The sequence below is a fragment of the Scyliorhinus torazame genome, chromosome 2 (genome assembly GCF_047496885.1).
Source record: "Scyliorhinus torazame isolate Kashiwa2021f chromosome 2, sScyTor2.1, whole genome shotgun sequence".
Taxonomy (NCBI): domain Eukaryota; kingdom Metazoa; phylum Chordata; class Chondrichthyes; order Carcharhiniformes; family Scyliorhinidae; genus Scyliorhinus; species Scyliorhinus torazame.
Genome location: NC_092708.1, coordinates 166,823,802 through 167,112,159, shown reverse-complemented (window position 1 = coordinate 167,112,159; position 288,358 = coordinate 166,823,802). Strand labels below are relative to the sequence as shown.

Here is a 288,358-nt window from a genome sequence, read left to right as displayed (position 1 = left end):
CGAGGGAACCGTGGTTTACCAGGGAAGTGGAATCTCTTGTTAAGAGGAAGAAGAAGGCCTATGTGAAGATGAAGTGTGAAGTTTCGGTTGGGGCGATGGATAGTTACAAGGTAGCGAGGAAGGATCTAAAGAGAGAGCTAAGACGAGCAAGGAGGGGACATGAGAAGTATTTGGCAGGAAGGATCAAGGAAAACCCAAAAGCTTTCTATAGGTATGTCAGGAATAAGCGAATGACTAGGGAAAGAGTAGGACCAGTCAAGGACAGGGATGGGAAATTGTGTGTGGAGTCTGAAGAGATAGGCGAGATACTAAATGAATATTTTTCGTCAGTATTCACTCAGGAAAAAGATAATGTTGTGGAGGAGAATGCTGAGCCCCAGGCTAATAGAATAGATGGCATTGAGGTACGTAGGGAAGAGGTGTTGGCAATTCTGGACAGGCTGAAAATAGATAAGTCCCCGGGACCTGATGGGATTTATCCTAGGATTCTATGGGAGGCCAGGGAAGAGATTGCTGGACCTTTGGCTTTGATTTTTATGTCATCATTGGCTACAGGAATAGTGCCAGAGGACTGGAGGACAGCAAATGTGGTCCCTTTGTTCAAAAAGGGGAGCAGAGACAACCCCGGCAACTATAGACCGGTGAGCCTCACGTCTGTAGTGGGTAAAGTCTTGGAGGGGATTATAAGGGACAAGATTTATAATCATCTAGATAGGAATAATATGATCAGGGATAGTCAGCATGGCTTTGTGAAGGGTAGGTCATGCCTCACAAACCTTATTGAGTTCTTTGAGAAGGTGACTGAACAGGTAGATGAGGGTAGAGCAGTTGATGTGGTGTATATGGATTTCAGCAAAGCGTTTGATAAGGTTCCCCACGGTAGGCTATTGCAAAAAATACGGAGGCTGGGGATTGAGGGTGATTTAGAGATGTGGATCAGAAATTGGCTAGCTGAAAGAAGACAGAGGGTGGTGGTTGATGGGAAATGTTCAGAATGGAGTACAGTCACAAGTGGAGTACCACAAGGATCTGTTCTGGGGCCGTTGCTGTTTGTCATTTTTATCAATGACCTAGAGGAAGGCGCAGAAGGGTGGGTGAGTAAATTTGCAGACGATACTAAAGTCGGTGGTGTTGTCGATAGTGTGGAAGGATGTAGCAGGTTACAGAGGGATATAGATACGCTGCAGAGCTGGGCTGAGAGGTGGCAAATGGAGTTTAATGTAGAGAAGTGTGAGGTGATTCACTTTGGAAGGAATAACAGGAATGCGGAATATTTGGCTAATGGTAAAGTTCTTGAAAGTGTGGCTGAGCAGAGGGATCTAGGTGTCCATGTACATAGATCCCTGAAAGTTGCCACCCAGGTTGATAGGGTTGTGAAGAAGGCCTATGGAGTGTTGGCCTTTATTGGTAGAGGGATTGAGTTCCGGAGGTCATGTTGCAGCTGTACAGAACTCTGGTCCGGCCGCATTTGGAGTATTGCGTACAGTTCTGGTCACCGCATTATAGGAAGGACGTGGAGGCTTTGGAGCGGGTGCAGAGGAGATTTACCAGGATGTTGCCTGGTATGGAGGGAAAATCTTATGAGGAAAGGCTGACGGACATGAGGTTGTTTTCGTTGGAGAGAAGAAGGTTAAGAGGAGACTTAATAGAGGCATACAAAATGATCAGGGGGTTGGATAGGGTGGACAGTGAGAGCCTTCTCCCGCGGATGGATATGGCTGGCACGAGGGGACATAACTTTAAACTGAGGGGTAATAGATATAGGACAGAGGTCAGAGGTAGGTTCTTTACGCAAAGAGTAGTGAGGCCGTGGAATGCCCTACCTGCTACAGTAGTGAACTCGCCAACATTGAGGGCATTTAAAAGTTTATTGGATAAACATATGGATGATAATGGCATAGTGTAGGTTAGATGGCTTTTGTTTCGGTGCAACATCGTGGGCCGAAGGGCCTGTACTGCGCTGTATTGTTCTATGTCTATGTCTATGTCACTACCGAACTTGGGAGATTATTATTGGGCCGCCAATGTGGCAATGATACGTAGATGGGTGATGGAGGGTGAGGGAGCGGCGTGGAAAAGGCTGGAGAGAAGGTCCTGTAAAGGGACGAGTCTAGAGGCGCTGGTGACGGCGCCGCTACCGTTCTCACCGAAAAAGTACACCACGAACCCGGTGGTGGCGGAAACCCTGAACATATGGGGACAGTGGAGGCGACAGAGAGGGGTGCGGGGAGCCCTGGTGGGGTCCCCTATCAGGAACAACCATAGGTTCGCCCCAGGAAGAATGGATGGAGGATTTCAAAGCTGGTACCAGTTGGGAATTAGGAAGGTGGGAGATTTATTCATAGATGGGACTTTTGCGAGCTTGGGAGTACTGGAGGAAAAGTATAAGTTACCCCGGGGGAATTTCTTGAGATATATGCAGGTGAGGGCGTTTACTAGACAACAGGTGAGGGAATTTCCGCGGCTCCCGACACAGGGGATACAGGACAGGGTGCTTTCAGGGGTGTGGGTCGGAGAGGGCAAGGTGTCAGAGATTTATAGAGAGATGAGGGAAGAGGGGGAGGAGTCGGTGGGCGAACTAAAAAGAAAGTGCGAAGAAGAATTAGGGGAGGAGATAGAGGAGGGTATGTGGGCTGATGCCCTAAGCAGGGTAAATTCCTCTTCCTCATGTGCCAGGCTTAGCCTGATTCAATTTAAGGTGCTACATAGAGCACACATAACGGGGGCAAGATTGAGCAGGTTCTTTGGAGTGGAGGACAAATGTGGGAGGTGTGGCGGGAGCCCGGCAAACCATGCACATATGTTTTCGGCGTGCCTAGCACTGTAAGGGTATTGGAAGGGAGTGACGGGAGTGATTTCGCAGGTGGTGAAGGCTGTAGAGGGTGCCATCTCCGCTACTCCACTACTGGGCCGATATCTGGGGTTTGAATATCTGTGTGTGTCTCTCTCCAGCTGGCACTGAAACTTCAGAGGCCAGGGGATGTCGCACTGGGACACTTCCACTGAAGAGAGCACTGATTCAAGCCTGCCGTTTATTCCTAACCGACAGCCTGAGACTTATATCACACAGATCTCCAGACCCCTACCAATACCCAGGTGATTCTCTCTCTTGCCGGTGGTGCAACACTCACCCGGTTCCTACTCCACTAGAGTAGCTTTCCCAAGAGAGAGAATAGGACACTGCTGTTTATTCCCTAACCAGCAGTCTGTCCTGAGTGAATCGCTCAAGATGACCCTCGATTCCTGAACCCGGAATTAAGGTGAGGAGTATTTTAACAATGACTTGGTCAGAGATCGCTGGTGAAGGATTGAAGAATTTAAACGACTCCAATTATCATCAAATCAAGGTTTATTGTAAAACCCAGGTCAAAATCATCAACAGAAGAAACACAATACAATCTTATGCTCTAATATACACTATGTCTATTCAAAAGTAATATAGCGGACACAACGAAAATTCTTATGCTTACACAGGTTTTAGCAATATCACAAGGCACAAAAACAAGTTCCCTTCCCCAAAGCCTCAACCACTATTAAAGTCAAGGGAGTTTCGTAAGCTGCTGCGGAGTACTTACGGTCACAGGCTGCAGAGGTCAAGTCAGGGGTGCAGAGGTCGAGCCAAGAACGAAGCGCCCCTACTCGAAAACACAGCCCCTTTTATATAGTTATACCTGGCTTTGTTCTGTGATCGGCCAGCCCCTTTTGCATTGAAAAGGTAAGTTTTAAAGTTCCCGCTGGTCCCGCCCCCTTTGAGCCGGTCAGAGCTGTATGTTTCCGGGTATTCCTTGCAGGTCCGCTTCTTCCAGCTAGGCAGACCTGCGCGATTTGAATTTGGCGCTGGCTCCGCCCCCTTCTTTCAGTGAGTTTCTGCCGGCAGCTTCTGTCAAGCTTGGAGTACCTCCCCCAGGTCCGCCTCCAACTTGGTTTTTTTCAGACCTGCGCGATTTGAATTTGGCGCTGGCTCCGCCCCCCTCCTCCCAGTGAGTTTCTGCCGGTAGCTCCTGTCAAGCTTGGAGTACCTCCCCCAGGTCCGCCTCCAACTTGGTTTTTTTCAGACCTGCGCGATTTGAATTTGGCGCTGGCTCCGCCCCCCTCCTCCCAGTGAGTTTCTGCCGGTAGCTCCTGTCAAGATTGGAGTACCTCCCCCAGGTCCGCCTCCAACTTGGTTTTTCTCTACCGCTGATTTTCTAGGGGCTTTTCCAGCGCAATATGCTGGACTCAGACAGTCTGATTTCTAGTTTAACGAGGTTAGGCTCTTCTGTGGAGAATTTCAGTGTCTTCCAGCTGCTCCGGAGATGGCTGCTATTCTCACCTCGCTATGTTGATGGGGTGTTAATTGGATTCTGCTCTGGTGGAGGCCAGGTCATTTACATTTGCATGGGGCTATGACCATCCCATTGTCCTGCTTGCATGCAAGCCTCCTGTGTATTCCCGTGCCCCTTTGTCTGTGTTTTGATGTTATCTTGTTGTCTGGCTCCTTCTTCCTTGTAGCTCCTAGGGGGGTGTTTGTAAATATTTATGTATTTATGTCCCTACTCAGCTCAGCGGGCCAAGCCTGCTGGGAAAACTGGTTCTGTTCCCTTGGCTGGAAAGTCGGTTTACAGTCTCTGAGTTTCTCCAAAAGGGCCGAATTGCCCGAAAACCTTACAAGGCCCGGGTCAAACCAGGCTGGGGGTTAGCTCTATTTGGAGTTGCGGAAGAGCCGGGAGTGCAGGAGGCGAAAGAGGCCGATGTCATGGCCTTTGCGTCACTCGTAGCCCGGCGCAGGATCCTACACATGTGGAAGGAGGCGAAACCCCCCGGACTGGAGGCCTGGGTAAACGATATGGCGGGGTTCATTAAACTGGAGCAGATAAAGTTTGCCCTGAGAGGATCGGCTCAAGGGTTCACCAGGAGGTGGCAGCCATTTCTCGACTACCTAGGGGAACGTTAGAGGGAAGACGGATGACCAGCAGCAGCAACCCAGGGGGGAAGGGGGGGGGGGGGGGGGAGGGAGTGGGGGGGGGGGAGGGAGGGGGGGGGGCAGTTGAGTATAGGTCAATAGAGTACGAGGTTTTGTTACTTGTATATTATTACTACTATTATTATTATTGTTAAAAAGTTTAAAAATTTCTGTTTTGTTACTGTTATCGTTTCGCTTGTTTTGTAAGCGGGAAAAATGTTGCTCAGGGAAAAAAATTTTTAATAAAATATATTTTAAAAATTTTTTAAAAATATGACATTAAGGTTACCAATACACTGATTTAGTCTTAAACTGCTGCGAAGCAGAAGTAGGGAGTATGTAGTTGGGGACGAGAGTTTGGAGCCGCTACCAAAGAAAAATGGCTTCTGTTTTCCCAATATTTAGTTGGAGGAAATTTCTGCTCAGCTCGTACTGGATGTTGGAGAAACAGTCTGATAATTTGGCAACAGATGAGAGGTTAAGATATCCGAGCTTGATGGCGTGTAGGGTTTTAAAAGAGGTAGCTACAGATGCATTGGTTTGATCTTCCAGAATTCCCTAGATTCTATAATTCCCATGGATTGAATGGTAGCAAACATAAACCCACTACTCAAAAAAGGAGGGAGAGAAATCAGGGAACTATAGGCTAGCTAGCCTGACATCCATTGTTAGTAAATGCTATTACCTGTTATTAGCAATATGGTAATAGGTTACTTGGAAAATGGTAATATGACGAACTAGTCATGAGTTTATTGATGTGTAAATCAAGTTGACACACTTTTTCAATTTATTTTTGAGATTGCATCCAGCAGGCTAGATAAAGGGAAACCAGTACAATAGTGTATTTGAATTTTCAAGAAGCCTTCATTAAGTACCATAAGGGTTATGGCACAAAAATAGGGCTCCGGTGATGGGGGATTTGGGGGTAATGTCTTAGCATAGATTAAGGATCAATTACGGACACAACCACAGGTTAGGAATAAATTGATTATTTTGGTTGGCAGGCTGGATATGTGCTTAGGCCTCAGCTACTTATTGCATTGATTTGAATGAGCGAATTGAGTGCAATGTATCCATGCTTACTGATGAGACGACTTCCGGTTGCGGCTATGCGGAGCTAAGCCGCACATTCGGCAGCTCCCGCCAGAAACGGACTTTGGGGCTCTTTTTAGGGCCCGCAGTGGCATTTGTCCGACGGTTCTCAGTGTGGGAAGGTGACAATAACATTTCCCCGGCACTGTATGGATTGGACCAGGAGTGGAGCGGTGCAAAAAGTAGTTTTGGAGTAGCGAAAAGTGCGAGGGAGGAAAACCAAGATGGCGCCGGGTGGAGACCAGGCAGCGTGGTCGCAGGAACAGCAGGAGTTTCTCCAGCGCTGCTTTACGGAATTGAAGGCAGAGCTGTTGGAGCCGATGAAGGCTTCGATAGACAAGCTGCTCAAGACCCAGAAGGCCCAAGGGGCGGCGATCCGGGAGGTGCGGCAAAAGGCTTCGGAGATCGAGGACGAGATCTTGGGCCTGGCGGTGAAGGTAGAGGCGCACGAGGCGATGCATAAGAAATGGCAGAAGTTCGAGGACATGGAGATTCGGTTGAGGAGGAAGAACCTACGGATTCTGGATCTGCCGGAGGGAGTGGAGGGGTCGGATGTTGGAGCATACGTGGTCACGATGCTGAACACGTTGATGAACACGGGGGGCCATCCTGAGGCCCCTGGAGCTGGAGGGGGCCCACCGAGTTCTGGCGAGGAGGTCCAAGCCCAACGAGCCGCCACGGGCGGTGCTGGTGCGGCTCCACCTCTTCGTGGACAGGGAGTGTGTCCTAAGGTGGGCAAAAAATGAGCGGAGCAGCAGGTGGGAGAATGCAGAGGTCCGGATATACCAGGACTGGAGCGCGGAGGTGGCCAAGAAGAGGGCTGGGTACAATCGGGCTAAGGCGGCTCTGCATCGGAAGGGGGTGAAATTTGGAATGCAGCCGGCGCGACTGTGGGTCTCTTTCAAGGACCGCCACCACTACTTCAAGACGCCGGAGGAGGTGTGGACCTTTATCCAGGCCGAAAAGTTGGACTCGGATTGAGGGTCGGTTGCGAGGGGGTGTCAAGAGGGATTGATGTGATTGTTGTGTTTTGGGGGGAATGTTCTGTTCTGTTTGGTACTGGGTTTATTTTGGGTGCTGGGTGGGGTAGGGTGAAATGGTTCGTAGTGGGGGTTTGGTGAGAGTGTGGGCGTCAGTGGTTGGAAGAGGTGGCCCTAATGGGGCCACCTCTTCCAACCACTGACGCCCACACTCTCACCAAACCCCCACTACGAACCATTTCACTCCTAAATGTAATCATGATGCCTGCAGTTGAGGGGGAAACGGAGATAGTGGCGGCTATGGATGCGGAGAAGGCCTTCGATAGGATGGAGTGGGGGTACCTGTGGGAAGTGTTGAGGAGGTTCGGGGAGGGGTTCGTTAGTTGGGTTAGGTTACTGTGCGAAGCCCCGGTGGCAAGCGTGGCCACGAATCGGAGGAGGTCGGAATACTTTCGGCTGTACCGGGGGACGAGGCAGGGGTGCCCCCTATCCACCCTGCTATTTGCGTTGCCAATTGAGCCTTTGGCGATGGCTTTGAGGGAATCCAGGAACTGGAGGGGGCTGGTGCAGGAGGGGGGGGGAACACCGGGTATCGCTGTATGCCGTCGACCTGTTACTGTATGTGGCGGAACCGGTGGGGGGGATGCCGGAGGTGATACGGATCCTCAGGGAGTTTGGAGACTTTTCCGGGTATAAGCTCAACGTGGGGAAGACTGAGCTATTCGTGACACTGGGAGGGGGGATAGACGAGCTTCCACTGAAGAGGGCGGAAAGGAGTTTTCGGCACCTAGGGATCCAGGTGGCCAGGAGCCTGGGGGCCCTACACAAGCTTAACTTGGCGAGGCTGGTGGAGATGGAGGAGGAGTTTAATAGGTGGGATATGCTGCCACTCTCCCTGGCGGGTAGGGTACAGTCAGTGAAGCTGACGGTGCTCCCGAGGATCCTTTTTATATTCCAGTGCTTCCCCATCCTGATCCCTCAGGCCTTTTTTAAGCAGGTCAGCAGGAGCATTCATGGGGTTTGTATGGGCGAAAAGGACCCCGAGGGTGAGAAGGGTGTTTCTGGAACGGAGCAGGGACAGAGGAGGGCTAGCGTTGCCTAATCTCTGTGGGTACTACTGGGCTGCCAATGTGGCGATGATACGCAAGTGGGTAATGGAGGGGGAGGGGGGCGCCGTGCAAAAGGCTGTTGATGGCGTCCTGTGTGGGCACGAGCCTGAGAGCGCAGGTGACTGCATCGCTGCCGCTCCCGCCGACAAGGTACACCACGGGTCCAGTGGTGGCGGCGACCCTCAAAATTTGGAGGGCAGTGAAGACGCCACAGGGGGGATGCAGAAGCTTTGCTGTGGTCCCCGATCCGAGAGAACCATCGGTTTGTCCTGGGGAGAATGGATGGGGGGGTTCCTGAGCTGGCACAGGGCAGGTATGAGAAGGATTGGGTACCTGTTTATAGATGGGACGTTTGCGAGCCTTGGGGCGTTGGAGGAAAAATTTGGGCTCCCCCCTGGAAATGCCTTCATGTACATGCAGGTGAGGGAATTCCCACTGCTGCCAGCACGTTGGATCCAGGATAGGGTGCTCTCGGGGGTGTGGGTTGAAGAAGGCAAGGTCTCGGCGATCTACCAGGAGATGCAGGAGGAGGAGGAGGCATCAGTGGAGGAGCTGAACGGTAAATGGGAGGAGGAGCTGGGAGAGGAGATAGATGAGGGTACTTGGGCGGAAGCCCTGGGTAGGGTAAATTCTTCCTCCTCTTGTGCCAAGCTTAGCCTGATACAATTTAAGGTTCTGCACAGGGCGCACATGACTGGGGCAAGGCTGAGTCGTTTTTTTGGAGTAGAGGACAGGTGTGTGAGGTGTTCAGGGAGCCCAGCAAATCACGCCCACATGTTCTGGGCGTGCCCAGCGCTGGATGGGTCCTGGAAGGGCGTTGCGAGGACGGTGTCTAAGATGGTAAACACCCGGGTTAAATCGAGTTGGGGGCTCGCACTATTTGGGGTATCGGACGAGCCGGAAGTGCAGGAGGCGAAAGAGGCCGGTATTCTGGCCTTTGCGTCCCTGGTAGCCCGGTGGAGGATTCTGCTACAGTGGAAGGATGCGAGGCCCTCCCAAGTGTGGAAGTCTGGATCAGTGACATGGCAGGGTTCATTAAATTAGAGAGGGTAAAATTTGCCTTCAGAGGATCTGTGCAAGGGTTCTTCAGGCGGTGACAACCGTTTCTAGACTTTCTAGCAGAGCGTTAGGAGGTGGACAGTAGCAGCAGCAACCGGGGGGGGGGCGGGGGGGGGGGGGGGGGTACTTTGTGTTTACTACTGTGTTTATTATCGTTTAATGGGGGGCTTGTATGTTGGGGGAATACATGACATAGCTATAAGATGTTTATTTATGTGTTCTTTGTTTTTTCTTATTTCTGTAAGGGGGGGGTTTGTTGAAAGTATGTAAAAATTTGAATTAAAATATTTTTTTTAACAAAATGCTTGTTGATCAGACAGTTAAGTGGAAAAGTAAGCTGCAAAAGGATTTAAACAGGTTGAATGTTAAGGCAAGAACATGGCAGATAGAAAATAATGTGGAGAAATGTGAATTTACAATTTATCCACTTTGCTAGGGAAAATAGAAAAGCTGAATATTGTTTAAATTGTGAGAGGCTAAAAGAAGATATTTGAAGGGACTGGTTCCCAGTATATGGATCGCAGAAAGTTAACATGCAGATACAGCAAGCAGTTAGGAAGGCAAATGGTTAGATACCTTTATTCCAACAAAAGAATTGGAGTTAAGATGTCTTGCTGAAATTATATAGTGCTTTGGTGAGACCATTCCTGGAGCACTGTGTACCATTTTGGTCGTCTTACATAAGGAAGGATATAATTCGCTTGGAAGGAGTGGAACAAAGCTTCACAAGATTAATTCTGGGGTTGAAAGGATTGTCCTCTGAAGAAGATTGAGTAGACAAGGCCTATGTTACCGTACATTTAAACGAATGAGAGGTGATTTAATTAAGACATGTAAACTTCTTAAGGGATCCAATAGGATACATATAAGGAGGATGTTTCCGCTGGACTGTGGGGTCTGGAACATGGGGCTGTTATTTAGGACTGAGATCAATTTGTTCGCAGAAGTATGGGTTTTTGGAATTCTCTTTCCAAGATAACTGTGGATGATCAGTCATTGAATATATGCAAGACAAAGATTGGTAGATTATTGGATACAATGATAATTAAAGGATAATGGAATAGCGTGGGAAGGTGGAGGTGAGGCCATAATCTTATATAATGCTCAAAGGGCTGAATAGCTTACTCTTCTTCTGTTCTTTCCCCATCCTGTAACTGAGAACTGCTGCAGTCAGCCGCAGCCCAAAATCTACAAATGACATTCTTCCTTATTTAACACTAAAATGGCAACATGCTACAATATTGAGAAATCAATACTAATATCAAATTAGCTGACTTCAGGACAGTTTGATTATCCTTCCTAACAGATAGCTATGGATTCAGAAAGATTGCAAAGAAATATTGAAATAAAGAAATATTTATCAGCCTACCAAAGGAAGAGATTAGAGGCAAAATTATTGAAGTACTTTGAAAATAAACACATTATGATATGCAACTGGTATGGAAGCAAGAAGGACTAGATGTGACTAATACCTTTACCAGCTTTGAGTTTTTTATATTGCTAATATGTTGTAATGCCATCTGGGCTAGCATGTTGTATTTTACCATTATCCTCAGTGGATGTAAACCAGAACAAAACAGTACAGTGAAATTTAATTTTGGTAAATATGTATGAGCTGCTACTGAATTTTATTTTTTTCTCCTTAACAGGACTGCAGCACCCACCAACATGCTGGGCTGTATTAGTACAAGATCGACAGACCAAAATTGTTCTGGCTAATGGGAAGGATTTATTTATTTTGGATAATGCTTCCTGCAGGGCTGTGGTAAGCATAAAATCTGCCTGATGCAATAACATGTGCTGGACAGTTTGTGCATTTCACACAAGTACAAGATATATTTGGGAATTGACACATTGACAGTTTTCAACTGCCAAGACAACAGATAGGAGATTTGAACTGGAATCCCATTACCAGGTGACAGATGGCCTACAAATATTACATGAGTGTAAACCTGAACAGAGGTAAGATGCTATCAAATGGTATTGCACCCACTACCTTGTAACCTCAGCATGCCACTGACTGAGGTATGAGAGCTCTTTGGATTTAGTTCACAATTCCATGCAGAATGTGCACTCGCCTCGTTGAGAAGAGGAAGAAAAGTGAACTTACACCTGGCGAGTACTCAGTGGTAATTATCATTCCTGATTTGTAAGCCAAGCATAATATTCTTAAAACATTCACAACAGAAGAATAACTTACAAAGCAACGGTGACGATAATTAGAAACAATTAACAGTAGAGAACTTTGGAATATTAGTATGAGTGCTATGTAAAATGTAGGTTTATTCATTTCCTCTCTCCTCCAGAGACTTTATTTTATATAGTACATTTCATGAACTCAGGACATCCCAAAGTGCATGCCAACCAATTAAGTACTATTGAACTATAATCACTATTGCAAGAACTATGGTAATTAGCAAGATCCAAATAATCAGAATGCAATAATTAGATAATCGGGTTAATGTTAATTGAAAGATAACTGTTTGTTTTAAAAATATATATATTTATTAAAGTTTTTTAACAAAACAAAACAATTTTTTCCCCTTACAAACAATAAACCCCCCCCCCCACCCCGGTCGCTGCTGCTGCTGACCGACCTTCCTCTAACGCTCCGCGAGGTAGTCTAGGAACGGTTGCCACCGCCTGTAGAACCCCTGCGCAGACCCCCTTAAGGCGAACTTAATCCTCTCCAGCTTTATGACCCAGCCATGTCGTTTGTCCAGGCCTCCAGGCTAGGGGGCTTCGCCTCCTTCCACATTAGCAAGATCCTTCACCGGGCTACCAGGGACGCAAAGGCCAGAATGCCGGCCTCTTTCGCCTCCTGCACTCCCGGCTCGTCCACTACTCCAAATATTGCTAGCCCCCAGCTTGGCTTGACCCGGACTTTCACCACCTGAGAAATTGCTCCCGCCACTCCTCTCCAGAACCCCTCCAGTGCCGGGCATGACCAAAACATATGGACATGGTTCGCCGGACTCCCTGCACACCTTCCACATCTGTCGTCTACCCCAAAGAACCTACTCAACCTCGCCCCCGTCAAGTGCGCTCTGTGAACCACCTTAAATTGTATCAGGCTGAGCCTGGCACATGAGGAGGAGGAATTGACCCTACCCAGGGCATCAATCCACAAACCTTCCTCGATCTCCTCCCCCAGCTCCTCCTCCCATTTACCCTTCAACTCATCTGCTAGCGCTTCCCCCTCTTTCATCTCTTGGTGTATTGCCGAAACCTTGCCCTCCCCGACCCATACACCCGAGATCACTCTGTCTTGAATTTCCTGTGTCAGGAGCAGCGGGAATTCCCTGACCTGTCGCCTCACAAAAGCCCTCACCTGCATATATCTGAATGCATTTCCCGGGGGTAGCTCAAACTTCTCCTCCAGTGCCCCTAGGCTCGCAAATGTCCCGTCGATGAACAGGTCCCCCATTCTTCTAATCCCCGCCCGGTGCCAACCCTAGAACCCCCCGTCCATCTTCCCCGGGACAAACCGGTGGTTACCCCTGATCGGGGACCACACCGAGGCTCCCACTGCACCCCTATGCCGTCTCCACTGGCCCCAGATCCTTAACGTTGCCGCCACCACCGGGCTCATGGTGTACTTTGATGGCGAGAGCGGCAACGGTGCCGTCACCAGCGCCCCCAAGCTCGTTCCTTTGCAGGACGCCATCTCCATCCTCTTCCATGCCGCCCGCTCTCCCTCCATAACCCACTTACGGATCATCGTCACGTTTGCTGCCCAGTAGTAGCTCCCTAGGTCTGGCAGCACCAGCCCTCCTCGGTCCCTACTGCGCTCCAGGAACCCTCTCCTTACCCTCGGGGTTTTGTTCGCCCACACAAACCCCATAATACTCCTACCTACTCTCTTGAAAAATCCTTTGGTGATCACGATGGGGAGGCACTGGAACACAAACAAAAACCTCGGAAGGACCACCATTTTTACCGACTGCACTCTACCCGCCAACGAGAGCGACAACATGTCCCATCTTTTGAAGTCCACCTCCATTTGGTCCACCAACCTCGTCAGATTCAGTTTGTGTAGGGCCCCCCAGCTCCTGGCTATCTGGATCCCTAGATACCGAAAACTCCCCTCCGCCCGCCTCAGCGGTAGGTCCCCTATCCCTCTTTCCTGGTCCCCTGCCTGCAGTACAAAAAGCTTGCTCTTCCCTACATTGAGCTTATAGCCCGAGAACTCCCCAAACTCCCTCAAAGTCTGCATGACCTCCACCATCCCCTCCATTGGGTCCGCCACGTACAGCAGCAGGTCATCAGCGTATAGCGACACCCGATGCTCTTCTCCCCCGCGGACCACCCCCCTCCATTTATTAGACTCCCTCATTGATATGGCCACGGGTTCGATCGCCAATGCAAACAACAGGGGGGACAGAGGGCACCCCTGCCTCGTTCGTCGGTACAGCCGAAAGTACTCCGACCTCCGCCAGTTCGTCGTCACACTTGCCACCGGGGCGCTGTAAAGGAGCTTAACCCAGCTAATAAACCCTCCCCCGAACCCAAACCTACGCAACACCTCCCAGAGGTACTCCCACTCAACTCGGTCAAAGGCCTTCTCCGCGTCCATGGCTGCCACTATCTCCGCCTCTCCCTCCTCCGATGGCATCATTATCACGTTTAAGAGCCGCCGCACATTCATATTTAATTGCCTGCCCTTTACAAGTCCTCATGTATCACCCCCGGGACACAGTCCTCAATCCTCGTGGCCAGCACTTTTGCCAATAGCTTAGCGTCCACATTAAGGAGCGAAATTGGCCTGTACGATCCACATTGCAGTGGGTCCTTGTCTCGCTTCAGAATCAAGGAAATTGTCGCCTCCGACATTGTCGGGGGCAGGGACCCCTCCTCTCTTGCCTCGTTAAAGGTCCTCACCAGTAGCGGGGCCAACAGGTCCGCATACTTTCTATAGAACTCCACCGGGAACCCGTCCGGCCCCGGGGCCTTCCCCGCCTGCATGCTCCCCAAACTCTTACTCAGCTCCTCCAACCCGATTGGTGCCCCCAAACCAGCCACCTCCTGCTCCTCCACCCTCGGGAACCGCAGTTGGTCCAGGAATCTTCCCATCCCCTCTTCTCCCCCCCCCCCCCCCCCCCCCCCCCCCCCCCCCGGGGGCTGGGATCTGTACAGCTCTTCATAGAAGGCCTTGAATACCTTGTTTATTTCCGTTGCACTCTGGGCCATGGCTCCCCCACCATCTTTGACTCCCCCTATTTCCCTCGCTGACACCCTCTTACGGAGCTGGTGTGCCAGCATCCGACTGGCCTTTTCCCCGTACTCGTAGGTCGCCCCCTGCGCCTTCCTCCACTGTGCCTCCGCCTTCCCCGTGGTCAACAGGTCAAACTCCGTCTGGAGCCGTCGCTTTTCCCCAAGTAATCTTTCCTCCGTGGCCTCTGCGTATCTCCTGTCCACCCGCAAGATTTCCCCCACTAACCTCTCCCTTTCCATTCCCTCTATCTTCTCCCTATGAGCCCTGATGGAGATCAGCTCTCCCCTGATCACCGCCTTCAACGCCTCCCATACCACCCCCACTCGCACCTCCCCGTTGTCGTTGGCCTCCAAGTACCTTTCAAAACACCCCCTTACCTTACCACACACCGCCTTATCTGCCAACAGTCCCACATCCAGCCGCCACAGCGGGCGTTGGTCCCTCTCCTCTCCCAGCCCCACTTCCACCCAGTGCGGGGCATGGTCCGAAACGGCTATGGCCGAATACTCCTTCCCTCCACCCTCGGGATGAGCGCCCTGCCCAGCACAAAGAAGTCTATCCGGGAGTATGCCTTGTGCATGTGGGTGAAGAAAGAAAATTCCCTGGCCTGCGGTCTTGCAAACCTCCATGGGTCCACTCCCCCCATCTGGTCCATGAACCCCCTGAGCACCCTGGCCGCCGCCGGCCTCTTTCCCGTCCTTGATCTGGAGCGGTCTAGTGCTGGGTCCAGCACTGTGTTAAAGTCCCCTCCCATTATCAGTCCTCCTACCTCCAGGTCCGGGATGCGCCCCAACATGCGCTTCATAAATCCAGCATCATCCCAGTTCGGGGCATATACATTTACCAACACCACCCACGTCCCTTGCAACCTACCACTCACCATCACGTATCTCCCTCCATTGTCCGCTACGATAGTCTTGGCCTCAAATGACATGTTTTCCCACCAGAATTGCCACCCCTCTGTTTTTCGCGTCCAGTCCCGAGTGAAATACCTGTCCTACCCATCCCCTTCTTAACCTAACCTGGTCCGCCACCTTCAGGTGTGTCTCTTGGAGCATAGCCACGTCTACCTTCAGTCCCTTCAAGTGCGCAAACACTCGAGCCCTCTTCACCGGTCCGTTCAGGCCCCTCTCGTTCCACGTTATCAGCCGGATTGGAGGGGCTTCCCCCCCCCCCCCCCCCATCACTCCCGTAAGTCAGCTGACGCCTGCTGACCCTGGCTTCCCCTGCCATCCCTTTGACCCCCCCCGTGTGGGAATCTCCCCATCAGTAGACGTTCCTACGCTCCCCCTCCCACCTTTCTTCCCGCGCGCGGGAGAAAAACACCGCGCTTTCCAGAGCCTGCCCCGCCCCCCCTGACGCAGCTTCTGTTGCGGCCTTGTCTCTCGTCCCCAGCCCATATAACATTCCCTGCGCGTGCTTGCCCCCCTATATACAACCGCCATCATACTTCAACCCTCAAATACCCCCCACCCTCACAAACCCTCAATTAGAGTCCAACTTTTCAGTTAATATAAAGGTCCACGCCTCTTCGGGCGTTTCGAAGTAGTGGTGTTGGCCGTTTTCTGTGACCCACAGTCGCGCTGGCTGCAACATTCAAAATTTCACCCCTTTCCGGTGCAGCACCGCTTTGGCCTGGTTGAAACCCGCTCTCTGCTTTGCAACCTCCGTGCTCCAGTCCGGGTATATTCTGATCTCAGCATTGTTCCACTTGCTGCTCCGCTCCTTCTTGGCACATTTCAGGACCCTCTCTCTGTCCGTGACCCGGTGAAATCTCACCACCATCGCCCTTGGCGGCTCATTTGCTCTGGGCTTCCTCGCCAGCACCCGGTGCGCCCCTTCCAGCTCCAGCAACCCCGGGGGGGCCTCCGCGCCCATCAGCGCCCCGATCATTGTGCCCGCATATGCCGCGACGTCGGCCCCCTCCACTCCTGGGAGACCCAGGATCCTCAAATTGTTTCTCCTCGACCTGTTCTCCAGGTCTTCGAGTCTTCCCGCCCACGTCTTGTGTAGCGCCTCGTGCCGCTCCACTTTCACCGCTAGGCCCAAGAACTCGTCCTCATTCTCACTCACTTTGTCCTGGATCTTCACCTCGTGGGCTTTCTGGGTTGCCCCAAATCCTTCAATTATTGCCATCATAGGCGCCACCATCTCCTTGCGCAGAACCTCGAAGCAGCGCTTGATGAATTCTTGCATCTCTTCTTTGTCCCCGGCCGCCGCCATTTTGTTTATTTTACCCTTCTTCTCCTGCTGCTCCAGTGCCGTTTTTTTGGCCGTTTCGCTGCGGGTCTGGTCCATACAGGTTAGTGGGGACCTCTCTCCTCTCTTCCCCACGGGTTGGCTGTGTGAAAAGTCCCGTTGGGGCTCTTCTATCGAGCCCGAAGGTCCGTCTTCACGGGAGCTGCCGATTCATGCGGCTTAGCTCCGCATAGCCGCAACCGGATGTCGAAAGATAACTGTTGATCACGTCACTGGGAGAACTCTCCTACTCTTCAGGTAATACCATGGGATTTTTTACATCCCCCTGAGAGGGCTTAACATGTCAAGGAAAGATAGCACCTCAGACATTGCCACATTCACTCACTATGGAGCTTCAACCTAGATTTTTTACTGAAGTACCTGGAAAGGGACTTGAGCTTATCACCTTCTGACTCCAAGGGAAAAGTGCCACAGAACCATTAGATGTTTTTTTTACAGAAGTAGTAGTGACAAATATTTGTTTCCAACACCCTTCTAAATTGACCTAAACTGATTCTTAAGTGTCTTAGTCCAGTCTACTAATTGCAAGCGTTAATTTAGAAACTGTAATGATCCTAAAGATTGCATGCTCCTGAGCTAGCCTGTTGGCATAGCACACTTGCATATTTAGCCATGAACAAGGTAGATGGATTGGCCACACTAAATTGGCTCTTAATTGGATAACAATAAATATTTATTTATATATATATATATATATATATATATATATATATATATATATATATGTGTGTGTATATATATATATACACACACACCAGGGACGTTCGGTAACTTTCCAGTCTTAATGATGAAGTTGTTGATGAAAGACATGTTTGAAAGTTGGGGAAGATCAAAGAGTAAACCAACCTGCACCACTTGTACAGACCACAAATAGTAAAAAGAGTAGCAGAGACATGGGCCTCAGTACTCTTGGAGAATAAGGAAAAAAGTAATGATCGGAGTTTAAATTAATACATTGAAATCACTTTTTCTGTTGTAGACTCCCCCTGGCCTTGGACCGCAAGCCTGTACGTTTACTCAAATTGCTATTTCGTTCAATTATAAACGGCTTGCTCTATTTACAGACACCGGTAACATCTGGATGGGTTCTTCGTCATTGAAGGTAAGGTGAACAGTCTAAACATGAAAGCTTTCATTTATGTAGAACCTTTTAGTCAAGAAAGACGTGCTGTTAGGTAATTTGGACATTCTGAATTCTCCCTCTGTGTATCCGAACAGGCGCCGGGGTGTGGCGACTAGGGGATTTTCAAAGTAACTTCATTGCAGTGTTAATGCAAGCCCACTTGGGGCAATAGTAAAGAGTATTATTAATAAAATATTAAAAACAGTTCAATATGTTACACAGGGAGTTTTATCAAACAAAATTGAACACTGAACCACATGAGAAAGTAGGGTAGATGACAAAAAAATTGTTTGAACAGAGAGGCAGAGAGAATCCCAGAGTTTAGGTCATAGGCAACTGAAGGCAAAGCTGTCAGTGATGGGCTTAGAATTGGAGGAATGCAGAGATCTTGTAGGGTTGTAGGGCTGGACGAGGTTACAGAGGTAGAGAGGGCGACGTCCTGGGGGATCTGAAAACAAGGATGCTCTTTTAATTAAGGACGACGGCACAACAATGAGCTTATCACTAAGAGATGATTGGCCTTCTAAAGATGAAGATGTAGAATCAGTTTGGATAGCGATAAGAAATAGCAACTGCAATATAGGACAGAGAATGGAGAAATGGAGGCTTGTGAGAACGGTATGGTGAGAATCATGGGGGATTTTAATCTACATATAGATTGGACGAATCAGATTGACAAAGGTAACCTGGAAGATGAATTCAAAGAGCGTTTTCAGCAGTTTTTTTACAGCAGCACTTTGAAGAGCCAACCAGAGAGTAGGCTATTCTAGATCTGGTAAAGTGCAATAAGACGGGATTAATTTGTGACCGCATAGGTAGCAGTGATTGTAACATGACTGAATTTCATATTCAGTTTGACGCAGAGAGGAGTAGTGTTTTAACTTAAATAAAGGCATTTATAAGGGTCTGTAGATAGAGCTGGCTAAAGTGAATTGGGAAATTAGGCTGAGGGATAGATTAGTAGAGATGCAGTGAAAGACATTTCAGGAGATATTTTACAACATTCAGCAAATATGCATTCCTGTGAGAAAGAAAGATTCTGGGAGAAGGATGCATCATTCCTGACTAACGAAGGAAGATAACGATAGTATCAAACGGAAAGAAAAAGCATACAATTCCATGAAGATTAGTAGCTGATTGGACAGAATATTAAAAAACAGCAATAAGGAGGGAGAAATTAGAGATAGCAAACTAGAAATATAAAATACAGTAAGAGTTTCTTCCAATATTTAAAAAGTAAAAGAGGACGAAAATGACATATTTTGTATGTCTTCACTGTAGAAGGCATAAATAAAATTCCAAGAATAATTGTAAATCAAGAGGTGAAAGGGAAGGAGGAACTTTTTTAAAATTACAATCACCAGAAAAGAATACTGAAAAAATTATTAGAAATAAAGGTTGGCAAGTCTCCAGGTTCTAAAGGACTTCATCCTAAGGTTTTCACAGTAATTTCATTGCAGTGTTAATGTAAGCCTATTTGTGACAATAATAAAGATTATTATTATTATTATTAATAAAAGAAGTGACTGCTGAGATAGCAGATGCATTGATTTAAATGTCAAAATTCCATAGGTTCTGGATGGGTCCCACCAGTTTGGATATTAGTGAATGCAACTCCTCTGTTTGAGAAAGGGGGAGAGACAGAAAGAAGGAAATTACCGGCCAGTGAACCTCACATCTGTCACAGGGAAATGCTAGGATTTATTATTGAGAGGCTGTAGGTGGGCACTTAGAAAATCTTAATGCAATCAGGCAGATTCAGCATGAATTTTTGAAAGGAAAATCGTGCTTGACGAGTTTATTAGAGTACTTTGAGGAAGTAACAAGTATAGTGGATAAAGGAGAACCGGCAGATGTAGTGCACTTGGATTTCAGAAGGCATTTTAGGTGGTGCAACATCAAAGGTTACTCCATAAAATAAGAGATCTTCGCGTAAATGGTAACCTGTTAGCATAGATGGAGGATTGGTTAGCTAACAGGAAACGGAGAAGTCCAAAGATGTGCAGGTTAGGTGGATTAGCTGTGCCAGAAATTGCCCCATGGTGTCCAAAGATGTGTAGGTTAGATGGGGTTACAGGGGAGAGGGTGGGAGAGTTGGTCCAGGTAGGGTGCTGTTTCAGAGGGTCGGTACAAACTCAATGGGCCAAATGGCCTCCTTCTGCACTGTAGGGATTCTATGGAGAGAGTAAGTACGAGTGGGTCAATTTGGGGTCGGCAAGATGTAGCAAGTGGAGTTCCATAGGGATCAGTGCTGGAGCCTCAACTATTTACAATCTATATCAGTGACTTGAATGAAGGGACCGAATGTATGGTTGCACAATTTGCTGATGGACACAAAGATAGATAAGCTGTGAAGAGAGGATAAGGAGTATGCAAAGGGTTATAGATATACTAAGTGAGTAGGCAGAAAATTGAGAAATGTAGTATAATGTGAGAAAATTTAACCTGCCCACTTTCACAGGAAGAATAGAAAAGCAGCAGATTATTTAAATGGAGAGAGGTAGGGCAGCACAGTGGCGCAATGGTTAGCATTGCTGCCCCACGGCGCCGAGGTCCCAACTTCGATCCCGGCTCTGGGACACTGTCCGTGTGGAGTTTGCACATTCTCCCTGTGCTGGCGTGGGTTTCGCCCCCACAACCCAAAGATGTGCAGGGTAGGTGGATTGGCCACAATAAATTGCCCCTTAATTGGAAAAAATGAATTGGGTACTCTGAATTTCTAAAATAAATAAATAAATAAATGGAGAGAGGTGATCTGGATGTTCTGGTACATGAATCACAGAAAGTTAGTTTTCAAGTACAGACGTTATTAGAATGTTGTCATTTATTGCAAGGAGAATAGAATATAAAAGTAAGGATTTTTGTTACACTTGTACAAAGTGTTGGTGAGGCCACATCTGGAGTTCTGTGCACAGTTGTGGTCTCCTAATGTAAGAAAGAATATAATTGCATTGGAAGCAGTGCAGAGACGCTTCACTCAACAGATTCCTGGGATGAAGGCTTTATTACTCCCTCAGTATGCCCTGCCATCTTCAAAGATTGATGCACTGTTGAAATCTACCGTGCGGTTTAAGTGTATTCTCGTATACAGTTTAACGCGGTAGAAATTGCACTACACGTCTCGGGTGCGAAATGAAATCTTTTATTGTGTTTATTGATTATAATTGAGAGTTTGAAATCTTCTTGTGGTTACAATTCAAATATTCTCAGGAAAGCCCCTGCAGAAGGCTTTAAGAGATATAATTAACTTAGTGGCTTACAAACAAATTGAACTTTCAAAATACAGTAATGGTTTCATGCTCAAAGCAAACAGCTTGCACAGACTTGAGAGCTAGAATGGAAATATGAAAATACGAAATAAGGATAGCGAGTAGTTAGATAAAAGGTACAGAGTGGTCCCGGAATGAAAAATGGCTGCCCGGACCTCTATCTTTAAGGAAAATGTTATCAATCTGACTCCATCTGTCCCGACCCCTGTAATGTGCTGATTGGTTTGGGTGAGTCTCAAATGCATTTGATTGGATGGTTAGTTGTCAATCATCAATGTGCAACATAGATGTGAAGATGTTGCATCTTTCGGTGTTTGCTGTGTGTTGGAATGTGACTTACACTTTTTATCAGATCTGGTTTCTGCTGACTGCTATGCTATTCACATTTTGAACAATGGCAGATTCATTTTATTCATGTTAATTTATTGTGTTCTTCATTGAATTGTTTCATTTGCTTCTTGTTAGACTGCAGATGTTTCAAATGTTTCAAATCCATGCTTTTATTATTGCAAGCCGTACACTTTGTAATCTGAGATTCTGTTTGCAGTCTTATGATGGAATTCATTTTTAAAATGAATTTTAACTTGGGCTTTAGTGTTTACATCAAAATGGCTAAATCAATGATCCCTTTACCTATCAGAAATAGCTGGTTCCCTTCATGCACACATACTCCAAGCTACCCCCTCCCTCCTCACTGCTTCAACTTATATGGCTACTCTGCTCTTGAAAACTATTGCCCTATCTCCAATCTATCTTTCCTCTCCACAGTTAGGTAGCACAGTGGTTAGTACCACTACCGCACAGCGCCAGGGACCCAGCTTCGATTCCGATCTCGGGTGACTGTGTGGAGTTTCTACATTCTCCCCATGTCTGCTTCAGTTTCCTCCAGGTGTTCTGGTTTCCTCCCACAGACCAAAGATGTGCAGGTTAGGTGGATTGGCCATGCTAAATTACCCCTTAGTGACCAAAGATGTGCAGATTAACTGGGGTTACACAGGGTGATGAGGATAATGTGGAGGAGTGGGCCTAGGTAGGGTAGTCTTTCAGAGGGTCGGTACAGACCCAAAGGGCCAAATGGCCGCCACCTACACTTGTAGGCATTCTATGGTTCTTGAGCATAGTGTTGAGAGTGTGCAACTTTGGAACTCTCTGTCTCAGAAGGCAGTAGAAGTGGTGTCACTGAATATCGTGAAGGCAGAGGCAGATAGATTCTTGTTAACCAAAGAAATCAAAGATTATCGAGGATAGGAGGGAAATTTGGAACTCAACAGAAACAGATCAGCCATTACCTTATTGATTGGCGGAACAGGCTCATAGCATTTACAGTGCAGAAGGAGGCCTTTCGGCCCATCAAATCTGCACCAGCCCTTGGAAAGAGCACCCTACTTAAATCCACCCAATCCCCGTAACCCCAACTAACCTTTTTGGACACTAAGGCAATTTAGCATGGCCAATCCACCTAATGCACATCTTTGGTCTGTGGGAGGAAACCAAAGCACCCGGAGGAAACCCTCGCAGACACGGGGAGAACGTGCAGACTCCGCACAGACAGTGACCCAAGCAGGGAATTGAACCTGGGACCCTGGAGCTGTGAAGCAACGGAGCTAACCACTGTGCTACCGTGCTGCTCGAGGGCCAAATGGCCTACTTCTCCTATTTTGTATGTAGGCGGTGGCTGCTTTTTTTTATTTAGAAAAAATCAATTTGGAGTACCCAATTCTTTTTTTCCAATTAAAGGTCAATTTAGCGTGGCCAATCCACCTACCATGCACATCTTTGGGTTGTGGGGGTGAGACCTATGAACACTGGGAGAATGTGCAAACTCCATACGGACAATGACCCGGGGAAGGGATCGATCCCGGATCCTCAGTGCTGTGAGGCAGCAGTGCTAACCACTGCGCCACCATGCCGCCCTCTCTGGCTGTTTTATGGATCGAAGAAAATATACTTGAATTTATTTTCTATATCAATAAGTAAATATATAAAATGTGTGTTGCTTTGTTTCTAGGATAAACTTTGTGTGGTTGACACAAACCTCCAAACACCACCAAAGCAGTTTGTTTGGTAAGGATTAGATGATCAAATGAATTTGACTTTTACGTGTATGTTTTGTGTCAACATGAGACCGTAGTGGCCAATGGAGAACTTCTAAATTTATCAATAACAATAAGTAAACTTTTTGATTGTGTGTCCTCAATCATCCGAGTTAAATAATGTAGTGAGTGTATGAGAGCAGCCTGATCTGCCCTTTCCCTTCCTGTAGAGAAGTAGCTAACATTTGCCCAACAACCTTGCTTAATGGCACATCTCTCCTGGGATATTCTGACAAATTGGGTGAAAATTTAAACTTACCCATCTGTAATAGTGTGTTGGAAGAGATTTGATGCTCCAGATCTTGAATCCTTCCAATTCTAGTTACCATCTCACCTTGAAAATAGAACCTCAGTTTAATGTTGTTTCCAAAGGACTACAGCTCTGACAATTTGACGCTTCTCCTGTACTGCACAAGTGTGTCAGCCTAGTTTAAGTTAGGTATAGGGCTTATGTAGAAAATTTCCTATCACTGATCCAGCTCCTTTGTAGTATATTGGTTAGTATTCCCCACCTGTCATGTAGAAGGTCAGAGTTAAATTCCCCAAAAGGCAGATGTTGCTATCTTAATCTAAAAGGGCACCAGTCAAAAGAGAAGAGAGTCTTTGAGGGGCATGACAGGGTGAATACGGAGAGCATGTTCCCCTTATGGGGAAGTTTACATCTAGGGGACACTGTTTGAAAAAAACAGGATCTCCCATTTATCACAGAGATGAGGAGGAATTTATTTTTTAGATCACTAATCTTTAGAATTCTCTTCCCCCGAGAGCAGTGGAGGCAGGGTGATTTGAAGTACATTCGAGGCTGAGTGAGACAGATTTTTGATCGACAAGGGTTTTGGGGGACTAGCAGGGAAGTAGATCAGCCATAATCCTATTGAGTGGTGGGACAGGTTTTGGGGCTGAATGGCCTACTCTTGCTCCTATTATGTTCAGAGGAAGAGAATTCCAGGGGGAAAGTCAACCTTTTCTGCCCTTGCGTAACTCTTAGAATTTGATGTGGCGATGCCGGTGTTGGACTGGGGTGAGCACAGTAAGAAGTCTTACAACACCAGGTTAAAGTCCAACAGGTTTGTTTCGAATCACTGCTTTCGGAGCACTGCTCCTTCCTCAGGGGAACTGTGCTTAGTGGCACTCCTGAGTTGGGAAATGGTTGTTGCATAGTAGGGGTGAGAAGTGATGCAGACACTGTAATAGTTACTATAATAGTAGCGTTTTAATTTTATAAGAGGTGATGATGTGTGTGTGTATTTATTTAATTAAAATGAGCACAGATCTCAAGTTTGAACTCTTGACATGATTTTTAGAGAAATTCATAATTATTTCATTGGATGACTTTCAGAAATTTACATGCTAGTCAAAAAACATTGCTAAATCTTCCCACTGGCTAATTTTGAGCCTGATAGTTAAACTGCATAAAAAGCCTTTTTGAAAATTTATTTTGTCCATTTCTGACATAACGACTTAGAGATAAAGTTTAGGAGCATACAGTCAAAGCGGACTGGAAAAAGTGATCCATTTAACTGCACCAAACTTTAAAAAATAGAATAAATTTTTCAGTTGCAGAGTGACTGTTTAAATCCTGGTCCCTAAATGTTCTATACTGGCCGATTAATATATTTGCTCGTATAGTGTGATGTGCAGTGTTTTGAAATAAATACTCATCAGCAAAACTGTCTACATTAGGCAATGTGGGCTGCCAATAGTAAACCAGTGATTATTAATAAATCCTGCAAATCCCTCATTTAACAATGTCTTTTATGTAAAGAATAGTAGAGGAATGTTAGCTTTGGTAACTTCTCTCTTTCCAATTTCAGGTGTAATAGACCCAAAAGCAACAATCCTTCTGTAGTTGGTATTTGGGATAAACTACTTTTGATAGCAGGAAATTCAAAGGAGACCATTAAATATCCTTATGCTGTGACTGCCGTTGATTCCTGCAGTTACTGAATGCCTCTCCTACTGCCAGAACATGGGGCACACAGGATCGAAAAGACCATCAGATTAATACTAGAGTCCAAAAACATACGCAGGCAATAGTCATCCCACTCTCTCTTGAACTTAGCAGCACCCAGACTCTCAAATGTTGCATGTGCTTTTCAGAGTTTTGCTAATTCTCAGCTTTGAGAATGAACCGTTTTTAGGATTTGAGGAAGGGAAGGAGATAGAAAGATGCAAAGAGCATCCGACAAGGGTGTTGTCTGATGGAGCAACATTGATTCAGGTCATGGAGAAATCCATGCTGAAATCCTTGTCTCCATGCTAAAAATGTGAGAAATATACTGTTGTGCTAGGATAGAAGAAAATTAGCAAACAGAATATACATAGCTGCCATTGCAGAATGTTTATGGTTTTTTCTAATCCCAAGAGCTGCAAGGCAAGATAAATACAAAATCATGAACTTGGAAAAAAATAAAGTTGGAATAGAAAAATATTCTCTGGGTTATCCTGAGTATCCATTGTTGAGTATATTCAAGGTTGAGGTGGGCTGATTTGTCGTTTCTTGAGGAATCAAGGAGTTTGGGGAGCGGATGGGAAACTGGCGGAGAAGCAGAAGACAGCCGTGATCATATTGAATGGCAGAGAAGGATCGAAGGGCTGTATGGTCGTCTACTCCTATTTCTTATGTTCTTATTTTTTCATTAACGAGTAAGAAAGCTGTAATGGCTCTACTTTGCTCCCAAGTAAAGTGGCATCTGGAACGCTTAATAAAAAGTAGGTAATTGCATGTGATCCACTGGTTATGTTCTTGTGTTCATTATACAGTCTTTAAATGTTGTGAACATTTAGATCTTTAACTGAAGTTCAGATTTTATCAAGACGAAGATGTTCACTTAGTGCCTGAGGTTGATGGTGTTCGAATCATTAGTTCTTCCAGCCATGAATTTCTACATGAGGTCCCACGTAAGTGTTGTGCTCGTTCAATAAGAAGTGGTGGTATTAAATATTTGTAGTTGAATTTTACAAGCAGTACTACATGTAAACCTGAAGCTTTCGAGTAAAAACAAAATACAAATAGTCACTTGGTAGTACAGAACTTGAATATTCCAAAAAGAAAGGAGACAAACCGTCAAAAGCTTGTCTTGCACTCAGGACGGATTCCCATGAATGTCAAATCTTGCCAAAAACTAAATATCAGAAAAATGCAACATCTAGAAAGCAATAAGAGAAACGGTAGGTTAATATGTTGAGTGATGTAGGTTGTATGTTTGAAATACTGTTCCATGTTTCTCTTTTAGATTCTGCCAGACCTTGTGTGTATTCCCAACATTTTCTGTTATTTTGAAGTGCAATTATTCTCTCTCTCGTGAACTTCTAAATTATTCTCGGCATTCTATGCATCTATAACTGTGCCTTGTAACTGGTGTTAGGAAATGCCAGGCCAGGCTTCAATATCTCTTTCTCTTTATGGGAGTAATTCCTTGTCTATGCTCAGCACTTCATTGTGCCTCTCATCCATGCCTTCATTGTATCCAAACATGACTATTTGAATGCATTCCTGAACCCCACTTAAACCCTCCATTGACTTGAGGTCGCCTAAAGCTCTGCTGCCTGTGTCTTAATTCGAAGCAAGTCCATTCATAGGATTACCAATGTCCCAGAATTGGCATCAATCTCCTAGTGGCCAAACAAAGCATTCTGGGAGCATGTCAGCTGCTGGCAACAGCGGCCAGGGCCAGCCACCAACCAATCACAGCCCCCGTTCGGGTACCACCTGACCAGAACCAACTGTTAGCCAATCACAACCGCAGACTTGGGTATCACTTGATCTTCCATATGTGAGAGACTGGCCTTCAGCCAATCACAGTCCACGTTCATGTAATATTTGACCATCCCTATGTAAGGAACCTACTCCCCAACCCACGGAACAGCCCAACTAGGCATCAATGGATGCCATTTGATGGAAATATTCGAACGGTCTATAGACCACGTAATCAGTGCTCCATGAGTTGATGATAATGCCCACTCCGGCTGCAGACCTGGAGGTACAGGTTCTGATATTGAGCCAAGGTTAGGCTTGGTTGACACTGGCCAGATGTTGGTATCGTGTTTAATTTGTGGTATTAGGGCGGCACAATGGCGCAGTGGTTAGCACTGCTGCCTACGGTGCTGTGGACCCGGGTTCGACCCCGGCCCCAGTTCACTGTCCGTGTGGAGTTTGCACATTCTCCCGTGTCTGCGTGCGTTTCACCCCCACAACCCAGAGATATGCCGGGTAGGTGGATTGGCCACGCTAGATGGATTGGCCACGCTAAATTGCCTCTTAATTGGGAAAAAAAAAAATTGGGTACTCCAAATTTATTTTAATAAAATTATTAGTGTTATTAATGTTACCAATTGATGTTGGATTGAATTATGGTGACCGGGTGGATTGTGGTGTGCTGTGGAATTCCATCCGTCAAGAGTAACTGGCAGAGGAAGGAATTGTTCAGATTCAGTAGTGGAAATTAGTGGAAACAGGTTCATTCTCTCTCATGGTGTCTCACTGAATCAGTATTAAGTGGCACGGTAGCACAATGGTTAGCACAGTTACTTCACCACTCCAGGGTCCCAGGTTCAATCTCCGGCTTGGGTCTCTGCCTGTGCGGAGTCTGTACGTTCTCCCTGTGTCTGCGTGGGTTTCCTCCAGATGCTCCGGTTTCCTCCCACAGTCCAAAGATGTGCAGATTAGGTGGATTGACCATTCTAAATTGCCCTTAGTGTCCAAAAAAGGTCAGGTGGGGCTACTGGATTACAGGATTACGGGGTAGGGTGGAGGTGTGGGCTGGGGTGGGGTGCTCTTTCCAGGTGCAAGTGCAGACTCGATGGGCTGACTGGCCTCCTTCTGCACTGTAAATTCTATGACAGGAACAATCAATGTTACTTGAGAACAAGTGAACAGCTTGACGGAAAAGCTTGATGGCGCAGATCCTTGAAGATGCTTTCTGTTGTATCTTTGTTGCTGTCAATCTCACATTTGAACTATATAAAATATACAGCACGGAAAAAGGCCAATTGACTCAACTAGTTTGTATTTGTTACTTTTCATTTCTAATTTATCTCAGTTTTAATCGTTCCATATATTTTTCTATCCCTCTTTCTCCAGTTTCTCTCACTCTCACCACACCCACCAGCTTCCCCTGATGTAACTTTGACTGGCTTCCCTGACGTCACTTCCACTGGGTCCCGAGACATCACTTCAGCCAGAATCTCCTGGAATATGCCTAGCAAGAGTTGGCAACCCCAACCATTCTATCATCCCTGTGCTTGCTGACCTACGTTGGCTCCCACTCAGAACATGGTTGTGATGTTAAAATTCTCATCCTTGTTTTCAAATCCCTCACTGGCATTGCCCCAATTGATCCCTGTAATCCCCTTAAACACCACAACTCTGCAAGATATCTGCGCTCATCCAACACCAGCCTCTTGTGAATTCCCAATCTTAATTGTTCCACCATTGGTGGCCGTGTCTAGGCCCCAAGCCCTGGAATTCGCCGCCCCTCCCCTCCCCTCCCCCATACTTCTCCATCTCTTTACCTCAGTTTTTCCTTTAAGCCACTTCATAAAACCTACATCTTTGACTGAGCTTTTGGTCGTTTGACCGACTACCTCCGTTATCCTTCGATGTCTTAATTTGTTTCATAAGACTCCATTGTAGCACCTTGGGGTGTATCATTGTTAAAGACATGATATAAATATATGTTTTTGTTGATACGATGACACAGGTCAGTGACGAGTCACATGCAAAATCATGAACATAAACTAATCCATTTCCACACTTGGCTATATTGGGTAAAGCAGTTTTATCTCATAAGTAACTGATATCAGAAACAGCTCGATTTTTCTAAAAATAAATATAAATCATTATTATTTGAAATATTTCTGAGTAGCATTTTGTATCTTACACAATGATCCCAAAATTGGGTACCTGATTTAATTAAGATTGCTGTCTTAAGTGAAGTGTATAATTCTGCCAGCTTTTTTTCCTTTGCTGCTTTCAGCTGCTTGTCAAGATATTTTCAGAATTGCCTCAATGGCACCAGGTGCACTTCTGCTGGAAGCTCATAAAGAATATGAGGTATGTTTTGCTACTGCCTTTCCCGTAATTTTGTTTTTGCTCTTGAATTACATCATTCTATTTCGACAGATCAAAATTAAAGGGAGTTGATGAATATTTAGAACATAGAACATACAGTGCAGAAGGAGGCCATTCGGCCCATCGAGTCTGCACCGGCACTTGGAAAGAGCACCCTACCCAAGGTCAACACCTCAGCCCTATCCCCATAACCCAGAAACCCCACCCAACACTAAGGGCAATTTGGACACTAAGGGCAATTTATCATGGCCAATCCACCTAACCTGCACATCTTTGGACTGTGGGAGGAAACCGGAGCACCCTGAGGAAACCCACGCACACACGGGGAGGATGTGCAGACTCCGCCAGACAGTGACCAAGCCGGAATCAGACCTGGGACCCTGGAGCTGTGAAGCAATTTTGCTATCCACAATGCTACCGTGCTGCCTGCTTTCTCTGCTGGTGAGCCAGCAGGCGGCTAGCCTTGTCTCCGTGCTCATAAAAAGTCCCCTGTGTTTGGCGCAGTTGGTACACTGCTTTCCTGGTGGAAATCAGGTTAAAGTCCATTTGTAGCTTTTTCCGCTCTGCCAGAAGCTCTACCGTTGGGGCCTCAAAGTACTGTCTGTCGACCTCCAGGATGGAGTCGAATAGTTGTTGCCTAGCCGCCCTCTCTTCCCCATCTCTGTAACCCTTTAGGTGATAATTTCTCCTTTCATCACAGCATTCGGTGCCTCCCAGAATGTGGAAGGTGAGTCTCCTCCGTTCCAGTTGTTAGTGACATAATCGCCTATGGCCTGTGATATTTTCTGGCAGAAGACCTTGTCGGCCAAGAGAATCGTGTCCAACCTCCATGTGGGGCGTTTGGCATGGCCCGTCTCCAACCTCACATCCATATAATGTGGAGTGTGGTTGGAGATTGCAATAGCGGAGTATTCTGCTCTTACTATCTCTGGATTTTCCCCACTACAATGAAGTTGATATGGGTGTAGACCCTGTGCACCCACGAGAAAACTGAAAATTCCTTCTCACCTGAGTGCATGGGTCCACTGCCCCCATCTGCTCCATAACTGTTTTCAGTTCCCTAGCGATGCCTGCCGTTTTCTATTTTCCCTGTTCTGGGGGTTGACCTGTCCGCCTGTGGATCTTGTTGAAGCCCCCCGTGCCCCCAAGATCAGTCGGTGCTTGTCTATGTCGGGGTTTCTGCCATGGTCTTTCAAAGAACTCCACCTTGGGTGGGATGCTCTTTCCAGGAGCCGGTGCGGACTCGATGGGCCGAGTGGCCTCCTTCTGCACTGTAAATTCTATGTAAATATCGTCCCAGTTGGGCATGTAGACGTTCATCAGGACCACTGGTGCCCTGTCCAGGACACTGCTGACCATGACGTACCGCCCCCTTGATCCGTGACTGACTTTGTTGGAGTGATAAGACTCAGCCCCTCCTTACCCGAGGTTGATCCTTCTCCCTCAGGTGTGTCTCTTGGAGGAAGATTATGTCAGCTTTCATGCCTTTCAGGTGGGCGAGTAATCTGGATCTTTTCACTAGGCCGTTAAGTCCCCTGACGTTCCAGGTGGCTATTCTAATGGGGTTTTTTTGTCCTGTGGGATCAACCATACTTACCTTGAGGGTGCACCCCTGCACTCCGGTGCTTCCCTTTGTTCGGGGGCTATCCAAAGTGACCGCGGTCACTGGTCTCACCGTGAGACCGGGCTCCTGCACTCTGGGGTTTCCTTTTGTCCAGGGGCCACCCAACATGGCCACCAACTATGTGTATACCATGAGGGTGAGAACCTGCCCTCTGGGGTTTCCCTTTGTTCAGGGACCCTTCAAGGTGGCTGCTTGCAGCACCATCTTGGTCCACGTTTCTGATTTCAACCTGCTCAAGCCGGTCTAGTGTCTTTCCCCCCATTTATCGTTTTGTTTCCCCCCCATGGTTTTGGTTTCCCCTTCTCCTCCCCCTCTTCTGTCTATCCCTCAGCCTCTCCAATGGGAGATGCGCCGCGCCCCCCCTCTCTCTCATACTTCCTGGTGCTAGCTTTCCCGCTGGTATGGTGGCCCCGCTCCCAGGGTCTATCTGACCCCTCCCTATGCCTGCTCTGCTCGTGCCCCTGTTGTCTCCTTCTCACCCACTCCTGTGCTCTGCTGCCTATTGCCCCCTCCTTCCTATGAGCTGATTCCTCTGTCCATAGTGAGACGATGCAGTCCAGCGCAAAATTGTCCACGTCTTCCTTTAGTTTTCTCCATGCTTTCCTCACCGCTGCCTCTCTTGCTGCCTGTCCAGACCATTCTTACAGACGAACATGTCCGCCTCTGTCGGGTATAAAATAATGTTCTTTGCCCTGGTAAGTTACCGAGAGACTATTGGAAATAACATCCTGAATCTGACTGTGCTCTTATACAGGGCCGCCTTTGCATGGTTAAATTCGGCCCTGCACTTTGCCAGGTCCGCCCCAGTGTCTGAATACATTCTGATTTTATGTTCCTCCCAGTTGCACACCTTCGTCTGTCGAGCCCAGTGAAGGATCCTTTCTTGGTCCTGATATTCGTGCAGCTTGGCTATTATTGCCCTCGGCTGCTCCCCGGCCCTGGGCTTCGGTCAGAGTGACCTATGAGCCCTGTCAATCTTTGGCGGATTGGAGAAATTGCGCCTCCAAATCAAGTTGCCCAGCATTTGGACCAAGTAGTCAGTTGGGTCCCTGCCCTCAATTCCGTCTGGCAGGCCCACTATCTGAATGTTCTGCCTCCTCGACCGATTCCCCTGTCCTCGACCTTCCTTTGCAGGCTCCCCTGGGTTGCTACCAACCTCTTGATCTTGGCCTCGTCACCTTGGTCCATCGCGCCTTTTCCAGCTCTCGTATTGTGCTCCCCTTTCAGTTTCCTCCCCATGCCGTTAAGCGCCGTCTGCGTGGCGGGTAGCACCACAGCAATCTTGACTCACCTGTATCTTTCATTGCTTTTAGTTCTGTGGTTAGGAATATCCTCCAGCCATCGTTAGGCAGGGGGGGCGGCTTGTTTTCTGGGTTGCTGGTCTCCCTCTCTCGAGGAAGGCCACGGACCCCTCGCCTCGCAGCCTCTCGAACTGTTGCTTCCTGGCATTTTTGTTGTTGGTGCTATTGTTGAGAGTGGGGGGATGTTTATGTCCGATTTTGCAGGCTAAATTCGGTCAAAAGTACCTATTTTCTTGTTGCACGGGGGAGAGCCACCTGATGTGCGAGTACTCCGCACATCCCGTCACCGGAAGTCCTGCCCACAGTTCTTTGTGCGATCAGGTCAGACTCTGCCAGATGGTTTTACATGCGAAATGCAAATAAGGATCAGCCGTGGCTGAGGCTCCAGGTTGAGAGTTGATCACAGAACCTGAACCCATGGAGATGGTGAGATCTCAGGCTCATGGAAAGTAGCTTAACATTAACAGGGTTTGATTCACCTTCGAAGGAAAGAAGCATTGTATTTTTATTTGCATCTTGCTGAAATTAACATATAAAATAATTTTGTGGTGTATGTAACTTTAATATGTCTGTTGGATTAAATGTAACCTTAATTTGTGTTCACAGAAAGAGAGCCAGAAGTCAGATGAATATTTACGAGAGATAAAGGAACAAAATCTCTTGTTCGAGGCCGTAGAGCAGTGCATTGAGGCAGCAGGCAATGAGTATGAACCTGAGATGCAGAAATCTCTGCTGAGGGTAAGAATCCATATCTTCTGGATGAGGTACAGCACTAGGTAAAAGCAAGAGGGCGTTCTTGTACTTCGTAAAATGTTATTCTGGTTTAACCCCCAGGGTGCGTCTAATAAATTTGCATCACTGTCACATGTGTTTTGCTTATGATTTATATTCTCTGGTGCTGCTATTCTGTAATAAATTTTGATGCAAGGTTTTTGAATGAATGGTTACAGCACAGGGGGCTACTATTCCGTCCGAGGTGTCTGTGCCAGTTCTTTGCAAGTGCAAAACATTTTAGTGCATCTGGCCAGCTCCAGGGTTCACAAATGGAAAGCGCAGTTTACTACTTATATCCCTGAATTCGTTGTTATCCAAAGAGCTATCTATAATCATTTTGCATCGCACAATTAGATGTTACAGACTATAATTATTTACTGCTTCTTTAATATTGGTACACCTGATTGAAGTTTCTGCATTCCTCCTATTATTACAGTCCCATTACCACCTAAAAATTAAATGATTGCTTCTCTTTATTAACAAAATCTAACAACATGACTGGTATTGCAATGTTTGTAACTACCAGTGCATGGTTTCTGTCAGTGCAATATTGTTGATCATTTACAACTGATGGTATTGCAGTAGTTTGTGATTTTATTTGTGGATAGCTGTCATTGCCTGTCACATTTATTTCTTAATCTAGAAAAGGGGACAAATTAAATGTATGAAATTCATGTGCACAATGTATACTGACATTGGTGTTGTTTACTTCGGACACAGGCAGCTTCTTTCGGTAAATGCTTCATCAGCAACTTTCCACCAGATACATTTGTGAAGATGGCCCGAGATCTACGGGTGTTGAATGCCATTCGAGACTATACCATTGGCATTCCTCTCAGTTATCCCCAGTATCCTTGTCTGTGACCTCTGAGTTTGGATGATTTTGATGCACAACTGGTGTAATAAAATGTGGCCTTTTTTTTTTCCAAGAACTGCGTGTGTTGCAACAGTTTTTTTTGTTTGAGATTCATTTAGTCGGATACATTAATTTCTGCTCAGTAAATATAATTCATATTATCCTCAAACTTTATTAGTTATCTTTCTTACTAGGTACAATCAAAAATACAAAAAAAACCTCCTCAATTATATGGGCAGTCTTGTCGCTGTAATCACGCCTCTTACTGATTTCATTCCCATTCACAGGGCCAACCTCTCATTCCTGTCTTGACTATCATTTGATCATAATTGCCTTCAATGGTTGATGTTGTGTGCTAGCTGCTGAACTAGTAGATTATGTGTAATTGCCTTCAATGGGTGATATTGTGTGCTTGCTGCTGAACTCGTAGATTATGTGGTAAATTGGGAGATTGACCAGTTTGGGATTCTGGCATCATACCTTCTGATGGCAACGACAATGCCTGTGGTCCAGGAGAATTTAATATTCCAGAGCATCCAATCTTATCATTGGAGGAGGAGATGTTAACATATCTGAAGCTGACTTCCGGGTGCGGCGATGACCAGCTGAGTCGCACGTTTCGGCAGCTCCCTGTGAAACGGACTTTTGGGCTCTTGATAGGAGCCCCAACGGCAATTTTAACGGCTGAAAACACCGTGCGGTAAACCAGAAGGGTGTTCCCCCTGGACACGGATGGAAAAAGGAGAGGAAAGTGGCCGGATTGCAGCGGATCCTTTGGAACAACGGCAAGGAAGGCAAGCAGAAACCAAGATGGCGTCGGAAGGTGGCAGTTTCATATGGAGCCCTGAACAACAAGAGTTTTTGAAACGCTGCGTGGAGGAGATAAAAAAGGAAATGAAGAAAGAGTTGTTGGCCCCGATATTACAGGCGATTGAAGGGCTGAAAGAGGAACAAAAGACCCAGGAGCAGGAGCTTCGGGTCGTGAAGGCGAAAGCAGCAGAGAATGAAAACGATATACAGGGCCTGGTGGTGAAGTCGGAGATACAGGAGGCACACCAGAAACGATCTGTGGAGAGGTTGGAGGCACTGGAAAATAACGCAAGGAGGAACAACTTGAGGATTCTTGGCCTTCCTGAAGGTGTGGAGGGGGCGGACGTCGGGGCATATGTGAGCACGATGCTGCACTCGTTAATGGGAGTGGAGGCCCCGACGGGTCCGTTGGAGGTGGAGGGAGCATACCGAGTTATGGTGCGAGGATCGAGAGCAGGAGAAGCTCCCAGAGCCATAGTGGTGAGATTTCTCCGTTTTAAGGATAGAGAAATGGTCCTTAGATGGGCGAAGAAAACTCGGTGTAGTAAATGGGAGAACGCGGTGATCCGCGTCTATCAAGAAGGAGGGCGAGCTTTAATCGGGCCAAAGCGGTACTTCACAAAAAAAAGATAAAGTTTGGAATGCTGCAACCGGCAAGACTGTGGGTCACATATCAAGGGAGGCACCACTACTTTGAGACGGCGGATGAAGCGTGGACTTTTATTGTAGAAGAAAAATTGGAATGATTGGACTACGAAAATGAACGTTTGGACAAAGTGGTGGGACGAGTGGGGGGGGGGGGCGAAGAGGGATTGTATGATTAATCCTGCGGTATGGTAACTTTTCTTTCTCCCACAGGTGGTGATGGGGGGAGGTGGGGAGGGAGAGGAGATGGGGCGTTGGCCATGGGAGGCGGGGCCGAGGGAGAGGCGCGGGCTTGGTTCCCGCGCTATGATAATTATGGCGGGAATAGAGAAGCAGGAAGGAGGGGGCGCCGCACGGGGCGAGCCGTGATCACGGGGGAAAGCCGAGGTCAGCCAGAGTTTGCTGACTTCTGGGAGCAACATGGGGGGAGTAATTACGCTAGCGGGGGGTCTAGCGGGGGGGGGGGGGGGGGGAGGGGGGAATTACTGGGTTGCTGCTGCTGGGGAAAGGGGGGAGTGGGTACGGGAAAGGATGGGCGGGGGGGCACCGTCTGGGAGAAATACAGCTGCGTGGGAACTGGGCGAGAAGCTGGAAAAAGATGATGGCTAACCGGGAAGGGGGGTGGGGTGGGAAGCCCCCCAACTCGGCTGATCACGTGGAACGTGAGGGGGCTTAACGGGCCGATAAAGAGGGCACGAGTACTCGCACACCTTAAGAAACTTAAAGCAGATGTGGTCATGTTACAGGAAACGCACCTGAAACTGATAGATCAGGTTAGGTTGCGCAAAGGATGGGTAGGGCAGGTGTTCCATTCGGGGCTGGATGCGAAAAACAGGGGGGTGGCTATATTAGTGGGGAAGCGGGTAATGTTCGAGGCAAAGACTATAGTGGCGGATAACGGGGGCAGATACGTGATGGTGAGTGGCAAATTACAGGGAGAGATGGTGGTGTTGGTAAACGTGTATGCCCCGAATTGGGACGATGCCAATTTTATGAGGCGAATGCTAGGACGCATCCCAGACCTAGAGACCGGAAAGCTGATAATGGGGGGAGACTTTAACACGGTGTTGGAACCAAGGCTGGATAGGTCGAAGTCCAGGACTGGTAGGAGGCCGGCAGCAGCCAAGGTGCTTAAGGATTTTATGGAGCAGATGGGAGGGGTGGACCCGTGGAAATTCAGTAGACCTAGGAGTAAGGAGTTCTCGTTTTTCTCCTATGTCCATAAAGTCTATTCACGCATAGACTTTTTTGTTTTGGGTAGGGCATTGATCCCGAGGGTGAGGGGAACGGAATATACGGCTATAGCCATTTCGGATCATGCCCCACACTGGGTAGACTTGGAGATAGGGGAGGAAACAAGAGGGCGTCCACCCTGGAGAATGGACATGGGACTAATGGCGGATGAGGGGGTGTGCTTAAGGGTGAGGGGATGCATTAAAAAGTACTTGGAACTCAATGACAATGGGGAGGTTCAGGTGGGAGTGGTCTGGGAGGCGTTGAAGGCGGTGGTTAGGGGGGAGCTGATATCAATAAGGACACATAAAGGGAAGCAGGAGAGTAAGGAACGGGAGCGGTTGTTGCAAGAACTTTTGAGGGTGGACAGACAGTATGCGGAAGCACCGGAGGAGGGACTGTATAGGGAAAGGCAAAGGCTGCATGTGGAATTTGACTTGCTGACCACAGGCACTGCAGAGGCACAATGGAGGAAGGCGCAGGGTGTACAGTATGAATATGGAGAGAAGACGAGCAGATTGCTGGCACACCAATTGAGGAAAAGGGGAGCAGCGAGGGAAATGGGGGGGTGAGAGACGAAGATGGAGAGACGGAGCGGGGAGCGGAGAGAGTGAATGAAGTGTTTAAGACATTTTATAAAAAATTGTATGAAGCTCAACCCCCGGATGGGAGGGAGAGAATGATGGAGTTTTTGGATCGGCTGGAAATTCCCAAGGTGGAAGAGCAGGAAAGGATGGGATTGGGAGCACAGATCACGGTAGAAGAAGTGGTGAAAGGAATTAGGAACATGCAGACGGGAAAGGCCCCGGGACCGGACGGATTCCCAGTTGAATTTTACAGAAAATATTTGGACTTGCTCGCCCCGCTACTGACGAGGACCTTTAACGAGGCAAAGGAAAGGGGACAACTGCCCCCGACTATGTCAGAAGCAACGATATCGCTTCTTTTAAAGAAGGAAAAGGATCCGCTACAATGCGGGTCCTACAGACCAATCTCCCTCCTCAATGTAGATGCCAAGGTCTTGGCCAAGGTAATGGCAATGAGAATAGAGGAATGTGTCCCGGGGGTGGTTCATGAGGACCAAACTGGGTTTGTGAAGGGGAGACAGCTGAACACGAACATACGGAGGTTGTTAGGGGTAATGATGATGGCCCCACCAGAGGGTGAAACGGAGATAGTAGTGGCGATGGATGCCGAGAAAGCATTTGATAGAGTGGAGTGGGATTATCTGTGGGAGGTGTTGAGGAGATTTGGGTTCGGAGAGGGGTATGTTAGATGGGTGCAGCTGTTGTATAGGGCCCCAGTGGCGAGTGTGGTCACGAATGGACGGGGATCGGCATATTTTCGGCTCCATAGAGGGACAAGGCAGGGATGTCCTCTGTCCCCATAACTGTTTGCACTGGCGATTGAGCCCCTGGCGATAGCGCTGAGAGGTTCCAAGGGATGGAGGGGAATACTTAGGGGAGGAGAAGAACACCGGGTATCTTTATATGCGGATGATCTGCTACTATATGTGGCGGATCCAGCGGAGGGGATGCCAGAAATAATGCGGATACTTGGGGAGTTTGGGGATTTTTCAGGGTATAAATTGAACATGGGGAAGAGTGAGCTGTTTGTGGTGCATCCAGGGGAGCAGAGTAGAGAAATAGAAGACCTACCGTTGAGGAAGGTAACAAGAGACTTTCGTTACCTGGGGATCCAGATAGCTAAGAATTGGGGCACATTGCACAGGCTAAATTTGACGCGGTTGGTGGAACAGATGGAGGAAGATTTCAAGAGATGGGATATGGTAGCATTGTCAATGGCAGGGAGGGTGCAGGCGGTTAAGATGGTGGTCCTCCCGAGATTCCTCTTTGTGTTTCAGTGTCTCCCGGTGGTGATCACGAAGGCTTTTTTCAAAAGGATAGAAAAGAGTATCATGGGTTTTGTTTGGGCCGGGAAGACTCCGAGAGTGAGGAAGGGATTCTTACAGCGTAGTAGGGATAGGGGGGGGCTGGCACTACCGAGCCTAAGTGAGTATTATTGGGCCGCTAATATTTCAATGGTGAGTAAGTGGATGGGAGAGGAGGAAGGAGCGGCGTGGAAGAGATTAGAGAGGGCGTCCTGTAGGGGGACCAGCCTGCAGGCTATGGTGACAGCCCCATTGCCGTTCTCACCAAGGAACTATACCACGAGTCCGGTGGTGGTAGCTACACTGAAGATTTGGGGACAGTGGAGACGACATAGGGGAAAGACCGGAGCACTGGGGGGGTCCCCGATAAGAAACAACCATAGGTTTGCCCCGGGGGGAATGGATGGGGGATATGGAATGTGGCAAAGAGCAGGTATAACGCAATTGAAAGATCTATTTGTGGATGGGAAGTTTGCGAGTCTGGGAGCGCTGACCGAGAAATATGGGTTGCCCCAAGGGAATGCATTCAGGTACATGCAATTGAGGGCTTTTGCGAGGCAACAGGTGAGGGAATTCCCGCAGCTCCCGACACAAGAGGTGCAGGACAGAGTCATCTCAAAGAAATGGGTGGGGGACGGTAAGGTGTCGGATATATATAGGGAAATGAGAGACGAAGGGGAGACTATGATGGACGAACTAAAAGGGAAATGGGAGGAAGAGCTAGGGGAGGAGATTGAGGAGGGGATGTGGGCAGATGCCCTAAACAGGGTAAACTCGTCGTCCTCGTGCGCCAGGCTAAGCCTGATTCAGTTTAAGGTATTACACAGGGCACATATGACTGGAACACGGCTCAGTAAATTTTTTGGGGTGGAGGATAGGTGTGCGAGGTGCTCGAGAAGCCCAGCGAATCATACCCATATGTTTTGGTCATGCCCGGCACTACAGGGGTTTTGGATGGGGGTGACAAAGGTGCTTTCGAAAGTAGTAGGAGTCCGGGTCGAACCAAGCTGGGGGTTGGCTATATTTGGGGTTGCACGAGAGCCGGGAGTGCAGGAGGCGAAAGAGGCCGATGTTTTGGCCTTTGCGTCCCTAGTAGCCCGGCGCAGAATATTGCTAATGTGGAGAGAAGCCAAGCCCCCGGGGGTGGAGACCTGGATAAATGATATGGCGGGGTTCATAAAGTTAGAGCGGATTAAGTTCGTCCTAAGGGGGTCGGCTCAAGGGTTTACTAGGCGGTGGCAACCGTTCGTCGAATATCTTGCGGAAAGATAGATAGGGGAGAACAAAGAAGGCAGCAGCAGCGGCCCAGGATTTGGGGGGGTGGGGATGGGGGGGGGGGGGGGGGGGGGTTGGCCTGAGACAAGGCAGTTGCCAATTAGGGCTAGTTTTTATTTTTTGTTATTTAATATTTATTTGTTGTTGTTTTTGTTTAAATTTAAAAAGGTCATTATTATCTGTATTGTTACAATGTTGTGTAAAGGATGCACAATGTACTGTGTTGGTTGACCAAAAATTTTCAATAAAATATTATTTAAAAAAAAACATATCTGAAGCTAGCAAGGATGAATAAAAAGTATGTGTTCAGTTGAACAAAAGTTGTGAAACTTTTCCTGAACTCCTAGGGATCCTAGAACTATTACAAAAAAACAATTTCCCCATACTAGGAAGTGTTGAAAGACTTGGTAATTGGTTTAGCTGGCATCACAAAGTGAGAAATTGACAAAAGCTGACATCCCAACCCACAAATTCGATCTCAGCATTGAAATAACCCTGCTTTTTCTTCACATTAGCAAATGTACTGAGACATCAAAAATATTGATGTAGGCTAACAAAGTTGATATCTTATGTGAGTTAATTGGGTGATATTTTGCCGTTGGTGATACTGGAAAACACTACTGGAACACTGCATCTCGCTAATTTACTAGCAAAGCCCAAAACAAAACATCTACTTAGATTGGGAAACACTTGCTGAACAATCCTGAGTGCACTACTAATTACACTAACCATCAGTTTAAGATATCATTGAACTCATCAGGTGGTTCCGCTTGGCATACACTCACACACAGGAACCTGTTCTCCGGAAATAAAAGGAATATGTTCAAGTCTTGCATCTTTTTTGAATTGCACGGAAGCATGGGGAGTCCCTTGTTGCTTCTTCCATGCAACATCTAACCAATCAGTTGACTTGCCAACCAATCACCATCCTTTTCTCCTGCAGCGTAATTTGTGATGATGGTTTGAAATTTGGCATTCTTGCATTTGTCTTTGATGAGTGCAGTGTGCTTTGGCAGTGTGTTTCTCTTTTCAGCAAAATTTTATCGTGGTAATTTGGAAAGAGATATTATATATAATCATTTGGTTGTTCTCTTTCTCACCAGTAAGTTTTTAATATGTGCTTACCTTATGTTATTTGATATGTTGGATCGGAGCCTCTTGTAGTAGATTAATTTTGTATATTAGAACTAGTGAGGATCTTGATTATTTTCAAGTTTATCTTTAACTCAATTTCAGATACAAGCAGCTCACTATTGAAGTTCTCATAGACAGGTAACTGATGAAGTACTCAGTATGCTTATTGTTTTTATAATAATTTGCTGAAAAAATACTGCCGTTTTCTGTACTAAAATGGTGGCTGACTGATTGATCACAGCTTTCTTTAGATCTGTCAATGAGTTGTGTGACAATGTGACGGTGTTTTGGGATAATAGATTTTGCTAACATTTTGGCAGGGATATCATTAACCAAAATCAATTTGTGGATACAGTTCTACATTTGACTACTTCATTGCATGTGATGTGTATGTAAATTACAAAGAGTTAATAAGAGAATAGTTTCAGTCCTGCTTATCTTTTTTTATTTCCTCAGATTAGTTTTGCGTAGACTCTATCCTCTTGCAATAAATATTTGTAAGTACATGAAAATATCAGAATTTCAGGGAGCAAGTCGGATTTTGGCACACTGGGCCTGCTATAAGGTAAATGTTTTAACTTTGTTTACCCCTCAGGAATTAGTGCTCAGTACTCTAGCTTTGTCTTTACACTTTATGTAAATGAATAATACCAACTGTTTACTAATGACGTGATTATACAGTTGATATCAGCTCTCAAGACTTTCCACTGGTCATTTTACTGTACATGTACTGTACATGTTAAGGGCAGCACGGTAGCACAAGTGATTAGCACTGTGGCTTCACAGCACCAGGGTCCCAGGTTCGATTCCGGCTTGGGTCACTGTCTGTGCGGAGTCTGCACATCCTCCCCGTGTGTGCGTGGGTTTCCTCCGGGTGCTCCGGTTTCCTCCCACAGTCCAAAGACGTGCAGGTTAGGTGGATTGGCCATGCTAAATTACCCGTAGTGTCCATAAGGGTTGGGAGGGGTGATTGGGTTGCGGGGATAAGGTGGAAGTGAGGGATTAATGTGGGTCGGTGCAGACTCGATGGGCCGAATGGCCTCCTTCTGCACTGTATGTTCTATGTAATCTATGTATGAGCCTGGACTTTGAGCATCAGTAGTTTCTGACAACTGAGAGCTAGGACTGCACTTGCCTTTGCCCTACATCCAAATATGTATGTGTTCCAGTGGTTAGTGAGCAAGAACACAACTGGCTAATTCAGTATGGAATCCTTATCTCTACTGTTGCTCATGCTGAAATTGGCTAATTTACCATAACCAGCGGATGAGCCAAGGGAGGGGAACAAGGGGACGGCAGCTTGCATGGAGGCTTGGGATCGGCACGGGTGAGTCAGTGGTGAGGGGAGGGAAGTGGGGTTCAGGACATGGAGGAGTAGAAGAGGGACCGGGGGGGGAGGGGGGAAAGAGAGAAGATGGGGTGGGAGGCTTGGAGAAGCGGACGAGGCCTGGTGTCCTGGATATGGTGGAAACAGTCGGTCAAGGTAAGAAAATAAGGGACCAAAAAGGGTTGTGTCAGTACTGTCCAAATATGTGTCCATCTCAGGGTGTCGGTTGGCAGAGTCCGTACAGGATTTTGAGTTCACCTACAGCATTTCCGTTATTCCTGCTGAAAGTGATCTCACCACCACGCACACACACAGCTGACAGCTACATTTTTCCCGAAGAAGTCGACAAACGGCTGCCACCTCCAGGTGAACCCGAGCATCGATCCCCTCAGGGCGAACTTGATCTTCTCAAGCCTAAAAAACCTGTCACTGACCACCCCCCCCTTACTCACCCGCAAGACCACCCAATGCGGAGCATGATCTGACACCACTATCGTCGAGTACTCCACATCAACCACCCCCACCAACAACATCATATCTAAAAATTGACAAAAAAGTCAATTCGGGAGTACACTCTGTGCACGTGCAAAAAAAACGAAAATTCCTTCGCACTCTGCCTCCCAAACCTCCAAGGATCCCCCTCCCCGTGTGCTCCATAAGCACCCTTAGCTCCTTCGCTGCCACCAACACGCTCCCCAACCTCGAACTCGACCGGCCCAACCTTGGGTCTAAAACCGTATTAAAATCCTCCCCCATTATCAGCCGATACAAGTCCAGATCGGGGATCTTCCTCAACACCCGCCTCATAAACTCCACATCATCCTATTCGGAGCATAGATATTCACCAACACCATCGGCATCCCCTCCAATTTCCCACCCACCGAAGTATCTCCACCCCCCAGAGTCAGCCATTATACTCCCCACTTAGAACGCCACCCGTTTATTAATCAAAATCGCCACCCCCCTCGTTTTAGAATCTAATCCCAAATGAAATACCTGCCCTACCCACCCTTTCCCCAACCTGGTCTGATCCACCACCTTCAGATGTGTCTCCTGTAATAAGTCCACCATCAAACTTTTTAAATGTGCGAACACACGGGTCCTCTTGACCGGCCCATTCACGCAGACAAGGGGAGAACGTGCAGACTCCACACAGGCAGTGACCCAAGCCGGGAATCAAACCTGGAACCCTGGAGCTGTGAAGCAACAGTGCTAACCTCTGTGCTACCATGCCCTTGAGGGCCAGTTAAGAGTGTGGGGCTTGCGTCACCTGTAGGTCAGACCAGGTAAGGACAGTAGATTTCCTTCCCTAAAGGACATTAGTGAACCTGATGGGTTTTTACAACAATCGACAATGGTTTCATGGTCATCATTAGACTTTTAATTCCAGATTTTTTTTATTGAATTCAAACTTCACCATCTGCAGTGGTGGGATTTGAATCTGGGTCCCAGAGCAGTACTCTGGGTCTCTGGCTTACTAGTCCAGTGACAATACCACTGTGCCACCACCTCCGTTCTGACAACCATGAATATACACATTTGTAAACCGCTTCTGTTTATTAATCTCTTTGCCGTGTGTTGCAATGAGCAAATAATTGGAATGGATTTGTATTAACTTCACTCTTCCCCGAATGATTGCCATCTCTTGTGATCCACAGGTTCAGCAGAAGGAAGAGCCAGATGACAACATTGCTCGTGCAATCAACAACAAACTTGGGGACACTCCCGGCATTTCCTATTCTGAAATTGCTGCCAAGGCTTATGAATGCGGTAGAACAGAGCTGGCAATAAAGGTGAATAAACTTCAATCCTTTATTAGATTTTTGTTTTATCTGAATTAAGATATATGGGGTTCACTTGTTTGTAATAATCCTCCAATCAGACTTCCGGTTGCTGCTATGCTGAGCTAAGTCGCACGTTCGGCAGCTCCCGCCAGAAACGGACTTTTGGGCTCTTTTGAGGGGCTCAGCGGCATTGTTCGACGGTTCCCAGTGTGGGAAGGTGACAGTACGATTTCCCCGGCACTGTATGCATTGGACCAGGGGTGGAGCGGTGAAAAAAGTAATTCTGGTGCAGCGAAAGGTGCGAGGGAGGAAAGCCAAGATGGCATCGGGTGGAGACCAGGCAACGTGGACGCAGTGGGCGCAGGAACAGCATGAGTTTCTCAAGCGCTGCTTCACGGAATTGAAAGCAGAGCTGCTGGAGCCGATGAAGGCTTTGATCGACAAGCTGGTCGAGACCCAGAAGGCCCAAGGGGCGGCGATCCGGGATGTGCGGCAGAAGGCCTCGGAGAATGAGGACAAGATATTGGGCCTGTCGGTGAACGTGGAGGCGCACGAGGCGCTACATAAGAAATGGCAGGAGAAGTTCAAGGACATGGAGAATCGGTCGAGGAGGAAGAATCTGCGGATTCTGGGTCTCCCGGAGGGAGTGGAGGGGTCGGATGCTGGAGCATATGTGGTCATGATGCTGAACACGTTGATGGGCGCGGGTGCCTTCCCGAGGCCCCTGGAGCTGGATGGGGCCCACCGAGTCCTGGCGAGGAAGCCCAAGTCTAATGAGCCGCCGCGGGCTGTATTGGTGCGGTTCCACCGCTTGACGGACAGGGAGTGTGTCCTAAGATGGGCAAAAAAGGAGCGGAGCAGCAGGTGGGAGAATGCAGAGGTCCGGATATACCAGGACTGGAGCGCGGAGGTGGCCAAAAAGAGGGCCGGGTACAATCGGGCTAAGGCAGTTCTGCATCGGAAGGGGGTGAAATTCGGGATGCTGCAGCCGGCGCGATTGTGGGTCACGTTTAAGGACCGGCACCATTACTTTGAGACACCGGAGGAGGCGTGGACCTTTATTCAGGCCGAAAAGCTGGACACGGACTGAGGGTCGGTTGTGAGGGGAGGTCGCGGGGGGCTACTGTGGTTACTGTGCTTTGGGGGATGTTCTGTTCTGTTCTGTATTGTTTCCTTGGGTGCTGGTGGGGTAGGGTGAAACTGTTCGAAGTGGGGGTTTTGTGAGAGTGTGGGCGTCAGTGGTTGGAAGGACGGGGCCCTGTTGGGGGGAGGGGAGATGGGAGGCCCAAGGTGGGGGAGCTGGGATGAGGTTGCAAAAGGGAGCTGCACCAGAGAGGGTGGGGCCGCTCTGATGGAAAGCGCAAGCTTTTTCCTGCGCTAGGGAAGGAAGGCGGCAGGGCCGGGGGGGGAAGGGTGGTGTTGGAGAGGAGCGCCTGCTGATGGACATGAGGGGTGGGGGGGGGGGGGGGGGAGGAGACCACCACACTGGGGGGTCGATGGAGTGGCGGGAGTGGCCGGGGTCAGCAGGAGTCAGCTGACTTACGGGAGTGCTATGGGGGGAGCAACACAGCTCGGGGGGGGGGTGCAATGCCGCTGGGGGAATGGAGAGTGCGGGAGGCGCGGGCACGTGGCTGGCCTAGAAAGGGGATGGCTAATCGGGGCCGGGGGGGAAGGGGGAAGCCCCCTGATCCGGCTGATAACTTGGAATGTGAGAGGCCTGAACGGGCCGGTCAAGAGGGCCCGTGTGTTCGCACACCTGAAGGGACTGAAGGCAGATGTGGTTATGCTCCAGGTGACGCATTTGATGGTGGCAGATCAAGTTAGGCTGAGAAAGGGCTGGGTAGGGCAGGGAATTTTCTTTTTTTTCCCACGTCCATAAAGCTTACTCCCGGATAGACTTCTTCGTTATGAACAGGGCACTAATCCCGAGGGTGGAGGGCACGGAGTATTCGGCCATAGCCATCTCAGATCATGCCCCGCATTGGGTGGAGCTGGAGCTAGGGGAGGAGAGGCACCAGCGCCCGCTGTGGCGCCTGGATGTGGGCTTGCTGGCAGATGAGGAGGTGAGCGAGCGTATCCGGGGGTGCATTGAAGGCCTATCTAGAGGCTAACGATAATGGGGAGGTGCAGGTGGGGGTGGTCTGGGAGGCGCTGAAGGTGGTGATTAGGGGAGAGCTAATCTCCACTAGGGCCCACAAGTAGAAGAAGGAGAGGAGAGAGAGGTAGAGATTGGTGGGGGAGATTTTAAGGGTGGATAGGAGATATGCAGAGGTCCCCGAGGAGGGACTACTCGAGGAGCGACGAAGCCTCCAGGCCAAGTTCGACCTGTTGACCACCAAGAAGGCAGAGGTGCAGTGGAGGAAAGCGCAAGGGGCGGTGTATGAGTACGGGGAGAAGGCTAGCCGGATGTTGGCACACCAGCTTCGGAAGCGGAAGGCAGCAAGGGAGATTGGGGGAGTTAGGGATAAAGGGGGGAACACGGTGCGGAGTGCGATGGGAATAAATGGGGTATTTAGAGACTTATATGAGGGGCTGTATAGGTCTGAGCCCCCGACGGAGGAGGGGGGGATGCGTCGATTTTTGGATCGACTGAGGTTCCCGAGGGTGGAGGAGGAGCAGGTGGCTGGGCTTGGGGCACTGGTAGGGCTGGAGGAGCTGACTAAGGGGCTGGGGAGTATGCAGGCAGGGAAGGCACCGGGGCCAGATGGGTTCCTGGTGGAATTTCACCGGAAGTACATGGACCTGCTGGGAATGCGTCGCCTGGGGGACTGGTGGGTGCGCGGGACCTGGACGTGCGACTGGCCCAGAGTGGGTGATGGCTAGTCGACGAGGGGTTGGGTTGGGGGGGGGGGGCAGCCCCCCAATCCGGCAGATCACGTGAGAGGCCTAAATGGGCCGATTAAGAGGGCCCGAGTGTTCGCGCACTTAAAAGGACTGAAGGCAGACGTGGCCATGCTTCAAGAGACGCATCTGAAGGTGGCGGACCAGGTTAGGTTCTGGAAAGGATGGGTGGGACAGGTGTTCTACTCAGGGCTGGACGCAAAGAATAGAGGGGTGGCTATATTGGTGGGGAAACGGGTGTTGTTCGAGGCTAGGAATATAGTAGTGGACAACGGGGGCAGATATGTGATGGTGAGTGGCAGACTGCAAGGAATGGAGGTCGTGCTGGTAAATGTATATGCCCCGAACTGGGACGATGCGAGATTTATGAAGCGGATGCTGGGACGTACCCCGGACCTGGAGGTAGGAAACTTGGTAATGGGGGGGGATTTCAATACCGTGCTGGACCCAGGGTTTGATAGATCTAGATCCAGGACCGGAAGAAGGCTGGCAGCGGCCAAGGTGCTTAGGGGGTTTATGGACCAAATGGGGGGAGTGGATCGGTGGAGATTTGCTGGCCAAAGAGTTCTCCTTTTTCTCCCATGTCCATAAGGTATACTCCCGGATAGATTTCTTCGTTCTGGGAAGGTCACTGATTTTGAGGGTGGAAGGAACGGAGTACTCGGCCATAGCTGTTTCAGACCATGCCCCGCACTGGGTGGATCTGGAACTAGGAGAGGAGAGGGAACAGCGCCCACTCTGGCGACTGGATGTGGGATTATTGGCGCATGGGGGAGTCTGTGGAGGGATGCGGGGATGTATCGAAAGGTACCTGGAGGCCCATGATAATGGGGAGGTCCAAGTGGGGGTAGTATGGGAAGCGCTGAAGGCGGTGGTCAGGGGAGAGTTGATCTCCATCAGGGCTTACAAGGGGAAAACAGAGGCCAAAGAGAGGGAGAGATTACTGGGGGAGATTTTGAGTGTGGATAAAAGATATGCGGAGGCCCCGGACGAAGGACTATATAGGGAGAGGCGAAGACTCCAGACGGAGTTTGACCTGCTGACCACAGGGAAGGCAGAGGCACAGTGGAGGAAGGCACAGGGGATGAGATACGAGTATGGGGAAAAGGTGAGTCGGCTGCTGGCCCACCAGCTTCGTAAGAGGACAGCGGCGAGGGAAATAGGGGGAGTTAGGGATGAAACGGGAACTACGGTGCGGAGTGTAGGGAAGGTAAATGAGGTGTTTAAGACCTTTTATGAGAGGTTATATGGGTCCCAACCCCCGGAGGGGATGCAGCAGTTTCTGGACCAACTAAGGTTCCCGAAGGTGGAGGAGCAGGAGGTGGCAGGCCTGGGGGCGCCAATCGGGGGTGGACAAGGTGACTAAAGGGCTGGGGAACATGCAGACAGGGAAGGCCCCGGGACCAGACGGGTTCCCGGTGGAATTTTATAGGAAATATGTGGACTTGCTGGCCCTGCTGCTGGCAAGAACCTTTAACGAGGCCAGAGAAGGGGGGACTCTACCCCCGACAATGTCGGAGGCGCCGATATCACTAATCCTGAAGCGAGATAAAGATCCGCTGCAATGCGGGTCTTATAGGCCTATCTCACTCCTGAATGTGGACGCCAAGTTGCTGGCAAAAGTGCTGACGATGAGGATAGAGGATTGTGTCCCGGGGGTGGTGCACGAAGACCAGACAGGGTTTGTAAAGGGGAGACAATTGAATGTCAACGTGCGACGGCTATTGGGGGTGAAAATGATGCCCCCAGCAGAGGGGGAGGCAGAGATAGTGGCAGCAATGGATGCAGAGAAGGCATTTGATAGGGTAGAGTGAAGTACTTGTGGGAGGTGCTGAGGAGGTTTGGGTTCAGGGAGGGGTTTGTCAGCTGGGTTAAACTCCTCTATGGGGCCCCAGTGGCAAGTGTAGTCACAAATCGGCAAAGATCGGAGTATTTTCGGTTACATAGGGGAACAAGGCAGGGGTACCCTCTGTCCCCATTACTGTTCGCGTTGGCAATTGAACCACTGGCCATAGCGCTGAGAGACTCTAGGAAATGGAGGGGGGGGGGGGGGTTAGAGGAGGAGAGGAACACCGAGTGTCACTCTACGCAGATGTATGTGGCGGATCCAGTGGGGGGGGATGACCGAGGTTATGCAGATATTGAGGGAGTTTGGAGACTTTTCGGGATATAGGCTTAACATGGGAAAGAGTGAGCTTTTCGTAATACACCCTGGGGACCAGAGTAGAGGGATAGATGGCCTGCCGCTGAGGAGAGCGGAAAGAAACTTCCGATATTTGGGGATTCAGATAGCCAGGAGCTGGGGAACTTTACACAAACTCAATCTGACTCGGCTGGTGGAGCAGATGGAAGAGGATTTCAAAAGGTGGGATATGCTGCCGCTGTCACTGGCGGGCAGAGTGCAGGCGATTAAGATGATGGTCCTCCCGAGGTTCCTATTTGTGTTTCAATGTCTCCCCATCTTGATCACTAAGGCCTTTTTTAAGAAAATAGATAGGAGCATTATGAGCTTCGAGTGGGCAGGGAAGGCCCCGAGGGTAAGGAGGGCGTTCCTGCAACATAGCAGGGACAGAGGGGGACTGGCGTTGCCGAATTTAGGCGACTATTACTTGGCCGCCAATGTGGCGATGATCCGTAAGTGGATGATAGATGGAGAGGGGGAGGCGTGGAAGAGGCTGGAGATGGCGTCCTGTAAAGGAACGAGCTTAAAAGCGCTGGTGACGGCGCCGCTACCGCTCTCCCCGAAAAGGTTTACCACAAACCCAGTGGTGGCGGCAACATTAAGTATCTGGGGGCAATGGAGGCGACAGAAGGGTGTGTTGGGAGCCTTGGCGTGGTCCCCGATCAGGAACAACCATAGGTTTGCCCCAGGAAGGTTGGACGGAGGGTTCCAGAGCTGGCACCGGGCAGGAATTAGGAGAGTGGGAGACTTATTTATAGATGGGAGGTTTGCGAGCTTGGGGGCGCTAGAGGAAAAGTATGAACTGCCTCCGGGGAATATCTTTAGGTATATGCAGGTGAGGGCGTTCACAAGACAACAGGTGAAGGAATTTCCGCTGCTCCCGACACGGGATCCAGGATAGAGTGCTTTCGGGGGTGTGGGTCGGGGAGGGCAAAGTGTCCGAAATATACCGGGAGATGAGAGAAGAGGGGGAGGAGCTGGTAGAAGAGCTGAAAGGAAAATGGGAAGAAGAGCTCGGGGAGGAGATTGAGGAGCGTTTGTGGGCTGATGCCCTAAGTAGGGTAAATTCCTCTTCCTCGTGTGCCAGGCTTAGCCTGATCCAATTTAAGGTGCTACATAGAGCACACATAATGGGAGCGAGGTTGAGCAGGTTCTTCGGAGTGGAGGACAAGTGTGGGAGGTGCGGGGGAAGCCCGGCGAACCACACACATATGTTTTGGTCGTGTCCAGCACTGGAGTAGTATTGGAGGGGAGTGGCAAGAGTGATCTCGAAGGTGGTGAAGGTCCGGGTCAAGCCAGGCTGGGGGTTAGCTATATTTGGAGTAGCGGATGAGCCGGGAGTGCAGGAGGCGAAAGAGGCCGATGTCGTGGCCTTTGCGTCCCTGGTAGCCCGGCGAAGGATTTTACTCGTGGAAGGAAGCGAAACCCCCCGGCGTGGAGGCCTGGATAAACGATATGGCAGGGTTCATAAAACTGGAACAGATGAAGTTTGCGCTGAGTGTATCGGCTCAGGGGATCTCCAGGCGGAACGTTAGGGGAAAATAGATAGCCAGCACCAACCCAGAAAGAGGGGGGGGGGGGCCGGGGGCAACTTGTTTTTGTTCTAGTTGGGGTGGAGGGGGGGGGGGAGCACCATTTCTTGTTACTTTGTTAGTTCACTACTTTATTTAAACAATGTTATCTATTAGTTATTGTGTTACCGTTTTTGTTCATTTATAAGGGGGAAAAATTGCGTTTGAAAACTTTAATAAAATATATATATTTTTTAAAACATGGACGCGAAGCCGTTAGCGAAGGTGTTGGCTACCAGAATTGAGGACTGTGTCCCGGGGTGATTCACGAGGACCAGACGGGTTTTGTTAAGGGAAGGCAGCTGAATACCAATGTGCGGAGGCTCCTTAACATAATCATGATGCCTACAGTGGAGGGGGAGGCGGAGATAGTGGCGGCGATGGATACGGAGAAGACCTTCGATAGGGTGGAGTGGGGGTACCTCTGGGAAGTGTTGAGGAGATTTGGGTTCGGGGAGGGGTTCATTAGTTGGGTTAGGCTACTTTATGAAACCCCGGTGGCGAGTGTGGCCACGAATTGGAGGAGGTTGGAATACTTTCGACTGTACCGGGGGACGAGGCAGAGGTGCCCCCTATCCCCCTTGCTATTTGCATTGGCAATTGAGCCTTTGGCTATGGCTCTAAGGGAGTCCAGGAACTGGAGGGGGCTGGTCCGGGAGGGGGAGGAATACCGGGTTTCGTTGTATGCTGATGACCTGTTACTGTAGGTGGTGGACCCGGTGGAGGGGATGCTGGAGGTGACTGATCCTTAGGGAGTTTGGGGACTTTTCCGGGTATAAGCTCAACGTGGGCAAGAGTGAGCTCTTCGTGGTACACCCAGGGGACCAGGGAGGGGAATAGACGAGCTTCCACTGAAGAGGGCGGAAAGGAGTTTTCGGTACCTGGGGATCCAGGTGGCCAGGAGCTGGGGGGCCCTACACAAGCTCAACTTGACGAGGCTGGTGGAGCAGATGGAGGAGGAATTTAAAAGGTGGGATATGCTGCCACTCTCCCTGGCGGGTAGGGTACAGTCGGTGAAGATGCCGGTGCTCCCGAGGTTCCTTTTTATATTCCAGTGCCTCGACATCCTGATCCCTAAGGCCTTTTTTAAGCAGGCCAGCAGGAGCATCATGGGAGTTGTGTGGGCGAAAAAGACCCCGAGGGTGAGAAGGGTGTTTCTGGAGTGGAGTAGGGACAGAGGAGGGTTAGCGTTACCTAATCTGTGTAGGTATTACTGGGCTGCCAATGTGGCGATGATACGCAAGTGGGTAATGGAGGGGGAGGGAGTGGCATGGAAGAGGCTGGAGATGGCGTCCTGTGTGGGCACGAGTCTGGGAGTGCTGGTGACAGCACCGCTGCCGCTCCCGCCGACTAGGTACACCACGAGTCCGGTGGTGGCGGCGACTTTGAAAAATATGGGGGCAGTGGCGACACCACAGGGGTGAGGTAGAGACTTTGGTTTGGTCCCCGATCCGGGAGAACCATCGGTTCGTCCCGGGGAGAATGGATGGAGGGTTCCTGAGCTGGCACAGGGCAGGAATTAGAAGGATGGGGGATCTGTTTTTAGATGGGACGTTTGCGAGCCTTGGGGCGCTGAAGGGAAAATTTGGGCTTCCCCCTGGAAATGCCTTCAGGTATATGCAGGTAAGGGCGTTTGTAAGACAACGGGTGAGGGAGCTCCCGCTGCTTCCAGCACTCAGGATCCAGGATAGGGTGCTCTCGGGGATGTGGGTTGGAGAAGGCAGGTCTCGGCGATCTACCAGGAGATGCAGGAGGAGAAGGAGACCTCGGTGGAGGAGCTAAAGGGTAAATGGGAGGAGGAGCTTGGGGAGGAGATAGACGAGGGTACGTGGGCGAACGCCCTGGGTAGGGTTAGTTCTTCCTCCTCTTGCGCCAGGCTTAGCCTGATACAATTTAAAGTTCTTCACAGAGCGCATATGACAGGGGCGAGGCTGAGCAGGTTCTTTGGGGTGGAAGACAGGTGTGGGAGGTGCTCGGGGAGCCCAGCAAATCATACCCACATGGTCTGGGCGTGCCAGGCGCTGGATGGGGGTCTGGAGGGGTATTGCAAGGACGGTGTCTAACGTGAACACCCGGGTTAAGCTGAGCTGGGGGTTAGCACTATTTGGGGTATCGAACGAGCCGGGAGTGCAGGATGCGACAGAGGCCGGTATTCTGGCCTTTGCGTCCCTGGTAGCTTGGCGGAGGATTCTGCTGCAGTGGAAGAATGCGAGGCCCCCGAGCGTGGAAGCCTGGATCAGCGACATGGCAGGGTTCATTAAATTGGAGAGGGTAAAATTTGCCTTGAGAGGGTCTGTGCAAGGTTTCTTCAGGCGGTGGCAACCGTTCCTAGACTTTCTAGCGGGGCGTTAGGAGGTGGTCAGCAGCAGCAGCAACCCTGGGGGAGGGGGGTGTGCACTTTGTGTTTTCTACTGTGTTTATTATTGCTTAATGGGAGGTTTGTATATTGGGGGAATTCGAGATGTAGTTGTAAGATGTTTATTTATGTGTTCTTTGTTTTTCTTTTTTCTGTAAGGGGAGGGTTTGTTGAAAATATGTAAAAAATTGAATAAAAATATTTCTTTAAAAAAAATAATCCTCCAATCATAAATCACCTCAGGTTCTTGAGACTTAACCATGTGGCAAGAATGAACATTTTAAATGTGAATTCAGAACGTTTATTCACTACTAAAAATGTAACCCATCAGTCAAAGATAAAAAGCAATGTGTCAATTAACAGCAATTAGCAGTAATTAACGGTAAGAGGAGAACGCGGAACTTTTAACAATTGAATAGATTTCTCACCACCCTTCTCAGACCGTCATGAAGTGACAACTCCAAAAAACATCCGTCTCTCCCCATGCCACCCACATCTTTATCTCAACATCTTTCTCTGCATCTCTTTTACATCTTTCTCTGCCCTCCTTTCTCTCCCTGCCTCTCCCCAAAATGGCTTCTTGAGACCCTTTTTCACACCGTACAAATTGAAAGCCAGTTGTTGGAAAATAGCTAATTGGTCGATAACTTGTCAATAATGAAATAAAAATTCGCCCATTGGTTTTTAGCTAATTATGTAAATTGTCTCGGCTTTTAAGACAATTTGTTCTCTCAAACTATATCTCTTACCTCAAGGTTGAGTGTCGACCAGTAATTGGTTAACATAGCTGTCTGTCATTTTAAGTTGAGACATATTCCAAATGTTATGGGCCAGGGTTTAGAAAACTCCCAAGTATATCATGGAGTTCACCTGACCCACGACTTTTAATAGAATTTGGTTATGGGGAGCACAAGGGTCCACTCTCCAGGTGTTATGCAACAGAGTCCTTAAGTATTTTTAAAACAAAATAATGTTTATTCTATGTACCCTGTTAACATTATTTAAACACAGTAAACATCTTATTAACTACCCACCCACGTAACCCCACAGACACAATGCTCCATAGGTAACCCTTAATACCTTTCCGAGCAACATCCATAAGTTAAACCCTTTTTACAAAGACAGCAGGTTTAAATTCTCTACAGAAGCAGGTATTACTTTGAAATCATCAAGTGATCTGGAGACATTCTTTAGAGATAAGACCCCAATGTAACAGGCAATTTAGGGGTTAAATAGACTGAGGGGGGGACGGAGCCTGCTAGCACAGTCAGAAGGATACACTCACACCTGGCGAGTTACATTCTCCCAGTCAGATTTAAACACATTAATGGGAATACACAGGGTGCCTCAGATCCATTGTTCTTAGGGACACTCCTGTCTCACCAGCTATTAGCCCATTACAGAATCTGATGGCCTCTTGAACAGCTGTATAAATACTGTGACTAACAGCAGCTCAAATGCTGGAACATTTCAGAGATAGTAATCATTGTATTATAAGTATAGGATTTCTTTTTTTTTTAATGTGTTTATTCAAATTTTCCAACAAAATTTTTAACCAAACCCCCCCCCCCCCATAACAAAAAGAAAGAAACGCAAACACAACAGTCAAAAATGATACAAAACGTTTACATTGGGTTTCCCCGTATACAGTAACCCCCCCCATATGACATTCAAAGATACCCGTAGAGAAGCCCCCCCCCCCCCCACCCACCCGAACTCCCCCACCCCCACCCCCACCCTTGGGTTGCTGCTGACCACCTCCTAACGCCCCGCTAGAAAGTCTAGGAACGGTTGCCACCGCCTGAAGAACCCCTGCACAGACCCTCGTAAGGCAAACTTTATCCTCTCCAGCTTAATGAACCCTGCCATGTCATTTATCCAGGCTTCCACACTAGGGGGCTTCGCATCCTTCCATAATAGCAAGATCCTCCGCCGGGCTACCAGGGACGCAAAGGCCAGGATACCGGCCTCTTTCGCCTCCTGCCCTCCCAGCTCGTCCGTTACCCCAAATAGTGCCAACCCCCAACTCGGCTTGACCTGGACTTTCACCACCTTGGACAAAGTCCTCGCGAAACCCCTCCAAAACTCATCCAATGCCGGGCACGACCAGAACATGTGGACGTGATTCGCCGGGCTTCCCGAGCACCTCCCACATCTATCCTCCACCCCAAGAACCTACTCAACCTCGCCCCTGCCATATGCGCTCTGTGAATAACCTTGAATTGTATTAGGCTGAGCCTGGCGCAAGAGGAGGAAGAATTAACCCTACTCGGGGCATCAACCCACAGACCCTCATCTATCTCCACCCCAAGCTCCTCCTCTCACTTGCCCTTTAATTCCTCTACCGAGGCCTCCTCCTTTTCTTTCAGCTCCTGGTAGATCGCCAAAACCCTGCCTTCTCCAACCCATACACCCGAAATCACCCTGTCCTGAGTCCCCTGTGCCGGGAGCAGTGGGAATTCCCTCACCTGCCCCCTCACAAACGCCCTCACTTGCGTATACCTGAAAGCATTTCCCGGGGGTAACCCAAACTTCTCCCCCAGCGCCCCCAGGCTCGCAAACGATCCATCTATAAACAGGTCCCCCATTCTTCTAATCCCTGCCCGATGCCAGCTCCGAAATTCCCCATCCATCCTTCCCGGGACAAACCGATGGTTCTCCCGAATCGGGGACCAAACCGAGGCTCCCACTTCACCCTTGTGTCGTCTCCACTGCCCCCAGATCTTCAACGTCGCCGCCATCACCGGACTCGTGGTGTACCTTGTCGCCGATAGCGGCAGCGGTGCCGTCGCCAGTGCCCTCAGGCTCGTGCCCACACAGGACGCCATCTCTAACCTCTTCCACGCCGCCTCCTCTCCCTCCATTACCCACTTACGGATCATTGCCACATTGGCTGCCCAATAATAGTCGCAAAATTCGGCAGAACCAGCCCTCCCTGTCCCTGCTACGCTCCAGAAACACCCTCTTTACCCTCGGGTCTTATTTGCCCACACGAAACCCATGATACTCCTACCTACCCGTTTAAAAAAGGCCTTGGGAATCATAATGGGAAGGCACTGGAACACAAAGAGAAACCGCGGGAGGACCATCATTTTAACTGACTGCACCCTGCCCGCTAGCGAGAGTGGCAGCACATCCCATCTTTTGAAATCCTCCTCCATCTGCTCCACCAACCGCGTTAAATTGAGCTTGTGCAGGGCCCCCCAATTCCCAGCCACCTGGATCCCCAAGTACCGAAAGCTCCTTTCCGCCCTCTTCAACGGCAGGTCGTCTATCCCCCTTCCCTGGTCCCCTGGATGCACCACAAAGAGCTCACATTTCCCTACATTAAGCTTATACCCCGCGAATTCCCCAAACTCCCTTGAGATCCGCATGACCTCCGCCACCCCTCCACTGGATCTGCCACATACAACAACAGGTCGTCCGCATACAGTGACACCCAGTGTTCCTCTCCCCCTCGGACCAGTCCCCTCCATTTCCTGGACTCCCTTAGTGCCATGGCCAGAGGCTCAATTGGCAATGCAAACAGCAAGGGGGACAGGGGGCACCCCTGCCTTGTCCCTCGGTACAGCCGAAAGTACTCCGACCTCCGCCGATTCATAGCCACACTCGCCACCGGGGCTCTATATAGCAATCTGACCCAGCCGATGAACCCCTCCCCAAACCCAAACCTCCGCAACACTTCCCAAAGATACTCCCACTCCACCCGGTCGAAGGCCTTCTCCGCTTCCATAGTTGTCACTACCTCCGCTTCTCCCTCCACCGAGGGCATCATAATCACATTGAGGAGCCTCCGCACATTAGTGTTTAGCTGCCTGCCCCTTACAAATCCCGTCTGGTCCTCATGAATCACCCCCGGGACACAGTCCTCAATTCTCGTAGCCAGCACTTTTGCCAGCAACTTAGCATCCACATTGAGGAGCGAGATCGGTCTATACAACCCACACTGCAGTGGGTCCTTGTCCCGCTTCAGGATCAGAGAGATCAGCGCCTCGGACATTGTCGGGGGCAAGGTCCCCCCCCATCCCTTGCCTTATTGAAAGTCCTCACTAGCAACGGGCCTAGCAGGTCCACGTATTTCCTGTAAAGCTCGACCGGGAACCCATCTGGCCTCGGGGCCTTCCCCGCCTGTATGCTCCCCAATCCTTTAACCAGCTACTCCAGCCCAATTGGCGCCCCTAAACCAGCCACCTCCTGCTCCTCCACCCTCGGAAACCTCTGCTGATCCAAAAATCGTCGCATCCCCTCTTCCCCCGCTGGGGGCTCAGATCTGTACAGATCCCCATAGAAGTCCCTAAATACCTCATTTATTCTCACCGCACTCCGCACCGAATCCCCCCCGCTATCCTTAACTCCACCTATCTCCCTCACTGCCTCCCTCTTACGCAGCTGGTGTGCCAGCATCCAACTCGCCTTCTCCCCGAACTCCTTCTGGAGGTTCCGCCGCTCCCTGAGTAGTCCCTCCTCGGGGGCCTCTGCATATCTCCTGTCCACCCTGAAGATCTCCCCCACCAACCTCTCCCTCTCCCTGCTCTCTCTCTTCTCCCTGTGAGCCCTGATGGAGATTAACTCTCCCCTGACCACCGCCTCCCAGACTATCCCCACCTGCATCTCCCCGTTGTCATTGGCCTCCAAATATCTTTCAATGCACCCGCGCACCCGCCCGCACACCACCTCATTTGCCAATAATCCCACATCTAGACGCCACAGCGGGCGCTGGTCCCTCTCCTCTCCTAACTCCAGCTCCACCCAGTGCGGGGCGTAGTCTGAGATGGTTATGGCCGAATACTCCGTTCCCTCCACTTTCGGGATTAGCGCCCTATTCAAAATAAATAAATCTATCCGGGAATAGGCTCTGTGGACGTGGGAAAAGAATGAGAATTCCCTGGCCTGGGGCCTGACAAACCTCCATAGATCCACTCCCCCCATCTAGTCCATAAACCCCCTAAGCACATTGGCCGCAGCCGGCCTCTTACCCGTCCTGGACCTAGAGCGATCCAGTGCTGGGTCCAGCACCGTGTCGAAATCCCCCCCCCCCCCCCCCCATTATCAAGCTTCCTACCTCCAGGTCCGGAATCCGACCCAGCATGCGTTTCATAAATCCGGCGTCATCCCAGTTCGGGGAATATACGTTTACCAGTACCACCCGCACCCCCTGCAACCTACCGCTCACCATCACATATCGACCTCCATTAACTACTACAATATTCATTGCCTCAAACGACACCCGCTTCCCCACCAGTATTGCAACCCCTCTGTTCTTCGCATCCAACCCTGAATAGAATACCTGTCCTACCCATCCCTTTCTCAGCCTAACCTGATCTGCCACCTTCAAATGTGTCTCCTGGAGCATAACCACATCTGCCTTCAGTCCCTTTAAGTGCACGAACACCCGGGCCCTCTTGACCGGCCCGTTCAGGCCCCTCACATTCCAAGTTATCAGCCGGATTGGGGGGCTGCTCACCCCCCCCCCCCCCCCTCACCCCCGCCGACTATCCATCTCCTTCTAGGCCAGCCATGTGCCCGCACCCCCCAGACGGCGGACCCCTGCCCCGACCACCTCTCCTACTTCCAGCTCCCCTTTGGCCAATGCAGCAGCAACCCTATACCCCCCTCTTCCCCCCCCCCCCTCCCCCCGCTAGATCCACATCTAGCCCTTTTGCTCCCCCATAACACTCCCGTACGTCAGCTGACTCCTGCTGACCCCGGCCTCTCCCGCCATTCCATCGACTCCCTCCAATGTGAGAATCCCCCCTCACTGGCAGTCAGTGTACGCTCCTCTCCAGCACTGCCGATCCTGGAACATGACCCACAATTGCGCTGGCTGCAGCATACCGAACTTCACTCCCTTTCGATGGAGCACCGCCTTAGCCTGATTAAAACCCGCTCTCTTCGTAGCCACCTCTGCACTCCAGTCCTGATAGATTTGGATCTCCGTGTTCTCCTGCCTGCTGCTCCGCTCTTTCTTGACCCATCTCAGGACACACTGTCTGTCCATAAAGTGGTGAAACCTCACCACTACAGCCCTTGGCGGCTCGTTGGCCTTGGGTCTCCTTCCCAGGACCCGGCGCGCCCCATCTAGCTCCAGTGGCGTCGGGGAGGCTCCCGCGCCCATCAGCGAATTGAGCTTCGTGCTCACATATGCCCCAGCATCGGGCCCCTCCACTCCTTCGGGACGAGCCAGAATCCAAAGATTCTTCCTCCTCGACCTATTCTCCAGATCCTCAAATCTTTCCGCCCACCTCTTGTGCAGCGCCTCGTGTGCCTCCACCTTCACCGCCAGACCCAAGATCTCGTCCTCGTTCTCCGAGGCTTTTTGCCGCACCTCCCGGATCGCCGCCCCTTGGGCCTTCTGGGTCTCCACTAGCTTCTCAAGCTAGAGGCTTCACCGCTCCACTCCTGGTCCAATCCATATAATGTCGGGGGGACCTTTCTGTCACCTTCCCACACTGGAAGCCGTCGAACAATTGCCGTTGGGGCCCCTCTAGAGAGCCCAAAAGTCCGTTCCCGGCGGGAGCTTCCGAACGTGCGACCTACCTAGGCATAGCCGCAACCGGAAGTCATTATAAGTATAGGATGACGGTAGAAAAGGACAATAGGCAATCCAGAATAAAAATAATTAACTGAGGGAGAGCAGCCTTCGATGGGACAAGAACAGAGCTAGGCCACATAGACTAGAACCAAAGGTGTGTGGGAAAAACTAGCTGAACAATGGGCTACCTTTAAAAATGAACGGGTTCGGGCAAAGTCAAGGTATGTTCCTTAAAAAGGGAAAGGTAGGGCAAACAAGTACAGAGGTCACTGGAAGAAATGGAGGTAGGAGTTTAAGATACAGAAGAAAAAAATGTGGGTACGACAGGTGTCAGGTAGAAAATACAATTGAGAATCAGGCTTTACACAGAAGGTTCAGAAAAGAGATGAAAAAGCAAATAAGTGGAAAGGAATTAAAATAAAAGACTGGCAGCCAATATAAAAGAAAATTCCATAGTCTTCTGTAGGCACACAAATAGTAAAAAGGTGGTAAAGGAGAAGTAGGCCCCAAAAGGAACCTAAAAGGGGATTTACGCATTGAGGCAGGGGCATAGCTGAAGTGTTAAAAGAATACTTTGCATTTGTCTTTACCAAAGAAGCGTTTCCTACGCCCCCCCCCCCCCCCCCCCCCCCCCCCTCCCTCCCACTGGTATCAGGATCGCGGGAGGTAGCAAAAGGGCCATAAACACCCATTTGCATTCTTTTACCGGGCTGGGCACCATATTCTCCAGGCCTCATGATTCTCTGGGCTGGGAATCACGTGGGTGAGGATTGGTGCTGGTCCTGACAAGTGTGTATCTGGCGCAGTGGATTACACGGTGGACCAAGGGGGTAACCCTTTAAGGGAGTTACCCCCAAAGTCCATTTGGGGGGCCACCCTCCCCACCACCGCAATGCACGACCTGCCCACCCCACCCCTACCAGACCCCCCCCCACCCCACCAAAGACCTCCTAAATGAAGAGATCCGCCCAGTGATCCCCGAAACAAAGAGACCCCTCCACATAAAAATAAATAAATACAATATGTTATAAACTCAATGCAGGAATTCATAACAAAGAGAAGTTTGACAAAAAAAATGTGGCACAAATATAACAATAGGACGTCAAGTGGCACAAACTGAAAGTATATGCAATGTTAAGATTTTTATTGGGCCGGAATTTCTGTTACTACCGAATGAACAGTGTCTACCATTCGTTAGATTTGTCATTGCCTGTTTCATTTCCATGATCTTTTGCATGACAAATTGCTGTTAGAAGTTCTAAATGACCAGGTCTGCTCTATGGAGCATCTTGTGTGAATAGAGCAAGCAACTGTGTTGCCTGGGTACAATTGCTTCCCATTCCTTTTTTTTTTTAAATTATTTTATTGAAAATTTTTGGTCAACCATCACAGTACATTGTGTATCCTTTACACAATAATATAACAGTATAAATAACAATGACCTGTTTTATAAACAAAGAATAAATAATATATAACAAAAACTAAAACTAAATGGCAACTGCCTTGTCTCAGATAAACACTCTCCAAAAATATGATTTAACAGTCCAATATACAATTATTTATAGCAACGACCTATACATATTATACATATATAGTAACAACCCTGAGAGTCCTTCTGGTTCCTCCCCCCCCCCCCCCCCCCCCCCCCCCCCCCGGGCTGCTGCTGCTGCCTTCTTCTTTTCCATTCCCTCTATCTTTCTGTGAGGTATTCGACGAACGGTTGCCACCGCCTGGTGAACCCTTGAGCCGATCCCCTTAGGACGAACTTAATCCGTTCCAGCTTTATAAACCCTGCCATGTCATTTATCCAGGTCTCCACCCCCGGGGGCTTGGCTTCCTTCCACATCAACAGTATCCTGCGCCGGGCTACTAGGGACGCAAAGGCCAAAACATCGGCCTCTCTCGCCTCCTGCACTCCCGGCTCTTGTGCAACCCCAAATAAAGCCAACCCCCAGCTTGGTTCGACCTGGACCCCCACTACTTTCGAAAGCACCTTTGTCACCCCCACCCAGAACCCCTGTAGTGCCGGACATGACCAGAACATGTGGGTGTGATTCGCTGGGCTTCTCGAGCATCTCGCACACCTATCCTCTACCCCAAAAAATTTACTGAGCCGTGCGCCAGTCATATGCGCCCTGTGTAACACCTTAAATTGAATCAGGCTTAGCCTGGCACATTAGGACGATGAGTTTACCCTACTTAGGGCATCCGCCCACAGCCCCTCCTCAATCTCCTCCCCCAGCTCTTCCCATTTCCTTTTCAGCTCATCTACCATAATCTCCCCCTCGTCCCTCATTTCCCTATATATATCTGACACCTTACCGTCCCCCACCCATGTCTTTGAGATCACTCTGTCCTGCACCTCATGCATCGGGAGCTGCGGGAATTCCCTCACCTGTTGCCTCGCAAAAGCCCTCAGTTGCATATACCGGAATGCATTCCCTTGGGGCAACCCATATTTCTCGGTCAGCGCTCCCAGACTTGCGAACTTCCCATCCACAAACAGATCTTTCAGTTGCGTTACTCCTGCTCTTTGCCATATTCCAAATCCCCCATCCATTCTCCCCGGGGCAAACCTATGGTTATTTCTTGTCGGGGACCCCACCAAGGCTCCCGTCTTTCCCCTATGCCGTCTCCACTGTCCCCAAATTTTCAAAGTCGCCACCACCACCGGGCTTGTGGTGTATTTCTTCGGTGAGAACGGCAATGGGGCCGTCACCATAGCTTGTAGGCTAGTCCCCCTACAGGACGCCCTCTCCAATCTCTTCCACGCCGCTCCCTCCTCTTCTCCCATCCACTTACTCACCATTGAGATATTGGCGGCCCAGTAGTACTCACTTAGGCTCGGTAGTGCCAGCCCCCCGCTATCCCTACTACGCTGTAAGAATCCCTTCCTCACTCTCGGGGTCTTCCCGGCCCACACAAAACTCATGATAGTCTTTTCGATCCTTTTGAAAAAAGCCTTCGTGATCACCACCGGGAGGCACTGAAACACAAAGAGGAATCTCGGGAGGACTACCATTTTAACTGCCTGCACCCTCCCTGCCAGTGACAGGGATACCATGTCCCATCTCTTGAAGTCCTCCTCCATTTGTTCCACCAATCGCGTTAAATTTAACCTATGCAATGTACCCCAATTCTTGGCTATCTGGATCCCCAAGTAACGAAAGTCCCTTGTTACCTTCCTCAGCGGAAAGTCCTCTATTTCTCTGCTCTGCTCCCCTGGATGCACCACAAACAACTCACTTTTCCCCATGTTCAGTTTATAGCCTGAGAATTCTCCAAACTCCAGAAATGTCCGCATTATCTCTGGCATCCCCTCCGCCGGGTCCGCTACATATAACAACAAATCATCCGCATACAGAGATACCCGGTGTTCTTCTCCTCCTCTAAGTACTCCCCTCCACTTCTTGGAACCCCTCAATGCTATTGCCAGGGGCTCAATCGCCAGTGCAAACAATAATGGGGACAGAGGGCATCCCTGCCTTGTCCCTCTATGGAGCCGAAAGTATGCAGATCCCCGTCCATTCGTGACCACACTCGCCACTGGGGCCCTATACAACAGCTGCACCCATCCAACATACTCATCTCCAAAACCAAATCTCCTCAGCACCTCCCACAGATAATCCCACTCCACTCTATCAAATGCTTTCTCGGCATCCATCGCCACCACTATCTCCGCTTCCCCCTCTGGTGGGGGAATCATCATTACCCCTAGCAGCCTCCGTATATTCGTATTCAGCTGTCTCCCCTTCACAAACCCAGTTTGGTCCTCATGGACCACCCTCGGGACACAATCCTCTATCCTCATTACCATTGCCTTGGCCAGAATCTTAGCGTCTACATTTAGGAGGGAAATAGGTCTATAGGACCCGCATTGCAGCGGGTCCTTTTCCTTCTTTAGGAGAAGCGATATCGTTGCCTCAGACAGAGTCGGGGAGAGCTGTCCCCTTTCCTTTGCCTCATTAAAGGTCCTCATCAGTAGCGGGGCGAGCAAGTCCACATATTTCCTGTAAAATTCAACTGGGAATCCATCCGGTCCCGGAGCCTTCCCCGCCTGCATGCTCCTAATTCCTTTCACTACTTCCTCTATTTCAATCTGTGCTCCCAGTCCCACCCTTTCCTGCTCCTCCACCTTGGGAAATTCCAGCCGGTCCAGAAAGCCCATCATTCTCTCCCTCCCATCCGGGGGTTGAGCTTCGTATAATTTTTAATAAAATGCCTTGAACACTCCATTCACTCTCTCCGCTCCCCGCTCCATCTCTCCTTCCTCATCCCTCACTCCCCCTATTTCCCTCGCTGCTCCCCTGTTCCTCAATTGGTGGGCCAGCAACCTGCTCGCCTTCTCCCCATATTCGTACTGTACACCCTGTGCCTTCCTCCACTGTGCCTCTGCAGTACCCGTTGTCAGCAAGTCAAATTCTACGTGTAGCCTTTGCCTTTCCCTGTACAGTCCCTCCTCCGGTGCCTCCGCATATTGCCTGTCCACCCTTAGAAGTTCTTGCAGCAACCGCTCCCGTTCCCTACTCTCCTGCTTTCCTTTATGTGCCCTTATTGATATCAGCTCCCCTCTAACCACTGCCTTCAGCGCCTCCCAGACCACTCCCACCTGGACCTCCCCATTATCATTGAGTTCCAAGTACTTTTCAATGCACCCCCTCACCCTTAGACACACCCCCTCATCTGCTATTAGTCCCATGTCCATTCTCCAGGGTGGGCGCCCTTCTGTTTCCTCCCCTATCTCCAAGTCCACCCAATGTGGAGCGTGATCCGAAATGGCTATAGCCGTATACTCCGTTCCCCTCACCTTCGGGATCAACGCCCTTCCCAAAACAAAATAGACTTTGTGGACATAGGAGAAAAACGAAAACTCCTTACTCCTAGGCCTGCTAAATCTCCACGGGTCTACTCCTCCCATCTGCTCCATAAAATCTTTAAGCACCTTGGCTGCTGCCGGCCTCCTTCCAGTCCTGGACCTCGACCTGTCCAGCCCTGGTTCCAACACCGTATTGAAATCTCCCCCCATTACCAACTTTCCCACCTCTAGGTCCGGGATGCGTCCTAGCATACGCCTCATAAAATTGGCATCATCCCAGTTCGGGGCATATACGTTTACCAAAACCACCGTCTCCCCCTGTAGTTTGCCACTCACCATCACGTATCTGCCCCCGCTATCCGCCACTATAGTCTTTGCCTCAAACATTACCCGCTTCCCCACTAATATAGCCACCCCCCTGTTTTTCGCATCTAGCCCCGAATGGAACACCTGCCCCACCCAACCTTTGCGTAGTCTCACCTGGTCTATCAGTTTCAAGTGCGTTTCCTGTAACATAACCACGTCTGCCTTAAGTTTCTTAAGGTGTGCGAGTACCCGTGCCCTCTTTATCGGCCCGTTCAGCCCTCTCACGTTCCACGTGATCAGCCGGGTTGGGGGGCTTTTTACCCCGCCCCCCTTGTCGATTAGCCATCTCCTTTTTCCAGCTCCTCACCCGGTTCCCACGCAGCTGTGTCCCCCCCAGGCGGTGCCCCCCCGCCCATCCCACCCCATGCCAGCTCCCCCCTCTCCCCAGCAGCAGCAGCCCAATAATTCCCCCCTCCCACCCCCCCGCTAGATCCCCCACTAGCGTAGTTACACCCCCCATGTTGCTCCCAGAAGTCAGCAAACTCTGGCCGACCTCGGCTTCCCCCCATGACCTCGGCTCGCACCGTGCGACGCCCCCTCCTTCCTGCTTCCCTATTCCCGCCATGATTATCATAGCGCGGGAACCGAGCCCGCGCTTCCCCCTTGGCCCCGCCCCCAATGGCCAACGCCCCATCTCCTCCACCTCCTTTCCTCCCCCCACCACCTCCTGTGGAAGAGAGAAAAGTTACCACATCGCAGGATTAATAACATAAACCTCCTCTTTCCCCCCTTTTTACCCCTCTCTTCGCCCCCCATACTCGCCCCACCACTTTGTTTCAAACGTTCTTTTTTTAAATAACCCGCTCATTCCAATTTTTCTTCCACGATAAAAGTCCACGCCTCATCCGCCGTCTCAAAGTAGTGGTGCCTCCCTTGATATGTGACCCACAGTCTTGCCGGTTGCAGCATTCCGAATTTTATCTTCTTTTTGTGAAGCACCGCCTTGGCCCGATTAAAGCTCGCCCTCCTTCTCGCCACCTCCGCACTCCAGTCTTGGTATACGCGGATCACCGCGTTCTCCCACTTACTGCTCCGAGTTTTCTTTGCCCATCTAAGGACCATCTCTCTATCCTTTAAACGGAGGAATCTCACCACTATGGCTCTAGGAATTTCTCCTGCTCTCGGTCCTCGCGCCATCACTCGGTATGCTCCCTCCACCTCCAGCGGACCTGTCGGGGCCTCCGCTCCCATTAACGAGTGCAGCATCGTGCTCACATATGCCCCGACGTCCGCTCCCTCCGCACCTTCAGGAAGACCAAGAATCCTTAGGTTGTTCCTCCTCGCGTTGTTCTCCAGCGCCTCCAGCCTTTCCACACATCGTTTATGGTGTGCCTCGTGCATCTCCGTCTTCACCACCAGGCCCTGTATGTCGTCCTCATTCTCGGCAGCCTTTGCCTTCACGACCCGAAGCTCCCGCTCCTGGGTCTTTTGCTCCTCCTTTAGCCCTTCGATCGCCTGTAATATCAGGGCCAACAGCTCCTTCTTCATTTCCTTTTTGAGTTCTTCCACTCAGCGTTTCAAAAACTCGTGTTGTTCAGGGCCCCATATTAAACTGCCACCTTCCGACGCCATCTTGGTTTTTGCTTGCCTTCCTTGCCGCTGCTCTAAAGGATCTACCGCAATCCGGCCACCTTCCTCTCCTTTTTTCATCCGTATCCAGGGGGGATTCCCTTCTGGTTCACCGCACAGTACTTTTAGCCATTAAAATTGCTGTTGGGGCTCTTATTCAGAGCCCAAAAGTCCGTTCCACCGGGAGCTGCCGAAACGTGCGACTCAGCTGGTCATCGCCGCACCCGGAAGTCGCTTCCCATTCCTTAATAACCAATCAGATTGAAGAATAGTTTTCTTTTTTGAAAAATATTTTATTGGGGCATTTATATATTTACGCATCAAACACAACAGAAAACAAAACAAGCCAACTGTGCTGCAAATAATCAAACCAACAAGATACCTAACACCCCACCAACCTGCCTTCAACTCCTCTACCTCCTTTTTTTTTTTTTACCCCCCCCCCCCCCCCCCCCCTGCTGACACGATCGAAGAAATGCAAGTTTAGAATAGTGATAAAAGCAAATGACTGCGAATGCTGGAATCTGAAATAAAAAGAGAAAATACTGGACAGTCACAGCAGGTTTGACAGCATCTGTGGAGAGAGAAGTGAGCTAACGTTTCAAGTCTGGGTGACTCTTTCTCAAAGCTAGAGAAAACAGGAAATAGGGTCAGTTTAATACTGTTGATGGGAGTGGAGTGGTGGGGCTGGATAGAGGGTCAGTGATAAGTGGAAATCGACAAAGGTGTTGTGGACAGAAAGACAAAAGGAATGTAAATCGGGGTGATTAAGGCTAGGAAGGGTGCTGATAGAGGCACATAAAAAGATTAGAATGTGTTAATGGCAGAACAAAGGTGAGCAGTGTGTGAAAGGGCAACTAGGAGCAGATGGCCCAAGTGGGGTGGGGGCAGGGGGAACAATGGTGAGGGAAAAACCGATGCAAGAAATGAAAATAAATGGATGGAAATAAAAATGGGGTGAAGGTGGAAGAGAGAGTTCACATTCTGAATTTGTTGAACTCGGTGTTAAGTCCAGAAAGCTGTAACGGGTCTACGGCTGTAAAGTGCCTAATCGGAAGATGAGGTGCTGTTCCTCCAATTTCGTGCTGGGCTTCACTGGAACATTGCAGTAGGCTAAGGATGGATATGTGGATGTAAGAGTAAGGTGGTGAGTTGAAATGGTAAGCGACGGACCGGCGGTGTTCTGCAAAGCGGTCACCCAATCTGCGTTTAGTTTGATGTAGAGTAGACTATATTGGGAGCAGCAAATGCAATAGACCAGATTGAAGGAGGTACAGGTGAAGCACTGCCTCACTTCAAAAGAGTGTTTAGGCCCTTGAAAAGGGAAAAGGTAAAGGGGCAGGTGATACACCACCGGCGATTGTTTGGGAAAGTGCCGTGGGAAGAAGGTGGTGTGTTGGGGGTGATGGAGGAGTGGACCAGGGTATCCCAGAGGGAACGGTCCCTGCAAAATGTCACTGGAGTGAGGGGAAGATGTGTTTGGTGGTGGAATAATGCTGATTGGATTGGATTAGATTGGATTGGATTGGATTTGTTTATTGTCACGTGTACCGAGGTACAGTGGCGTTTTGTTGGTGTTACTAGCGGAGGATGCAGAGGCTGATTGGGTGAAAAGTGAGGACAAGGGGGACTGTATCCTGGTTCTGGGAGAGTGGGGAGGGGGTGAGAGCAGAGGTGCAGGAGATGGCCCTGCCGACCACAGTGGGTGGGAAACCACAATTAAGGAAAAATGAAGACATGTCAGCAACACTGTTTTGGAAAGTGACACCATCAGAACAGATGCAACAGAGGCGAAGGAATTGGGAGAATGGGATGGAGCCCTTACAAGATGCGGGGCATGAAGAGCTGTAGTCTAGGTAGCTGTAGGAGTCAATGAGTTTGAAATGGATATTAGTGGACAGTCTAACCCCAGAAATTGAAATAGAATGGTCAAGGAATGGAAAGGAAGTGTAGAAGATGGACCATGTGACGTTGATAGTGGGGTGGAAGCAAAATTAATAATTTTTCCATGTCTAGACGGGAACATGGAGCGTCACTGAAACAGTCTTTGGATGCACTGATAAAAAGTTGTGGGTGGGGGCTGGATTAGGACTGGAACAATGAATGTTCCACACACCCCATAAAGAGACAGGCAAAACTGAGGCCTATGTGGGTGAATTCACTTGTCAAATCTATGAAAAAAGATTGGATTAAGAATAAAACAAAAAAGACAAGTATTTAAAACAAATATTTAAATGCAATTAAAAACTGAATGAGTAAGACTCAACATGTATAAACGTATATATTTTGTCGCAAAGAGCATGTTTGGCAGTAATCAAAACGTTACATGTTGTTAAGACTTTCCAAGAGCCGGTGCAGACTCGATGGGCCGAATGGCCTCCTGCACTGTAAATTCTATGAAGAAGGGTACTTTGACTAGAAATATGGTGAGCTCACTTTGTATCCCCCATGCAAATACAGGAACCTCGTGTTGCTCAATGAATTTGAATGGCAGTTAAGCAGCAAGATGCCATTTGGAGACTAGGTGAATTCTATTGTACTCTCTGTAATCTTCAACTGGAAACACTTTACCCTCAGGCTGTTCGTCTGCCATGGAACGTATATTGTAAATGTCAAGAGTATTACAATTGTATTGAGGCACCTCAGCGTGGAACATGCTGTTTGGAGACCAATTGAATTTTATTGCACTTTCTGTAATTTTCAAGTCAGTGTTTTGTAATGGACCTTTATAAATTTTATGAATCAAGTGCATTTTTATGGAAAAAATGCCATTTTTAGACAACTGGAGCAATGAACAGTAGATTGGACAACAGCATCTGTATTTTCATGTCTAACGCACGCAACTTCTCTCCTAAAGTTACTGTGTAATTTACACATAAGTAACGGTCAGGACTGTTGATTTTGACAGTGTATTTTGGCCCAATGTAAGATAAATTATAGATTTGTTTCTATATTCTTGCAAAGTGCAGCTTTGTCACTTTGTTTATTTGCTGCGGAGCTGTACTGAGAGAATCACTGAAGAAAATTGACATTTCTGGAGGCTATATAACTTCTGTTTGATTCTAGCTTTTAGAATACGAGCCAAGGTCTGGTGAGCAGGTGCCCTTGCTGTTGAAGATGAAAAGGAGTCAGTTGGCACTACTTAAAGCGATAGAAAGTGGAGACACTGATTTAGGTAACTGAAATATTACAATGAAAGTATAACTTTTAGCTGAAGGCAATGATTATATTGGGTCATTCTTCCACTTGAACTTTTCATTTTTCACCCCTGAGTTAATTCCTAGTAATCTATCTTGAAACTTGCAATGTGTAGAGGTGATTGACTTTTAATCATCCTGGTTAAAAAAAAAAGTGCCATATGAAAAAAATTGGAAGGATAAAATTTATGGACAATGTTATTTTGGGGAGTAGGGGTTCGGAGAAAAGAAAGCAAAGATTTTATTTTGTTTAATCTGGCAAACAGGTTGAGAAGGGGGAGGTGGCCTGGTTGTCGAATCACTTTTATCTGAAATTATAGTACACACTTTTCTGAAATCTTAGTGTACCATGTATATCTCTTAAGGACCATGTGACAAAGTTGGAAGTCAGAATATAATGAACATGTTAAGTACTGTGTTCTAGTGGGTGGGGATGCAGGGGATTAACCATGATTATTAACCAATGGCCAGTGAGGTTTGGCCAGGAAATGGGAAGGACCTTGAAAATATCATGGAGTTGGGATAGTTGCTATGGTGTTAGAATCCCAGTTGATGTTATAACTGGATGGGAAGATCCCAGGATGGAACCCTAGATCAAAAGACTGTAACTTTTACCTTTCTATCAAATGTGGAGGAACAGAGTCAAGGACCACTAATTAGTTTTAACAACAAGAAAGAAAACATTTATTAAACATGAAAAATAGATTATAATACAATATTCCTTTACTGCCCTGTTAAGTTACCAATGAGACACAGGTTTGAAGATTAATATGGACGCCACAGTACATTTGAAGCTACAGTGGTCTCATTAGCACACAAAGTCCCTTTTTTATAAAACACTTTTGCTGTGGTCAAACACGCACTCCACTCTGAATCCAAGTTAGTGTCTGTTGGATTTCTCCTCCAAATCTACCCTGGATGATTGTCATGGAGAGTTTACAAACTTCACTCCCAAAACATGCTTCAAAATCTTCTTGTGTAATTATGCTTTCCATTAACAATTTGCATTCCTTAATTCAAGTCTACATTTTCCAAAGGACTGTTTTTAACAGAGCTTCTGCTCTACTTCTACCAGCGAATCCACTCCAGGATTTACACCATCCCCTTTTAAGATTTATTTGTCTTGAATGCTTTTACGCAAGCAAATTCTGATACCCAATCACCGATTGCTCCACAATTATTTCACATGACGTCTCACAAACTGTAGTAAGATATCACAAATCTTAGAACCAGTTCAGATATCTTTCTGACTTCTCGGTACCCAGCCCCTTTACAGTTCTGTGACTAGAAATGAACAGTACCCTTTTCCATTCCCAGTTCCTCTTTGTTCCTTTGACATCAGGCTCCCTAGAAACTCCCCTTCATTTATCTAGTTTCCTTAAGTAGCTGTCCTTTAGATTTCTGGCACAGGCTTTCTTAACCATTACTCCATTGTATGGCTTTTCTTCTAGCAAAGCTGAGAGAGATGTTCTTTCTCTAGCTGCCTACCATCAACTGCTGTAGCTTCCAACTAAAAATAAAGAACGTTTTTTTTCGAACAAGGGCCTCTAGTTACTAATCAACTATATTTGCTCTTCACGCTATGGCTCTCCCTATCACAGTTGGAACTTAACCAACACCCCCACATATACAAACATCTTTGTCCAACATGAATCTTAACTATAGGTCTCTTCCAGGAACACAAACATTAAATTAAACCCACCTAAATCTATACCTTATTTCAAATGTTTACGAATACAAATATTAATCCCTTCTTTGTTTTCCTAACAATGGGTCCACTTTTACTTTCTTGGTGAGTACTTTGGGTCATTGTTAAGTGGGGGTTACTGGGTTACGGGGATGGGGTAGAGATGTGGGCTTGAGTAGGGTGCTCTTTGTAAGAGCTGGCGCAGACACGATGGGGCGAATGGCCTCCTTCTGCACTGTAAATTCTATGATTGTGCAGGGTCCTGCATTGTGGGTTCCCATCAATGGCTTCCAGTTTGCTTGACTATTTCTGAATTTAATCTGTACATCACCCTTTCTGAATGAGATATATCCATAGATTTTTGAAGCTCCTCTTTCTTGTATGGAGACATTTTCTGCCTCATAGAGCAGGTGCTTTGGCATAGTAATAATAAATGCACTAGTCTGCTTTACAAGGGTGAGAGGGGGAGCTTTCTTACTCGGAAAAATTAATATATATAGGGTTTAATCTGCAAGTCTGTATACTATTTTTGGCTTTGTGGGTAGTTCCCAGAAAGGCTGAACCTATGGACAGATCTAAAACATGTGGAGCAGAGAATCCCTTTTGGTGCAGTCTTTTAGTAGTCATTGCCCAGATGTTTTAGCCAGAGCTGACTCTTTCATATTACATTGGAGGTAGTGTTTGTGAATGTTCACTTCCATATTTTCTTTATTTTCTGCACTAATTACTGGCAAAGTATTGAACATAAATTGTAAGGAGGTTTGAGTTGTCCTTTGATCTGAAAATAAATATGATATGAAAGGAAGATATGTTCGGAAATTTGTTGAGCTACAGTTATGTGAAAATGGTTCCTTTTGGAGTTTAATGTAGACAGTTGGGTCTTGTGGAAAACATTTAGTTTAGTGGTACTTGGATAGCTCCTTTGGGTGATGTGATATTTGTTCTTGGGAAGGTGTACTTTGAGGGAGTGGGGGGAGGATTAGTGTGGTGATTGTCCTTGGTCCCCACTCCAAACTCTGTTTCTTAGCCATTGTTTCTATCCTTGGCAATTGTCTGCAGAGCCAAACTGGTTGAAACCTTGGTGTTCTGTTTGATCCTGACATGAGCTTTCACCCATGTATCCTCTCCATCATTCAGACCGCCCGCTTCCACATCCTTCACATTGGGCGACTTTTCTTTAATAATATTTATTAGTGTCACAAGTAGGCTTACATTAACACTGCAATGAAGTTACTGTGAAAATCCCCCAGTCGCCACACTCCGGCGCCTGTTCAGGTACACAGAGGGAGAATTCAGAATGTCCAATTCACCTAACAAGCATGTCTTTTGGGACTTGTGAGACAGGTCTCTGGCACAGAGTCTGTCCCTGTTGCTCAGAAGGGAAGGGGGGAGAGGAGTAGAGCATTAGTCATTGGAGACTCCATAGTTAGGGGGATAGATAGGAGATTCTGTGGGAACGAGAGAGACTCACAGTTGGTGTGTTGCCTCCCAGGTGCCAGGGTGCGTGATGTCTCGGATCGTGTTTTCGGGATCCTTAAGGGGGAGGGGGAGCAGCCCCAAGTCGTGGTCCACATAGGTACCAACGACATGGGTAGGAAAAGGGATGGGAATGTAAGGCAGGAATTCAGGGAGCTAGGGTGGAAACTTAGATCTAGGACAAACAGAGTTATTATCTCTGAGTTGTTACCCGTGCCACGTGATAGCGAAACGAGGAATAGGGAGAGAGAGGAGTTGAACACGTGGCTACAGGGATGGTGCAGGAGGGAGGGTTTCAGATTTCTGGATAATTGGGGCTCATTCTGGGGTCGGTGGGACCTCTACAAACGGGATGGTCTGCACCTGGACCAGAGGGGTACCAATATTCAGGGGGGGGAAATTTGCTAATGCTCTTCGGGAGGGTTTAAACTAGTTCAGCAGGGGCTTGGGAACCTGAATTGTAGCTCCAGTATACAGGAGGTTGCGAGTAGTGAGGTCATGAGTAGGGTTTCAAAGTTGCAGGAGTGTGCAGGCAGGAAGGTGGTTTAAAGTGTGTCTTCTTCAATGCCAGGAGCATCCGGAATAAGGTGGGTGAACTTGCAGCATGGGTTGGTACCTGGGACTTCGATGTTGTGGTCATTTCGGAGACATGGATAGAGCAGGGACAGGAATGGTTGTTGCAGGTGCCGGGATTTAGATATTTCAGTAAGCTCAGGGAAGGTGGTAAAAGAGGGGGAGGGGTGGCATTGGTAGTCAAAGACAGTATTACGGTGGCAGAAAGGACGTTTGATGAGGACTCGTCTACTGAGGTAGTATGGGCTGAGGTTAGAAACCGGAAAGGAGAGGTCACCCTGTTAGGGGTTTTCTATAGGCCTCCGAAAAGTTCCAGAGATGTAGAGGAGAGGATTGCAAAGATGATTCTGGACAGGAGCGAAAGCAACAGGGTAGTTGTTATGGGGGACATTAACTTTCCAAATATTGACTGGAAACGCTATAGTTCGAGTACATTAGATGGGTCCGTTTTAGTCCAATGTGTGCAGGAGGGTTTCCTGACACAGTATGTAGATAGGCCAACGAGAGGCGAGGCCATATTGGATTTGGTAGTGGGAAATGAACCAGGACAAGTATTAGATTTGGAGATAGGTGAGCACTTTGGTGATAGTGACCACAATTCGATTACGTTTACTTTAGTGATGGAAAGGGATAGGTATATACCGCAGGGCAAGAGTTGGGGGAAAGGCAATTATGATGCGATGAGGCAAGACTTAGGATACATCGGATGGAGAGGAAAACTGCAGGGGATGGGCACAATGGAAATGTGGAGCTTGTTCAAGGAACAGCTACTGCCTGTCCTTGATAAGTATGTACCTGTCAGGCAGGGAGGAAGTGGTCGAGTGAGGGAACCATGGTTTACTAAAGCAGTCGAAACACTTGTCAAGAGGAAGAAGGAGACTTATGTAAAGATGAGACATGAAGGTTCAGTTAGGGCGCTCGAGAGTTACAAGTTAGCTAGGAAGGACCTAAAGAGAGAGCTAAGAAGAGCCAGGAGGGGACATGAGAAGTCTTTGGCAGGTAGGATCAAGGATAACCCTAAAGCTTTCTATAGATAAGTCAGGAATAAAAGAATGACTAGGGTAAGAGTAGGGCCAGTCAAGGACAGTCGTGGGAAGTTGTGCTTGGAGTCCAAGGAGATAGGAGAGGTGCTAAATGAATATTTTTCATCAGTATTCACACAGGAAAAAGACAATGTTGTCGAGGAGAATACTGAGATTCAGGCTACTAGACTAGAAGAGCTTGAGGATCATAAGGAGGAGGTGTTAGCAATTCTGGAAAGTGTGAAAATAGATAAGTCACCTGGGCCGGATGGGATTTCTCCTAGGATTCTCTGTGAAGCTAGGGAGGAGATTGCTGAGCCTTTTGCCTTGATCTTTAAGTCATCTTTGTCTACAGGAATAGTGCCAGAAGACTGGAGGATAGCAAATGTTGTCCCCTTGTTCAAGAAGGGGAGTAGAGATAACCCCGGTAACTATAGACCAGTGAGCCTTACTTCTGTTGTGGGAAAAATCTTGGAAAGGTTTATAAGAGATAGGATGTATAATCATCTGGAAAGGAATAATTTGATTTGAGATAGTCAACACGGTTTTGTGAAGGGTAGGTCGTGCCTCACAAACCTTATTGAGTTCTTTGAGAAGGTGACCAAAAAGGTGGATAAGGGTAAAGGAGTTGATGTGGTGTATATGAATTTCAGTAAAGCGTTTGATAAGGTTCCCCATGGTAGGCTACTGCAGAAAATTCGGAGCCATGGGATTCAGGGTGATTTAGCAGTTTGGATCAGAAATTGGCTAGCTGGAAGAAGACAAAGGGTGGTGGTTGATGGGAAATGTTCAGACTGGAGTCCAGTTACTAGTGGTGTACCACAAGGATCTGTTTTGGGGCCACTGCTGTTTGTCATTTTTATAAATGACCTGGAGGAGGGCATAGAACATAACAGTGCAGTACAGGCCCTTCAGCCCTCGATGTTGCGCCGACCTGTGAAACCACTCTAAAGCCCATTTACACTATTCCCTTATCGTCCATATGTCTATCCAATGACCATTTGAATACCCTTAGTGTTGGCAAGTCCACTACTGTTGCAGGCAGGGCATTCCACACCCTTACTACTCTCTGAGTAAAGAACCTACCTCTGACGTCTGTCTTATATCTATCTCCCCTCAATTTCAAGCTATGTCCCCTCGTGCTAGATATTACCATACGAGGAAAAAGGCTCGAACTGTCCACCCTATCCAATCCTCTGATCATCTTGTATGCCTCAATTAAGTCACCTCTTAACCTTCTTCTCTCTAACGAAAACAGCCTCAAGTCCCTCAGCCTTTCCTCATAAGATCTTCCCTCCATACCAGGCAACATTCTGGTAAATCTCCTCTGCACCCTTTCCAGTGCTTCCACATCCTTTCTATAATGCGGTGTTCAGAATTGCGCGCAATACTCTAAATGCGGCCACACCAGAGTTTTGTACAGCTGCAACATGACCTCATGGCTCCGAAACTCAATCCCTCTACCAATAAAAGCTAACACACCGTACGCCTTCTTAACAACCCTCTCAACCTGAGTGGCAACTTTCAGGGATCTATGTACATGGACACCGAGATCTCTCTGCTCATCCACACTGCCAAGAATCTTACCATTAGCCCAGTACTCTGTCTTCCTGTTATTCCTTCCAAAATGAATCACCTCACACTTTTCTGCATTAGACTCCATTTGCCACCTCTCAGCCCAGCGCTGCAGAAGGATGGGTGAGTAAATTTGCAGATGACAATAAAGTCGGTGGAGTTGTGGACACAGCGGAAGGATGTTACAAGTTACAGAGGGACATCGATAAGCTGCAGCCCTGGGCTGAGAGGTGGCAAATGGAGTTTAATGCAGAAAAGTGTGAGGTGATTCATTTTGGAAGGAATAACAGGAAGACTGAGTACTGGGCTAATGGTAAGATTCTTGGCAGTGTGGATGAGCAGAGAGATCTCGGTGTCCATGTACATAGATCTCTGAAGGTTGAGAGGGTTGTTAAGAAGCCGTACGGTGTGTTAGCTTTTACTGGTAGAGGGATTGAGTTTAGGAGCCATGAGGTCATGTTGCAGCTGTACAACACTCTGGTGCAGCCGCATTTGGAGTATTGCGTGCAATTCTGGTCACCGCATTATAGGAAGGATGTGGAAGCATTGGAAAGGGTGCAGAGGAGATTTACCAGAATGTTGCCTGGTATGGAGGGAAGATCTTATGAGGAAAGGCTGAGGGACTTGAGGCTGTTTTCGTTAGAGAGAAGAAGGTTAAGAGGTGACTTAATTGAGGCATACAAGATGATCAGAGGATTGGATAGGGTGGACAGTAAGAGCCTTTTTCCTCGTGTGGTAATGTCTAGCACGAGGGGACATACCTTTAAATTGAGGGGAGATAGATATAAGACAGATGTCAGAGGTAGGTTCTTTACTCAGAGTAGTAAGGGCGTGGAATGCCCTGCCTGCAACAGTAGTGGACTTGCCAACACTAAGGACATTCAAATGGTCATTGGATAGACATATGGACAATAAGGGAATAGTGTAGATGGGCTTTAGAGTGGTTTCACAAGTCGGCGCAACATCGAGGGCTGAAGGGCCTGTACTGCACTGTAATGTTCTATGTTTAAACTGGAGCACCTGAAGGAAACCCACGCACACTGGGAAAACGTGCAGACTCCGCACAGACAGTGACCCAAGCAGGGAATTGAACCCGGGACCCTGGCGTTGTGAAGCAACAGTGCTAACCACTGTGTTACCGTGCCACCTGACTTTCGCCCTACTTTAGCACATATGCTACTAAAATCCTCATGCATGACTTTGTTCAATCAAGACTTGACTATTCCAGTGCTGGACAGTTTCCCACCATCCATCCTTTGTAAACTCTCCCCATATATTAACTTGCTCCAAACCTTGTTCATCCATTTTTCCTTTGTAGGTAGCTAGCTGACATATATAGGTTCCTGATTTGACATTTCTCCTCTCAATTCCAAAATCCACATCCTTGCTTTCAAATCTGTCCATTATGTCACCCCCTCCCTATATCTGTAACATCTTCTATCACTTGAAGCCTCAAAGATCTCTATGCTCCTTCAGTTCTGATCTCTTGTACAACCTCTATATTATCCATCCACTATTGGCAGTGATGCCTTCAGTTGGCTTGGAAAACACTGCAGTTCCCTCCATAGACCTCTCTTTTACCTCTTTAAGTTGCTCCTTTAATCCTCATGGACCCAAAATTTGGATTGTCTCCTTCTGTGTTATGAGGCACTATAAAATGCAGGTTGTAGTTAAATGTTTCTGGGCCTCTGTTTGCCATTTCTAATGGTCTGCAAAGGGCAGGTTGTATACAAGAGTTGCTTGAAACACCTGGACTCTGCATAGCTTTCGGGGAGAGCAGGTTAGTCGCACCATTTCGAAGAAAAGAGATGCTGCTAGGTGAGCATATTTTGGCACAAGTGCTATCCTTTATAGCTGGGTACCTCCATTTTGAGACAGAGCAGGATGACAGGGAAAGGTTGCAATGGGCAGGTCAGGAAATAGGATTAATGCTTCAATGAGCACTCTTGCCAACACTGCTGTGGGTTCCTCATAATATTTTTGTTTTGCAAGAAATTTAAAGTTCTGAGCTTACCCTGCTAGCTTGTAAAAAGGGCACGGCTTTGCGAAGTCTCGTGGAAGAGCATGTGATTTGTCATTCTGTGTTTTGGAATAGTTATCTATTTCTTGTATGTTAACCTTTAGGAAAAGTGGAGTCTTTGTTGTTCATCCTCCTGTCCTTGTTGTGGAGCACTTTTTAAATATTGCCATTTTGTCCTTGAGCTCTTGGGATTGTTTTTTTTTAATTTGTTCATGGGATGTGGGTATCTCTGTCTGGGCCAGCATTTATGACCGATCCCTGAGGGAATTTAACAGTCAACCACATTGCCATGGATCTGGAGTCCATGTAGGCCAGACCAGATAAGGACGACAGATTTCCTTCCCTAAAGGACATTATGAACCAGATGTTTTTTTATGACAATGGTTTCATGGTCATCATTAGACTTTTAATTCCAGATGTTTTTCTATTGAATTCAAATTTCACCATCTGCCATGGGGGATTCGAAACCCCTGAGCATGACTCTGGGTCTCTGTTTTACTGTATTACTCCGTATTACTAGTTCAGCGACATTACCAGTACCCCACTGCCTCCCCAGTGATGTCACTGGAAGCTTTATACTTTTTTTTAAAAGCCATTGCTTCTGAAAGTGGAACATTCATGAGCCTGCCAATCTGACTACAATATTCAAGATAGGTGATCAGAGTCAAAAGGATCCAGTTGTGGCGCAGTGAGTAACACTGCTGTCTCATGGCGCCGAGGTCCCAGGTTCAATCCAGGCTCTGGGTCACTGTCCATGTGGAGTTTGCACATTCTCCCCGTGTTTCCGTGGGTTTCGCCCCCACAACCCAAAGATGTGCAGGGTAGGTGGATTGGCCACGCTAAATTGCCCCTTAATTGGAAAAAATGAATTGGGTACACTAAATTTAAAAAAGAAAAGAAGAAAAAAAAAAAGGACCCAGTTGCCACTGATCTAGCAATCACTTAACCCTGATTGTTTTCTCCCCACATCTGCATGGGTCTCTTCCCCACAACCCAAAGATGTGCATGTTAGAAGGATTGGCCGTGTTAAATTGCCCCTTAATTGGAAAAAAAATAATTTGGTGCTCTAAATTTATGGGAAAAAAACGATTGTTTCCATAGCATCCAGAATCCGTTTTTGTTGAAATACGTAGGAGGTGAGGCCACCTTCCTTGTTGCAAATCTTTTACAAATGCATATATGGTAAAATTATGAGTACTCGGAAAAGGAGATTTCGTCCAGTATAAGTTTGATATGGTTTCTGAAGACGCGAGCGAATATCTTTAGCAGCTGAGATGAGATTCAGATGCACATGTAGCAATAAAAATTCCTGCTTCTGGTAGTTATGAAGTTTATGCAAATTTGAATTATTTAATTTCACCACATCTATTTTAGGCAACTAAATTAAATCAGTCATAACATGGAGGGGAGATAGTGGTGTAGTGGTCATGTCATTGAACTACTAATCCAGAGGCCCAGACTCATGAGGGTACACAGGTTCAGATCCCACCATGGCAGTTGGTGGAATTTAAATTCAATCAATAAAATCAGGAATTGAAATGTGCTTCACTCATTTTTTTTTAATTGTTTCTTTTTTTAAATTTAAAGCACTTAATTCTTTTTTTCCCAATTAAGCAGCAATTTAGCGTGGCCAATCTACCTACCCTTCACATCTTTTTGGGTTATCGGGGTGAGACCCACGCAGACACGGGAAGAATGTGCAATCTCTACATAGACAGTGACCCGGGGCCCGGATAGAACCCGAGTCTTCGGCGCCGTGAGGCAGCAGTGCTAACCACTGCGCCATCATGCTGCCCATTGTGCTTGACTCTTTTGTTAAAAATTAATTTTGAGTACCCAATTATTTTTTTCCAATTAAGGGGCAATTTAGTGTGACCAATCCACCTACCCTGCACATCTTTTGGGTTGTGGTGGTGAAACCCACGCAAACACGGGAGAATGTGCAAACTCCACACAGAAAATGTGGATCGAACCCGGGTCCTCAGCGCCATAGGCAGCAGTGCTAGCCACCGTGCGGCCCTTCCATTGTGCTGGACTCTTAACTGCCCTCTGAAATGCCAGAGTTAGGCAATAAATGCTGGCCATACCAGTGACACCTACATCCCATGAGAAAATAAAAAAGACCTGCTGAATTAAATTGAATAATGGTGTCAGATGTTAATTTGTTTAAAACTTTACACTTGTTGATACCTTGTCTGTTTTAATGTTTTTTTCTGTGTCTCAGTGTATACTGTTGTGACATATCTAAAGAATGAGATGAACAGGGGAGATTTCTTTATGACGCTCCAGAATCAACCAGTTGCACTGAGTCTTTATCGACAGGTATGGACTATGCACCTTGTTATGCATATTAGCATTTCCAGAAGTAGAGTGCAATTTTACATTGCTGTTAACTGTTGCTCCTTCTAAATTTGATATTCTTGCTGGATTTCTTTGGTGTTTTCTTTAAAATAGAAGTTATGGGGATGGGATACTCTTCCACTTTTGGTACCTGATGTCAGGAGCAACCGCACAAGATCATGTTGTAGTAGTCCGGATCAAATGCAGAATAAAACAACTTCCAATTTGCCCCAGCAATACAGTTTAACACCAGTCTTAGAGGTACTTTCTCTACTTGTAGCAGTGTGATTTTATTTCATTTCCCACAAATGCCACTCATCACCTTGGTGTGAGAGTGTGAAAAAGTAGTTTATACTGTGATGTATAGCTGGGCTGAGTCTACCTAAACCAGTTTCATGAAACACCCTGACAGCAGTCAGAGATTTTCCTTCTGTCACTCTGGGCTGGATTTGATTAATAGAGCCAAAAATATGCATAGATAATAATTGGAACTTTTTTTTAAATTTAGTGTACCCAATTTTTTTTCCAATTAAGGGACAATTTAGCGTGTCCAATCCACCTGCATATCTTTGGGTTGTAGGGGTGAAACCCATACAGACACTGGGAGAATGTGCAAACTCCACACGGTTAATGACCCGGGGCCGGGATCGAACCTGGGTCCTCAGCGCCATGAGGCAGTAGTGCTAACCACAGCGCCACCATTCCACCCCTAATTGTAACTTTGTGAGTAAATATTACTTTGTCAAGGAAATCATAGCAATAGGTTTGAAGTCACAAGCATGTTTTTATTTCTCCGCTATCCCCATTCTTCCGATTTTCCATTATTTATCTCTTTCCCTTCTCCCCGCGCTTGCCTTCTGCCTCACTGTTTCTAGCACCAGATCTTCTGAATTGTAACAAATAACAGTGTGACCAGATTACATCTTCTAAGTGTTTTTCTTACCAAAGCTAAATATCAATGCAATGGGGAGAGCTAAATTAATGGGTGGGATTCTCTGTCCAGCGACACTAGAATCGCAGTCAGGCGGAGAATCAGGCGTCGGCCGGAAATAGAGCTGGTCATGGGTGCACGGTAGCAATGGATGGTACAGGGGTTGGTGCCAGGGGCATGGCTGTGGTGGTGACTCATCCTGGCTGACTGGGCATTGCCCATCCTCACCCAGCACTGCCTACTGGACCTTATGGGGGAGGGGGTGATGGGTGTGTGGGACGGAGGTGGTTCCAGAGGCATGGTGGTAGTGGTGACTCACCCTGGTCGCCCTGATGAGGTCATGCAGCTTCTTGCTGCACTCACGGCCTCTGCCATCTGCGCCCAGGCCCGGTTGACATCTGCGGCTGGCAGCCTCCTTCCTATCCTGCCGAACAGGCTGACCTGCCTCTCCTCCACAGCATCCAATGTCTCCAGCCCTGCATCGACGAACCTCAGTCCCGCTCTTCAGGGTGGCATCTTCTTGGCTAGAATGACAAGTGTGTGGGACATGGAGTGCTTATATGCAACTACAGCTTGTCAGGCTGTATCCCAGCAAATCACATGCTGCCGTTCATTGGAATCACACTAGTTCCACGTGGCACTGGTGCTGGCCAATTAGTATGTCCTGAATGGCTCCGGGACCGGCGCCTTCATCGGGACTGTAGAACACCTGCGATTCAGTGCCGGCATCAGCACCTAGTCTTTGAAATGGAGGATCCCCCCACCCCGGTTCTTCCATTTTTCCTTTATTTCTCTCTCGCTTTCCTTTATCGCTATGCTCGCCTTCTGTTCCACTGTCGCAAGCCCCAGATGTTCTGAATTGTAACAAATTCAGAATGTGTTTAGATTACATCTTTTTGTGTTTTTCTTACCAATACTGAATATCAATGCAATGAGGAGAGCTATTAATTTAAAATGATGTACTTTCAGAAGTGTGTAAAGCTGTTTGGTGAAATCCTTCTTTATTGTTCCCACAGTTGAGTAACTTAAAGTTGTCTGAATTTTGCTTTTCATTCATTTATAAATATACATAATAGAAAATACAAAATATTGCACTGATAGGATTGTGTAGCTTTTGATTTGATATTTTTGTCTGTTGTCCTGTAAATGTTTATAGCTATTTACTTTTATTAAAAGTAGAGAATTATTGTGTTTTTAACAAAGGTCCTGTAGCTCCCATGTTGTCTTGTCTGTTCAAAGAGTGTATTTTGGTCATTCGTGTAATATCAATATTGAATGTTTTGTACTCAAAAGGAAAAAAATGTTTTTGTCTTTGACCAATTAATGTTTGTCCACAGTTCTGTAAGCACCAGGAGCCAGAGACACTCAAAGATCTATTCAACCAGGATGATAACCACCAGGAGCTTGGGAATTTCTATGTGCGTTCCAGTTACTCTAATGAAACGGTAAGGGCAGAATTCTGTTTCCACTGGGATCAACTATAACCTTTCTGAAGTAGATTTTGTTTTCCTCATGACAATAGAGGGAGTCATTATGACCACTAACACCTTATGCAGCATAGAATGATGGCTCTGCCAAGGTTTGTACGAAGGCTCTCAAAATGGAGGCCATATTCATTAAATCAGAGTGTCCACCCTTAACGGTATCAGTAGATAATCCTTTCTGCTCCCACTACATCTCTCCATCCTTCTCAGTTTACCTCTTTCTCTTCATCACTTCTTTGTGTCCATTTCTGCATTAATTTCTATTGGTTCCCATTTCTGGGGCGGCGATGGCACAGTTGTATTGTCACTGGACTAGTAAACCAGAGACCCAGAGTAATGTACTGACGACCCAGGTTCAAATCCCACCACTGCAGATGGTGAAATTTGAATTCAATAAAAAAAATCTGGAATTAAACGCCTCATGATGACCATGAAACCATTGTCGTAAAAACCCATCTGGTTCACTAATGTCATTTAGGAAAGGAAATCTGCCGTCCTTACCTGGCCTGGCGTATATTTGACTCCAGATCCACAGAAATGTGGTTGACTCTTAACTGCCTCTTCAAGGGCAATTAGGGATGGGCAATAAATTCTGGCTCAGCCAGCGCATCCCACATCCCATGTACGAATAAAAACAAAAATCTTGCCTGTTCTTCTATTTAGCTCTCTCTCCTGCCTCCACAGCCATAGGTATTGAGAAGCAATATCATTAGGATTCCAAAATGGCCAAGTTAGAAGCATTAGCAAGCACAAATGTTGGGGCACTGATGGTTAGGCTAATCACTGTCTAGAGCATAGTGAGAAGGCATTCTGTTGATTCAACATGCACTTTTTTTGCCTGATCATCTCTGAAGAACTTTGGGGTGTTTTTCTCTTGTAAAGACATTATGGAAATCCAACTTGTATGCTGGAACATGGATCCAAGAATCTGTTGGTTGTTAGTTGCTGAAAGAAGGCAGGACTAATTGAATACTGTGGCCTTTGTATGCCTGGGTTAATCAGCTTCTCCAGAGTGAGCACCTCTCCTTGTGCTCCGATACCCAGTAAATGACCACAGCTAGGTGAAGAAAATAATCATGAAAAAGACTCACCACAGAAAGAGCAGCTGGTCTTTCATTGAGCTACTGACTTCATCAGTGGGAGTGCGCATTGCTCTTGCTATTCTTTCATGCAATTAGTATTGCTGGCAAGGTCAACATTTGTTGTTCATCCCTTATTGCCCTTGAGAAGATGAAGTGGAGCCCTCTTCTTGAATTGCTGTGGTATAGGTACAGGAAGTTAGGAAGTGAGTTCAGCGACAGTGAAGGATTGGTGATAAAGTTCCAAGTCAGACTTTGAACGGAACTTGAAACTGGTAGTCGGTTCCCTTTGGCCTCCTAGATTATAGAGGTCGCAGGTTTGGAAGGTACTGTCGAAGGAAATTTGGCGAACTGTTGTGGTGCATCTTGTCAGTGGTACTCATTGCCTCATTGCTATCACTATTCACGATTTTGAAGAGAGCAGTGTTTAAATTGGAGAATGGGGTTATCAATCAAATGACTACTTTATCCTGGATGGTGTGGAGCTTCTTGAGTGTTGTTGGAGCTGCAGTCCTCCATGTAAGTGGACTATATTCCACCACATTTGTGATGGTGGACAGGCTTTGGGGAGTGAGGAGATTAATTACTTGCCACAGAATTCTCACCCTTGACTTATTTTTGTAGTCACAGTATTTGTATGACTTGTTCAGTTCGGTTTCTGGTCAATGGTAACTCCCAGAATGTTCAGTGAAGGTAAATCCATTGAACATTAAGGGAAGCTGGTTAGATTATCTCTGATTGGAGATGGTCATTGCCTTGACAATTGCATGACACATGCCATTTGCCACTTGATTTGAGTTGATTTGATTTTATTGTCACATGTACCGAAGTACAGTGAAAAATATTTTTCTGCGGCCGAGGAAAGTACACAGTACGTTCATAGTAGACACAAGAATAATCAACAGGGAACATTGACAAATGGTACATCGACAAAACAGTGATTGGTTACAGTGCAGAACAAGGGGCCAAACAAAGCAAATACATGAACAAGAGCAGCATAGGGTGTCGTGAATAGTGTTCTTACAGGGAACAGATCAGTCCAAGGGAGAGTCGTTGAGGAGTCTTGTAGCTGTGACAAAGAAGTTGTTCCTATGTCTGGATGTGCGAGTCTTCAGACTTCTGTACCTTCTGCCTGATGGAAGGGTCTGGAAGAAGGCAACTTATCAACTCAAGCCTGTATGTTGTCCAGGTCGTCTGCACGCAGGCTTGGATTCATTATCTGAGTAATTGTGAATGGTTGAACATTGTGCAGTCATCAGCGAACATCCCTACTTCTGACCTGATGTTGGAGGGAATATCAGTGATGAAGTAGCTGAAGATGGTTGAGCCTCAGATACTACTCTGAGGAACTCCTGCAGTAATGTCCTGGGGCCGAGATTATTGACCTCCAACAATGAACCAATCTTTGAGGGTTAGGTATGATTCCAACCAGTGTAAAGTTTCCCCCCATTCCCATTGACTCCAGTTTTGTTTGAACTTCTTGATGGCACATGCCTCAATGTCAAGGACAGACACATTTGCGTCACCTAAATGCAAGTAGTGTAGTCCGGGGAACCTGGACGCAGTTGAGACGATTGGCATCCAAAAACCACAACCATCTTCTGTTATGCTAAGTATGACTCTGACCAATGGAGAGTTTTCTTCCTGATTTCCATTGACTTCAATGTTGCTCCTTGCACTCCTCCATAATCAGGACCTACAGTGCTCTGGATTTCTCAGACAGGTCAGGATTAAACTTGAGATTGAGAGCTATATGTAAACCTAATGGGTTTCCATTTGGAAGGCCCCAGCAAGGCTTGTGAATTTTCTTTTTGTGTCTAAACACCTGCTGGAAGAACAGCTGGTGATGTGAATCGAAACATTGTGCTCAACAGCCGAGTGTTTTTATGAACACGTTCTTTCAAAAAAAGTTAAGCATTCAATAACTTAAATGAAACAGTATCAGTAACGTTCGACCTTTAATGATAAGATAATATGAATTAAGTGGGCTGGATTTTGCCCGAGTCTTTATTGAGTTATCCGTGTATCTCTGTGCTGAATTGTTTTAAGACAAAGATTGTTTTAGTGCAATGACCAACATGCATTTACTTAATCAGTAACCATGTACTAATTAATAATGTACACGTTGAAATCTGAGGAGTAAAGACCATGACATAACTTGAAATTGGAGCTGCAGGACAGTAAGTAGTTTGGCAACTACAATGAAAAGAAGTTATTAGTTTGACAGTAAACTCATCCAAAACAAAAATGAAGCTGGTCAATTGCATGCCAATTTCAATTTCAATCACTCCTTTCACACAAAGCAAAGTTTGCATTTATCCCATCAACCTAAAGTTCTATTTAAAAAAAAAAAAGCTCATGTTTTGATTTTGCCCCATTATTTGTACTCATATCAATATTGCTGTACTCACTTCTCCAGAGGTGTAATTAATAACAGCTTACAGCTGGCTACGTGTGCTTACAAGTTAAACTTGTTCCAGTACCAACCTTGCACGAAACGTATCCTATTGCTCAGAAATCAGCATTTAATAGGATCTGAGCTCTGCAAATTTACAAGTCACTGTATCAACTTGCTGATCATGTGATAAGTGTGAATGCGGGGGGCGGCGCAGTGGTTAGCACTGCTGCCTCACGGCGCTGAGGACCCAGGTTTGATCCTGGCCCCAGGTCACTGTCCGTGTGGAGTTTGCACATTCTCCCCGTGTTTGCATGGGTTTCACACCCACAACCCAACGATGTGCAGGGTATGTGGATTGGCCACGCTAAATTGCCCCTTAATTGGAAAAAATTAATTGGGTACCCTAAATTTTTAGATATCATGTTTGTAACAGATTACTACTTCTACTTATGAATTTTCTGTTCTAATTCTTGTCATCTTGTCCCTTTTCTTGTCATCAATAATTTTTCAGGTTTTAAATTGGAGTCCCTTTTTAAATTGTATATTTGTGTTCTTCAGACAATTGAAGGGCGAGTAGCTGCTTTGCAGAATGCTGTGGATGAATATAATAAAGCTAAAAATGAATTTGCTGCCAAGGTATGTACAGAAATTATGCCCAAATACAAGCACCCCAATTTGTTTTTTCTCTGCTGATGTGTAGTTTGAAAAGGTCTAACAAAAATTGCACCTTTGAAAATTTTAATAAACTTTCTGCTGTGTAATATGGAAGACCAGTGTTATTGTTCTTTGTTTTCTATATCCATTTCAGTGCTATTTGTGAACTTTGGCTTTCCCATTCAATGCTGTCAATTTGCCAGGCTTTGCCAACTGTAAAAAGTCACCACTGGATTCAAGCCCAAAGCTGGGCTGCATTCTGTGCTGTGGATCCCTTGTACTTTTTTGCACAATATTTACAAATCTTACGTTTTTAGTTCCTTTTAGGGGTGACAGATATTTATCTTTCAATTAGCCACAGGGCTTGGATGATTTGCTTGTTCATGCTTTCTTTTTTTTCCTCCCCACCCCACAAACAAATAGCATCAGACAATCCAGTTTAAGTCTGGAGTTTATTATGGGACAAGTCAGTGCTTCAGTGCTCTATTATTACACTGACACAATATGACATCGAGCAACGTTCTGAGCGCCTTCCCCTTGAATATTTTAGGAAAGTGGCACCTTTTCATTGACCTGAAATTAATTTTATGACTTTAGTGGTAAATATTTTCCCATATCTTACAATGCCTTCTGGTCCCCACATCACCTCAAATTTTATATTCTTTCTCATATTCAATCACTTAATGACCTTGCTCCTCCCTCTCTCTGTAACCTCCTCCAGATGTATGATCCTCTTCATGAAGTTTCTTTCTGATTCTGATTTTTTTAAGCACCGCCTCAACCTACATACCAGTAATGGTGGCCATTCCTTCGGCCATCTAAGTCCACAAATTAGGAGAAGTACTCCATAATCTATCCTACATTTTATTGTATGTGTGCACAATTCCTATGCTCTCATACAGGCTTTGAGGTTTCACAGGTAGAGTAATACAGTAACATAAATCTAGGAGGTTAAACTCCCATCACTTCATTCTCTCACCTTCCCTACCCTCTCCCTGTCTATCAACATGGCTTTGTTGTTAAATGTAGTGCCATGCGTGATAGATGTAGTCCCTTTCTGAACGTCCGAGAGTCCAAAAGCCATTTGCAAGCAAAGAAGTCTAATTTCTGTTATAATGTAGAAAATATGGCAGCCGATTTGCACACAAGGCCCCTTGAACAGCAATGTAATTACAACCAGATAATTATTTGATTCCTCTTCTGTATTGACTTTGTTTGGGAGGAGTTGAGGAGTTGCAGTTGGCTTTGATGCTTTCCAGACCAGGAAGAAATTTTTTTTAAATAATAAATTTAGAGTACCCAATTATTATTTTGCAATTAAGGGGCAATTTAACGTGGCCAATCCACCTATCTGGCACATCTTTGGGTTGTGGGTGTGAAACCCACGCAGGCACGGGGAGAATGTGCAAACTCCACACGGACAGTGACCCAGGGCCGGGATTCGAACCCGGGTCCTCGGCGCCTTAGGCAGCAATGCTAACCACTGCGCTGCCCCCAGGAAGAAAAATTAGGAGAAAAAATTACTGTGGGTTGCTAATCAGTGACTTGCACTAGAGAGTGTGTGTGTGTTCTCATTATGTGTGTGTGTGTTACCCTCTGCAGTTGAGTGCCTGTGTTAATGTATGAAAAATGACTACTTGGAGGGGAAATCTGAGATTTGCACAGATCAATAGCCAAACTGGGGTAAAAGCCTTCAGAAAAGGAGGCATGAACATTGGAAAGACAAAAGCTTTCACAGAATTAATATGCAGAGAAAGCCTCCATGTTTGAGACAATTACAAATAACAACCCAGTTGTGTATTTTAACTGTGTATTCTAGATCACAGAAGAACAGATAAAATTGGTGCGATGTCAGTTTCGTTTGCAAAAAGAATCTGCTAAAACGCTTCTAGATTTACCCTTACATGAAACTGTTTCCACATTGTTACTGGAAAGCAAGCACAAACAAGCTGAGCAACTTTACAAAGACTTCAAAATTCCTGACAAAAGGTATGATCAAAACCTTTGAATCCCATTCAAACCATTCATTAAGATCTCTGTAACAATTTATATAGTGACTAAATCAAATCTGTTTTGTAATTTTAAGTAAAATCAGTTCAGACCAATAAGTGTCAAATGATAAACGCTACATGATGCTGGAAATCTGAAATAATAACAGAAAATTCTGGAAATACTCAATAGGTCAGGGCAGTGTCTATGGAGAGAGAAAAACAGAATTAATGGTCCAGGTTTTGTGGTCTGGTGAAATGATAGTGCTCACCATTAGTGATTTCCATGGCATAGATTTTGTCTTTCCTGACATTAAATTGATTCTAGTATCAATGATGGTGGACCTGGTGCATCCTACAACTGTCATCAAGCAAGGTAAACAGCCAATCATTGAAGACTTCTCACAGACCACAAGCTATAAAGAATCCTGATTATCTTTCACATTTTAATCATTTTACAGGAAAGAAAATAAAGATTGGGTCATACAAATATCATAAAAAATAACAATTAATTATTATTTTAAAAGTCTATGGGTTTTTTTTTGTTTCACAATGGACAAATGGGCGGCACGGTAGCACAGTGGTTGCTTCACAGCGCCAGGGTCCCAGGTTCGATTCCCAACTGTCTGTGTGGAGACTGCACATTCTCCCTGTCTGCGTGGGTTTCCTCCGGGTGCTCCGGTTTCCTCCCACAGTCCCGAAAGACATGCTGTAGGTGAATTGGACATTCTGAATTCTCCCTCTGTGTACCCGAACAAGCGCCGGAATGGGACAACATGGGGATTTTCACAGTAACTTCATTGCAGTTTTATTGTAGTCTACTTGTGAGAATAATAAAGATTATTATTATGTAAAATAAGTTTTTCTGGGCACAGAGATTGTTCATCAGTAATTATGACATAGTGCACAGTTAGACCTCATTCAACATGGCATAACATTTTGATAGGTTTTAACAGCAAAATTAAAACCTACAAAATGAAGCATATGTCAATTCAAGTCATTTCTAAAGATTTATTTTGCAGGTAGCAACGTGCACTGTAGTGGAGCAGGGAGTCTCTGAAAGCATCTTCTGGATTTCTATGTTTAACTGCACATACATTTCTGTCAGTTTCATAGTCGTAATGATGGCAAATGCTGGCAGTTTTGTTTTCACTACAACTTCAAAACCTGGGCCATTTATTATTTTAGATGTGTTGGAGGGCATTTTCTGATACTTGTCTATGATATAAATTATAGGTGGCCCTGTAACCACATTTGAGCTCCTATATTACTTTTGAATAGTTCTGATGAGACAAAGGGTACCTCAGTAGCGTAAATGCCTGTTTAGAAGAAGCAATTTGTAGAAATAGATAGTGTATACACAATGCTTGTTAATATCAGAAAGGACACAAAATGGCTGTTATCTATTAAAGCAATACTAAAGACACAAAATGTCTGAACTAGCCACATTCCTGAACAATAAGTTACAAACTGTGTAAACTACCTCATGAGAACCTTGGGAGTATTTTAACAGCCACTGATAACAGCTTCACAGAATACGAAATGCTGCGTGTCGTTGATAAGCCCAAGGACCCAGCTGAGACAGGACATCATTATGTTAGTTTTGAATGACTTCTGTATGAAGTTAGGGGCGGGTAAGACAACACCCACTTTAACCATATATGTGATAACTGGGATGCTAGGAAAATTGATTGACTGCATGTAATGAAGTGTGACGCGAATATAGTTGATTGATTGTATGTAAATGAGAATAGAACTAATTCCGCCACTTGAATCTGAATATTAACCCGTATGAGCCTTCGCTCAAGTGAGAAAGGGTGCTGTCAAAAGGGAGCCTCAGGCCTTTTCTCCCAGAATTCTGATATAATAAACTGCTTTTTTAAACTTATACTCAGGCCTTTGTGTGAATATTTTCATCTCTAACAGATGTATTATAATATACTCATGTCTAAAATGAGAATTGGGAGGTGACTATACTCAGCACTCCAGGGACGCTCGAGTATCTACCATAATGGTGCTTCTTCGAAATCAGAGCTGTGCTAACTGCAGCCTAGAAGGCACACACTAATGCAGATATTTTTTATGAGTTCCCATACCCTGTGAAGAGAAGCCTGAATTCTACCTGGTACATTCTCCAGGCAGTATGGTTGAATCCTAAACTCTGGAGTGTTGAGAGTAGCAAGGATCAGACCTGTATCCTTCCCTACTGTTGCACTGTGCTGTAATAAACCACTTCATAATTCTTTCATTATTTTAAAAGTGTATTTTCAGAAAGCTATACTTAATGATTCAGCTGTTAAATAGCATGATACAAATATTTGATAATTCAGAAGAGACAATAAAAAAACTTTGAGGATGAAAAGCGGTAAATATTTTAAATCAATACCAGAAATAGGAAAAGCGGTTTGTAACTTGAACTGGTTTTGAGAAATAATACTGATAAAGTTAAGAACAAGCATAATCTAAGGAATACTGATTTTGGTCTTAACTATTTCGACAGGAAATAATTTCTGTATAATTGCTGTGTCTCTGTAAATACTGCATGCTTGGTGATGTTGGATTTTGGCTTTGTTAAACAGGAAAGGGTAGAGTGATTTGCAATCAAGAGATGCCAATGTAACTTGCAGCTCTAAAATGAACAGCACACTTAAAAGTCATTGTTTTTGTGACACTTAGGTTTTGGTGGCTGAAGATTACTGCACTGGCAAAGAAAGAAGACTGGGAGGAACTTGAAAGATTTTCTAAAAGCAAGAAGTCCCCAATAGGATATATGGTATGTGTCCTGTGATCATAAACACTACATGGTTTGTTTTTCTATTTAATTATTACTAAAATTGTTCTTTTAAAACATGACTTTTATCTCATTTAATAGCCTTTTGTTGAAATCTGCGTAAAGCATCATAACAAGTATGAAGCTAAGAAATACGTAGCAAAGGTCAGTCCAGAGCAGAAAGTGAAAGGATATATAATGGTTGGGTAAGTAAAAAGACGTTTACTGCAATCTTTAGGCATATAAATCTATTGGAGCTTTATTACAGCTTTGTGTCATCTTCAATACCTTATAATCTTAGTTCCTTTCTGACCCAACTCCCTATCTGTGACATGCTTCAGTGCATTGCCCAAAATTAATGGGTCTAGGGTAGATAATATTTGAACAATAAAGATATTACTGTCTGTTTGAAGATTTATCTTTTAATTCCTCTTCCTTTCTTTCCGAAGACTGAAATTTCTATGCACAGCTGGAACCCATTTCTGTTTCGATTCCTTTCCGTCTGTATGTCTGTCTCTCTTGCTCTCACTCTTATTTTTCTCCCCTGCTCTTCAGTTTAATGCACATTATGAAGTTTATAGACATAAAGCAAAATTCATAGTATGTAATCAGCAATTTCAGTTTTCCTTGGGTACACTTTTTTCAAAATGTAGGATTTTAATATCAATTAAACATGAAAACAAAAGATTTGCAGGGCTGTGACGAAAGCAGGAGAGTGGGACTAATTCATTGGTTCTTTCAAGCCCCCACATAAGCATGATGTGTCTAATGGTGTCCTTCGGTGCTCTTAGACCCGATGATTCTAAAGGTTCTGAAATTTTCCATTTTCTCTCTAAATTATTTTGAAAAATAAGTAGACTTTGCTAGAAATTAGAGAAAAATATCCCATCAATGCAGTTAACTAAACAATATTCATCATGCTAAAAAATTAGGTACATCGCACATGCTCGGTGAAGAAACCAGTATCAGCTCATAGCAGATAGAATCTCTCTTACCTCTGCCCTAAAATATCAATGCAAGTTTAGCTTGTGGGAGTGGCTGAGGAGGTCAAATGAAAACTTTAATAAAAGTTTAAGATGACACAAAAATGAATTCAGTTGGTAAGTTTGACCATGTTATTCTGAGATGTTATTTGCTGAATTTTTAAAACTACCCACTCACTCACCAACCTCACCCACTCACTAACTCGCACAAATTAATTTCAAGACTGGAACTTTAAATACTTGCCAAAATACAGCAGCTACTGCTGTAAAGAGAATGCTCAGTCGTTTCTAATTCTGCTCCTCTCTCTGGCGTTAGACAGGAGACGCTGCGCTGCCCATTTCTGAGTCAGCCCGGACTGCAAAATCCAGGAAGAAATGGGCAGTAGAGTTGGGTCTGGCCAATCTGGGTGAGCAGCAGCACAACACGCAGTATTACTGCTGACCAGAAGATTTAGGCTGCGATTTATTGTTCATCTCTATTTTCCTGGAGAGCATTAAAAATCGCAATGTTACCACACCAAATAAGGATAAAAGATTATTTTACCTGAGGGTCAAAAGCAAGCTAGTTGGGTTTTTGCAACAATCCAACAAATTTTGTGGACATTTTATCTGATACCAGCCCCGACATCACCAAAATTATTGAATTTGTTCCCCAATCTGGGATTTGTACTCCGCTTCTGAGTTGCTGGATTAATACCATAGCCTTGCAGGCTACTTTAGCCTATGCTACAGAGTGATATAATTAAATAGGCAGAACTCATTATAAGTAAAAACATAGGCATTTTTGATGGTAAAAAGTTGACATAAAAAATGTGACAGCAGAAAATCAAGTTTTGAGATAGGAACCGCACGTAGCTGTAACATTTTTAATACAATGTAGACGTACATATTCCATCTGAAATTTCATCATGGATTTTATCAGAAAATATATTTTAAGTGATGATGTTTAGCAGATGTCTATTGAAGATACTGAAAATATTAACTTATCCTCCCTTTTTCTTTTTGCAATAACTGACTGGCCTGCCATGGATTTCAGATTTTTTTTTTTTTAATTTTTCCAATTAATGGGCAATTTAGCGTGGCCAATCCACCCATCCTGCACATCTTTGGGTTGTGGGGGTGAGACCCAAGCAGAAGCATGTCATATTTCTAGCACTTGTGTTTAAACTTATGGGATTTAGTATTTTGTGTTACATTCTGAATTGTATTCCTGATATAGTTGTAATATATTTTATCTTTGTTCTACCTCTTTGTCACAGAGATCTAGAACAAGCTGTGGAGGCTGCAACAGAACGCAAGAATGAAAGCGAGTTGAACACTATTCTTTCAAAGTGTACACCAGCCACTGATCAGTTAATTATAGAAAAAATTAACAGAGCCAAAACCCAGATTTTAAAGAAATGATATTTTGCAAAGACGAGTTCAATGTTTGACCATGTTTCCCACTGATCATGAGTTAGTTGTCTGTTGTTTAAAAGTTTGAAGATATGTTCGTTGCCTAAAGCTCACGTAGATATGTGGTAAAATGGCAAATGAATGAAACTTGAAAAAGTTGAAGTGCTTTAGTTTGACTATTTTGTCACCATAGAATTGCTGATTATGCACGTTTTAGATTTCTCCTGTATGGTGAAATATTACCTTTAAGTCTGACATTTAAAGAGTCTGCACTGATGTAAACAACTTCAAACTGAGTTGCTCCATTAATCAAAAGAAAATAGGTCAAGTATGAATGCACAATTTATATTTATTCTGCTTTAAAACAAAACACAAATGACTTCAAGTAGACTTACGGCATAGTAATACATTAAAACTACACTGAAAATCATTACAATTTCTTCTTTCTGCAAAATCAAGAGAAGAAGTTCAGAATTGAAACGCTTAACTGGAATAGGAAACACATCTCTGTTATAATGCTTTCACTTTTCTGCATAGTACATTGCTTTTTTAGGGGGATAATGTGGTTATATTTGACATAGCCCTGAAAAAATAGTTTTTTGTTCCTTCCACTTGATTAGAGGCCTCTGAACCAAGGGTATTTTGCCTGTAAAACATAACTTATAATTGTCAAACTGTAGTTTATAGCTTAATCATCAATGAAGCTGATTTGTATTCATATATAATTACAGACAGTCCAAGAAAGAGAGGATTGCAGTTATAAATATCTATCATATAAATGTCTCTGTATTTTGCGAGAATTTTGAAGGAACCATTTGAATAAAACATTTTGTTTATCTGTCAGTATATTTATTGGCAACTTCCTTTCGTTACTTCTAGACTCGACAATTCTAACACACTCCAGGCTGGGCTGGTTTGCCGCATTCTATCCTCTGTAAACTTGAGGTCATCCAAACCTCTGCTGCAAGTCTGAACTTGCAACAAATCCCACTACCCAATCACCATTGCTGATATCATTGACTCCTGATCAAGCAATATCTTGGTTTTTAAAATTCGATTTTTTTTTTTTTTATCCCTCCCTGGTCTTGCCATTCCCCATTTCTGTAATCTCTTCCAATCCCACAACAAACGAGGGGCCAGATTCTCCGGCCCTGAGACTAAGTGTTGCCGCTGGGGCAGGATTAGTGGACTTCTACGACAGCAGAATTGGCGCCACACCTGGACCAATTCCACCGACCGTTAAGGGGCTAGCACCAGTGCCACATGGAATATGATCAATTCCAATGAGCAACAGTGCCAGATTCGCCGGGGTCTGGATTGACACACAGGAGGCTGATAAGCTGCAGCCGCATATACACACTTCACTCCCCACGTGCACTCATCCCAGCCAACAAGACCGCAACAAGGAGAGCGGCACCCTGTTTCATGAAAGCTGAACTCGAGATACTGCTAGATGCCTTGGAGGCGAGGTAGGTGACCATGTACTCTGGGGTGGGAATGTACAGATGTCGTGAACGCTGTTGGCAACTCCGCTAGGAATGGCCAGCAGTGCCAAAAAAAACTGCACAACCTCCTCAGTGCGGCTGGGGTGATCACTGTGCCTCTAGCACCAACACCCATCCCACATAACCGTAACTCCAGCACGTTACACCCATGCTGGCCGGGATGCCCTGACCACTGAAGCCACCAGCTACCCACCCCCTGGGCTGCATGTGTCGGACTGTCAACATTATGTGCTTTCTGTTCTGTTTTACCACCCCCCCAACCCCGGAGAACACCGTGCATATCGCCGGGAGAGGGTGAAGACTGAAGGGGGACTGGCGGACTTGCAGCCCTTCACTACAGCGGAACAGAGGGCACTGGATGTGGTCAGTAGTCCCAGACAAAGGGCAGTCACAGGCGCAGAGGTCGATATCGTATGAGGAAGTGAGACCCCACTGGGTTGCGGTTCCCCATGGCACTTGTCTCGTCCCTCCCCACATTCACACCACACACACACACACACACGCCATCCTCCCCATGTCCAATCATACATCTTGTCTTGTTGGAACTCCTGGTGATGGTGCAGGCCATTCTGGTGTACCCCGCCCACAACCACAAGTGGACAGCAGCGACAATGAGAACACGGATAGCGGCGGGAACCCTCAACCCACATCCCGTGACACCCTGGAGTCCAAGTCCGTGGAAGACATAGACTTTCCTTCACAGCTGACTCCAACACCCTTCACCATCTCAGAGACACTCGCCTCAGTTGGGCACTTGAGTGAAGAGGGCACGGGTGGTGTCTGCAGTGGAGGCCTTGGGGCAAAGGTATTGGCCATGGGTCAAGATGTCGAAGGCCTGGAACAATCTGTAGGCAGTGGCTGAGACCCAGGACAGGGCTGCCCTGACACAGGCAGACATGTACCAGAGCCACCTGGGCATTGCAGTGGCACCCCTGAGCCTGGCCCAGTCACAGCGGGTCATGGATGAGGACGTCAGTGGCATTGCCCGATATCTGGCCAATGTGGCACAGACACAGAGGGAGGGTCCTAGTCCCAGTGGGAGATGGCGCAGACCATGTGGGAGGTGGTCCACTACCTGTGCTCCATGGCCGCGAGCATAGTGACCCTAGTCGAGATGAGAGCGGTCCTGCAGAACTGGCAACACCAGATTGCGGGAGAGCCTCAGGGGTTAGCTCCGCTAGCACCACTGTCCCATGGAGTAGCCCGGGGGTTATGAGGCATCTGAGGGAGGAGGAGGTGATGGGGCTCGTGCCGATGACTCCCGCAGGGAAGGTGACGGAACACCGCAGTGCCTCGGACACTCGCGCCCCGCCGCCCCCCCCCCCCCCCCCCCCCCCCCCCGATCCCTAGTGCACATGACATGGGTAGCAGGCAGCGCAGGGTGGCACCATGTGACCTGGGACACTGAAAAGGCATCCAGGCCCGTCCGCCCCAGAAGACAGCGTCCAAAGGGAACCCAGGTCACAGGGCAGGAATAACATTAGGCCGCCTTCACTTCTGGTGTACTGCCTGGAGATCCACCTGGATGTAACTTTAGGGCTCATAAGGCCAGAAAGATAGACACCAGTTAGGTTGGCATAGGTGAAGCAAATAAGATAGTGATAGGGGCTAGGGTACTAACCTGTAATATATGTATGTTATAATAATAATAAAATAAATCATCTTTATTGTCACAAGTTGGCTTACATTAACACTGCAATGAAGTTACTGTGACAAGCCCCTAGTCGCCACATTCCAGCGCCTGTTCAGGTACACAGAGGGAGAATTCAAAATTCACAATAAACACACATGTTCACTAGGTTACAACCTGCCTCGGTGCTCTGTCAGAAGGGTGTGAGGGCTGGGCTGGCTGCATGGGAGGGGGGGGGAGGCTTGTGCCACGGACCCCAGTACAGCCAGCGCTCACCACTCCCGTGCCCTACATCCATCTCTTCCCCCCCCCCCCCCCAACCCCAACCTGCACCACCCCAGTGGTTTGGTGGGATCATTGGTAGAATGGCCAGCTCCACAAGACCATAAGACATAGGAGCAGAATTAGGCCACTCGGCCCTTTGAGTCTGCTCCGCCATTCAATCATGGCTGATATTTTTCTCATCCCCATTCTCCTGCCTTCTCCCCATAATCCCTGATCCCCTTATCGATCAAAAACCTACCTATCTTTGTCTTAAAGACACTCACTAATTTGGCCTCCACAGCCTTCTGCAGCAAAGAGTTGCACCCTTTGCTGAAGAAATTGCTTCTCATCTCTGTTTTAAAGGATCTTCCCTTTAGTCTGAGATTGTGTGCTCTAGTTTTTCCTACAAATGGAAACATTCTCTCCAGGTTCAATCTATGCAGGCCACGCAGTATCCTGTAAGTTTCAATAAGATCCCCCCTCATCCTTCTAAATTCCAACAAGTACAGACCCAGAGTCCTCAACCGTTCCTCATATGACAAGCTCTTCATTCCAGACATCATTCTTGTGAACCTCCTCTGGACCCTTTCCAAGGCCAGCACATCCTTCCTTAGATACGGGACCGAAAACTGCTCACAATACTCCAAATGGGGTCTGACCAGGGCCTTACATAGCCTCGGACGTACATCCCTGGTCTTGTAATCTAGCCCTCTCGACCTAAATGCTAACATTGCATTTGCCTTCCTAACTACCGACTGAACCTGCACGTGAACCTTAAGAGAATCGTGCACAAGGACTCCCAAGTCCCTTCGTGCTTCTGATTTCCTAAGCATCTTCCCATTTAGAAAATAGTCTGTGCCTCCATTTCTCCCTCCAAAGTGCATAACCTCACACTTTCCCACATTGTATTCCATCTGCCACTTCTTTGTCCACTCTCTTAGCCTATCCAAGTCCTTCTGAAACCTACCTGCTTCCTCAATACTACCTGCCCCTCTACAGATCTTTGCATCATCTGCAAACTTAGCAACCGTGCCTTCAGTTCAGATCATTAATGTATATTGTGAAAAGTTGTGGTCCCATGCAGGGCTCACCCAGTTGGTCGGTGTAAAATGCTATCATGCTACCACTGCCATGGCCAAGAGCCAGCCATTGTCAAATGCAGAGTGGGTCATCACCCTCCATCCCATGGACCAGACCCGCTGTTACTGCCACCCCAGGGCCTACACCCATAGTCCCATAGCGAGGCAGGTAGGAATCACCTCAGAGAGGTTTGCAATGGGGGATGGCACAAAGGGAGGTGTTCATGGGAGGTGTTGGTTGGCGGGGGGGGGGGGATGGGCTGTCCATGCGCTAGTCAATGGACCTGGAGGCGATTAGTGTGCCGCTTGTGGAGTATTGTGTACAATTCTAGGCATCACACTTTAGGAAAGATGTGAGACACTCAAGAAGGTGCAGGAAAAATTTACGAGAATTGTTTCGGGGATGAGGGATTTCAGTTATGTGGATAGATTCAGGTGAGGTGGTGGCGTAGTGCTATTGTCACTGGTCTAGTAAATCAGAGACCCAGAGTTTCCAGCTTCAAATCCCGCCGCTGCAGATGGTGAAATTTGTATTCGATAAGAAAATCTGGAATTTAAGAAGTCTAATGATGATCATGAAACCATTGTTGATTGTTGGAAAAATCCATCTGGTTTACTAATGTCCTTTAGGGAAGGAAATCTGCAGTCCTTACCTGGTCTGGCCTACATTCCAGATCCACAGCAATGTGGTTGACTCTTAACTGCCTCTCAAGGGCAATTTGGGATTGGCAATAAGTGTTGGCACAGCCTGTGACACCCACGTCCCATGAACGAAAAAAAGAAGAAGCTGGGATTGAGAGGAGATTTGATACAGGTATCAAAATCATGAGGGGTCTAGAAAGAGTAGACAGGGAGAAACTTCATGTCCCCATTGGTGGAAGGATCAAGACTCAGTGGACACCAATTTAAAATGATTGGAAAAAGTAGCAATGGAAAGACTTATTTGTACATCAAGTAGTTAAGATCAGGAATGCACTGCTTGGGAGTGTGGTGGAGGCAGATGCAATCATGGCTTTCAAAAGGAAACTGGATAAATACTTGAGGACGAGGTTGGGGGGGAGGGGGTTTGTCTAGCTGAGTTACTCTTCCAGAAAAAAAACTGGCACAGACATGTTGGATGAAATGGCCTCCTTTTGTGCTATAACTAACCTATGATTCTATGATTCCATAAGGCTCTAGTTATTTGGTTGTAGTTGTGTAGTTCCTATGGCAATGCTTGTAAGTTACTGCAAAGGTTTTTAGCAAATGGGCATTCATTCAAATATGTTGTCTGATCTCGTGGACATATTTCTAATACGTACACTGGGGAGTTCACTACCAATTGAGCCACGAAAAGCCTCATATGTTTTAAAATATTTTATTTGCTCTTCTGTGAGAAAAAAAATGTAGCGATACACTTGCCACATACTCATCCGTATCATGACTATATCACTACCATTTCCCCATCACGTATCAACAATACTGCCTGTTTTAATTTTTTCTTCTGAACGTGCTTTTTATTTTACATGAAATTATCCTAACTATTTCATATGAACATTACTATTAGTCACAATCTCTCTTCCAGTTCCCATACCCCTTCTCAGATTGCTAGTGTGCCCAGTATACCAAATACATTTGATATACTTTGCTGCTCTACTTTCACATCTTTGCACTATACCCAGGACACTAGGCTGTATCTGGAACCTCAATCGCTTCCCTGAAGGCCTCAAGTTCACTAACGTCATCTTTAGACCAAGGAGGAGCATTTACTCGCAGGGGTTGCGCTGCAGTACTTTGTTAAGTGCAACCGATAATTCTGGCACCATGGCTAGTGGAGCGACTCTCGAAAGGACCATAGATTTGACCCTCTGCTGGAGCCCTTCATTCCAGTACTGCTGAAAACGAAATCTCGGTCAGCTCCCTGCAGAAATACTTGAGAATAGAGGCATCTTCACTTCGGGAGGTCACCCCCGTCTCATCACAGAGTGAAATCTTATTTTTAAAATAAATTTAGGGTACCCAATTAATTTTTCCCAATTAAGGGGTGATGTAGCGTGGCCAATCCACCTACCCTGCACATCTTTGGGTTGTGGGGCCGAAACCCACGCAAACACGGGTAGAATGTGCAAACTTCACACGGACAGTGACCCAGAGCCGGGATCGAACCTGGGACCTCGGCGCCGTGAGGTAGCAGTGCTGATCACTGTGCCACCGTGCTGTCCCTTCTCATTGAGCCGAGCAAGAGTGCAGGCACATTCGGAAAGGGAAGTGTTAATTAGAAAATTTCCTGCATCAAACAAAGGGCAGTTGTTCAGATAATACCCATCTCAAGGAAATCCTGGTTACTTAGTGACTCTATCACTGTTGGCTGCGATGTTACCGGTGAATTTGCATCCTTTGCTTTTTGATGTTATTTTTGGGAATACATTTTTTTTTTTAAACATTGTTTTCCTCTGCTCTTTTTTTTATTTTACTTGAACTGATTGTAAAACTCAACTTAATTCAGCCTCCGGCTGTGCTGAAAGTTGGGGCAGCACGGTAGCACAGTGGGTAGCACTGTTGCTTCACAGCGCCAGGGTCCCAGGTTTGATTCCCGGCTTGGGTCACAGTGCGGAGTCTGCACGTTCTCTCTGTGTCTGCTTGGGTTTCCTCCGGTGCTCCGATTTTCTCCCACAAGTCCCGAAAGATGTGCTGTTAGGTAATTTGGACATTCTGAATTCTCCCTCAGTGTACCCGAACAGGCGCCGGAATGTGGCGACTAGGGGCTTTTCACAGTAACTTCATTGCAGTGTTAACATAAGCCTACTTGTGACAATGAAGATTATTATAGAAATTAGTTGACTTTTGATAAATAAATCTTTGGTGCATGAATGTAGGTAGAAAATGGTTGATTTCTACATGGTTGAATTTGATACAATGTGCTGCGTTGTTACAATGGAAAAGGGTATCGAATTGTTATAGCCCCCACGAGACCTACAGGGACGACCCGATTAATCTCTCCATGAGCCTCGTGGAGTCCGAACTTCTTGCTGATGGGCCTCTCTCCATCATAGTTAACTCAGGACCTTAAAAGCTGGCTCAGGACTTCCGGTTGCGGCGATGACCAGCTAAGCCGCACGTTTCGGCGGCTCCAGCTCGAACGGACCTTCGGGCTCTTTTAAGAGCCCCAACGGGGAATTTTTTATGGACGAAACCCGGTGTGGGGTGAGACAACAGGGAGTCCCCCCCAGCGAAAAAGAAAAATATCGGCGGCGGCTGCCAGATCGCGAAGAATCCTCGAGGACAGGGGCAGAACGAAAAAGGAGCAAGATGGCGGCGGAGAGAGCCCAGGCGACATGGGGGCCGGACCAAGACGAATTCTTGAGACGGTGTGTGGAGCTGCTTAAGAAGGAGGTGCTGGCCCCGATGCTACAAGCAATTGAGGGGCTTAAGGAGGCACAAAAGACCCAGGAGATGGAGCTCCGCGTGGTGGAGCAGAAGGTGACGGACAACGAGGATGAGATCCTGGGCCTGGCAGTCAAAACGCAGATGCACGAGGCGCTCCACAAAAGGTGCATTGAAAGGATTGAAGTCCTAGAAAACAGATCACGGAGAAAGAACCTTCGGATCCTGGGTCTCCCCGAGGGAGTGGAAGGAGCGGACGGCGGGGCTTACGTGAGCACGATGCTACGCTCGCTAATGGGAGCTGAGGCCCCCTCAGGCCCCTTGGAAGTGGAAGGGGCCCTTCGGGTCCCTGCGAGGAGACCAAAGGCGGGAGAACCACCTAGGGTGGCGATCGTGCGATTTCATCACTTCAGTGACAGAGAGGTGGTTCTGAGATGGGCCAAAAAGGTACGAAGTAGTAGATGGGAGAATGCGGTGGTACGGGTGTACCAGGATTGGAGTGCGGAGGTGGCGAGAAGGAGGGCGAGTTTTAATCGAGCCAAGGAGGTGCTACACAAGAAGAAGGTGAAGTTCGGGATGTTGCAGCCGGCGCGACTGTGGGTCACGCACCAGGAGAGGCATCACTACTTCGAAACGGCGGAAGAAGCATGGACCTTCATTAAAAACGAGAAACTGGATCAGAACTGAGGGACTGATGTTGGAGGGGAAACGACAATGCTGATGTATATAGAGATGTAAATTGGGGAGGGGGGACACTAAGAAATGTGGGCGCTGGTGGGGGGGGAGAAGAGTCATAGGCGGGGGATGGGGAATGGAAGTGGGGCGGCAGAGGGAGCTGCGCCACAATGGGCGGGACGGCTCTAGAGAACACGGGGCTTATTGTTCTTGTTCCCGCGCCAAAAAGATGATGGCGGGAAGATAGGCGCAAGGTAGATGGGAGTTCCCCACACGGGGGGGTCAAGGAGAAGCCGGGGTCAGTTGAAGTCAGCTGACTTTCGGAAGCAATATGGGGGAGTAATCATGCTAGATGGGGATCTAACGGGGGGGGGGGGAGGATAACTGGGTTGCTGCTGCAGAGATCGAAGAGGAACTGGTAAAAGAAAAGGTGGTCGGGGCGGGATTGCGCCGCCTGGGGAACGGGTGGGTGCGCGGAACCGGGACGTGGGACTGGCCTAGAGAGGGTGATGGCTAGTCGACAGGGGAGGGGGGCAGGCAGCCCCCCAGTTCGGCTGATCACGTGGAACGTGAGAGGCCTAAATGGGCCGATTAAAAGGGCCCGAGTGTTCGCGCACTTGAAAGGACTGAGGGCAGACGTGGCCATGTATCAGGAGACGCACCTGAACGTGGCGGACCAAGTTAGGTTAAGGAAAGGATGGGTGGGACAGGTGTTCCACTCAGGGCTGGATGCAAAGAACAGAGGGGTGGCCATACTGGTGGGGAAACGGGTGTCATTCGAAGCTAGGAACATTGTAGCGGACAGCGGAGGCAGATATGTGATGGTGAGTGGCAGACTGGAGGGAATGGAGGTTGTGTTGGTTAACGTATATGCCCCGAATTGGGATGATGCGGGATTTATGAAGCAGATGCTGGGACGTATCCCGGACCTGGAGGTAGGAAACCTGATAATGGGGGGGGGGACTTCAACACCGTGTTGGACCCAGGGTTAGATAGATCTAGATCTAGGACCGGAAGAAGGCCGGCAGCGGCCAAGGTGCTTAGGGGGTTTATGGGCCAAATGGGGGGAGTGGATCCGTGGCGATTTGTTAGGCCGACGGCCAAAGAGTTCTCCTTCTTCTCCCATGTTCACAAGGTGTACTCCCGGATAGATTTCTTTGTTTTGGGAAGGTCACTGATCTCAAGGGTGGAAGGAACTGAGTACTCAGCCATAGCTGTTTCAGATCATGCCCCACACTGGGTGGACCTGGAACTAGGAGAGGAGAGGGAGCAGCGTTCACTCTGGCGACTGGATGTGGGATTACTGGCGGATGAGGGAGTCTGCGGAAGGGTGCGGGGATGTATCGAAAGGTACCTGGAGGCCAATGACGACGGTGAGGTCCGGGTGGGAGTAGTATGGGAAGCACTAAAGGCGGTGGTCAGAGGAGAGCTGATCTCCATCAGGGCCCACAAGGGGAAAATAGAGGCCAAGGAAAGGAAGGAAGGACTATATAGGGAGAGGCGACGACTCCAGACGGAGTTTGACCTGTTGACCACAAGGAGGGTGGAGGCACAGTGGAGGAAGTCACAGGGGATGAGATATGAATATGGGGAAAAGGCGAGTCGCCAGTTGGCCCATCAGCTGCGAAAGAGGACAGCGGCGAGGGAGTTAGGGGGAATTAGGGATGAAATGGGAGCTACGGTGCGGAGAGCAGGGAAGATAAACGAGGTGTTTAAGACCTTTTACGAGAGACTATATAGGTCCCAACCCCCGGAGGGAAAAGAGGAGATGCGGCAGTTTTTGGACCAATTAAGGTTCCCGAGGGTGGAGGAGCAGGAGGTGGAAGGCCTGGGGGCGTCGATTGGGGTGGACGAGGTTAACAAGGGGCTGGGGAACATGCAGGCAGGGAAGGCCCCGGGACCAGATGGGTTCCAGGTGGAATTCTATAGAATATATGTGGACTTGTTGGCCCCGCTGCTGGTAAGGACCTTTAACGAGGCCAGAGAAGGAGGGACCCTACCCCCGACAATGTCCGAGGCGACGATATCGCTAATCTTGAAGCGGGATAAAGATCCGCTGCAGTGCGGGTCCTATAGGCCTATCTCACTGCTAAATGTAGACGCCAAGTTGCTAGCAAAGGTGCTGGCAACGAGGATAGAGGATTGTGTCCCGGGGTTGGTGCACGAAGACCAGACAAGGTTCGTAAAGGGGAGACAACTAAATGTCAACGTGCGACGGCTATTAGGGGTGATAATGATGCCCCCAGCAGAGGGGGAGGCAGAGATAGTGGTGGCAATGGATGCAGAGAAGGCATTTGATAGGGTGGAGTGGGAGTATCTATGGGAGGTGCTGAGGAGGTTCGGGTTCGGGGACGGGTTTGTCAGCTGGGTTAAACCCCTCTATGGGGCCCCAACGACAAGTGTGGTCACAGGTCGGCAAAGCGCTGAGAGACTCCAGAAAATGGAGAGGGGTGATTAGAGGGGGAGAGGAACACCGAGTGTCACTCTACGCGGATGACCTACTGCTGTATATGACGGACCCAGTGGGGGGGATGACAGAGGTCATGCAGATATTGAGGGAGTTTGGAGATTTCTTGGGATATAGGCTTAACATGGGAAAGAGTGAGCTTTTTGTGATACACCCTGGGGACCAGAGTAGAGGGATAGATGGCCTACCGCTAAGGAGAGTGGAAAGAAACTTCCGATACCTGGGGATTCAGATAGCCAGGAGCTGGGGAACCTTACGCAGACTCAATCTGACACGACTGGTGGAACAAATGGAAGAGGATTTCAAAAGGTGGGACATGCAGCCGCTGTCACTGGCGGGCAGAGTGCAGGCAATTAAGATGATGGTCCTCCCGAGGTTCCTATTTGTGTTCCAATGTCTCCCTATACTGATCACTAAGGCTTCTTTAAAAAAATAGATAGGAGCATCACGAGCTTCGTGTGGGCAGGGAAGGCCCCGAGGGTAAGGAGGGGTTCCTACAACGTAGCAGAGACAGAGGGGGACTGGCGTTGCCGAATTTGGGTGACTACTACTGGGCCGCCAACGTGGCGATGATTCGTAAATGGATGATAGAGGGAGAGGGAGCGGCGTGGAAAAGCGCTGGTGACGGCGCCACTACCGCTCTCCCCAAAAAGAATTTACCACGAACCCAGTGGTGGCGGCAACATTAAGTATCTGGGGGCAATGGAGGTGACAGAGGGGTGTGCTGGGAGCCTCGGTGTGGTCCCCGATCAGGAACAATCATAGGTTTGCCCCAGGGAGGCTGGACGGAGCATTCCAGAGCTGGCATCGGGTAGGAATCAGGAGAGTGGGAGATTTATTTATAGACGGGACGTTTGCGAGCTTGGGAGCGCTTGAGGAAAAGTATGAGCTGCCCCGGGGAAATTTCTTTAGATATATGCAGGTGAGAGCGTTCACGAAACAACTGGTGAGGGAATTTCCGCTGCTCCCGACTCAAGGGATCCAGGACAGGATGCTTTCGGGGGTGTGGGTCGGGGAGGGCAAAGTGTCCGAGATATACCGGGAGATGAGAGAAGAGGGGGAGGAGTTGGTGGGCGAACTGAAGGGAAAATGGGAAGAAGAGCTCGGGGAGGAGATTGAGGTGGGTTTGTGGGCTGATGCCCTAAACAGGGTAAATTCCTCTTCCTCGTGTGCCAGGCTTAGCCTGATCCAATTTAAGGTGCTGCATAGAGCACACATAACGGGAGCAAGGTTGAGCAGGTTCTTCGGAGTGGAGGACAAGTGTGGGAGGTGCGGGGGAAGCCCGGCGAACCACACACATATGTTTTGGTTGTGTCCGGCACTGGAGGGGTATTGGAGGGGAGTGACGGGAGTGATCTCGAAGGTGGTGAAGGTCCGGGTCAAGCCAGGCTGGGGGTTAGCTATATTTGGAGTAGCGGATGAGCCGGGAGTGCAGGAGGCAAAAGAGGCCGATGTCGTGGCCTTTGCGTCCCTAGTAGCCCGGCGTAGGATTTTACTCATGTGGAAGGAAGCGAAACCCCCCGGACTGGAGGCCTGGATAAACGATATGGCGGGGTTCATAAAACTAGAGCAGATGAAGTTTGCGCTGAGAGGATCGGCTCAAGGGTTCACCAGACGGTGGCAACCGTTCCTCGACTACCTAGCGGAACTTTAGAGGGAAGATAGATGGCCAGCAGCAGCAACCCAGGGGGAGGGGGGGGGGGGTAAATTGTTAGGGTTTTTTGGAGGGGGAGAGGGGTCGGGGGGGAGTATTACTTTGTGTTATTTGGTTAGTTTACCATGTTAGTTACACAATGTTATATTGCAGTTATCATGTTACCTTTATTTTTATTTCTTTGATTTGTAAGGGAAAAAATTGTGTTTGAAAACTTTAATAAAATATATATTTTTTAAAAAGCTGGCTCAGGTAGGAGCTGAGCTGCAGAGCAGTCCCAACTGGGGTTAACTCGTAAATATTTTACTTTTGGTATTAAACCATTCGTTTGACTCTCCTTTCCAGCCTCATCTGCAACTACTAAATTGACGATGAGGATAAAACGGAACTATAGTCAGCGCTGTTTGGAGCACAGCTACCTCCATTCACGAAGGAATAGTTTGTACAATTTTGAAACTGCCGCTCTTTGTGTTTGTAATACTTGATGTATTTGATGCGGGTGTAGAGGACTGGACTTGGTACGCGAAGTGTATGCATTATTTTTTTACGGCAAACATTATTGTTGGGGATGATCGCCAGACTGTAATTCTTCTGACCCCTGTGGGGCCCCCACTTTCAGCGCCATAAAGAGCTTGACGTACCCCAGGCCTCAGACTCCAAGATGTTCGAAGAGCTAATGGCATTTGTGGCAAACCACTACGACCCCTAAGTGAGTTATCATTCATGATGTGTTGGGTACTCTGCTACACAGACAAACCAACACGGTTGCGAATGGTACAACTCAGTTTTATTACTAACATTTATTTACAGTGGTAAACTGGTTACTGAGGTTCGATCATAACCCTAGAATCTGTGGACCTATTCCTAATACTATATTGGAGTGGCACTCAGCACATGGTGGATGTCTGAGTGGCTTGCTGTGAGCTCTGTGCCCTGAGCTGTCTCCTGCTGGAATGCCCGGGAAGTGTTGTGTTCTCTGTTTTGTAGTGTGTATGCTCTTGCCTGAGATTGGCTGTGGTGTTGTGTGTGTGTTGATTGGTCCGTTGATCTGTCCATCAGTATGTATGCATGTTTGTACCATGATGTTTACCTGAATATCATGACATCCCCCCTTTTTTACAAGAACATGTGCCTGTGTGGTTATAAATAGAGATGTGTACTGAGTGCAGCTGGATGTGTGTGTGTGCAATATCTACAGCATGTACATGGGGCTAAACTATATACAAGGGGCGATGTTGGGTGCGACATAGCAACGAGGTTGTACCATAAAAAAAGAACGGAGAAATGTTGAACGACAAAACAAATTCCTGTAACGACAAGGAAAAATAGAAACATATTAACACAGTGGTATTATGAGTTCAATGTACAAACAGGCTCATAAGTCCAGTCTAGTAGGTGGGCGATGAATTCGGGTTGACCGCCTCAAGGGTGGGTCTGGATCCACCGGCTGAGGAATGGGCCTGGCCACGGGCGACGACGGAAGGGGCATGGTGGCAGGAAGCTCCACAAAGTCGATATCAGGAACAACAGGAGGGCGTGGTGCCGGTGTAAGTTCCCGTAGTGAGCGTGGAAGTAGGCGAAGAGCCCGGTGATTACGCATACGAATGGATCCATCAGGCATGTGAACCAGGAACGAGCGGAGTGCCACGCGTTGGAGAACCTCGGCAGGTGCTGACCAGCCATCTTCTGGTAGGTGGATGCGGACGTCGTCTCCAGGCGCCAGGGCGGGAGGATCAGTTGCCCGTCTGCCATATGCCATCTTCTGGTGAACGCGCTGCTGTTGCATCCTGTGCAGTACCGGAGCATGGTTGGTTGTGGGTACCAGAATGGATGGCACACTGGTCCTGAGCGCGCGACCCATCAACAGCTGGGCTGGTGAGAGGCCAGTGGCTAGTGGGGCCGAGCGATAGGCCAGCAGGGCTAGGCAGAAATCCGATCCGGCAGCAGCAGCCTTGCAGAGGAGCCGCTTGACGATGTGAACACCCTTCTCCGCCCTTCCATTGGACTGGGGTTGCAGAGGGCTGGACGTCACGTGTGTGAAGCCATACGAAGCAGCAAAGGACGACCATTCCTGACTGGCAAAACAGGGCCCATTGTCTGACATGACAGTAATCGGAATGCGGTTGCGAGCGAAGGTGTCTTTGCAGGCCCTGATGACAGCGGACAATGCCAAATCGTGCAGGCGTATGACCTCTGGATAGTTTGAAAAGTAATCAGTGACGATTACATAGTCCCTGCCGAGCACGTGAAAAAGGTCCACACCCACCTTCGCCCAGGGGGACGTCACCAGCTCATGTGGCTGAAGCGTCTCAGGAGGTTGCGCCGGTTGAAACCTTTGGCAGGTGGGGCAGTTGAGCACCATATTGGCAATGTCATCACTGATGCCCGGCCAGTATACCGTCTCTCGAGCCCACCGTCTGCATATCTCGACCCCCAGATGGCCTTTGTGTAGTTGGTCGAGGACCAGCTTGTGCATGCTGTGCGGAATCACAATCCGGTCCAGCTTTAGGAGGACACCATCAATGACGGCCAAGTCGTCTCGGACATTGTAGAACTGCGGGCACTGTCCTTTGAGCCACCCTTCCATCATGTGGCGCATCACCCGTTGTAGAAGGGGGTCAGCCGCAGTCTCCCGGTGTATACGGGCCAGACTGGAGTCGTCAGCTGGCAGATTTGCCGATGTGAAGGCCACCTGCGCTTCGACCTGACAGACGAACCCCTCTGAGTCGGGCGGTGTGCTCACTGCTCTAGATAGGGCATCCGCAATGATAAGGTCCTTTCCCGGGGTGTAGACCAGTTGGAAGTCATACCTCCAGAGTTTAAGTAGGATGCGCTGGAGGCGAGGGGTCATCTCGTTCAGGTCCTTATGTATGATGCTGACTAGGGGGCGATGGTCAGTCTCAACGGTAAACTGGGGGAGACCATACACGTAGTCATGGAACTTGTCTATTCCGTTCAGCAAACCCAGGCACTCCTTTTCGATCTGCGCGTAGCGCTGTTCTGTGGGGGTCATGGCCCGCGAGGCATAGGTGACCGGGGCCCATGATGCAGTGTCATCCCGCTGCAGGAGCACTGCCCCAATGCCGGACTGGCTGGCATCAGTTGAAATTTTTGTGTCACGAGATGTGTCGAAAAACGCCAAATCCCCTGGCTGTGGTGAGCTTAATTTTGAGCTCCTCCCATTCCTTCTGGTGTGTGGGCTGCCACTGGAACTCCGTGGACTTCTTGACGAGGTGGCGCAGAGCCGTTGTGTGGGAGGCAAGGTTGGGAATGAACTTCCCCAGGAAGTTGACCATGCCTAGGAAGCGTAGCACTGCTTTCTTGTCTGCCGGCTGCGGCATGGCTGTGATGGCGCTCGCCTTGTCTGCATCCGGACGGACCCCTGATCGGGATATGTGGTCCCCCAGAAACTTCAGCTCGGTTTGGCCAAAAGAACACTTGGCTCGGTTGAGGCGCAGGCCGTTTTCCCGTATCCGCGCAAAGACGCGCTGGAGATGATTGATGTGCTCCTGTGGTGTGGTGGACCAGATGATGACGTCGTCCGCGTAGACGCGCACCCCTTCGATGCCCTCCATCATCTGCTCCATGATCCTGTGAAAGACCTCGGATGCCGAGATGATGCCAAATGGCATTCTGTTATCGCAGTACCTGCCGAAAGGGGTGTTGAAGGTGCACAGCTTTCGGCTGGATTGAATCAGTTGGATCTGCCAAAAACCCTTCGAGGCATCCAGTTTCGTGAAGATTTTAGCCCGGGCCATTTCGCTCGTGATCTCTTCCCGTTTGGGTATGGGGTAGTGTGTCCCTCATTAAGTTGTTGTTGAGGTCTTTTGGATCAATGCAGATCCGGAGCTCGCCGGAGGGCTTCTTAACACACACCATGGAGCTGACCCATGACGTGGGCACCGTGACCCGGGACAACACCCCTTGGTCCTGGAGATCCTGCAGCTGCTGCTTGAGGTGGTCTTTGAGTGGTGCTGGGACCCTGCGAGGTGCGTGAATAACTGGGGTTGCGTCCGGTTTGAGCTGAATTCTGTAGGTGTAGGGCAGCGTTCCCATGCCCTCGAATGCCTCCTGGTTGTGGGCGAGGATCGATTGGAGCTGTGCCCTGAATTCTGCATCCGGTAAGTCAGATGTGCCTTCTGGAGACAGAGCGTGGACTGTTGCACGAGGTGGAGAACCTTGCATGCCTGTGCGCCTAGCAGGGAGTCCTTTGATGATCCGACTATTTCGAATGAGAGTGTGGCCGTGAGTGTGTGTTGTGTGTCACCTGGAGCTGGCAGGATCCCATAGCCGGGATAACGTTCCCATTGTAGTCGACCATCTTGCAACGGGATGGCCGAATTGGTGGTCTGACCTTCATGGCGTAGAAGGCTGACCATGCTATGTGGTTGGCGGAGGCGCCAGTGTCCAGACGGAATGTTATCGGTGATCGGTTGACCGTTAGGGTGGCACACCATTCATCACCCGGATTGACAGTCAGTGTTCACTTGTAACGGCTGGTGGGTCCTGGCTGGAGACATCCGGTTCCCATCAATGACCGCAAAACGGAAGGCGTCCCGGTCGCCTGTGTCACTGGTCTGGATATCGTCTGGGCATGACTCGTAGTAAGGAGGCTGAATGGTCCGCACGTCCCTGCGAGGTTGTCGGAATTGGGGAACATTGGCAGATTGAGCTGCTCGACAGCAGGCAGTGTAGTGGCCCATCTTGCCACAGCGGAGGCATTGTCGGTTTCTTGCCGGACATTGCCGCTTTAAATGTGCGGCTCCGCAGTTGCCGCACGTCGTGACGTCATAGCGTTCGTTGCGCCACCGCGCATGCGCAGTTCGGTCTTGCGTTGAGCACGCCTGCGCATCACGTCCCACTGTGTCGACGTCTTTTTTGGCGCGCACAAACGCGGGAGGCCCCGGAAAGCGCGCAAAATGGCCGCCCTCGTCCGGGCCGCTGGCCGGGAGGAACTCGATCGCCTGGACCCGTTCGGCCTTGTAGGACACCTGCCTCACTGATCCGGCCGCGTAGGACCCCTGCCACGCCGATTCAGCCGCTTGAAATTGGGAGTAGCGGCTAGTTGCGTTTTCATGCAGGACACAGGCTTCGATTGCGGAGGCTTGGTTGAAGCCTTTAATTTTTAATAGCTGCTGGCGTAGGGTGCCCGAGGTGACCCAAAAAACAATCTGGTCCCGAATCATGGAATCGGAGGTGGTGTCGTAACTGCAGGACTGCGCGAGGATACGGAGATGCGTAAGGAAGGATTGAAAGGGCTCATCCTTACCCTGCAGGCGCTGCTGGAAGAGATACCTCTCGAAACTCTCGTTGACCTCGACGTTGAAGTGTTGGTCGAGTTTGAGAAGGACAGTCTTGTACTTGGTCTTGTCCTCACCTTCCGCAAACACCAGGGAGTTGTAGACATGGATGGCGTGTTGACCTGCCGTGGTGAGGAGGATGGCGATCTTTCTGGTGTCCGAAGCGCACTCCTTTTCGTTGGCTTCCAGGAAGAGCTGGAAGCGCTGTTTGAACAGCTTCCAATTGACGCCGAGGTTTCCAGTGACTTGTAGCGGCTGCGGTGTGCTGACGGTGTCCATGGCGCAGGATGGCAGATTCCGGAGGATTCGTAGGTAGGTCCCACAGTTACTCCTGGTACTATGATGTGTTGGGTACTCTGCTACACAGACGAACCAACACGGTTGCGAATGGTACAACTCAGTTTTATTACTAACATTTATTTACAGTGGTAAACTGGTTACTGAGGTTCGATCATAACAGTAGAATCTGTGGACCTATTCCTAATACTATCTTGTAGTGGCACTCAGCACATGGTGGATGTCTGAGTGGCTTGCTGTGAGCTCTGTGCCCTGAGCTGTCTCCTGCTGGAATGCCCGGGAAGTGTTGTGTTCTCTGTTTTGTAGTGTGTATGCTCTTGCCTGTGATTGGCTGTGGTGTTGTGTGTGTGTTGATTGGTCTGTTGATCTGTCCATCAGTATGTATGTATGTTTGTACCATGATGTTTTCCTGAATATCATGACAATTCAGAGGTACCGATTTAATACAGCCGAGAGGACTCCAGGGGAGTGACTGAGTTTTTGGTGCTGTTGCGCAAATTGGTAGAGTTTTGCAACAATGTCCTATCCCTACCCGAGATGCCACAGGACCGCCTTGTATGTGGAGTAAGTAATATGGTGACCCAGCCGGAATTGCTGGCTGTGCCGTTGTTGGACCTAAAAAGGGCCATTGATATTTCCCTCAGATGGGAGGGCGCAGAGAAGAGCCCGGAGCCCGGACCCTCCACTTAAAACAACCTGATGACGAGGAATGTATGCAGTTGAACTGCATTGTTGTGCCACAAGTTGCCCCTGTTCGTATTACCATCAAGGTGAACCCATTAGAGATGGAGTTAGATATGGGGGCTATAGTTTCTGTAATTGGGAGGCAGTCCTTTGAGAGAATCAGGACAGGAGTACAACAGTTGAGTTTGTGGGATACCGAAGCAAGGCTGGCGACCTACACAGGGAACCCCTAGACATAACCATCAACAAGTTTGCAGATGACACAACCATAGTGGGCCGGATCTCGAATAACGATGAGTCAGAATACAGTAGGGAAATGGAGAACCTAGTGGAGTGAAGCAAAGACAACAATCTATCCCTCAACGCCAGCAAAACTAAAGAGCTGGTCATCGACTTCAGGAAGCAAAGCACTGTGCACACCCCTGTCTGCATCAACAGGGCCGAGGTGGAGGTGGTTGACAGTTTCAAAGTCCTACGTGTGCACATCACCAAAAATCTGTCCTAGTCCACCCACGTCGACGCTACCACCAAGAAAGCACAACAGGGTCTATACTTCCTCAGGAAACTAAGGAAATTTGGCATGTCCACACTGACTCTTACCAACTTTTACAGATGCACCACAGAAAGCATCCTATCTGGCTGCATCACAACCTGGTATGGCAACTGTTTAGCCCAAGACCGCAAGAAACTGCAGAGAGCCGTGAACACAGACTCCACGGTGCCAGATGCGCAATTATCTGACAGACATGTCGCACTGTCCCCCTGCTCAGCTGGAGTCTTCGACGGCATGCCCGGTCTGGCAGGTCCTCGAATGACACGCGTGGCCAGTACACACAAGGCCTCTTGGGATGCCTCCTTTCCACCTCCTCCTTTTCAGCCCATCGAGCGGCCGGCTCTCCATCCTCACCAGCTGCCTCCTTTCCTCTGGGGCATACTCCGCTGCTCCAGCTCTTACAGCCTCAGTGCATCCCCCAGGGCTGCGGCGACTCGGAGGAAGGCCACCATTGCTGGTTGAATTTCAATATCCATTGTCTGCAGGGGGTGAAAGACCAACATTTTGGCATGGTGCGTATCACCGTGCACAACCATGTCCAACGGGCTAAACGGTGGTCCCAGATAGCACTGCGGATCCTGCCCCGGATGTTCCCTCCCTCCCCCCCCATCCCCACACCCTTGGTCCTGTCGGTTTCTGCCACCTTGCGGGCCTCTGGCCCTGGCGCCCATCCCTGCTGCCAGGGGTGCAGTCAGCTGGCGATGCCATTGGCAGCGGTACATTCCCTCTAGGGGCTACTGTGGGCAGGCCACATGCTGCCCCGTCGCCGGGTGCCTCCCGGTTGGGGAAGCGGTATATCGGAGGATGGAGTGTGGGCTGCGGTGCGGGGTGGGGGCACCCATACATCCGGGACACTCTGCAGAACCACAGGCCACGGTGGGTGGTCAGTGGGGTGCACAGCAAGATGGCTGCCTTGCAAACCACAGCAATGGCGGTCCGTGCCTGGACACCGCCCCAGTCCCTTGGGGGATCACCCCGGCACGATGGGCCGTCCCCTCCCCCTTTTCCGGCCCAAGCAGAGCGCCCCCCCCCCACAGCCAGACCACCAAGTGTCAGGACTGGCAGCCCACGGTCGCGCCTCTGCATGTCCTACCTTCTCTCTCTCCCTCATCTGCCAGGCGCCTGTTTCCCGATTTTTCAAAGCACAAGTGAACCTCGCTGTCAGGAGGCGGACAATCGTGGAGTCCCCGGGGAATACCGGGTCAGGCCCGCTAATGATATGCAAAAGGCGTTTACTGTATGTGTGGAATGGAACGCATTGACACCGCTGTCGAGGCTCCGGAGAATTGCGATTTGGCGTGAACCTGCTGCCTGCCACGATTTTGGCGTCCAAACTGATTCTCCACTCAATCGCCTTTCCCGATTTCGGCGTCAGCCGATGGAGAATCCCACCCCTGGAGTCTCATGACACTCAAAGGAAGCAAGACAAGGATACTCTGACGGCTTCACTTAGGAGTTTGATATCTCCTTTGATTCTTCGGAGAAGCCAGGATCATAGTACCTGGTGCCACCAAATAGTTGGTGAGGCTTCATTCAAAAGCAAATGCATGTTAGAGGCAGAGAAATAACATAAGCAGAGGATTCCTGGAGCCATCAACTGATCAAACATAATTGTTTGTGGTACACTGGGCTACTTGGAGCATATCTTTCTGGGCACAGGTCAGCCTTAGCAGTCAGCTGTGTGATGCGCAATCAATTACTCTCAAGACGAAGTGATTCATAACTGAAGGCTTTAATCTGCTAGAACTCTTCCCCAGCAGCTTCGATACAGAAAGTGAAGGCTGCTGGGATGGCAACATTTCTTATACTCCGCCTCTCAGGGCGGAGCTACGTACATCAGCCAATGGTAGACTCCTGGGTCTAACCAATGGTCATCCACCTCTCAGGTACCGCAATACCTGGTATTACCACATTCACCCCCTGTTAAAAAAGAGCCCGGCAGGGTGATGGCCAGCGTTAATAGTTGCCTTTCGCATGGTATGACCAGGTATGGAGGTACCATGATGTCGAGGGTATTAACAAAGTGTTCATAGTGCAGCAATCAGTCGATCGGGTGGCCTGGTCGTCCTTCTGGAGCGTCTGGGCCTCGGCGGTGATTCTAATGGGGGTCACGGCGGTTGCGACTCCGGGAGCGTGATGTCGTCCTCCCTGGCAGCTTCGTCACCCCTAGGCGGCGCTGTTGGGGCAAAAGGTGGACAGGGGGGGAAAGCGCCTATAGGGTGCGTCGGTGGGTGGTCGGGCCCAGGGAGGAGCGGCGGGAGTACTGACCCTCCAGTTAGGTGCTGTGGAGAGGCTGGGGGTGGGGGCAGTGGTTCGGGTGCGCGTGGGGTTCCGGCAGGCACCAGGTCCTGAAGGGAGACTGTGTCTTGGGGGCCATCAGGGAACGCTACGTAGGCGTACTGTGGGTTGGCGTGCAGCAGCTGGACCCTCTCGACCAACGTGTCTGACTTGTGCGCCCTCTCATGTTTCCGAAGCAGGATGAGTCCGGGTGTCGCTAGCCAGGTTGGGAGCGAGGTTCCGGAGGAGGATTTTCTGGGGAAAACAAGGAGACATTCATGGGGTGTTTGATTTGTGGTTGTACAGAGCAGTAACCGGATGGAGTGGAGGGCCACCGGGAGGACTTCCTGCCAGCGGGAGACTGGGAGATTCCTGGACCGTAGGGCCAGCAGGACGGTCTTCCAGACCGTTTCGTTCTCCCTCTCTACCTGCCCGTTTCCCCGGGGGTTGTAACTTGTCGTCCTTGTTAATTAGGAATGAAATTAAATCAATAGCACTAAATGACATAGGGTCAGATGATAAATCTCCAGGCCCAGATGGACTACATCCTAGAGTTCTAAAGGAGATAGCTGAAGAATTAGTCTGTGTGGGTAGAGTTGAGGAACCACAAAGGCAAAAAAACCATAATGGGAGTTATGTACAGGCCTCCTAACAGGCCCAGATGGACTACATCCTAGAGTTCTAAAGGAGATAGCTGAAGAAATAGTGGAGGCGTTAGTTATGATCTTTCAAAAGTCACTGGAGTCCGGGAAAGTCCCAGAGGATTGGAAAATCGCTGTTGTAACCCCCTGTTCAAGAAGGGAACAAGGAAAAAGATGGAAAATTATAGGCCAATTAGCCTAACCTCGGTTGTTGGCAAGATTCTAGAATCCATTGTTAAGGGTGAGATTTCTAAATTCTTGGAAGTGCAGGGTCAGATTAGGACAAGTCAGCATGGATTTAGTAAGGGGAGGTCGTGCCTGACAAACCTGTTAGAGTTCTTTGAAGAGATAACAAATAGGTTAGACCAAGGAGAGCCAATGGATGTTATCTATCTTGACTTCCAAAAGGCCTTTGATAAGGTGCCTCACGGGAGACTGCTGAGTAAAATAAGGGCCCATGGTATTCGAGGCAAGGTACTAACATGGATTGACGATTGGCTGTCAGGCAGAAGGCAGAGAGTTGGGATAAAAGGTTCTTTTTCGGAATGGCAACCGGTGACGAGTGGTGTCCCGCAGGGTTCAGTGTTGGGGCCACAGCTGTTCTCTTTATATATTAACGATCTAGATGACGGGACTGGGGGCATTCTGGCTAAGTTTGCCGATGATACAAAGATAGGTGGAGGGGCAGGTAGTATGGAGGAGGTGGGGAGGCTGCAGAAAGATTTAGACAGTTTAGGAGAGTGGTCCAAGAAATGGCTGATGAAATTCAACGTGGGCAAGTGCGAGGTCTTGCACTTTGGAAAAAAGAATAGAGGCATGGACTATTTTCTAAACGGTGACAAAATTCATAATGCTGAAGTGCAAAGGGACTTGGGAGTCTTAGTCCAGGATTCTCTAAAGGTAAACTTGCAGGTTGAGTCGGGAATTAAGAAAGCAAATACAATGTTGTAGTTCATCTCAAGAGGCTTGGAATATAAAAGCAGGGATGTACTTCTGAAGCTTTATAAAGCATTAGTTAGGCCCCATTTAGAATACTGTGAGCAATTTTGGGCCCCACACCTCAGGAAGGACATACTGGCACTGGAGCGGGTCCAGCGGAGATTCACACGGATGATCCCAGGAATGGTAGGCCTAACATACGATGAACGTCTGAGGATCCTGGGATTATATTCATTGGAGTTTAGGAGGTTGAGGGGAGATCTAATAGAAACTTACAAGATAATGAATGGCTTAGATAGGGTGGATGTAGGGAAGTTGTTTCCATTAGCAGGGGAGACTAGGACCCGGGGGCACAGCCTTAGAATAAAAGGGAGTCACTTTAGAACAGAGATGAGGAGAAATTTCTTCAGCCAGAGAGTGGTGGGTCTGTGGAATTCATTGCCACAGAGGGCGGTGGAGGCCGGGACGTTGAGTGTCTTTAAGACAGAAGTTGATAAATTCTTGATTTCTCAAGGAATTAAGGGCTATGGAGAGAGAGCGGGTAAATGGAGTTGAAATCAGCCATGATTGAATGGCGGAGAGGACTCGATGGGCCGAATGGCCTTACTTCCGCTCCTATGTCTTATGGTCTTATGGTCCTGCTCGAGGCAATGCCCTTGCTGAGCAGGAATTGACGCAGTTCGTCGCTCATACAGGAGGACCCCCTATCACTGTGAATGTATGCGGGGTAACCGAACAGTGTAAAGATACCCTGGAGGGCCTTGATAACGATGGTTGTGGTCATGTCTGGGCAGGGGATGGTGAATGGGAACCGAGAGTACTCGTCAATCACGTTAAGGAAGTACGTGTTGCGGTCGGTTGAGGGGAGGGAGCCTTTGAAATCCATACTGAGGCGTTCAAAGGGACGGGAAGCCTTTATCAGGCCGGTAGAAGTGTGGTTTGCACTCCGCGCAGATTTGGCAGTCCCTGGTGACTGTCCTGACCTCCTCGATGGAATAGGGCAGTTTGCGGGTCTTGATAAAATGAAAAAAACGAGTGACCTCCGGGTGGCAGAGGTCCTCGTGGAGGGATCGGAGGCGGTCCACTTGTGCGGTGGCACAAGTGCCGCGGGACAGGGCATCAGGAGGCTCGTTCAGCTTCCCTGAACGGTACAAGATCTCGTAATTGTAGGTGGAGAGTTTTATCCTCCATCGCAAGATCTTGTCGTTCTTAATCTTGCCCCGCTGTGCATTATTGAACATGAAGGCAACCGACCGTTGGTCCGTGAGGAGAGTGAATCTCCTGCCGGCCAGGTAATGCCTCCAGTGTCGCACAGCTTCTACTACTTTTCGACCGAGGAGTGGCGAATTTCGGAAGCATGGCGAGTACGGGAGAATAAAGCCACAGGCCTGCCCGCTTGGTTGAGGGTGGCCGCCAGAGCTACATCGGACACATCGCTCTCGACCTGGAAGGGGAGGGACTCGTCGATGGCGCGCATCGTGGCTTTTGCAATGTCTGCTTTGATGCGGCTGAAGGCCTGGCGGGCCTCCGTCGACAGGGGGAAGGTTGTGGACTGGATCAGAGGTCGGGCTTTGTCTGTGTAATTGGGGACCCACTGTGCATAATAGCTGAAGGCAGCGCTTTAGGGCCATGGGGCAGTGAGGGAGGGGGAACTCCATGAGGGGGCGCATGCGCTCAGGGTCGGGGCCTATGGCTCCACTTCGCACTACGTAGCCTAGAATGGCTAGACGGTCGGTGCTAAACACGCATTTATCCTTATTGTATGTCAAATTAAGGATTTTTGCAGTCTGGAGAAATTGTCGGAGGTTGGTGTCGTGGTCCTGCTGGTCATAGCCGCAGATGGTGACGTTAGCCAGATACGGGAACGTTGCGCATAAGCCGTACCGGTCAACCATTCGGTCCATCTCTCGCTGGAAGACCGAGACCCCGCTCGTGACACTGAAGGGAAGTCTTAAAAAGTGATAGAGCCGCTCATCTGCTTCGAAGGCAGTGTACTGGCGGTCACCATTACGGAGGGGTAGCTGGTGGTAGGCAGACTTGAGATCCACCGTGGAGAAAACCTTGTATTGCGCGATCCTGTTCACCAGGTCGGCTATACGGGGGAGAGGGTATGCATCCAGCTGCGTGTGGTGGTATGTATTAGGGGTAATACGGTACACCACGATGCCGACAGGCTATTGATAGATGGATACCGGGTCCTGATAGGATCTGCCGCCTACTGGGCTCCACCCAGAAATGCCGGTATAAGAACCCGGATTTCTCCCAGCAGCTGCATTCTGTAACCGAGCTGCTGGGGAACAAGTTCTGTTCAATAAAGCCTTTAATTGATGTTACCTCAACCTGCCTTGCGTCATATTGACGGTCCAACAATTTATTGAGCAGACTTAAATTAAAAAACGACGTAGGAATATGGAGCTCTGCATCACCCCGGAGTGCCTGCGAATCGCACCCCAAGCGGCTAACTCGACCTCTATCTTTAAACATTGGCTGGCGTGTTTTGAGGGCTACCTCCGAACGGCCCCCGGCAAACCAACGGACGAACAGAAGATGCAGGTCCTCTGTTCCAGGGTGAGTCCCGACGTCTACTCACTCATCGAGGACGAGGACGATTTCCCCAATGCCATCGCCGCGCTGAAAGACATCTACATCCGGCCCGCCAACCAGGTTTTTGCACGCTACCAGCTTGCGACACGACGACAACTTCCCGGAGAATCACTGGACGAGTTCTATAACGCCCTGCAGATCCTGGGAAGAAACTGCAACTGCCCGGCGGTAACGGCGAACGAACACACAGAGCTCCTGGTCCGCGATGCGTATGTGGCAGGTTTGGCTTCTTCCCAGACCCGCCAGAGGCGTCTGGAGAAAGAATCTCTGGGACCTACAGAAGCTCGGGCCCTGGCGGCATCCCTCGATGTGGCCTCGCGTAACGCCCGCGCCTACGCCCCCGACCGCACTACAGCCCCTTGGGCTCCGTGGACCCCCGCTGCGGTCAACTCTCCGACACCCCCCCCACCCCTGCAAACCTGCGCGGCCAAAACACCAGACCAACCGGGGGGGCTCCGCTGCTATTTTTGCGGCCAACCGAAACATCCCCGGCAGCGCTGCCCGGCCCGCTCGGCTACCTGTAAAAGCTGCGGCAAAAAGGGCCACAATGCCACGGTGTGCCAGTCCCGGGGGTCGCCGCGATCTCCGGGGAAGAAACAGGACCACCGACTCAGCCCCCCCAGCGACCCACGTGCGGCCAACGGACGCCGCCATTTTGGGCCCCGGACGCCATGAGGGAGAGATGGGCGCCGCCATTTTGTCCACCCCAGACCGCGTTCGATCCGTGGACGCCGCCATCTTGGCTGACAGGAAAGGACCCCGACACAGCCGGCCCCATACTGCCTGACAACGATGATCTGCTGCGACAACCATGCTTGGCATCGATGACCCTGGACCAGTCGCGGCCCCGGACGCTCCAGACAGCAACGACTACAGTCCTGGTGAATGGGTACGAGACGCCATGTCTAATCGACTCTGGGAGCACGGAGAGTTTTATTCATCCGGACATGGTAAGTCTGTTCCCTTGTAATTCGTCCAAGCACCCAGAAGATTTTCCTGGCGGCGGGGTCCCACTCCGTTGAGATCAAAGGGTTCTGCATCGCTAACCTAACGGTGCAGGGGAGGGAGTTCAAAAATTACCAGCTGTATGTCCTCCCCCATCTCTGTGCGCCCACACTCCTGGGGTTGGACTTCCAATGCAACCTCCAGAGTTTAACATTTAAATTTGGCGGCCCTATAGCCCCACTGACTGTCTGCGGCCTCACGACCCTCAAGGTTGAACCGCCTTCCTTGTTTGCGAACCTTACCCCGGATTGCAAGCCCGTCGCCACTAGGAACAGACGGTACAGCGCCCAGGACCGAGCATTTATCCGGTCCGAAGTCCAGAGGCTGCTGAAGGAAGGCATCATCCAGGCTAGCAACAGTCCCTGGAGAGCCCAGGTAGTAGTCGTTAAGACCGGGGAGAAACAGAGGATGGTCATCGGCTATAGTCAGACCATCAACAGGTACACTCAGCCAGATGTGTACCCTCTCCCCCGCATATCCGACATGGTCAATCGGATTGCACAGTACAAGGTTTTTCCCACCGTGGACCTCAAGTCCGCATACCACCAGCTCCCCATTCGCCCCGGTGACCGCAAGTATACTGCCGTCAAAGCAGACGGACGGCTATACCACTTTTTAAGGGTTACATTCGGCGACACGAACGGAGTCTCGGTCTTCCAACGAGAGATGGACCGAATGGTTGATCAGCACGGTTTACGGGCCACGGTCCCGTATCTCGACAACGTCACCATCTGCGGCCACGACCAGCAGGACCACGACGCCAACCTCCGCAAATTCCTCCAGACCGTTAACGCCCTCAACCTCACCTAAAACAGGGAAAAATGCGTGTTCAGCACCGACCGTCTAGCCATCCTGGGCTACGTAGTGCGTAATGGAGTGATAGGCTCCGACCCTGAACGCATGCGCCTCCTCATGGAGTTCCCTCTCCCCCACTGTGCCAAAGCCCTGAAACGCTGCCTGGGCTTCTTTTCTTACTACGCCCAGTGCGCCGACAAGGCCCGTGCACTAATCCAGTCCACTACTTTTCCCCTGTCGACAGAGGCATGCCAGGCCTTCAGCCGCATCAAGGTGGATATCGCAAAGGCCACGAAGCGCGCCATCGACGAGTCCCTCCCCTTCCAAGTCAAGAGCGACGCATCAGATGTAGCTCTGGCGGCCACCCTCAACCAAGCAGGCAGACCCGTGGCCTTCTTCTCCCGAACCCTCCACGCTTCAGAAATCCGCCACTCCTCAGTGGAAAAGGAGGCACAAGCCATAGTGGAAGCTGTGCGACACTGGAGGCATTACCTGGCCGGTAGGAGATTCACTCTCCTCACTGACCAACGGTCGGTTGCCTTCATGTTCGATAATGCGCAGCGGGGCAAGATCAAGAACGACAAGATCTTGCGGTGGAGAATCGAACTCTCCACCTACAATTATGAGATCTTGTACCGTCCCGGAAAACTGAACGAGCCATCCGATGCTCTATCTCGCGGCACATGTGCCAACATACAAGTGGACCATCTACAAGCCCTCCACGAGGACCTCTGCCACCCGGGGGTCACTCGTTTCTACCACTTCCTCAAGGCCCGCAACCTCCCTTACTCCGTCGAGGACGTCCGAACAGTCACCAGGAACGGCCAGATCTGCCCTGAGTGCAAACCGCACTTTTTCAGGCCAGATAGAGCACACCTGATAAAGGCCCCCCCCCCGCTCCACCGATCGCAACACGTACTTTCTGAACGTCGTTGACGAATACTCCCGTTTTCCTTTCGCCATCCCCTGCCCCGACATGACCGCGGCCACGGTCATTAAAGTCCTCTGCACCATTTTTACACTGTTCGGTTTCCCCGCCTACATCCATAGCGATAGGGGGTCCTCCTTCATGAGTGACGAACTGTGTCAATTCCTGCTCAGCAAGGGCATAGCCTCGAGCAGGACGACCAGTTACAACCCCCGGGGGAACGGGCAGGTAGAAAGGGAGAATGGAATGGAACGGTCTGGAAGGCCGTCCTACTGGCCCTCCTGACTAGGAGTCTCCCAATTTCCCGCTGGCAGGAAGTCCTCCCGGATGCCTTTCACTCTATCCGGTCCCTGCTGTGCACCACGACTAACCAAACGCCTCACGAGCGCCTCCTTGTCTTCCCTAGGAAGTCCTCCTCTGGAACGCCACGTCTGACCTGGCTGGCAGCTCCGGGACCCATCCTGCTCCGGACACATGTGCGGGCGCACAAGTCAGACCCGTTGGTGGAAAGGGTGTATCTCCTCCACGCGAACCCGCAATACGCCTATGTGGCGTACCCCGATGGCCAACAGGACATGGTCTCCTTGCGGGACCTGGCGCCCGCCGGAGCTCCCCACACCCTCCCCACACCAATCACCCCCTCACTCCCGCCAGCTCATCCCGCAGCCACCCCCTTCCCGGGGGGTTCGGTTCTCCTCCCAGGCCCGCCCAGGAGTAAGGAAACAGGGGTCAGTGCTACGCTCCCAGAGACGGCAGGACTCGAGCCAGCGCCATCACCACCACGCCCGAGACGGCATTATTGTGTATAGTTTATAGTTATGGCACAATGCCAACCCTGTTTGGCCCATGTTGCCCAGTAAAAACGGCATTATTGTAGATAGTTTATAGTTATGGCACAATGCTGACCCTGTTTGGCCCGTTGGCCCAGTTAAAATGACAATTTTGTTTATAGTTAAGAGTTACGGCACAGTACCGACCCTGTAATCCCCTACCACCATGCGAACTACCATCCCGCCGGGTTCCTTTTCAACAAGGGGTGAATGTGGTGGTATGTATTAGGGGTAATACGGTACACCACAATGCCGACAGGCTGTTGGTAGATGGATACCGGGTCCTGATAGGATCTGCCGCCTACTGGGCTCCACCCAGAAATGCAGGTATAAGAACCCGGATTTCTCCCAGCAGCAGCATTCTGTAACCGAGCTGCTGGGGAACAGGTTCTGCTCAATAAAGCCTTTAATTGATGTTACCTCAACCTGCCTTGCATCATATTGACAGTCCTACACTGCGTAAACCTGTTGATGGTCTGACTGTAGTCAATGACCATCCTATGTTTCTCCCCGGTCTTTACCACCACTATTTGAGCTCTCCAGGGACTGTTGCTCGCTTCGATGACCCCTTTCCTCAGCAGCCTTTGGACCTCCGACCTGATAAATGTCCGGTCCTGGGCACTGTACCGTCTGCTCCTGGTGGCGACGGGTTTGCAATCCGGGGTGAGGTTCGCAAACAGGGAAGGCGGGTCGACCTTAAGGGTTGCGAGGCCGCAGACAGTAAGGGGGGGTATAGGGCCGCCAAATTTAAAGGTCAGGCTTTGCAGATGGCACTGGAAATCCAGCCCAAGGAGGGCGGCTGCGCAGAGGTGTGGCAGGACGTACAGGTGGAAATTGTTGAATTCCCTGCCTTGGACAGTGAGGTTCGCTAGGCAGAACCCCTTTATCTCTACCGAGTGTGACCCGGAGGCCAGGGAGATCTTTTGATTTACAGAATGGGTGACAAGAGAACAGCGCCTTACCGTGTCGGGGTGAACAAAGCTTTCCGTGCTCCCAGAGTCAATCAAGCAAGACGTCTCGTGGCCGTTGATGGAGATCGTCATTGAAGTTGTTGCAAGCGTCCGGGACCGACTCTGGTCCAGAGTCACCGAGGCCAGCTAAAGTAATTGAGGGTTCTGGTTGGGCAGCGTGTAATCGGCTGTGCTGGGGGCCTGGGGCCCCATCCAAGATGGCGTCACCCATGGGTCGCACATGGTGTTCGGGGATGAAGAAGATGGCGGCGGCGAGGGACAAAATGGCGGCGCCCACCCATCCAGCGTGGTGTCCGGGGTGCAAAATGGCCACACCCGCGGGTCGCACGTGGCCTTAGGACAGGGGGGTGGCGGTGAGCGCTGGGCGGTCAGGGCCTGAAGGGGGGGTTGCCGATAGTCGCTGGAGACCGCGGCCACGGGGCGGGCCTGGCAGACCACCGCAAAGTGACCCTTCTTGCCGCACCCTTTGCAGGCGGCGGTGCGGGCCGGGCAGCGCGGGCGGGGATGATTCGCCTGCCCGCAGAAGAAACAGCGGGGCCCGGCGGCGTTAGCGGGCCATCTCGCCGGCCAGGCTTGCGGGGTCAGGGGGAAGGCCTGTGGGGCTGCCGCTGCGGGGTGCCACGCAGCCCAGGGGGCCATCGCGCATTCCGGCACAAAGGACTGCGCGTTTTTATAGGCAACGTCCATGGACCCTGCCAGGGCCCGTGCCTCAGTAAGTCTCTCTCTTTCTAGGAGTCTTCGGCGGATATCGGGGGAGCTCATACCTGTCACGAAAGCATCCCTGATCAAACGTTCCGTGTGCTCGCTCCCCGAAACTGGTGGGCAGCCCCAGTTTCGGCCCAGCACCAGCAGCGCACGGCAGAAGTCTTCCAACGTTTCCTCGGGACTTTGTCGCCTAGTCGCCAGCAGGTGACGAGCGTAGACCTGGTTCACAGGGCGGATATAATGTCCTTCTAGCAGCTCGATCGCGGCAGCATAATTCTCCGCCTCCTCGATAAGAGGGTAGATCCCAGGGCTGACTCGTGAGCGTAGGAGATGCATCTTTTATCCTTCCGTGGGAGTGTCGGCGGCCGTGTCGAGGTAGCCCTTAAAGCACGCCAGCCAATGTTTAAAAATAGCAGCAGAGTTGTCCGCGTGGGGGCTGAGCTGAAGGCACGCCGGTTTGATGCGGAGATCCATCCTTCCAACTGAAGTTCTAGCAGATTAAATTGATGCGCAATCAATTACTCTCAAGACGAAGTGATTCATAACTGAAGGCTTTAATCTGCTAGAACTCTTCCCCAGCAGCTTCGATACAGAAAGTGAAGGCTGCTGGGACGGCACCGTTTCTTATACTCCGCCTCTCAGGGCGGAGCTACATACATCAGCCAATGGTAGACTCCTGGGTCTAACCAATGGTCATCCACCTCTCAGGTACCGCAATACCTGGTATTACCACACTGTGTACCCTACCAAACAGCTCAGATAATGAACAAGGTTGTCTTCACCTAGAAGGAGGAACAACAAAAACACATAACAGTGAAACATGGAAGTTGGCAGGTTTCGCTTATTTAACCATGCAGGTTAAGCAGTTCAACCCTCCCTCCTTACTGATCTGAACAGGTACCGTACATCAAACAGAAAATAAAGTCACAAGTTCACCAAATTATTGTGAAATTCCACAATAATATAAATAGGCATGAATTACACATGACTAAGTACCATCAGACTATATTACAGTAAAATTTCAAGAAAGGTTTGCTGGATAAAATTAACTGAATAATCAGGTTTTAAATCTTTTGAAGTTTCATCCTACTTTAGCAGCTTTGCAGAGAATTGTTAGAGCACTTAAGGAGGCCATTCAGTCTGTTGTGTTTGTGCTGGCTATCCGAAAGAGCATTTATTGCCCCTCCCTTGCATTCTCCCTGCAGCCCTGCACATTCTTCCTTTTCAGATAATAAACCAATTCTCCCCTAAAAGCTTCAGTTGAACCTGCTTCAGGCGGTGCATTCCTGATCCTACCCACTCGCTTTGTGAAAAAGTTTCTTCCCATGTCGCCATTGCCTCTTTTACGAATTACCTGAAATCTGTGCCATCTTGTTCTGGATCCTTCCACCAATGGGACGTTTTTCCCAATCTATTCTGTCCAGACCCCTCATGATTTTGAATGCCTCTATCAAATCTTCTCTTGACTGTCTCCAAGGAAAATAGTTTCAACTTCTCCAACTCCAATCAGTCTATGTAACTGAAGTGTCTCATGCCTGAAACCATTCTCACAAATCTTTTTTACACTCTGTTACGACCACATGAGGAAGGGAGAAATTATCCTCCTATTCTACCACTTCTGGTCTGATTGTAATAGGGTTTGTGTGTGAATTTAGAGAGGATGTGTTTTGCCAATACTGAAGCTCATGTTTTCATGTTATGAAGAATTAGTCAGATAGGTTTTATGAGTTTCAACGAAGAACAACATAACTATTTCTTAAATTAAAAAATCTCGGTAAATCGCAATCATTCATATGTCATACACATTCCCTGTGCTCATATGTACAGACACTAGTACAGATGTTAGAATAAAAGGATAGACTTCAAGGTTTTTTGTACAGTTCTTGAAGAAGATAAAACAAAGGAATAGACAGTTAGCTGTCCTTTGGCTGGTCTCAATGCAGTGATTCCATATTGCCACCATTTTGTCCAGTTGTCTTCCTGCTGTAAACAGAGTTTCACATTTTATTCCAAAAAGATCTCAGTTTGCAATAGATTTCTCTTCTCAGGATGGTTACTTTGCAATTCCGGGCACAATACTTGAGATGGCAGAATTCCATTCTCTGCTGGCTGAGGCAGGAAAACTGGCATGCAGCTCACAGGCTGCGCAGCTGGCTCTCTCTCCAAATAATCCATGCTAGTGGGCAGGGCCAGAAAAAGCCGGCACCTGGGAATCCTGAGCTAGGGCGCCCATTTTATAAGGCGTCCCTATCTCAGATAGGCAACACAGCAACAGCCCCCCCCCCCCCCCCCCCCCCGCACACACACACATGGAGACCTCCCCACCAAAGGATACGTTGCATCATTTCAGTACCGCATTTTGATCTCTGATCTCTTTGGTTTGGTCCACAGTACTTCAAGTCCTGCTGGATGTATATTCCAGGGGAACTGGATTAATCTATGTCTGCTGTCTTCATTGTTTTAGAACAGGTAATTGCATTTTGATGTCTTATCTCAGAAACTATTGAAAAATGTCAAGGTGGTTGTCATGATATTCAGATAAACATATCATGGTGCAAACACACATACACACTGATGGACAGATCAACGGACCAATCAACACACACGCAACATCACAGCCAATCACCAGTGAGAGCACACGCACTATAAAACGGGGAACACCACAGTTCCCGCTCATTCCAGCAGGAGACAGCTCAGGGCACGGAGCTCACAGCAAGCCACTCAGACATACACCATGTGCTGAGTGCCTCTCTAAGATAGTGTAAGGCTGGGTCCACAGGTTAACGGGTTAATTACGAACCACAGTCATAAGTTTACAGATGTTGTTATTGTTAGTAATAAAACTGACTTGTACCATCTACAACCGTGTTGGTTCATCTGTATAGCGGAACACCCAACACGACATAATACCAGGATTGGAACCCAGCAACTGTGAGACCTACCTGCACATCTTCAGGGATCCGCCATCCTGCGCCATGGACACCATCAGCCCGCTGCAGCCGCTCCAAATCGCTGGAAACCTCGGCGTCAACTGGAAGCTGTTTAAACAGCGCTTCCAGCTCTTCCTAGAAGCCACAGAAAGGGAGAATGCATCGGACACCAGGAAAATCGCCCTCCTCCTCTCCACGGCAGGGCAACACGCCATCCACATCTACAACTCCCTGGCATTCGTGGAAGGTGAGGACAAGACGAAGTACAAGACGGTCCTTCTAAAGCTTGAGCAACACTTCAGCGTCGAGGTGAACAAGAGTTTTGAGAGGTACATCTTCCAGCAGCACCTGCAGGGTAAGGATGAGCCTTTTCAATCTTTCCTTACACACCTCCGTATCCTCGCGCAGTCCTGCGGCTATGAGGCCACCTCCGATTCCATGATTCGGGACCAGATTGTTTTTGGGGTCACCTCGGGCACCCTACGCCAGCAGCTCCTCAAAATTAAGAGCCTCATCCTAGCCACCGCCATCGAATCCTGCGTCCTCCATGAAAACACGACCAGCCGGTACTCCCAATTCCAGGTGGCCGAATCGGCACGGCACGGGTCCTACGAGTCCGAGCGGGTCCAGTTGATCGAGTTCCTCCCGGCCCGCGGCCCGGACGAGGGCGGCCATTTTGCGCCCTTTCCACGCTTGTACGCTTGCGCCTCCCACGCTTGTACGCGCCAAAAGAGACGTCGATGCAGAGGGACGTGACGCGCAGGCGCGCTCTACGCAGGACCGAACTGCGCATGTGCGGTGGCGCAACGTACGCCATGATGTCACGACGTGCGGCAACTGTGGATTCGCACATTTAAAGCGGCAATGTCCAGCAAAGATTCGACAATGCCTCCGCTGTGGCAAGATGGGACACTACGATGCCTGCTGTCGAGCAGCTCAACCTGCCAACGCTCCCCAATTCCGCCAGCCTCGCAGGGACGTACGGGCCATTCAGCCTCCATACACCGTGTCATACCCTGACGATGTACAGACCGGCGATACCGATGATCGGGAAGCCCTCCGCGTTGCGGTCATTGACAGGAATCGGATGTCCCCAAGTAGGATCCACCAGCCGATGCCAGTCAACAGCATTAATCTGGGTGATGAATGGTGTGCCACCCTAACGGTCAACTGATCACCAATCGCAATCCGTTTAGACACTGGTGCCTCCACCAATCTCATTGCATGGTCAGCCTTCCACAGCTTGAAGGTTAAACCACCGATTCTGCCATCCCACTGTCAGCTGGTTGATTATAACGGAAACATTATCCCGGCCATGGGATCCTGCCAGCTCGAGGTCACACACAATGCATACACAGCCACACTGTCCTTTGAGATAGTTGGATCATCGAAGGACTCCCTGCTAGGCGCACAGGCGTGCAAGGTTCTCCATCTCGTTCGGCGGTTACACACTCTGTCTCCAGAAGGCACGTCCGACATCCCGGATGCAGACTTTAGGGCACAGCTCCACTCGCCCCTCGCCCACAACCAGGAGGCTTTCGAGGGCATGGGCACACTGCCCTACACTTACAGAATACGGCTCAAACCGGACGCCACCCCGGTCATTCACGCACCTCGTAAAGTCCCAGCACCACTCAAAGACCACCTCAAGCAGCAGCTGCAGGATCTCCAGGACCAAGGAGTGCTTTCCCGGGTCACGGAGCCCACGCCATGGGTCAGCTCCATGGTGTGCGTAAAAATGCCCTCTGGCGAACTCCGGATCTGCATCGACCCGAAAGACCTGAACAACAACATCATGAGGGAACACTACCCCATACCCAAATGGGAAGAGATCATGAGAGAAATGGCCCGCGCTAAAATTTTTGCAAAGCTTGATGCCTCAAAAGGGTTTTTGGCAGATTCAACTGGATCAGTCCAGCAGGAAGCTGTGTACCTTCAACACTCCCTTTGGCAGGTTCTGCTACAATAGGATGCCGTTTGGCATCATCTCGGCATCCGAGGTCTTTCACAGGATCATGGAACAGATGATGGAGGGCATCGAAGGGGTGCGCGTCTATGTTGACGACGTCATCATCTGGTCCACCACACCACAGGAGCACATCAGTCGTCTCCAGCGCATCTTTGCTCGGGTACGAGAGCACGGCCTGCGCCTCAACCGAGCCAAGTGTTCTTTTGGCCAAACTGAGCTAAAGTTTCTGGGGACCACATATCCCGGTCAGGAGTGCGTCCGGATGCAGACAAAGTGAGCGCCATTACAGCCATGCCGCAGCCGGCAGCCGGCAGTGCTATGCTTTCTCGGGATGGTCAACTTCCTGGGGAAGTTTATTCCCAACCTTGCCTCCCACACAACGGTTCTTCGCCACCTAGTGAAGAAGACTACGGAGTTCCAGTGGCTGCCCACACACCAGAAGGAATGAGCTCAAGATTAAGCTCACCACAGCCCTGGTCTTGGCGTTCTTCGACACTTCTCGAGACAAAGATCTCGACTGATGCCAGCCAGTCCGGCATTGGGGCGGTACTCCTGCAATGGGACGACACTGCATCATGGGCCCCGGTCGCCGATGCCTCGTGGGCCATGACCCCCACAGAACAGCGCTATGCGCAGATTGAGAAGGAGTGCCTGGGTTTGTTAACCGGCATAGATAAGTTCCATGACTACGTGTATGGTCTCCCTCAGTTCACTGTGGAAACCGACCATCGCCCCCTGGTCGCCATCATACAAAAGGACCTGAATGAGATGAATTCTGCTCAAGCTCCGGGGGTACGACTTCCAACTGGTCTACACCCCGGGAAAGGACTTCATCATCGCGGATGCCCTGTCCAGAGCAGTGAGCACACCGCCCGAATCGGGGGGGGTTCGTATGTCAGGCCGAAGCGCATGTGGCCTTCACATCGGCCAATCTGCCAGCTAATGATGCAAGTCTGGCCCGTATTCGCCGGGAGACTGCGGCTGACCCCCTTCTACAACGTGTGATGCGCCACATGACGGAAGGGTGGCTCAAAGGACAGTGCCCACAATTCTACAATGTCCGCGACGACTTGGCCGTCATTGACGGTGTCCTCCTAAAGCTGGACCGGATTGTGATTCCACACAGCATGCACAGGTTGGTCCTCGAACAATTACACGAAGGCCATCTCAGGGTTGAGAAGTGCAGGCGGAGGGCCCGAGAAGCTGTATACTGGCCGGGCATCTACGACGACATCGCCAACATGGTGCTCAACTGCCCCACTTGCCAAAGGTTTCAGCCGGCGCAACCGCCTGAGACGCTTCAGCCCCATGAGTTGGTAACGTCCCCCTGGGCGAAGGTGGGTGTGGACCTTGTTCATGCGCTCGGCAGGGACTACGTCATCATAATTGATTATTTTTCAAACTATCCAGAGGTTGTACGCCTGCACGATTTGACATCGTCAGCTGTCATCAGGGCATGCAAGGAAACCTTCGCTCGCCATGACATTCCACTTACTGTCATGTCGGACAATGGGCCCTGTTTTGCGAGCCAAGAATGGTCTTCTTTTGCCGCTTCGTATGGCTTCACACACGTGACGTCCAGCCCTCTGCATCCCCAGTCAAATGGCAAGGCGGAAAACGGTCTCCATATCGTCAAGCATCTCCTCTGCAAGGCTGCTGATGCCGGATCGGATTTCTGTTTAGCCGTGCTGGCCTATCGCTCGGCCCCACTGGTGCCTCTCCAGCCCAGCTGTTGATGGGTCGCGCCCTCAGGACCACTGTACCATCCATTCATGTTCCTAAACCCAGCCATGCTCCAGTACTGCAGAGGATGCGACAACAGCGTGCTCAGCAGAAGGTGGCACATGACACTCGGGCAACTGATCTTCCTGCCTTGGCGCCTGGAGACAACGTCCGCATCCACCTCCCAGAGGGTGGCTGGTCGGCACCTGCCGAAGTTCTCTGCCGCGTGGCTCCCCGCTCGTTCCTGGTTCGCATGCCTGATGGCTCCATTTGCCGGCGTAATCGCTGGGCTCTTCGGCTGCTTCCGCGCTCGCTACGTGATCATGCACTGGTGCCATGCCCTCCTGTTGTCCCTGATGTCGATTTCGTGGAGCTTCCTGCCACCATGCCTATTCCTTTATCACCTGTGGCCAGGCCCATTCCTCAGCCGGTGGATCCTAACCCATCCTTGAGGCGGTCAACCCGAACTCGTCGCCCACCTACTGGGCTGGACTTATTGTTTGCATATTGGACTCACTAAAGTGTTATGCCACAATGTTACTGTGTTTCTCTTTTTGTCGTTACAGGAGCTCGTTTTCGATGTTTGATGATTGCACTTGTTTTGTTTATGGTACAACCTCGTTGCTATGTTGCACCTGACACCTTACTATGTATATAGTTTAGCCTCATGTACATGTGGTAGATATTGCGCACACATATTCAGCTGCACTCAGTACACACCAATATTTATTACCACATAGGCACATATTCTTGTAAAAAGGGGGGATGTCATGATATTCAGATAAATATATCACGGTGCAAACACACATACACACTGATGGACAGATCAACGGACCAATCAACACACACGCAACATCACAGCCAATCACCAGTGAGAGCACACACACTATAAAACGGGGAACACCACAGTTCCCGCTCATTCCAGCAGGAGACAGCTCAGGGCACGGAGCTCACAGCAAGCCACTCAGACATACACCATGTGCTGAGTGCCTCTCTAAGGTAGTGTTAGGGCTGGGTCCACAGGTTAACGGGTTAATTACGAACCACAGTCATAAATTTACAGATGTTGTTATTAAGAGTAATAAAACTGAGTTGTACCATCTACAACCGTGTTGGTTCATCTGTATAGCAGAACACCCAACACGACAGTGGTGTAAATGTAACAGTCTTTCACACACCCTAGGGAGTTTGAGTGTCTGTTCCTTTTCATCCCACTTGTGTGGTGATGCACGATCAATTGTACAAAGACTCAGGTTGGATACAACTGTGGCTTTATTGCAGTAAGATGTGTGGCCTCCCACAGCAGCTGGCGAAATGACTGCTGGATAGAGGACACGCATATTTATACTCCTCCTACTGGGTGGAGCCAGCAGGCAGGGGCTACCAGCGAACCTACAATACAGGTCCTACCTTTCATCACCTAATACAAGTGTAACAGTGGTTTACCACATTCACCCTCTGTTAAAAATGAGTCCGGCGGGGGTGGTGGAGAACTATATACAGTAGTGAATTATGTACAGTGTTTTATTAAGAGAAAAAAAGAAGTATTTTGAAAGTCCGGTGCCAGTTAGAGATTCAACCGGTCTGGTGCCTTGACGTTCCGCTGGGAGCGACGTAACCGTGGCGGCGATGTCGATGCTGGTGACGTCGGTGCTGGCCTGATGTCGGGTGACTCCGGGAGCATGCTGAAATCCTCTTCATCATCCTGCGTGGGCAGGGGAAGGAGGGTTGGTCCTGGTGGGGTTAATGTTGGGAGCGCCGGGGGAGGGGAGGGTGGCGCCGGGCCGGGGAAGTGTGTATGAGTGGAACCTGCTGGTGCCAGGTCCCTGAGGGAGACAGTATCCTGGCGGCTGTCGGGGTACGCCACATAAGCATACTGGGGTTTTGCATGGAGCAAGTGCACCCTATCCACCAACGGGTCTGCCTTGTGGAGTCGGACGTGCCTACGGAGCAGGACCAGTCCTGGAGCTGCGAGCCAAGTCGGGAGCGACACCCCAGAAGTGGACTTCCTGGGGAAGGCAAAAAGACGTTCATGGGGTGTGTTATTCGTAGTGGTGCATAGTAGCGACCGGATGGAGTGTAGTGCATCAGGGAGGACGTCCTACCAGCGAGAGATTGGGAGGTTCCTGGACCGTAGGGCCAGTTGTATGGCCCTCCAAACCGTCCCGTTCTCCCTCTCTACCTGCCCGTTTCCCCGGGGGTTATAGCTGGTCGTCCTGCTGGAGGCGATACCCCTGCTGAACAGGAACTGACGCAGCTCATCACTCATAAAGGAGGATCCCCGTTCACTGTGGATGTAGGCGGGGAAGCCAAACAGAGCGAAGGTGGTGCTGAGGGCCTTGATGATGGTGGCAGACGTCATATCCGGGCATGGGATGACGAACGGGAACCTGGAGTACTCATCGACCACACTGAGAATATACGTGTTACAGTCGGTGGAGGGGAAGGGGCCTTTGAAATCCACGCTGAGGCGTTGAAAGGGGCGGGAGGCTTTCACCAGGCGCGCACGGTCCGGCCGGTAGAAGTGTGGCTTGCACACCGCACAGACCTGGCCGTCTCTGGTGACAGTCCATACTTCCTCGACGGAGTAAGGCAGATTGCGAGCCTTGATAAGATGGTACAACCATGTGACCCCCGGGTGACAAAGGCTGTTGTGTAGGGCCCGGAGTTGGTCTACTTGTGTGCTGGCACATGTACCTCTGGAGAGGGCGTCTGGGGGCTCGTTGAGTTTACCGAGGCGATACAAAATCTCGTAATTATAGGTGGAGAGCTCGATTCTCCACCGCAAGATTTTATCATTTTTGATCTTGCCCCACTGTGTGTTATTGAACATGAAGGCTACTGACCGTTGGTCAGTAAGGCGAGTGAATCTCCTGCCGGCCAGGTAATGCCTCCAATGACGCACAGCTTCAACGATAGCTTGGGCCTCTTTTTCGACGGACGAGTGCCGAATTTCTGAGGCATGAAGGGTGCGGGAAAAGAATGCCATGGGTCTGCCTGCCTGGTTGAGGGTGCCGGCAAGGGCGACGTCTGATGCGTCGCTCTCTACTTGGAAGGGCAGTGTCTCGTCTACTGCGTGCATCCTGGCCTTGGCGATATCGGCTCTGATACGGGCAAAGGCCTGTTGTGCCTCGGCCGTAAGGGGAAAGTGGGTGGATTGAATGAGTAGGCGGGCATTGTCCGCGTAGTTTGGGACCCACTGGGCATAGTAGGAGAAGAACCCCAGGCAGCGTTTGAGGGCCTTGGGGCAGTGGGGGAGGGGAAGCTCCATGAGAGGACGCATGCGGTTGGGATCGGGCCCCAGAACTCCGATCTGGACAACATAGCCGAGGATGGCGAGGCGGGTTGTGCTGAACACGCACTTCTCCTTGTTGTAGGTGAGGTTGAGGAGAGTGGCGGTGCGGAGGAAATTTAGCGAGATTGGCATTGTGGTCCTGCTGATCATGGCTGCAGATGGTGACGTTGTCTAGGTACGGAAAGGTGGCCCGCAAACCATACCGGTCGACCATTCGGTCCATCTCCCATTGGAAGACCGAGACCCCGTTAGTGACGCCGAAGGGAACCCTGAGGAAGTGATAGAGACGACCGTCCGCCTCGAAAGCAGTGTATGGACGGTCCGATTTACGAATGGGGAGCTGGTGGTAGGCGGATTTTAGGTCTATCATTGAGAAGACCCAGTACTGCGCAATCTGATTGACCATATCAGATATGCGTGGGAGGGGGGATGCGTCAAGCTGCGTGTACCGATTGATGGTCTGGCTGTAGTCCACGACCATTCTGTGTTTCTCCCCAGCTTTAACGACTACCACTTGAGCTCTCCAGGGGCTGTTGCTGGCCTCGATGATGCCCTCCTAAAGCAGCCGCTGGACCTCGGACCTGATGAAGGTCTTGCCCTGGGTGCTGTACTGTCTGCTCCTGGTGGCAACGGGTTTGCAATCCGAAGTTAGATTGGGTTGGGTCGGCCTTTCGGGTCGCGTGGCCGCACACAGTGAGGGGTGGTAGGGGCCCGCCGAATTTGAGGGTGAGGCTCTGGAGATTGCACTGGAAGTCCAGGCCTAGTAGTAGTGCAGCGCAGAGATTAGGAAGGATGTAAAGGCGGAAGCCGCTGAATTCTACGCCCTGGACCGTGAGAGTGACCGTGCAGAATCCCCGGATCGGGACGGAATGGGGTCCGGAGGCCAGGGAGATTCTTTGATTGGCGGGGTGGACCGCGAGGGAGCAGCGCCTTAACGTATCCAGGTGGATGAAGCTTTCGGTGCTTCTGGAGTCCAGCAGGCAAGAGGTCACGTGGCCATTGATTTTCACCGTAGTCGAGGCGGTGGCCAGGTTGTGTGGACGAGACTGGTCGAGCGTCATTGAGGCAAGCTGCAGTTGGTTGTCGCTGGCGTCCGAAGATGGAGAGCATGGGGGAGCCCAGGCCTGTGCTGTACTTTTCTTTGTTCTTTGTTCTTTTGTCCACCTGGGTGAGCCCTGCATACGAGCTGACCAGTCCATCACATGGTCCCATTGAACCCTTGGGTTGGCGGAGGTCGGGAAGGGGTGCGAGGGGGAGGGGGGTATTGAGAGTGGGAGGGGCGAGGTACCAGGGCAATGTGCGTTATCCGACCTGGAGGCCCCTGACCCTGCCACTTCCATTTCAGCCCCTCCACCTCCCGCCCAGCCCCCCCTCTCCAGCCAGCCCAGCCCATCCCTTACACCCTTCTGTTTAGCACAGGGCTAAATCGCTGGCTTTGAAAGCAGACCGAGGCAGGCCAGCAGCATGGTTCGATTCCTGTAACAGCCTCCCCGAACAGGCGCCGGAATGTGGCAACTAGGGGCTTTTCACAGTAACTTCATTTGAAGCCTACTTGTGACAATAAGTGATTTTCATTTCATTTCTGAAAGAGCACTGAGGCAGGTTGGAACTTCTGTGCACAGGTGTTTATTTTGAGCTTAACAGGTGAAACTCTCTATAACAGTTTGTGCCCTAGCCCCTAATGCTATGCTGTGAGCTACATCATGCTAACTTAACTGGTGTCTACCTTTCTGGCCTCACAGGCCCTAACGCTACGTCTAGGTGGATACCCAGGTAGTACATCAAGGTTGAGGAGATCTACTGCGATTCTCGCACTTTGACATGGGTCCCCCTTGGTGGCCGTTGGCTGGTGTTGCTTGGGTGTCCCAGGTGGCGTGGTGCCACCTATTCTACCCGTTGCCCATCAGGTGCGCCAGGGACAGGAGATGGGAGATCCAAGGCACTGTGGTGTTCCAGCACCTCTTCTGCGCCATGGGCCTCATCACCTCCTCCTCCCTCAGGTTGCCCGATTGCCCCCAGGCGACTCCTTGGGATGGGAGTGCTACTGGAGTAAACTCCTGAGGCTCCCCTGCCACCTGGCGCTGCCAGTCCTGGGGTCTGCTCTCATCTCGATCAGGGTCTCAATGCTCGCGGCCATGGAGCACAGAAATTGAGCCACCTCCCTCAGTCACTGTGCCACATCATTCGGTGACTGGCGCAGGTCAGCCAGCACCCCGGCAATACTATCGACACCCACAGCCATAACCCGTTGTGACTGGGACAAGTTCGGGAGCACCGCTGCAAGTTCCAGGTGGCCATGGTACATAGCTGCCTGTGACAGGGCAGCCCTGTCATGTGCCTAGGCCACTGCCCACCCAGATTGCCCCAGGCCTTGGACATCCTGACCCCTAGCTGATACCTTCGCCCCCAAGGGCTCCACCGCGGACTCCAGCTGGGCACCGCCTCCTGTCCCTGCAGGCGGTTGGACTCCAACTGCGCCTGTTCCGGATGGCCCCTCATGTGGTCCTTGGCTCTGTGTCTGCATCTCCAGTATTGATGGGACCGCCCTTTCCAGAAGCCAGAGACCTGTCTGGACAGCAGCTAGTCCCTGGGGTTGGACCGCCGTCTGACTATCTGTCCCCCCAGGGGTTCCTACCTCCATCTGTGTACCACTGCACGTGTGTGTACACACCAGATCGTGCCCAGGAGCCTCTCCATTAAAGTGCCCAACTGAGGTGAGTTTCTCTGGGATGGTGGAAGGTGTTGGAGACAGCTGTGATGGAAAGTCAGTGTTGGGGGGTGGTGGTGGCGTGGGGGTGGTGGGGTGGTGTGGGGGGTCTTGCCACGCATACCATAGCGACACCACAACTCATCAGTGACTCACTTGGTTGCCCGATGCCGACCTCTGCCTCGGCGACAGCTCTCGCCAGGCCCACTGACCAAGTCCAATGCCTGCCGCTGCTCCAACGGCCCCCCTTCGGTCTTCTCTCTCTCTCTGCAGTCATGCATCACCTTGACTTGGAGCGGGGGCACGTTCGGGGGGGGGGGGGGGGCGGGGGGGGAGAAAGCACAGAGCTGTCGGACACATGCAGCACAGGGGGTGGGCAGCTGGTAGCCTTTGCGACAATGGCACCTGGCCATGGCGGACGGTATGGGTGCTGGTGAGCGGTGCAGGGTAGGGTGTATAAAAGAAACAAGACAATGTAAATATTTAAGAAAGAATTGTAACGTAAAGAGCGATATGTGTGTAATGTTATCAAAATTGAATGGAAGAAAGTCAAGGGAATGTGTAACTGATGGAAATGTACAGTCAAGACAACTCGAAATGTTCTTTAATGTTTATGGTAGATTTTATGAATAAAGTATACTTTTTGAAAAAAAATAGGGACCAGATGGAATGGCACTTGTGGGAGGATTGGAGAACCCCCCCAGCTGCATGCCCTTTGGGTAGGGTGGAGCCCTGACATGGTTGGTGCCAGTTTGGCACTGTCAAGGTGCCTTGGTGGTGCTGGCATGTCAGGTTGGCATTTTTTTGTGTGTGATTGGCAGGGGGGGGGGGGGTGAGTCAGAGGTTGTTTCAGAGATTGTGATGCTCATAATCCTAACCATCACCATGAATTTTTATTTTGATGGCGTAGAAGCAATATTTGGCCATACAGTGATGCATCTTAATGCAAATTTCCCACACTTGTCAATTGTTCGACCAAAAAAACTCACTTTGTAAAGACATCTTTGCATGTCATATTTAAAGAAATGCTAGTTTACTTTCTACATTAAAGAAATGCCTGCACATTTGACCTCAGTCTGAGAATAGTGAGACAGACTGAACAGATTTGCGGTGCAGCTGACCAGACTTCTGATGAAAACATTGCGCAGTCTGATTCTCCGTTGACTGAAGCACCCGCCATGCAGACAGCGCCTCCCAACCCCGACAATAGCGGCACTCTTTGCGGCGGATGGAGACACTGCCAGCAGAGCGGCAGAGGAACGGAGTGCGGCGGCTGTGAGGAGTGAAGCGGTCCGGGGGGGACGGAGCAGGTAAGAAACCGGGCCCAGAGCCGCCGGGGGGGTGAGACACAGGGAACCGAGCCCGGGGGAGACACAGGGAACCGAGCCCGGGGGAGACACAGGGAACCGGGCCCGGGGGAGACACAGGGAACCGGGCCCGGGGGAGACACAGGGAACCGGGCCCAGAGCCCGGGGGAGACACAGGGAACCGGGCCCAGGGCCCAGAGCCCGGGGGAGACACAGGGAACCGGGCCCAGGGCCCAGAGCCCGGGGGAGACACAGGGAACCGGGCCCACAGCTCGGGGGGAGAGGCACAAGGAACCGGGCCCAGAGCTCGGGGGGAGAGGCACAAGGAACCGGGCCCAGAGCCCGGTGTTGGAGGGGGTTCTAGGCCCGGGGAAGGGGGAAAGAACCGAGCTCGGGCCGGTAGGGTGGAGCGACTCTCCAGGGGCGCCGGGCAGGGTGGAGCGGTTCCCCGGGGTCCCTGCCCGGTCTGTCTCCACCTGCCCCCGAGGCTGAGACTTGTCCTAATGGGGCGTTTCTGGGCACCTGAGAGACTGCGGCCGGAGTTGGGGGGGGGGGGGGGCGGCCCTGCGACTTGTGTATTTTGGGTGCGCAGCTGCTTTATGGTGAGTGAGGTGGGTGCAGGAGTGAGTGGCTTTGTTTCACCCCACCGACTGCATCAAGCATTGTTCAAAGTCGATTGAATTTTTCCACCATCCGTCTACACTGACGGGGCTTGTTTGTGAGGAAGGGTCGCAGACATTTATCCCTGAGATAAGTATTTCACGAAGATCCAAACAAGGCTGGTAGAAGAAACAGTTGCTTGTGACATGCTAATGCAAGATCTGGCATGCCCAAATCCAGCTGTACATGTATAGGAATGAACTACATCGAATGAGAACTGGCAGCTTTTTTGATTAGGCATTTGTCTTTAAAGAACGACCCCTGGTGTTACCTGGAAGGAAATGAGTTATATGTGTTTTGTTGACATAGGCATGCGGAGCTTGTCGTCTCAGCAGTTAACCTTGTGTTGTGATAAATCCTCAAATGGACGTCTACCCTTTTAAGGCCTGGCAGGATTTTGTATGTGATTTCTGTGAGCGATTATAACATTGAAACATAATGAGGGGTTAATAGTTATCCTGTGAGAGCGCTGCTCTCTTTCATCTGGACAAGATTAGATTACAGTCTCTCAAACAGTAACGGTCTGTTATTGACTTTGAATCCGATACTTGCATTGAGAGGATGACGCATGGTTCTGGTCTTGCTTTAGATATGTCTACAAGAGGTAGGTATTTGAAATGGGACAAGATGTCCCGCCAGCTGATATTTCTGACCTTGTTTTTTGGTGAGTTCTTTTTGATACCTTTTCCAGTGACATGACTGTGATCAGTACTAGGCCATGTAGGAAATTGTAATTAAGAAAGATCTTGTAGGCAATGTAATGAGCACTGTTGCTTCACAGCGCCAGGGTCCCAGGTTTGATTCCCGCTTGGGTCACTATCTGTGCGTTGTCTGCACGTTCTCCCCGTGTCTGTGTGGGTTTCCTCCGCGTGCTTCGGTTTCCTCGCACAAGTCCCGAAAGACGTGCTTGTTAGGCGAATTGGACATTCTGAATTCTCCCTCTGTACCCAAACAGGAGTGTGGCGACTAGGAGATTTTCACAGTATCTTCATTGTAATGTTAATGTAAGCTGCTTGTGACAATAATAAAAATTATTATTAATGAGGAATGCACTGCATTTTAAAATAAAATGGGAACAGTTTATGACTAAGCTGTAGAAAATAAATATATACCAAGGACTTGTATTTATAACAGTACGAAGTCTTACAACACCAGGTTAAAGTCCAACAGGTTTGTTTCGATGTCACTAGCTTTCGGAGCGCTGCTCCTTCCTCGGGTGAATGAAGAGGTATGTTTGGTAGGTGCCAACATACCTCTTCATTCACCTGAGGAAGGAGCAGCGCTCCGAAAGCTAGTGACATCGAAACAAACCTGTTGGACTTTAACCTGGTGTTGTAAGACTTCATACTGTGCTCACCCCAGTCCAACGCCGGCATCTCCACATCTTGTATTTATAAAGCACCTCAAATGTAACAAAACTTTCCAAGGCGCTTCACAGGAGTGTTATAAAACAATTTATGACACAGCTAATTCAGTTAAATGTCCAAATGCTTGGATGGGTTTAAGGAGTGTTTTGAAGGCAGAAGGTGAGACAGAGAGATGCAGGGGGTATTTCAGATCAATGGTGGAACAATTAAACCTGGGGGTGCACAAGAGCCCAGAATTAGGGTGTGCAAATATCCGAGGGTTGAGGAAAATTATTGCGATAAGGAAAGGTAAGGCCTTCACGAGATGTTGGAGGATGGTGTAGTCTACTGTCGAAGGCTGCAGAAGGGCGGGGAGGGAAAGTTTAACTTTATCAAAGTTACGTGATTTTGACAGCTGTTTTGTGGATGGTGGAAACCTGATTGCAGAGATTCAAACATGGAGTTCCAGGTATAATGAGAACAGATTGGTAGGTGCCAATTTTCAAGGACTTTGGAGAGGAAAGGGAGGTTGGAGATGGAATGTTAGTTTGCAAGGAAGTTGGAATTAGTGGTTGGTGTTTTGATAAGAATGGAGACGTCAGATTTATAGATAAAAGGGTCAAAAATCTGAAGAGGGAAAACCATTATCGACATCTGCTAACATGGGGGCCATGAGGGGAGTGAATGATCAGTTTACCAGGGATAGAATCGAGGGAACAGGTGATGGGGTCTCCTAATGAGAACAGGGTGAACATTAGAGGAAGTTTGGCCTGGTGGGCTGGTAGAATGGAGGGATGCTGGAGAGCCGGCTGGATGGATTGTCTCGATCTTGGTGACCCAGAAGTCCGTGGGATCATCGGGCTCAATAATGTTTTAGGTGGACCAGGCAGATATCTCAATGGATGCCAAAGCCAGTTGTCTTGTATCCTTTCAACTGTGCATCCTTTGGACTTAGGGAGGGCAGATGAGGGCCAAACCAGAGGAAATGGCCGAGGTGTGAGAGAGGACATAATGGAGTAATTGGAGACTAGGACATCAAAGATGGCGGTTGTGGTTGAGTAACATTTGTATATAAAGTACAGTTTTATATGCAAGGTATCAAAAAAGTCCAATATAAATAATGTCTGTTTTTCTACCTGTTGGAGTATCACCATGTAAAATAATTTAAAAACATAACTGAAGTATTCAGAACCAATTTTTATTAGGATTATAGCCTTTTGTGCAATTTTTGTTTCTTCCATTCTCCTTCAGCCAGCAGCATGGTTACTTTGTGACTGAACGATCATAAGATGATGAAGTCATATGAAAAGGCCCATGCATACATTTGATCTCGTTCAGCAGAATACTAATGCTACTGATATCCCATTGTAATTTAAAAAAAAAAAGATTCAGAGGCCAGTTATTTTTGAAATGGATATATACGTGGATATAACATTCAATTATGGACCAAGTGCTGGCAAGTGGGATTAGGTGAGCATGTCGGCCTTTCATGCATCGGTACAGATTCAATGGGACAAAAGGCCTCTACTGCACTGTAGCATTTTGTGATACGTGTACGTAAAAGCAAAATACCACAAATGCTGGAAATGTGAAATAAAACAGAAAATTCTGGAAATAACATTAGGCAGCACCAGACAAAGGGAGAAATGGAGTTAACCTCCGAAATTGATAATGATCTTTTGTCAAAGCTGGAAGAAGTTAGAGATGTAATATTATTTAAGGAAGTACAGGGGGAAGAGCAAAAGGGGTCTTTGGTGTCCAAAGCAGGAGTGATTAAATGACAAAAAGAGTGGTCGTGAAAGGCAGAATGTGCTGGTATTGGGCAAGTAAACAAAAAATGGGCTTAAAGGAGCTGTAAATGGCAACAACAGAACTGTTGCCTATATTGGCAGTCTGGTAAAATGGGAGCAGTGATAATCTTAAGTTATTGAAATCAGAATTAGTTTGGAAGCTGGCAAAATACCTAATTGGCAGATAGGTGCTGCAAGCTTCAGTTTTATATAATTGTGTTACTCTCCAGTAATCATCTAAAAATATAATGCTGTCGTACACTGTAGTACAGACCCTCATGGGGTCAGTATCAACAATTGTACCATTGTGGAGAATCACAGTTAGAATTGTTACAGCACAGAAAGAGCCCATTCGGCCCACCATGCCTCCATTGACTCTCCACAGCAATTCAACTAATACCACCCCCTGCCTTCTCCCCATAGCCCTGCACATTCTTCCTTTTCAGATAAAAATACAATTCTCTTTAATTGCCTCATTTGACCCTGCCTCCACCACACTCGGGCAATGCATTCCATTGCATTTTTTTGTGAAATACCCAAAACTAAACAAAGTGATTTTAAAAACCTTGATATACATGGTGCCTCTCTCAGCCTTTCTGGCAAATAACTGGTTCCTTTAAAGTCGTAAATTTGTGAGCAATGAAAAATGTACTGCCAAAGTGATTCATGTCCACGATTTACGAGAATGGTCCCAGGGATCCTAACCACTTGCATTCAAAACATGTCCCCATTGCTTCCTTTGCCAATTACCTTAAATCTGTGTCCTCTTGTTCTTTTTTAAAAAACTTAGAGTACCCAATTCATTTTTTCCAATTTAGAGGCAATTTAGCGTGGCCAATTCACCTACCCTGCACATCTTTTGGGTTGTGGGGGCGAAACCCACGGAAACACGGGGAGAATGTGCAAACTCCACACGGACAGTGACCCAGAGCTGGGATCGAACCTGGGACCTCGGCGCCGTGAGGCAACAGGGCTAACCCACTGCGCCACCGTGCTGCCCGTGTCCTCTTGTTCTTGACCGTTCCACCAATGGGAACGGGTTTTCCCTATCTTTTCTGTCGTACCTCTCTTGCTTTTCAATACCTCTATCAAATCTCATCACATCCTTCACTTCTGCACAGAAAACAGCCCTAACTTCTCCATCTATCCATGTAACTGAAGTTCCTTGTCCCAGGAACCATTCTCACGAATCATGTAGATGAATCACTTTGGCACTACCTTCTCATTGCTCACAAATTTACTACTTTAAAGGAACCAGTTATTTGTAAGAAAGGCTTGTGAGAGGCACCATGTATATTGAAGTTTTTAAAATCACTTATTGGAGTTTTGAGTATTTCACAAAAAATGCAATTTTTAATGGTTTTTAATTTTAATTGCCTCATTAAGAAGGTGTATGGTAAGAAGTTCAATTCAGGACTAGTTATCACAATAGATTAGCACAATCCTTTCTTGTCATACATTTGAGTTTAAATCCATGAAATAATGACACTACACTAGTCCCTCAGCTGTAAGTGAAATGAGTTTGGGCAGTTTCAATCATTTCTTGTTGAACATGTGTATGAATGCATAATTGTAGAGGCTGTGCAAATAACTTTTGATGGAATTTAAAGAAACACATTGATGATATATGGAGTGTTTTTCTGAAGTTAATTCATGTTATTGGTGGAGTTTAGGTAAAGCTTACTCTGCATCTGCGCAGTGATGATTACAGCTGGCACAATGTGGCTTGTGAAAAATTGATACATTCCTCAGCACTGACATAGAATCCTAGAAAGATACAGCACAGTAGGAGGCCATTTGGCTCATTGTGTCCATGCTGTCTTTCTACAAGAACAGTTCAGCTAGTCTCATTCGTCCACCCTTTCCTCGTAGCCCTGCAAATCTTCTCTTCAGGTGCTTACCCAGTTCTATCTCGAAAGCTGCAGTTGAATCTGCCTCCACCACTTAGGCAACATAAACATCTTGTATTGTTATGAATGTAACACATTATGTCTATAGAAGACTTTTGCATTCTCTTGTATGTCATATGCTAGTCCAGGCATTGTCAAACTCGGGGGCGCGACCCGCAGGTGGATCACGGGAGGGTGTTGGGAGGGTCGCGGAGCCGTCCGTCATGGCGCTCCCGATCGCGCAAATCTGCACGCAACAGCCACAGAAGCCGGCTGTTAAAAACGCTGGCTGCAAACGGCCATTTTGAAGGCCGCTTGCAGCCGGCGTTTTTAACAGCCGGCTTCTGTGGCTGTTGCGCGCAGATTTGCGCGATCGGGAGCGCCACGACTATGCGCATGCGCACTGATGATCGGGCATACATGCGTAGTGCTGCCGCCTTTTTTAAAAAACGGTCGAAGCTTTTTGTTTTACAAGTTCGGATTTTTTAAATTCATTTTATTCATTTAATTTTTTTTTTCATTTATTTTATTCATTGTATTTTTTTTTACAAGTTCGGGGGGGGGGGGGGGTTATTTGATAAAATTTTACTGGAAAAAAACTGCAGAACTTTGGACAGATGGAGACGCCATACTTTCCGACACTTGAAGGCTTCACCTTCATCCAACAGGTTCCATTGGAGGACCGTGTACGAGGGCCAAAGGGACCCAAAACCATTTCCTCCATTTTTTTCAGCAGCAAACAAGGTAAGAAAATGGTGGGTCGCGCAGGGTGGCCGGCGTGGGTCGTGAAGGTCGGCCGGGTTGGGTCCCGAAGGTTGGCCGGTTGGTAAAAATGGGTCCCTGAAAAAAATGTTTGAAGAACATTATGCTAGTCTCTTCTCACACTCTCTTTGTCTCTCTTATTTTGTTTTTCACTTCTGCTCAATATTCAGCCTGATTCTCACTTAGTTATTATCAAGCTGACATAAGCATCCTTTTTCTGCTTCATTTTACTCCCTTCCTTCACCCAGAGAGCTCTGGCTTTTTCCGCCCGTGTTAACATGCCTCACCTGCACCTGAACCGTTCCCTCTTTAAAAGCAACCCACTGTTCTGCTAATGTCTTGCCTGCCAAACATTGATTCTAATTTACCGGGCCATATCTGTTCTCATCCCACTAAAATTGGACCCCCCCCCCCTCCAGTTAACCATTTTCACCCTTGATTGCTCCTTGTCTTTTTCCATTGCTAACCTAAACCATATGATACAATGATCATCATTCCCTAAATGATCCCCTGCTGACACTTGACCCAACTCATTCCCTGAGAACCAGGTCCTGCAATGCCTCCTTCCTTATTCATCAAGAAAGTTCTCCTGACCATACTTCAAAAACTCTTATGCCACTCTTCCTTTATGCTATTGCCTATGTTAATACTACTTTATAGTTTTTGCACCTCTCTGTAATTTCCCTGCAAATTTTCTCCTCTGTCTTTCCCATAAGTGTGAAGATGCCAGCGTTGGACTGCAAAGACTCTCATTTAAAGTATCGTCTTGCATCATTGACTTTTGTCTATACATAAGTTTCTGGAACCCACCTCTTCATTCACCTGAGGAAGGAGCAGTACTCCGAAATCTAGTGATGCAAAACAAACCTGTTGGACTTTAACCTGGTGTTGTAAGACTTCTTACTTTCCCATAAGTGGCGGCCTGTTGAGTACTCCAGTGGGCTAATGGTATCTTTTTTATTTCTAGACAGTAATCAAATCGATTCTGTCTTTGACCCCTCCAGGACATCCTCGCTCCAGCATTGTAATACTCCCCTTAATCAATGCTGCCACTCCATCTCCTTGCTTTCCTTCTCTGCTTATATGCAGAAATATTTAGGACCCACTCTTGCCCTTTTTTGAGTCAGGCCTCTTGTTATTGCCAGGAAATGATATTCCCATGTGGTTATCTGCACCTGCAGCTTACCAACCTTATTTACAATGCTTTGTGTGCAAGTGTACATTTAATGTAAACTTAATTTAGATTATGTATCATTCATTCTTGCTCTTATTCCATTTATTACCGTATTACTTCGTGGACTGTTAAGGTCTGTCTCTCCTAATTCTTTGTGCATTTGTTTCTCCTTTCTAGTGCTACATCCTGGTTCCCTTTCTCCACCCCCGGAGCATTAGCAAATTGCCCTATGAAGACATTGGTGCCAGACCCGTTGAGGTCAACCCATCTAGCCTGTATAGGTCTCGTTTCCCCCAGAATTGGTCCCCATATCGCAGGAATCTAAAGCCCTTCCTCCTGCACCATCTCTCCATCCACTATCAACTACTGTAACCTATTTCTATATTCACTAGTGCATGGCACTGGGAGTACCCGCTTGCTATTTTCCTTCCCGGCTCGCTCAAATTCTCAAATCTGCCTGCAGAAACTCATCCGTATTTCTACCTATGTAATTGGTACCAATATGGGTCATGCCCTCTGGGTGTTTATACACACACGCGCATGTCAATCTAAACTGACTTGTCTCTGGGCGGCACGGTAGCATAGTGTTAGCACTGTTGCTTCACAGCGCCAGGGACCAAGGTTCGATTCCCGGCTTGGGTGACTGTGCAAAGTCTGCATATTCTCCCCGTGCCTGCATGGGTTTCTTCTGGGTGGTCCGGTTTCCTCCCACATGTCCTGAAGGATGTGCTTGTTAGGTGAATTGGATATTCTGAATTCTCCCTCAATGTACCTGAACGGGCGCCGGAGTGTGGCGCAGTGCTAATGTAAGCCTATTTGTGATGCTAATAAAGATTATCATTTCTATTACTACATTGCATTCCCCAGATAAAGTAATACTTCACCGGTATTCAGAGCTGACTGGTTGGAGAGAAAGGTATACTCAAGGCACTTCTGCCTGGTCCTCCTTGACTGTCAAACTATCACTCATTCCCTCACTGTTTGCACTCCCTTAAACTGTGGAGTGACTGCATCCAGAAATGTGCAATCTAGGGTGCGCTGAAACACGGAGCTCTAGCTCCTCCAGCTGATGATGCTACCTGCACATGTGTTTGTCCAGGACATGAGAAGGATCCTGGAGTTTCTACATGGCACAGCATGTGCATTCCACAAAACAGGTGCCTAGCTATCCCTCAGAAACAAACCAAAGACAATATTGTGTAAAGAAAACTCACCAACGTCCCTTGTGATGACATCACTTTTTTCAACTTTCACTTTTGAGTACAAAACAACATTAATGAATAAACATTCCCAGGTGCTTCAGAGATGGGTAGAAACTTATGGATGTCAAAGCTGGAAGCCAAGAGACTTGAGGAAAAGTTTGCTTGAAGAGTTTGCGTTTTGAGAAGGTTCTTAAAAGAGATATAAGGCAGGAAGCTCCAGAGGTTAGGGCTGAAAGGCATTGAAGGCTTTCTACGAATGCCAGGTTGACGAGAAGGTGTGAATAACAGGTTTGGGTCCAAGAAAGGGAGTGTTCCACAAAAGCTTTGAGTTTAGAGATGGGTTGCGCAATGCCATGATTGGAGTTGCAGATGAGGATGGGAATTTTAAACTTGGGAACCAGTGAAGATCATTGAAGATGGATGAGCAGGACTTGGTGTAATGCAAAGCTCTAGCAACAGTTTGGAGTTTGTGGAGGAGGTGGGAGGCACCATCAAGGAGGGAGTAAAAAAACACCATAAAGCTGTGTATGGGTGTTGACATTGAAAAGGCCATGGTAGAGATAGTGATGGGTGGAAGGAAGTAAGCTATCCTGGTGATGAGATGTGGCACTGATACCAAGGTTGTGAATGGTTTAATTCAATATGTGGAACATGTAGATATGCCTGCCAGTGGATTAGGAAACAAAATACAGCCTATTTTGTATGGTGGAAGCAGATTAGGAAGTTCGCTTCTAGGGTGTATTGCCAGCACCCCTCAATGTCATGTAGAATATTCTCGTTCCAAAGCAATTCTTTAAAAAAAAAAAAAAAAATTAGAGTAGAATTTCATAGATTTTACAGTGCAGAAGGAGGCCATTCGGCCCATCAAGTCTGCACCGGCTCTTTGAAAGAACACCCTACCCAAGGTCACACCTCCACCCTATCCCCATAACCCAGTAACCCCACCCAACACGAAGGGCACTTTTGGACACTAAGGGCAATTTATCATAGCCAATCCACCTAACCTGCACATCTTTGGACTGTGGGAGGAAACCGGAGCACCCGGAGGAAACCCACGCACACACGGGAAGGATGTACAGACTCCGCACAGACAGTGACCCAAGCCTGGGACCTGAGACCCTGGAGCTGTGAAGCAATTGTGCTATCCACAATGCTACCGTGCTGCCCAAATTCATTTTTTCAAATTAAGGGGCAATTTATCGAGGCCAATCCACATACCCTGCACATCTTTGGGTTGTGGGGGCGAAACCTACGCAAACACGGGGAGAATGCGCAAACTCCACACGGACAGTGACCCAGAGGCGGGATCGAACCTGGGACCTCAGCGCCATGAGGCAGCAATGCTAACCACTGCGCCACCATGCTGCCCTCCAAAGCAATTCTAGAAGGAATGGTTATTTTTTTGCCAGTAATGACCTATGGTATTGTCAAGGAACATTGAAACTTTCTGGTGCAGAAGGATGGCACCTGTGATGACTGAGAAAGCTATCCAATTATCCCACTTTTTAGCTCTTGGCCCATAGCCATGTATTTCATGTGCATATCCAGTATTTTTAAAATGTGAGTTTTTGCCTCTACCATCCTTTCAGGCAATGAGGTGCAGACCCTCTGGATGAAAAAGTATTCTTTCCTCTTATCCCTCAGAAACTCAAATTATTTAAATCTCCCAAGGAAATAGGTCCTTCCATTTCCCCCTCCATAATTTTGTACATAGAAAACGTGAAATGAGTAAATACCTTTTTTAAAAAAAAAATATTTTTATTCTCCTTTTTCACATTTTCTCCCAAATTTACACCCACCAACAATAAACAATAATCAGTAATGAATGCAATGTCAATCCCCGTACCAATAACAGCAATCCCATCCTCCCAACAAACCCCCAAACATTAGCCCGCATGTTAACATAAACAAATAACAAAGGGGAATCAGGAATCACCCATAGTCACCATTAACATCTACAGTCCCCCTCCCCCAACCCTCCCAGCCACCTCCCCCTAATGTTCAATGTAATCCAATTCTCGAAAGTGCATAATGAATAATTCCCATGAATTGTAGAACCCCTCCATACTTCCCCTCAGTTCAAATTTGACCTTCTCAAGAGTCAAGAATTCCAGCAGGTCCCCACACATCATCTACCCCGTCAAAGAGCTGGCTCATCCTCGTCCTTGTGAGATGTGCTCTATGTACCACCTTCAGCTGTATCGGCCCCAACCTCGCACACGAGGTGGAGGCGTTCACCCTCCGGAGCACCTCACACCAGAACCCCTCCTCCATACCCTTTCCCAACTCTTCCTCCCACTTTGCCTTGATCCCTTCCAGCGGTGCCTTCTCCTCTTCCAAAATAATCCCGTAAACCTCCGACAACCCCTCTGACCCAGCTCCGTACCTTCTCCACATTCTCCGCCCAGTATATTCCATTAGTTGAGGCATGGCATGATATACTGTCTTTCCCATGGACCTGAGACTTCTGGGGTCTTGTCTTCTCTTGACTCATGACATCCTTCAAGGTTAAACGGCAACATACTTGCCAGGACCCCTTTTGCAATTGTAAGACTTCACCTCTTATTTCTCAGTAAACCTTAACTGCTGTATCTGCATGATTTACAGTTACTTTGTGAGTGCTTCCTTTCAAAGTATACAGCTGTTACTGTCCTCTCTCTCAAGCTGAAAGCAACTTCCTGACAAAGATTATTCACTTTTTCTTAAGGTAACTACAGTAGCCCTAATATAGGATTCTAATACTGATTTGGATGCTTGTAGCAAATCCCAACCCAGTGCCGATTACGTTAGTCACTTCTGGATTCTTATGGCAATCTCCAACCGTTGCCAATTATTTGCAGACTGGCAATGCTAACTTCCTAGCAAGTGCCCTACTATTAACCCCAACATTTTCTTTCCCTAGCAAGAGCTATCCCTGAAAGTGTCCTATTTTTATTCTCTTTAATGCAGTTTTTGTAACATTCAGCCCAAGGTTGTGCACTTGTGTCACCACAACTAATAACTTCTAACCAAATATTTGGAATTCTTGACCAATAGGAAGAATACTTCTGGCTTCCCTAAAACAAACTAGCCTTAATTTGTACCTTCTATTTACAATTCTAGCCCTCAAGTTTTCCTTCCAGCCAATCAGCATCCCAGTATTGGCTTTGGTTTACTGCTAATGGTACACTCACTGGGGCCCAAATTCGCGAACCTGCCCTCGAACCCAAATTTGCAAACTAGCCCTCGAGCCCAAATTCACAAACATGCCCTGGCTTTAATTTTGCATATTCTTTCATAAATCTACATTACAGTATTTTGGTACTTAGAGATGCCAACTTAAAGACTCCGTAACTACATTCCAAGAGTATATACGAATTAAGGAATTTCAGCACTATTATGTACAGTACACTTTGTACTTCTAAATTACACAGGGGCTGTTTAGCACAGGGCTGAATCGCTGGCTTTGAAAGCAGACCAAGGCAGGCCAGCAGCCGCGGTTCAATTCCTGTACCAGCCTCCCCGAACAGGTGCCGGAATGTGGCGACTAGGGGCTTTTCACAGTAACTTCATTTGAAGCCTACTTGTGACAAGTGATTTTCATTTCATTTCAGATGTGTCAATGAAGTGAAGTCTAACACCACCCTTGGTGCTTCTCCCAATTGGTGTTCAACATGGACACAGGAGGACCTCTTGCTCATGTTTAACCTTACGCCATGAGACTTCATGGGGTCTGGAGTTAATGTTGAGAACTCTGAGGGCAACTCCCTCCCAACTGTATACCACTATGCTTTCACCTCAGTTGGGTCTGTATTGACTGGGATAGGTGATGGTGTTGTCTAGGATATTATCTGGGTAATGAGAATGACTAAGTCAGGTTGTTACTTGACTATTCTGTGGGACAGCCCTCCCAAATTTGGCACAGAACATTAATGAACCAGATGGGTTTTTACAACAATCAACAATGGTTTCATGGGTACCATTACTGAGACTAACTTTTAATTCTAGATTTATTAATTAAATTTAAATTCCATCAGATACCATGGTGGGATTTCAATCTTTGTCCCCATAGCATTCGGCTGGATCTGCAGTGACATTACCACTATGGTACCATCTCCCATTGAATGAATCCCACTTTCCTATTTTCAAAACGTCATCCTATTAAGAATTGCCATGGTCCTACACATTATTTGGACCATTAGCAGGAGCTAGGTTGATTATGGTATTTTTGCATTCTGATCCAATTAAATCAAAATTACAGCGTGGCAAACTTTGTTTGATAGTACATATTGGTTGATGAGTAATCTTATTTGGGATGGGAAGTCCTCCAGATCTTCAGGATCCACATGCATAGTTCATAAACTGAGATGGCAATTAGGAATCCAGAGGTTTGCTGTGTTGTATTTTTTCTTTGTTGTTCTTAAATTACAAGGCATTACAAAACTAAGTATTTTCTTGTTCTCTCAGGTTCTTGCAAACTGACCCTTTGCGTGAGATAGAGTTATGTTTGTTAGGAAAACCTGCAACCTGACTCAACAGTGGCTTCCTATAGTGCTGAGGACCCAGGTTCAATCCTGGCCCCGGGTCACTGTCCATGTGGAATTTTCACATTCTCACATTCATGTCTGTGTGGGTCTCACCCCCACAACCCAAGATGTGCAAGCAAGGTGGATTGGTCACGCTAAATTGCCCTTAATTGGACTTCCGGTGCGGATTATAATGGAGCAGTTGCATGCGTGGGAGCTCCTGCCGGAGATCGCAGTTTTCACCCGGTCGGCAATGGGAATTGGTCCCGAAATGTTTTAAAACACGATAGGGTAAGAGTTTCACAATAAAGGGATGAGTGAATGGTACAGAACCATGCAACAAAAGAAGAAAAACAGCATGAAAGGTGAAGTCGGAACAAATTGCGGCAGGCCACCGAACGTGAAACAGGGTCACTTAGACTTCAGATGCGGCGGCATCGAGTAGAGGCTACATCTCGGGTGGCTCCCACGCAGTCTCCGGCCCTTCGGACTTATCTGCCTGATCGAAGGGAAACTGTAAAAATAAAAAATCGGAGGTCCTCAGTAGAAAAAACGGCTGTGGAGTTTGGGGCCCGAGGATTGTGTTGAGAGAGCAGAGGTGTTGGCAAGTTCAAGCGGGGCCCAAGCCGGGCTAGTGCGGAGCTCAGATCCAGGCAGACCAGCTAGCCCAGGAAGACCAAGTTCACCAACCTCCCCCTGAAGAGAAAGGGACGAAGAGTAAAGTAAACAAAGCGAGGGGTGGGGGGGAGAGAATGAGAGTAGAGTGAGGAACATAACTGTTCCTTGGTGTGTCTGAAAGAAAAGCTGACTTCTGAGTATCGGCAACGGTGATGTGCTGAGCAGACATGCATCAGGTGGCTCCCCTCCAAGTCGGGACAAAAACAAAAGGCACCTTTAGTCGCATTTTGCCCAAATTTCAGAGGGAAAAAAAATCCCTCACCACAAAAGGAGGGCACCCAAGAGGCCACCCCACCCCCATTGAAGGGGGCGATCAGGATAGAAATCCAAGGTGGTGGTGGCTGAGGCAATGGCCACCATGCAGAATGCAATCAGTGGGCTGGGGAAGAAAGTGGCGACTCAGGAGAGGACGATCCTCGACCTGGGAAAAAGCCTCGACGGACCAGAGCGACAGAATTGTCGCACTGGAGGCAGAAGTAAAATATTTGGTGGCGGTCCAGGGGAACTGAAGGGGGAAAGACGAGGACCAGGACAAGGCCCCGACGACAAAATATCCAGATCGTGGGCCTGTCAGAAGATTTCGTGGGCAAAGACCCAATGGACTGCGCTGCCCAAATGCTGGCAACTTAGTATGGAGAGACAGCTTCCCCAAACCCCCAGAGCTCGACCGAGTGCACAGGTCGCTCAGACCAAAACCTAAGGACGGGGAGAAGCCGAGGGTGATTACCGAAAAGCTCCACCGATATCAGGACCATGAGAGAATCCTGCGGTGGGCACGCCAGATGAAAACGAGCACCTGGGAAGGACATAATCAGAATCGACCCAAACATTCGGGCAGAGCTAACCAGCCGAAATTGGCCCTGTACAAGAACTGGGTACGCTTCAGTATGCTGTTCCCAGCTAGGCTCTGGGTCACATACCAAAAAAAAGAACACTAACTCATTGGAGGAAGCAAATGAATTTGTCGGAGTCAATGGCCTGGATAAGGGACGGGCACGGCAACAATGAGAGTTGTGCAGGGAAGGACTGAAAGAAGCAAAGACTGATTGGACAGTGAGCATGTTTGCACGAGACTGTGCTGCTTCGTTCTGACCATAAAGGGAAGACTGGGTCTTAGAAAGAAGTGAGGACTGAGGAAGGCAGATAAGGATTTAAACAGGGAAAGCGGGCATTCGGGATGGGCTAGACCAGCCCTGGGAAGGGAGCCACCACTCTAGCAAAATAGCTAATACGGGAAGACAGAAAGCAAGGGGGAACCACGGTGCATCTCCCCGCAGGGAGGGAGCGTCTGGTCAGGGTGATAGGGGGGAGGGGGGTGGCAAAGGGAAGGGGGAGGCGGGAAAAGGTCAACATGGGAAGGGGGGATGGGGAGTGAGGGGGGGGGGGTGAAGAACACAAAAGGAATAGAGCAGGAAAATGAGTTGGATTTTGTATGGGCTTTGACAACATGGCGCTGTAAGCAGCCACTTTGGAGAGTCCCTAACAAATGGAGATCCCGGAGTGCATGGGCGCGCCCACGTGGCGTGCACACAGTTGTCAGCCATGTTGGGTGCCCCCTGGACAAAGGGAAACCCTGGAAAGGGCCCGGCCTCATGGTGACAATGGCAATGGCAGTCATTTTGGACGGCCCCCTAATGAAGGGAAACCCCAGAGTGCAAGGGCATGTCCACCAGGTAAGTATGGGTGATCCCGTAGGAGCAGGGGGGACAAAGTTCCCCCACCATGATTATCACCTGAAATATCAGGAGATTAACAGTCCGGTGAAAAGATCCAGAATCTTTGCCCGCCTAAGAAGCCTGAAAGCTGACAGTCTTCTTGCAGGAAACACACCTGAAGGTAGAGGAGTCTAGAACTAGAGGGCATGGGTCAGGTGAAAGGGGAGCGATACAAAAGAGACCAGAGGGGAACTTTTTTCGCACAGAGGTGGTGAGCATCTGGAACAAGCTGTCAGAGGAGGTAGAGGTGGGTACAATTTTTTTCCTTTAAAAAACAGTTGCAGTTACATGGGCAGGGTGGGTATAGAGGGATATGGGGCAAATAAATGGGACTAGCTTAGTGATAGAAACTGGGTGTCATGGACAAGCTGGGCCATAGGACCTGTTTCCATGCTGTATTCATCTGTGAGTCTATGACTCTGAGAAGGATCGACTGCGGGTAAGCAAGGGCTGGGTGGGACAGACATACTATTCATGCTACGGGGCGAGGGCCAGGGGAGTAGCCATGCTGATTAGTAAGAGGACGAGGTTCACTGCGACAGGGACAGTTACGGACCAAGGGGGTCAGTATGTCAGGGTCAGCGGCGCCCTAGACGGGGCACCGGTAATTCTCGTAAATGTATACGCGCCCAACTGGGATGACGCAGTCTTCATAAAAAGATCATGGCGGAAATCCCCGACAGTGACACACACTGATCATGAGCGGGCGACTTCAACTGTGTACAGGACCCACTGACAGACCGATCGAATCCCAGATCGGGAAGAAGCACGGGCATGGCTAGGGAACTGGGAACATTCATGGAACAGATGGGGGCAGTGGACCTGTGGTGGTTCCTACACCCTGGTGAGAGAAAATTCTCATTCTTTTTGCCGGTCCACAAAGCATACTCGAGGATAGACTTCTTTGCAGTAGGGAAAGTGGAACTTCCAGGAATAGTAAGAGCGGAATATTCGGCGCTAGTTATCTCTGACCACGCTCCACATTACGTGGATGTGAGGTTGGAGATGGGCTATGCCCAACGCCCCACTTGGAGGTTAGACACAGACGTGCTGGCTGACAAGGTCTTCGACCAAAAAGTATCACAAGCCATAGGCGAGTATGTTACAAATAATTGGAACTGGGAAGTCTCGCCTTCCACGTTCTGGGAGGCACTGAAGGTGGTGATTTGGGGAGAGGTTATAGCCTACAAGGCACGAAGAGATAAGGAAGAGAGGTCAGCTAGGCAACAACTGTGATTGACTCAGTTCTGGAGGTTGAATGAAAATAGTCCGAGGTCCCGACCGTAGAGCTTCTGGCGGGGAGGAAAAAGCTACAGATGGACTTTAATCTGCTATCCCCAGGAAAGCAGTGCACCAACTCAGCCAGACACGGACCTTCTGCTAAACATGGGGAAAAGGCTGGCGCCTACTGGCTTATCAACTGAGAAAGCAGGCAGTCACGAGGGAGGTAGCGCAGGTGATGGATAGCAGAGGCAGACTGGTTATCGAGCAAGAGGAGGTCAACCAAGTGTTTGAGACCTTCTACCGAGGGCTGTGCACCTCTGAGCCTCCCAACGGGGATGCGGAGATGGAACGGTTCCTTGATGGACTGAACATGCCCGTCATGGGGGACGATAGGTGAGGGGAGGTGGAAGCACCAATAGGCCTGGGAGAGATCAAGGAGAGCATCATCTCCATGCAGGCGGGGTAGGTGCCAGGACTGGACGGGTTCCCGGCGGACATCCATAAGAAATTCGCACCAGCCTTGGCCCCACACCTACGGGCACCTGCCTCCTACCCTAATACAGGCCACGATACCGCTGATACCCAAAAAAGACAAGAACCGGATGGAATGTAGATCATACAGACCCATTTCACTGCTGAACGTAGACGCAAAGATACGAAAGCCTTAGCCAAGAGACTGGAGACTGCGTACCAGAGCCGGTCGCAGAGGACCACATGGGCTTTGCCAAGGGTAGGCAGCTAACTGCGAATATCAGGCGGCTGCTGAATGTAATAATGGCCCCTTCTGGGGAGAGAACACCAGAGGTGATCGTCTCCCTGGATGCAGAAAAGGCCTTTGACAGAGGCGAATGGAAGTACTGGAGCGGCTTGGGCTGGGGACAGGATTCACCTCATGGGGGAAACTCTTGTACAACGCCCTCAAGGTGAGCATTCGGACCAACACCACCAGCTCTGAATACTTTCAGTTGCACAAAGGCACAAGGCAGGCCTGCCCACTGTCCCCGCTCTTGTTTGCCCTAGCAATCAAATCACTGGCGATCGCTCTGCGAGATGCGAAACGCTGGAAGGGTATCCAAAGAGGGGGCAGAGAGTACGGAGTGTCGTTCTATGTGGATGACCTGCTCCTCTACATCTCGGACCCACAGAACGGCCTGAAAGCAATCATGCAACTTCTGAGAGAGCTCAGCCTTTTCGGGCTACAAACTCAACTGGGCAAGAGCGAGACATTCCAGGTGAACCCGAACGGGGGATCCAGATAGCCCATGACTTGACACAGATCCACAGGTGGAATCTGACCAGTCTGGCAGAGGAAGTAAAAAAGGACCTACAGAGATGGGATGCACTCCCCCTTTTCCTGGTGGGGAGTGTGCAGACGATCAAGATGAACGTACTGCTGAGGTTCCTCTTTCTGTTTAGATCTATACCAATCTTCATCCCCAAGGCCTATTTTCACAAAGTAGACAAAATGATTATGATGTTTGTGTGGGCGGGCAAGACCCTAAGTCGACACTGCAAAGGAGGAAAAACATGGGAGGCCTAGCCCTGCGAAAACTACTGTGCTACCACTGGACGGCCAAGAGGGTGAGGGGATGCATACAAGAACCAAACATGGAATGCGTGAGGCTGGAGGAGCCCTCCTGCAAGGGAATGACCCTCCGAGCCCTTGCATCCCTCCATCAAAGTAAGCATCCAGCCCAGTGGTGATAGCCACATTGAAGACATGGAACCAAATGAGGCAGCATTTCAGTCTAACTGAGATGTCGTCCGTGGTCCCCATCTGCGGTAACCACAAATTCTCGCCAGCCATACTTAAAAAATTTTTTTTTAAAATTGTCACAAGTATGCTTACGTTAACACGTAATGAAGTTACTGTGAAAAGCCCCTAGTCGCCACATTCCGGAGCCTGATACTTGACGGCACCTTTAAAAAATGGAGACAGGACAGGGGGACGCTAGCAGTTAGGGACAGACTCACGACCTTGGATGAGCTGACGGAAAACCTGGACCTGCCGATGGGACAGGAGCTCAGGCACTTCCAAATTAAACACTTTCTCTGTAAGGAGACGGCAAAGTACCCAGGTTCCCGAGAGACACTCTACTGGAGGAAGTAATCAACACAGACAGTAAGGAGGGGGTGGGGTGGAACTGTGGGAACATATATGAATGGTTGCTGGACAGGGCAAGATTACCACTGGATGAAGCCAGATGGAAATGGGAGGACAAATTGGGGATGGAAGTGGGTTGGGGTCTCTGGAGCCAAGCACTGAGCAGAGTCAACTCTACCTCTTCCTGCGCAAGGCTAAGCCTCATGCAGTTTAAAGTGGTGCACAGAGCCCACCTGACTAGAACCCGATTGAGCAGGTTCTTCCCGGAGGTGAAGGACAAATGTGAACGGTGCCAGGGAGACCCGGCCAACCACACGAGGGAAGGGGAGAGGAGAACCTCATGTAAATAAGATACAAACCTGTTTGTAAATACCAGATACACATGAGCTGTTACTTTGTAAAAACTGGAAAAACACCAATAAAAATATATATTTAAAAATTACCCTTAATTGGAACAAATAATTGGATACTCTAAATTTAAAAAAAACAGTGGCTTCCTATGGACCCTTCCCATTTCAAAGCTCATCGCATGGCAAAATGACACTCGTGGGCTTTGTATCCAGGGAGAAATGCTAATTAGCTATCCTCTGGACTCCCAACTCCATTTGATCTTAAAATTAAATACACAATTTAAAGTTTAACTGTTTATAAAACCTGACATTCATAACACCTCCCTTGGACGGAGTCCACCATCAGCGCACCTGCTCAGGTCATTGTTTACAGGTGTGAATATCTTGCATTTTTTTCCTAATAGAACAACCAAGGCCTCCCCTTTAACTTTTAAAAGCAAAGCTCATGGTCAGACAGAAGTCAGAACAAGTCACATGACTCCACAATTTCTCCATAAATTGAGGTGACAGGCCCAAAACACAGCAATCCAACACATTACTTTCTGGTATCGAGCTCTGCTTACCCAAGGACATAAAATAGGAGCAGGAGTAGGCTATTATGCAGTTTGAGCCTGCTCTGCCACTCAGTGAGATCATGAGTGATCTACCTCAACTCTCAACTTCCTGAACTTTCCCTATATCCTGTAATTCCCTTAGTATCCAAAAATCTATTGATCTCTGCTCTGAATATGCTCAATAGCTGAAAATCTGCAGCCTTCTAGGGTATTAAATTCCAAAGACTGCAACCTTTTGAGCGAATAAATTTCTCTTCATTTCAGTCCTCATTGGCCAATCTCTTTTGAGACTGTGACTTTTTATTCTCGGCTCCCAAGCAAGGAAACATCCATCAACCCTGTCCCTTTAGAATTTTATATGTTCAGTGAGACCACCTCCTATCCTTCAAAAATGTAGAGCATATAGGCCTAGTCTTGTCAATATCTCCTCGTGGGACAAGAATCCCTTTATCCCTCAGTCCAGTGAACTTTCATTGCACCCTGTTAAGGAAAGTATATTTTTCCTCGGGTAAGACAACCAAAACTGTACACATCATTCCAGGTGTAGTCTTACCAAGGGCCATGCAGCCCCCCCTCCCAATAAAAACTAAACGCAGAAAGAAGGCCTAATATAACTTTAGACCTTTGTACTCTTGCTTTCCAGTTCCTTTGAAATAAAGGAAACTTGCCACCTCCCATCCTAATTCCTTATTGTACCTATAATGTTAACTTCGATTTTTGTTAATACAAAGGCATCCAGGTCATACTGAATACCAACAGTTTCCTGCCTCTCCATTTTAAAAAAAAATGCTTTCCTATTTTTCCTGCAAAATGAATAGCTTTGCACTTCCCCAGATCATATTTTATCTGCCATGTTCTTGCCCACATATTCAACCTGTCTTCCTCACAGCTTACTTTCCCACTTTGATCTGATCATTGTGCTACCTCATGAGTTATGACCTGCCAAACCAAAAATATCTATTTATGGTCTGGATGCATGGTGATGTTTGAACTGGAAACTCTGCATTTGATTATTGTATTTTATAGAATGGTTGCCATTCGTATGGATTATAGTTGAGACGCCATAAAATAATTTTCGTTTCCATTTTCTCCAATCTCCGGAAGGCATTCACTCAATTTAGGAGCAGGATTCTCCGCCGGCGGGATGCTCTGTTTTGCCGGCAGCCTGGGGGTTTCCTAACCGTGTGGGGCTGCCCCACAATGGGAAACACCATTGAGCGGCCGGCGTAACAGAGCATCCCGCTGGCAGGGTGAGGCAGAAATGTGGCGCGGTGGGACGGAGTATCCTGCCCTAGGGATTTAGGAAATTATTTTTGAATAGTAGGATCACTTTATCACAGTATGCATTATTTTTGTGGACCCTTATTAATCCTGTTATGTTTCACCCGAACATCTTGTTCAGTAAATTACCTAATTATTTTAAGATGAACTTGCCAAGCTTGCAAGTTATAGTCACATGTGCTGCTCTAAATCCTTGCTTTTGGCCTTTGTAATTGTTTCTGGTCATTCATTTTGATTTTTTCTCCTTATCCTCCATTGTGATTCATAAATGCTGAACAATTCCAAATGTGACTGAAGAAGAGCTATGTACTAACTTAGCACCCCAGTGGGGGGAAATATACGCTATTTTCCTGAGCTAGTGTTGCTAACCTTTGGTTGGTTCAATTGGCTCTGTTTTATAACCTTTGCTCTCGAGTCGCCAGGTATCTTTATGATACCACCATGAGGTTCAAGTTCAAGTAGTGATCAATAACTCAATACACCAATTAGTAAGATTCAAATCAAAGCACATTTATTATACACCGTAATCGCTACTCATGCACAATTTCTACTTCTAAGCTACTTCTACAACTAACAGGCCTATACCTAGCTTCGGACAGGCCCACCAGGTCAGGGGAACAAATGGTCTTTCGTTCGGGTTCTGAGTCTGCGGGATTCGAAGTTGGTAGCTAGGAGCGCCTATCTCGTAGCGAGCATTGACCTAAGACTTACTGGATATCGGCGACAGTTGAACCGCTCACGGTCAAGGGTTGGTTCGCGTTGCCGAGTGACCCGGTCAAGAAGAACGATTTGAACTTGGGGGCTTAACTTTATAGTCCCCAGGGGCTTCCCGCCTTTCGGGGAGGACCCTGTACCTGGTTCCAGGTGATTGGACTTTGTTCAAATCGCTTGGTTCGATTTCTCCAATACTGGAGCGGTTCCCTGATCGATGGGCGGTCTTGAGGTGTCCATTAACCTCTTTTGTGTTGGCTCCTGCTGGCACCGGGGAGTCTGGCTTAGCTTTGTTTGTCCCAAATGTTGCGATTGTTCCCGGGGATCGCTTATTAGTATGCAGATAGCTGCTACATTATTATGCAGATGGCTGCTTGTATCGATGCTGTCTGGGCTTTTGCAGAGTTTAATACACAGTAACTTGCACCTGCTGGTTTCTGCCTGTGTTGGCTGAATTTCCCTTCAGCCTTTGCTGTTCTCCGTTTTAAATCGGGACTTGGCCAACCCAGGTGGCTACACTCCCTCCTTATGATCCTAACGCGAAGCGTGAAGGATCACATAACTGCATTGTTTTTCATTCCCTGACCCGGCTCGCGCACTCCTATGGCCTCTACACTGACCATAACTATGCGAACAATTCTGAGGGGCGCTATGTCAAACAGGGACATGCATTACAAAATAAGAAAATTGGAACCTCTAACTATTCTTAATAAACTACACTCACTCAAACATTCCATCACACTAACTTCCTAAACCATACAAACAAAATCATAGCAGTATTATACACATTTCCTGGCTTGGCAGTCAAGCTCAGGATTGTACAATTGCTCATGAACATTTCTTTATTTACAACAAATCGCAAACGAATGCTCTTTATTATAGATGGCGGGGGTCGGGGGTCTGGTCATATCCGAAAATAGGGGATCTTATCCTATATACCGGGGTGCGAGGGCGGTAGGCTCTCCTTCTCCATTTTCTCAGACAAATAGTCTGCACGATGCAGCAGAGTATCGCCAATACCAATAGGGATTCTATCAAGTAGGACAGGGAGTACCAGGTTATAAACCTGTCACCACGATGGTGTGGTGTCGCTTGTGACTGGGCTCTGGGTACTGTGGGGTAGTGAATCATTAACGGCTGGGGGGGGGGGGGGTTTGAGGTCAAGGGGTTCACGTTTGTGCGCAACCAAATGTCCATTAGGGTTATGAGCCACGCGGAGGATGTCCTCATGGTTCTTCTCTTTTCTTCTCTGGTCTTGGAGCTTCTGGAGTTCTGTGTGATCAAGCATAGTGTCTGTTACTATCTTGGTTTAATATCTCGTATGATAGCCTGTCTGTCCTTTAGTGCCAATTACTCCCTTTATAATTGGTCACTATGTGTGACTCCCTCATTTTTTTTCTTCCAAAAACCGAATTTCAGGACAAGACACGCTTACAAATAATGAACCAGTGCGAGCCGTCTTGCAGACTGTGCGATTTACCATCCAAATGTTTGAGGATGTAAATAGCATAACGTTGGCAACCAAAGGGTCACCGAAAACAAACAAAACGTTTTGAACAAAACTTGACGAAATGAGGTGCGTATGGATCGCGATGGGTACGATTTGGATGGAGTCCCCGGGTAGGACAGCGACCAATGCCGTGTGTGCCCTACCAGAGAGGGGTTCCCAGGCAGGGCGGGTCCCAATGCCGTTTCGCCACTGCCTGAGCAACCGACAAGAACGGGCAAGAAATGTAGTCATCGTGGGGGATTGCCGTATTGGTTCTACCTTCGAACCAGAAGGGCAGTTACGAACGGGTTCTGTGTATCTGTCGACAGACGAGTTCCGCTGAACTGCTGTCTGGGACCTTAACAAGTCTCTGCGGACAAGTTCTCAGAGGTTTCGTCCGAAAGGGCGTGGGGCTGTGGGGAAATTTTTTTCCGGTCTAACATACCACATTTAACAGTACAAGTACAAACAACATCAAACATGCTGCAGGATCCATCAGAAAGGACACCGTTTCTCCCAACCGGTTCCTTTTATTTATTTTTATTTTTTATTTTTTATTTTATTGTTAAAAAATATATTTATTCAAAATTTTCAACAGATTTTCAACAAACCACCCCCCCCCCAACAAAAAGAAAGAAACAAGAACACAACAATCAAAAATTATACATTGGATTTCCCCCATATACAATAGCCCCCCATATGACATTTAAAAGCACCAATAGGGACGCCTCCACAAAAGAACCCCCCCGCCCCTGGGCTGCTGCTGACCTCCTCCTAACGCTCCGCGAGATAGTCTAGGAACGGTTGCCACCGCCTGAGGAACCCCTGCACCGACCCTCGCAAGGCAAACTTTATCCTCTCCAGCTTGATGAACCCTGCCATGTCATTGATGCAAGTTTCCACACTCGGGGGCTTCGCATCTTTCCATAATAGCAAAATCCTCCGCTGGGCTACCAGGGACGCAAAGGCCAGAATACCAGCCTCCTTCGCCTCCTGCACTCCCGGCTCGTCCATTACCCCAAATAATGCCAACCCCCAGCTCGGCTTGACCCGGGCTTTCACCACCTTGGACATAGCCCTCGCAAAACCCCTTCAAAACCTATTCAGTGCCGGGCACGACCAGAACATATGGACATGATTTGCCGGGCTTCCCGAGCACCTCCCACACCTGTCCTCCATCCCAAAGAACCTACTCAACCTCGCCCCTGTCATATGCACTCTGTGAGTAACTTTGAACTGTATTAGGCTGAGCCTGGCGCAAGAGGAGGAACAATTAACCCTACTCAGGGCATCAGCCCACAGACCCTCATCTATCTCCTCCCCAAGCTCCTCCTCCTACTGGCCCTTTAACTCCTCTACCGAGGCCTCCTTTTCCTTCAGCTCCTGGTAAATCACCGAAACTTTGCCTTCTCTAACCCATACACCCGAAATCACCCTGTCCTGAATCCCCTGTGCCGGGAGCAGCGGGAAGTCCCTCACCTGCCGCCTCACAAAACGCCCTCACTTGCATGTACCTGAAAGTGTTTCCCGGGGGTAACCCAAACTTCTCCTCCAGCGCCCCTAGGCTCGCAAACGTCCCATCGATGAACAGGTCCCCAATTCTTCTAATCCCTGCCCGGTCCAGCTTCAAAACCCCCCATCCATCCTTCCCGGGACGAACCGATGATTCTCCCGAATCGGGGACCAAACCAAGCGGTTCCTTTTAAAACATCATCTGGACACCTCAGTTATCGGTTGCGAACAGGGTCGCAAAGGGGTTCTCGTTTTGGGAGTCAGACTCAAAAGGTCGTCATCTTCTCCCGGATGCCAAACTCTCGAGTGTATCAGGGCTGATAGGGCTGCTTGATGTGATTTTGGATCGCTCTCGTCGTTCCGGACGAGTCTGTACGAATTATCTCGGTGCCAATAGGTGGTGTCTAGTTCTGTGTGGACGGAATCAGGGTCGTTATTGTAGGTCGGTGGTGGGGTTTGTTTAGGAAAGTGATCATGAAGGGATCACTCTAATCGTGGTCAGATTCGCTGGGTGTCGGACCTGTTGCATGGGGATAGTAGGGAGGCGTGCTGTGGCTATTGTCTGAGTCACAGTCGCGGTCGCTGCTACTGCAGTCTGTGGGTGTTCCGGGACGGAGTGTATATTTCGGGGGTGGAGTCGAGGTTGAGTCCGTGGCTGGGCTGGACGTGTTGGGGGAGGGTAGGGTTACGTTGGCTGTGGGCGGGGCGTGGTCTGCTGCGTCGAGCATGACGTGGTGTGCGTGGTTAGACTGTGTCCCATATTGCCTTCATCTGGTTGATATGGAACCACGCAGTCTTTCCATTGGGGTACTTTATTTTGTAGACGGAAGGGCTTACTTTGTCCGCAATGGAGTATGGACCCGAATACTTAGGTGACAGGAATGTGCTGGGGTTGTATACGGAGAGCCTGACTTGCTGTCCTACATTGAACTCAGTCGCATGCACTGTCTTAACGAAACAGGCCTTGCTCTGTTTCTTTCTTGTGCCCAATTTCACTGCGGCCGCGAGCTGAGCCGTTTTAACATTCGCCACTAATTGTTCTACTGCTTTCCCGTGTGTGAGGGCCGTTACTTCGGGGCTGGTCAAATCTAATCCTAATAAAAATTCTGTGCCTTTCATGGGGCGTCCGGTCATGAGTGTGTGTGGGGTGTAACCTGTGGTTGTGGAAACCGTGTTTCGCAAAAACATCAGCGCAAAAGGGAGGACCGAATCCCAAGTGGTGTTGTTTTGCTGGACCATTTTTCTGAGGGTTGATTTTAGGGTCCGATTCATGCGTTCCACGATACCACTCGACTGGGGGTGGTATGCAATGTGGAATTTTTGGGTAATGCCAAATATCGTGAGGACGTTCTTCATGACACGTCCCGTAAAATGGGAGCCTTGGTCGGATTCAATGCTGCAGGGGAGTTCCCATCTCGTAAAGGTGTGGTGGGTTAAAATCTTGGCTGTGGTCTTTGCAGTGTTTGTTCTGGATGGGAATGCTACCACCCATTTTGTAAACGTGTCTATCACCACGAGTACATATTTATAACCATTCCTGCAAGGGGGCAATGGTCCTATATAATAAATCTGGAGGTTAGTCCAGGGGCCATTAACGGGTCGGGTGTGACTGAGTTGAGCCTTTTTGGCGTATCTGTCCGGGTTGTTCTGGGCACAGATAAGGCAATGATTTACATCGTCCTTTAAACTCGGCCACCAGCAGAGCTGCCTGAGGTCCATGATTCCCTGATGTCCATGTCCGTCATGGAACAAACAAATCAGTTGATTCCTATCCTATTCAGGAACCACATAAAGGGTGTCTTTTAACACCACACCGTCATGTGTGGTCAGAGCATTTTTAAACCTCTCATAGGGGGCTGGATAGTTTCCTTTCAAAATCTCCCTGAGATTGCTGTCCTGCTTCTGGGCCTGCACTAAATCCTCGATATTTGTCTGTGAGACCTGAACTGCATTCACTGGTGCGCTTTCGGGGGGTGTCCAAAAATATCCGTGCCTGGAACCTGATTTAGCCAGTGCGTCGGCTTTTACATTTCCGGGGGGGAGGAACGATGGTGACTACGAATTTTGACTATTCCAAAAGTCCTGTTCTGTGCTCACTCTAAAATGTGACGAAGCAATGGGGATAAGGGGAGGGGTTTTTCCGTCTGCGGAAACAGATCCTCTTGCTTTCCATAGGGGTAGGAATTCTGTAAGGCTGGTGCAGACAGAGAGGCTATCCGAATATATGTCTGCTGGGCTGGGGAAGGAATCTGGGTGTTCCACTATGTATGCGGTGGCCGCATGTTCTGCTGCCTGTGCGCCTAAGTGTCCTGGAAGTTTTATTGCTATTCTAGGACACGTCCCTGCGCGTCCTCGACATAAATACCGCATCCTGTTATGCGCTTCCCTTCTAATATTGTGGAGATCCATCCACATATATCTTTATGGGTTCGCACGTGTTTGTGTGCTTGGGGCTCTGGGTTGAACTACCTATCTTTCTGGGGGGTGTTTTAGCAATAAAGGGGCCTGTGTTGTGGTGTGGAGATATAATTTCACATTCATGGGGGGTTCCGGGGTACTGTAGGTTGTCGGCTAAAAAGTTGTGGGTCTTTGTCCTTTGAAGAGTGATGTCCTGTCCCTGCAAAAGAAGGGTCCAACTGGCTGCTCTTATCTGACTAACTGTACCGTCCTTGAGTCGTCCGTCCAGTCAAAGTTGGGTGGGGGGTGTGTTCTGTGAGGATTGTGATGGGGTTCAGTCCGGTAATGTACGAAAAATACTGTACGGCCCAGAATACTGCGAGCAGGTGTCTTTCAGAGGCTGAAAATCCCTGCTCCACAGCATCTAAAACTCTGGAGGCGTAAGCCACGGGCCTTAACTGTTCGTGCCGCTCCTGAAGGAGCACGGCCAAAAGGGTGCGGTCTGTGCTTGCTACCTCTATCGCATAGGGGGAAAGCGGGTCTGGAACTTGTGTGGCGGGGGCTGCTATGAGTGCTTGTTTCAAAGAGTCCACAGCATCCGTATGCTGCGGAAGCCATTCCCAGGGGGCTCCTTTCTTTAGGAGGTCTGAGAGGGGTGCTGCCTTGCTGGCGAAACCGTCAATGTGGTTTCGGCAGTAGCCAACCAGTCCTAAAAACGACCGGAGGGCTGAAACGTTCTGGGGAAGGGGCAATTTAGTAATCGAGTCAATCCTTTTATGCTCGATCTCGCGTTTACCATGTGTGATAATTGTACCCAAATATATCACCTTAACTTCCAAAATCTGGGCCTTTTTCGGGTTAACTTTACATCCAATTGCTTGTAGGACTTCCAGGAGTTCGGACAGAAGCTCGATGTGCTCTTCCTTGGTGTCTGTCTGCAGTAGTAGGTCGTCTACTTACTGGACCAGACATTCGGGGCGTGAAAATTTGGCTAAACTATTTGCCAGCTGTCAGTGGAAAATGGAGGGGGAGTTGTGGAATCCTTGTGGAAGGTATGTCCACGTGTACTGTTGATTTTTAACGGTGAAGGCAAATTTGTACTGGCACGCCTTTGCCAATGGAATGGACCAGAATCCATTACTAATATCCAAAACCGTAAAGTATCGGGAATTGAGTCCCTTTTTGAGCATGGTCTCGGGACTTGTTGCTACTGTGGGGGCTGCTGCGGGGGTGATTTTGTTGAGTTCCCGGTAATCGATGGTCAGTCGCCATGATCCATCGGGCTTTCTCACTGACCAAATCGGGGCATTATTAGTGGCGGCTACTGATCTAAGTACGCCCTGCTCTAATAAGCTGTTGATTACCTTTGAGATTTCTATCTCTGCCTCTTGGGGAAATCCATACTGTTTTTGGGGTCGAGGGTCAGGTCCTGTGGTTTGTACTGAACCAGTCATCCAGCCATAGTCGTGCTTGTGGGTCGCGAATGCTGTCCTGTTCTTTTGTAACACTGCCCTAACCTGCTTGTCCGTGCTAATTGTCGTTGGGTTAAACCAAAATTCGCCTACTACGCTAATTTTGTTGGCGTATTCACCTATTGTGAGCGTTGCGGGGGCTCTTGCAGATTTTGCCATTTTCCACACACTGGTTGACTGGATCAAATGATAGGTTGCGGGAATTCATAAAATTGATTCCCAGAATGTGTTCTGCTGTGTGGGGCAGGTCAACTAAAACTACGGGGTGCTTGGTGGTGATGGTGCCGATTTGAATAGGTACAGGGGCTGTGATGTGTCCCTGCTGTGAGTGGCCTATAAAGCCGCTGAGGGTGATAGTGGCTGTAGTGGGCCACGTATCCTTTTGGAACATGGTGGAGGAATTTATTGTGGTGCGGGACCCTCCGGTGTCCCAGAGAAACTCGATGGGCTGTCCCCGTATCTTTGCTGCGAATACCGGTCATCCAGACCTATCCCAAAGTGTGTCGCAGACCCAACTGGGGGAGCCTGAACACCGTCAGTCCGTTCCACTCAGGTCCGTCTGATCTGAACGGGTGCTCACACTATGTATGGGCTCTGTCTTATTCTTACTTGGAGTGCCCGTCTGCTGGGCTCTCTGTGGCTTTCGTGGGGCATTGCATTCCCTTGCAAAGTGTCCCAACTGTCCACAGTTGTAACGCTCCTGTGACTTTGGTGGGGGGCTGTTCTTGCTTTCATTTACCCATGCGGGGTTCTGGTGTGTTTTAACTGCTTGTCTGTCTGCGTCGGCCTGCTTTTCTTCGGGATTTTTAACTGCGGGTTTGTTTTGTACAGACTGCTCCCAGGTGCGGGGCAATCTTTTTTCGACCCATTTCTCGTTATGAGCCTCCTCTGAGGGATCATAATTGGCACAAACTTTTTGTCCTGTTTCTGTGGCATGGGAGATAAGGGTGCGGGTCCATTTAGCCATGTTGCCTGGGGACAAATGGGCACGGTCTAAGTCTCCAAAAACTGCTGCAAAATGGATCCACAGGCGTCCAGCAAACACTGTGGGGTGCTCGGTTTTCTTTTGCCTGCATTTATTGAGGCCATCTACGGGGTCACCCCGGTTATACCCGATCGCGTCTCGGACTGCAGTATGCATTTCTGCAAGGGTGCCTCCTACATTCTGTGGGTCGGGAAGGGCTGCTACGACCGAAGGGTCTAGACGCAAAACTGTGAGCTTTACATGCTCTCGCTCATCCAGGCTGTACATGGTCGCCTGCTGCTTTACATTGGCAAATAAATGGTGGGGAGGAACGGTGTGATTTCCTCGCACGCATCCCGTAATTGGGTCACTGTTAAGGGGGTGGTGTATCCGTATCGTCCGATGTGGCTGTGCGGTGGGTGGTTACTGGGTTCATTGGAGCCTGAACTATCTGCTCTGTGGGGGGCTGGGGCGCTTTTCTCTTTTGGGGCTTTCCCTGCGCACATGTTCCCTGAACATATCTCTGCGCTGTCTCATTCAACTCTTCCCAATCAGGGCCGTCAGTCCGTTCCTCATCTGATTTTGCTGCAAAGGTTTCCTGGAATCCTCTTTGAACTGAAAGCAGAGATTGCAGTTCTGCAATCTGCTTCCGGCACTTTGCATGGTCCAACGAGCTTTGGCTTTGCTCCGTGGTGGCAGCATGGAGTGCTCTTAACGCTGCCTTCAGGTCACTACACTGCCTCTGCAATGCCTCTACCTGCTTCTCGGTTTCCTCTCGTACCAGGACTGCACGTTGCGTGTCCTGATAGGCCTTTTCATACTGGGACTGGAAGCTGCTTAAGTGCGCCAGACAAGACTGGTGTGCCCACTTGGCATCATCCAACTCTCCGTCTTTTGCTGCCAACTTCCTCCTTAACTCTACATTCTCTCTTTCTACCTAACTAACATCGACCTTGCACATTCGATGTATGCCTTCTATCTCTTTCCGGAGCGTCCTAACGACCTCCTCTGTGCCTCGCACTTGTGCCAAGCAGGACACGATTGCCGTCGGCTTGCGAGCTTTCCCTAAGCTCTTCTTGTGAATCTCGCTCAGGTTCTCCCACCAAGTATGTCCTATAGCCCTGTTAGTTACGCATGCATTTAACACACTTCCGAATTATGAGGATTGATCAGAACTGCTTGAACACTTGTGGTTTTCTGTTCCCAATTGGATTTCGAAATCAAATTTTTGGGTTCTCCCGGATTGGTTAAGCCACTTCTAGTTCGGGTCCCGTCAGATGTTGCCAGTAATATGTTGCTAACATTTGGTTGGTTCAATTGGCTCTGTCTTATAACCTTTGCTCTCGAATCGCCAGGTATCTTTATGATACCGCTACGAGGTTCAAGTAGTGATCAATAACTCAATACACCAATTAGTAAGATTCAAATCAAAGCACATTTATTATACACCGTAATCGCTACTCATGCACAACTTCTACGTCTAAGCTACTTCTACAACTAACAGGCCTATACTTAGCTTCAGACTGGCCCACCAGGTCAGGGGAACAAATGGCCTTTCGTTCGGGGTCTGTGTCTGCGGGATTCGAAGTTGGTACGATTGGTAGCTAGGGGCGCCTATCTCGTAGCGAGCGTTGACTTAAGACTTACTGGATATCGGCGGCAGTTGAACCGGTCACGGTCAAGGGTTGGTTCGCGTTGCTGAGTGACCCGGCAAAAAAGAACGATTTGGACTTGGGGGCTTCCCGCCTTTTGGGGAGGATCCTGTACCTGGTTCCAGGTGATTGGACTTCGTTCCAATCGCTTGGTTCGATTTCTCCAATGCTGGAGCGGTTCCCTTATCGATGGGCGGTCTTGAGGTGTCCGTTAACCTCTTTTGTGTTGGCTCCTGCTGGCGCCGGGGAGTCTGGCTTAGCTTTGTTTGTCCCAAATGTTGCGATTGTTCCCGGGGATCGCTTATTAGTATGCAGATAGCTGCTACATTATTATGCAGATGGCTGCTTGTATCGATGCTGTCTGGGCTTTTGCAGAGTTTAATACACAGTAACTTGCACCTGCTGGTTTCTGCCTGTGTTGGCTGGATTTCCCATCAGCCTTTGCTGTTCTCCGTTTTAAATCGGGACTTGGCCAACCCAGGTGGCTACACTAGATGAACACAACTATTAACCAAAATATTCAGTATCACTAAAGGGGGGAGATGGAGGCTTGAATCAGGACCATTGGTCAAAGAGAGTATCAATATAATGACTTATTAAAACAGTAGGATTGTTCGTTGAATGATGGAATGGCGGTAGTCTTTGCAGTGTGCCAGTCCAAAATTATGTATGGCATGAGTTCCTTAACCACTCTTTTATAAGTTGGGTTGATGTAAGGAATCAGTTATTATCACTTTTCCCTGATTTACCGTAAACTGAAAGAATTAAACCTCGTTGACTGTGTTTCTTTGCCAAATAAGTATACTGTTATGACATCCTGGGCTAGTGTGCAATCAATTCCAGTCCCACTTGACCAGAGTCACAACACTGGTGAAATTGTATTTTATATTAATACCTGTGGCTTTGGTTGAGTTAAATTGACTACGATCACCAATTTTGTAAAATTTAAACACAGTGACCTTTTATTATGTGCAGTATAATCTCACACACAGACAAACAACATGGAAGAGAAAGGGGGGTGGAGAGGGAAGAAAAATAATATAAAAGGATATGATTCAGATGGAGGTCTTCCAATTAGTTTTTTCTCAAGGTTAGACCTTCATTTGGGTACTTTCTTTAACTTCAGTTTGTAATCTTCACTGCAGACTCATAGAGACAACAGGCAACCGGCAGCAGAGAGAGGGAGAAAATACAGTTCCTCTTCCATCGAGGGTCTCAAAGCTTCTGGCAGGTTCTTTCCAAACGGTAAACACCTGGCATGAACCAATTGCTGACTGTTGTCAGGTAGAACACTGTCCCTGGCCGGCCCACTGGTAGCCAGTTAGCCAATTACACTGACTTCCTCCAAAACTGGTTCCTAAGATTTACTCGGTGTCGACTAGTTTGGTGTCTCCTCTCCAAAATACAAAACTTAGGAACGCTGTCCTGGCAAGTACTCTTTGGCTTAAAGGGACTTTCCGATTATGGGTCCGTAGACCAAAAAGAATAAAGTTAAATAAATGGGAACAAAGGAAACAAATGGGAAGGACCCGCCAAGACCACTTAATTTTAAAGTTAACTTTTATGCATATAGTGGTTTCTCTCATTATTAGTATTTACTATTAAAAATGCAGGTTTAAAAACAAGAATTAATGCATTTTCCCTCAAAATTAACCCCCGCCTCCAATTGTTTTAAACAATTGCAAGCTCCTTTGGTCCCTAGTCTGATTTCTCAAAATATTATTGTTCAGTACAGAGTATGATTTCATGCATCAAATTAAATTTCTGCCATTAGTTGTATGTTTCTCTTGTCAGTTACAAAGCATTTGGTATTAACAATTCACAAATTGCATTAGAGGAACTTAACTTTAAAATATTAAAAAAAGTATTGCTGTCTTGTATTGTGTAATGCAATTTTATTCTTAGCCTGCCACTTGCTTCTGGGAGCAGATAGCACTACAGCTGCAGCTGAGCACTGTATCAGAGATCAGCCAGCAATGTTTTACACTCGGGTTTCTGCTGTGGATTTCTCTCCTGGCCAAAACCTACACTTCTGGATATGGACCAACTAACCAGGATTTCTGAGGATCCTGCAGCGTGTGGAAAGCTGTTTTTTTAATATTAGTTGCCACAAGAATGAGCTTTTTGAGATTTCACAGTTCTTTTTGAAGTGCTGTCATGTTATCTAAATATCTCCCAAAAAACTAACCCAGTTGCATCCTAAATTGTCTTAAAAATTCATTTGTATCAATTTTGTCGATATTATCCCCTCAGTCATTTTGTGTATTAAAAAAAAACTTTTATGTACAAAATAACTAATCAGATGCATGTATTGTCAAAAGTAACAATTTTAATCACTACTTTACATGACATCTTTGCAGCATTTAAATAGTGCTAAATGGCCCTGTATGGGAGTTACTGGTATAAGCAGTATGGAAGTTACAAACTTTTCACTTTCATGGTGCTTATTGCATTGTAAACCCCACACAGTCATTAGCGCTATTTGAATGCTTCAACGTGTTCTCATGCAAAACAGTAATTAAGATTATTATTTTGAGAAAGGTTTCGAATTGCAAACTAGAAGATTGAACCTTTACAGGTTCCACCTTCTATTCCATGCCGTAAAAAATGAAAATCGCTTATTTTCACAAGTAGGCTTCAAATGAAGTTACTGTGAAAAGCCCCTGCAGCCAATAACAGCCAATAGTCAATATCATCACTATGATGACTTTTGTGCAGCACTTACAGTGCTGGAGATTGTTGTGCAATCAGCTGTATGAAAATTGGTGATACTTCCTGTCTGCATTCTTTTGTAAAGTGCAAATCCTCAGTCTCAGTGGTTAACCATTGAGGGCAAACAGTCACACCTGCCTGAAAGTATTTGGTTTGCCACTCTGTGAAAGGATAGAGACTGACTTCCAGAAATGACAGTTTTATCTGTTGGAAGGATTTTGGATATTTTCACTGTCATTTGCAATAGTGAGTGATCGAGTTGAACCGTGCTATAATAGCAGCTTTTAAATTGAAACCTGTACCGTTCTCTGCATTCTGATCTGTACTTTGTACTTGTCTAAGTTTTTAAATGTTGTCCTCTTCAATGGAAACTTAGATCTAGGACAAACAAGAGTTATTTTCTCTGGGTTGTTACCCGTGCCACATGATAGCGAGACGAGGAATAGGGAGAGAGAGGAGTTGAACATGTGGCTACAGGGATGATGCAGGAGGGAGGGTTTCAGATTTCTGGATAATTGGGGCTCATTCTGGGGTCGGTGGGACCTCTACAAACGGGATGGTCTACACCTGGACCAGAGGGGTACAATTATCCTGGGGGGGGGAAATTTGCTAATGCTCTTCGGGAGGGTTTAAACTAGTTGAGGGGCTTGGGAACCTGAATTGTAGCTCCAGTATACAGGGGGTTGAGAGTAGTGAGGTCATGAGTAAGGTTTGAAAGTTGCAGGAGTGTACCGGCAGGCAGGAAGGTGATTTAAAGTGTGTCTTCTTCAATGCCAGGAGCATCCGGAATAAGGTGGGTGAACTTGCGGCATGGGTTGGTACCTGGGACTTTGATGTTGTGGCCATTTTGGAGACATGGATAGAGCAGGGACAGGAATGGTTGTTGCAGATGCCGGGGTTTAGATATTTCAGTAAGCGCAGGTACGGTGGTAAAAGAGGGGGAGGGGTGGCATTGTTAGTCAAGGACAGTATTACGGTGGCAGAAAGGACGTTTGATGAGGACTCGTCTACTGAGGTAGTATGGACTGAGGGTAGAAACAGGAGAGGTCACCCTGTTAGGGATTTTCTATAGGCCTCCGAAAAGTTCCAGAGATGTAGAGGAAAGGATTGCAAAGATGCTTCTGGATAGGAGCGAAAGCAACAGGGTAGTTGTTATGGGGGACTTTAACTTTCCAAATATTGACTGGAAACGCTATAGTTCGAGTACTATAGATGGGTCCGTTTTTGTCCAATGCGTGCAGGAGGGTTTCCTGATACAGTATGTAGATAGGCCAACGAGAGGCGAGGCCATATTGGATTTGGTACTGGATAATGAACCAGGACAGGTGTTAGATTTGGAGGTAGGTGAACACTTTGGTGATAGTGACCACAATTCGATTACGTTTACTTTAGTGATGGAAAGGGATAGGTATATACCGCAGGGCAGGAATTATATCTGGGGAAAAGGCAATTATGATGCAATGAGGCAAGACTTGGGATGCATCGGAAGGAGAGGAGAACTGCAGGGGATGGGCACAATGGAAATGTGGAGCTTGTTCAAGGAACAGCTACTGCGTGTCCTTGATAAGTATGTACCTGTCAGGCAGGGAAGAAGTGGTCGAGCAAGGGAACCCTGGTTTACTAAAGCAGTCAAAAACACTTGTCAAGAGAAAGAAGGAGGCTTATGTAAAGATGAGACATGAAGGTTCAGTTAGGGCGCTCGAGAGTTACAAGTTAGCTAGGAAGGACCTAAAGAGAGAGCTGAGCAGAGCCAGGAGGGGACATGAGAAGTCTTTGGCAGGTAGGATCAAGGATAACCCTAAAGCTTTCTATAGATATGTCCGGAATAAACGAATGACTGGTGTAAGAGTAGGGCCAGTCAAGGACAATAGTGGGAAGTTGTGCTTGGAGTCCGAGGAGATAGGAGAGGTGCTAAATGAATATTTTTCATCAGTATTCACACAGGAAAAAGACAATGTTGTCTAGGAGAATACTGAGATTCAGGCTACTAGACTAGAAGGGCTTAAGGTTCATAAGGAGGAGGTGTTAGCAATTCTGGAAAGTGTGAAAATAGATGGGATTTATCCTAGAATTCTCTGGGAAGCTAGGGAGGAGATTGCTGAGCCTTTGGCTTTGATGTTTAAGTCATCTTTGTCTACAGGAATAGTGCCAGAAGACTGGAGGATAGCAAATGTTGTCCCCTTGTTCAAGAAGGAGAGTAGAGACAATCCCGGTAACTATAGACCAGTGAGCCTTACTTCTGTGTGGGCAAAATCTTGGAACGGTTTATAAGAGATAGGATGTATAATCATCTGGAAAGGAATAATTTGATTAGAGATAGTCAACACGGTTTTGTGAAGGGTAGGTCGTGCCTCACAAACCTTATAGAGTTCTTTGAGAAGGTGACCAAACAGGTGGATGAGGGTAAAGCAGTTGATGTGGTGTATATGGATTTCAGTAAAACGTTTGATAAGGTTCCCCACGGTAGGCTACTGCAGAAAATACGGAGGCATGGGATTCAGGGTGATTTAGCAGTTTGGATCAGAAATTGGCTAGCTGGAAGAAAACAAAGGGTGGTGGTTGATGGGAAATGGTTAGACTGGAGTCCAGTTACTAGTGGTGTACCACAAGGATCTGTTTTGGGGCCACTGCTGTTTGTCATTTTTATAAATGACCTGGAGGAGGGCGTAGAAGGATGGGTGAGTAAATTTGCAGATGACACTAAAGTCGGTGGAGCTGTGGACAGTGCAGATGGATGTTACAAGTTACAGAGGGACATAGATAAGCTGCAGCGCTGGGCTGAGAGGTGGCAAATGGAGTTTAATGCAGAAAAGTGTGAGGTGATTCATTTTGGAAGGAATAACAGGAAGACAAGAGTTCTGCGCTAATGGTAAGATTCTTGGCAGTGTGGATGAGCAGAGCGATCTTGATGTCCATGTACATAGATCCCTGAAAGTTGCCACCCAGGTTGAGAGGGTTGTTAAGAAGACGTATGGCGTGTTAGCTTTTACTGGTAGAGGGATTGAGTTTCGGAGCCATGAGGTCATGTTGCAGCTGTACAAAACTCTGGTGTGGCCGCATTTGGAGTATTGCGTGCAATTCTGGTCGCCGCATTATAGGAAGGATGTGGAAGCATTGGAAAGGGTGCAGAGGAGATTTACCAGAATGTTGCCTGGTATGGAGGGAAGATCTTATGAGGAAAGGCTGAGGGACTGGAGGCTGTTTTCGTTAGAGAGAAGAAGGTTAAGAGGTGACTTAATTGAGGCATACGAGATGATCAGAGGATTGGATAGGGTGGACAGTGAGAGCCTTCTTCCTCGGATGTCTAGCACGAGGGGACATAGCTTTAAATTGAGGGGAGATAGATATAAGACAGATGTCAGAGGTAGGTTCTTTACTCAAAGTAGTAAGGGAGTGGAATGCCCTGCCTGCAACAGTAGTGGACTCGCCAACACTAAGGGCATTCAAATGGTCATTGGATGGACATATGGACGATAAGGGAATAGTATAGATGGGCTTTAGAGTGGTTTCACAGGTTGGAGCAACATCGAGAGCCGAAGGGTCTATACTGCGCTGTAATGTTCTATGTTCTATTTGAGGCATACTTGTGCTAGAAATTAGACCATTACCAGTTTAGATGGCTCAGTGCAGAATAAAAGTGCAGTTCAGCTTTAACTCCAAACTACAAGCACTACTGCCCCGCTTCCTGCACTGACCATCCCATATCATAGAATTTACAGTGCAGAAGGAGGCCATTCGGCCCATCGAGTCTGCACCGGCTCTTGGAAAGAGGACCCTACCCAAGGTCAACACCTCCACCCTGTCCCCATAACCCAGTAACCCCACCCAACACTAAGGGCAATTTTGGACATTAAGGGCAATTTATCATGGGCAATCCACCTAACCTGCACATCTTTGGACTGTGTTAGGAAACCGGAGCACCCGGAAGAAACCCACGCACACACAGGGAGGATGTGCAGACTCCGCACAGACAGTGACCCAAGCCGGAATCGAACCTAGGACCCTGGAGCTGTGAAGCAATTGTGCAATCCACAATGCTACCGTGCTGCCCCCTCTTTACTAGTGATCAATTCATCCTACAAACTTCTAAAATACATGGATAAAAGCAAATTAATGCAGATGTTGGAATCTGAAACCAAAAGAGAAAATGCTGGAAAATCTCAGCAGGTCAGGCAGCATATGTAAGGATGCTGCCAGACCTGCTGAGATTTTCCAGCATTTTCTCTCTTTGGGTTCAAAAATTCATGATTTATTTCACATACCTAAGGGAGACTTTCCGTATGTCTGAGTAAATTTGAACTCCGTGTCCATCGTCGTACTGCATGGCCTTCTCCTAAACCCCTCCCCAATAGTCAAACTTTTAATCGATTGATCAATTTATGGTATTGAAACCTTTTATTTATATTTCAATGCATTAAGTCCACTTGGATATTGGATAAATTTAACTGTTTAACCTGTATTTCAATATTTTACATCTGAAAAAATAATGCAAGTACATATTTAGTATTAATAATCTTTATTAGTGTCGCAAGTAGGCTTACATTAACACTGTAATGAAGTTACTGTGACAATCCCTAAGTTGCCACACTACAGTGCCTGCTGAGGTACACTGAGGGAGAATTCAGAATGTCCAATATGCCTAACAAGTACATCTTTCGGCACTTGTGGGAGAAAACTGGAGTCCACGGAAGAACCCCACGCAGACATGGGGAGAGCGTGCAGACTCCGCACAGACCGTGACCCAAGTCAGGAATCGAACCCGGGTCCCTGATGATGTGAAGCAACAGGGCTAACCACTGTGTTACCGTGCTATTTTGGTCACCTTCTTTGAAATTACTTATTTCATCTGTAATTTTCAAATTTTAGTTTGATTTTAAGTGTGTATTGAACAAAAATTGGAAATCATGAATATAAATGAATTGGGCCATTCAAAATTTTATATTAAGAGTAATCAGTAGAACTTATTGTGTCTCAAGAACATAAGAACTAGGAGCAGGATTAGGCCATCTGGCTTCTCGAGCCTGCTCCGCCATTCATTAAGATCATGGCTGATCTTTTTGTGGACTCAGCTCCACTTACCTGCCTGCTCACCATAACCTTTAATTCCTTTACTGTTCAAAAATCTATCAACCTTTGCCTTAAAAACATTTAACGAGGTAGCCTCAACTGCTTCTCTGGGCAGGGAATTCCACAGATTCACGACCGTTTGGGTGAAGAAGTTCCTCCTCAACTCAGTCCTAAATCTGCTCCCCTTATTTTGAGGCTATGCCCCAAGTTCTAGTTTCACCCGCTAGTGGAAAAAACTCCCTGCTTGTATCCTATCTATTCCCTTCAGAATTTTATGTTTCTATAAGATCACCCCATATTCTTCTAAATTCCAATGAGTATAGTCCCAGTCTACTTAGCCTCTCCTCATAAACTAATCCTCTCAACTCCGGAATCAACCTAGTGAATCTCTTCTGTACACCCTCCAGTGCCAGTCTATTCTTTCTCAAGTAAGGAGACCAGACTTAAATTGCACATTTTCTCAGATCTCGATTGATTAAATGTAAAGATTATAGTTGCTTTTGGAAGGAGGTGCAGTTGAGTTGTAAGAACAGCAAGAGCAAGAGACCTAAAAACGCACCTAGATTATTCTTGTAATTGGACAAAATAGTAGTAGGTGAAATAGAATAGAAACAAATGCAGGATACTGCATATTACTGAAAAATAGTCATCTGGGTATCGTGGCAAAATGAAAGATGAAATTGAAAGGGATCTGTGGGTGATAGGCTGGGTACTTAATGCCAAATCGTTGGACCAAAACTCTAAAACAGAACCCCAAATTATTGCTAGATAGTCAGGTGTAATTTTAGAACAGTTTAATTCTTTGCTCTGATTGTACCTTGAATATTGTTTTCTGTTTTGATCATCAATTTGTAAAAGGAACATGCAGGTCCTGGAAACTATGCAGAGAAGAGCTAGGAAGCTAATCAGCTGAGCACTCTTTATAGTTTTCATGTAGAGTTTCCATCTTGTAAAAGTATACACGATATAGGGGCGGCACAGTGATTAGCACTGCTGCCTCACAGCGCCCGAGCCCGGATTTGATTTGGGCCTTAAATGACTGTGTGTGGAGTTTGCACGTTCTCCCCATGTCTACCTGGGTTTCCTCTGGGTGCTTCAATTTCCTCACTCAGTCCAAAGATGTCCAGTTTGGGTGGGTGCAGAGATATGGGGATAGGGTGGGGTAGTGGGTCTAGAATGGAGTGCTCTTTCGGAGGGTCAGTGCAGACTTGATGGGCTGAATAGTGTCCGTCTGCACTGCGTAGGAACTCTATGATGATATTAAATAGTACATGTAAAATTAATCCAGAGCAGCGCTTCACGGAAAACCAATAGGCAGACATAAATGAAATGGTTGAACAGCTAATTTAGGACTAAGAATGGGAGGAGCTTCTTCATGCACAGAGTGGCCGTTCTTGGATTGGACTTTGGCCAGGATAGTGGAGGTAGAAACCTCAGATCCATTCAAGTTAAAGGGGGTGATAGGTAACAAATGGTGTTATCCCCTAAAACAAAAACAATAGGGTCTTTATTTTTTTCGGCGCGATGACTTGTGGGGGCTTTGTAACTGAACCTGACTGATTTTACCTAATGTTTACGAATATACATTTCTTCACCGGGTCATTATTGGATAATGATCAAGACCGAGGATTTTATTTGTTCCCCGGCACCTCCCCAACCAATGATTGTCCTTTTTAAATCAAAGGTAAATGTTTTGACACGCAAAAATATTTCCTATTGAAAATCATAGTGGTGAGTTGTCCCCAGTGGATTTGAATCACTGGTGTGATACTGAGTCACACAAACCAGGAACGTTCCAGTTTCAACCAGTCTAATGGAGACTGGCTCGGCCAGAGTCACCACTTCTTAATTTCAATCTAACAGCCATTGTCAAGAAGTGTACATTTAAAAAAATAAATTTAGAGTACCCAATTCATTTTTTCCAATTAAGGGGCAATTTAGCGTGGCCAATCCACCTAACCTGCACATCTTTGGGTTGTGGGGGCGAAACCCATGCAAACACAGGGAGAATGTGCAAACTCCACACGGATGGTGACCCAGAGCCGGGATCGAACCTGGGACCTCGGCGCCGTGAGGCAGCAGGCCGAACCCACTGCGCCACCGTGCTGCTCGTCAAGAAGTGTACATGTGTGACGGTTGGGCGTGTAGCAGGAATATGCTAACAACCTATGAACAATATCCCAAATTGGTAGTTTAAGAAGTGGTGAGAAACATTATAATCCAAAAATAGAATAAACAGAATTTACCCTCCAAAGGCGCAGACTTGTTTGTGATCATGTCCTGTGATGCTCGCAGCTCCTGCACGGTCTATGGGACCCTTGCAAATGGTTAACTCAACATAAACCAAGGACAAAGCCAGAAATTCTAATCCACATGGCTCAGTGCAGCAAGGCATAGCGTATGGCAAACAGTTTGGGAAGCTGCCTTGTTTTTGTTTTTATTCCTCACTGTATGCATGCTACCAGCTGCGTTTCAGAAGGCAAGCTGCTCTCAGGCTTCAGCTGCTTTTGGTATGGATTTTAAAATATAAAACACATCTAAGTTTGCTAATGTTAAAATGATCGATGACATTGTAAGCAATGTAAACTGAAATAGAATTGCAAATAGATACTGATAGATTAAGTGGATAGCCAAAACTGGAGTAAACTGATTTCAATACAGGCACATGGAAGGTCTTCCACTCTGAACCTAAAAAGGATAGAGCTAGGAACTTTCTAAATGGTGAAAAGCTAGAAACAATGGAGGTTGTTGCGATCCTTGCCCAGGTTGTGGGTAGATCTGGTTAGGGACCAATAATGTTTTGTTTAAAGAGGACAACGTTTGAGATTCATGATGCTTAAACTTTCTTTTTTTTCCAATTAAGGGGCAATTTAGCCAATCCACCCAGCCTGCACATTTTTGGATTGTGGGGTGAGACCCACGAAAACAGGGGAGAATGTGCAAACTTCACATGGGACAGAGACCCGAGGACGGGATCAAACCTGGGTCCTTGGTGGCGTGAGGAGCAGTGCGCTAACCACTGCATACATCAGGCAGACTAAAGTTCAGAAAAGACACAATGTTAACACAGCTGATTTCAGAGAACATATTTCAGAGAACATATTTCGGGGAACACACCAGGCAGACTAAAGTTCAGAAAAGCCACAATGTTAACACAGCTGATTTCAGAGAACATATTTCGGAGAACATATTTCGGGGAACATATTTCGGGGAACATATTTCGGGGAACATATTTCGGGGAACATATTTCGGGGAACATATTTCGGGGAACATATTTCGGGGAACATATTTCGGGGAACATATTTCGGGGAGCATATTCCGGGGAACATATTGAGTGTGAGCAGAATCGCTTTCAGAGAATGGTAGGCTGAACACCCTCCATTCTGTGCTGTTGGAGTCTACTTTTGATTTTCAATTGACTTCCTGAAATGGTGATGGAAGCAGATTTAATCATTATCATTTGTTTTCAAGTCCTCCTATGACTGGGTGGCACAGTGGTTAGCAATGCTTCTTCACGGCGCTGAGGACCCGGGTTCGATCCCGGCCTCGGGTCACTGTGGTGTGGAGTTTGCACATTCTCCCCTTGTCTGCGTGGGTCTCACTCCCACAACCCAAAGATGTGCAGGTAGGTGAATTGGTCATGCTACATTGCTCCTTCATTGGGAAAGAAAAATAATTGGGCATTTTAAATTTATTTTTAAAAAGTCCCTCTATGTCCTCGCCCCTCATTATTTCTGTAACCTATGGCCTGCACATATCCAATTCTGGTCCTCTTGTGCAACCCCAATTTAAATAACTGCACCATTAGTGGCTGTGTCTCAGCTGCCAAGGCCCTAATCGTTGGAGTTTCCTTCCAAAATCTCATGCCCCTAACTCACTTTCCTCCTTTAAGACACTCCTCAGATCTACCTAATATCTCCTTAAATGACTCGGTGCCAGATTTTGTTTGGCATTTCTGTGGAGCACCTCGAAGCTTTACAATGAAAAAGGTGGCTTAAAAATCTAAGTTAATAATGCCATGAGGCAATGCTAAACTTGAATCCATTAAGTGAATAAAATGCAAGCCAAAATGTATATTCATAAAAGTAACAGATATCTGGCATTTTTAATTCAAAACTTTGCATTTCTTGGGACTTTCAGGTCCTTGAAATCTCCCATTGGTGCTATCAGCTAACAAATTACTTCAAAATTGTGGTTACTGTTCTGTAGACAAACATTTTATGGACAGCAAGATCCTGCAAACGACAGATGGGATATAGGAGGAGGTAAACTAACTTTTCTCACCCTTCTTGACCCATCTGCAGCCTTTGGCAGAGTTGATCACACCATCCTCCTCCATTCCATTTCCACTATCATCCGTTGCCTGGCTCCATTCTCACCTAGCCAAAAGACTACCTACAATGGGTGCAATCCCCTGAGGTAGAGAATTCCAAAGATTCCCAACCCTCTGAGTGAAGACGTTTCTTTTCATCCCAGTCTTCAATGATTGTTCTCTTTGTCCTGAGACTGTGCCCTCATGTTCTTGCTTTCCCTGCCAGGGAAAAGAACCTCTGTGCCTACTCCTTTCAGGCACCTTCAGAACTGTGTATGTTTCAATGAGATCACCTCTCACTCTTCTAAATTCCAGTAAGTTTGGCCCAGTTACATCATAGGACAACCCTTTCCTCCCAGGAACCAATCTAGTGATCCTTTGTTGTCCCATGTCTCATTCATATATATCCTTTTTTTATTTTTATAAATTGAGAGTACCAAATTCATTTTTTCCAATTAAGGGGCAATTTAGCGTGGCCAATCCACCTACCCTGTACATCTTTGGGTTGTGGGGGTGAAACCCAAGCAAACACGGGGAGAATGTGCAAACTGCACATCGACGGTGAACCAGGGTCAGGTCGAACCTGGGACTCGGCGCCATGAAGCAGCAATGCTAACCACTGCGCTATTGTGCTGCCCCATATATATCCTTCCTTAAATATGGAGATGAAAACTGCAACCGTTGCCATAGATGTGGTCTCATTGATGCCCTATACATTTGTAACACAAGTTCCTTTTCCTTGTATTGCAGTCCCAGGCTGATTGAAGCTTACGAGCAAAAACATAAGAAATGCGGAAAAAAAATTCTCGCCAGCTGTTTCAAAAATTAACTATAGATTTAGTTTTTTGAAAATTACGAAAAAATAGAAAAGCCAAAGATTAGAATAATCTTGTCACTTAAGCTGGAAGCAGCTGCAGACAATCTAAGGGTATTGTTGTTTGACCAGAAATGTGACAACTTGAAAACCTTTGGCGAATGAGTGGACTACTTTGTGGTGATTGAATGGATAGCCTAATTGCTTTCTTTAGTTGATTGGATAATAATTATTATGCTTTTAATTTAACTTTTTGCGGCAAATCCCATCCCCACTGTATCTTTACCTGCCTAGGACCTAAGTAAAGAATAGTTGAGACCTGAGGCGCAAATGGAGAGCCCTTGCCACTGTATGCCAGCTTACTGGAACGTACTGCGCACCACCATGTGACTCTCCAAAGACTGATTGAATGCAGATGCTATCAAACTGAGACTCAGGATATAAACCAACAGACAATTTATTCAACATAGAACAGGTAAATGAATGGCATTTAATATAAAATGGTGATTGCTGTAAATGTTGCTACTTTTCACAGTTCACTGTATAAAAATAATAAAACCAATTCACCTGAGCTATGTTTCAACATACATTTTTACCTTAAACTCATGACGTAGCACTGACGTAGTCAATTCTAGCTACCTTTTCAGCTGGTTACACACTGGATCATCCTGTAAGATAAAATCAATCTTTTCAGGAATTCTCTCCCTAAACTGTTCACTTCTCTACCTCTTTCACCATATTTAAGTCGCTCCTTAAAACCTACCTCTTTGGCCAAGCTTTTGATAACCTAGCATTTCTTTTTGTGGCTTGGTATCAAATTTTGTTAACATGCCTGTGAAAGTGCCTTGGGACAATCTACGAATAAAACCAGATTGTTTTGAAAGTGTACTTAAACAAAATTCTTTCACAAAATCTGCATTTCCCTTACTTTTATCAGATGAGTAGTTATTCTTTGTTGGATAGAGTAAAACCCATGCAACGCAATGGCTGAAACTTCAATCTAAATTAGTATATTAAAACCAACTTTATTTCAGCAGGAACTAATCTGATAAATATCGCCGAGTCGGTACCAATTCAGATATCTATCTGGGTTTGATTCCCACATACAGTGGTAGCCACCAGATTGAGCATATTGAGGATTTCTAGGACTATACATGTTTTACTTGCTCTCCGGTGATCTGACTGAAATGTAAATGTTTATTTTCCAAAAATATAGTTGGCAATAACTGAATTTTAGTCCTCTGCATGTATTGTAACTAAGAATTTGAATCAACTATCTAATACAGAACACAACATTTTGTCTCAAAGACACTCTTAGGGTTGTGGATGCACACCAGGCTAAGAACCAGAAAATGTGCCACAGATTAAAAACACATGGCATGATGGCATAGACCACAAGTTCTTCAATTGTAACAAAATGGGATATAGTATAAGTGATTGCAGATCAAAGTGTGCAGTTCTATGCCAAATGGAAAAATAAATACAATAATAAATGTATGACTGCAAAGTGCACAGTGTTAACTGAACGATGTTCCTTTTTTGTCCGTTCTGAGTTAAAAATGGACTACTGAAGGATTGTGCAATACTAATTGTACTTTTAATGTTAGGGACATGACAAATCAATTCTTGGGGATTTAGCCTGGTCTTACTCCATTGTTTAAGCTCTGACTAACTGCTAGTTATAGTCAAGGATAATTTGAACACGGTATCTATATACTCCTCGCATTAAAGGTTCTGCTGGAGAATTACTTGAATGACGGGAGCATGATTAATTTAGTTAAGGAGTAGAAAGCATTAATAGTAACTGAAAGTCAGGTATGGGCTATGGTCTGAAATTGCAGTAATACATTTCAATAATTTTATACATGCAAGCCAATATTAAAATACCAGATGGACCAACTTAAAACTGAACTTCAGATTCTAATTTGCAAAATTCCCTGAGAAAATAGAACTTCAAGTGACCGTGGGCTGCTTTTAATTATGTGATAATTTTATTTCCGGCCAAAACGAACAAAAAATCTTGCATTTATATAGCGTCTTTCACAACATTAGAATGCTCCAAAGTACTTTATAATCTATATAGCAATCATAAAAAGACATGCAATGTAAGCACTGCTTCACCTAGGCAGCTGACTAACATATAAAACACAATTGCTCTCATCATCCTTCTCCAACACCTCTCTTTGGTCCTTCAACTGGAACTATCTTTGACTACTTCTATTGATATCTATCCAATTGTAGCTGGAGAATCATCTGCCGTGGCTACTGCTCCTGCTACCACATCATTACCTTGCAGTGTCCCAAGGATCTGTCCTTGTCCCCTCCTATTTCTCATCTTTATGCTACCCCTCGCAACAATTCCAAAGCAAAGTTAGATGGCCAACTCTATCTGACTCACCATCTTCTCAGTCTCTGTGACTGCCTTTTAATTTATCCTGCCTTTTGACATCTCCTCCTGAAGGAGCAAACAATTCCTGTAATTAAATATTGGGAAGACCAAAATCCTTGACATCTCTCTCTCAAACTCCATCCTTTAGCCACTGACTCCATCCCTTTTGCTGGTCACATTCAGAGGATAAACCAGACTATTTGCCACCTTGGCATTCTGTTTGACAATGAGGTGAACTCCAACCACATATGAATAATGTACCAGCAGTTCTGAGAAACACACGTTTTAGTGAGGAACCGAAGGAAATTAGTATTACAAGAGAAATGGTTTTGGGAAATTAAAGGGATTGAAGGTGGATAAATCTACAGGGCCTGCTAATCTTTATCCCAGAGTACCTACCTGCGACCCAAGACCCCCAAAACGGCGGATACCCTCCTCGCGCACCGCAAGGTATTCCCGTATTCGCTGAACGCCGGGACCCAACCAGATCGCAATCCATGTCCCCCTAGCAACCCCAAGACCGCAACCAGTGCCCGAGACCCTGCAGACACGGCCACCTACCTTTCACAAAGTCAGACTTCTCTTATCAAATTCTGGGACCATCCAGCCGCAGCCGCCGACCGAGGAAGCGGGGGCAAAGCGGCGGTCTGCAGGTGAGACTGAAGCAACACGGTTTCAAGACTCCCCTCCCCAGCATACTCCAGGCAAACGTTCAAGCGATCGAAAACATCTGGATGAACTTAACGCCAGACTTACCCCTCAGATGGAAGTAAAAGACTGCTGTGTGCTCTGTTTCAGAGACATGGCTGAACCCCCACCTCACCGGACTGTGCCATACAACCTGAAGGCTTCTCAATTCATTGGGCGGACCACACCGCGTCATCAGGCAAAGGAAAGGGTGGAGAGATTTGCCTCCTCATCAACTCATCCTGGTGCTTGGATGTGGCGACCCTCGCGACCTACTGCTCCCCGGACCTTGAATACCTGACCGTGAAGTGCCGGCCATACTATCTTCCACGTGAGTTCACTTCAACCATTATCACAGCGGTCTACATCCCACTCCAGGCAGGAATGAAGAAGGCACAGAAAGAACTGTACACAGTTATAAACAACAACGAAACAGTAGCATGAAGGTCTTGTTCATCGTGGCCGGGGACTTCAATAAGGCCAACCTCAAGAGTGCCCCGCTAATCACGTTCATATGTTTTGGTCCTGTCCAAAGCTAGAGGATTACTGGAAGGAGGTTTTTAGCGTAATTTCTAAAGTGGTGCACGTGAAACTGGACCCGGACCCCCGGGAGGCCATATTTGAGGTGTTGGAGCAGCCAGGGTTGGAAACGGGCGTGGAGGCAGATGTTGTAGCTTCGCCTCGTTGATCGCCTGAAGGTGGATCCTGCTAGGTTGGAGAGCAACCTCTCCACCCCGTGCCCTGGCGTGGCGGGGGACCTGTTGGAATTCTTGACTCTTGAGAAGGTTAAGTTTGAACTGAGGGGCAGGATGGAGGGGTTCCACAATTCATGGGCATTATTCATTATGCACTTTCAAGAACTGGATAACATCGAACATTAGTTGGGGCGGGTGGGTGGGAGGGTTGGGGGGAGGGGGGCGGTGTGTGTTAATGATGACTATGGGTGATCCCTAATTCCTTTTTGTCATTTGTTTGTGTGAACATGCGGGCTAATGTTTGGGGTTTGGTGGGAGGATGGGATCGTTGTTATTGATATGGGGATTGACATATTTGTTACTGATTATTGTTTATTGTTGCTGGGTGTAAATTTGGGAGAAAATGTGAAAAAGGAGGAGAGTAAAAAATATTTTTTTTAAAATGTACTAAATGATCTGTTGAGCTGCTCGCAGAAAAATACTTTTCACTGTACCTCAGTACATGTGACAATAAACAAATCCAAACCAATCTAACCTGAGGAAGTAGCCCTAGAAATAGTAGATCCATTGGCAGTCATTTTCCAAAACTCTTTGGACTCTGAAATGTTTCCTTCAAAAAGGAAGGTAGAGAGGGAACTGGGAACTATAGACCAGTGACCCTAACGTCAGTAGTAGGGAAATTTCAAGAGTCCATTATCAAGGATTTCATACCACAGCATTGGGAAAGCAGTGGTATAATCAGACAAAGTCAGCATGGATTTACGAAAGGGAAATCACCCGCGGCAAATTACTGGAATTGTTTGAATATGTAACTACTGGAGTTGACCAGGGGTACCCAGTAGGATGTGGTTTATTTAGACTTTCAGAAGGCTTTCGACAAGGTCACACATGGCAATTATTGTGTAAAGTTAAAGTGTGTGGAATTGTGGGTAGTGTCTTGAGCTGGATAGAAAGCTGGTTAGCTGGGTCTTTTTCCGATTGGCAGGCAGTGGACTCGTGGGGGACCGCAGGGATCTGTGCTAGGACCCCAGCTGTTCACATTATATATTAATGATTTAGATGAGGGAACTAAATGTACTATCTCCAAATTTGCAGATGATACAGGGGGGGGGGGGGGGGGGGGGGTTGTGTGTGAACTGAGAGGAAGATGCAGAGATGCTTCAAGCGGGCTTTGGACAGGCTGAGTGAGTGGGCATATACCTGGCAGATGCAAAATAATGTGGATAAATGTGAGGTATCCACTTGGTTGAAAAAATAGGAAGGAAGATTATTATTTGAATGGGTGTAAATTGAGAGAGGCAGAAATCATAAATAATACAATTTTTACCTCTAAACCTGATTATTCCAATGCTCTCCTGGTTGGGGGTACAGGCTTTCTTTTTATTTCAAAAAATAATAAATTTAGAGTACCCAATTCTCTTTTTTTTCCAATTGAGGGGGAATTTAGCGTGGCCAATTCACCTACCCTGCACATCATTTTGGGGTTATGGGGTGAGATCCATGCAGACACGGGGAGAATATGCAAACTCCACACGGACAGTGACCTGGGGTCAGGATTGAACCGGGTCCTCGCCGCCGTGAGGTTGCAGTGCTAACTATTGCAGCCCGTGGAGGCACCGGCTTTCAATCTCCATAAGCTAGAACTGGACCAAAACCTTGCTTTATTAGTGTCACAAGTAGGCTTATGTTAACACTGCAATGAAGTTACTGTGAAAATCCCCGAGTCACCACACCGGCGCCTGTTCGGGTACACGGAGGGAAAATTCAGGATGTCCAATTCACCTAAGAAGCACGTCATTCGGGACTTGTGGGAGGAAACTGGAGCATCCGGAGGAAACCCACGCGGACACAGGGAGAACGAGCAGACTCTGCACAAACGGTGACACGAGCAGGGAATCAAACTCGGGTCCATGATGCTGTGAAGCAACAGTGCTAACCACTGTACTATTGTGCCACCCATCATCGGGTTCTGCTCAAACATCACACCTCTGCTGATTAAACCTACGTTAGGTCCCGACCCGGCAATGTGTTGATTTTAAAATTCTTGCCCTTGATTGCTCCTCAAATTCTAGCCTCTTGTGTTTCCCTGCTCTTAATCACTCCAGCCTTCGGCTGCCTGAGCTCTAGAATTTCTTCCTTAAACATCACTGCCACTGTACCTCTCTCAGCTGCTTTATGAAGATCCTCAGTTCCTACCTCTTTGATCAAGTGTTTATATCATCTGGCCTAAAACCCTGATATGGATTTGGATCAAATTATATCTGGAAGGTTTTACTATATTATAAGCACTATTTAAGTGCACGTTGTGCTAAATTCACCCAAATTCCCCAGACTATTGGCTAAGTATTTTATTTCTTATTGTTGAGATGGCATCCGACCCGTAGTCCGACATTACTTAGGAGGGATTATTTTAAGACCGTTTCTTTTCAAGTATTTCCTATTGTACTTTTAAAAGTTAAAAGTAATATTAATTTGCTTAAAATTGGGCGTGGCTCAGAGGCGTAGTGGTTAGCACTGCTGCCTCACGGCGCCGAGGTCCCAGGTTCGATCCCGGCTCTGGGTCACTGTCCATGTGGAGTTTGCACATTCTCCCTGTGTTTGCGTGGGTTTTGCCCCACAACCCAAAGATGTGCAGGCTAGGTGGATTGGCCATGCTAAATTGGCAAAAATGAATTGGGTACTCTAAATTTATTTTAAAAAATAATGTGCTTAAAATGGAAAGATCTACTTGATCAGTACTGATGTACTTGAAACTTCAGCTGGATTGCTGTGTCAACAGAATCAACTCGTGATTGGTTTGTGCGTGCGTGTGTGTTTTAAATTGGCTTGTTTCAATTTCTCCATGGAAAGCTAAAGGTAAGCAGTTTTATGAACTAGGACTGTAAACTTACATGTATCTACCCTATATAAGCCCTTTATTAGTGTGTATAAGCAATATATGTGTAAGCATCTAATAGTGCAGGCGCTCCTTTTAAACACAAAATTACAACCGGATTTGTTTTCAGGAAGCCATGTAACATTTTTGCAGATTTCTAAGTAACAGAAATGGTACCGTGTTAGCTACAGAACGATTGCCTGATAGAGCGAGAACATTGTGAGGAGTGGATGGATACAGCACACTTTAATTGTTTGAAATAAACACTGCTGTTCAGAATAACATTCTGACCATAGAACTTGCTGTTGCAGTGCCCCATGAGTGTTGAAGTAATCTATAAATAAATCATGTGCAATGTAAACGGAATCGTTTGCAGAATGTGCAAAATGCTGCTAGTTCAGAATGTTGTGAATAAATTGAAAAATATTTCTCTTAAGAAACCTATGTCACCGAGGCTGATTCATATCTTTTAATTAGATCACAAGTATGAGTAGACTTTTGGATAGGAAATGAAAAATGAAATGAAAATCGCTTATTGTCACGAGTAGGCTTCAATGAAGTTACTGTGAAAAGCCCCTAGTCGCCACATTCCGGCACCTGTTCGGGGAGGCTGGTATGGGAATTGAACCGTGCTGCTGGCCTGCCTTGAAGTTATACAAAAACATATTTAGAAACCATTTCAATCCAAGTTTGAGCCATTTTTGTTCCAACTGATATTAGCATGATATCAGTTTTCTATTTCTGAATTGCAAGTAAATTCCAAATCAAATTTCACCAATTGGAGGGAATGTTTTACTTTTTATTATTGTTTGTTCATTGTATTTGCTATATGGTCAAGGTCATTTCTGTCCATCCCAAATTACCCTAGGAAGGTGAGGGCTGTGGAGCATCAACTTTAACTGCATTGGTGATTGTAGTGATCAACTCCCACCATGGTTGATTTCTCGAATTCTGGCCCAACAATTACAGAAGTCCAATTTAGATGATATGTGACTCACCGGGAAATTCAGAGCTTCTGCTGTTTCCATGACATTGCTGCTCTTGTTCTTCATAGTGTTAAAGGTTGCAGCCCAATGTAAATGTAACATTGGTGGGTTTCTGCTATGTCCTGTAGATTGGGTGTGTCAAGTGATACCCTGGGACTTGCCCAAACTCAGCAAAAGTTTTAGTATTGATCCCTCCTTGAGAAAATTCACAGTTGATAATTCTTACTTTGAATAACATGGCATTCTTTCCCAAACGAAAACATATATCTGCAGAACAAAAAAAATCGAACTGACTTTCGGGTGCGGCGATGACCAGCTGAGTCGCACGTTTCGGCAGCTCCCGGTGGAAGGAACTTTTGGGCTCTTAATAAGAGCCCCAACGGCAATTTTAACGGCTAAAAGTACTGTGCGGTGAACCAGAAGGGAATCCCCCCTGGATATGGATGAAAAAAGGAGAGGAAGGTGGCCGGATTGCGGTGGATCCTTTAGAGCAGCGGCAAGGAAGGCAAGCAAAAACCAAGATGGCGTCGGAAGGTGGCAGTTTAATATGGGGCCCTGAACAACACGAGTTTTTGAAACGCTGCGTGGAAGAACTCAAAAAGGAAATGAAGAAGGAGCTGTTGGCCCCGATATTACAGGCGATCGAAGGGCTAAAAGATGAGCAAAAGACCCAGGAGCGGGAGCTTCGGGTCATGAAGGCAAAGGCTGCCGAGAATGAGGACGACATACAGGGCCTGGTGGTGAAGACGGAGATGCACGAGGCACACCATAAACGATGTGTGGAAAGGCTGGAGGCGCTGGAGAACAACGCGAGGAGGAACAACCTAAGGATTCTTGGTCTTCCTGAAGGTGCGGAGGGAGCGGACGTCGGGGCATATGTGGGCACGATGCTGCACTCGTTAATGGGAGCGGAGGCCCCGGCGGGTCCGCTGGAGGTGGAGGGAGCATACCGAGTGATGGCGCGAGGACCGAGAGCAAGAGAAATTCCCAGAGCCATAGTGGTGAGATTCCTCCGTTTTAAGGATAGAGAGATGGTCCTTAGATGGGCAAAGAAAACTCGGAGCAGTAAGTGGGAGAACGCGGTGATCCGCGTATACCAAGACTGGAGTGCGGAGGTGGCGAGAAGGAGGGCGAGCTTTAATCGGGCCAAGGCGGTGCTTCACAAAAAGAAGATAAAATTCGGAATGCTGCAACCGGCAAGACTGTGGGTCACATATCAAGGGAGGCACCACTACTTTGAGACGGCGGATGAGGCGTGGACTTTTATCGTGGAAGAAAAATTGGAATGAGCGGGTTATTAAAAAAAAAAAAGAACGTTTGAAACAAAGTGGTGGGGCGAGTATGGGGGGCGAAGAGGGGGGTAAAAAGGGGGGAAAGAGGAGTTTTATGTTATTAATCCTGCGATGTGGTAACTTTTCTCTGTTCCACAGGAGGTGGTGGGGGGAGGAAAGGAGGTGGAGGAGATGGGGCGTTGGCCATTGGGGGCGGGGCCAAGGGGGAAGCGCGGGCTCGGTTCCCGCGCTATGATAATCATGGCGGGAATAGGGAAGCAGGAAGGAGGGGGCGTCGCACGGTGCGAGCCGAGGTCGGCCAGAGTTTGCTGACTTCTGGGTGCAACATGGGGGGTGTAACTACGCTAGTGGGGGATCTAGCGGGGGGGGGGTGAGAGGGGGGAATTATTGGGCTGCTGCTGCTGGGGAGAGGGGGGAGCTGGCATGGGGTGGGATGGGCGGGGGGGCACCGCCTGGGGGGGACACAGCTGCGTGGGAACCGGGTGAGGAGCTGGAAAAAGGGGATGGCTAATCGACAAGGGGGGGGGGGGGTAAAAAGCCCCCCAACCCGGCTGATCACGTGGAACGTGAGGGGGCTGAACGGGCCGATAAAGAGGGCACGGTTACTCGCACACCTTAAGAAACTTAAGGCAGACGTGGTTATGTTACAGGAAACGCACTTGAAACTGATAGACCAGGTGAGACTACGCAAAGGTTGGGTGGGGCAGGTATTCCATTCGGGGCTAGATGCGAAAAACAGGGGGGTGGCTATATTAGTGGGGAAGCGGGTAATGTTTGAGGCAAAGACTATAGTGGCGGATAGGGGGGCAGATACGTGATGGTGAGTGGCAAACTACAGGGAGGGACGGTGGTTTTGGTAAACGTATATGCCCCGAACTGGGATGATGCCAATTTTATGAGGCGTATGCTAGGACGCATCCCGGACCTAGAGGTGGGAAAGTTGGTAATGGGGGGAGATTTCAATACGGTGTTGGAACCAGGGCTGGACAGGTCGAGGTCCAGGACTGGAAGGAGGCCGGCAGCAGCCAAGGTGCTTAAAGATTTTATGGAGCAGATGAGAGGAGTAGACCCGTGGAGATTTAGCAGACCTAGGAGTAAGGAGTTTTTGTTTTTCTCCTATGTCCACAAAGTCTATTCGCGAACAGACTTTTTTGTTTTGGGAAGGGCGTTGATCCCGAAGGTGAGGGGAACGGAGTATACGGCTATAGCCATTTCGGATCACGCTCCACATTGGGTGGACTTGGAGATAGGGGAGGAAACAGAAGGGCGCCCACCCTGGAGAATGGACATGGGACTAATGGCAGATGAGGGGGGGTGTCTAAGGGTGAGGGGGTGCATTGAAAAGTACTTGGAACTCAATGATAATGGGGAGGTCCAGGTGGGAGTGGTCTGGGAGGCGCTGAAGGCAGTGGTTAGAGGGGAGCTGATATCAATAAGGGCACATAAAGGAAAGCAGGAGAGTAAGGAACGGGAGCGGTTGCTGCAAGAACTTCTGAGGGTGGACAGGCAATATGCGGAGGCACCGGAGGAGGGACTGTACAGGGAAAGGTAAAGGCTACACGTAGAATTTGACTTGCTGACAACGGGTACTGCAGAGGCACAGTGGAGGAAGGCACAGGGTGTACAGTACGAATATGGGGAGAAGGCGAGCAGGTTGCTGGCCCACCAATTGAGGAACAGGGGAGCAGCGAGGGAAATAGGGGGAGTGAGGGATGAGGAAGGCGAGATGGAGCGGGGAGCGGAGAGAGTGAATGGAGTGTTCAAGGCATTTTATAAAAAATTATACGAAGCTCAACCCCCGGATGGGAGGGAGAGAATGATGGGCTTTCTGGACCGGCTGGAATTTCCCAAGGTGGAGGAGCAGGAAAGGGTGGGACTGGGAGCACAGATTGAAATAGAGGAAGTAGTGAAAGGAATTAGGAGCATGCAGGCGGGGAAGGCTCCGGGACCGGATGGATTCCCAGTTGAATTTTACAGGAAATATGTGGACTTGCTCGCCCCGCTATTGATGAGGACCTTTAATGAGGCAAAGGAAAGGGGACAGCTGCCCCCGACTATGTCTGAGGCAACGATATCGCTTCTCCTAAAGAAGGAAAAGGACCCTCTGCAATGCGGGTCCTATAGACCTATTTCCCTCCTAAATGTAGACGCTAAGATTCTGGCCAAGGTAATGGCAATGAGGATAGAGGATTGTGTCCCGAGGGTGGTCCATGAGGACCAAACTGGGTTTGTGAAGGTGAGACAGCTGAATACGAATATACGGAGGCTGCTAAGGGTAATGATGATGCCCCCACCAGAGGGGGAAGCAGAGATAGTGGTGGCGATGGATGCCGAGAAAGCATTTGATAGAGTGGAGTGGGATTATCTGTGGGAGGTGCTGAGGAGATTTGGTTTTGGAGATGAGTATGTTGGATGGGTGCAGCTGTTGTATAGGGCCCCAGTGGCGAGTGTGGTCACGAATGGACGGGGATCTGCATACTTTCGGCTCCATAGAGGGACAAGGCAGGGATGCCCTCTGTCCCCATTATTGTTTGCACTGGCGATTGAGCCCCTGGCAATAGCATTGAGGGGTTCCAAGAAGTGGAGGGGAGTACTTAGAGGAGGAGAAGAACACCGGGTATCTCTGTATGCGGATGATTTGTTGTTATATGTAGCGGACCCGGCGGAGGGGATGCCAGAGATAATGCGGACACTTCTGGAGTTTGGAGAATTCTCAGGATATAAACTGAACATGGGGAAAAGTGAGTTGTTTGTGGTGCATCCAGGGGAGCAGAGCAGAGAAATAGAGGACTTTCCGCTGAGGAAGGTAACAAGGGACTTTCGTTACTTGGGGATCCAGATAGCCAAGAATTGGGGTACATTGCATAGGTTAAATTTAACGCGATTGGTGGAACAAATGGAGGAGGACTTCAAGAGATGGGACATGGTATCCCTGTCACTGGCAGGGAGGGTGCAGGCAGTTAAAATGGTAGTCCTCCCGAGATTCCTCTTTGTGTTTCAGTGCCTCCCGGTGGTGATCACGAAGGCTTTTTTCAAAAGGATCGAAAAGCGTATTATGAGTTTTGTGTGGGCCGGGAAGACCCCGAGAGTGAGGAAGGGATTCTTACAGCGTAGTAGGGATAGGGGGGGGGCTGGCACTACCGAGCCTAAGTGAGTACTACTGGGCCGCCAATATCTCAATGGTGAGTAAGTGGATGGGAGAAGAGGAGGGAGCGGCGTGGAAGAGATTGGAGAGGGCGTCCTGTAGGGGGACTAGCCTACAAGCTATGGTGACGGCCCCATTGCCGTTCTCACCGAAGAAATACACCACAAGCCCGGTGGTGGTGGCGACTTTGAAAATTTGGGGACAGTGGAGACGGCATAGGGGAAAGACGGGAGCCTTGGTGGGGTCCCCGATAAGAAATAACCATAGGTTTGCTCCGGGGAGAATGGATGGGGGATTTGGAATATGGCAAAGAGCAGGAGTAACGCAACTGAAAGATCTGTTTGTGGATGGGAAGTTCGCAAGTCTGGGAGCGCTGACCGAGAAATATGGGTTGCCCCAAGGGAATGCATTCCGGTATATGCAACTGAGGGCTTTTGCGAGGCAACAGGTGAGGGAATTCCCGCAGCTCCCAACGCATGAGGTGCAGGACAGAGTGATCTCAAAGACATGGGTGGGGGACGGTAAGGTGTCATATATATAGGGAAATGAGGGACGAGGGGGAGATTATGGTAGATGAGCTGAAAGGGAAATGGGAAGAAGAGCTGGGGGAGGAGATTGAGGAGGGGCTGTGGGCGGATGCCCTAAGTAGGGTAAACTCATCGTCCTCGTGTGCCAGGCTAAGCCTGATTCAATTTAAGGTGTTACACAGGGCGCATATGACTGGAGCACGGCTCAGTAAATTTTTTGGGGTAGAGGATAGGTGTGCGAGATGCTCGAGAAGCCCAGCGAATCACACCCACATGTTCTGGTCATGTCCGGCACTACAGGGGTTCTGGGTGGGGGTGACAAAGGTGCTTTCGAAAGTAGTGGGGGTCCAGGCCGAACCAAGCTGGGGGTGGCTATATTTGGTGTTGCACAAGAGCCGGGAGTGCAGGAGGCGAGAGAGGCCGATGTTTTGGCCTTTGCGTCCCTAGTAGCCCGGCGCAGGATACTGTTGATGTGGAAGGAAGCCAAGCCCCCGGGGGTGGAGACCTGGATAAATGACATGGCAGGGTTTATAAAGCTGGAACGGATTAAGTTCGTCCTAAGGGGATCGGCTCAAGGGTTCACCAGGCGGTGGCAACCGTTCGTCGAATACCTCACAGAAAGATAGAGGGAATGGAAAAGAAGAAGGCAGCAGCAGCAGCCCGGGGGGGGGGGGGGGGGGAGGAACCAGAAGGACTCTCAGGGTTGTTAATATATATGTATAATATGTATAGGTCGTTGCTATAAATAATTGTATATTGGACTGTTAAATCATATTTTTGGAGAGTGTTTATCTGAGACAAGGCAGTTGCCATTTAGTTTTAGTTTTTGTTATATATTATTTATTCTTTGTTTATAAAACAGGTCATTGTTATTTATACTGTTATATTATTGTGTAAAGGATACACAATGTACTGTGATAGTTGACCAAAAATTTTCAATAAAATATTTTTTTTTAAAAATCGAACTGACTTGGGGTCAACAATTGTTATTCCAGTAAAACATTTAATACTTCTGTAAGCTAAAGTCAAATAAAGGCCAGATCTTGCTGAAAAAAGTAACAGCTTCTAAACTGCACACATTATTATCAATGTGAAAATCATCCAGTGACTTATGGTGATAAAAATATACCCTGTGAATTTTGTATCGCTACAAGTTACTGACTGATTTGTATTGCTCCACCATTGAGTTTGCAAAGACAGCAGCTTACCCTTAATATTTATGAAGTTGCTGGATTTAGCCATTAATTACCCATGAAACTTGCAATAGGAAGTTTTATCTAGTAATAATGTGTAAATATTCTTTTTTAACAATGTAATCAACCTCCTTTGAGCAGAAAATGAACAATTAAATGTGTGAACTCTCATTCCTTCAAGTTGTGAATTGTTGATTTTTCAATATGTTAATTTAAAAAAATCCTATTCCCTGTTCTCTCTCCTCCCTCTGTACTTGGTTCACATTGATTTCAATCACTTGAAATCCCCTCCTTCTCAGCCCTTCCTGTCTATATCTCAATAATAAACCTCATTGGATATATAGATTAACTGCTTGGCCTATCAAGGTCAGAAACATCCTGTTGCTCTTGCTGTGCTGTTATCAGCTTGCACACCCAGCAGCTTTGTGGCCAAAACATTCATGCTGAAGAAACAAGCCTAACTAACCGGACATGCAGGAGCTGACCAGCTCCAGCAAATTTTGGGCCGATGATTCATATACAATGTAATTATGCAGCAAATTAACTTGAAAGCAGAAAAAGGGCATTTGTTCCACCTGTTCTTGTTTGAATTGTGATTTGTATATTCAGTTTCTCCTTTTCTAAAATGCTGATAAATATTCCCCTGTGCTTGCATACTGAATGCTTGCTAAACTTCAACAGGAAATTGTGGAATGTCATATTGTGCATTTTTGCAGAAGAGCTGGTTACGTCAGTGCTAATGTTAGACTTGTTGGGACACAAGGGTAAGCATGTGAAGCTCATTACAGTTGGGCTATTCTTGGTGCAATTGGCAAATTCTCTATGCGAGAGGAGCTTTTTTTCTGTTCAACATCAGGGCATTAGTTGAGATGATGAATAAGTGATTCTGGTCAAAAACAGAAAATACTGGACAATCTCTGCAGATCTGACATCTGTGGAGAGAAAAGGGAGCTAACGTTTCGAGTCTGGATGACTCTTTGTCAAAGTGATTCTGGTCATCTCCTTGATCTCCACCAGTGCTGCCACACAAAGCATTGGAAGTAAATCCTGCATTCTTTATTTCTTCTCCCTTGTTCAGGTAAGATTGATGTCTGGCAAAGCCAAATGGATTGGCAGGTGAGGCGTAGGTTTTTAATCAGACCACTCAATCAATGCTTAAGTGCAATCCAGCTATTACTAAGCTAGTAACTGACAGGAAGCTTTGGGAAAAAATAATAAGCCTAGAAGTGAAATTCATAGAATTATAGAATCTACAGTGCAGAAGGAGGCCATTCAGCCCATTGAGTCTGCACCAGCCGTTGGAAAGCCCACACCTCCACCCTATCCTTGTAACCCAGTAACCCACCTAACCCTTTTGGACACAATTTCACATGCCCAATTCACCTAACCTGCACATCTTTGGACCGTGGGAGGAAACCGGAGCACCCGGAGGAAACCCACGCAGACACGGGGCGAACATGCAGACTCCACATAGATCGTGACCCAAGCCGGGAATCAAACCTGGGACCCTGGAGCTGTGAAGCGACTGTGCTAACCACTGTGCTACTGTGCCGCCCCGGTGGATTTGATAATCTAGTGCCTTATTCGACAAATCAGATTTGAAATTTAATATGAATGTTCATGAATTGGCGTTTAAATGTAAAATTCCTTTTACACATACAGGATGTGTCTGGTGACTGGACAACCTGTTTACAATGTTTGTACCAAAACTTGACTTGGACAGAATGAATCTATGCTAATTTGTACAATGATATTTTGAAACAAAAAATCTCCATTTGGTCTATGCTGGATCCATCCTGGAGGTGCTTGATTCTGATGTGTGCAAAACATGGACAATTATTTGATTCTCCTACCATGGGGCGAATGGTGGAGGGTTGGTGGGAAATCACTCCTAAAAAGAAAATGTATACCAGATGGAGGTGGCTCACTGCAGTGTGTGCAATTTCTCTGGTTTTGAGGATCATATGACTTTGGCAACTATCCAACTATATGTACAAAAGTAATTTAGGACAGCATAGTGTAAATGTTTGCAATTCATTCTTGGCAGCAATTTGTACTGGATGTATTAAATTTGAATAGTCCACCATCTTTTTTTGGTTCAAATCAAATTATAAGTAATCACAGAATTGTTAACAGTGCAGGAGGAGGCTATTTGGTCTATCATGTCTGCAGCAGCTCTCCAAATGAGCATTATGACTGAGCGCCATTCTCCAGTCTTTTTTCTATACTCCTGCACATTGTTTCTATTCAAGTAATCATCCATTAACCTCTTGAATTCCTCGTTTGAACCTGCCTCCACCATATTCCCAAGCAGTGCATTCCAGACCCAAACCACCCGTGTGAAAAGGTTTCCCATCACATCACATGTGCTTCTTTTGAAAAGCACTTTAAATCTGTATTCCCCTTGTTCTTGATCTTTTTACGGACAGGAACAATTTCTCCCATCTACTCTGTCCCCTCTCCCTTATGATTTTGAACTATTCTATCAAATCTCAGAAAAAAATCATGCTGTTATTTCCTTGTATCACGTACTTTGTTTTTGAGATATTTGTGGTTGTTCCTTCAACTAAATTAATTTGTGACTAGGTTTTTGAAATATATGTAGCAGCTATACTTGGGTTTAATTATGATATTGTACTCATTAATTTTTGTTAAACTGAGTGAAAGATTTGCAAGACCCAGTGGTAGGGTGAATTGGCTTTTTAGACTACTTCAGTTGAAGGCCAAACTAAAGGTTTTACGGCAAATTTTTTGTTTAATGATGAAAGCAGTATGTATTACAGTAGTTTAAAAATGTATCACGTTATAGGTTTCATTTACATTGCAGCTATAACTTCTGTTTAACACAAATTCACTTCACTTCACTTCACACCAGTGCTAAGAAGTTACAATGGTTGGGATTCTCCGGCTGCGTTCGTCCGGCGACCGGAGAAACCTGCCCAAGGTCAATGGATTTTTCCATTCTACGCGGCTCGCCCTTGGCGTTCTTGCGGCGGGTGGGGCGGGAAAATCCAGTCCAATGTAAATCCAGAGACATGTCCTAACTTGACTTTGGATTCCCAGAAATAATAATAATCTTTATTAGTGTCACAAGTAGTTTTACAGTAACTGCAGTGTTAATGTGAAAATCCCCCAGTCGCCACACTACGGGGCGACTGAGGGAGAATTCAGAATGTCCAAATCACCTAATAAGTACGTCTTTCGGGATTTGTGCGAGGAAACCGGAGCACCCGGAGGAAACCCATGCAGACATGGGAAGAATGTGCAGACTTCGCACAAAACGTGACCCAAGCCAAGAATCGAAGCCTAGTCCTAGGCGCTGTGAAGCGTCAGTGCTAACCACTGTGCAACCCTACAACTTTAACATCGATGTGAAGTAAAAGTACTTGCACTGATGCTACAATTGTGATATAATTACAACCTTGAGGAGGGGTTTTCAGTAATGCATTGTATTCTGGGTGACTATCACCTGTCTATCTACAGGACTGTTGAGTGGGCTTCAAAGTACTGATTTGCTGCAGTAAATCAACCTTACCATGCACCTTTATTTTTACAGTTGATAAGTGGTCACTCAACAACAATATCGTAAAGGTCACCACTTCATGGTTGTGCAACTAAAATATCATTGAAACTGGAACACTGAACTTACAAGCATCAGTGATCATGGCAAGCAGAGGAGCTTCTCGGCCAAATGGTCTAGGCCAGACAAAAATCTGTCAGTTCAAACTGGTTCTACTAGGAGATATGGCAGTGGGGAAATCAAGTTTAGTCTTGCGTTTTGTCAAAGGCCAGTTTGATGAATTTCAAGAGACAACAATTGGTGGTAAGTGTTCTTTTAAACTATGCAGTATTTGGTGTAAGTCAGTTGCACCTATTTAAGGTGTACCTTTCCCTTTGCATACCATGTAGTTCTGATCAGATCTGAGATTGGAGAACCGGTTAGGAAAACCTCAAACTGCACTATTCCTTTTTTCTATATGTGAAGAGGACATAAGGAGGCTACAAATGGGCATAGGGGTAGGTGAGTGGATAAAATCTGGAGTATATTGGAAAAATGTGAAATTGTCCATTTTGACAGGAAGAATAAAAAATAAGGAGATGTGACAGGATGGACCCACCTTCCTCATAGTGTAGGAAGAAGAGTAGAAAGTGCAACATTCATGGAGTAGAGCAGAAACACAGATTTATAACTTTAGACTAATGTTTCTGGTAGTTTCGGTACTTTGTTAATGTTTTTATAATAATATAATAATCTTTATTGTCACAAGTAGGCTTACATTAACACTGCAATGAAGTTACTATGAAAAGCCCCTTAGTCGCCACATTCCGGCGCCTGTTCGGGTACACGGAGGGAGAATTCAGAATGCCCAAATTACCTAACAGCACGTTTTTCGGGACTTGTGGGAGGAAACCGGAGCACTCGGAGGAAACCCACACAGAAACGGGGAGAATGTGCAGACTCTGCACAGACAGTGAACCAAATTGGGAATCAAACCTGGGACTCTGCCGCTGTGAAGCAACAGTGCTAACCACTGTGCTACCATGCCGCCCTTATAGAACCTAAAAACATACAAAAAGCATGGAAAAGATTGCCTTGCCCATGAAACTATGGTCCCTCTATGCGTTGATCCTCAAATCAAAAGAGCTCCAAACTCTTTTGCCATGCTTTAAATTTTTTTATACCATGTTCTTCTGCACATTGCAGCAAAATACTTGTGGCCTGATTTACGATGTTGCTGATTGGTCCAAATTAATAACATGATAGGACAGTGCCAGTTAGATTCCAACCTAGTTAGAAACCTAAGAAAATTAAAGCAAAAGGAGCCATGTTAGATTTTTTACTTCAAAATAATGGAATAAAGCCTAAACAAAAGTGGCAAATGTTAGGAATGCACTGAAATGGATTGCAGAAAATAAAAGCTCATGGTGTATGGGATAACATATAGGAATGGATTGAAGATTGCTAGCTAACAGGAAATAGAGTTGGCATAAATGGGTATTTTTCTGGTTGACAGATTGTGACGAGTGGTGTGCCACAGGATCTGTGCTGGGGCCTCAACTTCTAACAATTTATATAAATGTCTTTGGATGAAGGTACTGAAGTTGCTAAATCTGTTGACGACACAAAGATAGGTAGGAAAATAAATTGTGAAGAGGACATAAGGAGGCTACAAATGGACATAGGGGTAGGTGAATGGATAAAATCTGGAGTATATTGTGGAAAAATGTGAAATTGTCCATTTTGACAGGAAGAATAAAAAATAAGCTTATTAGGTAAATGGTGAGAGATTGCAGAGCCCTGAGGTGCAGAGGGATATGGATGTCCATGTGCATGAATCACAAAAGGCACATGTACAGCAAGCAATTAGAAAAGCTAATAGAATATTATAGTTGATTGGCAGGGGAATTGATTACAAAAGTAAGGGAGGGTTATGCTTCAGATACACAGGGCATTAGTGAGACCACATCTGGAGTATTGTGTACAATATTGGTATCCTGAGAAAAGGAAAGAAGCAGTTAAGAAAGGTTTACTGGACTAATGCCAGGAATGAGCAAGTTGTCGTACGAGAAAAGGGTTGAGAGGTTAGGCTTGTATCCACTACAGTTAAGAAGAGTGGGAGGCAACTTGATCAAAATCTTTCAAGATCCTGAGGGTTATTGACAAGGTGGATGTGGAAGGATGTTTCCTCTTGTCGAAGAATCTAGAACGAGGGGGTAAGGGGTCGAGATGAGAATCCTTTTCTCTTGAGGGGCATGACTCTCTGGAATTTTCTTCCCCAAAGGTCATGGAAGCAGATAGATTCTTGATAACAAGGGAGTGAAAGGTTATTGGAAGTAGGCAGGAATGTGGGGTTGTGGTTACAATCAGATCAGCCATAATCTTTTGAATGGTAGAGCAGGCTCAAGGGGCAGCGTGGCCTACTCTTAATTCATATGCTCGTATGTTTGTAAATTCCAGCTGAATTCCCAACTTTTTTTTTAACAGACAATTTTATTGAGGTATTTTAGGCATATAGAAAAAATGACATTGTACAGTACAAACAGAAAAAGAAGTCAAGACACAAATTACACATGAAACATAATGCAAACCACGGCTCTGTTCACGCACGGACCTGCCTCAATATCCCCCTACTCTACTCTACTCTACTCTACCCTAGCTCCTCCCACCCGCTGATGCTTACTCCAATCACCAATCACCTGGAACCAGGTACAAGGTCCGCCCCGAAAGGCGGGAAGCCCCTGGGGACTATAAAGTTAAGCCCCCAAGCTCAAATCGTTCTTCTTGACCGGGTCACCCAGCAACGCGAACCAACCTTGACCGTGACCGGTTCAACTGCCGCCGAGATCCAGTAAGTCTTAAGTCAACGCTCGCTACGAGATAGGCGATCCTAGCTACCAATCGTACCAACTTCGAATCCCGCAGACTCAGAACCCGAACGAAAGACCATTTGTTCCCCTGACCTGGTGGGCCAGTCTGAAGCTAAGTATAGGCCTGTTAGTCGTAGAAGTAGCTTAGAAGTAGAATTTGTGCATGAGTAGCGATTACTGTGTATAATAAATGTGCTTTGATTTGAATCTTACTAATCGGTGCATTGAGTTATTGATCATTACTCGAACTTGAATCTCGTGGCGGTATCATAAAGATACCTGGCGACTCGAGAGCAAAGGTTATAAAACAGAGCCAATTGAACCAACCAAAAGTTAGCAACATATTACTGGCGACTCTGGTGGGACCCGAACTCGAAGTGGCTTCACCACCCCGGGAGAATCCAAAAGTTTGAATTAGAGATCCAAATGGGAACAGAAAACCACAAGTGTTCAAGCAGTTCTGATCAATCCTCATAATTCGGAAGTGTGTGTATGCATGCGTAACTAACAGGGCTATAAAGTAAACTGATAGACTTTTTGTTGTGACAAAATTGTCGGGAGTTTGTATTTCGGAAATTAGCGAAAGCAGTACCCGTATTTCTTTTTAAAATATATTTTATTAAAGTTTGCAAACACAATTTTTCCCCCTTACAAATCAACAAAAACGGTAACATGATAACTGATAGATAACATGGTTTAAATAAAATAGTGAACTAACGACATAACACGAAATGGTGCTCTCTCCTCCCCCCCCCCCCCGCCCCGGGCTGCTGCTGGCTATCTATTTTCCCCCTAACGTTCCGCTAGATAGTCGAGGAACGGTTGCCACCGCCTGGAGAGCCCCTGAGCCGATCCTCTCAGCGCAAACTTCATCCGCTCCAGTTTTATGAACCCTGCCATGTCGTTTATCCAGGCCTCCACGCCGGGGGGTTTCGCTTCCTTCCACATGAGTAAAATCCTTTGCCGGGCTACTAGGAACGCAAAGGCCACAATATCTGCCTCTTTTGCCTCCTGCACTCCCAGCTCATCCGCTACCCCAAATATAGCTAACCCCCAGCTTGGCTTGACCCGGACCTTCACCACCTTCGAGATCACTCCCGCCACTCCCCTCCAATACCCCTCCAGTGCCGGACACGACCAAAACATATGTGTGTGGTTTGCCGGGCTTCCCCCGCACCTCCCGCACTTGTCCTCCACTCCGAAGAACCTGCTCAACCTCGCTCCCGTTATGTGTGCTCTATGTAGCACCTTAAATTGGACCAGGCTAAGCCTGGCACACGAGGAAGAGGAATTTACCCAACTAAGGGCATCAGCCCACAAACGCTCCTCAATCTCCTCCCCGAGCTCTTCTTCCCATTTTCCTTTCAGTTCTTCTACCAGCTCCTCCCCTCTTCTCTCATCTCCCGGTATATTTCGGACACTTTGCCCTCCCCGACCCACACCCCCGAAAGCACTCTATCCTGGATCCCCTGTGTCGGGAGCAGCGGAAATTACCTCACCTGTTGTCTCGTGAGCGCCCTCACCTGCATATACCTAAAGATATTCCCCGGAGGCAGCTCATACTTTTCCTCTAGCGCTCTCAAGCTCGCAAACGTCCCATCTATAAATAAGTGTCCCACTCTCCTAATTCCTGCCCGGTGCCAGCTCTGGAACCCTCCGTCCAACCTCCCTGGGGCAAACCTATGGTTGTTCCTGATCGGGGACCACACCGAGGCTCCCAGCACACCCCTCTGTCGCCTCCATTGCCCCCAGATGCTTAATGTTGCCGCCACCACTGGGTTCGTGGTAAACCTTTTCGGGGAGAGCAGAAGTGGCGCCGTCACCAGCGCTTTTAAGCTCGTTCCTTTACAGGACGCCATCTCCAGCCTTTTCCACGCCGCCCCCTCTCCCTCTATCATCCACTTACGGATCATCGCCACATTAGCGGCCCAGTAATAGTCACCCAAATTCGGCAACGCCAGTCCCCCTCTGTCCCTGCTACGTTGCAGGAACCCCCTCCTTACCCTCGGGGCCTTCCCTGCCCACACGAAGCTCATGATGCTCCTATCTATTTTCTTGAAAAAGGCCTCAGTGATCAATATAGGGAGACATTGAAACATAAATAGGAACCTCGGGAGGACCATCATCTTAATCGCCTGCACTCTGCCCGCCAGTGACAGCGGCTGCATATCCCACCTTTTGAAATCCTCTTCCATTTGCTCCACCGGCCGAGTCAGATTGAGTCTGTGTAAGGTTCCCCAGCTCCTGGCTATCTGAATCCCCAGGAATCGGAAGTTTCTTTCCACTCTCCTTAGCGGCAGGCCATCTATCCCTCTACTCTGGTCCCCAGGGTGTATCACGAAAAGCTCATTCTTTCCCATGTTAAGCCTATATCCCGAGAAATCTCCAAACTCCCTCAATATCTGCATAACCTCGGTCATCCCTCCCACTGGATCCGCCACATACAGCAGTAGGTCATCTGCGTAGAGTGACACTCGGTGTTCCTCTCCCCCTCTAACCACCCCTCTCCATTTCATGGAGTCACTCTGCGCTATGGCCAGTGGTTCAATTGCCAGCGCGAACAGTAATGGGGACAGCGGGCCCTGTCTTGTTCCCCTATGTAGTCGAAAATACTCCGATCTTTGCCGATTTGTGACTACACTTGCCATTGGGGCCCCATAGAGGAGATTAACCCAGCTGACAAACCCCTCCCCGAACCCGAACCAACTCAGCATCTCCCATAGATCCATCGCCGCCACTATCTCTGCCTCCCCCTCTGATGGGGGCATCATTATCACCCCCAATAGCCGTCGCATGTTGACATTCAATTGTCTCCCCTTTACGAACCCTGTCTGATCTTCGTGCACCACCCCGGGACACAATCCTCTATCCTCATTGCCAGCACTTTTGCCAACAACTTGGCGTCCACATTCAGAAGCGAGATAGGCCTATAAGACCCGCATTGCAGCGGGTCTTTATCTCGCTTCAGGATTAGTGATATCGTCGCCTCCGACATTGTCGGGGGTAGAGTCCCCTCTTCTCTGGCCTCGTTAAAGGTTCTTACCAGCAGCGGGGCCAACAAGTCCACGTATTTCCTGTAAAATTCCACCGGTAACCCGTCAAGTCCCGGGGCCTTCCCTGCCTGCATGTTCCCCAGCCCTTTGCTCACCTCGTCCACCCCAATTGGCGCCCCAAGGCCTGCCACCTCCTGCTCCTCCAGCCTCGGGAACATTAGTTGGTCCAGAAACTGCTGCATCCCCTCTTTTCCCTCCGGGGGTTGGGACCTATATAACCTCTCATAAAAGGTCTTAAACACCTCATTCACCTTCCCTGCTCTCCGCACCGTAGTTCCCGTTTCATCCCTAACTCCCCCTATTTCCCTCGCTGCTGTCCTCTTACGAAGCTGGTGGGCCAACAGGCGACTCGCCTTTTCCCCATATTCATATCTCATCCCCTGTGCCTTCCTCCACTGTGCCTCTGCCTTCCCTGTGATCAGCAGGTCAAACTCCGTCTGGAGTCTTCGCCTCTCCCTATATAGTCCTTCGTCCGGGGCCTCCGCATATCTTTTATCCACACTCAAGATCTCCCCCACTGATCTTTCCCTCTCTTTGGCCTCTGTTTTCCCCTTGTGAGCCCTGATGGAGATCAACTCTCCCCTGACCACCGCCTTCAGCGCTTCCCATACTACCCCCACTCGGACCTCCCCATCATCATTGGCCTCCAGGTACCTTTCGATACATCCCCGCACCCTTCCGCAGACTCCCTCATCCGCCAATAATCCCACATCCAGTCGCCAGAGTGGGCGCTGTTCCCTCTCCTCTCCTAATTCCAGATCCACCCAATGTGGGGCATGGTCTGAAACCGCTATGGCCGAGTACTCCGTTCCTTCCACCCTCGAAATCAGTGACCTTCCCAGAACGAAGAAATCTATCCGGGAGTATACCTTATGGACATGGGAGAAAAAGGAGAACCGCCTGGCAAATCTCCCCGGATCCACTCCCCCCATTTGGTCCATAAACCCCCTACGCTGCCGGCCTTCTTTCGGTCCTGGAACTAGATCTATCTAACCCTGGGTCCAGCACGTTTCCTACCTCCAGGTCTGGGATACGTCCCAGCATCCGCTTCATAAATCCCGCATCATCCCAGTTCGGGGCATATACGTTGACCAGCACGACCTCCATTCCCTGCAGTCTGCCACTCACCATCACATATCTGCCCCCGCTGTCCGCTACAATGTTCCTAGCCTCGAACGACACCCGTTTCCCCACCAATATGGCCACCCCTCTATTCTTTGCGTCCAGCCCTGAGTGGAACACCTGTCCCACCCATCCTTTCCTTAACCTAACCTGGTCCGCCACCTTCAGATGCGTCTCTTGAAGCATGGCCACGTCTGCCTTCAGTCCTTTTAAGTGCGCGAACACTCGGGCCCTCTTAATCGGCCCATTTAGGCCTCTCACGTTCCACGTGATCAGCCAGACTGGGGGGCTGCGCGCCCCCCCTCTCCTGTCGACTAGCCATCACCCTCTCTGGGCCAGTCCCACGTCCCGGTCCCGCGCACCCACCCGTCCCCCAGGTGGCGCATTCCCGCCTCGACCACCTTTTCTCTTACCAGCTCCCTTTCGATCTCAGCAGCAGCAACCCAGTTGCCCCCCCCCCCCCCCCCCCCCCCCCCCCCCCACCCCCACTAGATCCCCATCTAGCATGGTTACTCCCCCCATATTGCTTCTGAAAGTCAGCTGACTTCAACTGACCCCGGCTTCTCCCGCTCTCTCCTTGACCCCCCCCCCCCCCCCCCCGTGTGTGGAACTCCCATCTTCCTTGCGCCTGTCTTCCCACCATCATCTCTCTGGCTCTGGCGTGGGAAAAGAAAAAGAAACCCCACGCTTTCTAGAACCATCCCGCCCCCCCCATGGCGCAGCTCCCCCTACAGCCCCGTTCCCATTCCCCATCCCCCGCCTGTGTCTCTTTTTGCCCCCCCACCGGCGCCCACATTTCTCAGTGTCCCCCCCCCTCCCCAATTTACACCTCTATACATCAGCATTGTCGTTTCCCCTCCAACATCAGTCCCTCAGTTCTGGTCCAGTTTCTCTTTTTGAATGAAGGTCCATGCTTCTTCCGACGTTTCAAAATAGTAATGTCTATCCTGGTGCGTGACCCATAATCGCGCCGGCTGCAACATCCCGAACTTTACTTCTTATGCAGCACCTCCTTGGCTCGATTGAAACTCGCCCTCCTTCTCGCCACCTCCGCACTCCAGTCCTGATACACTCGTATCACCGCATTCTCCCATCTGCTACTTCGTACCTTCTTGGCCCATCTCAGAACAACCTCTCTGTCATTGAAGCGGTGAAATCGCACGACCATCGCCCTAGGTGGTTCTCCAGCCTTTGGTCTCCTCGCAGGGACCTGGTGGGCCCCTTCCACTTCCAAGGGGCCCGAGGGGGCCTCAGCTCCCATTAGCGAACGTATCATCGTGCTCGCATAAGCCCCGCCGTCAGCTCCTTCCTCTCCCTCAGGGAGACCCAGGATCCGAAGGATCTTTCTCCTTGATCTATTTTCCAGGACTTCAATTCTTTCGATGCACTTCTTATGAAGCGCCTCGTGCATCTGCATTTTGACCGCTAGGCCCAGGATCTCATCCTCGTTTTCAGTTACCTTCTGCTCCACCACACTGCTCTATCTCCTGGGCCTTTTGTGTCTCTTTAAACCCCTCAATTGCCTGTAGCATCGGGGCCAGCACCTCCTTTTTTAGCACCTCCACACACAGTCTTAAAAATTCATCCTGGTCTGGTCCCCATGTCGCCTAGGCTCCCTCCGACGCCATCTTGTTCCTTTCTTTCCTCTGCCGCTGCCCTTGAGGATCCTCCGTGATCTGGCCGCCGCCGCCGATCTTTTTCTTTCCCACTGGGGGGGGGGACTCCCTGTTGCTTCACCCCACACTGGGTTTCGTCGCAAAAAAATTCCCGTTGGGGCTCTTAAAAGAGCCCGAAGGTCCGTCAAAGCTGGAGCCACCGAAACGTGCGGCTTAGCTGGTCATCACCACAACCGGAAACCGCAGTACTCGTATTTACAGCACCGCCTTAGCTCCCCTGTTCCAAATTTAAAAAAAGCATGCAGACAAGAAAGATGGCAATGCAGGCAATGCAACGCCTCATGAACCCAGAGGAATTTGCTGTCGCAGCGACCAGCAGCAGTAGAGTAGGACAGTGTCCCGTATGGGAGGAAGAAATTAGGAAGTACCTCAAAGGGAAAGGATGGTCCCTTTGTAGTGAATTCTGTAGCAATGAGCAAACAGGTCCCGGGAGTATAGGACATACTTGGTGGGAGAACCTGAGCGAGATTCACAAGAAGAGCTTAGGGAAAGCTCGCAAGCCGATGGCAATCGTGTTCTGCTTCGCACAATTGCGAGGCACAGAGGAGGTCGTTAGGACGCTCCGGAAAGAGATAGAAGGCATACATCGAATGAGCAAGGTCGATGTAAGTGAGGTAGAAAGAGAGAACGTAGAGTTGAGGAAGTTTGCAGCAAAAGACGGAGAGGTGGATGATGCCAAGTGGGCACACCAGTCTTGTCTGGCGCACTTAAGCAGCTTCCAGTCCCAGTATGAAAAGGCCTATCAGGACACGCAACGTGCAGTCCTGGTACGAGAAGAAACCGAGAAACAGGTAGAAGCATTGCAGAGGCAGTGTAGTGACCTGAAGGCAGCGTTAAGAGCACTTCATGCTGCCACCATGGAGCAAAGACAAAGCTCACTAGACCACGCAAAGTGCCGGAAGCAGATTGCAGAGCTGCAATCTCTGCTTTCAGTCCAAAAAGGATTCCAGTAAACCTTTGGAGCAAAATTAGATGAGGAAGACGGCCCTGATTGGGAAGAGTTGAATGAGACAGCGCAGAGGTATGTTCAGGGAACATGTACGCAGGGAACGCCACAAAAGAGGAAAGCGCCCCAACCCCCCACAGAACAGATAGTTCAGGTTCCAATGAACCCAGTCACCACCCACCGCACAGCCACATTGGACGATACGGAATTTCTGTACACCACCCCTTAACAGTGACCCAATTACGGGACGAGTGCGAGAAAATCACACCGTTCCTCCCCACCTCAGACCCCCACCATTTCTTTGCCAGAGTAAAGCAGCAGGCGACCATGTACGGCCTGGATGAGCGAGAGCATGTAAAGCTCACAATTTTAAGTTTAGACCCTTCAGTCGTAGCAGCCCTTCCTGACCCACAGAATGTAGGAGGAGGCACCCTTGCAGAAATGCATACCGCGGTCCTAGACGCGATCGGGTATAACCGGGGTAACCCCGTAGATGGCCTCAACAAATGCAGGCAAAAGAAAACCAAGCACCGCACAGCGTTTGCTGGACGCCTGTGGATCCATTTTGCAGCAGTTTTCGGAGACTTAGACCGCACCCATTTGTCCCCAGACAACATGGCCAAATGGACCCGCACCCTTATCTCCCATGCCACAGAATCAGGACAAAAAGCTTGCGCGAACTATGATCCCTCAGAGGAGGCTCATAACGAGAAATGGGTCGTAAAAAGATTGTCCCGCGCCTGGGAGCAGTCTGTACAAACCAAACCCGCAGTTAAAAAATCCCGAAGAAAAGCAGGCCGAAGCAGACAGACAAGTAGTTAAAACACACCAGAACCCCGCATGGGTAAATGAAGGAAAGAAACCCCCCCCCCCCCCGCCCCGCACACAAAAATCACAGGAGTGTTACAACTGTGAACATTTAGGACACTTTGCAAGAGAGTGCAATGCCCCACGAAAGCCACAGAGAGCCCAGCATATGGGCACTCTAAATAGGAATAAAGCAGAGCCCATACATAGTGTGAGCACCCGTTCAGCTCAGACGGACCTGAACGGAACGGACTGACGGTGTTCGGGCTCCCCAAGTTGGGTCTGCGACACCCTTTGGGATAGGTCCGGACGACCGGTAGTTGCAGCGAAAATATGGGGACAGCCCATCGAGTTTCTCTGGGACACAGGAGGGTCCCGCACCACAATAAATTCCTCCATCATGTTCCAAAAGGACACGTGGCCCACTACAGCCACCACCACCCTCAGCGGCTTTACAGGCCACTCACAGCAGGGACACATCACAGCCCCTGTACCCATTCAAATCGACAACATCAACACCAAGCACCCCGTAGTTTAAGTTAACCTGCCCCACACAGCAGAACACATTCTGGGAATAGACTTCATGAGCACCCACCACCTTTCATTCGATCCAGTCAACCAATGTGTCTGGAAAATGGCAAAATCTGCAAGAGCCCCCGCAACGCTCACAATAGGTGAATACGCCAACAAAATCAGCGCAGTAGGCGAATTTTCGTTTAACCTGACGACACTTAGCACGGACAAGCAGGTTAGGGCAGTGTTACAAAGGAACAGGACAGCATTCGCGACCCACAAGCACGACTGTGGCCGGATGACTGGTTCAGTACAAATCACAGGACCTGACCCTAGACCCCAAAAACAGTATGGATTTTCCCAAGAGGCAGAGAGAGATATCGCAAAGGTAATCGAAAGCTTATTAGAGCAGGGCGTACTTCGATCAGTAGCCTCCACTAATAATGCCCCGATTTGGCCAGTGAGAAAGCCCGATGGATCATGGCGACTGACCATCGATTACCGGGAACTCAACAAAATCACCCCCGCAGCATCCACCACAGTAGCAACAAGTCCCGAGACCATGCTCAAGCAGGGACTCAATTCCCGATACTTTACGGTTTTGGACATCAGTAATGGATTCTGGTCCATTCCATTGGCAAAGGTGTGCCAGTACAAATTTGCCTTCACCTTTAAAAATCAACAGTACACGTGGACATGCCTTCCACAAGGATTCCACAACTCCCCCTCCATTTTCCACTGACAGCAAATGGCTTAGCCAAATTTTCTCGCCCCGAATGTCTGGTCCAGTATGTAGACCACCTACTACTGCAGACAGACACCAAGGAAGAGCACATCAAGCTTCTGTCCGAACTCCTGGGCAGCACGGTAGCCTTGTGGATAGCACAATTGCTTCACAGCTCCAGGGTCCAAGGTTCGATTCCGGCTTGGGTCACTGTCTGTGCGGAGTCTGCACATCCTCCCCGTGTGTGCGTGGGTTTCCTCCGGGTGCTCCGGTTTCCTCCCACAGTCCAAAGATGTGCAGGTTAGGTGGATTGGCCATAATAAATTGCCCTTAGTGTCCAAAATTGCCCTTAGTGTTGGGTGGGGTTACTGGGTTATGGGGATGGGGTGGCGGTGTTGACCTTGGATAGGGTGCTCTTTCCAAGAGTCGGTGCAGACTCGATGGGCCGAATGGCCTCCTTCTGCACTGTAAATTCTATGATTCTATGATTCTATGATAAGTCCTACAAGCAATTGGATGTATAGTTAACCCGAAAAAGGCCCAGATTTTGGAAGTTAAGGTGATATATTTGGGTACAATTATCATACATGGTAAACGCGAGATCGAGCATAAAAGGATTGACTCGATTACTAAATTGCCCCTTCCCCAGAACGTTTCAGCCCTCTGGTCGTTTTTAGGACTGGTTCGCTACTGCCAAAACCGCATTGACGGTTTCGCCAGCAAGGCAGCACCCCTCTCAGACCTAAAGAAAGGAGCCCCCTGGGAATGGCTTACGCAGCATACGGATGCTGTGGATGCGTTGAAACAAGCACTCATAGCAGCCCCCGCACTACAAGTTCCAGACCCGCTTTCCCCCTTTGCGATAGAGGTAGCAAGCACAGACCGCACCCTTTCGGCCGTGCTCCTTCAGGAGCGGCACGAACAGTTAAGGCCCATGGCTTACGCCTCCAGAGTTTTAGATGCTGTGGAGCAGGGATTTTCAGCCTGTGAAAGGCACCTGCTCGCAGTATTCTGGGCAGTACAGTATTTTTCGTACATTACCGGACTGAACCCCATCATAATCCTCACAGAACACCCCCCCCACCCAACATTTACTGGACGGACGACTCAAGGACGGTACAGTCAGTCAGATTAGAGCAGCTAGATGGACCCTTCTTTTGCAGGGACGGGACATCACTGTTAAAAGGACAAAGACCCACACTTTTTTAGCCGACAACTTACAGTACCCCGGAACCCCCCATGAATGTGAAATTATCTCTCCACACCACAACACAGGCCCCTTTATTGCTAAAACACCCCCCAGAAAGATAGGTAGTTCAACCCAGAGCCCCAAGCACACAGACACGTGCGAACCCATAAAGATATATGTGGATGGATCTTCCACAATATTAGAAGGGAAGCGCATAACAGGATGCGGTATTTACGTCGAGGACGCGCCCTAGAAGAAATAGCAATAAAACTTCCAGGACACTTAGGCGCGCAGGCAGCAGAGCTCGCGGCCATCGCATACATAGTGGAACACCCAGATTCCTTCCCCAGCCCAGCAGACATATACTCGGACAGCCTCTATGTCTGCAACAGCCTTACGGAATTCCTACCCCTGTGGAAAGCAAGACGATTTGTTTCCGCAGACAGAAAACCCCTCCCCTCAGCCTCATTGCTCCGTCACATTTTAGAGAGAGCACAGAACAGGACTTTTGGGATAGTCAAAGTTCGAAGTCACCATCGGTGTCTCTCCCCCCCCCCCCCCCCCCCCCCCGAAATGTAAAAGCTGACGCACTGGCTAAAGCAGGTTCCAGGCACGGATATTTTTGGATACCCCGAAAGCAGTTCAGGTCTCGCAGACTAATATCGAGGATTTAGTGCAGGCCCAGAAGCAGGACAGCAATCTCGGAGATTTTGAAAGGAAACTCTCCAACCCCCTATGAGAGGTTTAAAAATGCACTGACCACACATGGCGGTGTGGTGTTAAAAGACACCCTTTATGTGGTTCCTGAACAGGACAGGAATCAACTGATTTGTTCATTCCATGACTGTCATGGACATCAGGGAATCGATCCCACTACAGCCCACCTTGGGTAGCTCTGCTGGTGGCCGAGTTTAAAGGACGATGTAAATCACTACATTGAGAATTGCCTTATCTGTACCCAGAACAACCCGGACAGATACGCCAAAAAGGCTCAGCTCGGTCACGCCCGACCCGTTAATGGCCCCTGGACTAACCTCCAGATTGATTACATAGGACCATTGCCACCTTGCAGGAATGGTTATAAATATGTACTCGTGGCGATAGACACGTTTACAAAATGAAAGTGAAATGAAAATCGCTTATTGTCACGAGTAGGCTTCAATGAAGTTACTGTGAAAAGCCCCTAGTCGCCACATTCCGGCGCCTGTTCGGGGAGGCTGGTACGGGAATCGACCCCAATGGAAAGACTGCGTGGTTCCAGATCAACCAGATGAAGGCATATGGAACACAGTCTAACCACGCACCCCACGTCATGCTCGACGCAGCAGACCACGCCCCGCCCACAGCCAACGTAACCCTACCCTCCCCCAACAGGTCCAGCCCAGCCACAGACTCAACCTCGACTCCACCCCCGAACTATACACTCCGCCCCGGAACGCCCACAGACTGCAGCAGCAGCGACAGCGACTGTGACTCGGACAATAGCCATAGCACGCTTCCTACTATCCCCATGCAACAGGACCGACACCCAGTGAATCTGACCACGATTCGAGTGAGCCCTTCACGATCACTTTCCCAAACAAGCCCCACCACCGACCTACAATGACGACCCCGATTCCGTCCCCGCAGAACTAAGCACCACCTATTGGCACAGAGATAATTTGTACAGACTCGTCCAGAATGACGCGAGCGATCCCAAATCACACCATGCAGCCCTATCAGCACTGATACACTCGAGAGTTTGGCATCCGGGAGAAGATGACGACCTTGAGTCTGACTCCCAAAACGAGAACCCCTTTGCGACCCTGTTTGCAACCGATAACTGAGGTGTCCAGATGATGTTTTAAAAGGAACCGCTTGGGAGAAACAATGTCCTTTCTGATGGAACCTGCAGCATGTTTGATGTTGTTTGTGGTGTTTTGTTAAATGTTGCACGTCAGACCGGAAAAACATTTTTTCCACGGCCCCACACCTTTTCGGCCGAAGCCTCTGAGAATTTGTCCACACAGCCTTGTTAAGGTCCCAGACGCCAGTTCAGAGGAACTCGTCTGTCGACGGAAACACAGACCCCCGTTCGTTACTGCTCTTCTGGTTCGAGGAAGGAACCAATACGGCAACCCCCCACGATGACTACATTTCTTGACCGTTCTTTCGGTTGCTCAGGCAGTGGAGAAACGGCATTGGGACCCGCCCTGCCTGAGAACCCCCCCTCTGGTCAGCTACGCTCGGGTAGAGCACACACGGCATTGGTCGCCGTCCTACCCGGGGACTCCATCCAAATCGTACCCGTCGCGGCCCACACTCACCTCATTTCGGCAAAGTTTTGTTCAAAAAGTTTTCTTTTGTTTTCAGGTAACCCTTAGGTTGCCAACCCTCTGCTATTTACATCCTCAGACATTTGGAGGTAAATCGCTCAGTCTGCGAGATGGCTCACACTGGTTCAGTATTTGTAAGTGTGTCTTGTCCTGAAATTCGGGTTTTGGAAAAAAAATGAGGGAGTCACACATAGTGACCAATTATAAAGGGAGTAATTGGCACTAAAGGACAGACAGGCTATCGTACGAAATATTGAACCAAGATAGTAACAGATACTATGCTTGATCACACAGAACTCCAGAAGCTCGAAGAGAAGAGAAGAAAAGAAAGAGAGAAGAAGAACCATGAGGACATCCGCCGTGTTGCTCATAACCCTCATGGACATTTGGTTGCACGCGAACCCCCTGACCTCAACTCCCCCAGCCGTTAATGATTCACTTCCCCACAGTACCCAGAGCCCAGTCACAAGCGACACCACACCATCTTGGTGTGATAGGTTTATAACCTGGTACTCCCTGTCCTACGTGATAGTATTGGCGATACTCTGCTGCATCGTGCAGACTATTCGTCTGAGAAAATGGAGAAGGAGAGCCTACCGCGCTTGCACCCCGGTATATAGAATAAAATCCCCTATTTTCGGATACGACCAGACCCCCGACCCCCGCGACCTATAATAAAGAGCATTCGTTTGCGTTTTTGTTGTAAATAAAGAAATGTTCATGAGCAATTGTACAATCCTGAGCTTAACTGCCAAGCCAGAAAATGCATATAAAACTGCTATGATTTTGTTTGTATGGTTTAGGAAGTTAGTGTGATGAAATGTTTGAGTGAGTAGTATATTAAGGATAGTTAGAGGTTCCCATTTTCTTGTTTTGTAATGCATGTCCCGGTTTGACATAGCGCCCCTCAGAATTGTCAAGTAAAACATTTTTTGCATAGTTATGGTCAGTGTAGAGGCCATAGAAGAGTGCTCGCCGGGTCAGGGAATGAAAACCAACACAGTTATGTGATCCTTCTCGCTTCGTGTTAGGATCCCAAGGAGGGAGTGTAGCCACCTGGGTTGGCCAACTCCCAATGTAAAAGGGAGAACAACAAAGGCTGCAGGGAAATTCAGCCAACACAGGCAGAAACCAGCAGGTGCAAGTTTACTTTGTATTAAATTCTGCAAAAGCCCAGACAGCATCGATACAAGCAGCCATCTGCATAATAATGTAGCAGCCATCTACATACTAATAAGCAATCCCCGGGAACAATCGCAACATTTGGGACAAACAAAGCTAAGTCAGACTCCCTGGCGCCAGCAGGAGCCAACACAAAAGAGGTTAACGGACACCTCAAGACCGCCCATCGATCAGGGAACCGCTCCAGTATTGGAGAAATCGAACCAAGCGATTGGAACAAAGTCCAATCACCTGGAACTAGGTACAGGGTCCGCCCCGAAAGGCGGGAAGCCCCTAGGGACTATAAAGTTAAGCCCCCAAGCTCAAATTGTTCTTCTTGACCGGGTCACCCAGCAACGCGAACCAACGTTGACCGTGACCGGTTCAACTGCCACCAAGATCCAGTAAGTCTTAAGTCAACGCTCGCTACGAGATAGGCGCTCCTAGCCACCAATCCGTACCAACTTCGAATCCCGCAGACTCAGAACCCGAACGAAAGGCCATTTGTTCCCCTGACCTGGTGGGCCAGTCCGAAGCTAAGTATATGCCTGATAGTCGTAGAAGTAGCTTAGAAGTAGAATTTGTGCATGAGTAGCGATTACTGTGTATAATAAATGTGCTTTGATTTGAATCTTACTAATTGGTGTATTGAGTTATTGATCATTACTTGAACCTCGTGGCGGTACCATAAAGATACCTGGCGACTCGAGAGCAAAGGTTACAAAACAGAGCCAATTGAACCAACCAAAAGTTAGCAACACTTTCAAGCATCACCCTCTTCACCCGCGGGGACTTCCCTGCCCATGCAAATCCCAGAATAATTTTAATCAGCCTCTTAAAGAAGGACCGCGGGATAAAGATGGGGAGACACTGAAAAACAAACCAGAACCACGGGAGAATTGTCATCTTAACAGTCTGCACCCTCCCCGCCAATGACAGCGGGAGCGCATCCCACTCCGAACCTCCTCCCTCACTCGTTCCACCAGTTGGGACAGGTTGAGCTTATGCAACCTGCCCCAGTCCCGTGCCACCTGAATCCCCAAATATCGGAAACTCTCCCCCACTAGCCTGAACGGCAACCCCTTCAGCCTACTCTCCTGCCCCCTCGCCTGAATTACAAACAACTTGCTCTTAGCCATGTTCAGTTTGTATCCGGAGAACCGGCCAAATTCCCTCAGGGCTGCCAAAATACCGTCCATCCCCACCATTGGATCCGATACATATAACAGCAGATCATCCGCGTATAATGAGACTCTGTGTTACACTCCCCCCAGCCCCTAGAAGCTCTCAGTGCAATTGCCAGAGGCTCTATGGCCAGCGCAAACAGCAGTGGGGAGAGAGGGCAGCCCTGTCTTGTCCCATGGTGCAGTCTAAAGTAGTCCGATGTCGTCCTGTTCGTCCTTACACTCGCCTCTGGTGCTTGATACAATAGCCTAACCCAGTCGATGAACCCCCCCCCCCCCCTCCCCCAAAGTCGATGAACCCCCCCCCCCCCCCAAAAAACCTGAACCGTCCTAGTACCTCCCACAGATAATCCCACTCGACCCGATCAAAAGCCTTTTCAGCATCCATGGCTACGACTATCTCTACCTCCCTACTCTCCGGGGGCATCACGTTGAGCAGCCTTCTTATGTTGGCCACCAGCTGCCTCCCCTTTACAAACCCGGTTTGGTCCTCCACAATTACACCCGGTGCACAGTCCTCAATTCTGGTCGCCAGTAACTTGGCGTCTACGTTAATCAAAGAGATCGGCCTGTAATCCCCACAGGCCTCCGGGTCCTTATCCCGTTTCTGAATGAGCGAGATGGTGGCCTGCGACATCGTCGGGGGTAAACTCCCTCTGTCTCTTGCCTCGTTAAAGATCCTGACCAGCACCTGCCCCATTATCCCGGCAAATCTTTTGTAAAACTCCACCGGATACCCGTCCGGCCCTGGGGCTTTACCCGACTGCCTGACCTTCAGGCCCCCCAACACCTCTTCGATCCTGACCAGGGCCCCCAGTCCGTCCACCAACCCCCTCCCCATTCTTGGGAAGGTCATTCCCTGAAGACCTTGTTCAGCCCTGCTGGATCACCCACTAGATTACCTTCCCCATCCATTACCCTCCCTATTTCCCTAGCCGCTTCCCTCTTCCTCAGTTGCCGCACAAGCATTCTACTGGCCTTCTCCCCATGCTCATAAATCACGCCTTTTACCTTTCGAAGCTACTCTACAGCCTTGCCTGTAGTCAGCACCCCAAATTCGACCTGCAGCCTCTGTCGTTTCCTGAGTAACTCTGGCCTCGGGGATTCAGCGTAACTCCTGTCCGTCTGTAGAATTTCCTTAATCAGTCGGTCCGTCTCTGCCCTATCTGTCCTGTCCCTGTACGCCCGGATTGAAATCAGCTCCCCTCTCACCACTGCCTTCAGTGCCTCCCAGAGCACCGCTGCCGAGACTTCTCCAGTATCGTTCACCTTCAGGTAATTCTGCATGCATTTCCTCAGCCTCTCGCACACCGCCTCGCCCGCGAGTAGTCCAACTTCCAGCCACCATGATGGGCGCTGAAAGCTGTCCTTACAAAACTGCAGGTCTACCCAGTGCGGAGCATGGTCCGATATGGCAATTGCCGAATATTCTACCCCCACCATTCTGGCCAGCAGGTCCCTACTCACAACAAAGCAGTCAATTCGGGAATACACCTTGTGGACGTGGGAGTAGTACGAGAACTCCCTCGCCGTCGGCCGGCTAAATCTCCACGGATCTGCTCCCCCCATTTGCTCCATGAATCATCTCAGTTCCTTTGCCATCGCAGGCAACCTGCCCATTCTTGAGCATGACCGGTCCAGGCTTGGGTCCCGGACCATATTAAAATCCCCGCCCATGATCAACTTACGCTAATCCAAGTCGGGGGTCTTCCCTAGCATCCTCCTAATAAAATGCTCGTCGTCCCACTTAGGGGCATACACACTGACCAGGACTACTCTCACCCCTTCGCGCTTACCCCTCACCATAATGAACCTGCCACCCCTATCCACAACTGTGCCCTCCGTCTCAAATTGTAGCCTTTTATTAATCAGGATAGCAACCCCCCTCGTCTACGATGCCTCCTCCGGATGTACCCGACCACGAGGCCACCGATCTACCAGCAATCCTGCCGGTCCACGCGCCCACCGCGATGCCAGCGATCCTGCCTCTCCAAGCGCAGGCGGCGTCTAATCCGCCTCTGCGGCGATCAACAAGAATTCGTCGCCCACCACAAAGACTAAATCTATAGACTGAGCTTTTGTACATTTTTGTGACTTCACCAATTGGACCTCTGTAAATACCGTTTTGTTTGCCATGTATCTGCACTATCGCAACCTTCCTATGTATATACTTTCGTTCAGACATCTTTCTGTATATAGTCAGGCACATATATATATATAAGCATCCACACCGTAGTAGTTATTTTTTAAAAAAGGGGGGCGATGTCATAATATCCACGCATGTATATAATGAAGTGCAGACAGGCAGTGATTGACACACAGGAGGACCAGTAAGCACACGGCACCGTGCAGCCAATCACCAGACAGGACACCACCACTATGAAGCCAGAGGGCACTAGGTTTCCCGCTCTCTCTGGACCCAGCCACTGAGATAGTCAGAGTCCACGAGCTAGCAAGTGCAAACACCATGCGGTAGCTAGTAAGTCTGGTCAGGCTAGTTCAAGGTCTCCAGTCAGTTCAGTATAGTGTCGACCCACAATTAAATACGGATCATAGAATTTACAGTGCAGAAGGAGGCCATTCGGCCCATCGATTCTGCACCGGCTCTTGGAAAGAGCACCCTACCCAAGGTCAACACCTCCACCCTATCCCCATAACCCAGTAACCCCACCCAACACTACGGGCAATTTTGGACACGAAGGGCAATTTTTCATGGCCAATCCACCTAACCTGCACATCTTTGGACTGTGGGAGGAAACCGGAGCACCCGGAGGAAACCCACGCAGACACAGGGAGGATGTGCAGACTTCGCACAGAAGTGACCCAAGCCGGAATCGAACCTGGAACCCTGGAGCTGTGAAGCAATTGTGCTATCCACAATGCTACCGTGCTGCCCCTATGTTAGTATGTTCTATCGTTCTATGTATGTTAGTTCTATCGTTCAATAAAACCGTGTTAGATCTTCTCGCTACATCAAGTGCAGTCCACACCGAACCGACCTGCCTAACACATCACACACCCACTTCCCCAGATCAGCCCTACTTAAGCAAACACTCTATACAAGTCATAAACAACCCCCACAATAGCACAATGCAAGTTAAACAAGAAAAAAAGAGATAAAAAATAACAGGCACTCTTCAGTCCTTCCCATACAGACACAGAAAAAAATTGCACAAAGTTCCCCTGAAGCATCCATTTTAACCCAACCCTTTTAACTGTTTTCTTTATTAATATATCCCCCCCAGCCAACTCCAACTAAGCAAAGAGCCGAAACAGGAAACACTCAGGTACACCACTCAAAAAAAAAGATACGTCCCAAAACGGGAGAGACACCACATATACTTAAAAGCTCTAACTTGAGTCCAAACGTCCTCAGCTCAGGGCCAGCCATTGCTTCTTAACGAAGTCCATCGCCTCTTCGGGTTCCTTGAAATAGTGGTGCTGACCCTTATATGTAACCCACAGTCGCGCCGGAAAAAGCAGCCTGAATTTCACCTTGTTTTTATACAGTATCTCCTTCACCTGCCTGTAGCCTCCCCTCCTCCTGGCCACCTCCACACTCAAATCTTGGTACACACGCAGGGTGGTATTGTCCCAAATACAGATTTGTGTGCTCTTTGCCCATTGCAGCACCCGTTTCTTGTCCAGGTACCTGTAAAAGCATACCACCATTGCTCGTGGGGGACCCCCTTGTCGCGGCTGCCTCACCTGCACTCTGTGTGCCCTGTCCACCCCACCGGCGGGCGCGGGAACACCTCGTTCCCCAGCAACTTCTGAAACATATCCTCTACATATGCGGCAGTGTCTAACCCCTCTGCCCCCTCCGGGAGGCCCACAATTTTCATGTTCTGCTGGCGAGATCTGTTGTCCAGGTCCTCCAGCCTTTCCAGAAGCACTTTTTGCAGGTCCCTCAGCCTCCGAATTTCCACATCCGCCCCCGTTTGAAAGTCAGCCTGCTCCTCCACAGACTTCTCTAACTGCTGGAGCTTCTCAGCCTGATCATCCAGCCTTTTTCCCATCCGATCAATCGACTTCTGAAGCGGCTCCAAGTTGTCACGCTTGAAAGCCAAAAAGCCCTCCTCCATAGTCTGCAGCAGCTGCTCCATTGTGGGCTGGGCTGTCGGCTCCTTGCTCTGAACACCAGCCATGCTGGTCTCGATCTCACAGCCTCCACTGTGCCCTTGACTCTTTTTTTTTTTTTTAAAAATGTTTATTCAGATTTTCCAACAAAATGTTAGCAAACCCTCCCCCAATAACAAAAAGAAAAAAGAACACAAACACAACAATCGGAAATAATACAAAACTTATACATTGGGTTTCCCCCGTATATAGCAACACCCCCCCCCCCCCCCCCCCCCGCCAATGACATTCAAAAGTACCCTTGGGGAAGCCCCCCCACCACCACCCAAATACCCCCCTCGAAGGAGACCCCCCCCACCACCACCCTTGCTGCTGACCTCCTCCTAACGCTCCGCGAGATAGTCTAGGAACGGTTGCCACCGCCTGAAGAACCCCTGCACAGACCCTCTCAAGGCAAACTTTATCCTCTCCAGCTTAATGAACCCTGCCATGTCATTCATCCAGGCTTCCACACTAGGGGGCTTCGCGTCCTTCCATAATAGCAAGATCCTCCGCCGGGCTACCAGGGATGCAAAGGCCAGAACACCAGCCTCTTTCGCCTCCTGCACTCCCGGCTCGTCCGTTACCCCAAATAGTGCCAACCCCCAACTCGGCTTGACCTGGACTTTCACCACCTTGGACATAGTCCTCGCGAAACCCCTCCAAAACCCATCCAGTGCTGGGCACGACCAGAACATATGGACGTGATTCGCCGGACTTCCCGAGCACCTCCCACACCTGTCCTCCATCCCAAAGAACCTACTCAACCTCGCCCCTGTCATATGCGCTCTATGAGTAACCTTAAATTGTATTAAGCTGAGCCTGACGCAAGAGGAAGAGGAGTTAACCCTACTCAGGGCATCAGCCCACAGATCCTCATCTATCTCCTCCCCAAGCTCCTCCTCCCACTTGCCCTTTAACTCCTCTACCGAGGCCTCCTCCTCTTCTTTCATCTCCTGATAGATCGCCGAAACCTTGATCTTCGACCCATACACCTGAAATCACCCTGTCCTGGATCCCCTGTGCCGGGAGCAACGGGAATTCCCTCACCTGCCGCCTCACAAATGCCCTCACTTGCATATACCTGAACGTATTTCCTGGGGGTAACCCAAACTTCTCCTCCAGCGCCTCTAGGCTCGCAAATGTCCCATCTATAAACAGGTCCCCCATTCTTCTAATCCCTGCCCGATGCCAGCTCCAAAACCCCCCATCCATCCTTCCCGGGACGAACCGATGGTTCTCCCGAATCGGGGACCAAACCGAGGCTCCCACCTCGCCCCTATGCCGTCTCCACTGCCCCCAGATCTTCAACGTTGCCGCCACCACCGGACTCGTGGTGTACCTTGTCGGCGAGAGCGGCAGCGGTGACGTCACCAGCGCCTTCAGGCTCGTGCCCCTGCAGGACGCCACTCTTCCACGCTGCCCCCTCTCCCTCTATTACCCACTTACGGATCATTGCCACGTTAGCTGCCCAATAATAGCCGCATAGATTCGGCAGCACCAGCCCTCCCTATCCCTGCTACGCTCCAGAAACACCCTCTTTACCCTCGGGTCTTATTTGCCCACACAAAACCCATGATGCTCCTACCTACCCGTTTAAAAAAGGCCTTGGTAATCATAATGGGAAGGCACTGGAACACAAAGAGAAACCTCGGGAGGACCATCATTTTAACCGACTGTACCCTGCCCGCTAGCGAGAGTGGCAGCACATCCCATCTTTTGAAATCCTCCTCCATCTGCTCCACCAACCACGTCAAATTGAGCTTGTGCAGGGCCCCCCAATTCCCAGCCACCTGGATTCCCAAGTACCGAAAGTTCCCTTCCGCCTTCTTCAATGGTAGGTCGTCTATCCCCCTTCCCTGGTCCCCTGGATGCACCACAAAGAGCTCACTTTTCCCTACGTTGAGCTTATAGCCCGAGAACTCCCCAAACTCCCTTAGGATCCGCATGACCTCCACCATCCCCTCCACTGCATCTGCCACATACAGCAACAGGTCGTCCGCATACAGTGACACGTGATGTTCCTCTCCCCCTCGGACCAATCCCCTCCATTTCCTGGACTCCCTCAGTGCCATGGCCAAAGGCTCAATTGCCAATGCAAACAACAAGGGGGACAGGGAACACCCCTGCCTCGTCCCTCGGTACAGCCGAAAGTACTCCGATCTCCGCCGATTCGTAGCCACACTCGCCACCGGGGCTCTATATAGCAGCCTGACCCAGCTGATGAACCCCTCCCCGAACCCAAACCTCCGCAACACTTCCCATAGATACTCCCACTCCATCCGGCCGAAGGCCTTCTCCGCGTCCATAGCTGCCACTACCTCCGCTTCTCCCTCCACCGATGGCATCATAATCACGTTGAGGAGCCTCCGCACATTAGTGTTTAGCTGCCTGCCCTTTACAAATCCCGTCTGATCCTCATGGATCATCCCCGGGACACAGTCCTCAATTCTCGTAGCCAGCACTTTTGCCAGCAACTTAGCATCCACATTGAGGAGCGAGATCGGTCTATACGACCCACATTGCAGTGGGTCCTTGTCCCCCTTCAGGATCAGAGAGATCAGCGCCTCGGACATTGTCGGGGGCAAGGCCCCCCCCTCCCTTGCCTTATTGAAAGTCCTCACTAGCAACGGGCCTAGCAGGTCCACGTATTTCCTGTAAAGCTCGACCGGGAACCCATCTGGCCTCGGGGCCTTCCCCGCCTGCATGTTCCCCAATACTTTAACCAGCTCCTCCAACCCAATTGGCACCCCTAAACCAGCCACCTCCTGCTCCTCCACCCTCGGGAACCTCAGTTGATCCAAAAATCGTCGCATCCCCTCTTCCCCCACTGGGGGCTCAGATCTGTACAGCTCCTCATAGAAGTCCTTGAATACCTCATTTACTCTCACCTCACTCCGCACTGTATTCCCCCCGCTATCCTTAACTCCACCTATCTCCCTCGCTGCCTCCCTCTTACGAAGCTGGTGTGCCAGCATCCGGCTCGCCTTCTCCCCATACTCTTACGTCGCCCCCTGTGCTTTCCTCCACTGTGCCTCTGCTTTCCCTGTGGTCAACAGATCAAACTCCGTCTGGAGGCTTCGACGCTCTCTGAGTAGTCCCTCCTCGGGGGCCTCTGCCTATCTCCTGTCCACCCTTAAGATCTCCCCCAACAACCTCTCCCACTCGCTACCCTCTCTCTTCTCCCTGTGGGCCCTAATGGAGATTAACTCTCCCCTGACCACCGCCTTCAACGCCTCCCATACTACCCCCACCTGCACCTCTCCATTGTCATTGGCCTCCAAATATCTCGATGCACTCCCGCACACCACCTCATCCGCCAATAATCCCACTTCAAGACGCCACAGCGGGCGCTGATCCCTCTCCTCTCCTATCTCCAGCTCCACCCAGTGCGGGGCGTGGTCTGAGATGGCTATGGCCGAATACTCCGTTCCCTCCACTTTCAGGGTTAGCGCCCTACTCAAAACAAAAAAATCTGTCCGGGGGTAGGCTCTATGTACATGGGAAAAGAATGAGAATTCCCTGGCCAGGGGCCTAGCAAACCTCCATGGATCCACTCCCCCCATCTGGTCCATAAACCCCCTAAGCACCTTGGCCGCAGCCGGCCTCTTCCCCGTCTTGGACCTAGAGCGATCCAATGCTGGATCCAGCACCCTGTGGAAACCCCCCCCCCCATTATCAAGCTTCCTACCTCCAGGTCTGCAATCCGACCCAGCATGCGCTTCATAAATCCGGCATCATCCCAGTTTGGGGCGTATACGTTTACCAGTACCACCCGCACCCCCTGCAACCTACCATTCACCATCACGTATCGACCTCCATTATCCAGTACAATATTCTTGGCCTCAAGCGACACCCGCTTCCCCACCAGTATTGCAACCCCTCTGTTCTTCGCATCCAGCCCCGAATGGAATACCTGTCCTACCCATCCCTTTCTCAGCCTGACCTGATCTGCCACCTTCAAATGTGTCTCCTGAAGCATGACCACGTCTGCCTTCAGTCCCTTTAAGTGCGCGAACACTCGGGCCCTCTTAACCGGCCCATTCAGGCCCCTCACATTCCAAGTTATCAGCCGGATTGGGGGGCTGCCCCCCCCCGCCGACTAGCCATCTCCTTTTCTAGGCCAGTCACGTGCCTACGCCTCCCGCACCCTCCAGTCCCCCAGACGGCAGACCCCCACCCCGACCACCTCTCCTATTTCCAGTTCCCTTTTGGCCAATGCAGCAGCAACCCTATACCCTATACCCCACCCACCCCGCTAGATCTGTATGTAGCTCTTTTGCTCCCCCCATAACACTCCCGTAAGTCAGCTGACTCCTGCTGACCCTGGCGCTTCCATCGACCCCCCCAGTGTGGGAGTCCCCCCTCCCCCTCCTCCCTGGCAGTCAGTGTGAGCTCCAGTACCGCTCCCCCCACCACCCCCCCCCCCTCCGACCCCCACCTCCGTCCTCCCCTAGCGCGGGAAAAGGCCTGCGCTTTCCTGAGCCGGCCCCGCCCCCTCTGGCGCAGCTCCTTTTGCGGCCTTATCTCAATTCCCCATCCCTGGGCCTCACCTCCCTCCAACACCGACGCCCACACTCTGCCACAGTCTCCCCATCAAATCCCTTCACCCATCCCCATCCAGCCCCCAACCAAGGGAACATTCCCTACACGTAGTATATATATATATATATATATAAAGCAAACACCCCCCCCCCCCCCCCAACAACAAACCCTCAATTTGAGTCCAACTTTTCAGTCTGTATAAAGCTCCAAGCCTCCTCAGGCGTTTCAAAATAGTGGTGCCGATCCTGGAATGTAACCCACAATCGCGCTGGCTGCAGCATACCGAACTTCACCCCTTTCCGATGGAACACCGCCTTAGCCCGATTAAAGCCAGCTCTCTTCTTGGCCACCTCTGCACTCCAGTCCTGGTAGATTCGGATCTCTGTGTTTTCCCACCTGCTGCTCCGCTCTTTCTTGGCCCATCTCAAGACACACTCTCTGTCCATAAAGCGGTGAAACCTCACTACTTCAGCCCTTGGCGGCTCGTTGGCCTTGGGTCTCCTTGCCAGGACCCGGTGCACCCCATCCAGCTCCAGGGGCCTCGGGAAGGCTCCCGTGCCCATCAGCGAATTGAGCATCGTGCTCACATATGCCCCGGCATCGGGCCCCTCCACTCCTTCAGGGAGACCCAGAATCCGAAGATTCTTCCTCCTCGACCTATTCTCCAGGTCCTCAAATCTCTCTGCCCACCTCTTGTGCAGCGCCTTGTCTGCCGCCACCCTCACCGCCAGGCCCAAGATCTCGTCCTCGTTCTCCGAGGCTTTTTGCCGCACCTCTCGGATCGCCGCCCCTTGGGCCTTCTGGGTCTCCACTAGCTTTTCAATCGCCGCCTTCATTGGCACCAGCATTTCGGTTTTCAGCTCCTCAAAGCAGCGTCTAAGAAACCCCTGCTGCTCCTGCGACCACTGCGCCCATGCTTCTTGGTCTCCACCCGCCGCCATCTTGCTTTTTCTCCCTCTCACTTTTCGCTGCTCCTAGATCCCTTTCTTCACCGCTCCAGTCCTGGTCCAATCCATATACTGTCGGGGGGGACCTTTCTGTCACCTTCCCACACTGGAAGCCGTCGAACAAGTGCCGTTGGGGCCCCTCTAGAGAGCCCAAAAGTCCGTTCCCGGCGGGAGCTGCCGAACGTGCGACCTATCCAGGCATGGCCGCAACCGGAAGTGACTGTGCCCTTACTCGACCACTTCTGCTGTTGACCGTCCCCCCGGCTTCATAGGTCCATACAATTCTGTATGGGTCCAGTGCCTGAGTACTATTGTTTTCCAGTTCCGCGCTCAAAAGCGCAAAATAGTCAGGGGAAATGGTCCAAAAGTCCGACCGAAACGGGAGCCACCAAATGTGCAACCTACTCCCTCATAGCCGCCACCGGAAGTCCTGAATTCCCAACTTTAATTATTTTAATTATTAGGATTTGAGTATTGGAATAGGGATGTTTTACTGCAATTGTATAGGGCGTTGGTTAGACCACACCTGAGTATTTTGTGCATTTTTGGTGCCCTTATTGGAAGGAAGAAGTTCCTGCTGTGGAGGGAGTGCAGCTAATGGTTACCAGGCTGACTCCTGGGATAGCGGGACTTTCATATGAGGAGAGATTAAATCGGTTAGGTTTATATTCATTGGAGTTTAGAAGAGTGAGATGGGATCTCATAGAAACTTAGAAAATGTTAACATGATCAGATAGAGTAGATTCGGAAAGAATGTTCCCTATGGTGGGGGAGTCCAGAACTAGGGGTCAAAGTTTGAGGATAAGGGATAAACCGTTTAGGACTGAGGTGAGGAGAAATTTCTTCACCCAGAGAATGGTGAATCTGAGGAATTCACTACCACAGAAAGTAGTTGAGGTCAAAACATTGTGTGATTACAAGAAGGAATTAGATATAGCTCTTGGGGCTAAAGGGATGAAGGGGTATGGGAGGAAGGTGGGAACAGGATATTGAATTTGATGATAATGAATGGTGGAGCAGACTCGAAGGGCCGAATGGCCTACTCCTATTTTCTATGTATGTTTCTGTATTTTTCTAAGCATGGTTGAGGAAAACAAGCTAAATGTAGAGGAGCATAGCAACCAGACTACAGGTAGTTTGAGTAGAGAGCTAATCAAGCCACAGCATAGTTGTGAGAGGAGAGAAAATTATGAACAAAAGAGATTGGTGAAAAATTGGATTCGCAGAGTTGCCAACTAGCATGGATTTTCTGTATTTTATACGGAAAATCCGCTCAAATATGGAAGAACACTTTCTCTCATTGCAATAAGGAAAAGGAGATAGCTGATTTGCAAGCCACCTCCCAAAATGCGTTATTTAGTTTCCTTGGTGACAGGGCCCCATGCAGAGGACCCTCCCGCACTCCTCTCCGCCCCGCACACTACAGCGCATGCGTGTCTCCGCTGTTAGTGTGCGGAGAGGAGAGGAGGCGGGGCCCTGTCGCCAAGGGAACGATTACGCACCTCGATGCCTCATGTGCGAGACTGCGCAAAGGTTAGGATCACCAGACACTGACCTTCGCGCAGTCTCTGAGGCATCGAGGTGCCTGGATTTTATTGGGATTTTTAAAATCACGTTGAGGGAAGGTGGACTACAGTTAGTAGACTCAACACGAGCTCTATCACTGATCTTTGTAGAGCACTGTTTAAAGAAACGAAAGTGCTGGAAATACTCAGGTCAGGCAGCATCAATGGGGAGAGAAGCAGAGTTAACATTTCAGAATTGTTGAAAGGTCATTGATCTGAAATTTTAATTCTACTTCCCCCTTTCTATACTGATGGAAGGCAGCTGATAATACATTGCGCATTAAGTTTCAACAGGATTCAGTTCATAAAGTCTTGTACTTGTTGAACTGCGCTTTTTGCTGTGAGCATGAAATAATGCTGAAAAAGTAAACCTGAATCATCATGCATCTGTTTAACCATACCTTCTGCTTTATACTGTGTGGCCATTTTCTTTGTGCTCTTTTACCTTCACTATCATAAACTCTAATTTGAATATCAAATCAATTAGTGTTACTTCATTAAAATATTTTTTGAAAGAAAGAAATGCACTGAACTACTTTTGTCTATATACAGTTTCTTGTAAGAATTCAAGAAAGTTAATCAAGCGTTCAGGACAATTTTGAACTTCTTGTAAAAAGGCGAATGTTTTGTTCACATTTTTCAGTCTTAGATTTATTGAATGTTTGAAACTTAATTTGAAAACACACTCATGATGTTGTGCATGTATGAAGCATTGGATTTGCATTTTCCATTTGTGTTTTGGATTTGTGCAATAAAGGTGTAACGCTATGCTTCAGAGTGTTGCCATTTTTCCTTTGAAATGAAAATACCGATTTTACTGCCAAAATAGTGATTTTTGGTATCTGGAATACTGATTTCTGTTGGGAAAAGTTGGCAGCTCTGGATTAGAGTCGGAGAAGAAAGGTTTGGAAGCAGAGCGAGTGATGTGGGAGAGAGCATGTTCTGTTTTGATGATCATGCTAACCGCTACCCAATAGCAATAGTGGTGTTAGTGTTGTGTTAGAGGTGCTGTGGCAACATTTACATGCATGTTGTGGTCTGGAGCTGTGGATAGTGATGGTACAGGCTCCAATTTATTTCCTCTGGGTACTCCAGTTTCCTCCCACAGTCCAAAGATGTGTAGTTTAGGTAGATTGGCCATGTTAAATTGCCCCTTAGTGTCCAAAAGATTAGATGGGGTTACTGGGTTTCTGATGGAAGGGTTGCAGGGATAGGGTGGAGGCGTGGGCTTAAGTAGGGTGCTCTTTCCAAGGGCAGGTGCAGACCTGATGGGCCAAATGGCCTCCTTCTGAACTGTAAGTTCTATGATTCTACTAAACTAATTTACATTGTTCTTGACTGCAGGATATGCACTAGTGAGCATGATTGGGAGACGAGGGAAAATCTTTACCTAATGCTAGTGACTTTGGAATGGAAACATACTGTGATTATGTTTGTGACTTAAATTAATAAGCATGAGAAGTGAAATACCCTCAGTAATGATTTCCATCACTTGGATTACTGGATCACAGTCTTCAACTTTGAATATCGGGGATTTTACTTTCCCAATAAATTAATTTTAAATTCAAATTAGCATTGATCAAAACCCAATTTGCAAGATACTGCCAAGGATGAAAATACATGGTAAAATAAGTTAGGAACTAGTGACTATGTCACTCTGGAAGGTTAGGTTTAAAAAACCCAGAAGGTTAAAAGTGGAAAGGAAAATCTAAGGCACGTAAGGAGCAGTTATTATTTTATTCCTATATGTTAAGATGCTGGAGCTGTGGTTACTTTTGCTGGTGGTTAAATGTCAAAAATAGTAAAAATGCTAAATTGTTTCCAGGGAAGAAGAGCTCTGTCTCCAAGATATTGAGGTTTAATAACTGTCCCTTTTTACAAACAAACCCATTTGGCAAAGGAATTTCAACTAAATACAGTTTATAATATAAAACTAGAACTCTTCAGAAGGAGGGAAAGGGGTTGAATAATTACAAAAAAGGAGTAGATGAATTGATAAAGGAAATGGTGATGATGTGGAAGATAGTGGAAAAATCAGTCTTTACGCGAGCACCCACCTGTTTTGGGGTCTTGCAACAGTTGTAACTTGCTATGGGCTCAAAGCTGTAACCTTCTGGTTAACAGACTACTAGCATTGTCACCTGAGCCAAGCTAATAGGAAAGAGATGATCTGAATTGAATACATGAGAAAATAGATTAGAAAATTCATCTTTTGGGAGATTGTGTTTCAAATGGGGCAAATCTTCAAAATCTTAGTAGTACTATGCAACATTCCATTGTGCTGCAATGTTTTTTGTTTCTGGTGCATAATTGATCATATGGGACTGTGACAGTATTGACTCAGAACCCCACCAAGTTGCATTGCAAAAAACATAGGTTTGCATTTGTAGCTTGACAAGGAGGAGCAACAAATACCATTTTTGAGCCCGGTAAACAAGCTCTAAGGAACATTTGTTTGATTGCATAAAATTCATCAATTTTTTGCTTTTATTTTGCAGCTGCTTTTCTTGCTCAGTCCGTCTGTCTGGATGACACAACAGTGAAATTTGAGATTTGGGATACTGCTGGTCAGGAACGTTACCACAGTTTAGCACCAATGTATTACAGGGGGGCCCAAGCTGCCATTGTGGTTTTTGATATCACAAAACAGGTAACAGTAGTTATTGCAATTTAACCCCAAATATTTCCTGGAAGGATTTGTGATGTTTGAGTTTTAAAATATATACTGTCAGAACTTGAGTCAGGGAGTTTCAGATTTACCAAGTAACAGGAATTAACCGTTCCTATTTAAATGTAAAAATATCATATATAAAAGCTCAGGTTTGGCATTCCAATCATGTTAAAGTGCTTAAGTAAAAAGGGACCGTGAAAATTCATAGGTAACAAAGGAGTAGCATTGTCGATTAAGAATAAAACATAAAATGCTGGAAAACTCAGCAGGTCTGGTAGTATCTGTGAAGAGAGAAAAAGTTTCAAGCCGAATATGACTTTTCTTCAGAACTTCAGTTCTATACTGAGAGATATTTTTACTAAATAGCATTTATTCATTTGCTTTTTTTTTGTTTTGTTTAGGAAACATTTGATAGAGCAAAAGCATGGGTAAAAGAGCTACAGAGACAAGCCAGTCCTAATATAGTGATAGCCTTGGCTGGCAACAAAGCTGATCTGGCAGATAAACGAATGGTGGAATATGAGGTAATGATTAATAACAATGTACATTTATACAGCACCCCTTGCATAAAATGTCACAGGTTCTTTATGTGGAGAGACAAACATTCTGCTGGAGACGAGAAAGGTTTCTGGGTAGTGGGGTTTGAGCACCTTGAAATTCAGTACCTGGGGAGCCAGTAAATCTGAACAGAGGTAATGGATGGGTGTGTGGAATTTTTGGTGAGAGGATGCAAACTGCACAGATTTAGATGAAAGGTGGAAAACAGGAACCTGGCAAGGATAACATTGGCGTTATCAATCCTGGTGAGCTATGTTTTATGATTTTTGCAACATTTTGGCTAAAGAAGTTGGGGGAGGTGTTGTAATAATCTTTATTAGTGCCACAGGGAGGCTTACATTAACACTGCACTGAAGTTACTGCAAAAATGCCCTAGTCGCCACACTCCGGCACCTGTTTGGGTACACTGAGGGAGAATTCAGAATGTCCAAATCACCTAACAGCACGTCTTTCGAGATTTGTGGGAGGAAACCAGAGCACCCGGAGGAAACCCACGCAGACACTGGGAGAATGTGCAGACTCCGCACAGACAGTGACGCAAGCCAGGAATCGAACCTGGGACCCTGGCGCTGTGAAGCAACTGTACTAACCACTGTGCTACCATGCCGCACCATGGCAGAGCATCATGGAGTACTTTACCTGCTTAAGTTTCCTTTGTGTACATAAATAATGTATTGTCACTATTCATTATATAGTTTTGAAAAGTAAAATGACAATGTACAGAGGTTTTGCTGTTTAAAAAAAGGCATTTTTTGTCAGATTTTCACCTTCCACTCATCAGGACAGTTCACAAGAATAATAAATCAGGGGAAACAACAAATGTAGACTATATGACTCTGCAAGCATGATGCTGAACTAGGTTACATCAAAGATATCTTGTGAGATAAAGGCTAAGATAATTCGCACTGTATATTGCGCAAACCCATGGATGGGCCTAAGGCTGTCACTTTCGGCCCTGAAAAGTGCCTCATCTACCTTGGGTCTCCCTGGAAGCAAGGTGTCTTAAAGAATTTTGCAACAGGTGTAGCTAGCTGATTGATGCTGCTACTATGCAGGAGCAACACGAGTGGTATTCACCACTAACAGGATGCTACTGTCAAGCCACAAAGACATTCTTCCTGAGTTGCAAATGAATAATGTGATAGCACGGTAGCACAGTGGTTAGCACTGTTGCTTCACAGCGCCAAGGACCCGGCTTCGATTCCCAGCTTGGGTCACTGTCTGTGCAGAGTCTGCACGTTCCCCCCGTGTCTGCGTGGGCTTCCTTCGGGTGCTTTCGTTTCCTCCCACAAGACCCAAAGACATGCTTGTTAGGTGAATTGGATATTCTGAATTCTCCCTTCTGTACCTGAACAGGTGCCGTAGTGTGGCGATTAGGGGATTTTCACAATAACTTCATTGCAGTGTTAATGTAAGCCTACTTGTGACACTAATAAAGATTATTATTATATGAATTTCAGTGCCAGTGTAATACTAGGTAGTAGGTTGTATGTCTCTAAAAGTCTTTTTTTCAGCAATAAAGATCTGTACTGCCAAAGGACTATTTATAAGAATATATCTTCAAAATAGGTAGATCCAATGTGGACTATTGACTCATCTTTCACTTCAGTAAATTCCATTTATTGCTGAAGTTATAATAGGTTATATTGCTTCAAATTACATTTGCAATAGTAGCCTGGAGTCAAAAGCTTTCAGATGGCAGGAACTTATCTCCTAGCACTTTTCCTCAGGGAAGGATTTAGATCAGGAGCTCAAAGGGAACACTGACAAGTTGTCCACTGTGCAAGGCATGGCTGAATGCTTTTTTGATTGCACTGATGGAAGACCTTGATTCCTGTAAGATAATGAAGGTGACCCGAGTCCTCTAGAAATCAAATTGGGAAGGAGATCCTCCCTGATAATAAACCATTAATGAAGCTACTACCAGATTTTTGATGTTTCCATCAATGACAAAGAGCCTCAGTACTTAAAGTCATTCCCATCGTTCCTCTCTTGTGATATTAGAAATTTACAATCCAGTGACAACATGAGTGAGTGTGGTTATACTGATGTGTACAGAAATCTTCCTTCAAAATTAAGATTGTAGAGCATGCTATTCCTGTGTAATACCATTTTGAGCTTTATCCTGGGGTAATCAATGTCTTGTAATTTAGCAACTGTTGAGTCAACACACATTACACTAATGATGACATTCACACATTTTATTCTCTTACTATGAGCCACTATCGGCACCCTTTTTAGCCTTAATCATGCCTATTTACGTTCCTCTTCTGTCCTCGACATTGTTGTCTGTCTCCACCTATTGGTGGCCCCTATCCAGCTTCCCCCCCCTCTCCCTGCAGTATAAATCTGACTCCATTTCCAGTCCTCTATGGCTTTGACAGAGTCATCCAGACTCGAAACATTAGCTCCCTTTTCTCTCCACAGATGCGAGGCCTGGATAGAGTGGACGTGGAGAGGTTGTTTCCACTTGTAGGAAAAATCTAGAAGCAGGGGACACAATCTCAGGGACAATCCTTTAAAACAGAGATGAGGAGGAATTTCTTTAGCCAGAAGGTGGTGAATCTATGAAACTCTTTGCCGCAGAAGGCTGTGGAGGCCAAATCACTGAATGTCTTTAAGACAGATATAAATAGGTTCTTGATTCACAAGGGGATCAGGGGTTATGAGGACAGGGCAGGAGAATGGGGATCAGAAAAATATCAGCCATGATTGAATGGTGGAGCAGACTCGATGGGCCGAGTGGCCTAATTCTGCTCCTATGTCTTATGATCTTATGCTGTCAGACCTGCTGAGATTAATTGTCCAGTATTTTCAGTTTTTGTTTCAGATCCCAGCATCCACAGTAATTTAGTTTTACACTAATGACGATGATGTATATGATCTTAAATTATTTGAATTCTAAAAAATCGTGACCCTTTTTGGTTGGAAAAAAAATATTGATTATCGGAGATGCAGAACCATTGTTCGAACTACAGAAGTTTGACATTCATATTGTCACTGCAGCTAGGCCTAGAACTTTGTAAATTCAAGACTCCTATGTGAGAGTTTAATTGCAGTGCACATAAAATATGAAAATGGGAAAGATGAAGACATTTGTGAATGATACTTAGGCTAGGCATATAACTTTTGAATTTAGTCTTAAAGGATCTCATCCAGAAAGCTTGTTGGTGAAAGATAGAACTGAAGCTGATAAGACTATACGACTTAGGAACAGAAGTAGGCCATTTAGCCCATCAAGTCTGCTCCGCTATTCAATGAAATCATGACTGATCTTATGTGATACTCCTCAACTCCACTTTCCTGCCGTATCCCCGTAACCCTTGATTCCCTTACTGATTAAAAATATGTCTACCTCAACCTTGAACCTACTTAATGACCCAACCTCTGTAGCTCTCTGCAGGAACAAATTCCACAGATTCACTACACGCTGAGAGAAGAAATTCTTCCTCCTCTCTGTCTTGAATGGGTGACCCGTTAATCTTTATATAATTTTATTTATGTACAGAGCTATATATTACAAGCATACATTTCCTAATCAAATAACCAATCTTTGTCTATTTGTAAGGGCTGAAGTGAATCACCAGTTAATGTCCACCCTTTGCTGGGCAATTAGGGGGTGAAGGCTAACACATCAGCCCCCTTCCCCTCCTGCAGCCCCAGCAGCTCCAAGGCGCCAAAAATCGCCACCAAGGGACACGCTGATACATTAAACTCCACTATCTCCGACAGGGCCTTGAACACCTCTTCCCAAAAGTCCTCCAGTTTCTCTCACCCCCAGAACATATGGGCGTGGTTCACCGGACCGCACCCACACTTCCCACAGCGATCCGCCACCCCAGGGAAGAACCCCCTCATCCAGGCTCGTGCCATACATACCCAAAGCGTCACCTTGAATTGAATGAGACTCCCTTTCGCACATGAGAACGTCGCATTAACCCGGCACAATATCTCACTCTTTCTCTCCCACCCTTGTTCGGTCAACAGTTCTTCCCATCGGCCCTTGATCTTTTCCACTAACACCGTCTCTTTCTTTCTCAACCACCTATAAATCACTCAAATTCTCTCTCTCTTCTCTCTCCCCTCCGCCCCCGCCCCACATGTCTGGAGCTAATAGCTTCTCCAATAGTTTATACTCCGGTATTTGTGGGAAAGTGGGTCGCTCCTTCAGCACGTAGTCCTGAACCTGTAAGTATCGGAACTTGCTTCCTTTCGGTCACTTAAACTTCTCCTTAAGCCCCACCAAATATGCAAAATGTTTCCCTAAAAACAGATCCGTCACCCACCCTACCCAAGCCCTCTCCCACCTTTCATACATTGCTTTCAGCCATTCGAGCGCAAACCTATTATTCCCCCCCAACGGAGTCAGTAGTGACTCCTGCCCCAACTTAAAGTGCTTCCGTAATTGATTCCAAATCTTTATCGATGACACCACTACCGGGCTATTGGTATATTTCCCTGGAGCAAATGGAAGCGGGCAGTTACCATTTAAAAAAATATATATATTTTTTATTCTCCTTTTTCACATTTTATCCCAAATTTACACCCAACAATAAACAATAATCAGTAACTAATGTAATGTCAACCCCCATATCAATAACAACGATCCCATCCTCCTACCAAACCCCCAAACATTAGGCTGCATGTTAACAGAAACAAATGACAAAAAGGAATCAGGAATCACCCATAGTCACCATTAACACATACAGCCCCCCTCCCCCCAACCCTCCCAGCCCCCAACCCCCTTAATGTTCGATATGATCCAATTCTCGAAAGTGCATAAAGAATGATGCCCATAAATTGTAGAACCCCTCCATCCTTCCCCTCAGTTCAAATTTGAGCTTTACAAGCGTTAAGAATTCCAGCAGGTCCTCCCTGCCACGCCAGGGCACAGGGTGGAGAGATTGATCTCCACACTAATAGGATCCGCCGTTGGGCGATCAACGAGGCGAAGGCTACAACATCTGCCTCCGCACCCGTTTCCAACCCCTGCTGATCCGACACCCCGAATATGGCCTCCCGAGGGCCCGGGTCCAGTTTCACGTGTACCACTTTCGAAATTACCCTAAAAACCTCCTTCCAGTAATCCTCCAGCTTTGAGCAGGACCAAAACACATGAACGTGGTTTGCGGGGCCCTCCCGCAATGTTCACACACATCTTCTACCTCCTCAAAGAGCCAGCTCATCCTCGCCCTTGTAAGGTGTGCTCTATACATCACCTTCAGCTGTATCAGCCCCAACTTCGCACACGAGGTGGAGCCGTTCACCCTCCGGAGCACCAGAACCCCTCCTCCATACCCTCCCAACTCTTCCTCCCACTTTGCCTTGATCCCTTCTAGCGGCGCCTTCTCCTCCAAAATAGCCCCGTAAACTGTCTTCTCCAGTTTCCCTGTCGTCGCACCTCCTCCAGCAATGTAGAAGCCGGCTCTACTGGGAAGCTCTGTATCTCCTTTCTGGCAAAGTCTCGAACCTGCATGTACCTAAATATTTCTCCATGTTCCAGCCCATACTTCACCCCCAGCTCCTTCAATCCCGCAAAACGACCCCCAAGAAATAAATCTTTTAGTGTCCTAATTCCTTTCTCCTCCCATCTCTGAAAATTTCCATCCCACTTCCGTGGCTCAAATCTATGGTTCCCCCCGAATCGGCATTTCCATTGACCCTGCTCCCAACCCGAAGTGCTGTCAAAACTGCCTTCAAATTCTCAACGAAGCTATTACTACTGGACTCCCTGAGTATCTCCCCGGGGCCATCGGGAGCGGCGCTGTCGCTAGCGCCTTCAATCCCGACCCCCTACCTAAACTCGCCTCCATTCTGACCCATTGGTAGTCAATCCCTCTGACCCAGCTCCGTACCTTCTCCACATTCACCGCCCAGTAATAATGCATCAGGTTCGGAAGATCCAAACCCCCTGCCTGCCTGCCTCTCTGTAGTAGCACCTTTTTAATTCTGGCCACCTTCCCTCCCCATATGAACGAGGTAATCATCCCTTCAATCTCTCTAAAAAATGCCGTTGGCAGGAAAATCGGCAGGCATTGAAAAATATCAAGGAATCGTGGCAGCGCATTCATTTTAACCGCCTGTACCCAACCTGCCAGTGACAGAGGGAGATCATCCCACCTTGCCAGATCAGCTTTCACCCTCCCCACCAAACTAGAAATGTTGTACCTACGGGGGCCCCCCCAATCTCGAGCAACCTGCACCCCCAGGCACGGGGTGGGTACCATAGCCCTTAACTCAACCCCCTACAGGAGTCCTCATTCCGACCCCCCCTCTGCCCACCATTGTCTCACCTTCTCCATATTAGCTGCCCAGTAGGAGTGCAGCAGATTTGGAAGCTCTAACACCATTCGCCTTTTCCTCTGCAAAAGAGCCCTGCTAACCCTCGGTGCCTTGATTGCCCACACAAACTCAGAAATCAATCCGTCTCCCTTTTCAAAAAAATGCCTTGGGGAGGAAAATTGGCAGAGACTGGTAGATAAACTGGAACCAGGCAACACATTCATCTTAACAGCACCCTCAATGCCTACGACACTGGCAAGGGCGGCTTATCTCCTCAGATCCCCCTTAATCCCCTCCACCATACAATCAAAGAGTTTACAGTGCAGAAGGAGGCCATTTGGCCCATCGAGTCTGCACTGGCCCTTGGAAAGAGCACCCCAACTAAGCTCACACCTCCACCCCATCCTCAAGTAACCCCATCTAATCTTTTTGGACACTAAGGGCAATTTAGCATGGCCAATCCACCTAACCTGCACATCTTTGGATTGTGGGATGAAACCGGAGTACCCTGCGGAAACCCACGCAGACACTGGGAGAACGGCAGACTCCGCACAGACAGTGACCCAAGCCGGGAATCGAACCTGGGACCCTGGAGCTGTGAAGCAACTGTGCTAACCACTGTGCTACGTGCCGCCCCATTAAGTTTCACCTGTGCATAGTTACCTAATCATGCGCCACCTGAATCCCCAAATATCAGAACCTAATCTTAGTCACTCTAAATAGCAAAGCCCCAAGATTCATACTCCTCCCCAAGTCATTCACCGGGAAAACCTCACTCTTTCCCACATTCAATTCGTACCCAGAGAAGGCCCCGAATTACTCCAACAAGTTCAGATTTCTTCCCATGCTCTCCAACGGATCCGCCACATATAGCAACAAGTTGCCAGCATACAACATCTATGCTCCTTGACCCCCCCCTCGCAATCCCACGCCACTCCCCCTATGCCCGGCGTGCAGTCGCCAAAGACTCTTTATCACCAGTGCAAACAACAGTGGTGACAAACGGCACGCCTGCCTTGTTCCCCTCTGCAGCCTAAAGTACTTTGAATCCATGGAATTCTTTTGTACACTCGCAATGGGGGATGCGTAGAGTAGCGGACCCATGCCACAAATGTTGGCCCAATCCTAAACCTCCGCAAGGCTTCAAGGTGAGGAAGGAGCAGCGCTCCGAAAGCTAGTGATTCGAAACAAACCTGTTGGACTTTAACCTGGTGTTGTAAGACTTCTTACTGTGCTCACCTCAGTCCAACGCCGGCATCCTCACATCATGGCTTCCATTGACACCAGCACCTCTGGCACCCTGCTCCCTGACGGGTTCGTGACCACGTAGCCTCCAAATGTTGCTCGACAGCTGCCACTTCACGAACCCATCTGATCTTCTGATACCACCTCCAGCACAATCGCTCCAATCGCCTTGCCAGCAACTTCACCAATATTTTCACGTCCGTATTTGGCAAAGAAATGGGCCTGTATGACCCACAATCCAATGGATCCTTATCTTTCTTGGGAATCAAAGAAATCAATGTACCTGGCAACTCCCGCCTCTCCAGTGCCTCCTTAAACACACTGAGGAGGTGTGGGGCGAATTCCCCAAAAACATTTTGTAAAACTTGACTGGGTCCCGGCCCCTTCCCTGACTGTAACGACCCACCCTCCCCACTATCTCCTGCAACCCCAGTGCTTGCCACTTCTCCTTCCCCGTCTCTGGGAACTCCAACCCATCCAAGAAGCCGCTCATATTCTCTCTCTCTCTCCTCCAATCACTGTCCTAACCATCGACTTGGGCCTTGACCTGTCCACCCTCGGTTCCAGCACACATTAAAAGTTTCCCGCCATAATCAGCTTACGGGAATCCAAATCCGAAATGGACACTAAATATTTCTTAATAAAACCACATCGTCCCAGTTGGGTGAATACACATTGACCAGAATCAACGGCGTCCCCGCCAACACCCTACTCACCATTACAAACCAACCCCCAACTCTTGCACCTCCCACGATACTACAAATGTCACCGTTTTACAAAAGAGAGTCTCAACCCCCCCCCCTTGACTTGGAGTCGAACCCCAAGTGGACAATTTACCCAACCCTCTACTCCGTCACATCTGGTCCTTTACCCATATATGCATTTCCGCAGGAAATCTACATCTGCCTTTAGACTTTTTAAATGCGTGAATACCTTTGACCTTTTAACCAGCCCATTTAGCCCTCGGATATCTTACGTTACCACCCTCACCGGGGGCTTCCGCCCCATCCCCTTTGCTAACGTCTGCCATCATCCCCTAATATACCAGTCCACCAACCTGCTGTCCAAACCACGGCCCACACAAAATGGCCGCACCCTCCATCTTTCGCTCGGTCTATCTTGAATAAAACTGCGCCACAGCCCAGCCCCCTTTCCTCTGCCCTCTGGCTACCCACCGCAGCCCCCACCCCCACATTTCATCTGTTACTAGCATATCACACTAGCATGGCAGCCCCTACCTCGCGCCCCCCACTCCTGCAAAAATTTCCCTGGTAGGCCAAACGAACAGCCCCCTTAGCACTAGAAAGTGTACATAAAAGAAAACATCACACTTGCATACAAGAATCAACAACATGTTACAGATTCAATAAAACATGTCCCTGACAAATGGTAAATCATACGAAGCATCCCAACCCTAACTCTCTCCCAAACCATGGTCTCAGACAAAGCCTTTTCTGGCTTCTGAAACCTACGTTCCTTACCCTTGAACATTGCCCACAATGTGGCCGGGTACAACATCCCAAACTGAACCTTGCTCTGTAGAGCACTGCTTTAGTCCTGTTGAACCTCACCTGTCTCATGGCCAGGTTAGCCCCAATGTCTTGATATATTCAGACCCGATTCCCCCTCATCTTCACTCCCACGTTGCCGTGGCTCACCGTGATATCTTCTCTTTCTCTTTAAACTTTTACGCACATCCCGGGGCGGCTCCCCCGCCCTCTGCTTCTGTCTCAGGGACCGGCGGATCCGATCCACTTTGGGGGCCTTCTCAAATACCTTCTCATCCACGAGCATCTCAAACATCTTCATTTTAGCACAGGGCTAAATCACTGGCTTTGAAAGCAGGCCAGCAGCACGGTTCAATTCCCGTACCAGCCTCCCCAAACAAGCGCCGGAATGTGGCAACTAGGGGCTTTTCACAGTAACTTCATTTGAAGCCTACTTGTGACAATAAGCGATTTCCATTTCATTTCATTCATGTAGCCGGTGGCACTCGTCACCTCCACTCCCTCCAGCCGACTCAATATGCGCAGATTCTGCCACCTGATCAGATTCTCCTGGTCGTCGACCCTTGCCTGCAGCACCTTGCACATTTCTCTCAACGCCGACATCTCCGCTTCCAGGGATACGATTTGGTCGCTCTGGTCTGAGCTTGTCTTCTCCACTTCTTTTATCGTCGCACTCTGTATCTTCAGGTCCCTTCCACTCGCTCCAGACCCACAAGGAGGTACTACTGCTCCCCCAATCGTTCGCAACCATTCTCCCTGTATTTCCTTTTAAAAAATAAATTTAGAGTACCCAATTATTTTTTCCAATTAAGGGGCAATTTAGTGTGGCCAATCCACCTATCCTGCACATCTTTTGGGTTGTGGGGGCGAAACCCACGCAGACACTGGGAGAATGTCCAAACTCCACACGGACAGTGACCCAGGGCTGGGATTCGAACCCGGGTCCTCAGCGTCGTAGGCAACACTGCTAACCACTGTGCCACCGTGCTGCCCCTCCCTGTATTTCCTTGTGCTGTTGTCGAAACGTATCTTTAATGAAGCTCATAAGCTGCTCCATCAGAGATGTGGCCATCAACGATGTCCCATCCACTTCTGCCATCTTTCCCACTGGTGCTGCGCCACGAGGCTCCTTCAACTCCTGGGCTAGGGCTTTCACCAACTTCTGCTGGGTCTAGCACCTTGTCGTCATCCCACACTGGGGGAGAATCTACCATCCACCTCTCCTCACAATTTCACCCCTCGAATGGGCAGTAAGTTCCAAAACCATCACCTCCAAGCAGGAGTCACCCTATGTGCGAACGGTCAGACCAGCGCCGCCACCTGAAGTCATCCCTGGTATAATACCAGGGCTCCACATGTAAATAATTAAACAGTATGGTTGTGTTAACCGATTACAGTGGGGGTCTTAATGTTAATATGCCTGAACATAGAAAAATAGGAATTAGGAGCAGCACTAGATAATTCAGCCCCTCGAGCCTGCTCCGCCATTCAATCAGAGCATAGCTGATCTCTTCCTGGTCTCAAATCCACCTCCCACTGGTTGCCTATATCCCTTTAACCTGATTTTTTATATAATATTTTCATTCTCCTCCTCATTTTCCACTTTTTCATCAAATATACAACAAGCAAAAGATAACCAACAACAACAAATTCAATAGCAATCCCCAACCAGCATCCCATCAACATACAAACCCAAACATCACTCCTACATTCCAAATACAAAACAAGAAAGACCAAAAGAGAATCCACGGTCATCCCATACATAGTAAACAATATACTCAACCACCCCACCCCCCACCGATAGCACCCCTCCCTAATCTTCGATGGCATCCAATTCTTGAAAGTGCAAGATAAACAACGCCCATGAATTGTAGAACCCTTCCATCCTCCCCTCAACTCAAACTTCACCTTCTCGGTGTCAAAAATTCCAGCAGATTTTTCCCATCAAGTCGAAGCACAGGGCGGAGAAGCTGACCTCCACCCCAGCAGGACACGCCTGCAGCCGGGCTGTTGCGACACCTGAAAACCACTCCCGAAATGACCTTTAAAATCTCCCTCCAGTACCCCTTCAGTTTTGGGCAGGACCAAAACATGTGACAATGGTTTGCGGGGCTCCTCCCACAGCGCTCACACACATCCTCCACCCCCTCAAAGAGTTGTCTCATCCTCACCCCTTTGAGGTGCGCCCTATATACCACCTTCAACTGTATTGTTGCCTTTCCTGTGGCTCTGCTGTAACTACGGCAATCAGTGAGTTTGCCCTCCTTTCTTTTGATATCTATATTCTAATGCTCAGAGTTGCCAGGTATCGAATGATACCACCAAAAGGTTCAACCGGCTATCGATCAAAGAGCCAAACATCAGTTAGTTAGTTCAAGGTACTTTCTTTACACACACAATTAGTCATGCAACATACACTACTAGTTAACTACATCTATCGACTAAGACAACCAGTACTTAGCTTCAGGCACCCGGCTTAGGTCAGAGGAACAGTGGCCGTTGTTCGATTCTGGATCTATCGAGTCTGGAGAAGTAACTGCTGCTCAGCTGTGCTCATCCGTCTGGTAGCCGGCGTTGAACTTGGACTTGCTTCTGGTGGTGCTGCGATTGGAGATGGTCGTAGCCAGGGCGCCAAGTCCAAAAGAGGACGAACATATGGCGGACTCTCTTCTTATGCTTGGGAGTTTTCGCGCTCTTTTGGGCGGTCCTTCAGTTTGGACCCCACTAATTGGGTGATCTCCGATCACTATTTTCGATTTCTAACCAATAAATGGGCTGGTGCCTGGATCGCTGGGCGTGTCCCAAGCGGTCACTGACCCTGTTGTTTACACTTCCCTAGAACTGGGAGTGGAGCCGAAATGTCTGGGACTGTACCGGTCGCTCAAGTACCAGTCCTTTGTCTTGGCGATAGGCCATCAAATGCTAATCGGCCCATCAAATTGTTAATTGGTCGGAGTTTCGATACCGTCTGCTTGCAAATATACATTTCAGGCTCTGAGCCTGCCTGAATCTTGCTTTGTCCATTTTACCCGCTCTGCTTTGCGAGTTTCTCTGTTCCTGGTTGTAAGTGGCCATCCCAGACGGCTTACAGTATCAGTCCCAACCTCGCGCACGAGTGTGAGGTGTTTACCCTCCGGAGCACCTCACACCACAAACTGTCCTCCATAACCCCCCACCCCTCCCCCCAACTCTTCCTCCCACTTGGCTATAATCCCCCCTAAGAATACCTTGTCCTCCCCAGAATCTTCCCATAAATCGCCGATACTACCCACTTCTCCATTCTCCCTGTCTTCAATACCTCTTCCAACAATGTGCAGGCCGGCGCTATCGGGAAGCTCTGAACCCCTTTCCTAGCAAAATCCTGGATTTACAGATATCTAAATACCACCTCCCCCCCCCCCCCCCCCCCGTCCATATTTTTCCCCCAGCCCCTCCATATTTAGACGTGTCTTGGGATGTCAATGCATACAAGGCTACCAGCCATGTGTTGGAAGAAAGGATTAGAATTGTTAGGTTGTTTTTCTACTGGCACAGACACGAAGGACATTTTCTGTGCTGTAAACTTCTATGACTCGCTTCATCTCATCTCGATTCGAAGTCTTGTTTTCAGAACTAAACGCTCTTGTCTTTGACAGGCCTATTATAATCTTGTGTTGCCTATCTTGATTGCATTTGTTTTGCTCTCTTAGATTGGTGAAGTTAATCTTAGAAAAGCTGCACAAAAGTTGTTTTCTCAGTCTAGGTCACTTCATTGAAAAGCATGGCATGCCGTATTGTCGATCAATCTTGCCCTGAATTCATTTAAAACGACCTCCCAGAAACAAGTGCTTTAATACCCTAACTCCCCTCTCCTCTTATCTCCGAAACCTCCCAACCCAGTTCCCTGGCTCAAACCCATGGTTCCCCCTAATTGGCATCTCTCTTGACCCCGCCCACAACTTTAAGTGCTGCCTCCAAATCTTCAGCGTTGCCACCACTACCGGACTTCCAGAATATTTACCCGGGGCCACTGGGAGCGGTGCTGTTGCCAATGCCCTCAGCCCCAACCCCCTGCATGGACACTTCTCCAGTCTGACCCATTGGGACTCTTTCTCTTCTCTCTCTCACTCTCCTCCTCCTCCCCCAACACCTCCACCCCACACTCCTCACCTTTTCTACATTCGCCGCCCAGTAATAATACAATAAATTTGTACGGCCCAACCCTCATGTCTGCGTCCTCTCTGCAGACGTTAACCTGTTTTTTTTATCAAGAGTATATCTATCTCCTTCTTGGAACCATTTAATGACTCCGATTCCACCGCACTATGGGGCAGCGAGTTCCACAAATTCACCACCCTCTGCGAGAGGTAGTTTCTCCTCATCTCAGTTCAAAATCTACTGCCTCTCAACCTATATCCATGACCTCTCATTCTGTAAATATGTTTCCTATGTTTCAGGGCAGCACGGTAGCATTGTGGATAGCACAATTGCTTCACAGCTCCAGGGTCCCAGGTTCGATTCCGGCTTGGGTCACATCCTCCCCGTGTGTGCGTGGGTTTCCTCCGGGTGCTCCGGTTTCCTCCCACAGTCCAAAGATGTGCGGGTTAGGTGGATTGGTCATGATAAATTGCCCTTAGTGTCCAAAATTGCCCTTAGTGTTGGGTGGGGTTACTGGGTTATGGGGATAGGGTGGAGATGCTGAACTTGGGTAGGGTGCTCTTTCCAAGAGCCGGTGCAGACTCGATGGGCCGAATGGCCTCCTTCTGCACTGTAAATTCTATGATAATCTATGTATTTATACTGGATCACTAAGGTCTCCTGTTTTTTACTGTGTGTTTTCTTTGGATTGTTTGTTCTCTTGTTTTTATTTACATTTTTATTCTACTTTCTATTACAACTTAAATGCAAAACCAAAAACATACTTTTAAAAAACCGATTCAACTGACCTCCCAAACCTCTCCTTCAACAACCCCTCCTCTGGCACCACTGAGTACCTCCAATCCATCCTCAGAATCCCCCCTACCAGCCTTGCCCTCTTGTCTCGTTCCACCCTCTCCCTATGCACCCAGATGTGATTGCCTAGTACAATTAACTGGAATGGGGAAAATGCTCTCCAATAGGATTGTTCATTTTAAGTTTTTTGATGCCTACTGTTAATTTGTATAGAGATGTTGTTCAATAGGATTTTGATATTTGCCAAATGTGTGGTGATCACCATATTTACCATTTGATGCAAAATATATGCAAACAATGGGGTGAATCTTGAAACAAGCTCCTAAAAATTAACTGGGGATGAGGCACACAGTAAAGTTGAGCAATGTTGCACTAAACTCTGATGACAATTCAGTCAAAGAATATTTTAAGTAACAGCAACTAATTACTACACAGCATCCAGTTGTGGTGTAGTAACCAAACTATTTCAACATTTTTTCACTTCCTTCGATCTCTGGCCTCTTTACTACACGTTTTAATGGAGCCAGGCTACAACTTTTTTAATGTTAAAGATAGTTTTTTCTGCAGGATTTTCTACTTACAATCTGTGGCCATGTCAAACGCTTCAAGTGGCTAGAAACATATCCTCAAGGGGGAAGCAGTGATGCCAGGTAATGCCACTGGACCAGTAATCCAGAGGCTCAGGCTAATGCTCTAGGGACACGGGTTCAAATTCCACCATGGCAGCTGGTTGAATTTAAATTAAGTTATTAAATCTGGAATATAAAGCTAATCTCAGCAATGGTGCCCATGAAACAATTGTCGCTTCTCATAAAAACTAACCTGGTTCACTGATGTCCTTCAGGGAAGGAAATGGGTCATTCTTACCTGGTCTGTCCCATGTGAGAGTCTAGACCTACAGCAATATCGTTGAGTCTTCTGAAATGGCCTAGCAAGCTACCTAGTTGTATCACATTGCTACAAAGTCTAATAAAAGGAATGAAACTGGATGGACCACCCAGCATCAACCTAGGTATCAGAAGTAACAGTGACACACCCAGCCCTTTCGTTCCCGCAAAGCCCTCCTTAGTAACATCTGAGGGTTCGTTGTAGAGCGGCACAATGGTTAGTACTGTTTCCTCACAGCGAGGGACCCAGGTTCAATTCCGGCCTTTGGTGTCTGTGTGGAGTTTATATATTCTCCCCGTGTCTATGTGAGTTTCCTTCGGGTGCTCTGGTTTCCTCCCACTGTCCAAAGATGTGCAGGTTAGGGGGATTTGCCATGCTAAAATTGCCCCATAGTGTTCAAGGATGTGCAGTTTAGGTAGCATTATGGGGATAGGACAGGTGACTGTGCCTTAGGTAGGGTGGTTTTTCAGAAGTTTGGTGCAGACATGATGGGCCGAATGGCTGCCTCCTGCACAGTAGAGATTATGCCGTCTTTGGGAGAGTTGTTCCACAGTCATGCTTACAGAATCAGACCTGACAGACAGTATCCCAGATATCACCGCCCCTGGGCCTGTCCTGTTTGTGGGAGGTGGAGGCATAGTGGTAAAGAGACAAGGGAGTGTTCTTGAGAGTCCTTGACATTGTCTCCCGGCCCTGTGAGCTTTTCCCCCTCAGCTGATGAATCCTCCATGTTGAACACCACTTGGAAGGAGCACTGAGAGTGGGAAGGCCACAGAATGTACTCTGGGTGGGGGACTTCAATGTCCAGCATCACTACTGGCCGAGTCCCAAAGGACATAGCTACTACACTGGATCTGTGGACGGTAGTGAGGGAGCCACCATGAGGGAAAAGCTTACTTACCACGCCCTCGCCACCCTGCCTGCCGCAGATGCACCTGTCCATGAGATGGTTCACCACACAGTCCTTGGGGAGACTGTCCTAAATTCACATGAGAATACCCTCCATCATGTTCTGTGGCACCACACCTTGATAAATTTTGAACAGAAGACATAGCAGAATTAGGCCATTTGGTCTATTGAGTCTGCTCCACCATTCACTCATGGCTGATATGTTTCTCATCCCCATTTTCCTGCCTTCTCCCCATAACCCATGATCCCCTTATTAATCAAGAATCTATCTATCTCCATCTTAAAGACACTCAGTGAATTGGCCTACTCAGCCTACTCCGGAAAATGAGTTCCGCAGATTCACCACCCTCTGGCTGAAGAAATTCCTCCTCCTCTCTGTTTTAAAGGGTCGTCCCTTGAGTCTGAGACTGTGCCCTCGGGTTCTAGTTTCTCTATTGGAAACATCCTCTCCACATTCACTCTATCCAGGCCTCTCAGTATTCTGTAAGTTTCAATAAGATCCCCCCCTCATCCTTCTAAACTCTCAAGTACTGACCTAGCGTCCTCAACCGCTCCTCATATGACAAGTATTCTAGTGAACCTCCTCTGGACCCTTTCCAAGGCCAGCACATCCTTCCTTAGATATGGTGCCCAAAATTGCTCACAGTATTCCAAATGGGCTCTGACCGGAACCTTATACAGCCTTAACAGTACATCCCTGCACTTGTATTCTATCCTCTCGACATGAATGCTAACATTGCATTTGCCTTCCTAACTGCCAACTGACCCTGCGTGTTCTCTGATTGTGCTTCTGATTTCAGAAACCTTTTCCCATTTAGAAAATAATCTATATCTCTATCCTTCCTACCAAAGTGCATAACCTCACACTTTTCCACTTTGTATTCCACTGCCACTTCTTTGTCCACTCTCCTAGCCTGTCATTTTTAGACCTTTCAGTTTCCCCAGCATCTCCTTAGTGATTGCCATTACACTCACCCTGCCCCCTGACTCTCTTAAAATTCTAGTATGCCACTGGTGTCTTCCACTGAGAAGACTGATGCAAAGTGCCCACTCAGTTACTCTGCCATTTCTTTGTTCCCTATTACTACTTCTCCAACCTCATTTTCCAGTGGTCCGACGTCCATTCTTGCCTCTCTTTTACTTTTTATATATCGAAAAAGACCTTTTCCTATCTTCTTTTATATTACTAGCTAGCTTACACTCATATTTCATCTTCTCGCCCCTTATTGCTTTTTTAGATGTCCTCTGCTTGCTTTAAAATGCTTCCCAATTTTCTGGTTTCCCATTAATCCTCGCCACATTGCATGTTTTTGCCTTTGCTTTTATGCTGTCCTTGATTTCTCTTGTGAACATGGTTGCCTTAGCATGTTCCGTCCTCTTGGATGAATTTCTGTTGTGCCTCCCGAATAATCTCCCAAAACTCCTGCCATTGCTGTTCAACTGTCTTCCCTGCTAGGTTTCCCATTCTAGCAACTCTGGCTAGCCCCTCCCTCATGTCTTTGTAGTTCCTTTTATTCAATTGTTAAACCATTACATATGATTCCAGCTTTGATTGGGCGGCACGGTAGCACAGTGGTTGGCACTGTTGCTTCACAGCGCCAGGGTCCCAGGTTCGATTCCCACTTGGGTCACTGTCTGTGCGGAGTCTGCATGTTCTCCCAGTGTCTGTGTGGATTTCGTCCAGGTGCTCCGGTTTCCTCCCTCAAGTCCCGAAAGACGTGCTGTTAGATGAATTGGACATTCTGATTTCTCCCACTGTGTACTCGAACAGGTGCCGGAATGTGGCGAATAGGGGATTTTCACAGTAACGTCATTGCAGTGTTAATGTAAGCCTACTTGTGACAATAATAAAGATTATTATTTATTTAGCTTCTCCCTCTCAAACTGCCAGGGTGAATTCTCTCATGTTATGGTCACTGCTCCCTAAAGGTTCCTTCACCTTAAGTTCCTTAATCAAGTCTGCCTCATTACAAGTCACCAAATCCAGAATTGCTTGTTCCCTTGTTGGCTCCACCACAGGATTTTTCAAACTCAGGGTCACAACCCGCAGGTGGGTGTCGGGAGGGTCGTGGAGGGATCGGTTGCTGCGTTCCTGATTGCGGTCTAAGCGCCCAACGGCCATGACCGGCTTTTCAGAATGCCAGTCGCGACCAGCTTTTACATCGAGAATGCTGTCGCAACCGGTACAGGTCTTGGCACCAGTTGGTGATGGCTTCCAAGTTTTGTGGAGGCCCTCTTCCGACCCCCAAATGGCGAACTTAATTTTCTCATTTGGAGAAATTTCGATCAGTCGGACAGCCAGCCTGCAGCTTTGGGTGGCGCTGCTGACCGCCAGCCCAACGGGATTCTTCGGCAGGTGAAGGGAGGCAAAGGCAAGGACAACGGCCCACACCCCCATGGAGAGTTCTGGCTGGTCTGATACCCCGAAGACTGCTACTTTCGGGCTTGGTTCTACCCCCATCCCCAACACGTTGGACATTGCCTCGAAGAAGGCTGTCCAAAACCCAACAAGTTTGGGGCAAGACAAGAACATGTGGGCGTGATTACCGGGCCTCCTTTGTACTGTTCACATTTGTCCGCTACCTCTGGGAAGAACCTGCTCATTCAGGTTCTGGTTAAGTGGGCTTTGTGAACCACTTGTAGTTGCATTAGGCCTAGCCTTGGTCATGTGGAGGTGGAGTTGACCCTGTGCAGTGCTTTGCTCCAGAGTCACCACCTCATTTCAAACCCCAAGTCCTCCTCCTGCTTCCCCCTTGCCTTGTCCAGTTGGGTGTTGGCCCCCCTTAGCAGTCACCCATACATGTCACCACAGTTCCCTTTCCCTAGGATGACCACATTCAGGAGGTCCTCTAACAGCGATTGTCGTGGTGGTCGTGGATATGTCCTCGTTTCCCTTTGTAGGAAGTTTTTGATCTGTAGGTATCCCCCCCCCCCCCCCCCCCCCCCCCCCCCCACCCAATGTCTCCATTTTATGATGGTAGTGTCCGTAGTCGCAGGCATGAACCTGTGGTTGTTGCAAATGGGGGCCTTGTCGGACGAGGGCCGAAGTGTTGCTACCACCACTGGGCCCGTTGAATATTTATTAGGTGGGGATGGGAGTGCTGACGTGGCTGGGGCCCGGAGGGTGCGGCCCGGATCTCGGGGGTATGGGTCGGGGAGGGCAAGGTATCGGAAATATACCAAGAGAGGAAAGAAGAGGGGGAAGCGCTAGTAGAAGAACTGAAAGGTAAATGGGAGGAGGAGCTGGGGGAGGAGATTGAGGAAGGGCTATGGGCCGATGCCCTGGGTAGGGTTAATACCTCTTCCTCGTGTGCCAGGCTCAGTCTGATACAATTTAAGGTGGTTCACAGAGCGCATTTGACGAGGGCGAGGCTGAGTAGGTTCTTTGGGGTAGAGGATAGATGTGAAAGATGTTCAGGGAGCCCGGCGAACCATGTCCATATGTTTTGGTCATGCCCGGCACTGGAGGGGTTCTGGAGAGGAGTGGCGGGAGTAATATCCCAGGTGGTGAAAGTCCGGGTCAAGCCAAGCTGGGGGCTAGCAATATTTGGAGTAGTGGATGAGCCGGGAGTGCAGGAGGCGAAAGAGGCCGGAATTCTGGCCTTTGCGTCCCTAGTAGCCCGGCGAAGGGTCTTGCTATTGTGGAAGGAGGCAAAGCCCCCTAGCCTGGAGGCCTGGATTAACGACATGGCGGGGTTCATAAAATTGGAGAGAATTAAGTTTGCTTTGAGAGGGTCTGCACAGGGGTTTTACAGCGGTGGCAACCGTTCCTAGAATATCTCGCGGAGCGTTAGAAGAAGGTCGATCAGCAGCAGCAGCAACCCTGGGGGGGGGGGAAGACGATAGACTGTCTGAGGGGTTGGACGAGCGGGAGATAGCATGGAGGGTGGGGGGAAACGGTACGCGCGGCCAAGAGCCAGTGTATAAAGCTATGTAAATATACCATCTTGCCTTGTATATATCTTGCTCAGGGAGAATTTGCGTTATTTTGTTACCGGGGGGGGGGGGTTATTGTTTGTAAGGGGGAAAAGTTGTGTTGTTAAAAAAACCTTAATTAAAAATATTTTTTTTTAAAAAAGGAAACTAAGCAAATTCGGCATGTCCGCATTAACTCTTACCAACTTTAACAGATGCACTGTAGAAAGCATCCTATCGGGCTGCATCACAGCCCGATATGGCAACTGCTAGGCCCAAGACCGCAAGAAACTTCAGAGAGTCGTGAACACAGCCCAATCCATCACACGAACCTGCCTCCCATCCATTGACTCCATCTACACCTCCTGCTACCTGGGGAAAGCGGGCAGCATAATCAAAGACCCCTTCAACCCGGCCTACTCACTCTTCTAACTTCTCCCATCGGGCAGGAGATAAAAAGTCTGAGAACACGCACGAACAGACTCAAAAACAGCTTCTTCCCCACTGTTCACTATACCCCTGTATGCTTCATCCGATGCATTATCTAGTTACATTGTGTACCTTGTGTTGCCCTATTATGTATTTTCTTTTACTTCCTTTTCTTTTCATGTAGTTAATGATCTGTTGAGCTGGTCGCAGAAAAATACTTTTCACTGTACCTTGGTACACGTGACAATAAACAAATCCAAAATCTTCCCGGTGAACTCACAAGGGGGAGGAGCAGAGCTGGAGGGGTTGCCTTGTGTAATGACCTCCAATTGGCATTATTGGTTGGCCAATTGGAGTATGAGCTCCCTCAATGATAGCTCATTGAGGGGGCCCATATAAGCACCTGTGTAGGCTTTGTGAACCAGTCTTGAGTTGACTGGAATGCTAGCAGCATTGTTTGGAGCTGCACGTGGATATAGTTATTGTAAATAAATACTGGTGTAGTGATGGTACCCCTGCCTCCTGTGGATTATGACACCTTTTTAACAGGCCAGACACGAATCCTGCTACCTGGGGATGCAGAGAACGAGATCCGGGGCGGGCGGGGGGGGGGGGGGGGGGGGGGGTAGTGACAAACCGGCGGAGGTCAGAGTACTTTCGGCTGTACCGAGGGACGAGACAGGGGTCCCCCCTGTTGTTTGCATTGGCGATCGAACCCTTGACCATATCACTTAGGGAGTCTCAGAAATGGAGGGGGATAGTCCGCGGGGGAGAGGACTCCCCCGCGGACTATCCCCCTCCATTTCTGAGACTCCCTAAGTGATATGGCCAAGGGTTCGATCGCCAATGCAAACAACAGGGGGGACAGGGGGCACCCCTGTCTCGTCCCTCGGTACAGCCGAAAGTACTCTGACCTCCGCCGGTTTGTCACTACGCTCGCCACCGGGGCGCTGTAAAGGAGCTTAACCCATCTAATAAACACTCCCCCGAACCCAAACCTGCGCAATATCTCCCAGAGGTACTCCCACTCTACTCGGTCAAAGGCTTTTTCCGCGTCCATAGCTGCCACTATCTCCGCCTCTCCCTCCTCCGATGTCATCGTTATCACGTTTAAGAGCCGCCGCACATTGGTATTTAACTGCCTGCCCTTTACGAATCCCGTTTGGTCCTCGTGAATCACCCCCGGGACACAGTCCTCAATCCTAGTGGCCAGTACCTTCGCCAATAGCTTAGCATCCACATTGAGGAGCGAAATCGGCCTGTACGATCCACATTGCAGTGGATCCTTGTCTCGCTTTAGGATCAGGGAGATTGTCGCCTCCGACATTGTCTGGGGCAGGGTTCCCTCCTCTCTTGCCTCGTTGAAGGTCCTCACTAGTAGCGGGGCCAGCAGGTCCACATATTTTCTGTAGAATTCCACCGGGAACCTGTCCGGCCCCGGGGCCTTCCCCGCCTGCATGCTCCCCAAACCCTTACTCAACTCCTCCAGCCCAATTGGTGCCCCCAAACCAACCGCCTCCTGCTCCTCCACCCTCGGGAACCCCAGCTGGTCCAGGAATCGCCTCATCCCCCCTTCCCCCCCCTGGGGGCTGGGATCTGTACAGCTCTTCATAAAAGTCCTTAAATACCTTATTGATTTTCGTTGCACTTCGAACCGTGGCTCCCCTTCCATCTTTGATTCCCCCTATTTCCCTCGCTGCCGCCCTCTTACGGAGCTGGTGTGCCAGCATCCGACTAGCCTTTTCCCCGTACTCGTAAGTCGCCCCTTGCGCCTTCCTCCACTGTGCCTCTGCCTTGCCCGTGGTCAGCAGGTCAAACTCCGTCTGGAGCCGTCGCCTTTCCCCAAGTAATCTTTCCTCCGGGGCCTCTGCGTATCTCCTGTCCACTCGCAAGATTTCCCCCACTAACCTCTCCCTTTCCATTCCCTCTATCTTCTCCCTATGAGCCCTGATGGAGATCAGCTGTCCCCTGATCACCGCCTTCAACGCCTCCCATACCACCCCCACTCGCACCTCCCCGTTGTCATTGGCCTCCAAGTACCTTTCAATACACCCCCTCACCTTCCCACACACCACCTCATCGGCCAGCAGTCCCACATCCAGCCGCCACAGCGGGCGTTGGTCCCTCTCCTCTCCCAGCTCCAGTTCCACCCAGTGCGGGGCATGGTCCGAAACGGCTATGGCCGAATACTCCGTCCCCCCCACTCTCGGGATTAGCGCCCTGCCCAGAACAAAGAAATCTATCCGGGAGTAAGCCTTATGCACGTGGGAGAAAAAAGAAAATTCCCTGGCCTGCGGTCTTGCAAACCTCCATGGGTCCACTCCCCCCATCTGATCCATAAACCCCGTAAGTACCTTAGCCGCCGCCGGCCTCCTTCCCGTCCTTGATCTGGAGCGGTCCAGTGCTGGGTCCAGCACCGTATTGAAAGCCCCTCCTATTATTAGTCCTCCTATCTCCAGGTCCGGAATGCGCCCCAACATGCGCTTCATGAATCCAGCATCATCCCAGTTCGGGGCGTATACATTTACCAACACCACCCACGTCCCTTGCAACCTACCGCTCACCATCACATATCTCCCTCCATTATCCGCTACGATAGTCTTGGCCTCAAATGACACATGCTTTCCCACCAGAATTGCCACCCCTCTATTTTTTGCGTCCAATCCCGAGTGAAATACCTGTCCTATCCATCCCTTTTTTTTAAAAATATGTTTTATTGAAATTTTTTTCCCAAACAACAATTTTTCCCCTCTTACAAAGCAAACGCAACAATAACAATACAGAAATTTTTAACAATACACAAGTAACAAAACCTCTTTATCTTTGACCTAAACTAAACTAACCCCCCCCCCCCCCCCCCCCCCCCCCCCCCCGCCCCTTCCCCCGGGTTGCTGCTGCTGGTCATCTGTCTTCCCTCTAACGTTCCCCTAGGTAGTCGAGAAATGGCTGCCACCGCCTGGTGAACCCTTGGGCCGATCCTCTCAGGGCAAACTTTATCTGCTCCAGTTTAATGAACCCCGCCATATCATTTACTCAGGCCTCCTGTCCGGGGGGTTTCGCCTCCTTCCACATGAGTAGGATCCTGCGCCGGGCTACTAGGGACGCAAAGGCCACAACGTCGGCCTCTTTCGCCTCCTGCACTCCCGGCTCTTCCGCAACTCCAAATAGAGCTAACCCCCAGCCTGGTTTGACCCGGGCCTTCACCACCCGCGAAATCACTCCCGTCACTCCCTTCCAATACCCTTCCAGTGCCGGGCACGCCTAAAACATATGTGCGTGGTTTGCCGGGCTCCCACCACACCTCCCACATTTGTCCTCCACTCCAAAGAACCTGCTCAATCTTGCTCCCGTTATGTGTGCTCTATGTAGCACCTTAAATTGAATCAGGCTAAGCCTGGCGCATGAGGAAGAGGAATTTACCCTGCTTAGGGCATCAGCCCACATACCCTCCTCTATCTCCTCCCCTAGTTCTTCTTCCCACTTTCCTTTTAGTTCGCCCACCGACTCCTCCCCCTCTTCCCTCATCTCTCTATAAATCTCTGACACCTTGCCCTCTCCGACCCACACCCCTGAAAGCACCCTGTCCTGTATCCCCTGTGTCGGGAGCAACGGAAATTCCCTCACCTGTTGTCTAGTAAACGCCCTCACCTGCATATATCTCAAGAAATTTCCCCGGGGCAACTTATACTTTTCCTCCAATGCTCCCAAGCTCGCAAAAGTCCCATCTATAAATAAATCTCCCACCCTCCTAATTCCCAACTGGCACCAGCTCTGAAATCCTCCATCCATTCTTCCTGGGGCGTACCTATGGTTGTTCCTGATTGGGGACCCCACCAGGGCTCCCCGCACCCTTCTCTGTCGCCTCCACTGTCCCCAGATATTCAATGTTGCCGCCACCACCGGGTTCGTGGTAAACGTTTTTGGTGAGATCGGTAGCGGCGCCGTCACCAGCGCCTCTAAACTCATCCCTTTACAGGACTTTCCAGTCTTTTCCACGCCGCTCCCTCACCCTCCATCATCCATTTACGTATCATTGCCACATTGGCGGCCCAATAGTAATCGCCCAAGTTCGGTAGTGCCAATCCTCCTCTGTCCCTACTACGCTGAAGGAACCCCCTCCTTACTCTCGGAACTTTCCCTGCCCACACGAAGCTCGTGATGCTCCTGTCTATTTTATTAAAAAAGGTCTTAGTGATTAGTATAGGGAGACATTGAAATACAAATAAGAACCTCGGGAGGACCATCATCTTAATTGCTTGCACCCTACCCGCCAGCGATAGAGGCTGCATGTCCCACCTCTTGAAGTCCTCCCCCATTTGTTCTACCAACCGTGTCAGATTAAGTTTGTGCAAGGTTCCCCAGCTCCTAGCGATCTGAATCCCCAGGTATCGGAAGTTTCTTTCCACTTTCCTTAGAGGCAAGCCTTCTATCTCTCTACTCTGGTCCCCTGGATGTATCACAAATAATTCACTCTTCCCCATGTTTAGCCTATACCCCGAGAAATCCCCGAACCCCCTCAAAATTTGCATAACCTCTATCATCCCCCCCGCTGGGTCCGACACGTATAACAATAGGTCATCCGCGTATAACGAGACTCGGTGTTCTTCTCCCCCTCTAATCACCCCTCTCCATTTCCTGGAGTCTCTCAACGCCATGGCCAGAGGTTCAATTGCCAACGCGAACAACAATGGAGACAGCGGGCATCCCTGTCTTGTTCCCCTATATAGTCGGAAATACTCCGATCTATGTCGACCTGTAACTACGCTTGCCGTTGGAGCCCCATAAAGAAGTCTAACCCAGCTAATAAACCCGTTCCCAAACCCAAACCTCCTTAACACTTCCCATAAATACTCCCACTCCACCCTATCAAATGCCTTCTCTGCGTCCATTGCCGCCACTATCTCTGCCTCCCCCTCCACTGGGGGCATCATTATCACCCCTAATAGTCGTCGCACGTTAACATTCAGTTGTCTCCCTTTTACGAACCCTGTCTGGTCTTCGTGCACCACCCCCGGGACACAGTCCTCTATCCTCGATGCCAGTACCTTTGCCAACAATTTGGCGTCCACGTTCAATAATGAAATGGGTCTATAGGACCCGCACTGCAACGGATCTTTATCCCTCTTCAAAATTAACGATATCGTCGCCTCCGACATCGTCGGGGGTAGAGTCCCCCCTTTCCTGGCCTCATTGAACGTCCTCACCATCAACGGGGCCAACAAGTCCACATATTTTCTGTAATATTCCACCGGGAACCCGTCTGGTCCCGGGGCCTTCCCTGCTTGCATGCTTCCCAGTCCCTTAATAACCTCGTCCACCCCAATCGGTGCCCCCAGGCCTACCACCCCCCGCTCCTCCACTTTCGGGAACCTCAATTGGTCCAGGAACTGCCGCATCCCCTCCTCTCCCTCTGGGGGTTGAGACCTATACAGTTCCTCATAGAAGGTCTTGAACACCTCATTTATCTTTCCTGCCCTTCGCACCGTGTCTCCCCTTTCGTCTCTAATTCCTCCTATCTCCCTCGCTGCTGCCCTCTTTCGCAATTGATGAGCCAACAGGCGACTAGCCTTTTCCCCATATTCATACCTCCTCCCCTGTGCCTTCCTCCACAGTACCTCCGCCTTTCTGGTGGTCAGAAGGTCAAATTCCGTCTGGAGTCGTCTCCTCTCCCTGTACAATTCCTCCTCCGGGGTCTCTGCAAATTCCCTATCCACCCTTAAAATCTCCCCCAGTAATCTTTCCCTTTCCTTGGCCTCTGTTTTCCTTTTGTGGGATCCAATGGAGATCAGCTCCCCTCTGACCACCGCTTTTAGTGCTTCCCATACCACTCCCACAGGGACCTCGCCGTCGTCATTGACTTCCAGGTATCTCTCAATACACCCCCGCACTCTTGCACACACTCCCTCATCCGCCATCAGTCCCACATCTAATCGCCAGAGTTTTCTCTGCTCCCTTTCCTCTCCTAATTCCAGGTCCACCCAACGTGGGGCATGATCCGAAACCGCTATGGCTGAGTATTCAGCTTCTTCCACCCTAGAGATCAAAGACCTTCCCAAAACAAAAAAATCTATCCAGGAGTACACTTTATGGACATGGGAGAAGAAGGAAAACTCCCTAGCCCTAGGTCTAAGAAATCGCCATGGATCCACTCCCCCCATTTGGTCCATAAACCCCTTAAGTACCTTGGCCGCTGCCGGCCTTCTTCCGGTCCTTGAGCTGGATCTATCTAGCCCCGGGTCCAGCACCGTATTAAAGTCCCCTCCTAAAATCAAGTTTCCTTCCTCCAGGTCCGGTATACGCCCCAGCATCCGTCTCATAAATCCCGCATCGTCCAGTTTGGGGCATACACATTAACCAACACGACCTCCATTCCCTCCAGCCTGCCACTCACCATTACATAATCTACCTCCGCTATCTGCTATGATGTTCTTTGCTTCAAATGCTACCCGTTTCCCCACCAAAATGGCCACCCCTCTATTCTTTGCGTCCAGTCCTGAGTGGAACACCTGTCCCACCCATCCTTTCCTTAACCTAACTTGGTCCGCCACCTTTAGGTGAATCTCTTGGAGCATAACCACGTCTGCCCTTAGTCCTTTCAAATGCGCGAGCACTCGGGCCCTTTTTATCGGTCCGTTCAGGCCTCTCACGTTCCACGTGATCAGCCTCACTAGGGGGCTACCTGCCCCCCTCCCGTGTCGACTAGCCATTACCTTCTCTAGGCCAGTCCCATATCCCGCCTCCGCGCTCCCGCTCGCTCCCCCAGCGTCGCACACCATCCCCGCCCACCCACTCTTTAGCCATTTCCTTTTGGATTTCCGCAGCAGCAACCCAGTTGTACCCCCCCCCCCCCCCCCCCCTCCGCTAGATCTCTTTCTAGCATGATTGCTCCCCCCATATTACTTCCGTAAGTCAGCTGACTTCAACTAACCCCGGCTACTCCTGCTCACTCCTCGACCCCCCCGTGTGGGGAACTCCCATCCGCCTTGCGCCTGTCTTCCCGCCTTATTCTTTCTGGCGCGGGAACATCCCTTTACCTGACCCGCCTCTTATGGCGCAGCTTCCTTTCCCCTCCCCCTCCCCTTCCCCATTCTCCAACTATGTCCCGTCTTTCCCCCCTCACCGGCGCCCACATTTCCCCAATGTCTCCCCCCTTCCCAATTTACTTCTCAATTAACTTCAACCATAACATTAACAATAACATTTCCTGCAGCATCAGTCCCTCAGTTCCGATCCAATTTCTCTTCTTTGATGAAGGTCCATGCTTCCTCCGCCGTCTCGAAATAATGGTGTCTCTCCTGATACGTGACCCATAGTCTTGCAGGCTGCAGCATCCCGAACTTCACCTTCCTTTTATGCAAGACCTCTTTGGCTCGGTTGAAGCTCGCCCTCCTTCTCGCCACCTCCGCACTCCAATCCTGGTATACCCGTACCACTGCATTCTCCCATCTGCTACTCCGCACCTTTTTAGCCCATCTCAGGACCTCTTCTCTATCCTTAAGGCGGTAAAATCGCACGATTATCGCCCTGGGTGGTTCTCCCGCTTTTGGTCTTCTCGCCGGAATCCGATTTGCCCACTCCACCTCCAAGGGGCCCGTAGGGGCCTCAGCACCCATCAGTGAGCTCAGCATCGTACTTGCGTACGCTCCACAGTCCACTCCTTCCACACCCTCAGGGAGACCCAGTATACCCATCCCTTTCTTAACCTGACCTGGTCCGCCACCTTCAGGTGTGTCTCTTGGAGCATTGCCACATCTGCCTTCAGTCCCTTCAAGTGCGCGAACACTCGAGCCCGCTTCACCGGCCCATTCAGGCCCCTCACGTTCCACGTTAGCAGCCGGATTGGAGGGACTCTCACCTCTCCTCCCCCCCCCCCCCCGGCCGCCGCCGCCGACTAGCCATCTCCTTTTCTGGGCCAGTCCCTTGTCCGCGTCTCCCTCACTCTCCAGTCCCCCAGCTGGGGACCCCCCCACCCACCTCTTCTGTGTCCCGTTCTCTTTCGGCCAGCGCAGCAGCAACCCTTTCCCCCCCCCCCCACCTCCCTCCTCTCCCCCCCCTCCCTCCTCTTCCCCCCCTTAACCCCCCCCCCCCCCCTCCCGCTAGATCCCCGTCTAGCTTTTTTGCTCCCCCCATATCCCTCCCGTAAGTCAGCTGACCCCGGCTTCCCCCGCCATCCCTTTAACCCCCCCGTGTGGGACTCTCCCAATCAATGTACATTCCTTTGTCCCCTTCCCGCCCTTTTTATTTATTTTTTGCCGCGCGCGGGAAAAACCCCGCGCTTCCCAAAGCCTGCCCCGCCCCCCATGGCGCTGCTCCTGTCATGGCCTTGTCCCTCTCCCCCAGCCCATATATCCTTTCCTGCGTGTGGTTGACCCCCTATGTACAACAACCATCATACTTCACCCCTCAAACACCCCCCTCCCACACAAACCCTCAATTAGAGTCCAATTTTTCAGCTAATATAAAGGTCCACACCTCTTCGGGCGTTTCGAAGTAGTGGTGTTGGCCATTATGTGTAACCCACAGTCGCGCTGGCTGCAGCATTCAAAATTTCACCCCTTTCCGGTGCAGCACCGCTTTGGCCCGGTTGAAACCCGCTCTCCCCTTAGCGACGTCCGCGCTCCAGTCCGGGTATATTCTGGGGCGTCATTCTCCGACCCCCCCGCCGGGTCGGAGAATGGCCGTTGGCCGCCGTGAATCCCGCCCCCGCCCCCGCCGAAGTCTCCGCTCCCGGAGATTGGGCGGGGGCGGGAATCCGGCCGCGCTGGTTGGCGGGACCCCCCGCTGGATTCTCCGGCCCGGATGGGCCGAAGTCCCGCCCAGGAATTGCCTGTCCCGCCGACGTAAATCAAACCTGGTATTTACCGGCGGGACCAGGCGGCGTGGGCGGGCTCCGGGGTCCTGGGGGAGAGGGGGGGGGGGGGGCGCGGGGCGATCTGACCCCGGGGGGTGCCCCCACGGTAGCCTGGCCCGCGATCGGGGCCCACCGATCCACGGGCGGGCCTGTGCCGTGGGGGCACTCTTTCCCTTCCGCCTCCGCTACGGCCTCCACCATGGCGGAGGCGGAAGAGACTCTCCCCACTGCGCATGCGCGGGAAACTGACAGCGGCCGCTGACGCTCCCGCGCATGCGCTGGGAAACTGACAGCGGCCGCTGACGCTCCCGCGCATGCGCCGCATTTCCGCGCCAGCTGGCAGGGCAACAAACGCCATTTCCGCCAGCTGGAGGGGCGGAAATCCCTCCGGCGTCGGCCTAGCCCCTCAATGTTGGGGCTAGGCCGCCAAAGATGCAGAGCCTTCCGCACCTTTGGGCCGGCGGGATGCCCGTCTGATTGGCGCCGGCTTTGGCGCCAGTCGGCAGGCATCCCGCCGTTGGGGGAGAATTTCGCCCCTGATCTCCGCATTGTCCCACTTGCTGCTCCGTTCCTTCTTGGCCCATTTCAGGACCCTCTCTCTGTCCGTAAACCGGTGAAATCTCACCACCATCGCCCTTGGCGGCTCTTTTGCATTGGGCTTCCTCGCTAGCACTCGGTGCGCCCCATCCAGCTCCAGCAATCTCGGGGGGGCCTCCACACCCATCAGCGTCCCGATCATTGTGCCCACATATGCCGCGGCATCGGCCCCCTCCATTCCTTCTGGGAGACCCAGGATCCTCAAGTTGTTTCTCCTTGATCTGTTCTCCAGGTCTTCGAGTCTTCCCGCCCACGTCTTGTGCAGCGCCTCGTGCCGCTCCACTCTCTCCGCCAGGCCCACGAGCTCGTCGCCGTTCTCACTCACTTTTTCCTGGATCTCCTGAATCTTCACCTCTTGGGCTTTCTGGGTTGCTCCAAGTTTTTCCACCATTGCCAGTATAGGTGCCACCATCTCCTTACGCAGCTCCTCGAAGCAGCCCTTGATGAACTCTTTCATCTCCTCTCTGTCCGTGGGCGCTGCCATTTTGTTTTTTTCTTCTTTCTTCTCCCGCTGCTCCAGGGCCGCTTTCCTTGCCGTTTCACTGCGGGTCCGGTCCATGCAGGGCTGTAGGGGGCTTCCTCCGTTCTTCCCCACGGGTTGGTTTTTTTTTTTACAGGTCCGTTGGGGCTCCGTTAGCGGGCCCAAAAGTCCGTTTCTGCGGGAGCTGCCGACTCGCGCGGCTTAGCTCCGCATCGCCGCGACCCGGAAGTTGCTTAGTTTCCTGAGGAAGTATAGTTGCTGTTGTGCTTTCTTGGTGGTAGCGTCGACATGGGCGAACCAGGACAGATTTTTGGATATGTGTATCCCATGGAATTTGAAACTGCTAACCATCTCCACCTTGACCCCGTTGATGGTGACAGGGGTGTGTACAGTACTTTGCTTCCTGAAGTCAATGACCAGCTCTTTAGTTTTGCTGGCATTGAGGGATAGATTGTTGCCGCTGCACCACTCCACTAGGTTCTCAATCTCCCTCCTATATTCTGACTCGTCGTTACTCGAGATCCGGCCCACTATGGTCGTATCGTTAGCAAACTTGTAGATGGAGTTGGAACCAAAGCTTTTGCTTAGGTTAAGTTTGTAGCCTGAGAAAGCACCAAACTCTTTCAAGAGCACCATGATTCCTTCTATGCTGCTTTACGGGTCCGAGATGTAGAGGAGAAGGCCATCCACATAGAGTGAGACTTTGTGCTCTCTGTCTCTTCTCTCGGGATCCCTTTCCAGTTCTTTGCTGCCCTAAGCACGATTGCCAGTGGTTCGATCGCCAGGGCAAACAGCAACGGGGATCATTGGCATCCCTGCCTTGTGCCTCTGTGCAGTTGGAAGTACTTAGAGCTGGTGGTATTTGTCCGTATACTCATTTGGGGAGCGTTGTATAGGAGTTTCACCTTGGCGGTGAACCCTGTTCCAATCCTAAACCACTCAAGCACCTTGTGAGGTACTTCCATTCAACTCTGCCGAAGGCCTTTTCTGCATCCAGGGAGGCAATCAACTCGGGTCTTCTCTCCCCACATGGGGTCGTGATCACGTTCAGCATGAACCTGATGTTCGATGTCAGCTGTCTACCCTTGTCAAAGCCATCTGGTCCTCTGCGACCACCTCTGGTATGCAGTTCTCAAGTCGCCTGGCCAAGGTCTTGGCCAGTATTTTCGTGTCTATGTTGAGCAGTGAAATGGACCTGTAGGACCCTCATTCAGTCGTGTCGTTGTCTTTCTTGGGTATCAGTGAGATTGAGGCTTGTGCCCGTGTTGGAGGCTGAGTGCCCCTTGTTAGCTAGTCTGTGAACATCTCCCGCAGGTGCGGCGCAAATCTTTTATAGAAGTCCCCCAGGAATCCATCTGGTCCGGGCCTTCCCCACCTGCATGGAGTTCCCAGTTCTAATGGTGCTTCTAGCCCCCGTTTTCTATCCTCCCCCCACGACCAGCATGTCCAGTCTATCGAGGAACTATTTAGTCCTCGAGTCCCCTTTGGGGGGCTCGGAGGTGTACAGCCCCTGGAAGAAGGCCTCGAATGTTTTGTTGACCTTTTCTGGCTCGGTTACTAGTCTGCCTTTGTTGTCCCTAATCTGTGCTATTTCCCTCGTGGCTGCTTGCTTTCTCAGCTGGTGCGCCAGCAGGTGGCTGTCTTTGTCCCCGTGTCGTAGAAGGTCCACCGGTGTCTGGAGGAATTGGTGCACTGCCTTCCTAGTGGAGAGCAGGTCAAAGTCCATTTGTAGCTTTTTCCTCTCCGCCAGAAGCTCTACGGTCGGGGCCTCGGAGTACCCAGAATGGAGTATCGACTCTACTATGGAATCAACCAGTTGTTTCCTAGCCGCCTGTCTTTACGTGCTTTATGGGCGATAATCTCACCCTGATCACAGCCTTCAGCGCGTCCCAGAATGTGGAGGGTGAAACCTCCCCATTCTGGTTGTTAGTAACATACTGATAAACAAAGAACAATGCAGCACAGGAACAGGCCCTTCAGCTCTCCAAGCCTGTACCGTCCATGATACCACCCTTGGCCAAAGCCCTCAGCACTTCCTAGTGCTGTGTCCCTCTATAACAATCCTATTCATGTGTTTGTCGAGATGCCTTTTGAACGCCGTTAATGTATCTGCTCCCACACCCTCCTCTGGCAGCGCGTTCCAGGTACTCACCACCCTCTGTGTAAAACAAACTGCCTCGCCTGTCCTTATGGAGTTTGCACAAAAAACCAAAGATGTGCCGGTTAGGTGGATTGGCCATGTTAAGAACAAAGAACAAAGAAAAGTACAGCACAGGAACAGGCCCTTCGGCCCTCCAAGCCTGTGCCGACCATGCTGCCTGTTTAAATTAAAATCTTCTACACTTCCAGAGTACCTATCCCTCTATTCCCATCCTATTCATGTCAAGATGCCCTTAAACGTCACTGCTTCCACCACCTCCTCCGGCAGCGAGTTCCAGGCACCCACTACCCTCTGTGTAAAAAAAACTTGCCTCGTACATCTCCTCTGTACCTTGCCCCTCACACCTTAAACCTATGCCCCCTAGTAATTGACCCCTCTACCCTGGGAAAAAGCCTCTGACTATCCACCCTGTCTATGCCCCTCAAAATGTTGTAGACCTCTATCAGGTCGCCCCTAAACCTCCGTCGTTCCAGTGAGAACAAACCAAGTTTATTCAACCTCTCCTCATAGCTAATGCCCTCCATACTAGGCAATATCCTGGTAAATCTCTTCTGCACCCACTCTAAAGCCTCCACATCCTTCTGGTAGTGTGGCGACCAGAATTGAATACTGTACTCCAAGTGTGGCCTAACTAAGGTTCTATACAGCTTCAACATGACTTGCCAATTTTTATACTCAATGCCCCGGCCAATGAAGGCAAGCTTGCCGTATGCCTTCTTGACTACCTTCTCTACCTGTGTTGCCCCTTTCAGTGACCTGTGGACATGTACACCTTGATCTCTCTGACTGTCCATACTCTTGAGGGTTCTACCATTCACTGTATATTCCCTACCTTACAAAATGCATTACCTCACTCACATTTGTCCGGATTAAACTCCATCTGCCATCTCTCCGCCCAAGTCTCCAAACGATCTAAATCCTGCTGTATCCTCTGACAGTCCTCATTGCTTTCCGCAATTCTACCAACCTTTGTGTCGTCCGCAAACTTACTAATCAGACCAGTTACATTTTCCTCCAAATCATTTATATATACTACGAACAGCAAAGGTCCCGGCACTGATCCCTGCGGAACACCACTAGTCACAGCCCTCCAATCAGAAAAGCACCCTTCCATTGCTACTCTCTGCCTTCTATGACCGAGCCAGTTCTGTATCCATCTTGCCAGCTCACCTTTGATCCCGTGCGACTTCATCTTTTGTACCGGTCTGCCATGGGGGACCTTGTCAAAGGCCTTACTGAAGTCCATATAGACAACATCCACTGCCCTACCTGCATCAATCATCTTTGTGACCTCCTCGAAAAACTCTTATCAAGTTAGTGAGACACGACCTCCCCTTCACAAAACATGCTGCCTCTCGCTAATACGTCCGTAGATCCTGTCTCGAAGAATTCTCTGCAGTAATTTCTCTACCACTGACTGTAGTTCCCTGGATTATCCTTGCTACCCTTCTTAAACAAAGGAACAACATTGGCTATTCTCCAGTCCTCCGGGACATCACCTGAAGACAGTGAGGATCCAAAGATTTCTATCAAGTTAAATTGCCCCTTAATTGGGGAAAAAAATAATTGGGTACTCTAAATTTATTTTTCTAAAAACTGCCTCGCACATCTCCTCTAAACCTTGCCCCACGGACCTTAAACCTATGCTTAGTGACTGACCCCTCCACCCTAGGAAAGAGTGCCTGCCCAACCACTCTATCCATGCCCCTCATAATCTTGTAGACCTCTTAACAGGTCGCCTCCGTCGTTCCAGTGAAAACAGTCCGAGTCTATTCAGCCTCTCCGCATAGCTAACACCCTCCAGACCAGGCATCATCCTGGTAAACCTCCACTGCACCCTCTCCAAAGCCTCCACATCCTTCTCGCAGGAGGCCTTGTCGGCCAGTAGGGCGGTGTCCAACCTCCATGGGGAACATTGGGCACAGCCCATCTCCAACCTCCATATAATGTGGAGCGTGGCGGAGATTACGATTGCGGAATATCACGTTCTTACTAACCCTGGAAGCACTGATGTTCTCACTACAAAAGAAGTCGATCCGTGAATAAACATTATGTACTTTGGAGAAGAAAGAAACCTCCTTTTCCCCTAGGTGAGTGAACTGCCATGGGTCCACTGCCTCCAACTGCTCCATGAATAAGCTGAATTCTTTTGCGTTGTTGGAGGTCATTCCCCTTTTGGGATTCGACCTGTCTGCTTGTGGGTCCTTTACACAGTTAAAGTCTACCTCCATGATCAGTCGGTGTGTGTCTGTTAGGGATTTCCACCATGGTTTTCTTTATAAACTCTGTGTTGTCCAGTTGGGAGTGTACACGTTCACCAGGACTACCAGTGACCATGACATACCTTCCCCCTGGGTCCATAACCGTCCTCTTCGCGGTAAACAGTTCCTCTTATTTAACAGTATGGCTACTCCCTGGCCCTCATAGCAGTCAGTCCTTCTCTCTGTTTCTTGGTTTCAGACTTTTCAGGTGGGAGAAGACTCTGGATCTCTTCGCTGGGCCGTTAACTCCCCTGACATTCCAGGTGTCTATTCTGATGGGATGCAACTCCTGTGGGATCAGCCATATTTAACTGGTGGGCGCACCCCTGCACTCCAGGATTTCCCTTTGTTAGGGGCCATCCAAGATGGCCACAGGCACTGTTATCCCGATGAGGCTGGGTCCCTGCACTCCGGGGTTTCCCTTTGTCCAGGAGACACCCAACATGGCCGCCCACTCTGTGTCCGCCATGTGGGTGAGCCCCTGCACTCCAGCATTTCCCTTTGATCAGGGCCCCTCCAAAGTGGTTGCTTGCAGTGCATTTTGTTCCAAGTCGCCATGCCTGGCCAGTTGTAGCTAGCCTAGTGCCTTCAGTCTTTTTTCCTTACCTGTCCCTCCCTCGTGGTGTTTTCTTCCTCCTTTCCCCCCCTCCCCCCGTCTTCTTTCCCCCCCCTACTGTGTATCTGCCCCCTTCTCCCTCCATGATGTTTGATAGGTGTTCCGCCAGTGGTTATGAACCCTCTCCTCCCCCATGTTGTCATGTAATCATGTATAATTCCAAATGCATTTCGGCTATCCGTGTATATGTTCACGGTTTTTCCCTCAGATAACTCTAGTGCCTGTGTGAGCGCCACTAGTTCAGCTACTTGCGCGGATTGACCTCCGTCAATCCTTCCTGACCTTATGGTTTCTAACTTATCATTCACTACTGCCCACCCTGTCTGGGGTGATCCTTCCACATACTTTCATGACCCTTCAACAAAGAGGGTCTCCTCAGCTGTTGTTAATGATGTGTTCTTTATTCTACCTTCTCCTTCATCTCTGCCTACATCTCCACAGGTGTGTGGCTCTCCTGTATCTAAAATCCCTTCTGCTGGATTCTCCCCTATATCTCTTACTATTACTACGGACTTGCTTGGGGGTAGGAGGACAGCTTCCCACTTGGCCCTCTTTACGTTCGAGACTGACCACACTTTCCCCGTATTGAACATTTCCACCAAGGTGTGCTTGGTGTGGAGCATTATGTTCCCTGCCATCACTACTGGTTCGCTAATTCTTACGGCCCAGGCGGCACAATCTAAAGCGGCTTTGCACCTTGGCAACCCGGTGACTGTCGGTCTCTCTGCAGTCGAATAGTACCCTATGGGTCTCCTCTTGTCGCCATGGTCCTGTGTCACTACTGCGGAATAGAATCCTCCCTCATTGCTACAATGGATATGAAAGTCTTTATTCGAATCTGGTAACCCTAGTCCAGGGGCTGATATTAGTTCTGTTTTTAGTTTACTGTAAGCCTCTTCCTGCTCCGGTCCCCATTTTACGGGCTCTAACGCTGGTTTTCCCCCTTTGACTAGTCCCTGTATTGGTTTGGCCAATTTTGCGAAACCCGGGATAAAACTTTGGCTATAGTTGAATAACCCTAACACCTTCCTGACCCTTCTTATGGTGACGGGTCGTGACATTTGTTGAATTGCCTGCTTCCGATCTGCTGGTATTTCTTTAAGTCCTTGGGATATAAGGTGTCCTAGATATAGGACCTGTGCATTCCCGATTTGTGCCTTCTTGGGGCTTACCTTTAACCCTGCAGTTTCTAACTCGTGTAGGATTAGGTACAGTGCTTCCTGGTGTCCCGACTTGGACCCTGAAGCTATTAGGATATTGTCTACATATTGTAGGGCCGTGCTGCCCTCTGGTAGTTCTACCCTACTCAGGATGTCACTCATTACCCGATGGAAGATAGCGGGGCTGTTGTGGAATCTCTGCGGTAGGCGAGTCCACGTGTATTGTCTGTCCCCTACTGTAAAGGCAAATTTGTCCTGGGATTCTGGATCCAATGGTAGGGACCAGAATCCATTGGCTATGTCCAATACTGTGAATATTTTATGTTCCTGCGACAGTCCGTTCAGGATTGTCGAGGGGTTTGCTACAATGGGATGCAATTTGGGCGTGACTTTATTAAGTCCGGTATAGTCTATCGTGAGCCTATAGCTCCCATCAGGCTTGATTACTGGCCAGGTTGGCGAGTTAGTGGTGCTTGTGGTCTCCCTTAGGATTCCCCTCTCCACTAACCCTTTGACTATTTCTACTACGGCCTTTTCTGCCTCTGGCTTAATTGGATACTGTCGGTGGGGCTTATGCTCTGGTCCTGGTACCCTTATCGGGTCCGTTTTAGTCAGTCCAGTATCTAATTTTGTCTCCGCCCACACTCTGGGGATGGAAGCACAGATGGCTCCGAACCCCCCTGTCTCTAATTCCCAATTTCTGGCGGTGACTGTGGCCACCTTAATGGTTTCCAAGTGATTTGTAAGTTTCCCTATTTTAGTTTTCCGACCGTCCTGTCTTGGCCAAATCAATTCTCCCTTTCCACAATCTATTAAAACTTTATATTCCTTCATGAAATCATTTCCCATTATTGTACCCTCGTTATTTTGGCATACATAGAATCTCTTGGGTATATACAAATTATTTATTTCTACTAACGTGGTTTTGCTCAGGTAGGCGGGTGTTTTGTTCCCTCCTATCCCGGTTAGGTGAATAATTTTGTTTGTATGGGGTAAGGGTAGGTTGGCAACAGATATGGATGCTCCTGTGTCCACCAGCATCTCACATTGTCTGCCCCCTACTAGTGCAGACACGTAAATTCTTCTCTCCTTTTTACCCTTGTGAGTGGGGGCTTCAGACAGTCAGCCCTGCTGACCTCGGAGGTTCCACGATCCCTACGGTTCTGTGGTGGTCCTGGATCGGGTTGGGGGTCTCCCATGCTTCTCCCAACACACTGCCTCTGAGTGTCCATACTTATTACAGTGGCTGCAATGCTTCCCACTGCCTCCTGGTCTGTCTCCTTTCTGTGGGGCCCTGCAATCCCTCGCATAGTGCCATTGCCGGCCACAATTGTGGCAGGTCAGTTTCGGCTTGGCCCAGTTCCCGTTACTGGGGGTTGCTACTCTTTCTGGTTCTTGCTCTGACCTGGGACGTCTCCTCTATCTGTACACCGCTAGCCCACTCTACCAACTCGTCATAATACTGGGACATAATCACTCCCATTTTTAGGATAGCCTGGTGGGCACTAGAGAATCCATCTTTAAAAGCTTGGATGAACGCCCGATCCCCACGGCATGGGTTCCCTTGCCCTGAGCATTCTTGGTACATGTGGAACAATCGTTCCCCGTATTCAGAAGCTCCTTCCCTTTCCTGCTGTCATGTGGTAGTGATCTTGCTTCAGTTAGTGGGAGTGTTCCCTAACACTCTCTGGATTTCCGTTTTAAATTGGGCGAAGGGGTCCTGCTGTGCATCTATCTCTGCTGTTAAAGCGACGGCATGTGCCCACCGTCCCCCGTTATAATCCTGGGCTGCAGGAGTGGCGGGTCCGCCAGCTACCTGCCTCCACTTATCTGCTGGACAGGCTGCCCTGACCAGCTGGTGTACGTCTCTTAGGTGTAACTGGTGTCCTACCCAGATTGTGTCTAATTCTTCCCAGAATTTGGTGTTTGCGCTTCTAGGTTGTAATTTGCCCAGGGAAGCCATTATCTGCTGTCTCTCACCTGGGGTAAAGGGTTTATTATTCGCTTTTGGCTGCGCATCTGTTCCCCCTCGGGTTACTGGTGCTAAATTGTACTCTAACGCACCCCACCCTGCTGGAGGGGCGGTTGGCCCCTGCTGTGTGGGCTCGTAAGGGGGTAGGGGATCAGTTTCCCTCCTCCCTTGTTGTTCTCTCAACATGTGGTTGTGTTTCTCCAGTTCCCTTACTCTAGATTCTAATTCCCTGATCTTCTCTTTGTCTTCCTTCCACTTTTCAGTAGAGGTGCCTACTTGTTCAATTAGTCCTGCTAACTGATGTACTAACATTATCCCTATCTTTTTGTCTTGTTTCTCTTCTCTTTGTCTATCCAACCCCTCTGTTGTTCTAAGGTCTGGGATGTGTCCCAGCCGTCCTTCTTCATCTTTTTTATCAACACTTGTCTGCCTGTCATATATGTCTCGATAAAAGAGCCTGCAGATCCCCTTTTTATATCATTGCCTGCCATCTCGCAGACTTCAATACCCCCGGTTACTATGAGTAAAGTGTGCTCTCTACTGAAGGGACTTCACTACCCCCCAGCCACTATTACTATTCCAGCACCGCGCTATCGCTACCGTCTCTCAGGGTTTGACTTATACTCACGGTGTCCACTATTACCACCTCGGCAACGTGCTTCTCCACCGGAGTTCGGCTCTAGGTCAGAGTTGATCAGCTCCTTTTCCACACCGCTAATAAGACATTGGACAGCCTATCTGTCCTACTGGCACCCCGCTGGACTCCAGGCATCAGTTATGTCTGCTTTATTCTCTGTGTCTCCATCTTGTGTGTCAGGCAGCCATCTTCTGTGCCAAGTGCCCTTCTGAACCATTTCCCACTACAGGTACTCTAAATTTATTTTAAAAAATTACAAGAGTAGGACAGAGACTAGGAATTCTGTTATGAGTAAATGAGCACCGAACTCCCTAAAGCCTGTCCATTACCTACAAGGCATGCCAAGAGCATGAAGGGGCAGGCACTTGACTGGATGAGTGCAGCTCCAGCAGCACTCCAGAAGCTCTACACCATCCAAGTCAAAAACAACCTGTTTGATTGGAACTCCGCCCACTACCTTCAACACTGACGTACTGCACAAGCTCCCCTGAAAGCCACATGCCATCTTGACTTGGAACTATATTACCATACCTTCACTGCCTCTGGGTCAAAAGTCATGGAATTCCCTTCCTAACAGCACTGCGAAGGTACCTACACTACATGGACTGCAACAGCTCAAGAAGACGGTTCACCATAAAACTTGGTGCTGTCAATTCAGGGTGGGCAATAAATACTGGTCTCGCTAGCGACGCCTGTATCCTGTGGGGGGAAAAGTGTTGAATTGGCTGTACAAGTCTTAACATCCGATTGATTAAACACTCTTGTCTGTGAGTGGTGTGCACATTGGGAAACGCTTATATATTAAAAAGCCCCATAAACCTGTCCTAGATGGCCTTGTGTGATTTCTTGGAGCTCTCCAAATTTTCTCCTTGATGGAAACTGCTTTTCATAAATATAAAGCATTCAAATGTGCATAAAAAATTGAACTCATTGTAACACTCTCTGGAGCAGCACAAAAGGAAAATGGAGATTTTGCACATAGATGTGATAGTGGGGATTATATTTTCCAACTATCTGGAGTGAAATCTTTGCATGAACCATTCACGCCAAGACGTTTGAAAGCTTGCAGTCTGGTTGATCAGTTAAACGTTTATGCTGCATTTCATTGATCACCACGTGATTTCTTCGAGAGTCCATTGCTGAAAGGATTTTCAGCTATGGTGGTAATGACCATGTTGTCCTTGCTTTCAGGCATGTCTCTAAACACGCAAGTGACAAGTGCCCTTCCAATTATTAATCAGATTCTCCGATGGTGGCGACGTCTGACCTTTGTCCATTTCGCCATGATTTTGTCTGTAATAATCCTTTTGTCTCCACTAAGTATTATTGTAGAAAGGCTAAATCAGGTTACATAAAATGTAGAATGAAAACATTGCTGCCTTTGTTCCTTATCTTTAGATCCATGGTAACTACTGCTTTTATTAGCCTCGTATTCTCTTCATTAGACACTCTTGCATCTTTTAGCAGGATTTTTAGCTTTGAACAAGTCGGTTGAGAAAATTGCGCATGTAATTTTAAGATCATTTGCTTTTTATCTGATTCTTATTACCTGATGCTAATAGTAATTGTCTAGCACTCTAAAGAGAAACACCAGGTTTTGTTAAAGGGGTACAATAATATTATGATTGGATAAACTGTAGGTGCATTGACTTTCCAAAAACATTTGTCTTATGCCCGTGTCAAGTTTCATTTGTACATTTTTCATCAACGTTTTACCCAACACCATTAAAGACATCAGTACTTATAAAATTACTTACTCTGGCCATTTTACACGGAGTTATAACTCTTATTGCCCTCAGTGTTTTGACATCACCAAATCTAAATGAAGTATTTTGTATTTCTTGACCTTGATCAATCCTCGCTACTTGCAACATTTTAATCTATAAATCCCCATACATACAGCAAAAGAGTTCAGCACTAACACATTGATAACAGGACAGAAACATTTCATGACCACTAATTTGCTCGGATTCTTCATTATTTTCATCCTCTTCCTGAGAATTCTCTTCATCATTTGCATTTCGAGGATCCTACCTGTCTGCTTTTTGAAGTCCATTGCATAATGATACTTGGGATACACCTATTAACTGTTCCTTGGGCATTTCAGGGATTCATTTATCTATTATTGGTGTTTCAATTCTGTCTTCTGCAGTAATAGCCAGCCAGATCTGCTAAAAGTACGTTCATCCTTATTCTACATGAGCATTGGATATCTGTATACAACACCTGAAACGTTTTGAAACATGACACTATTTGAGTCACCACAGAAAGTCCCGTTATTTCCACAAAAGCTGTAGGAAATGATTATTTCTCAGATTATTTCTCAAATGTTCAAGGCAGCATATATCTGATAGAACGTGGTCTCCCATCTTCGAAAACCAAATACTAGTTTGAACCAGGAGCTTATCCATATGAAAGATCGGAACCTAATCCAGCAATTTAAATGCTTGTACTGATCCAGGAATCCCCAAATTGAATTTAGTCATTCCTTTATACAATCTGTTAAAGTTCATGATATATTCCTCCATGGAAGTCCGTTTTCCGAAATCTTATAAAAGTGTAACATGCCTCATAAACAACTAATTAATCATCATAGAATACCTACAGTGCAGAAGGAGGCCATTTGGCCCATCGGGTCTGCACCGACCTGAAAGAGCCCACTCCCCTGCCCTAGCCCCATAACCGTGTAACCCCACCTAACCTTGGACACTAAGGGGCAATTTAGCATGGCCAATCCACCTAACATGCATATCTTTGGACTGTGGGAGGAAACCGGAGCACCCGGAGGAAACCCACGCAGACACCCATGCACCCAGAATGTGCAAACTCCACACAGTCACCTAAGGCCGGAATTGAACCCCGTTCCCTGGCGCTGTGATGCAGCAGTGGTAACCACTGTTCACCGTACCGCCCGTGCAAAATTTATCCAAGGACTCTTAATAGAAGCTCCAAAGCTTATTCACTTTCCATCTAAAGGGAGTCCAGCTCAAAAGATGTTTCCTTCTGATTTTACTTCTGTAAGAAGTGACAGTGCCAAGACTGTACCTAGTTTCCTCTTTGGTAGCAACACAACCCATGTCCATATGTCCGTTTCAGTCTTTCACTGGGCATATGGTTCAGCCTCCATGCCTACCAGGATTTTAGTTGTCTGAGTAATTTTTTTTGTTAGCTTCCAACCTTCACCTTTGAGCATCAATTCTTTGCTGCCATGTTCTAATTTCAAAAACCAGTTGCTCTATGGTTGAAATGAATCAATATACGCTTTTCTATTTATTTATAGAATTACACACTGCAAGTAGATACCTAATTCAAAACCAGATTGTCTGTGGCAGTTTACAGAAGCTTAGATAAATCCCCAGTCAATGCCCACCACTTGCATACAATTAAAGACAATTAATATACATTAAATATGTATTTCCTTTGATTTGCTTTTCAGGAAGCACAAGCATATGCAGACGACTGTGGTCTGCTCTTCATGGAGACATCCGCTAAGACAGCAATGAATGTCAATGATATATTTCTCGCAATAGGTACAGTGTTTTGGATTGTAATATTTTTATTGTTGACTTAGATCTGGATTAAGAATGCACAAAATCTGAATGCAAGTTGGTTAGTTTAAAACATAGAATCTGCTTTAGTTTAACGGACAAACTAATAATTGCACTTCAGTGCAAGTCCTTTACGGAATCCTAGCTATATGCATTATTCTGCTGTTGAGGACATGAAATGCATGTTTTAAAAGAGGCGCTAGACCATATATAGAAACATACAGAGAAAACAAGCAGGAGGAGCCTGCTCCGACTTCATTATAATCATGTTCAATACCGTGATCCTGCCTTGATCCCACATATCCCTTGATCCCTTTAGCCCAAGAGCTATAGCTAATTCCTTCTTTAAATTACACACTGTTTTTGCCTCAACTACTTTTTGTGGTAGTGAATTCCACAGATTCACCACACACTGTGTGAAGAAATTTCTCCTCACCTCAACCTAAAAGATTTACCCCTTATCCTCAACCTATGACCCCTAGTTCTGGATTCCCTCAGCATCAGGAACATTCTTTCTGAATATACCCTGTCTAATCCATTTAGAAGTTTATACATTTCTATGAGATCCCTCCTTACTCTTCTAAACTCCAATGAATACAATCCTAACTGATTTAGTCTCTCCATATGACAGACCCATCATCCCAGGAATCAGCCTGTAAACGTTCGCTGCACTCCGTCCATAGCAAGAACATCCGTCCTCAGATAAAGGCACTAAAACTGCACACAATACTTCATGTGTGGCCTCACCAATGCCCAATGCGATTGTAGTCAAACATCCCTATTTCTATACTCAAATCCTGTCACTATGAAAGCCAACATACCATTTGCCTTCTTTACTGCCTGCTGTACCTGCGCGCTTAATTTCAGCAACTGATGCACGAGGACACCAAGGTCTAGCTGAGTATCCACCTCTCTCAGTTTACGTCCATTCAAATAATAATCTGCCTTCTTATTTTTGCTACCAAAGTGGATAACCTCACAGCGGTGAGAACCCGGTTCGATCCCGGCCTCAGGCCACTGTCCGTGTGGAGTTTGCATATTCTCCCTGTGTCTGCATGGATCTCAGCCCCATAACCCCAAAAAGATGTGCAGGGTAGGTGAATTGGCCATGCTATATTGTCCCTTAATTAGGGAAAAAAAGAAGAATTGGGTACTCTAAATTTATTTATTTTCTGAAATAAAAAGAAAGCCGGTACCCCAGCCAGGAGAGCATTGGAATAATCAGGTTTAGAGGTAAAAATGGTATGATTTATGATTTTTGCCTCTCTCAATTTACACCCATTCAAATAATAATCTGCCTTCCTATTTTTGCTACCAAGTGGATAACCTCACATTTATCCACGTTATACTGCATCTGCCAGGTATATGCCCACTCACTTAGCCTGTCCAAATCCCGCTGAAGCACCTCTGCATCTTCCTCTCAGTTCACCCTCCCACCCAATTTTGTATCATCTGCAGATTTGGAGATACTACATTTAGTTCCCTTGTTCAAATCATTAATATATAATGTGAACAGTTGGGTCCTAGCACAGATCCCTTCGGTACCCCAGTAGTCACTGCCTGCCAATCGGAAAAAGACACATTTATTCGAACTTTTTGCTTCCTGTTTGCTAACCAGCTTTCTATCCAACTTAAGACACTACCCGCGAAACCATGCGCTTTAACTTTATATAGTAATCTGCTATGTGAGACCTTATCGAAAACCTTCTGAAAGTCTAAATCAACCACATCCCCACCGGGTCTCCCTTGTCCACTCTACTAGTTACATCTTCAAACAATTCCAGTTATCATCAAACTGCAACACAGTTGAGTACTGACCACATAAGATCTTCTGCAGAGAAGCAACAAAAGCAGAAGGAGAAAGAGCAGAATCTCAAGAACCACCTAGAGCAACTCTTGTCCTCTTTGCCCAAAGACCTGTGGCTCCAGCATTTACCTGCTGACTCACCTGAGGTCCCATGAAGTCTGTCCGACATCATCTTCATTTTGAGCAACTGATGACAACGACATTGTAATGTTCTACAGCTTTCCAAGCAAAAACAAAGTGGGCTGGATTCTCCGCCGTCGGGATTCTTCATTGCGCCGACAGCCTGGGGGTTTCCCAATGGTGTGGGGCTTCCCACAATGGGAAACCCCATTGGCCGGTTGGTGAGACGGAGAATCCCGCCGAGCATCTTTACAAATTGTAGCTTTATTTCAGATTTTCAGCTGTAATTTTGAATTTATTTTACAGTTTTGTAAGTTTGATTTTGAACATTTAAAGATTGGAAAGCATATTTGTGTAGTTGGAGTCAGAGCTGTTCACAGCCATGATGTGGCCATTCAGGCCATCATCCTCACTGTCTTGGGCAATCTAAAACTAATCCCACTGTCATATGCTTTCTCCATAACTATTTATCTTCCGCTGCTTGAAATGTTTGTTAACTTTTCCCTTAAAAGAAGCAAGATCCTGTCTCTCACTCCCTATGACAAGTTATTCTAGACTCTTTTAAAGAAATTTCTCCGAAACCCACCCCTTATTCTCAGTAACAATATAAATTAATTCTACTACATCAATCCGAGGAAATACTTTGCTCTCCTACTCACTTATTTGAACTCACTTTGTTAAAACTCTTCATAATTGTTTAAAAAAAGCACTACCAAATCTTTCTCCGCCTTCTCTGCTATATAGGCCTAGATCTCACTTCCCTCTCAACTGTCTTGTCCCATCTCTGGCATCATACTAGTGAATCTGCACTATACAGGGCAGCATGGTGGCGCAGTGGTAGCACTGCAGTCTTACGACGCCGAGGTCCCAGGTTCGATCCCGGCTCTGGGTCACTGTCCGTGTGGAGTTTGCATATTCTCCCCGTGTTTGCGTGGAGTTTGCATATTCTCCCCGTGTTTGCGTGGGTTTGGCCCCCACAACCCAAAGATGTGCAAGGTAGGTGGATTGGCCATGCTAAATTGCCCCTTAATTGGAAAAATGAATTGGGTACTCTAAATTTTTTTTTCAAGAATCTGCACGCTACACTTCCTATGGATATAATTTTCTTTCTATAATGGAGTGCTGAAAATTGCATGTGAGCCTCTATTTGTGGCTGAACCAACATTTTGTATGAATTCTTCAGTATGAATTCATCATTACCTCTGTGTACGTGCAGGGTGTTAAAATAGTCTATATTTCTAACATAACATTCTACTGGCCTTCATTTATGGGTTTGTTCACCAGCACTTGTTTCAGGCAATTGTGTGTTCATCGACACCCTTCAGTGTCTTTCCATTTGATGTGTAATCATTTTTTTTTCTTGAACATATCTTACCTACTTCCACAAAAGGCACATCCATCTCCATCTCCCTCCTTTTAAAAAAAATTTAGAGTACCCAATTTTTTCCAATTAAGGGGCAGTTTAACATTTTACTAACCTGTTTGCTCTGAAATCCATTACAATCCTCTCCACTGTTCATGGAAACTTCTATTTTTCTGCCAAGGAATTTCAAGTTTGTATTTTCTACACGCAAGTTCAAATCATCGATATGTAACATGATGAAAATATCAGTGATCCTAGCAGTTTTGGAATGCTCGTTTATTCTCATTTTTTTGCTTCCTGTCCATCAATCAAGGTTCTGTTCATGCTGCTACACTTTCCTCTTCTGCCATACAAATTTTCTTTTTCTATCATGGTTATTAAAATAAGTCAAACAAAGAAAAACAAATCTTTCGCCAAAACCCTTAAGCCCCTTGGCATCCTGAGTGCAAGTTTTCAAGTGCTTTTCACCAGGCTTGGTACAATGGCTACAAAGATGGCAGTGCTATAAATAACATATGTTTGGTGGATAATGTGTGTAATGCCATTCTCTCCCTTCAAACATCTCTCACAGTCCATGTTCACACTTGTGTTCACATTAAGACAAAATATAGAACGTTGAATCCGGCCTTTCAAAAAAGAGGCACATTTAGTTTGGTTAAATCCTGTGCTACTTTGTATAGCACGTTCTTTTCTCTTCCTGCACTGCGCCTAGTACTGCAGAAGGCAGATTTAATCTGCCAGCTGCTGATGCATCTGTCCATGACAGTATCAGTAAAAGTGACCACCGCACAGTCCTTGTGGAGACAAAGTCCCATCTTCACATCTGGGATACCTTCCATTACGTTGTGTGGCACTACCACCGTGCTAAATGGGATAAACTTCGAACAAATCTAGCAACTAAAGACTGGGCATCCATAAGGCACTGAGTGCCATCAGTAGCAGCAAAATTGTATTCAGCCTCAATATCCCCCACTCTACCATTACCACCAAACCAGGGGATCAACCCTGGTTCAATGAAGAGTGCAGGACAGCATTCCAGGAGCAACATCAGGCATACCGAAAAATGAGGTACGACATAGGACTACGTGTGTACCAAACAGCATAAGCAGCTAGTAATAGACAGAGTTAAGCGATTCCAGTACGAACGCATCAGATCTAAGCTCTGCAGTCCTGCCACATCCAGCCGTGAATGGTGGTGGACAATTAAACGACTCACTGGAGGAGGAGGCTCCACAAATATTCCCATCCTCAATGATGGAGGAGCCCAGCACATTTGTGCAAACGACAAGGCTGAGACATTCGCAACAATCTTCAACCAGAAGTGCTGAGTGGATGATCCATCTCGGTCTCCTCCGGAGGTCCCCAGCATCACAGATGTCAGTCTTTAGCCAATACAATTCACTCCACGTGATATCAAGAAATGGCTGAAGGTACTAGATACTGCAAAGGCTATTGGCCCTGACAGTATTCCGGCAATAGTACTGAAGATTTGTGTTCCTGAACTTGCTGCACCCCTAGCCAAGCTGTTCCAGTACAGTTACAACACTAGCATCTACCCTGCAATGTGGAAAATTGCCCAGATGTGTTCTGTACACAAGAAACAGGACAAATCCAACCCAACCAATTACCGCCCTATTGGTCTACTCTCCATCATCAGCAAAGTGATGGAAGGAGTCATCAACAGTACTATCAAGCGTTGATGGTGGATTCCTGATTCTTTTTCTTTGGTGTTTTGTATTTAAAATGTTGGGAGCTGTTTGGGGCTGGGAGGGATAAAGGGATTTTTGGCCAGGGGATTGCCATTGTATTTGTTATTGTTGATTATTTGTTGGTGGGTGTAAATTTGATGATAAATGTGAAAAAGGCGAATACAAATATTTTTTTAAAAATCAGTGCTATCAAGCAGAACTTACATGGCAATAGCCTGCTCACGGACACTCAGTTTGGGTTCCGCCAGAGTCACTCAGCTCTTGACCTCACTACAGCCTTGGTTCAAACATGAACAAAAGAGCTGAATGCCTGAGGTGAGGTGAGAGGTAACTGCCCTTGACATCAAGACAGCATTTGACTGAGTATGGCATCAAGGAGCACTAGCTAAGCTGGAGTCAATGGGAAGCAAGGGGGAAACCCGCTGGTTGGAGTCATGCCTGGTTCAAAGGAAGATGGTTGTGGTGGTTGAAGGTCCATCATCTCAGCTCCAGGCCATCACTGCAGGAGTTCCTCAGGGTAGTGTCCTCGGCTCAACCATCTTCAGCTACTTCATCGATGACCTTCTAACCATCGCCCCTTGACATTCAATGGCATAACCATCGCTGAATCCCCCACAAGCAATATCCTAGGGGTTACTATTGATCAGAAACTGAACTTGACTAGCCATATTAATACTGTGGCGGCCAGGGCAGGTCAAAGGCTAGAAATCCTATGGTGAGTAACTCACCTTCTGACCCCCCACAAACTGTCTACCCACAGCCTGTCCACCATCTCCAAGGCACAAGTCAGGAGTGTAATGGAATACTCTCCACTTACCTGGATGAATGCAACTCCCAACAACACTCAAGAAACTTGACACCACCCAGGAGAAAGCAGCCCGTTTGATTGCTCTTTCTGCCACAAACATTCAAACCCTCCACCACCGACTAACAGTTGCAGCAGTGTGTATCATCTACGAAATGCACTGCAATAACTCACCAAGGTTCCTGAGACAGAACCTTCCAGACCCACGACCACTACCATCTAGAAGGGCAAGAGCAGCAGATACCTGGGAACCCCACCACCTGGAGGTTCCCCTCCAAGTCACTCACCACCCTGACTTGGAAATATATCACTGTTTGTTCACTGTCGTTGGGGCAAAATCCTGGAACACCCTCCCTAACAGTGCAATGGGTGTACCTACACCTCAAGGAATGCAGCAGTTCAAGAAGGCAACTCACCACACCTTCTGAAGGGCAACTAAGGATGTGCAATAAATGTTGGCCTAACCAGTGATGCCCACACCCCGTAATGGTAGCACAGTGGTTAGCATGTTGCTTCACAGCGCCAGGGTCCCAGGTTCGATTCCCGGCTTGGATCACTGTCTGCAAAGTTACTGTGAAAAGCCCCTAGTCGCCACATTTTGGCGCCTGTTCGGGTACACAGAGGGAGAATTCAGAATATCCAATTCACCTGAAAGTACGTTTTTCGGGACTTGTGGGAGGAAACTGGAGCACCCGGAGGAAGCCCACGGAGACACAGGGAGAACGTCCAGACTCCACACAGACAGTGACCCAAGCTGGGAATCGAACATAGGACCATGGCGCTGTGAAGCAACAGTGCTACCCACTGTGCTACCGTGCTATCCTCAACCTACTTGTGACAATAATAAAGATTATATTATAAATGATTTTTTTTTAAAATCTGCTCTCATAGCAAGGTTTTTCCTGGAAGACGTTGCTAGCCTGTCGCCAGAGCCTTATAGCTTGAGGGTCACACTCCACATTAAGCATGGCTGACCAGGAGTCTCTCCTACTCTTACCACGTTGCATTGGTGTTGATACTTAACCTGTTGACCGTGTCATGAATGCACCTGAGGCAGGATGCTACCCACTACATCAGAAGACCACCTGTATAACTTGTACCCTCATGTTCTTTGACTCACAACATGGCAACATAAATTGGGGTGGGCGAACTGTTCTATATTTTATTATTTCCAGGTTAACTCTTTGAAGATTGCAATAGGGTTTGTACATTATGGTTTTCCACAAAAATGGTCAGAAAATCTCTGGGTCAAGATGGCATCGTACAAACATATGAAATAGGTCATTCGGACCCTTGCACCTGTTCTGCCATTCATTAAGATCATGGTTAGTGACCCCCACCTCCAATGCCTTCTAAGGCAGTGTTCCGAAGTCGGGCAACTCTTGAGTGAAAAGAAATTCTCCTCATCATAAAACAATGCCCCCTAGTTTTGGACTCGTCCACAAGAGGAAACTTTCTTTTCACACCCGCCTTGTCAAGACTGTTTAGGGTCTTTTATACTTCAATAAAGTCACCCCATACTTTTCTAAACTCCAGTGTAAATAAGCCCAATCTGTCCAACTTCTCTGTACATCATCCTTTCAACTCCAATCTGGGTTTGAATTTAGTGAAAATTAACCTTTTTTTTCCAATTTCTCTCATCTTCTATCTCTCATTTCTGACTTTGTGTCCTAAATGAAGTGACCTTTAGCACGCTGAATTGAATTCCAAACGCCTAACATTCTAGCAAAGAGAATGGCTTTATATGCTGTTTTTGTGATGAATCATTTGAGATTCACGATGCAAATATTCTTTAATAGTGCACATAGTGTCGCACTAAAAAGCATGGATTTAAAAATAGGTAATGGCTGTGTATGTTACTTAATCAAGATCTAGTCTTTGCTCAGGAAAAAACTCAAACGAGATATGTGCAAAGTTTCAATGCTGCATGGGGATATCAGCTCGGTGCTTATGTAGTTGGGACCAAAATATTACTGTACTGAAAGAAAGCAGCATATTATTATCCCAAAATGCATTGACTAAGGACTGAATTAGATTAATCCTTTCTCACATATGTGGTAAAGCAATACATGAACGCAGAAAGGAATGAGAACCCTAACCTCTCAAAATCAATCTGTCCATGAATATGTCCGCTGCTTTAATTTGTATATGAAAATATACTGAGCTTCTCTAGCAGGTCAAGTGTTGTCTGTATAAGTTAATTGTATACAGCAAATGCTGCAGCACAAATCTTTCGAAGTAAGCTATTTATCCATGTTACTAATTGCATTTCATTGTTTTCCTCACAGCTAAGAAAATGCCAAAAAATGATCCTCAAAATCCAGCAACTGCTGCCAGAAATCGAGGGGTGAATCTTCAGGAAACGAATCAGCAGAGCCAAAGGAGTTGCTGTGGCAATTAACAGTATTTGGGTCTCAAACAACACGAACAATAGAAAATGTGCATATTGGAGATTTTGTTTCCTTTTTATATTATTAGCGCACATTGCTGTGCTAATTCCTGTTGTTCTCTTCCATTTTGGACTACTGCATGAGTCATTCTTCACATGGTTGACTACAGGTCTCTTCTGCTTTTATCAGGCACCTGTAAAAAGTAAATGATGTAAATAGCGTGGCAAATCATTATGTAAAGGTTAGTTACCCCTTTTCACCAGATTCAATGAAGGCTTTCTCTGTAAATCAAACTTTGTTGAAGAAAAATATTCTCCCACTCTCCTACCCAATCCACTATCATTTCTTCCCGGGGACTAATTTTACTACAATTTCCTGTACAATAAGCATACAGAAGCCTAATTTTCAGATATTCTGAAATGCAATGCATAAAATCTCTTTCTATACATGCATTTTCTCATAATTCCACATATAGGTTTAATTTGGGGGCAGGGAAGGTATTTTTAAAGTGTAAAATAATACAACTTTGAAAAGCTTTCAACAGTTGTTTATGAAAATCTTTAAGAACAACAGTATGCTTGTTCTGATTACTTGGGCACAATATTTTAGAAGCTCAACACTGCTTTTCGCTGTTGCTGTTTGAAACCCTGGTAGTGTCTCGCCCATAACATACAGTAAAATCCTGGTAATTCAGTAAATGAAGATTGCTTAGAACAAGGCTTGTCTATAACACAAGTGGCAGTGCCCTTCATTTATCTTCCACATATCATGGCTAAGTCGAAAGAAGCTATTGGGGAAAATTGTTACTATTTCCTGTTTTATTTATTTTTGTGCTACTGACGACATTTTGCTTTTCACACATATATGTACAAAAATATAACATAGCCATGGACATTTTTCTTCCCATACATCATTAGGGGAGAAAATGTTCTACTGACAGTGTGCTTTATATGTCTATTCTCCATATGTTTCATTTTGATTGAATATTAGATATTCTTGTATATAGGAAATGAAAAAGTTACATCTAAGTTTCCAAATCTGTATTAATTGCAGGAAGTCCTTTCTTTTAACAAACTGTGGTGACCATTGTAAGTGGGGTGCAGCATTGTTAAAATTGAAGTCTGAAGTGATGCTTTTCTTTTGGTCAAATCTTAAAATGCATGTAAAATCTTATTGCTTTTCCTAGCCCACTTCAAAAGGAAGCTTTTGATGTAATGATATTCTTGGCTGGACAAATCTCCCTGAAGTCTACATCAGGTACCTAATTATAGGAGTCCATGAAATTACAGAGTGCAGTAATGTTGATGCTCTTTTATAGACCAAATGGATTGGCATGGAGGGCAGGGGCCAGCAAATGGATTGGCATGGAGGGCAGGGGCCATCAAATGGATTGGCATGGAGGGCAGGGGCCATCAAATGGATTGGCATGGAGGGTAGGTGCCAGCAAATGGAGGGCAGGGGCCATCAAAAATGGATTGACATGGAGGGCAGGGGCCACCAAAAATGGATTGACATGGAGAGCTGCAATCACCCGTGGTAGCCTAAATTGTAGAGGAAAATTGTACCATTTCTTACTGCCAATGAACCACATGGCTTAAAACTAGACCCTCTTGAGCCATTAGTCAGGAGAACAATGAGACATAAGTACATGGTCAGAAGACCAAGAAACTTTGATATCATATAGTTGAATGTTGGGATTTTATTTAGGCCAGTTATTCTAAAACAGTGAAGATCGCCAACAAGGGCCAAGCAAAATTTGGGGGCCAAGAATTGATTGATTGGTTGCATTGATTTATGCCCTTGCGATTACTGTGCAGTATCAACACCCATTGGGGCAAGAATTTAGTACAGTTAAACAGTCTACAGTAGAATCTGTATCACCAATGGTGGCATATTTATTGCAAATAATCTTTGCTCTATAGCTCCATCCTTATGACAATATGTTTTGGGTTCATCAGGGTGCTGTACAAATACTTCATAGCACTGGAGTTACCTCAAAGAACCAAACCATGTTCACAAACTTTTGCAGATGTCAATAATATCACCTATTTAGGAACATTAGGCGAAGGCCTCTTAGCTCCTCAAGCCTTCCCCACCATTCAGTTTGATCATGGCTATTCTTTACTTCAACCCCATTTATCTGTCTTTGCTCTATGTTCCTTAATACGTTCGTATAACAAAAATCTTTCGATCTTGGTCTTGAAATTTTATATCATCCCTGAATCCAAAGCCTTTTGGAGAGAGATCTTGTTTAGATTTTACAGTTATTTCTTCTTGTTCTTGATTCCCACACCAGAGGAAACACTATATCTTCCCTTAAATAATATGATCAGTTCACCCTTCAGTTTTCTATACTTGATGATGAATTTAATACTTTTGATAAATTAGGAAGATGAAGGTTTGGACACCGTATCCCAGGTAGGCTAAGGATGCTGTCAAAGTATCTTGTTGGAAGTGAGTTTGGGGACACCAGATCAAGACCGGATAGAGATTGACTAACTGGCCAATAATTAAATAGCCCAACGACGTAATTTTCAGTTTTGTGTATGGAGATTGTCTACTTGGTTAAGATCCTCCTTTACTCCTGGTTGTGGGATTGCACTCTAGTATTGCCTTTGGATCAATTAAAAGAAAATAATTTGAGGGCAGCACGGTGGCGCAGTGGGTTAGCCCTGCTCCCTCACGGCGCCGACGTCCCAGGTTCGATCCCGGCTCTGGGTCACTGTCCGTGTGGAGTTTGCACATTCTCCCCGTGTTTGCGTGGGTTTCACCCCCACAACCCAAAGATGTGCAGGCTAGGTGGATTGGCCACACTAAATTGGCCCTTAATTGGAAAAAATGAATTTGGTACTCTAAATTTTAAAACAAAGAAGAATTTGGAATGGGGAAATACAAGAACACTGTGTGCTGAAAATAAGTTGTGATATTAAGGGAAAATTGGTGCATGATGGAAATTTGATAAAAGGACAGACATTACCTTTTTCCTTTTCAGCAATCCACTGTGCACAAACGACCCCCCACCCACCAAAACCCCCAGCCCAACCCAACCTCAATCATTTTGGTTTGCCTTATTTTGTCCATGGAATATGGAAGATGAACACACAGATATTAGTGTATCTGAAACTGAATGATGTGATGTGCCTTTCTGAATCAAATCAAAGTCTGATGTAAAGACATGCATCTGTTATATTTTTCTGTGTGCAATCATCATTTGAATGTGCTTTGCTCTAATGGGTAGCTTTCACAAATTTGCAGCCCCAGAGTTTAACTTTTCTTGTTCGTAGTGCATATTGGGATTTCTGGCAAAGAATTCAATTGGCCCCAGGTACTACTTCATCCCTGATGGAAAATCCATTATAGGTCATGCTGAATTTCCAGTTATGTCTAATGGATGACGTTTTGTATTGGGAATGTAGAGTTGTTGAAATCTAATCTTTAATGTGTAGTTGATTTCATTAGGCAGCTACTAAATTGCTAAATGTAAATGTTTGACCATGTTAGAGAGTAGGGGGTGGATGACCTCTCAGTGAGACATAAAGCATGTCTCCTCCATCAAAAGGATCGGGGATGAAAGCAGATTTAGAAATACTTTTTCCGTAAAGAGAAATAGCTTAAAAGTGAGTGCCTGGAATAGGGAATAATTGAATGGAGCTGAGATTTGCTAAACATTTTACACGATTAAATGTTTCCAAGTTTGAAAATGCTGTTACAGTGTGAGTTTCAAGTTGTGTTTAAAGAAAGGCTTAACCTTTGGAAGGTATGTGATTGATTTTATTTAACGCACCTTTTTTGTGTCTTGCTGGGACATATGCCTCTTGCAGGTGAAAGGGTGATGGGTACCCCTTCAATTGTTTCTGCTCTCCTCCATCTCCCTCTGCAGGTTGGCAAGAGTGGATTTGATTAAAATTAGGGCCTCACTACTGTGATGCAGCAAATAGGTGTTCCAGTGCACTGGAATATCAGACACTGCTTTATTTATGCAGGATATATTTTCACAATAGTATAAAACTTACGTCATGGGCGCTATTAATGCATTCTGCTGTGTTCCTCAAACATTCTGTTGTAATACTCGTACACAGTGGTAACATTACTTCCAAATGTTTGCATTATTGATATTTAATGTTTCTTCTCCATGTCAAATACATTTTTAAAAATGGAACTTTATTCTTGGTTAAGAGATTATATGTAATAGTGACTAGTTTTTGGAACAGTGTGTGGTTTAACATTTTTCCCAGAATTGTGAAACAATATGAATATTGTCAAATCAGATTATACTCAAACCAGATACTATTTCTTCTTCAAAAAATTTCCTAAACAGTAACATTTGTTCATTGCACAAAAAACAATAATTTTAATACAATGGTAACTTATCCAAAGGCCTTACGCTTGTACTCTGCAGTAAAACAAAAAGACAACAAAAATGTGAAAACAATGCATCACCATTGGCAGAACTGCCCAGCTATTCAAACTTAGCTGTTTAAAAGTACTTTCCCTGGTCTGTGCTGTGATTTGAGCTCTGTCATGCTGTAATTGTGCACTCCTTTGTACCTTGGCACCACTGTGCTTGGGAGGCTTATGATTCCTAACTAATGCTAAGAAGAGTGAACAAGTGGACATTGGGTGAGGGCAGGGCATTGTACTCTGCTCTGGTGCACTGCATGGTCAAATGCCAGAGCATTGTCTGCCCTAATCTTAAAATTGTAGCCCAGCATCAGGAAAGGAGGCATAAAATTGGGGCGAAGGAAATATTTTCTCTTGTCCAGTTTTCAAAGGAGGCAGAATTAATTTGGAAGACTGGTTATTCATTTTTTTTTCCTTGCGCAAATGGAGAACAGATGTGTTAGAACTGTTATTTCCTGTTCTAATAGAAGTCAGTGCTGTAACGTGAGTACAGTTTGGAAATAAGCACTATGTAAAAAAACACACTAATACTCTCTTGGGTTCAATAGAAGTGGATATAACTTTGTAAAGAAGTTTTTAGTTGTCTTATTTTATTGCAATAAACACAGATAAGCAAAACATTGTGTGCATTGAGGCAACTGTTTATTGATTACACTAAGGTTATATTTAAAGGGTAAATAAAATTTAAAATATTCCATTTTCTGCTTAATATATTCATTACTGGTAGAGCTGATGTACTTTCATAGACTTTACAGTGCAGAAGGAAGCCATTCGACCCATCGAGTCTGCACCGGCCCTTGGAAAGAGCATCTCACCCAAGCCCACACCTCCACTCCATCCCCGAAACCCCACCCCACCTTTATGGACACTAAGGGGAATTTAGCATGGCCAATCCACCTAACCTGCACATCTTTGGACTGTGGGAGGAAACCGGAGCACCCGGAGGAAACCCACACAGACACAGGGAGAACATGCAGACTGCGCAGACAGTGACCCAGCCAGGACTTGAACCT

At 48.1% G+C, this 288,358-nt stretch overlaps 2 protein-coding genes across 4 annotated transcripts in view; both read left to right on the top strand.

The window, feature by feature from the left end:
- vps16 (VPS16 core subunit of CORVET and HOPS complexes) overlaps nucleotides 1–94,516 on the top strand; it is a 157,177-nt gene extending 62,661 nt beyond the window's left edge. Inside the window, exons 6-24 of the mRNA XM_072479370.1 lie at nucleotides 10,832–10,947; nucleotides 17,636–17,758; nucleotides 23,057–23,112; nucleotides 24,956–25,047; nucleotides 25,950–26,042; nucleotides 29,120–29,196; nucleotides 32,746–32,877; nucleotides 33,634–33,761; nucleotides 40,860–40,895; nucleotides 41,214–41,322; nucleotides 43,743–43,877; nucleotides 69,168–69,276; nucleotides 79,876–79,973; nucleotides 82,260–82,367; nucleotides 86,442–86,519; nucleotides 88,357–88,526; nucleotides 91,202–91,298; nucleotides 91,398–91,501; nucleotides 93,538–94,516. Of these exons, the coding sequence (XP_072335471.1) occupies nucleotides 10,832–10,947; nucleotides 17,636–17,758; nucleotides 23,057–23,112; nucleotides 24,956–25,047; nucleotides 25,950–26,042; nucleotides 29,120–29,196; nucleotides 32,746–32,877; nucleotides 33,634–33,761; nucleotides 40,860–40,895; nucleotides 41,214–41,322; nucleotides 43,743–43,877; nucleotides 69,168–69,276; nucleotides 79,876–79,973; nucleotides 82,260–82,367; nucleotides 86,442–86,519; nucleotides 88,357–88,526; nucleotides 91,202–91,298; nucleotides 91,398–91,501; nucleotides 93,538–93,682 (2,006 nt within the window). The 3' untranslated portion in view covers nucleotides 93,683–94,516. The remainder of the gene's footprint in view (nucleotides 1–10,831; nucleotides 10,948–17,635; nucleotides 17,759–23,056; nucleotides 23,113–24,955; nucleotides 25,048–25,949; nucleotides 26,043–29,119; nucleotides 29,197–32,745; nucleotides 32,878–33,633; nucleotides 33,762–40,859; nucleotides 40,896–41,213; nucleotides 41,323–43,742; nucleotides 43,878–69,167; nucleotides 69,277–79,875; nucleotides 79,974–82,259; nucleotides 82,368–86,441; nucleotides 86,520–88,356; nucleotides 88,527–91,201; nucleotides 91,299–91,397; nucleotides 91,502–93,537) is intronic.
- Nucleotides 94,517–138,583: 44,067 nt separating this feature from the next.
- Nucleotides 138,584–287,963, top strand: rab5b (RAB5B, member RAS oncogene family). Of its 3 annotated transcripts, none has more exons than XM_072479342.1 (7): nucleotides 138,585–138,772; nucleotides 183,400–183,580; nucleotides 200,451–200,717; nucleotides 231,628–231,779; nucleotides 232,202–232,324; nucleotides 274,639–274,732; nucleotides 282,843–287,963. In XM_072479342.1, the coding sequence occupies exons 3-7, from the start codon at nucleotides 200,558–200,560 to the stop codon at nucleotides 282,953–282,955; spliced, it is 642 nt and encodes a 213-aa protein (XP_072335443.1). In that variant the 5' UTR covers nucleotides 138,585–138,772; nucleotides 183,400–183,580; nucleotides 200,451–200,557; the 3' UTR covers nucleotides 282,956–287,963. The 3 variants fall into 3 exon arrangements, with proteins under 3 accessions (XP_072335457.1, XP_072335443.1, XP_072335451.1); XM_072479350.1 differs by lacking the exon at nucleotides 138,585–138,772 and adding an exon at nucleotides 145,123–145,198; XM_072479356.1 differs by lacking the exon at nucleotides 183,400–183,580 and having other exon boundaries at nucleotides 138,584–138,772.
- The last annotated feature ends 395 nt before the right edge of the window (nucleotides 287,964–288,358 follow it).

Bases quoted from the DNA above. Each gene is read 5' to 3' on its own strand.
- rab5b (XM_072479356.1), top strand. From the start codon at position 200,558: ATGGCAAGCAGAGGAGCTTCTCGGCCAAATGGTCTAGGCCAGACAAAA. The intron at 200,718-231,627 runs GTAAGTGTTCTT...TTTATTTTGCAG, and splicing joins TCAAGAGACAACAATTGGTG to CTGCTTTTCTTGCTCAGTCC. The intron at 274,733-282,842 runs GTACAGTGTTTT...TTTTCCTCACAG, and splicing joins TGATATATTTCTCGCAATAG to CTAAGAAAATGCCAAAAAAT.